This window comes from Anabrus simplex, chromosome 2 (genome assembly GCF_040414725.1).
Source record: "Anabrus simplex isolate iqAnaSimp1 chromosome 2, ASM4041472v1, whole genome shotgun sequence".
Classification (NCBI taxonomy): domain Eukaryota; kingdom Metazoa; phylum Arthropoda; class Insecta; order Orthoptera; family Tettigoniidae; genus Anabrus; species Anabrus simplex.
This window is the reverse complement of record NC_090266.1, coordinates 201,843,029-202,131,386: the sequence shown is the minus strand read 5'-3', so window position 1 is coordinate 202,131,386 and position 288,358 is coordinate 201,843,029. Positions and strand designations below refer to the sequence as shown.

The following is a 288,358-nucleotide window of genomic DNA, read 5'->3' as shown; positions in this document are numbered from 1 at the left end:
ACATTGTATGGCCACAATTTCCGTAGCTTGGCTCTCCTTCAGGTGTCTTGTATCTCCGTTTTACAGGAATAGCTTCAATTCACCCAAATAAATAAGCATTTTGCTTATCAAAATCAGCGAGATCCCAAAACACATTAAATATTGACAATATATGTTGTTCTTCAAGTTCAAAACATCTCAGGAGACAGCGACATAGCTCTCCAACTTTTGTTCCTGGAACAACTTTTCCGGTCTTACGCGCAACATTCTCTTCCTTCGTTTCGCCTCTTCTTATTCATCTGTATCTTATTAATACGTCTATTTCTCCTCCTAGAATTTGGGCCTTTCTCAAGCGAATGCAACGGTGTCTTTGAATGATCCATGATATCCTAAACAGTGCAAAACACCAAGTCTTAGTACGAGAAATACCCAAGTTGTATCCTCTGTTATGTGACTAATAACGATTACTTTAACAAGAGTGCTGCAAAATTATGCACTAGTTTTTTCTGTTAACTCGTATAAACCTCTGGTCGCAGGTGACGATGTAACCTTTCTTGAGAAAAATGATGACTGACAGCAACAGATTTAAAATTGGAGCAATATAGTGCCAAGCCACACAATGCATATTTGCGAATGTTGGTCAACAAAGGCCTTAAACTAACCAGAGTAAACTTTGAACTGAAAAAGCCACTTACTATAGATCCAACATAACCTAATGACTTAATAAGTTACATAACCACAGCAACAGCGACGGAAACTTTAGTTATGGTCAAAATAATGCCAAGCAACACTTACCTCACTTCCACTTTGAGAGGAAATTTCTATTGCTATGTGAGGAAGATAGTTAGGGTGTACATCAGGATCACTGAGATATTCTTCAGAATCACTCGAAAACACAAGCTTCCTCCTACAATCCATGGTAATCTGGTCTCCTGGTTGCTTGACACTGTTTTGCTCCGAGTGTTTCTAAGAACTGGTGGGGGCAACAAGATGAAAGTCACATGCAGTGCTACTTGAATGTGTTTCTATGCAAGTTACCAGTGTTTACTGATAGCATATCATAATCCTCAACAAATGGCACCGACAGCTCAGTTTTGTCAAAAACGTTGTTTGGCACTCTTTTGCCCCGACCCCTTCAATTATGCTTTGTGAGTTTGCAAGTTAAAGTATGATAATAATAATAATGCTTTGTGAGTTCGCTAGTTAAACTATAATCAATGTGGAGATAACATGTGGCGTAAAAAACTTTAATTCAGGCAGTAAATTTGATTTTAACATAAATTGTTGATTTAAAGTTTTTGGACTCTATAATAATCATAAATGTTTGTTTAGAAGCGATAGAGGCACGTGTAGAGAATGATCACGATATGTTGAAAGGCCAGAGTGGTTTGAGTCCATTTTTATGTTGGAACTAGTGCGGGACAAAAATCCGGCATGAGGTCAAAATTGAGCCGTATTGATGTTGATGAAGAAATAGATTAATCCCGAGGCCTAAGACGATATAATAAGCCGATTCCGGTGTTATTAGTGGTAGAAACGTCCACACACCGCGGAGTAATTAGTGAATTAAATGTTTGAAGAGTTCAAATGAAAAGGAAGGAATAATTTAGCAATCGCAGGTATTGGGTGTACTGTATTTTTCCCCGATGCGAGTTGCCATGGGATTTGAGATTTGTCTTGGGAGGACATGGTGTTCCCATAAAATTAACGGCAGTACGAAAATGTAGGTTGCGGTTCCGAATACCGTGGTGTCCCGACCGATGTAAATCGGAACTTGGTGGTTCATAATGGGATTTAACATATGTGACTAAATTATAAAGAGTGGAAATTAAAATATAAAACTTGAATAATAATAATAATAATAATAATAATAATAATAATAATAATAATAATCCAAGTAAATCTTGTCTGAATCGATTGCTTAGTGCCAAACTAGACAGAAATTGTAAAAGCTTATGCATTAAACATAAACATAGTTAACGGCAGTGTAACATGTGAAATTAAGTTATCATAATAATAATAATTTGAAGAGGAATAGTAGGAAGAATTTATTAGAATATTTCTGAGAATAATAATGGTGAAATCACATTAAAATATTAAATCAATGATGAATAAGTGATACGATAATGATAATCTCCACTGATGAAATAATAATAATAATAATTAATTATTATTATTATTATTATTAAGTTGAAGAAGCAGAAGAAGAAGAACTTGCAATATTATTTCTGAGAATAATAATAATGATGAAAGGAAATTAAAATATTTAATGGACGATGATTCGGTGTTACGAATATGATAATCTCTAATAATAATATTAATGATAATCATAATAATTTATTATGAAACTGGTCATTAATTTGTGCGGATTAATTACGATAAAAAACGACCCTTCGTTTGAAACGTCGGCAAAGGTTAGCATATAATCATCCCCGATGATAAATGATAATAATCAAATATATGATGATACATTATATACATACATTATCAATATAGACTGTTATGCCTTTCAGCGTTCAGTCTGCAAGCTTCTGTGAATTTACTAAACGTCGCCACAATCCTCGATTTGCAACTACTGTTGTGGCCTAATTTAGTTATATGCCTCTTATCTTTAAATCGTTAGAAACTGAGTCTAACCATCGTCGCCTTGGTCTACCTCTACTTCTCTTACCCTCCATAACAGAGTCCATTATTCTCCCAGGTAACCTATCCTCCTCCATTCGCCTCATATGACCCCACTACCGAAGCCAGTTTATGCGTACAGCTTCATCCATCGAGTTCATTCCTAAATTAGCCTTTATCTCCTCATTCCGAGTACCCTCCTGCAATTGTTCCCACCTGTTTGTACCAGCAATCATTCTTGCTACTTTCATGTCTGTTACTTCTAACTTATGAATAAGATATCCTGAGTCCACCCAGCTTTCGCTCCCGTGAATCAAAGTTGGTCTGGAAACAGACCGATGTAAAGATAGTTTCGTCCGGGAGTTGACTTCCTTCTTACAGAATACTGTTGATCGCAACTGCGAGCTCACTGCATTAGCTTTACGACACCTTGATTCAATCCCACTTACTATATTTTATCCTGGGAGAACACACAACCTATATACTTGAAATTATCGACCTGTTCTTGCTTTGTATCACCAATCTGACATTCAATTCTACTGAATTACCTACTGACATCAATTTAGTCTTCGAGAGGCTAATTTTCATACAATACTCATTGCACCTATTTCCAAGTTGGAAGATATTAGACTGCAGGCTTTCAGCACAATCTGCTATTAAGACCGAGTCGTCAGCATAGGCTAGACTGCTTACTGCATTTCACCTAACTGAATCCCTCCCTGCCGTTTTATACCCTTCAGCAGATGATCCATGTAAACTACGAACAGCAAAGGTGAAAGATTACAGCCTTGTCTAACCCCTGTAAGTACCCTGAACCAAGAACTCATTCTACCATCAATTCCCACTGAAGCCCAATTGTCAACATAAATACTGTACCAGGAAGGCACAGGCCCTGGAACATATAAATTATAAATTTTATTTTCTAGCATACAATTCAGTTCCGCTGCATGAACAGCTGTGTGAGAGAATGTTCTCGTACCTACTGCACGACACGAGGGAGAAGGCGAGTCAAGCAAGGTCAAGTGACGTCACCACCGCCTGAAGCTTACTTCCCCTACCGAAGTTTCTCGATTTTATTTTTACAAACTTTTTAACGCCTGGACCGATTAACACGAGACCAACGCCTAATTATAGCTAATATTCTGGAAGTAAAACCCTGCATATTTGAAGTCAATCCGTCCAGTGGTTTCCGAGATATGACAACTTAAAATTTTGGAGAGATACTCGTCCCTCATCACCAGATTCCAAGCGCTGCCCACCAGACGTGTATATATAGACCACTGGGCCAAGCCATAGTCAGTGCAGTCCCGTGTACAGGGTCATGTGTGCGCAGTGTGTGTAGAAAGTATGCTCCGTCGCGATTCGCGAGGACATAATAGTGGCCGTACTCAAACGCTGTTGTAATAGTAAAAGGACGTCGTACCGTACGTGAAGTTTCCGCCGCGCCGCGAAGACTGTAAGATTCTAGACGTTTTTCAAGGTGAATTAGCGTGATATAATACTTGCAAATTTATTATAAAGGTGAAGCTATAATAGGAAGTAACAATTGAAGTGTCTAATATTTCACTGACTAAAATACGACACCGTGAACTGTAGTAATTCCACATAATTCTAAACTGTGCTAATATCATAAATCACCGGGCGAGTTGGCCGTGCGCGTAGAGGCGCGCGGCTGTGAGCTTGCATCCGGGAGATAGTAGGTTCGAATCCCACTATCGGCAGCCCTGAAAATGGTTTTCCGTTGTTTCCCACTTTCACACCAGGCAAATGCTGGGGCTGTACCTTAATTAAGGCCACGGCCGCTTCCTTCCAACTTCTAGGCCTTTCCTATCCCATTGTCGCCGTACGACCTATCTGTGTCGGTGCGACGTATAGCCCCTATCAAAAAAAATATCATAAATCATTGCGTGTGGTAAACTGAAATCGTAATTTAAAACCACTTCTAAGACATATTTCCCTTACAGTGAACTGTGTGAGACTGTATTTACTCAACATTCATCCCATAACAGGGTAAAAATTAACTATTTTCATTGTGCACTGTCTCGATCTTTCGATCACTACGGTGAGAAATCCAGTGAACATTAAGGACATTTTTCAATAATATTAAGTAGTACGGACTAGTGTGGTGTGAATACAACCATAAAACCGCCTTAATCTGTTAATAATATTTGTTCAGAGACTGTGATAGGAACTGTGATAGATCACATTTTCAAGTGCTTATGAACTGTGCATATAAAAACTGTGTTTTCGACAGCATGGACTGTGAATGTTAATTCAACGCCGTTAAATCAATATAAAAATAGAATTGTGCATTACGACGGTGTGTAATATTAATATCCACAATATTTGTGAATTCAATAGTGCCAGTTTAACTTTCCGTGTTCCGACATTACTTCCAAGAACAACGGAAATATTGGCAAAAGTGCTACGAGATCCTGCTACATTAAACGTCGCTTCCAAGGAGGGATTTACATGGTTTCTTCAGTTATGGTACCCATCGAGGGACGTCGACGAGGGAGATTGACGTGGTATCTTCACTGAACATCGCCGGTGCTGAGTTCGAGTCTTCGTCCGCACTCCGCGGAATGTTTCAGACACCGTACAGCACAACTCCAACATTAGTAAGCAGATCGTCTTGTAATCTGAGTGAGTAATCACATCTGACTGACTTTTTACCAAGCACTTTGTCCAGTACAGTGTTCTTACAAGTGCTGCGTGTGGATATTAATTCATAATTTCATTGTCAGTTAAAAGTTCATATTTTGCTGTAAATTCCTTTCTAAGTCATTAATTAATTGAAGTGCTTTATTCGTTTCATTTTTTCAATTTAAACAAATTGAAAGACATACTGCAAGAGTTCAAATATTTAATTTATCAAACTTTCCATGACAAGTGTGTGTTTATTTTGTGTTTCAAAATTTAGAAAGACTGTAGGTCAGCACCATAAATGATGAACTGACAATTTCCAAGGTGCTAAGTAATATGTGTGTGGTTTAACATTTAGAAAGACTGTAGGCTATTCATGATCTAAAGAAGAACAATAATTATTTTTGAAATTCTCAAGCAAACAGACGTCAAGAAAATCATAACATAAATCTTTTCTTTTACATTTAGGCAAATATTAGCTACCAAATTGAGTTGCAAGTGCAGGGTGATATATCTGTGGCTATTATTAATAAATTTTATAGAAAAAAGAATTACCATCTATTATTCGCCCTGCGATACTATCCGTCTCTCTACCTGCTCAAAAAACACCGGACACTACCTGTGATCCATCCCATGCTTAAACCCCAAAATCATTTCCATTTACAACACCTTTGATTGATTTTAATAATCTACCTTTAATTCCATAGTCCCCCAGTATAGCGAACATCTTTTCCCTCGGTACCCTGTCATATGCTTTCTCGAGATCTACGAAACATAAACACAACTGCCTATTCCTCTCGTAGCATTTTTCAATTACCTGGCGCATACTGAAAATCTGATCCTGATCCTAACAGCCTCCCTGTGGTCTGAAACCACACTGGTTTTCATCCAATTTCCTCTCAACGACTGATCGTACCCTCCCTTCCAAGGTGCCAGTGAATACGGTTCCTTGTATATTAATCAATGAGATACCTCGATAGTTGTTGCAATCCTTCCTTTTCCCTTGCTTGTAGATAAGTGCAATTACTGCTTTTGTCCAATCTGAAGGTAACTTACCAACACTCCATGCAAATCTTACTACTCTATGAAGGCATTTCATCCCTGCCTTCCCACAATACTTCACTATTTCATGTCTAATTTCATCTATTCCTGCTGCTTTATGACAATGGAGTTTATTTACCATCCTTTCCACTTCCTCGAGCGTCATTTCACCAACATCATTTTCCTCCTCCCCTTGAGCTTCGCTGTTCGCAACACCACCAGGATGATTTCCTTTTACATTGAGAAGATGATCAAAATATTCCCTCCACCTCTCCAGTGATTCTCTGGGATCTGTTATGAGTTCACCTGAATTACTCAAAACACTGTTCATTTCCTTTTTCCCTCCCTTCCTAAGATTCCTTATTACTGTCCAGAAAGGTTTCTCTGCTGCCTGACCTAGCCTTTCCAGGTTATTACCAAAATCTTCCCATGACTTATTTTTGGATTCAACAACTATTTGTTTCGCTCTGTTTCTTTCATCTACGTACAAATCCCTGTATACCTCGGCCCTTGTTTGGAGCCATTCCTGATAAGCCTTCTTTTTACGTCTACAGGCTGCTCTCACTTCATCATTCCACCAGGCATTTGACTCTGTTAATCATGAGTTGTTTCTTGCTAAGCTGAAGTCAATTGGCTTCTCCCAGAGTGCTCTGTCGTGGTTTGAATCATATCTGTCAAATAGATCACAAAGAGTCACGTTCGTTGACGGTCGATTCTCTAGCTGGGAATCAGTAAACTGTGGCGTACCACAAGGATCAGTCCTCGGTCCTTTATGTTTTTCTATTTATATTAATGACATATCTGAAGTCTTTAAAAGCAGTAGCTTTCACATGTATGCGGATGACTTACAAGCTTACTTCCACTTTTGTCCCACTAACGCATCTTCTTCTATAACCCATTTTAACCATGACATCTCTCGATTGATTGAATGGAGCGCAAATCATAACCTCCAATTAAATGTGGCTAAGACCCAGCTTATTTGCATAGGTTACACAAAACTCCTGAAAACTGTTGACCTCAAATCCCTCCCAGCAATAAAAATTCTAGAGACAGATATTCATTATAGTGACACCGTTAACAATCTAGGTCTAATTTTCGACAGAACCTTATCCTGGTCTGATCATACGTCAAATGTAATCCGAAAAGTTGTGTCATCCATGCATATTTTGAAACGTAACGTGTCATGTACACCACCTTTCATGCGAAAACTACTTGTTCAAAGTCTTATATTTCCAATAATTGACTATGGTTCAGTCGTATACAACGACTTATCTGAAACTTTGAACATAAAACTACAGAAGGTACAAAACGCATGTGTTCGTTACGTTACAAATGCCAGGCGTGATGAACACGTAACACCCTATTACATACAGCTACAATGGTTGAAACTCCATGAACGTCGGGAAATCTCAGTAGCTGTTGCTACGCAGAAAATTCTCAAACTGAAGACACCATCCTACCTTTATAATGCATTTAAACCTATGGAGTCGGTACATAACAGAGATAATAGGTTTACAAAAACCACCCTTCAAATTCCCCTTCATCGTACCACTAAATTTAACAAATCCTTTGTTTGCACTGCATCACGTATCTTTAACGTCTTTAATCTTCACCGTTTCGCAAGTAATACTAACTGTACCCAACTAAAGCAGTTCTTAACATCTATCTTTCTGGAGGAGTACGCAAGAGGCTGAGATCAGGCATTCTTGTGTCGAACAATCCGGAATATGTATATTTCGAAGAAAATTGTTTCTCTGCTTTAGCTTTATGTTCTTTAAACCCATGTAGTCCAGAATAACAGAAGGGCTTAATGATTTACTTTCTTACTTATTATATAATGTATGTCTTAACCTTACTGGATTTGGTATCTGTATTTTCATTTTTTTATTATTTTTTTTAAGTTTCTTGTTTAGTTTAATACTTTAATATTATAAAAATGTAGTTACTGTTTTCATAAATCTGCATTGTATTATAAGAAGACGCTGCATAAAGGGGCTTTTCAGTCTCAGTGGCATGTAAATCATGATCAATAAATTCAAATTCAATTCAAATTCAAGATGTTGACCTTTTCCCATCTTTACACACAGTCGTTCCTAGGCATTCCCTTGCTGTTTCATCCTTTTATACCACCCATTCTCTTTCTATATCCTGAGTCTGCTTACTGTCCACTGTTCGAAACTTCTCACTAATCATATCCATGTACTTCGGTCTAATTTCCTCGTCCTGGAGATTTTCTACCCTTATTCGTTTGCAGACAGATTTCACTTTCTCTACCCTAGGCCTAGAGATACTTAGTTCACTACAGATCAGATAGTGGTCTGTATCATCGGAAAATCCCCGGAAAACTCGTACAAGACTAACAGATTTCCTGAATTCGAAGTCAGTTAAGATATAATCTATTATGGATCTGGTACCCCTAGCCTCCCATGTGTAGTGGTGAAAAGTCTTATGTTTGAAGAATGTATTCGTAACTGCTAAACCCATACTAGCACAGAAGTCCAGCAAACGCTTCCCATTCCCATTAGCTTCCATATCATCCCCACATTTACCAACCACCCTTTCGTATCCTTCAGTTCTATTCCCAACTCTCGCATTGAAATCGCCCGTTAGAACTAGTTTATCCTTGCTGTTGGCCCTGACCACGATGTCACTCAATGCTTCATAAAGCTTATCAATTTCATCCTCATCTGCACCCTCACATGGTGAACGCACGGAGACAATTCTAGTCCTAATTCCCCAACTGACAAATCTACCAACATAATTCGCTCATTTACGTGCCTAACAGAAACTATGTTGCGTGCAATGGTATTCCTGATAAAGAGCCCTACCCCAGACTCTGCCCTTCCCTTTCTAACATCCGTCAAGTACACTTTATAATCTCCTACCTCTTCATCGTTATCTCCCCTTACCCGAATATCACTTACTCCTAGCACATCCAAATGCATCCTCTTTGCTGACTCAGGCAGTTCTACTTTCTTTCTTCCATAAGCCCCATTAATATTGATACCTCCCCATCTAATTCCATTTCGTTCGCCAAGTTGTTTCCAAGGAGTCCCTCGCCAGTCAAATGAGAGTGGGACTCCGTTACTCCCATAGGTCCGAGGCTTGCTTAAATTGTTCTGAGCTCGGTAAATTCATGAAGCAGGATGCTACCCTACCTGCACATAGTCCAAGTGAGGATCTCTCCGCTAACGGATTATGGAGCACCAGTGAATTGTATAGTCCTAGTCGCCTGAGCACAAGGGGGGCCATGACTCAGAATATGTCCGAGATGCCCACTCCCATTCCATAGCAACTGGTATCCCGACACTCAGGACCATTTACTAGGCCACTCAGCCGTTGCCCATGGTTCACGAACTAGGACGTGACTACAGTAACCCAAATGATAATAATAAAATAATTAATGGTAATCACAATATATGATAATGATCAGATAAATAATTATAATGATAATTATTTAATAATCATAGGAAGATATGATAGGGACAGTCGCATGTGTCGGATTGGTTGGAATCAAATTTTGGTACTCCACATGGGAGATAGTTGGCAGTAAGTGCGAAATAACCCACGGACGGCACATGTCTTAACTGCGCGAGCATAATAAGGAACCTTTCCGTAAGTCGATGTCGTACTGACAAATGTAAATATTGAAATAAGCTTTGAGTTGACGAGCTACCTCTGGCATGTTTGTAAGTCTGGTTATATTAGGCTAGAGTTCGTCCGTAAAATTAGTTACCGTTTTAGATACGATAAGATTTCCACAGTGGGAATCCGGCCTAATAGAATGTAATTACCCGGTAGTGACTCATATCCAACGGAACGTGGAGATGACGGTAAATAGTTTACTCTCATGCCCACGTCTCCGAAAGAAGATTTCCATGGGTGAAATGGCCACTCATACGGACGTGGATTCGATCCCCAGTGACCAATGGGGCGAATTCCCCAAATATTATTCACACTACCAGCGTAGTGAGGTGAACCCAATTTTATGTATTCTTTTACAGGATAGAAATTTGTAAGGGTAATAATTGTCATCACTTGCTGTTTGCGAATTAAGTTAATAAATTGCTCCTTATTGCAAATTCAATGGAAAACAGTTTTCATATCTTTTTATTGTAGTTAGTCCAGTATGCCCATGGAATTTAAGTTGTCACTTCCCAGTCCTATTGTGGAGTCCTGTAATTAGTATCTATGAATGAGCTGTCCCTCTACCTTAATTTGTGTGCCCCGTTCATCCCTGTGTTTATTTGTGCGCCTACCTTTTTTTATTGAATACATTTTTGACATCTATTACGAACTGATCACCCCTGAGATTAAGGCTAGTCTGGGACTCGGAAGGTGAGCGGGTGCAGTATGAAGGTGTTGAATGATATAAGGGAGAAGTAATAGTAACTTTTTCTGTTATTAACGATGTATAAAAAGTTACAAGGTCGTAGATATGCCACTTGTGCGTCAACTGCAAGCAACGCAACAATTGCCAAGTTCTAAATCTTTACTTTTTCGGCACAGATGACAGAATGTTAATTTCGGAAAGTTCTTTAGCTAAGGAAATGTTGCGAGAAGAAACGTTGTTTCGTTGACGGAACATTTAAGAGTGTAAGCAGCCAGTTCGCCCAACTATACACGATACATGTGGGCCTGGGAAGTAGTAAAAGTGAAACTAAAATCATTCTTATTGTATTTGCACTTCTTCCTGACAAGAAAAAGAGAACATATATTCGGGTGCTAGAAAATATTGTGCAAGCTGTTCCAGAATGGAAACCAGAGAAATTCACAGTAGACTTCGAGACTGATGCTACTTTTGCTCTAAGGGAAACATTTCCTCAGTCTGATTTTCACATATGTTTTTCCATTCCACGCAGTGTCTGTGGAGGAAGGTTCAGGAAACAGGAATGACGATTCTTTACAAGGAAAACGAAGAAATCAGACGAAATGTAAGAAAAATGCTGCACTTGCTTTCCTGTAGCCTGAAGATATAGTGAGTGAATGAATTCCAATATTCACAGTCAAGCTCCGCCGGATGTGATTTTAACAGAATTATTCGACTATTTTGTTGAGCAATGGTTGGTGAATGAGTCTACCCCACTGGAGATGTGGAACTGTTTTAACGTTAGACACAGAATAAACAATACCACTGAAGGGTGGAATCACAAAATCAATAGTAAAATTGGAAGGCCTCTCCCAAGAATAAAAATAATTAATTAATGTTATTTGCTTTAGGTCAAACTAACTATTTTTACGGTTTGCGGAGACGGAAAGGTGCCAGAATTTAGTCGCGCAGGAGTTCTTTTACGTGCCAGTAAATCCACTGACACGAGTATGACATATTTGAGCACCTTCAAATACTACCGGACTGAGCCAGGATCGAACCTGCCAAGCTGGAGTCAGAAGGCCGGCGCCTCAGCCGTCTGAGCCACTCAGCCTGGCCTAAGAGTAAGAGATATCATCACCTGACTAACGCTGTAAGCAGAGAATTCAGATCATTCAGTTGTGCGGATGAACTTAAATTTGGAAGGAACTAAAAGAAAGTGCTGTAAACTGGATGAAAGAATTGCTCGAAGCACGAGGAAGTACAATGAGGATGGCAACATGGAAAGGTTTCTGGACGTAATGTAATTTCTCCGTCCGCTTCAGTAGTGTAGTGGTTAGTGTGATTAGCTGCCACCCCCGGAGGCCCGGGTTCGATTCTCGGCTCTGCCACGAAATTTGAAAAGTGGTACGAGGGCTGGAACGGGGTCCACTCAGCCTCGGTAGGTCAACTGAGTAGAGGCGGGCTCGATTCCCACCTCAGCAATCCTGGAAGGGTTTTTTCGTGGTTTCCCACTTCTCCTCCAGGCAAACGCCGAGATGGTACCTAACTTAAGGCTACGGCCGCTTCCTTCCCTCTTCCTTGTCTATCCTTTCCAATCTTCCCTTCCCCTCAGAAGGCCCTTGTTCAGCATAGCAGGTGAGGCCGCCTGGGCGAGGTACTGGTCCACCTCACCAGTTGTATTCCTGACCCAAAGTCTCACGCTCCAGGACACTACCCTTGAGGAGGTAGAGGTGGGATCCCTCGCTGAGTCCGAGGGAATAGCCAACCATGTTTGTGAACAGATTAAGAAGAAGAAGAATGGTATTTGTCCTCAGAATGGAGTAAGCTTAAGTGTCGTTCGTTAAAAAAACGTATGTTGAAAATCTTTCTTTCTTTCTTTCTTTCTTTCTTTCATCTGTTTACCCTCCAGGGTTGGTTTTTCCCTCGGACTTAGCGAGGGATCTCACCTCTACCGCCTCAAGGGCAGTGTCCTGGAGCGAGACATTGGGTCGCGGATACAACTGGGGAGAATGACCAGTACCTCGCCCAGGCGGCCTCACCTGCTATGTAGAACAGGGGCCTTGGTGGGGAAGGGAAGATTGGAAAGGTTAGGCAAGGACGAGGGAAGGAAGCGGCCGTAGCCTTAAGTTAGGTACCATCTCGGCATTTGCCTGGAGGAGAAGTGGGAAACCATGGAAAACCCCTTCCAGGGTTGCTGAGGTGGGAATAGAGCCCGCCTCTACTCAGTTGAGCTACCGAGGCTGAGTGGACCCCTTTCCAGCCCTCGTACCACTTTTCAAATTTCGTGGCAGAACCGGGAATCAAACCCTGGCCTCCGGGGGTGGCAGCTAATCACACTAACCACCACACCACAGAGGCGAACATTTTGTAAATAAGAGTATATTATTAACAGCATGTATGTAAAATTATGACGAATTTTATAGATGAGATTAATACGTAAATACTTAGTAGTAAAAACGACAAACTCCTTAAAACGTGCAAACAGTTATTCTGACCAAGCAAAACAGTTGCAGCTAATTATGGGACTAGGTCTTCATTATTTTAAAGGCCGAGTACGGTTATCCGTACGGGTTCATGGCGTCCGTGGGTCTTCCGGCCCCCTGCCGTTAACTTCATGTGCGAAGATACACGGCAGGCCTATCTCGAAAATAAGCGAGGTGCTCTAAGTAAAGGGGCACGCAGTCCCGGTTAGAGCTAACAATGAAACTTTACGCTCATACACTAGTAACAAAAGTACAACATAGATAATTTATTTCACAAAGGCTTATCTGTAGGAAATAGGCACATCGAGACTGTTAATAGTGTGTCCGCAATCGAGACTGTCCACAATAAAGACGCAACTGAAAGGAGAAAACCGTGGAATGAGCTGACAATCTTTCCAAATATTTTGTGTCTCCCGTCGCAACTGTCCGCAATCAAGACTGTTGGCAACTGCGACGACACCGGCTAAAACCGCTCTTTGTCAATCTCTGCTGCCAGATCATGGAAATCACTCCCTACCATCATTAGGGACGTGACTTAATGAAATTTAACGTGGATTGCCGAAGGCACTTGCTTAATTCATCAGACTGACTTGTGGGATGACCGAGGTTGGAATGTGCGAGTGAATTGGTCAATTAGTGTTGTACTTAGATCATAATTATGTATTAGAATTAGTTTCAGAGTTACTTTAAATGGCCAAGTATTATTGTATTAGATTATACTGTAATTACGTATATGGGTTAGCCTTAGAGTTGTTGGTTTTCTTCTTAGTAGTGGCTTAACGTCGCACTAACACACTGAAAATTTTCGGCGACGCAAGGATGGGAAAGGTAGCGGCCTTGGCCTTAATTTAGGTACCTAGTGTGGAAATGGGGAAACCACAGAAAAACCATCTTCAGGGCTGCAGACCGTGGGATACGAACTCACCATGTCCCGAACGTTAGCTCACAGCTATGCAACCCTAACCGCGCGGCCCTCGCTCGTTTATTACAGTTAGCTACAGAGATTTTGTTTTTAAGACTACTGTACATTATTATTATTATTATTATTATTATTATTATTATTATTATTATTATTATTATTATTGAGCGAGTTGGTCTCGTGGTTAGGGTTGCGAAACTGTGAGTTTGCATTCGGAAGGTGGTGGGTTTGAATCCCACCTTCCGTAGTCCTGAAGATAATTTTCCGCTGTTTCCCCACTTTCACGCCAGGCAAATGCTGGGGCTGTACCTTAATTAAGGTCGAGGCCGCTTCCTTCCCATCCCCAGGTGCGACGTTAAACCACTAGAAAGATTCATTATTATTATTATTATTATTATTATTATTGTTGTACCGGGCGGTACACCTCCACTCCGCTAATTTAAAATGTGCGCCTGTTGAAACTCCTCTGCTGGAGGAAGTCTGAACTTTATTGACAGTATTAATTTTCTACCGTCTCAGAAGATGCCACCACGTGGAAAATTTTGAGTTTTTGAACTGTGTCATTTTTGATGTGTTTTTGTTTCGCTTGAAGTAAGAAGTGTGAACTTTCTCTTCTAGAGGACACTACTGAAGATCTACAATAGTGCAACCTAGTGCGGAGTCAAAGAACTATTTTTTTGGAGAAAATTTAATTTCAAGAGTTTGTTCTTTGTTAAATTTCTTTCTATCATTGTTTAAGTTGGCAATATTTACCCCTTTCTTCCCCTTGTGTTGAACCTAACCAATCCCGAATTTCTTCAATTAATTTCTATCCAATCAGATGTATCTTCCCCCAACTTGAATCTGTTGCGGGGTCCTATCCAATAAAGAGTTTGTGGGAGGGTGTTTTCTTTCCCCTAACGCCTAGAAACTTCCGCGAGAGTATTTAAACTGCTGATTTTTGGGTCTCTAGGCCACTTCTGTTCCATCTTTCAGTGTGTTAAGTACATAGCAGGGGGCGGGAAGCGCCTCTTTCTTCTCCAGCCGTTCAACACAAGGTAATGGCCGATTAATAACTTCTTTCTTTGCTAGCTCAGCAGTTTAACTTTCGGGGCGGGTTCTAAGCGTTCAACCATGTAACCTTTTCCTAAAATGTAACTTCTCTTTTCATCTATTCTCTTGTAAAACGACATATTGGGATAGAGAGTGCTAACCCTCTCGAGCTCCCACTCACATTGTCTTGAGGTGAACTTATTTTCTCAAACTATTTTTCGTTAATGTAAAACAAATTGTTCTTTTCTTAAGTCACCTCTTTAGCATGGGATTAGCCCTTGTATTAACGGCCTAGTGCCAAGTAGGTCTTAATCGAAGTGTATTAGGAGTGCAAGTTCGCCTCCTCTCAAATTGTTATTTTAGAGGTCATTTAATTAACCTGCTTTTCTTTTAATAGACCTCAGTAGATTGGGTATTTTACCCCTGTGTTTATGTCCGTTGAGGACAACTTGAAGGTGGAGTTTGGTGTGGCCTGGGAGAGGCTTAAATTTTGAGAGCGAGTGGCTCTTTTGAAAATTCTGGGTTGTATGCCTCATGGAGGTTTTTCAGTGTAATTTGGAGCAAGGACTCCTAGGTATGAATGGGGTTTTCTCCCCCTCTGTTAAAACTTGTGTTTGGGGTAAAACTGAGCTGATTGCCCAAGCATTGTGAAGTCAGGGCGCGAAGCCCAAATTCTGTAAATATTGTAACTAACCCCTTTTGAATTGCTACTTTGTACCTGCCATGCTTGTTATTTCTTTGTTTTCGAAAAGAAAATATAACCTTGTTAACTTTTAAATTAATTTTACATTGCACTATAATTTCGTAGCTTGAAACCCATTCACACCCGCACCTTCTTTCACCTCTACCTACCACGGAAAAGTCCGTAACAATTATTATTATTATTATTATTATTATTGCTATTATTATTATTATTATTATTATTATTATTATTATTATTATTATTATTATTATTATTATTATTAGTTGTTGTTGTTTTTGGTTTTGTTGTGTTGTTTAATTTTGTAGGTTAATCAAATCATGAAACAGTGGTTAAGTGTAAGAAAGGGTCCAGAGGCCTCACTTCACCACCAATAAAGTCGATATCTGTATATATCTATCTACTGTATCTATTTGAGCATTAATATGTTTCACCAAAAATGAAATGTAAAGTAAAATAATTTGGGCTTTTATATGTTAAAAGTGAGCCTTACCAAATATGTTTCCTACCAAAGCACTGCATCTAGAGAGAAATAGGCCTATGGTGCAGTATAAGAATATTGACAGGTGTTTGTTTCGTTCAGCATTTACATTTCTTTCACGTTGCTTTAGGGAAGCTGTGAGGCAGGGCTTATATTCCGTATTATATAAAGTCTTATATACTTTCATATTTCATTCAGGTTCTTCTTTGTTACAGCAATTCAATTTGAAGAGCTGGAATAATCTTACCAGTGTGGAGCACTCAATAAATGTACTGGGTATACAACTTTTGTCCACGTTGAATATGGTCGAATGGTTCCAGACGTACGATTATCCCTTCAGAACCTCCATTGCTAATGTTTTAGCTGAAGAAAATGTAAGTGAATGAAGATTTATAAAGTGTTGATTTTTCGTAAGTAATCTTCAATGTACCCTAGGCATACAGTTTTGAAATAGAAATTAGACTTCGGTCATATTTTACAGTACACTTAACGGAAATTTTTTCATGTTCTTCGCACCACGACGGTGGCTGTAACCCCTGAAATGATGCCAAAACAAGCAAGAGCAATAGATATTAATCTACATTTTTTTGGTTTATGGCGTGTGTATGAGACGAGAGAGTAGTTGTCATCAGACACAGGTAACTTCGGAATATATTCTTCCTGAAGCATTAAGTTTCCCTGCAGTTTGTCTGCTTCTCACAGCATAAACGCGTGAACGTCATGTGTCTTATTCTGGGTCCTGAAAGTACCAGCCTAGGCATAACAATAAATATCTGTCACTCTCTCTTTATATATATATATTGTGCCCTTCAGGACTCTGAAGTTCCGGCCAGGCGAAAGCCGGTCTCGAACCCAGAGTACAGAAGTGAAAGAACTCTCACAAACGTGAGCTGGTACACATAGTCTTACCTGAACACATTTCTTCGCTCAGCTGGATAAGAGCGCTCTTCTCAGGGATAACATGGAGATAAGAGGGCAACAAAAGATAAAATACTAGGATATGTGACTAATCAGGTAAGAATTCGCTAAATTAAAATAAAAATATCTAACAGAAAACATCGCTGCATTCAAAGTTTAACAAACAGGGATTTATTACATAAAATTGAATTTATTTACAAAAATAAGAGCTTTCAAAATGCTTGGGTCAAGATAATGTTGAGCCGATGACAACCAGTTCACTGCCTTCACGAAAACAGCTGTGCTGTAACAAGCATGTTACAATTGTGTAAGTAACGACATCTAGAAAAACGGATATCTGCTGAAATACACATCTAACAGTAATTCCCATAAAACTTACTATGCCTCGTACCATCGAACCCCGGTGCAAACAAATATCACCACATAATGTACAGTGTCCTGACTCGGTCACGAACCCTAGTCCCATGAAGAGTAAGGCGTATAATATTCATAAACAAACAATATAAAAGAACACAACCAACATATCCAAGGGTGTCAATATCAAACGGGCCAGTGTAAAAATTAACGTAGAGCAAATAGAACATTTAAACAAATCATCTCCTTGCTTTCAAAACATCACGGTCGTCTCTTCCTCTAAACACACTCGACAAACTGCAGACGGCAATATGACCAATTCTCAAGACTGTGACGTCAGGCACAGCACCCTCACCCTCCGACCACTTCACACGCGACAGTCCACATAATTTACGAGCTCAGCTGTGCTGCAGGCTAAAAAATCTCGCCTTTCAAAAACACCTCACGTAATCTGCTGCTAAAAGCCCTCTTTTAAATATACCTGGGCTATCCGCCCTCATCTCAATATCACCCGCACTATCACAAATCTTACTTCCGCCTCTCATGGGCTCAACCTTGGTGCTATAAAAACACAAATCACTAATCGATAGTCACATGGCCATAATACGGCATCTCCAATACATCAAATACACTCTCTAACTGTGCGGGGATTTCTCATATCAATACATACAGTTAGCTATATGGCTAATGCTCATATCTCTCACATATTCGGACTCGCTCGCTCTATCAGTGAAGCTAGGTGAATTACGGGTTCCATCCTGGTCACAATTATACACGTCTACGTCTGCAGAGACAAATGCCTGCCTGTAAGAATAATCTACAATGACCAAAGGAGTTCGACCTGACCCCTAAAGATAACACGTACGCTAATATAATACTATCAAAGGAAAAATAAACACACCAACAAGGAATCTACAAACAATCATCTACCCTAATGTACGGGGTTCGAGCTTGAGGCCTAGCTCTTTATTACCAAGAAATATTCCTACCCTAATTAATCTGTTGACTGACGGCCCCCCGATTCCTATCTAAATTTAAATGACATGCTTGAAACAGAATTGAAAGCTCTGACCTTATGTTATTGATGACATGACGGAGCGGCCCTCCCTGTGGACCACTGAATTTACCACATCATGGCAGACTGCGGCGCTTGCATCAGATACTGTTGACCACTTGGAGACATTCTTTCTTGCGTGACTCCTTCGTACAGCTCCTTAGATAGTTGAAAGATGTCCCCTTCGACGTCGCGCTGATCAGGTGCTCCCAACGTTCCTGGATCGATGCCCGTTGTCGTGTTGGCTTCAGCTCCTGGTTGTGGCTTCCTCGCAATGATGATGTCAAAACTCGTTCTGACTTGATGCTGGGGTAACTGAAAACAAATTCATTCATTACAGACTGTCCAAACTCGATGCCTGTTTCCACTACTATCGTGTCTCACACGTTACATTGACCAAGTCTTGTTCAGAATTTTAAACCTGGTACACAATAGTTTCTTCACTACTCGTAGTCACTGTTATTTCATCCCTTCACTCGGACAACATGTAGTTCTTGAATTACTATCCTGAGCCAATATTAATTCTAGCCTTTCGTCAGTTATACCTTGACCTCAAAGAAATATGAAGCTACTAGTTCATCAGTCTCTTACAGGCAATACCTCATCTCCCCATAGCATATCCTCACAGGTAAAATCAAGAGTTCAGCTGAATATTCAAGTTGATTACTTACTTCCTCGCAGTTACAGTAGTACTAGTAGTATGTGCAGCTCGAAGACAAAGCGTTGTTCTCCGTACCAACACGCAGTATGACGACTCGTTTTAGCCGCCTTCCGGTCAAAGAATGAGACTGATATGCCAGGCGGCCTTATTTTTATAATCCAGTTTAGCGTCATCACGCCGCTTGATCGCGTGCAGGATACGCGCGCCCGCGACTCGAAGTTTTCCCGCACAAAGTACTTCCAGTGCTCTATTTAACGAATGCATTTATGATTGCAGCCCTAATGCATATCAAAATTAAGCAGAAATTATGCAGGTTGCAATTCTTGTCTCAAATCCAATGCAACTCTTCCGTAACCAAAGATATTAATTTAATTCTTTCTTCCCTCCTAATGTAGGTTTTGCCGGGATCTAGGAAGCGTCCCCAATCTTCATTAAGAGGCTTGGCTTGGGACATAACTCCCTTTAATGAAGTTCTGGAGATTTCTCATAATGACGCTCTAGCTCACTTCACATAAGAACGCTTCTTCTGGACTCTTTTATGAAATATACTCTAAGACAATGACTTCGTGGGTGGTCTTATATAATCCCAATATCCAATACTAAAATCAATACTCTTGGCCCATGAACAGTACGGTTCATAGCCCCCCGTGAACGACAAAATAAAATTTTGTCAAAAAATTTTATTTTCCTCAATGTCGAGATCATCTTTTCATTGCAATCCTTTATGCTGTAAATTTTCACAACTTCATGGCACGGGACTATCTTCAGCTACAGACATAATAGCCTCCCTATCCTTCCTAACTTGGTAATAGGCATCAAGCAGAGCTAGAAATCTCCGGTGGTTACCCTCGCAGCCTTGACATTCCGCTTCTTCTCGCTGCTCAGATATCTGTTTATGACAGTTTCCTGAAGAAATAATATTTACTTTTTCTTTTTCTTCTTCTCCTTCATCACTGGGTACCTCTGGTTGTTCTTCTCCGTCGTCATGTTCATCTTCTTCCGGAATGACAACCTCCTCTCCTGCAATATCTTCGGTGTCTTCCTCCCCAAGTTCTTCTTCCTCTTCTTCGCCTCCTTCTGCTTCTTCTTCCTGATTGTTTAATTGGTATTGGCCTGCTCTGAAAAAGGGCTTAAGATTTGCTGAGTTAAAGACCTTAGTCACCGTAGCGTCCAAGCTTTGTACCTTGTATGAGTTATTTTCATAACTATGAATTATTCTATACGGTCCAGTATATAGCTCAGCAAACTTGTGGTAGTATCTCTCTGAAGGGTTGGAGACAGTGGGTGTCTAAACTAAAACCAACTCGCCCACTTGTAGGGGTCTATGAAACCTCTTGTTCCTTGTTCTTCGCAGCCGTTTTTCAGCCTGTGCTTTTAAGTGTTCCGCAACGTTACTAACACATATCTCTCGAGCTAGTTGAGGATCCCTAGGGCAAGGAATTACATTCTCCCAAGGACGTTTAGGCAGTACATTATTGTGAATCCACGCCGGAATCATACCGGTGGATTCGTGTCTGGTTGAGTTAATACACTCAGTAATAATGGGCACTACAGTGTTCCACTTATAATGTTCTCTCGGGCAGTATATCCTACAATACTTGGATATCTCCCTCATGACACGTTCACTCGGGTTAGCTTGCGGATGTCTGATACTGGATAAGACATGCTTAATTCCTAGTCTTTCTAGTTCACGCTTAAACCCTGCAGCAGTGAATTGGCTCCCATGATCACTTAAGATGCTCTCAGACTTACCCATAATGGGTATTATTTTCTTTTTGATCTGTGATAGTGTCGAGCGAGTATTCTCCTTCTGAATAGGGCATAATGTAACAAATTTACTGAACACATCCATACAGACAAGGATGTACCTTAAGCCCCTAGTAGCAGAGGGCAAAGGACCGAAGAAATCTATTGCATATAATTTACGTGGTCCCGTGGGTATCAATGGTCGTGGCGGTTGCTTCAGAAGGTACGGATTTGGTTTCACCCTCTGACAGATGTCACAGGTACGCAGGATTTTCTGTACCATCGTCCTCATTTTAGGCCACACGAAAGTTTCCTGCAGTATTGCTACCACCTTATCAATTCCTGAATGTCCTGTAGAGTGATGAGCTATCCACACCAAGTCAATCTGTAATCGAGGAGGTACAACAATTCTAAATTTCGTGTGATTCTCATACACAAATTTATGTAAAATATTATTGAAGTAATGATAATTTGCCGCTTTGCGCTCCGCTTCAGCGTACTGTGGAGTCCCGGGTTGGAGTTCTTTCCGAAAGTACTGGATCAGCCGTCCTGTCTCTGGGTAATTTGCCTGTTCCTCATGAATATTCCGAAGTCTCTCCAGTATATTCTGATCCTCTTGGTCTAACATAGTTAAGTGGATTGTGAGCTCCTCCGGATTTGGATTTCTGCTTAACGCGTCAGCAAGTACGTTCAATTTCCCTGGGCAATGTTCTACCGTTAGGTCGAACTGCTGGACATAAAGTGCCCATCTACTGACCCGTGCATTAGCCATGTCCGTCTTGAGAATAAAGGTAAGTGCCTTGTGATCTGTTGTAATCACTACTGGGAACCCGTACACATATTTTCTCCAGTGTGCCAAGGCAGTAACTATAGCTAACATCTCCAACTCGGTGGTAGTGTATTTCAACTCGTGTCCTCGTAATTTTCTACTCATGAAAGCCAAATATGATATTTTATGCTCCCTCTCGGGTGTTTCCTGGTAAAGCACTGCTCCGACTCCTACTGCAGAAGCGTCCGTCTGTATTATGAACTTTCTATCGAAGCTAGGGTACCCCAGTTTTACGGAATTCTCTAAAAGAATTTTAGTGTTTATGAAGGCTTTTTCTTGCTCTTCTCCCCATTTCCATCTGTTATTAGTCTTTAACATGTCTTGAAGTGGCGCCACGGTATCCGTGTAACCGGGACAATGATTGGAGAAAAAGTTCGTTAGGCCCAAGAACTGCCTACCGTGTTTAATCTTGATGGGCCTAGGAAAATTCTGTATTGCTGCAATTTTAGCGGGGTTAGGCCGAATGCCTTGACCGTCGACAACATGTCCCAGGAACAGTACCCTGCGCTGACAGAAGTGTGATTTCTCAAAATTAACCTTGAAATTGCATCGCTCGAGGTCCTGAAAGAGTAAATTAAATTTTTCCATGTGTTCTTCTAGGGTTTTAGTGCAAATTAGTATATCGTCGATGTACCGAATCGTAAACTCTTTTACCTCGGGACTGAGGTGCGATTCCAGTGCCCGTATCAAAGCGGCACAACTTGAGGCCAGGCCAAATGGAAGACGTAGGAAAATATACGTCTGATTATCAAATAAAAATCCGGTTAGCATATTAGTACTTGGATCCAAGACGATATGGTGAAAGCTTGAGGTCATGTCTACCGTGCTGAAGAATTCCATATCTCCGAACTTCTTAAGAATGTCTTTAAGGTTTGGAGGTCTCTCATACTCGTGGACTAGGCGCTGGTTCAAAGATCGTGCGTCTAGGCACACGCGCACAGTTCCATTTGCTTTGGGCACTGCACACAATGGGTTTAAAAACGGACTCGGGGACTTGGCTATTATCCCGTTCCTCTCCATGTCTTCGATTACCTCCCGGACCTGGGGTAGCATTTTCTCTGGAATCGGATAAGGTCTCTGTTTGAAAGGCTCCCAGTTATTTACGCATAATTTGTACTGGTAATTAGGGATCTTTCCAGGCCTCGAACCAAAGACCGTCTCATGCCTCTTCAATAACTCCTGCAGCCGCCCCTTGTCTTCCGGACTAATCTTCGCTTCTTCGATTTTACTCGGCAACAGATCTAAAAAAATTTCTCTCTCTCGTTGTTCTTCCAATTCGGATACCATAATTTCAAACTCCGGAATTATTTCCTCATGTCCCTGTAGCCACCCTTCTAAATCAAGTTCTTCCACCTGCATGTCCATTATCCAAATACGTTCACCGGGTTGGTAATCCTGGTTCCGTTTAACGCTATTCGTTCCTGGTTACCATTTAAATTTAATAGGATAGAATTTGTACCCATATCAATAACAGCTTCGTATTCTCTTAAGAAATCGGCTCCTAATATCAGATTATATTCCATTTTAGGAAGCACAATACATGGATGGGACACCAGTAAGTCTCCAATCTGGATGTCAAGTAATACCTGCTCCTTACACGACGTTACTTTGTCTGGTATAATACCCTTAATTTTGACTTTCGAAATTGGTATGGACGGGATACGAACTCGGCTTTGAATTTCCGAAACTAAGGCCTGTGAAACCACACTGACCGTAGCTCCTGTATCAGCCAGAGAGCATACATTTAAACCGTGAATTCTGGTATAAATTACTGGTAATTCTTTAGGTCGGGGCAAGGTACTTTTAATAGGATCCTCTAGTAGATCTTCTGGAGTGATAACCCAATTATGAATAGCTACAGTCACCCAACCGGCATCCTCGCGAAATATTCTATATCCTTGCACTAAATTTCTCGTTTTTTATCCTCCCTCTCGATCTCAGCAAAACTGGGTGCATTTGGGTTGAGACTCTTCGGCCTGGCTCCGTCGTGAAATTCTTGGTAAGCCAAGCTCGCAGCTCCCGGAGAGTTGGCAGCACTGTGGGTTCGTATTGCTTCCTGCCATGTGTCTCGTGTTGATACAACCCCTGATCCTCTTAATCTTGAGTGGAAGGCGCCCTCTTGTCTGTCGCCAGCTCTCGGGCTCAGTGAACTCTCCCTAGGTCTGTTATACCTCGCTCGGTTTCCATTCCATCGCTGGTTGTTATTTCTGGAGTTGTAACGATCTCCGCCTCGTCTCCAGTACGGCCGGTCATTCCTCCGCTGTTCAAATGAATTCCTTCGGCGTTCTTGTCCTCTCCATCGGTCCGGTTCATCCTGCCATGTGCTCCACCTACGAGGTCGCCAGTTCGTATCTTCTCTGGGTTTAGGATTTTCTTCATCTCGTTCCCTCAGGGTTGGCATTTGAGTGCCGGAATTTTGACACTCCTTGTGGCTTCTTTCTCCAATCTGCTCTTCCGCCTGGACGTTCACATTATGGACAGTCTCTATGGCCCGTATACGTGGCTGATGCAGTGCAGACGTCTGGTCCCAGAGCCTAAGCATTTCTTCCGCGGCCACCGCCGTCGTAACATTTGCCGCGATTAGAGCTCTTTGTACCTCTACAGGCAACCGTCTAATAATGGTCGTGACGATTTCCATTTCTTCGGGCTGATGATCTAGCTCTTGCAAACGTAAGTATTGGGAAATAAAGAACTCGCTCAGTCTTGTGGACGTACTATTTGCATACCTCCGAGCGTAGAGCTCCATTCTAAGCGCCAGCTGATGCCCCTGATTCCATAATTTATTCAGGAATGCGCGTTTAAACTCATCATAATTTCTAAATGATTGCCCAAATGCCTTGAACCAGGCTCCAGCAATCCCTCCAAGATACTTTTCTGCTGTGCGTAGTCTGCGCTCTGGTGGTATCTGGCATTCGTCCATGTATGTCTCTAACTCTTTAAGGAATGAACGGGGCGTGACTTCTCCATTTCCCTCGAATTTCTTCGGTTTCTCCTCGGGTGCCCTAATCCAATGATAACCCGGTAAAACACTGTCCTGACTGAATAGGGTTGAATTTCCTATTCTTGGCTTAGCCCTAAATGATTCTCCTAGCAGTTCATGTCCCTCATCCTGACTTTCATTCAGGCTGTCATCTCCATACTGGCGTTCTATCGGGCTGTGAGTCCTACTCAGCTTCCGCTTCTTTACTCCGTTTTCCTCCTCAATTTTCAATTGGTCCAACTTATCACGCATATTCTCCATTTCATACTCTAACCCCTGTATTCGCTTCTCAGTTGTCCGTTGTTCCTGCTCTCGGCATTTCTTCAAACCCTGGACCTCAGCGCTGACTTCCTTCCTAGTCTGTTGTAAACCCAGTTCTAGTCCAGCAATCTTAGCCTTATTCTTTTCGGTCGTCTTCTCATATTTGTCAACTACTTCTTGAGTCCTAGCCTCTAGTTTTTCTTCTATTCTTACTAGCTCTTCTTGGGTATGGTCCATACGGACTACTACTGCCACCAAGTTTTCTCTAAATGTTCCTAGTTCGGACTGAGTCTCTTTGTCTTTCTCTTCCATACGCTGTTCTATTCCCTCGATACTGTCCTTTATTTCACGAATTTGTTTCTCTACCGTTCTGTGTGACTCTTCAACCTGTTGACTCAACTTCTCGGTCGTGGTGACACAGCACAGACGTACGTTTTCTATTTTCGTATCTAATTCTGCTATGGTTTCCCTAGTCGCTTCATTTTCAGAGGCCAATTGCTCCAAACGAATGCTAGTGTGTTCCTTTAGCTCAGTTATTTGGTTCGCTACCCGCGTCTCTGTGAGTATTAATTGTTCGGTCATTGTTTGTGTAACCTTTTCTTTGCACTCCGCGAATTTTTCCGTGAGTTGCTCGGTCATTGTTTGTGTAACCTTTTCTTCGGACTCCGCGAATTTTTCCGTGAGTTGCTCGGTCATTGTTTGTGTAACCTTTTCTTCGGACTCCGCGAGTTTTTCCGTGAGTTGCTCGGTTAAGTGTACTTTAAGTTCTCTTATCTGATCCGAGTTCCTAATTTCCTGTTCTTTAAATTTTGCACTGACTTGTTCGTTCAAACGTTCACCAAGCGCCACAAACTGTACCTCGCTTTTGGCACCCTGTTCATTTAATAGCTCACTATCCCTAGCCTGTTGTCTTTCATAACTCCTACATCCTCTCTAAGCGCCACAAGCTGTTCGCTCAGGTGCCTCAGCACCTCTCCCATGTCTACCGACATTCAACTCACTTGTCATAAGGTCCGGCGGAAAAACCGCTCCGTATGTCATCGATTAAATTTCAAGTACTATCAATTTCCCTCAATTCTAATTTATCAAAATGTTCCTAACTGCTCAACTCTCGAACTTCCAAAGCCTAAGTATAACATCATGTCATTCAAACATAGGGTAACCGTCAGCACAACACTATGATACAAAACATATACAACACAGACACAAAATTCTCCAACCAATGTCATAAAAACAGCAAAACTACAGCATGCAAAAATCAAAGCTATATAATTATACACCTGTGAAACACAACACCCTACAGGTCAAATCCCCACACGAATACCATCCATCACACCACGGAAAGCCACAAAATCAGCACATCCTCGCTAACCAACATCAACAGCAATATCCATATTCTAATGGTAAGACCAAGGACATAACATCACGAAATACCTCTCTGAACTGGCAGTCATATAAACATCACAAGTCTCAACAAAATACTCCACATACATCACTAAGCTAACAGTACAGATCAAAGACCAAACTTGGTATACCTGCACTACCCATAATTGAATGCAGCTGCCATAACATATGCCTGAAATCAAGCCTTGCATGACCTTGATTTACCGAAATATCAGGTCCTGCCTTTATAGACACAAGTTATGACCTATCGCCCTATTTACGGAGAACATCAGCAAAATACAACTTGGCTGTGTGAGCTCGTTTACACAAATATTAAGCATCACCTGACGGCAAAATAAAACAAGCTGTCTGACCCTCATTACTACAATATCGGGTCCTCAGTTAGCCCCACCAAGTTCACAATGTTGACAATGGCGCTATGGTCCCTTTTACTGAAATATCGGGCCATTCGTTACTCGGCGTCATTAATACAATGGCGCTATATTTACAATGTCTGGGTAGCCCTCATTTACGGACATATCGAGCCCCACAGTTGCCTCGGCGCCAACAATACTATGTGCCCTTCAGGACTCTGAAGTTCCGGCCAGGCGAAAGCCGGTCTCGAACTCAGAGTACACAAGTGAAAGAACTCTCACAAACGTGAGCTGGTGCACATAGTCTTACCTGAACACATTTCTTCGCTCAGCCGGATAAGAGCGCTCTTCTCAGGGATAACATGGGGATAAGTGGGCAACAAAAGATAAAATACTAGGATATGTGACTAATCAGGTAAGAATTCGCTAAATTAAAATAAAAATATCTAACAGAAAACATCGCTGCATTCAAAGTTTAACAAACAGGGATTTATTACATAAAATTGAATTTATTTACAAAAATAAGAGCTTTCAAAATGCTTGGGTCAAGATAATGTTGAGCCGATGACAACCAGTTCACTGCCTTCACGAAAACAGCTGTGCTGTAACAAGCATGTTACAACTGTGTAAGTAACGACATCTAGAAAAACGGATATCTGCTGAAATACACATCTAACAGTAATTCCCATAAAACTTACTATGCCTCGTACCATCGAACCCCGGTGCAAACAAATATCACCACATAATGTATTGTGTCCTGACTCGGTCACGAACCCTAGTCCCATGAAGAGTAAGGCGTATAATATTCATAAACAAACAATATAAAAGAACACAACCAACATATCCAAGGGTGTCAATATCAAACGGGCCAGTGTAAAAATTAACGTAGAGCAAATAGAACATTTAAACAAATCATCTCCTTGCTTTCAAAACATCACGGTCGTCTCTTCCTCTAAACACACTCGACAAACTGCAGACGGCAATATGACCAATTCTCAAGACTGTGACGTCAGGCACAGCACCCTCACCCTCCGACCACTTCACACGCGACAGTCCACATAATTTACGAGCTCAGCTGTGCTGCAGGCTAAAAAATCTCGCCTTTCAAAAACACCTCACGTAATCTGCTGCTAAAAGCCCTCTTTTAAATATACCTGGGCTATCCGCCCTCATCTCAATATCACCCGCACTATCACAAATCTTACTTCCGCCTCTCATGGGCTCAACCTTGGTGCTATAAAAACACAAATCACTAATCGATAGTCACATGGCCATAATACGGCATCTCCAATACATCAAATACACTCTCTAACTGTGCGGGCTTTCTCATATCAATACATACAGTTAGCTATATGGCTAATGCTCATATCTCTCACATATTCGGACTCGCTCGCTCTATCAGTGAAGCTAGGTGAATTACGGGTTCCATCCTGGTCACAATTATACACGTCTACGTCTGCAGAGACAAATGCCTGCCTGTAAGAATAATCTACAATGACCAAAGGAGTTCGACCTGACCCCTAAAGATAACACGTACGCTAATATAATACTATCAAAGGAAAAATAAACACACCAACAAGGAATCTACAAACAATCATCTACCCTAATGTACGGGGTTCGAGCTTGAGGCCTAGCTCTTTATTACCAAGAAATGTTCCTACCCTAATTAATCTGTTGACTGACGGCCGCCCGATTCCTATCTAAATTTAAATGACATGCTTGAAACAGAATTGGAAAGCTCTGACCTTATGTTATTGATGACATGACGGAGCGGCCCTCCCTGTGGACCACTGAATTTACCACATCATGGCAGACTGCGGCGCTTGCATCAGATACTGTTGACCACTTGGAGACATTCTTTCTTGCGTGACTCCTTCGTACAGCTCCTTAGATAGTTGAAAGATGTCCCCTTCGACGTCGCGCTGATCAGGTGCTCCCAACGTTCCTGGATCGATGCCCGTTGTCGTGTTGGCTTCAGCTCCTGGTTGTGGCTTCCTCGCAATGATGATGTCAAAACTCGTTCTGACTTGATGCTGGGGTAACTGAAAACAAATTCATTCATTACAGACTGTCCAAACTCGATGCCTGTTTCCACTACTATCGTGTCTCACACGTTACATTGACCAAGTCTTGTTCAGAATTTTAAACCTGGTACACAATAGTTTCTTCACTACTCGTAGTCACTGTTATTTCATCCCTTCACTCGGACAACATGTAGTTCTTGAATTACTATCCTGAGCCAATATTAATTCTAGCCTTTCGTCAGTTATACCTTGACCTCAAAGAAATATGAAGCTACTAGTTCATCAGTCTCTTTCAGGCAATACCTCATCTCCCCATAGCATATCCTCACAGGTAAAATCAAGAGTTCAGCTGAATATTCAAGTTGATTACTTACTTCCTCGCAGTTACAGTAGTACTAGTAGTATGTGCAGCTCGAAGACAAAGCGTTGTTCTCCGTACCAACAAGCAGTATGACGACTCGTTTTAGCCGCCTTCCGGTCAAAGAATGAGACTGATATGCCAGGCGGCCTTATTTTTATAATCCAGTTTAGCGTCATCACGCCGCTTGATCGCGTGCAGGATACGCGCGCCCGCGACTCGAAGTTTTCCCGCACAAAGTACTTCCAGTGCTCTATTTAACGAATGCATTTATGATTGCAGCTCTAATGCATATCAAAATTAAGCAGAAATTATGCAGGTTGCAATTCTTGTCTCAAATCCAATGCAACTCTTCCGTAACCAAAGATATTAATTTAATTCTTTCTTCCCTCCTAATGTAGGTTTTGCCGGGATCTAGGAAGCGTCCCCAATCTTCATTAAGAGGCTTGGCTTGGGACATAACTCCCTTTAATGAGGTTCTGGAGATTTCTCATAATGACGCTCTAGCTCACTTCACATAAGAACGCTTCTTCTGGACTCTTTTATGAAATATACTCTAAGACAATGACTTCGTGGGTGGTCTTATATAATCCCAATATCCAATACTAAAATCAATACTCTTGGCCCATGAACAGTACGGTTCAATATATATAATGTAATATCAGTTAAAGATCAGAGACTAACTCTTCTTGAACACCCCTTGTATCTGGAGCAATTAATATAGTGTCCTTTACGATTCACCAGCTGCAACAAACTATACTATTTTACCAACAAATTTTCGAAAAATCCTTGTTCAAATCTTAATATTTCTAATTTTAGAATAAGCTTTCCCATTTATGTGACCTTCCCATCGCGCTGGGCACAGAATATATGCGTATGTTTCTTAACGAAAGTAAGGTACGGTAGTCACCATCTCCGCAGTACAAACAACTTCAAGCGCAAAAAACGCTAGGCGCTACGTACGGAGGAATGAGTCGTACAGATTACAACCAATCACATTGTTACACGTCTTTATAACCATTTCAATGTTTTATGGTCCGAAGCTTTAGATTTACCTGGACATGCCCAAGCAAAGTTCGGCTAATGTTCGAACTCGTTTATAATGAGTGGCAGTCGAGTGCCAAATATGGCGAATCTTCGTCTGCTGCTTGAAAAATGCACGGGTTTTATTCGTGTATAATTCGCATTTAACAAAATTTCAATTAATTTGAAATCAATATGTCTTTCTCTTTTAATCTGCTTACAGTCCAGGGTTGATTTTCAGCGAGGGATTCCACCTCTACCACCTCAAGGGCAGTGTCCTGGAGAGTGAGACTTTGAGTCAGGGGATACAACTGTGGGAGGACCAGTACCTCGCCCAGGCTTCTTCATCTGCTATGCCTGAGCAGGGGAAGTGCATAGACAAGGGGGAGGGAAGGAAGTGGCTGTGGCCTTAAGTTAGGTACCATCCCAGCATTTGCCTGGAGGAGAAGTGGGGGAAACCACGGAAAGGCACTTCGAGGATGGCTGAAATGGGAATCGAACACCCGTCTAGTCATTTGACCTCCCGAGGCTGAGTAGACCCCGTTCCAGTCCTCGTACCACGTTTCAAATTTCGTGTCAGAGCCGGGAATCGAACCCTGGCCTCCGGGGGCGCCAGCTAATTACACTAACCACTACACCATGTAGGGGGTTATGTTGTTGGAAAATGTAGTATTTTTTTGTTTTTTGCTAGGGGCTTTACGTCGCGCCGACACAGATAGGTCTTATGGCGACGATGGGACAGGCAAGGCCTAGGAGTTGGAAGGAAGCGGTCGTGGCCTTAATTAAGGTACAGCCCCAGCATTTGCCTGGTGTGAAAATGGGAAACCACGGAAAACCATCTTCAGGGCTGCCGATAGTGGGATTCGAACCTACTATCTCCCGGATGCAAGCTCACAGCCGCGCGCCTCTACGCGCACGGCCAACTCGCCCGGTGAAAATGTAGTTTTTGCTAGTGGCTTTACGTCGCACCGACACAGATAGGTCTTATGGCGACGATGGGATAGGATAGGCCTAGGAGTTGGAAGGAAGCGGCCGTGGCCTTAATTAAGGTACAGCCCCAGCATTTGCCTGGTGTGAAAATGGGAAACCACGGAAAACCATCTTCAGGGCTGCCGACAGTGGGATTCGAACCTACTATCTCCCGGATGCAAGCTCACAGCCGAGCGCCTCTACGCGCACGGCCAACTCGCCCGGTGAAAATGTAGTTTAAAATATGAACTGTGTGCCTCCCAGGTGCAAGAATTCGCTCTGTTTACTAGTCTAATTTGATTATCTTCGAGGCAATGTAATATGTACAGATCAACGATCAAGAAAGTTCGCCTCTGTGATGTAGTGGTAGTTTCATTAGCTGCCACCCCTGGAGGCCCGGGTTCCATTCCCGGCTCTGCCACGAAATTTGGAAAGTGGTACGAGAGGTGGAACGTGGTCCACTCAGCCTCGGGAGATCAACTGAGTAGAGGTGAGTTCGATTCCCACCTCAGCCATCCTGGAAGTGGTTTTCCGTGGTTTCCCACTTCTCCTCCAGGCAAATGCCATGATGGTACCTAACTTAAAGCCACGGCCGCTTTCTTCCCTCCTCCCTGTCTATCCCTTCCAAACTTTCCATCCCCCCGCAAGACCCCTATTCAGCATAGCTGGTGAGGCCGCCTGGGCGAGGTACTGGTCATCCTCCCCAGTTGTATCCCCCGACCCAGAGTCTGAATCTCCAAGACACTGTCCTTGATGTGGTAGAGGTGGGATCCCTCGCCGAGTCCGAGGGAAAAACCGTCCCTGGAGGGTAAACAGATAAAGAAGAAGAAGAAGAAGAAGGAGAAGAAGAAGAATTGTCGCGTTGCTGGAGACGTGAAATGTAAGAAAGTCCACTGTGAGTATGTTCGACTTTGCACACTCAGCTAAATCCGTTTTGCAACACTCACTCGCACTCACTGCGTCAGTCGCTCTACACTCTCTCTCTCTTCTCTCTCTTCATGGCATGCACTTGGTTACAGCACTACGAAATTATTGTCACATGCGGCACTTACTCCTAGCACAGTGGGTCATCTGTAAGCTGCAGAATTCTGTATTTATCATAACAGCTAAGGTTCGAATCCTGCCGTGAGCGATTGTTTTCTTCCTTCCAGAATGAATACACTGAACACACCAAGGTGTACAGATTCCGCTTTTTACTTGCCCATGCGTGCGTGGATAGCATGCCATGAAGGCCCTTGGAGGAGTGGAAGGTAAAGGCTTCCACCATTGTTAACCTCAGCACGTGATGGGGTAGAGAGGATAGCTTTACGCCCGGCCGCCTTTACCCCCAGGAATTAATCTGGTACTCATTTTTTGGTGTAGGCTGTGTGAACCTCAGGGCCATATACACCTCCGGAAATGGAAATCTCGTTTCTTAAATTTTACGACTTCCTGACGGGCATTCGAACCCACGTCCTTCTGTGGCGAACAGAGCACGCCTTTACCGCCTCGGCCAGGCAGCCCCTTAACTGAGCACTAAGGTCAATAGATATGCATTATCTTTCTCTTCACCCTCAAAATCGATACATTACGGCTTGCTTAAATTTCTTAAGAAACGTTGTAAGCTGGTCAGCGTTGTCCAGATCATCTATTTATTTAAACATATATCATCAAATGAGATATCCTCCATTTACAGATGGATTTTATATAACACAATGCACATTATAAAAAACAGAATTTGTAAATAAATAACAACCAAAAACCAAAACCAAAATCCCATGGCACTAGAGCCCATGAAGGGCCTTGGCCTACCAAGCGACCGCTGCCGAGCCCGAGGGCCTGCAGATTGCGAGGTGTTGTGTGGTCAGCACGACGAATCCTCTCGGCCGTTATTCTTGGCTTTCTATACCGGAAATAAATAACAAGAAAGTAGTATTCAGAAATAAAAAATGAGAGAAAGATAAAACGTCCGCCTCTATGGTGGAGTGGTTAGCGTGATTAGCTGCCAACTCCGGAGGCCTGGTTCGATTCCCGGCTCTGCCACAAAATTTGAAAAATGGTATGAGGGCCGGAACGGGTCCCACTCAGCCTCGGGGGTCAACTGAATAGAGATGGGTTCGATACCCACGTCAGCCGTATTCGAAGTGGTTTTCCATGGTTTCCCACTTCTCCTCCAGGCAAAATGCCGGGATGGTACCCAGCTTAAGGCCACGGCCACTTCCTTCCCTCCTCCTTCACTATGACCCCCCCCCCTGTTCAGGCATAGCAGATGAATGAGCCTGGGCGCGGTACTGGTCCTCCTCCCAGTTGTAACCCCCATCTCGAAGTCTCACTCTCCAGGACACTGCCCTTGAGGCGGTAGATGTGGGATCCCTCGCTGAGTCCGAGGAGAAAACCAACAGATCAAGAAGGAATTAAACAAAGATAAAACAAACACGATAAATAATACAACTTTAGTGCGCTGTTGTTTGCACCAGCATGTTTAGTATAAATATGAAAGTTATTATAGAGAAATACAATTGTTCTAACATAATATTTTAACAATTACCTCTGTGATCATAACCTAGCATTTTATCGGAGGTGCCCCTCGTGCTCTGAAACAGTATTCGCGATATCTACCTGAGAGTGAACTGACTGCAGCGTGGCAAAATAGCGTGAGTGGTAACATACTATTATAATGAACTGTAGAATTTGCACATATACTTCGAAAAGACTAATATCAGGGGAACGGTGAGAAACGTGATCTGGGTAGCTCTGTGTGGGACATTTGCTTGTGCCAAAATTTTTCTTTAAAGCACTGACAGTATCTACACAAACCTCAATACCCCTGTTTAAATACATACAGCATTTTCACCCTTTGGAATGCCAACAGTCCCTCTTTCCTTAAAATCACGGTTACTTCTCGGCATTTTGAACTTCAATTATTTCATAATCGCCGATAATTAGCTCAAATCACATTCAAAATGAACACCTCTATGTAGTGACTATAAAAATTCACATCATGGAATACACCTGGCATAAACGAAAGATAATCGAAAATAGGACAAGTCTAGTCACCAAAGAATTAAAAGGGAAAGAAAGTTCCCTTGATTGCAGAAGGTCTCTACATTCTAGCCTTCATAACCGCGGAGTTAAGGTAATGTAATTCAACTCGTTTTCACTGACATTGCTCATTGTTAACGCGTGTTTAAATTAAATTTGTGGCAAATTTTAATGGTTAAACTAACATGCATTACATATCATTTTATAGGACAGAGATTCGTGAAACATAAAATACGATTTTAATGAACTTAACCATTCCGTATGTCATCAAAAACGACCACCGTCTACACTACCATCACTTCACGCGGCATCCAAACCACAGAGACGTGATTTTTCATTTCAGGAACCCCACATACTCTCGCCGCGATTCGACCAGCAGGCGCCTTGGTGAGACGCCTATGACTAACATACGACTCAGCTGTCACGTGCCAGAAACCTGATGTTACGTGTCCGTTATCACCATGGAAATTCTCCACATCAAACCTAAAGAACCTCCGGAACAATATAAAATACGCACACACAAACAAATACACACACAGTATCTCAGTCGTCATACCTAGTCAATTCCTAATATTCATAAAGTAAGGTACCTTTTACAAAGTTTATTTTTTTTCAAATTTTTGTCATTCTGAAGCTATTTGGGCATCAGACACAATGTGTAGCAAATTTTTGCCAGTCATCTTGTCTTGCTGGATCACTTACTAATGTTGTCCCAATGGCTACAACCATCTCCATCATACTGTAATATTGACAGTTTAATTGAATTTTCGTCCGATAGTAATTTGTCATAATAAAAATATATCCTTTACTGAGGTACATTAGCTAATTTGTGTACATTTTCAAAGTTTATTTATTGTGCTCATTTTCTTTTCGGACAAAATACTATATGAATGGTGCACGTAAATGCCTCCTTTAGTGAGGCAGTCTTGTTAAGAGCACCTGAATGTGAAGCCTGCATGTTTTAAGGCAAACTTTGTAGGTTCATATCTTTAAAAAGAACTATCAGTTCTAAGACTACCAAATTTTCCTCACCTTTAACATCAAGTAAGGAAAACTACATGCTTAATATCAACTATTTATCTCCCTTAGTTAAACAGGGATGCAAATAGAAAGAAATCTCGTTTAAAAATTCAAATTTCTGCTACAAAGTTAGGTATAATTTTCAAAGAAAATATTACTTTCTGGGTCATAATTCTTTTTGTACAAGATTACACTTGTATGTACAATAAGGTCTACCAGTGTGATTTAGTGGTTAGTGTGATTAGCTGCCACCCACGGAGGCCTGGGTTCAATTCTTGGCTCTGCCACGAAATTTGAAAAGTGGTACGAGGGTTGGAACGGGATCCACTCAGCCTCGGGAAGTCAACTGAACAGAGGGAGGTTCATTTCCCACCTCAGTCGCCCTCGAAGTGTTTTCCCCGTGGTTTCCGACTTCTCCTCCAGGCAAATGCTGGGATGGTACCTAACTTATGGCAACGGCCACTTCCTTTCTTCCCTCTTCCTTGTCTATCCCTTCCAAACTTCCCATCCCCCCACAAGGCCCCTGTTCAGCATAGCAGGTGATGCCGTCTGGGTGAGATACTTGTCCTCATCTCCAGTTGTATCCCTGACCCAAAGTCCCACGCTCCAGGACACTGCCCTTGAGGCGGTAGAGGTGAGATCGGTCACTGAGTCCGAGGTAAAAGCCAACCCTGCACGGCAAAAGGATTAACAAAGAAAAAAGAAAGAAAGAAAGAAAGAAGTGCGTTGAGTTCTAGCTCTTATGGTTCTTTAGAAAAGTATTCCTCAAAAATGAAAAAAATACACTTTTGGAAATCTAACATTATTTGAAAAATGAGGTGATATGTCAGTGGTTATGTCATGTTTAAATATCAATTTAAAATACATTTCTATTGCAGGAACATGTATCTTTTGATCCAGGAAATCTAACTCTATTCAAAAAAGAGAGCCGAAGTATGAGTTTTTTTATGACAATTTATATTCAGATGTCCTTAATTTGCGTAAAATTTCATATTTTATTTCTTGTGCTCATTTACTTTTCAGACAGAAGACCGTATGAACGGTGCACAGAATGTTATATACATTGCACCAACACCCTTGACAGATGGACAACGTATTTCGATATGTATCATGGTGGCTTCAATGAATAAGCTGGGGCATTATCTAAACGCAAGTGATGCTGTAAAGTTGATCTTGAGGGAAAGAGACTTCTTGAACAAGGAGGTAGGACTTTAGTTCATTGAATAATGAAGTGGAAATAATTGTAATGATGTAAGAATTAATTTTACTAATGTTATATGTAACCTGTAATAATCAAGATCCTACTCATGAAAATAAACAAGGGGGTGGAAGCCACCTGACATTGTCACTGGCTTCTCACCAATTTGGTCGTGGTTCGAATCCTAGCCAATGCTTGTCGGTTGTTTTGAAACGACAAGTCACGTCCCTGTGGTTCGGATTCCAGATAAAACTGGAGGTCCACTGACTATGACCACGATGTCAGCAGTCATATAAAACAACAAGGTTGCTTGCTTGCATCAACTACTTTTCAGTAGCCCGTGTGGAAACGAAGTGACATGACTAGCTTAGGCACCTATAACATGTCCAGCTAAAGCAAGTGATCTCGAACTATCCTACACAAACCGTTAACGATGGGTACAATAGCTAGTGTCGTCATGTGTCAGACATGAAAACTATCTACGAAGAGATTACCAACGAACATACATTTCTGCCAATCAGCGGGCTTCATCTTACTACAAAAGTAACACACTTGAACGATACTGGGACGTCTTCTGTCTCGTCTTCTTACCATCAGCTTTACGTCGCACCGACACAGATAGGTCTTATGGCAACAATTGGATAAGAAAGGGATACGAGTGAGAAGAAAGCGACCGTGGCCCTAATTAAGGTACAGCCCTACCTTAGACTGGTGTGAAAATGGCACACCACAGAAATCCAGTTTCAGGGCTGCCGATAGTGGGGTTCGAACCTACTTTCTCCGGAATACAAGCTCACAGCTGCGTGCCCCTAACCGCACGACCATATCGCTCGGTCTACAGTCCCTTCATAAATAGGCTATTTTCCTAGAATTTTCAGAGTACTTTGAATTTGATTTATTTTCACTATGCTAACAATTCAAGCTACAGTACAATGTTTACTTCTTCAGTTGTTTGCAGAGATTATTTCCGAAAGAGAAAGAGATTCCTCTTTCCATCACCCGCCCTCGTTCCAAACGACCAGTTTACTACTCAACGAGAGCGCTGCAACGGAGCAGAAGTCAACGAATTTGCCATTCATATTGAACTACTGTTCGGTCCTACTCGTTGGCTGAATAGTCAGCGTACTGGCCTTCGGTTCAGAGTGGCCCGGGTTCGATTCCCGGCCGGTTCATGGATTTCAATGGCTTCTGCTTAATTCTTCTGGCTCGGGAACTGGGTGTTTGTGTCCGTTCCAACACTCTCCTCTTCATATTCACACAACACACTGCACTACCAACCACCACAGAAACACGCAAAGTGATTACATCACTCCATATAGGGTTGGCGGCAGAAAGGGCACCCAGCCGTAAAACAGGGCCAAATCCACATGTGCTACCCAGTACGCACCCGCGACCCCACACGTGTGGGAAAAGCGGTATGAAAGGAAGAAGAAGATTGAACTACTGTTCGGCTCCTTGGCTGAATGATCAGCGTAGTCGCCTTCGGTTCAGAGGGTCAGGGGTTCGAGGATTTTAACCTTAAATGGTTAATTCCTCTAGTTCTGGGACTGGGTTTTTATAACGTTTCCAACATCCCTGTGAATCATACATCACACACAACACGCCAGATGCCGTCCAGCCTAGTCGGCGAAAACTTTCGATGTGTTAGTGTGACGTTAAACCAGCAGAAAATAAACAAAAATTCACTTGCTTTCTTTTACATCTTTCATTTCAGTTTTATATAATTATTATACACAACAGATGTGATTCATTATACTTCTGCTCAGAAAGTACTTTTATATTTCCACTTAAATTTTCTATCTACCTAATTCATTTGAAAATTCATCCCGAGTTGACCGACTGGAAAACCCAAGATGCAACATTTACTCAAACACATAACACTGAAAGTTATGGTTTCTGAATAAGCTACTAAAAACCCTCAGTATGGCCAATAGCTTTCAATTTGTACTCCGTCAAGTGATTCCCATCTCAGCCATCCAGGCAATTGCCGGGATGGTACCTAACTTAAGGCCACTTCCTTCCCTCTTCCTTGTCTATCCCTTCAGTCTTCCCATCCCTCACACGGCCCCTGTTCAGTATAGCAGGTGAGGCCGCCTGGGCGATGTACTGGACATCCTCCCCAGTTGTATCGACCCGGCCCAAAGTATCACCCTCCAGGATACTGCACTTGAGACGGTGGAGGTGGGATCCCTCGCTGAATCCAAGGGAAAAACCAACCCTGGAATGTAAACGGATTAAGAAATAAATAAATAATAATAATAATAATAATAATAATAATAATAATAATAATAATCTTCCTGACCTTTTCCCAATACTTAGAATCGGCAATTTGTACGGATTTAGTCCTTTTTTACGCCCGGATGAGTTTATTGCATGTTTTTGTAGTGGTTATTAGTGTGAAGTATCGTATGTAAATGAAGATGTCTTTACAACTAGACAAACCCGTATGTGATAATTAGGGCCAGATGTTTATGCAGTAATAGGTTAGAATGCAAACTTACTGAAGCGAGTAATAATTAGAGCCTACCCGCACGACGGTAATGCTATGAGGTTTGCATAAACATTAGGAGTTCGGCCCATTAGAACCCCTAGAATTTATGTTACTCCCACTATATTACGCTAGAACGGGCTAGTCAACATTTCCTACTAAGTAATTTTGTTACTAAATAATTTTGTTTGTAGGAAATGTCGACTAGCCCGCTCTAATATAATGTAGTGAGAGTAACATAAATTCTAGGGGTTCTAATGGGCCGAGCGCCTAATGTTTATGCAAACCTCATAGCTCTACCGTCGTGCGGGTAGACTATACTTATTACTCGCTTCAGTAAGGTTGCATTCTAACCTATTACTGCATAAACATCCGGGCCCTAGTTATAATATTTCATCTTCGAACTCTGACCAGAAAGGTTCTGTCATCTAAGGTTAAGCGATACATGTGCTGCGGGTCAGTATTTCTCTCCTCATCATTGTCACATAGCGGTATTTCGAGGCACACCGACGATATGTATTAAAACGAATACAAACATTCAACATCCTGAACTAGCGGAATTAACCAGACGAAGTTAAAATTCCCGACACAGGCGGCAATCGAATCCGAAGCCCTTTGAACCGAAGGCCACTAAGGAGCCGGACAATCATCATAATTTTCTTGGCGTTTGTCCCGCAATGGAGAAGGGCCCGCTGTTTTGCAAACCAGTCTCCACTTGGATCTATTAAGCGCATCATTCAGAACAAGATGCACATGTCTTCTTAAAGGCGATCAACCCAGCGTTTATGGGCCAACCACGTGGCCTATTGTGCTGTCTGTACAACAGATGAACCTTCTCTATGCATTACGTGGCTATAACACCGAAATCGGGTCTCACGCATCTTGTCTACGAACGGGGCAACTCCCACGAAGTTCCGCATTTCTAGTTTGGTGACATGATCTAGCCCGATCAGTCCAAGTGAACATCGAATCATGCGCATCTCCATGACATGAAATGCTTGCTCGTGCTTGACTGCTGCTGGCCAGCATTCAGAGCCATACAGAGCTACTGGGCGAACAACAGTCCTGTAAACCTTAGACTTCAGGTGGATTGGTATCCGACAATCGCAGAGAACACCAGTAGTTTGCTACCACTGCATCCAGACCGCATTTACTCGTGCACGAGCGTCTGAAATAGTGTCCAGTTCAGCGTTGACCAAAGAACCAACTTACTTAAACTGTTCTACTTTATTGAGATCCTTGCCATCTATCTAAATGCTTCCATTTATCTGCGGACCGTACTCGAAGTACTCAGTTTTCTGGGTATTGAGTCGAAGTCCACGTGCTCTTAGCCCATTCGCTGACTAGCACCTGAACAACACGCATGTAGAAGGAAGTAAGAACACCGAGAGCCAAGCGGCTCACGGCCACACCAGATCCGCCAGCAGCCAAGTGGCCTAGCCCCCGCAAAGTCAACAGACAACACGACCGCCAAGTGCGGGTGCCATCCGACTTCCGTGGCCATCTCAGCCAGCAGCGAAGTGAGCTGGCACCCGTCAAGCCAACCAATCAATCACAACGACTAGAGCCTACAGTCTGCCAGCAACCAAGCATATGGACCTCGAACCGAAACCAAGACTCTATGCTACAACCACACCAAGTAAAGCCAAGTCCAGTAGCATGGAGGCCTATCATGTCACGGCGCGAAGTCCATATTAGCTGGCATACTTCCAACATCGCAAAACTCCAGCTCCAAGTACGCTGGAAAAGAAATTTGTCGCGGCGACCCGGTGTCCTGTGTTCGTGGCTTGTCAGTGGTGTTTACCACTCAAAAAACATGCCCTATCACGACTCGGGCAACGGGTTGTCATAGGTCGGTCCGCCAAGTGCACTTGCGCTCCGCCGTCGGTCTTTATATGATTTTGGTCATTAATGGTGTTTTAGAAGATTTTAGGTGTGTTTAACAGTATGATTTGTTTTAAACGTTAGAGGTGAGTAACATTATGAGAGTAGTTTACCTAAGCGACCGCGCATTGCTCGTTGACCAGGCTGGCACAGCAAACAATGTGTTTCGATATGTGGCAGTTCTGGGTGCCGAGACCCTGTAGCCAAGAAATTCACTCCCACCAAGGACACCAAGTTACCACCCCCACCCTCTAGCTTCCAAGCAACCACCAAAACACCACCTTTTTAAGCCAAAGCTAAATCCATTCTCAAACCTTGAAACACTAGAAAAAAGGTAAACGAGGCAGGGCACAGTCAAACGCTCCAAACCAAACCAAACCCCATGGCACTACAGCCCTTGAAGAGCCTTGGACTACCAAGTGACCGCTGCTCAGCCCAAAGGCCTGCAGATTACGAGGTGTCGTGTGGTCAGCACGACGAATCCTCTCGGTCGTTATTCTTGGCTTTCTAGACCGGGGCCGCTATCTCACCGTCAGATGGCTCCTCAATTCTAATCACGTAAGCTGAGTGGACCTCGAACCAGCCCTCAGGTCCAGGTATAAATCCCTGACCTGGCCGGGAATCGAACCCGGGGCCTCCGGGTAAGAGGCAGGCACGCTACCCCTACACCACGGGGCCGGCACAGTCAAACGCTGCTTGTATAAAATGCTGCTTTCAAAATTATAACTCCCGCACACTCGCAAGTGCAACTCTTCTGGGTTTTCAAACGCACCCTTCCATTCCCAGGTCCCCATGACACAGAATAGCCTAATGTGTTATGGATCCTCCCTCCCTAGTTCCCCATGTCACAGAATAACCAAATGTGCCATGGATCCTCCCTCCCAGGTCATCAAGGGGAAATACCAAGGTATCCATGACCTACCCCTCTCTCGACTTGCCTCCTCGGACCGTGAAATTCATTGTTTCCCTGCAGATTCAGGGTGGTTCACTGTCTGAGTTATAATTCACCCGCTTGCCGCGCGCATCCGTCAGTCTGGCAGTCTCGTTTAGTGTCTGTTCGTTTCTTAGTGTGTATTCAAATACTAAATGATTCTAATTGCATAATCATGCCGTACTTCTATTTAATTGCACTGGACGAACAGGCCGTGCGGTTAGGGGCACGCAGCTGTGAGGTTGCACGCGGGAGATAGAGGTTTCGAATCCAACTGTCGGCAGGCCTGAAGATGGTTTTCCATGGTTTCCCATTTTCACACCAGGCAAGTGCTAGGGCTGTACCTTAATTAAGGCCACGTCCTCTTCCTTTCCACACGTAGCCCTTTCCTGTCTAATCATCACCATAAGTCGTACTTGTCTCGGTGCGATGTAAAGCCAATTCTTCTTCTTCTTAATCTGCTTACCCTCCAGGGTTGATTTTTCCTCAGACTCAGCGATGGATCCCACCTCTACTGCCTGAAGGTCAGTGTCCTCGAGAGTGAGACATTGGGTCGATATACATGTAGTGAGGATGACCAGTACCTCGCCCAGGCGGCCTCACCTGCTATGCTGAATAGGGGTCTTGGTGGGGGAATGGGAAGTTTGAAAGGGTTAGACAACTAAGAGGGAAGGAAGCGGCCGTGGCCTTAAGTTAGGGACCATCCCGGCGTTTGCCTGGAGGAGAAGTGGGAAACAACGGAAAACCACTTCGAGGATGGCTGAGGTGGCAATCGAACCCACCTCTACCTATTCTACCTCCCGAGGCTGAGTAGACTCCGTTCCAGCCCTCGTACCACTTTTCAAAACATCGTGGGAGAGTTGGGAATCGAACCCGGGCCTCCGGGGGTGGCAGCTAATCACGTTAACCACTACACCACAGAGGCGGACGTAAAGCCAATTGTAAAATAAATTTAATTGTAATTGTAATTTCAACGGGAGATAACACCAACGTTCCTTTCACTGGGCTAAATTATTTGTTTTGTGTTATGTTATTTATTAAGTAAATCTATTTAACCTGCCCCGTGGTTTGTTTGTGAGACCTGGAGAAAATTTTAGTATAAAGCATTTAATCACAACCTCAAAAATGTATTATTACAAATAAACCACGGGGCAGGTTAATTGCATAGGCCTATACATAATAACATCAAACGAAAGAATTTAGTCAGGTGAAAGTAAAGTTGGTATTATCTGCCGTTGAAATTACAATTAAATATTTTTTTTACAATTGACTTTACGTCGCAGCGACACAGATGGGACTTATTGGCAACGATGAAACAGGAAAGGGCTACGCGTGGAAAGGAAGATGCCGTGGCCTTAATTAAGGTACAGCCCCAGCACTTGCCTTTGGTGAAAATGGGAGACCACGGAAATCCATCTTCAGGGCTGCCGACAGTGGGGTTCGAAACCACTATCTCCCGGGTGCAATCTCACATTTGCGCGCCCCTAAACACACTCCTCCCGGTACAATTAAACAGAAGTACGGCATGATTATGCAATTAAAAATCATTTAGTATTTGAATACACACTAAGAAACTAATTGGCACTAAAAGAGAGTGCCAGACTGATGGATGCGCGCGGCAAGCGAGTGAATTATAACTCAGTGTCCACAACTTTGTCAAAAAGATATGTACCCCTACTACCCTTCCTCACAGCACATGCAAAGTCTCTTTTACCTGCCGTAGCGCTATACAAATCGTTTAGCCGTGACGAGCGGCATTTTGTGCGTATTTCCGCCAATAATTATGTTAATAATTTAAAAATAAAGGAAAGAATTAGCAGATAAGACAAGGCTTGTACAAACATCTTTTTATAAATAATTCCGAGTTCCAGCTGGCTAAAGTGGAAAAATGTAATGTTTACTCCAAAAAGTGGGGGGGGGGAGGGTGCCACTGTCCCTTCTCGCCCCACCCCCTAATCGCCACTACTGTTTGTAAACACGCCAAAGATGCAGAAAAGAAAATTTAATAACTTGTTAATTAATACATGTGTAGACATTCCACTCGATAAAAGAGTTGCTTGTATGTAACAAAATCGATACTGTTCGGTGAAATACTTGTGTAGAAGGCATACGTCTGTTTGGAGCTTCGGCTGCATTCCGACCGGATTGTCCAGATTAACATAATGTCTGTGCATTCGTCGCTGCTGAACACACTAGCCATTGTCGATATGCAGACAGCAAATACAGTGTGACTGTACCATACACCAGCCTAGAAATATGCGGTTGGAAAACGAGGTTTACTAATGCAAGGGGTGCATTTGACCAGTAGCGCTGAGTAACATGCTGTGAGCGACGATCTAGTTCTTATCTCTTCATATTTTGACGTAAACTGACCGCTGGCAGTAGTACGCCTGTGAAAATCAGTTGGTAGACACCCCACTCATCACTTATGCATGCGGGACATTTATAAGTAGAAAGTACGGCGTTCGTGAGCCGCCTGGTACATAATGAGGTAATAATTTCGTGTGGCTATATCTAGCCGAGTGCAGCCCTTGTAAGGCAGACCCTCCGATGAGGGTGGGCGGCATCTGCCATGTGTAGGTAACTGCGTGTTATTGTGGTGGAGGATAGAGTTATGTGTGGTGTGTGAGTTGCAGGGATGTTGGGGACAGCACAAACACCCAGCCCCCGGGCCATTGGAATTAACCAATTAGGGTTAAAATCCCCGACCCGGCCGGGAATCGAACCCGGGACCCTCTGAACCGAAGGCCAGTACGCTGACCATTCAGCCAACGAGTCGGACACATAATGAGGTGAGATGGTTTCTTCTTAAAATATCTGTTTGCGATGATGAAGTCATGTGTTACAGCACAATCCAAAATTGGTTCTCCCTCACTGTTACGCACTCCAAATCCCTGTCCACCATGACATTGTTGGTACCCCTCTCTTGTCGATCCGACATGCCCATTTGGATTTCCACCAATGAGTATATCAATGGATCGTAGGTATGTACCGTGGCTGTCCCAGAATTCATCATTTTCTTCATCAAGGCACCCAGACTGGGAGGCGTAGCATGAAACAACTCGTATCATGGTAGTCCCAAAATCTATACTGATTGAGATCAGTCGGTCATTGACGCGATTAACTTCAACAACGTTATCACGTAGCTTCTCATAGACGACAGCTACGCCATTTTGGTTTCGTTTGTGACCATTATAAAAGATATTAAAAGTAATAGGTAATAATAATATCATATAGTCTCAGGACAGGCCTGATGGGGATCTTTCGAGCTGATGACCAATGAAGGTTAAAATCCCCGAGCAGGCCGGGAATCTAACCCGAAACCCTCGAACCAAAGACCGGTTTGCTAACTAGTTAGCGCGGAGCCGGAAACTTGTCAGATGGTGCACGTTGTACCCACGTCGTTATAAGGAATTGCCCCAGTTTCACGGTGAATCCTTTTCACAAAGGAAGTGTAATTTACCAGAAAAGTTGCTTTCAACTAAGAAACAGACATGTTTGGCTTGTAAAAATCCTCACGGCACACATTACTATGGATTTTAGTAACAGTTGGTTATCAATGAATAGGCAGATATCAACGATGATCGTTTCATTGGGCCATACGTTCTTCTCTTCTTAACTCCTCTCGATTTTCACTATGAGGCCACAGACAGAATCTTAGACTATTTATGTGACGTCTGTGGAGTTGAAATATGGATCTTCTTACACGAGTTCTACCTGAAGAACAAGAGATTCAGCAACAAAAATATATTTTGAGTGAATGTTTGCGGGTGACTAAAAAACTTAATTTGATCCAGTGTTTCTTGTACGTTTCCTAGCATGTTTTCTTGATCAAAACTTAATATATTGGGTCCCCTCTAAAACCCCTAGAAGTGTTCTGTAGGAATTTGTATATTTCATGGTAAGTTACTACATGCAATCTAAGGTCTTTCATATATTTAATACGTTTGCCAATTAAACACAGGAAGGGATAATTAATCTCCCTTTTTCTCCATCATATAAGTGAATATATAATTGAGTAGTTAACAACCTACATATTTTACATTAGCATACAATATGATATATTTAATAAAAATCATGAAATGTGAACCAAAGGCTAAGTGTCATGTTTAATTTTGTAACTGATATGGTAGTTGGAGCCCATTATTGGTGGTTATAAATAACGTGTGTACATAAATATGTATATTTTTCAGGTTCATCTGCAGATATCATCGGTGTCCGTAGGCTGTCCGTCAGAATACAGAGAAAAGTACATTAAATGCAAGATTGCCCATGTTCCTCCTCTGGCAGTAGCTATATCAATAATTGTTGCAATGGTTGTATTGGTATTAATTCTGATTGTACTTCTCTATGTACGAAGACACAAACATGATCGTCGCTCTTACAAACCAAATTTGCCTCATCGAGTAAGTATACCGCAGGATTTTTATGTATAACAGGTAACGTTACCTGGTTCCATGTGCTGATGTGCTTGGAAATACGACAAGAGATTTCTGACCCTATTTGCGGTAATGTCTTCCCAGGAACAATAAAGAGGTAGGAATAATCCATCATGCAAAAGGCTTGCACAAAAGACTGTTACGAATAGAGGACTTACTGTTTTATTGACCTTATGTAATCAATATACCTCAGATTTGTAGGTGGTAATAGGTTAGAATGCGAAGTAATTTGGTTTGTAGGAAGTGTCACGCAACACGTTGTACCACAGTGTACGAAGAATAGCATAATTCTAGGAGTTCTATAGGCTGTACCCCTCATATCTATGCAAATCTCATAGCATAACCGTTGTACAGTGTAGGGTATACTTGTTACTGGCTTAGGTAAGTTTTCATTCTAACCTATCAGTACCTAAAAATCTGGACTCTAGTAATCAAGAATGACCCAATGAGTACACACACAATTATACTCGACAATGAATTACAACACTTCACTAATTATTGGCTACTTACAACAGTCTCTTGCCTTAACGGAAAGGTTTCCAATTCTAACTTGGGTTCGCACGTACCACAGCAGCTCCGGTGCAGTCAGGTGCAAACCCACGTCCTTTGGCTGCAACAACGTTCGACGGCTGTACACTTGTCTCGACTCCAGACAAGACGATATCTCGTACAATCAACTCACGTGACGCTCCACACACTGGACTACTCAATACGTATCACTCGAGAAGTTAACAACACAAATCAACACCAACAACTACCCCTGTTCGAGGAGAGCCCGCTTGTATATACCTGGTGATGACGTACTAGTATCTTCCGGGTGCCGTCAGAATATGAGTGTTTTAGTTTCGCCTTGCAGACATTTCACCGAGAGACCAGACGAAACTAAGGTCGTCACGTCGTGTCTGCAGAACGGCTGGTAGCTCCCCACCCTGACTCATTCATCCGTTCCAGGGAATATCGAAGGGGGCTTCAAGAGGGCTGATCGTAGCAAGATCACATATAATTTTTTTGATTTATTATCCATCTACACTTTCTCTATATCACGATTAGCCAAATGACAAAGAAAACACTCCGAAAGCCGTAAAAGTAGATAGTGGAACGTAAAGCCACTAATATTAACCAAGAATACTTTCAATATATACGTAGATAAATTCTAAACAATTAAGTCAACAACAACAACCGTAACATAAATTACTGATGTAATGACGATATCCATCATGACTATTCTCCAATTCCAAACTTGCGGTAGAACTCTGTGAACAGAGCAGGAATAGTGCCTGGTGCACCCATCAGTTCAACAATACGAAGAAAATTGGCTACGTAGCTTGGGTCACGTATTTGTGAGCTTGTATTAGGGAGATTGTAGGTTCGATAAGACAGCAACAGAACTCAACATCAACAACTACTCCTGTTCGAAGCGAGTCTGCTTTTATATACCTGGTGATGAAGTTCAAGTATCTTCTGGGCGCGGCAAGAATACGAGTGTCGGCAGCCCTGAAGATGGTTTACAGTGGTTTCCCATGTTTATACCAGGCAAATGGTGGGGCTGTAGAGCAACAAGGTCACTTCCTTCTCCACTCTATCCCTGTCGTCTCCTGTCGTCGCCATAAGACCTGTCCGTGTCGGTGCGACGCAAAACAAATAGCCAAAAAGTACTCTTATTATAAAAAGTGTGCATTTCCTGTTCCCCTTCGGATAAGTTACTTTTTATCGGAAAAATATATTAATGATCTATTATTGAGTCTTAAGGAATATACAAAGGTGCTTCGAAAAATAATGTAACAAGTGCTCGTACGGAATGAACTTTATTTTACAGGCAGATATAATGATACACAGAAATAGGGCACTGATACACATTACTATTCAACATAGTTACCATTATTTCACAAGCACTCATCCCAACGGTGGACCAATGGATGGACTTTGCGTCCAGTCCCTGAAGCCACATGGGGACAGCATGCCGAACGGCCGTATCGTCTTTGAATCGGTTACCACCCCGGTGCTTCTTCAACAGTCCGAAAACGTGGAAATCACTACTCGTCATATTGAGGCTGTGGAGAGGATGGTCAAATGCATATTTCTTTTATCTCCTGTAAAATAAAATTTCTGGATGCGATCCTTTGTTACCTCATTTCTTGAAGCTACCTTGTACTGTGTATACCAAAGGCAGCCCGAATCACATCAACGAACGTTGCGACGGCTCCCTTTGAGAAAGGAGTTTATTACTCCTTTAAAAGCTTTTGCTTCCATTTTACCCTTCTACCAAGGATAGATCAAAATAAAATATTTCTCCCACAAAATAACCTTATATTTTAAAATAGTTGCATTGTATCCATTAGATTGTAATGAGCTTATAAATATAAATTGCTTTGTACACGCTAATAAAAATTAAAGTGTTAGCAAATCACTCTACTGTTGTACCTAGAGACTAACGGTGTGCACAAAACTAAATTAAAAGCTTTTTCGGGGATCCGATTTATTAGAAGCCGTGCGTTTTCATTATCGACTTGTTAATAATGAGAATGTGAATAAGTTTTCCAGTCGGTGACATAACTGTGGAGACTCATAAGAGAAAAAATATATTGTTCCACCTTTCAGTACACTTTTATAAACATTTTTATGTTATTGATACATAATGGAAAGACATTTACTTCACCAGTCCATGTTTCAGTTCTCTTGAACCATCATCAGCTGGCTGATCGTTCAATTGACAAAAGACTTTCTAAAAAATTACTAGAATAATGATGCATAAATGAATGATGTGTTATGAAAAATTAAAACGTTAAAAATCAGCGCGACGATTAAAAAATCCACTTGTTATGTTTTAAGTAAAAAATACAAATATTTCATTATTATAAAATATTGTTTTCATGATGGGGCGATTGTAAATCCTCTTATTGTGATTTTGTTTTTAATACACACGGTTGGCTGATGACCTAACAGACCTAATAATCTAGTGACAAGCACGAAGTGAGTGTGCACACAGGATGGATCTCACTAAATGGGACCTAAAGACTTGGTAACTCCTTCAGAATATAAATACAACGATTCAAGCTCACGAATGGTCGTTCTGTATTTGACATTCCACAAAAGCTCCGTCCTATGTCAACAACAAAAGGCGTTCCTAACAACAAAATTGTTCATCGGCCCACTTTAACAATCGAGCGTCGGCAATCCCTTTTTAATTTAATAAGCCTGTAGTAAAATAACTCCACTTTTATTCAAGCAACAACGTAGTGTGCATTAAAAACAATAATCTCAATAAGATGATTTATAATCGCGTCATAAAAAGAATATTTTATAAAAATGAAGTATATATTAAATATTTAGACACATTACAAGTGTATTTTCAACTGTCACGCTTATATTTAACGTTTTCATTTTAATAATACGTCATTCATTTATGTACCTATCATTATTCTAGTAAAGTTTAGAATGTCTTTCGTCAATTTAACGTTCAGCCAGCTGTTGATGGTTCAAGAGAACTTAAACATATACTGGTGAAATAAATGCCTTTCCATATGTATCAATATTGTAAATTTGTTTGTAAAAGTATATTGAAAGGTGCAACAATAAAAAAATTATCTTATGAATATTTGGAAGTCAATTCGAAAAAAATCATCATGAGGTTTATTATGTGTAATAACTGCAGAGGATAAACCAGAATGTCAACTCATGTCACAAGTTTGTCTACAGGACAATGGAGAGCATTTCCAGAACTTGCTGCAATATGGTAAGCTTTCTATTTTTAATAAATTAATTTATAGCAGTACATGGTATTTTATAAGACGGTTGATTACTGTGCCGATGCCACCTGACACTCACTTTTACCGCCACTCGGCTAGCAAGAAGGACGGAGATGAGTGTCTTGACGATTCATTCAGTACCAAATGCATATTCAGTAGTAGTTAGAAATTGAAAAACATTAATATGTCCTCCTAATGTAGCCTGTTTTCTAGCTCCAAATGGCAATTCTCTACTCCGTTAAGTTCTTTGGAACAACAAAATTTTACAACCAACCATGCCGTTATTATAGTTTTAATTCATAAATGCAATTCTTAATTTGTGAGTTACGATACTATGCTAGTATTACAGCATAAGCTCTGTAAATATACAATCATTGTTTGACAAAAGGGTATAAAATTTTAATTTATTAGACATAAATATAGCCCATGCAATTTAAATAACTCAGCCCTAACAAGTTTAAGATTTACTGTAGTACCGTACTTAACAACTACACCGTTAAGTTCTTTGAAGGGATTGGCATACCAGATGAATCACCTGGGGCTACGACAGGGAATATTTCCGGAACGAATTTTGCACATAATGTGCTGTTTTCATATAATGGACGTACAGACAGAGTCTAAGAGATTTAGCACGTGTAGAGCTTTCAACGATGATCAGAAAGTGTTCTTTTTAGCACGAATTTAATGTTTTCAAAATGGAATAATACATTTTAAAAAGTAGCTAACGTTAGAATCATAATAATATTATTTACATCATCCTACTGCTCTTAATGAAATATCATCATTTGTATATTTCACTGTTGCCTGTCATTTGAACTGTCGCTACCAAGCGTAACAGCGTTTACGTTTTGTTTTTCTATATGCGGATTTCTTTGAGACTTCCTAGTCAATGCTGTGTGGTATAACATAAAGTAACTCGTGCTGGTTATTCCAAAGATAGTGCTACAAGTGCTGAAGAAATCTGATATCATCCTGGTGTATGGAGAATGTAGAAAAAATGCCACACTTTCTCGGGATGTGTACGATCACATATATACAGAGAGACGTCAACCAACTCGAAGACTATTTGCGAAACTCTTTAATCAACGAATGGAAACTGGATATGACACACTTCAAAAAATCCTTGGAAAGCCAGTGACTGGAAGAGAAGGTCAAATTAATATTCTTGTAGCTGTGGCCGTAGATTCGAACATTAGCCCCAGAAATATCGCAAGAGGAAATCGCTTTAGTCAGGCAAGTGTGCTACGTAATCTGAATCGCCATAAGTCCAATGCTTATCATGTCTCTCTCCACAAGGACTACTTGCAAACGAGTTCTAGAGACGTGTCACTTGTTGTGAATGTGTATTAAGACACAATACATCGAGTAAGTAATATAAATTGTTTACTAGCGGAACAAACTTTATGGAGAAGGCGAACTAGAAACATGCACTATTGCCCTGTAAACAACGGTATTTGGCTTCTCCAAGAGGAACTTAAACGCAAGGAATGTAAGCGTGTGGAACAAAATTGTGGACCATTATCTCATAGGTCATTTATCATAGATAGATCACTAAAATCCCAAAAACATGTCACTTTCCTAAAACATAAACTGTCACCGATTTTAAAGGACAGTCCATTGCAGACGAAAAGGAACATGTGATATCAATATGATGGATGTCCAGCTGATGGTACAAGACGTAGTACAAATTTTCTTGACCAAATGTTTTTAGATCAGTGGACTGGGATATGATGGCCTGTATGCTGGTCGGGCTGAGACCTTCATTTGCAACACCTAAGTTTTATGTGTGTGAGGAAAAATGTAAAGGAAGTTGTCTACACGGAAATACAGTACCTTAAAAGTAGGACGATATAAAACGCGTATTGGAGTACCCAGTATTGCCTTTTCTTCTGAAATGCTATATCATGTATAGTCGCTCAAGAGAAGAATGAGCGCATAGTATTGTATGTTCCTCGCATTTGCTATTTTACCTTATCAGACTTCATATTAATTATTATCAAAATATATTTCCCGTGTAGATTCAAACCCTGTGGATATCCAGAACACACATTATATTTAGAGCAGGGTTCACCAGTTGGCGGGATCTGATCTGGATCCGTACCGGTCAAACAAACAATTTAAAAGGTACAATTTTAATAACTTGAGGGTCTTTATATTAGCGATAGATCAGTCGAATTGGCAGTACTGCATATGAGCGCGCGCCGGCTTGCAGTTGTTCCCAAATAGCAGTTGTTATTGAAGGTGGTAGGAGTATGAGATTCTGTTCTGAATTGTTAGTGAGAACGTTTATTTTGTGGTTTGTGGAAATAAGTGGATTGTAGGAAATAAGCTGCGAAAAGAAGAAATGTAGATTGTGAAAATAGACAGTTTTTCCTCCGAATTACCTGATTTATATTGCTTTATGTTGCCTAGTCACCGTGGAGTTTTACCTGTGTGTTTGATTTTTTAACGAAACCGTTGCAAGAACCCAAAACTTTAAAAAAATTGAAATCAAACAAGACGGTATCCTTAGGAAAACAAAAGAAGATGCCTTGCTTTCCAACCATTCTACAGCTACATATGTTATGAGTCGATATGTCACGCAACAGGAAAAGCACGATGAAGCTTCTCTACACATTTGATGCATACTGGGAAACATAAAAAGCATTTTACTGATGCAGACATAGTTAAGGAGTATATGATTGGCATTCAAAACAAAAGCGGTGTTACTGATATTCTGCCCAAACACAAGAAACACTCACGCATTAGTCCAACAAAATGGAAAAACACTAAAAAATGCCCTTTTAAGTCACGCCATATTATGCTTTTGCGGTAATAGAGTCCTATTATAATATAGAAAACGCCCAGATACTAGTTTTTTGTGCGTTACTTAATATTGTAAACATTGCTAACTGTGATAGTACTGTATTAGAAAAAACACAGGGGAAGACCTGTAAGAAGCTGTCATTGAAGTGAAAAAATCTTATGAACTACATGCATACAAATTATTATCGATTGCAAATAATGTTGATGCTGCTATGGTAAGTTATAATAAAGGATTAGTTCAAGGACTGAAAAACACCAATACACAGTTGTTATCGTATCGCTCTATCATGTATCATCCATCAAAGAGTTTTGTATTGCAAACTACGTTCTGAATTCCAGAGAGTGATGCAGAATGTTGGAAACATATTCGCACTACATTACACTCAGCCATCGTTGGTTCAGATCATTTCTTGATAATATCAAGTGCTGAATACGATGGTTTATTGTTGCATAACCATGCATGATGGTTAAGATAAAGGTGCTGTGCTGAAGGGGTTTTACACACTTTGGCCCGAAATAAAGGAACTTATATCTACATCCATACATCCGTCGGCACGAATTCACATTGAATTTCTTGATTGCAAAACCCACGTAGCAACAATTCCCTTCTTAAAAGAAAGCTTTGCATACATGAACGTACTGAACAAGAAGTTGCAAAGAGAAGCACCCTACAGCTAAGGTCATTGGGTTCCAAGAAGATGCAGCTTTGAAATATATTCAACCATGTACCTTCACTCTTACCTATGAAAAATTATGGTTCAAATACGTGCCTGCAAATAAATATACAAAACTACATAAGATGGTATTAATATTAAGTACTCTTTTTAATTCAAAATACTGTACACTCATGAGCCTGCATTTTGAAAAATGAACTTTATAAAGAACAAATTCAGATAGATCACGACCAACTTAATCACTTAAAAGACTTGCTGAAAATAGCTTGCAGTAACTTAGATCCATATTTCAGAAACATTGTTACATCTATAAAATGTTAGTTTTCATACGGAATGATGGATGGTTAAATTGTTAATATTATTTGTATGTGACATTTGCACACAGTGCCAGTAACTCTCTACTTTCTGTATCTTTCTGTAGTAATTAAAATGTTTTTTTTTAATTTTGTATAATGTATACACAGATATCTGGTGTTCTAATGTTTATATCCACTTATTACAGATGGCTTTAAGGAGTCTGATAACAGTATTTGTCGTGTATTCTTTACGGAAAAATGTTTTAACACATTTCTCTCTGTTAAACAATACTGTAACCGTAAAAGTTTGTTTTGAAGGCTAGCTGAACACAAGACTCGGCACAGGGATGACCGGTCCTTATCTGACTTGTTACAGAGGAGAGGGAAGTAAGATAACTATAATGGAATGCTCATTTCTTTTAGAAAAGTTTATTCATAAAATAAAGTCAGAGTTTTAACATCACCTCAGCACATCTGTTACAGTGAGTACTTCTCCTGGGGTTGAACTGGTCCTTGTACATTGCTGGGTCGCAATGTTTGCTCACGGTGCCACCATCTTCCGAGCCGGTCTCGAATATCTGGAAGGTCTCGAATATCTCGGAGGTCTGGATGGTCTAGGAGCACTCGTGGTCTTGGTTGTAACGTGGCACTGGGTATGAAATGGATTCAAAGTAATTGATCTGCACAAATGAGTTTATGGTCAGTAGCGTTCTTTAACGAGCCACAAGCTGCACTCAGTTGTCTTCACAGAGGGATTTCACTAATTAATTAGCAGAACACAGTCATTACTGATGGAGTATTTTAGTATTCAATGTAAAGTTAATCACTTTCGTTCAAATACGAACATCAAATTATATTAGCGTAACATCGCATTGGTGAGAGAATGTAAATTCCAGTCACACTGTCCTCGTAAATGGTAAAACTGCTCCACTGTTCACACTTCAACTAAGGCGCAGTTTCTAACACCACACACGCGACACTGAAAATATTCTAAGTCTTGTAGTGCGTAATACGCGGACTTAAACTTTCGGAGAGGGTCGAACTGACGACTTACACAATGACCGCAGAATACCCAACAGCCTGCCGTCCGATCTCGGCTGTGGTACCAAGTGAACTGGCTTGACAAGCGAAATGCCTGCCTTTTTATTCAGTATCCCCAAGAAATTGTAATGCCTAATATCTTCCGTAAATTTCAACAGATCTCTTTGAAACCTGGGATTCATGATTATAAAACATAAGCTACACGGTGATGTAGTTCATTTCATCATATCTTAATTCATTCAGAGGAAACTAATGATGGAAGGGAATCGAACATTCCGTCGTCTGACGTTATACAAACTTGACCAAGTTCTCCAGTTCATGACCTATCACTTCCCCGCTGCTCTCAGCTGACATGCTCGCAGGGAAAGCGTGCTCGGCGGGTAGCATAACTCCACACACATCGGGGACTTTAACTAAGAGCCGTGTTACGGGTATAATACAGTACATTCGTTAAAAGAATTCCTTTATAGCTTCGTATTTTTTGTGACTGCGGACCTCCACTTCATAGAGTACGGAACTTTGAAAGTGGATCTCCACGAAATCTAATCGGTGACGCCGTGATATATAGGTCAAATTGTTCCTAAGAAAAATGTACCTACGAAGAACTTATTCATTACCGTGTGATCATATGTTTTAAGCGACTGTACAAAAATACTGGCGTTTAAGACTCATATTTTAGCAAACAGCCATCATTTTGATCAAAAACTGGTGTATATACACAGCGGAGGTAGGCATACATACCCTAGTAATGACCGTTAAAATGCTAGAGAATACTCAAAAACAATGTTGTGATTCTAATCTTGCGTTTCTCTATCATCAACTGACATTGCTTCATTTGGGAAATATGAACTACGTGCTAAAAACCCACTTTGGAGCTCTATATGTGCTACATTTGAAGGGTGTCTGTTCAAAAGTTGATATTTCCACTCCATAAAAATCAGTATTTCGTCCACATGCATTACAGTACTTGATTATTACCGATTGCCAATGCAGACCAGGAAGGTGTAATTCCTTAAAAAGTGTGCCAAACCCGATCATGGGTACGTTCCATGTGCTCGTTTTTAAGTTTCTTGCGATTTTCTCACAATAGCGCCTTTTGAACAGACACTCCCCATTTGTGAATTCCAGTCTGTAACTCCATTCTGTGGAAACAGCGCATCAGTAGCAAATCGCGTTTCAGAAAATGTCCCGATTGCTATAATTCAAATAACGCTCATTGGATCGTTTATTGTGAATACATATTCAGAATTGTAACGTTTATTGTGTATTAAGCATTCTTTCTAAAAAAAACCTTATGTACAGAATTCGACAGTATATTAGGATTTTTAAATAAAACTGACAAATTGCAGTAACTATCGTGGCTGTAATATTCACGTTGAAAAATCTCCATTGCTTAAGCCTGTTTTGCCGTTATATTTCACACATTTTGCCTTTCAGAATTATTGGTTGTTGTGAATTTCAATACATAGATTAAAGCCAGAAAATGTTTCCTCAAGTATCTCCAATTCGCAATTCGCTAATATTCACACAAATATTTGGTGTTCTAATTTTTATATCCGCTTATTACAGATAGTTTTGCTGTATTTTCTGTGTATTCTCTAATTTAAAATGTTTGAAATCCTTTTATTCATTCATGACACTCTTATTTTAAACGACCGAAGTTGTGATAAGTCATTATTTTGTTTCAGAAATGGCGTGATGCGCGATATTGTCAAACTGGTCACGACTTATCCACTGACTTCCAGTGCACTGAAGATGAACTTGATAATCATCGTCATGGTGGAGTAGGAGAAGATGGTGTTGTTCTCACTAAAAATACAGTGCCTAATAATGAACAGAGTAATATTTTGAATGATGTTGAATCTATAGACCAAGAAGAGTTTTCAGTAGTTATCCATGATAACAAGATAGGAGGAATTGAAACAGACAGTGAATCTCAATTTGAAGACACTAAAATTTAAAATTTTCTACAAGAACTCTTAACACAAAGGCTCAATCAGAAATCAACAATAATCACTCGGAACTCATTTTTTAATCTAACATAGTAGTGTGTTTAGAGTTAATTCAAAATTAAAAGATTTAGACTGTAATTTCGATAAGTAAGCATTTTAATTAATTCGTGATATTTTGCTTCCAAGGGGAATATTTGGTAACATTCTGATATGGTATGTGCTTGCATAGAGGCAGATATTATGCATCACTGAACGGAATTGTCTTTGCCACACAACGTTCAAATTAACGGCATGCTTCTCTTAACAGAATGATTGTACTTCGGTTCTTGAACTTTTAAAGAATAGGTCTGTGTTACTGAAGTCTTAAAACATGTATACTCTTAATTTCCTTGCGTGGCTCACTGATAGTACTACATGAGTAGGCATTGGGGCATTTGAACTTTCCATATAAATTATCAAAGTGGGAGTTATCTTCCATTATAAAGTATTTAACTAAAGAATACTGTCTTAGATCTCAAATGCCTACCACTTGATAATGTCGTTCCTAGGAGAAACGAGTGCAAAATTAAGATTATTACGAACTTGCTTATCTTGGTAATATTACTTTGTATGTCTTCTGGAGAACTTCATAAGAAACTTTTCAGCATCTGTAATAGCATGAACATAGATATACAAATCTCTTCTAAGATACTAATTTGATGACTTCAATCTGCCACTACTCAAACTGTGGCCGTTGATACTAAATTAGAGTGCAAGGTTAGAAAACAAGACTTTCAGCTATGTATTTGTAAAATTACAACTAATTTTCCTATGCTGTAAATGTTTCCTTGGTTTCTTTCCCTGCTTTACATAGATCTAGTTTAATAGTAGAGAGTTTCCATGTAAAAATGTTTTCTAAGTTTTTTAAATAAATAGTATTTTTGATTGTTTATATATTACAAGAGCACATGATGACTGTAGAAGAAAATTCTATTGAGATTATTGACAATATATTTTCCGACGATATTGCCACCAGTGACCTGCTCTATACTGCTTGTAAGCCTCTACGGATGAGGTACAGTTATTTTCCTGGATGAATTGAAATAAATACTTCCCATTTTTTGCAAATACCCAGTTCATTTTTTCACCATCAAACAGTGTAGATGAAAACGAAAGAAGTGAAAGTAGGTAAGGGAAATCTTATATGGAATGAAGAGATTAATTCATTTCCGTAAAATTAGACTGCGAGCAATTATTTATTTTGTTGTTTGGCATCCAATGTCCGCTAACCGTTTGAACAGAGAAACCATATTGGCATATTAATTAATTTATCTTAGGTATATTAATGTCCGACTCGTTGGCTGAATAGTCAACGTACTGGCCTTCAATTCAGAGGGTCCCGGGTTCGATTCCCGGCCGGGTCGGGGATTTTAACCTTCATTGGTTGATTCCAGTGGCCCGGCGGCTGGGTGTTTGTGCTGTCCCCAACATCCCTGCAACTCACACACCACACATAACACTATCCCCCACCACAATGACACGCAGTTACCTACACATGGCAGATGCCGCCCACCCTCATCGGAGGGTCTGCCTTACAAGGGCTGCACTCGGCTAGAAATAGCCACACGAAATTATTATAGGTATATTAATATCCTTAGATGTATATTATGCCATTGTCATATACTAAGTCGCTTGTCTTCTTCCATGGACAACGGTATCATATATTCTGCTGACGTAAAGACAAGAGACAACTGCAAATATAACTTCTTAAAGGGTACAAACACCAAAACCATCCTCCAGTGATATTGAAGAAAAACACTACCAAATGTTCCAGGAAATATATTTTAAGAATGGTAGGAGGGCAGGTATGTAGTTAAAATGGTTCATGCAGCTCACCTCATTAGCAGTGCCCACCGATGAACACCTCGGAGTAAGAACACGAGATTTACTTTTTTCTAAGTAAATTAATGAATCGTAAATAACATTGCAATATATTTTACCGTCGTTTAATTTGATCATCCGCCTAAATTTGTCACTTCTGAACCGACTGAGAAGCCGATGTTATAAGACTATATGCTGTAGACTCGTCAATCAACGAGGACAGCACAACCTTATTAGTAAGAATTATGTTTCTTGATTGAGTATCTGCCACTCAAGAGACCAGTGACATTGTTTCTACTGTATTCTAGACCATCTATTAACATGTTTTGGCTGAATATTTTCGTCTTTCTCAATTCGTTTACCGTCCAGGGTTGGTTTTTCCCTCGGACTGAGCGAGGAATCCTACCTCTACCGCCTTAAGGGCAGTGTCCTGGAGAGTGAGAATTTGGGTTGGGTGGGTACGACTGACGAGGGGGACCAGTACCTCGCCGAGACGGCCTCATCTGCTATGCTGAACAGGGCCCTTGTGGGGAGATGGAAATAATGGAGGGAAGGGGCAAGAAACGGCGAGGAAGCGGTCGTGGCCTTAAATTAGGTACCATCCCGACATTTGCCTAGAGGAGAAGTGGGAAACAACTTCTAGGATGGTTGAGGTGAGAATCGAAGCCCCCTCTACTCAGATGACCCCCTGAGGCCGAATGGATCCCGTTCTAGCCCTCGTACCGCTTTTCAAATTTTGTGGCAGAGCCGGGAATCGAACCCGGGCCTCCAGCGGTGGTAGCCAATCACACTACTACACCACAGAGGCGGACTTGAATATTTTCCTTGTAGTATATTGTACTGTTTACGCCCACTTCCGTCACCTGGTACATCCTGATAGTCTGGTAGCCCAATTGTCTGCAAACTTCCAGGTGAAGTGAATCTACGTTTTCCTTTGTTTAATTATTTTAAAAGAAAGGTTGAAGCGTTCAGTTGGAAAGTCATGATGTCCAAAAGAGAAGAAATTATTTCTGAGACCAAGTAAAATATAGATTTTTATATCAATCTCACTCAAGATTTGTCGAAATAAAATTACTGTACAGATATCACTTCCATGCATTTTTTTTAAAAAAAGGGAGAATTAATACGAAGTCAATGATTCCTATGAAATACATTCTTACGGATTACGTTACAAGTTGTACGCCCACGATACAATTCTCCGAGCGCCCGGCTCCTTGCGTGAATGCTCGGCACAGTGGCTTTCCTTTCGTGACCAGGTCGCGAATTTAAATTATAAGTGATTCCCATGGCTAGGGGCCCGGGTGATTGTATTGCCCCCACCGAGCTCGATAGCTGCAGTCGCTTAAGTGCGGGCAGTATCCAGTATTCGGGAGATAGTAGGTTCGAACCCCACTGTCGGCAGCCCTGAAAATGGTTTTCTGTGGTTTCCCATTTTCACACCAGGCAAATGCTGGGGCTGTACCTTAATTAAGGCCACAGCCGCTTCCTTCCCACTCCTAGCCCTTTCCTGTCCCATCGTCGCCATAAGACCTATCTGTGTCGGTGCGACGTAAAGCAAGTAGCAAAAAAAAATGTATTGCCTCTAACATACCTGCCACTTGCACACCACACACAACACTATCTTCTACCACATTAACACGTAGTTTCCCACACACGGTAGATGCCACCCAACCTCGTCGGAGGATCTGCCTGACAAACAAAAACTGCACCTGGTTAGCAATTGCCACACAAGTTTTTATTACCACTATGAGTAACATGTATTGCATAACTACCGTAGTTTTAAAAATATATTAGCAGCGGGGTGGTGAGCGGTGGTCCTTGAACCAGGTGAAGTAGAGAAATGATAGGCATATCTCACGCGAAGACCCCGACAAGCATGAAAGCTAGCTAAACTAAAAATTATACGAGTTCAAAACTTTTAAATTGATGCTGGTATTCATAACTTAGAAACTACATTTCTTTCCTCATCTTTACATTATCTTATCTACAAAAATGTCCTACTCCATGGATAAATGGTTGGCGTGCTGGTCTTTGGTCCAGAGGCTCCCGGGTTCGATTCCCGGCCGGGCCGGGGATTTTAACCTTAATTGGTTGATGACTTGGGGGGCTGTGTGTGTGTTTGCCGTCTTAATCGTTAGAATTCATCAGAGGTAGGGCTCCATCCTCATAGACGGGCAGGTCGCTTATACCGACGTGCTACTCTAGTGGGGAAAAATCACTCTGTTTCATCGGGATTATGATGACTCAGGCCTGAAACCCCTCAGCGTTAGGTAATTTATAACTGTGGAAGAAACAGAATTTTGAAATTTCAAATATAATGTAGAATGTAATTTTGAAATAAGAAACATTAAATTGTGTTATATAGGAGTCAAGACCCTCGATGTTTGCAGAGGGTCTTGGTCCTTAATACCCTTTAAAGCAAGTCCGTACCATCAAAGTTGGACTGGGCTAAATCGATGCCAATCTTGGTCATCTTCAAAAGTTGCTGCTTCATAGTAGGGACTTGTAGCTCGATATGAATTTCAATATTGGATTTGCACCCTGGGGAGTAGGTCATTCGGCGAAATAGTTTATTTTGAAATGTCTGCAGACGACGGAGCGGTGTCTGTGGAATATAGCACCAGGCCTCACATCCATAAAGTACAATGGTCCTGATACAAGTCAGATAGAGTGTGTGCTTCATGGAATCGTTAAGCTGTTTACTATACAGCAGAGGACGGAGAGCCGCCGCTCTGACTTGTGCACGCGCTGTAATGCCTGGTCTAGGTTTCACTTCCATATCCGTGACATGTCCAGAGTGAGGCAAAGGTATTTGACTTTTCCTCCTATGGTAACTCACTTTTTCTAATTTTAAGATGACCAAGATTCAGTCTCCTGTTCATGAAAAGAATCGTTTGGGATTTTTCGGGTTGATTGTAATTTTGTTGATAACGCACCATTTCCAAAAGGTATTAATCCAGGTTTGTATTTTTGAAGCTGCATCGTGTAGTCTTCGCTCTGCGGTATAAATTGCGATGTCATCTGCAAATTTTGAATTTCATCTCCTGGCATCAATGGGATATCGTTCACATATAAGGCGTAAAATTTTGGCGACAGGATCCCACCCTGGGGCATCCCCGCAAGAAGGTGCCGAGGAGTAGATTGCTCACCTTCGCGCGTTACGATCAATTTCCTATTGTGGAGATACAACTGAATAATTTTGATCAAACAATGTGGAATGCGATATAATTCCACCAGTTTAACAAAATGTTGTCGTGCTAGATGGTATCAAAAGCCTTCTCCAAGTCATAAGAAGACCGCAGGCACTCTCCGCCTTAAGTTGAACGACCTCGTAACATAGTGGACGAGGCGTAGAACAGCTAGAGCAGAACAACTTTTGGCCCGGAAACCAAACTTTTTTTTTTTTTGCTATTGGTTTTACGTCGCACAGACACAGATATGTCTTATGGCGACGATGGGACAGGAAAGGGCTACGAGTGGGAAGGAAGCGGCCATGGCCTTAATTAAAGTACAGCCTCAGCATTTGCCTGGTGTGAAAATGGGAAACCACGGAAAACCATCTTCAGGGCTGCCGACAGTGGGGTTCGAACCTACTATCTCCCGAATAATGGATACTGGCCGCACTTAAGCGACTGCAGCTATCGAGCTCGGTGGAAACCAAACTGCTCCGGTCTCAGTATATTACGGGAAGCAAGGTGACTGTTGAATTTATGAGAATAAGTCTCTCAAAAATGTTACTGAGGTACAAAAGGAGGCTGATAGGGCTGTGGTTCTGCAGAAATAATCTGTCTTTCCACGTCTTTGGCTGCCTTTCAAGCAGCGGGGAAGTAACCAAGTTTGAGACAGGCAGTGAAGATAGTAGCCAGGAAAATTATCGCCCTAAAAGAAAGGGATTTAATTTCCCTGGAGGTGACCCTATCACGCCCCGAGAATTATTCTCATTTAGCCCCGTAATGATCTTGCGCACCTCAGCAGGACAAATGTCAGTTCCCACGACATTTGTTTTTGACTAAAAGCTGTGGCCTTTCGGACTGCCAGTCGTTCAGTGACGTTATCGTAAGGCGTATCGTGGGTTCGACTCTGAATCTCGATCGAATCAGTGAAGACTTTATAATAAGGGGAAAACAAGACCCCTGCAGCCGTAAAGGGAAAACCAGAGTTTTTTCACCAAACCTCACGATCCGACTCATTTTCAGAGAGTGTGAGACAAATAATTTTCTATTTTTTAGTCTTATGTTCCAGCAGTCTAGCGCGGACGATCTTCACTAGTTTATATTCAGCCTGGTCGGCTGGGTCACCATACAGTTGCCACCTCTTCCTCTAACGATTTTTTATCTTAAGTAGATCCAAAAGGATGTCAAGGAGGCCATCCTCCTGTGATTGATTTGTAGTCGAGAGTGAATTTCGTGCAGCTAGTTGGATGTTCCTCCTGGCATTGAGAATCTTTGAATTAAGATGCTCAAGAGTCTTATCCAAATCATCCCTGCTACGTATCTCAAGTAGTTCTCATGTTTTATGTATGTGGGGCCTAAACTTACGTTAATCCAGTTTGAGTTCGAAGTTCGGACGAAATGGCTCCTGTAAAGTGCGCCCAGGCAAGATTGAAATTTATGGGATTATGGTCAGAGTTAAGTTCATATGGTACTTCAAAATCAAGTACTCTGTTATAAAATTTAGATTCAGACACATCGATGACGTCTGGTAGTCCAGTTGCAGGGTATACACTGTAATTGGCTCTGTAGAAGCACACACCAAGACGTCATTTTCTCTCATGTATTGCTCTAATACTTTCCCCTTGGGATTAGACATCCTAGAGTTACAGGCTGGGTGCTTGGCATTGAGAACCCCTGCTACTATGGTAGGCACACGGGCGAATTTGTTTAAAAGAGCGCCTATTTCGGCTAAATTAAGGCGCAATGAAGGCGGTCAGTACGCTACAAAGAAACGATAATAAAAATTGCGATCTTGAATTTCAACACAGAGGGTTTCAAGTATGGAATGGGGGAGAGGGTCCAGCACGTGATGAGTTAGGCTAGACCTTATCAGCATGGCCAAACTCCCACTCGTTGTTCCGGTCCTAACCTTTCCGTAAATAGTCATAATTTAATCCGAAAGGGCATATGTTCCTTAACCATGTTTCATCCAGCAACATGACATCTATATTATGGTCATAAATAAAAGCTTCAAGGTCATATTTCTCACCGATAACACTCTGAAAATTCTAAGCACTTAAGTTAAATCCATGCCGTCTAAGGTTCTGAAAAATACTTAAAACAGCATATGTCAGAACCGATATCTCGTCAATTGCCGAAATACACTGACGTATTCGAATAGCAGTATGAGGAGATGTTTGGAAAAGTTGATCTGCCTAAACAGAAAAGCGAACATCCTCGCCAGGATGACGGATGTTCGCCCTCACAGTTCACGCACTTCGCTGCCGCCTGAGGATTAAGCTGCCAAGCGGCAGCTAGGTGGTTCTCGCCACACTTCTCTCATCTAAGTGGTAGGTGACAGTAATTTGCCGTGTGGCAGAGCCATTGGCATTTTGTGCACTGGGATGGCCTCTCCATTCCTCGGTATGCTTCAACAGTCACCTTGACTCCACACAAGTAGCGCAGGGAGTATATCGTTCTTGAAAACTATTCATTCGGACGCTGATAACACTTAGCGGTACAACCTGTTTCGAAGCCGAGTCACGGCGAGTGAATTGGTATATATCATTAGGCCAGTAGCCAAGTTCTATCAGCTCCTCTTTAACCCAGTCAACTCCGACTGTTGACAGTATGTTTCTGATAATCACCTTGAGCCAGGGTGTATCCCCCACCCCGCGATAGAAATTTTACCAAAATAAACAGAAACTGACAAAAAACAATAAACTAAATAGACATTCAGAGACATTATTGTAGAACCAGCAAATATGTTGAATATATTTTCTAAGAAGCCTCTAAAGTTAGATTTTAGATTGTGGACTGAACTTACCATTCGCCACAAAACTGTTGACTTTGATTGTATTGATCTTGTTCTGTATTTTAATGTAAGATTTTGTAGTGTACTGCAATTTAAATATCAACATAATTCACTTGTATCAGTGTCCTTATAATGATAAGTCTTGCATTCACGGACCACTCACGCACAAGCACCTTCATTGTGTTCTATCATCAAATTGTAACTCCCCACGCCCCATCAGCCGATCCTCGCTACGCTTGAGCAAACGTTGAATAGGTGGCTGGTAAGTTATGATGATGAGATTTACTATCCTGGAAGTATTTAGCCAGAAGCTGATAATCAGCATCGTTGTCAACATGAAAATTGATGGCATCTTTTGTGTTTAAGACCCTGAATTTCCCAATACAGCGTTTCTTCAAATAGCGATAATGCTGTTGTTAGCACTGTTTATCATATTCTACAATGGGTGGTAGTGATTTCTTTTTCGGTTGAATGGGGTCTAAATCCATGCCCTCGTTTCCCCCCATCAGGAGCGGTCACCTTGGCAGTCCCAGCCCCGTTAGACAGAGACGGTTCTGGCGTGGACTGGGATGTACTAAGACAGCGGTTAGATTCAGCCTCTCTATTGATTGGCGACTGGACAGAATCAAAAGCCTCTGGCGCATTGCTACCACTGGTAGGTAAGACCAAAAATGGTTCAAAATTTTTGAGAGGTATGAAGACCTGTTTAATTCCTGAAATGGGGGAGCGACGATTAAGGTTCATTTTAACCGTACGTTTGGTTTGTGAATTACCTCTAGCTGCTGAAAGCCACGGAAAATGGAGGCGATGTGGGGTGGCAAATTACTTGAGAATTGCCTCCTGTTGTTCCAATGTTACCCCACCAGGTACAAGTTGGATGAGACTGCCAGTAGGCATTGGGTGTGTGGATGTTGTGGGTTGCTGATATGAGCCAGTTGATCCCTGATGGCTGGTGGGGTTCCCACCACCTGGTGGGGGCTCCGTCATGGTCCGTATGCTTTCTACTTCGGCGTGTGTATATCCAGTTCGTGACGAAAAACACAGTCACAACACAGACGAAGACGAACAGTCACAGAAAAAATAGTTTATACACCATCTATTGTTCAGAAACAATCAATATATGCACACTTCTCAGTAATCAATTTGTGTATGGCCAGTGGTTCCTTCTTCGCCGGTGTAATTCACGGGCACAATGGTCTCTCCACACATAGCGAGAAGCGAGCCTGTATGTTTCTTCCTTCTGCGGTAACCAGTAGATTTGACATGCGAAATGGATTTCCCCACGCAGCGCATGCGCATAATGATAATAAGTTCTGTCCTTGAGCTGACAGCATGCGGATAACAAAGTAACGCAAGCACTGATATTAGCGACTGGTTGTTCTCCTTACGGATGCACTGAGTCGGGAAGACAGTGCAGTGACATTCCCTCAAAGCGGAAGGAGTGCTGACGTGCAAGGAGCAGACGTGGAGCACGTGCCAGCGAGAGTGATGACCGTTCACAGAAAGAGGACATTGTCACCTATGGCGAGGAGTGACCTGTGATAAAATGATTGACACCTGATGTTGAATCGAAGGCCGGTACCGGTAGAACACTGACAGTGGTAAAAAGCAGTAGTAGAATTACGGATCTAAATGAAAAGAAACAAGGACAAAATCTGAAAGACATTAGGGCCAAGAAGTGGGATCCCGTAGATTCAAGGGAAACAAACGGAGTAGTATGGCAACACGGGCTCTAAAACAAACAACCGTCAACATTTTTTGTGCTGAGTCAGCATCCGAGGTCATTGACCCCTATTGGTGGGGTTAAGGGGGTAGGTTATTGACCCCTAGAATAGTAGTGGGGCAATGCCGATTCGCGGATTTTGCATAAGAGAGCAAACCTAACCTCACAGACGCCATTTTGGAGGTGCCTAACGTCAGTTTTACGGCCAGTTGCCGTTCCCGACGCAGATTATGCATAAGACAGTGAGCCTAACATCACAGTCGCCACCTTGGAGGGGCCTAACCTCAGTTTTACGGGCAGATTCCCTTCCAGACGCCAACAGTCGATATCTTGGAGGTGCCTAAACTTACTTTTATGGCCAGTTGCCCCTCCCGACGCCAACAGACGCCATCTTAGAGGGGCCTAACCTCACTTTTACAGCTAAGTGCCTTCCCGACGCCATCGTGAGTAGTAGGGCAATGGGGACACTCGCCACGCTATCTTAAGTGGTTGGGAAATGTGGATTCACGTAAGAGAACAAGCCTAACCTCATGGAGGAGCCTAATCTCACTCTTACGGCCAGATGCCCTTCCCGCGCCATCTTGAGTAGTAGGGACGTGGGGATTCTCGCGACGCCATCTTGAGTAGCAGGGCAATGTAGATTCGCGTAAGAGAGCTAGCCTAACCTCATGGAGAGGCCTAACCTCACTTTTACGATTAGATGCCCTTCCCAGCGCTACCTTGAGTAGTAGGACAATGGGGATTCGTGGGATTTTCCAACGCCATGTTGAGTAGTAGTACAAATAGGGGATTCGCATAAGAGAGCATGCCTAACCTCATGAATGGGGCCTAACAACACAGGGCCTAGTTTTACGGTCAGATCCCCATCCCGACGCCATTTTGGTAGGGCATAACTACACAGGGCCCAGTTTTGTGGTCAGATGACATTCTTGTCGCCATTTTGATTCTCCCAACACAGGAGGAACACATGGTCTAACCTAGTTTTATGTCCAGATGCCCTTCCTGACGTCATCTTGGAGAGGTCTAACTATACATGGCCCAGTTTTACGGTCCGATGCCCTTCCCGACGCAATTTCGGAGAGGCCGAACTACACAAGGCACAGTTTTACACCATAACCTTCCCATCGCAATTTTCAAGCTACCACCAGAGGGGGCACATATAGCATAACCTAGTTATATGGCCAGATGCCCTTCCCGACATCATCTTGTAGGGCACTATCTACAGAGTCATTATCTTTGGCGTAGTTTTACGGACATATGCTCCTCCTGACGCCATCTTGGAGGGGGCCTAACTACACAGGCCTTAGAGGGCCAGTTTTATGGTCAGATGTCCTTCCAGTCGTCATTTCGATGGGGCCTAACTATACACTCGCCAGCTTGGGTTCAGTTTAACAGTGAGATGCCCCACCCGTAGCCATTTTTAGGGGTCTAACTAGACCGTCGCCATATGTGATTTTAATAGAGGTCAGCCAAAAGTTTATGTCTCCATCCGATAGACTACTTAGTTGTGCACCTGTTATCGAGTGGTCTGCTAATGGCTTTACGTCTGCATCCACCGGGCGAGTTGGCCGTGCGGATAGGAGCTCGCAGCTGTGAGCTTGCATCCGGGATATAGTGGGTTCGAACCCCACTGTCGACAGCCCTAAAGATGGTTTCCCGTGGTTTCCCATTTTCACACCAGGAAAATGCTGGGGCTGTACCTTAATTAAGGCCACGGCCGCTTCCTTCCCATTCCTAGGCCTTTCCTATCCCATCGTCACCATAAGACTTATCTGTGTCGGTGCGACGTAAAACTAATGGCAAAAGAAGTCTCCATCCGAGGAACAAATAACGTCAGGTTCCTGCCATATCCTTGCGTACGAGAGCAACCCTAACCTCACAGAAGCTTTTTGAAGGGGCCTATCCTAACAGACAATATTTTGGTGCGGTCTGGCCAAGTTTTACTCCTTTTAAAGATTTACGTCTCCATCCGACGGACAAATAACGTGACGTTACAGCGTGAGTGATTTTAAAAGCGGTCAGCTCATGGTTTTACGTCCCCATCCGACAGTAACGAACAAGTCTTTACATGCATAACCATGACGACGTGATCTTATGCTCAAGGCTTTACGCTCCCCATCCGACAGACTGTCTCCGACGGGACTGAGAACGTGCCATATTAAGATCATTCTGTTTTAACCTGCAGCGATGACGTCCACATGGTTATGAAATTTTAGACTTGTTCGTTATCAAGGTCACTCCCTAGTAAACTCAACCCTTTATAGATGGTTTTAATGTGCATTTTTCTTTATTCTCTGAGATACTGTGATAGAGAGTTGAGCGCTTTATTGCATCATGACAAGAACATTAATAGTTGATGTGCAAGTCTTCAAAGTAAACGGCAAGATATTTGTGTTCAAGGGGTGGCTGTGGTGGACTGCACTGTGTTATGGGCGCCAAAACTCGTCAGTTTAGTATTTAGCCTACCTTTCCCTACCTGTTTGCAAACAGATGAAGGGAAAAAGCAGACTCAATGGATTGAAAAATATTAGGTCTGCAGGGGAAGAGAAAAGAATACCTTATCGCTTTCTATCTTTGATCAAGAACGCTCATTTTCAAGAGCAGATCTTCTTTTTTAAAGGGTTCTGAAAAGAAGGAATGGTCTCGTGTGTATCTACCATCAAATTGCGAAATTATCGACATGAATGAATTAGGATGACCATTATTTGAAACACTTTACAAGGAGCGTAGTGGAGAAATAATTAAACAGTCTTTACGGCATGTGTGCATGCTCTTTGATTGGTTGTGTTGCAGAGCATGTCGGGAGATGTTCAACATATGTAAATTGCAGTGACGAAATGACGTCAGTGTGTTAGAAACATTTGTAGAGTAAAGACAATGTCATTTCTATCTGATACTAAGTGTAACGCAGTTGAAAAGGCAATCTTAAAAGTTTTATGAATGCAAAAAGAAACTAAACACTTTTACTGGAGAAGAGTTAAATGCATTACCAAAGGCATTTTTGTTAATGTAGCTGCGAATAATGTAAAGAAGAGGACTCAAGATCCTGCTTTTTCAGAGCTTCAAACGTGTAGTTTACATCATGAACAAGTGAGTTTAGCTAGGAGACCTTCAGTGAGACAGTGTCGTACATGTCAACTCATTAAACTGTATCACGGACCTAAAACTAACGAGCTGTCTTCGCTTGTAAACTCTTTTCATGGCTGTGAAAAGAGTAAACAAGTTGTCGCAGAAAAGGTGAAGAAACGTGCTGGGTGAAAGGTGAGGGAGCATACTGGGCATGGACTCATTAATAATGTAATTGATCTTCTTCCCTTTGAGCTTCATCTTCCTAGTTACCAGTACTGAGGCCCTGGAACTCGACTTGACGTCCGCATGGCACGTGGTGATCCTGGTATTAATATGTTAGATGCTGCCTTCAAAGAGCATGACATTGCTTATCGTCAAAACAAACATGAACTAAGACGTGTAGCTGATAAAAATCTGCTTCGTAATGCTATGCAGCGTGTGTCGTCACCTAATCCTTCAGTTGCTGAAAAGATAGCAGCACTTGTCGTCGCCAGTGCAATGAAAGGATAATTGTCACTAGGTAGTGGCATTAAACAACGAAGACAGTAAAATAATCTATGTAAGAAAGGACAGAACAGATTTACTCGAAGAAAAATGTATGTATTTAAAAATAAATACGAATTGTGAAACATATTGCAGGTGCCATTTTAATTTTTTTAATGAAAATCCTACCCTACAGCTCGTCCTAAATTAACAAGTAGTAATATTGTTGACTTGCATGTTTAATCTTGTCTTATGACATAGAAGAAAGGAGAGGTAGAAGTTCGATAATAAAAATAATAATAACAAAATAAAAATAAAAACTCAAGGTTTTAAACTACATCCTCTTTATTAATCCATGAACTGAAGTTTTTATTTAAACCAAGCCATTTGACATACAGTTTATTTACAAAACGACGAATAACACGTTAGATTAAATAGTTATTAAGATATTTTGTTTTCTGCAGTTCTTCGATATAGATTCCTCCTTCAATAGGCTTTCCTCTGAGATCGCGAAATGAATATGTAACTGGATTAGTAAACTTAACACTCCTTATTTGAAAATTCTGTGCTCCACTTAGAGGTGTATGCTTTTGCAAAGATAGACTTGTGTTTGCTGATGCGAACGATATCACCCTTTTTAAGCTATGCCGGCGCGGATCAACCTTTTGATTACAAGATGAATAGCGTATAAGCGTGGTGTATTCTTTGTAACAAGACGTGGATTTGACCCGGTAGTGCGATTAGGTGTATCGTTGTAGGTAGACACGGGTCTAGGTAGCAGTTCGATCCAACGATATGAATCTAGAGCTCTAAATTCTCGCCACATCATTGTTTCAAGTTTACGATTAAACCGTTCTACAACACTTGCCTTGAGATTAATGTACGTAGAGTAGCGATGAATGTCGAGTAACTTGAGGTAAGAAGAAAAATCCTTGTTTAAAACTCTACCTTGATCGGGTTGAAGAAGCCTTGGGCAGCGTTTCGGTTGTTCAACAATATGTTTAATTGTGTTTTTGACTTGAGCTGCTGTCTTAGAACTCACAGGTAGTGCAAAAGAAAACCCTGAGTACACATCGATGACAGTAAGTAGATACTTATACCCCTTATTGCTAGAGGTATATGGAATCATTTCTACTAAGTCTGCTAGCAAGAGATCATATTTTCCGCCTGTAATAACGCGTCTGCGACAGTAGGTGCGACGTGCTGGTTTATGTAACTCATGTGGAATGCTTATCTTTACAGGCGAGGTCTCATCTTGATAAGCCATTACTGAAAAATACCCGCATGTCGTAATTCTCTCTCTCTTTTTCTAGAATTTCTGATTCGTGACCTGTGTGACCAGCATCTTGCGATGTTCTTAGAAGTTGTAATCGTTCAATGAGTAAGTTAGCGGCATTCCAATATCTTACGTGTACATACGGCAACAAAGGGTTGTAGATAACATTAAGACCACGTGCAGTTGGTTGACGTGACGGAAACAGCTTAGAAATGAACTTTCGATACTTGTGACTCTTATTTGCATATTCAGCTTATGTGCTCTGTGTGAACCTAGTTGCGTTTTCAAAAATAAATCAGTGTCTTCTTGAATACGTTTAAGCTCTTTAAATTTCCGTCGTGTTGCGTCAGTAGCAAACAGTATTGCTTTATATTTTTAAGATCATCCTGTAAAATTATATCCTTGTTAGGTATTAATGAGAAAAGAAGTTCTAAGAGAACTTTAGTAGGTTTATAGGGAACACCTTTTACGATGAGTCTGTTTTATTAATCTTAACATTTGCATTACCTATCCAGCAACAGTCGTCATCATAGCGAATACCGTAGGTTGTGTCAGTTTGTCCTGTAAAGAGTTTTCTGCGTAAGGAAAAAAGATAGATCCATAGGTATTTCGAATAAAAGTCTTAAACTGATTACGAAACTCTGACGTGATCATAACCTCAGACAAAGAAGGTAGAAATTGTGTTGATGTAGTAGGTGTTTCAGCAATAACATTTGTAGTTAAAAACTTAACACGCTTAGATGGTGAAGTATCGTTAAGTCCTTCTTCCTCATCCTCTTCTTCCTCATTTTCTTCTTTATCCCTATCCTGCTTCTCCTCTTCCTCAACCTACTTCTCTTTTTCTTTACGCTTTTCTTGTTCAGGCTTCTCTTCTTCTTCTTCTTCTTCTTCTTCTTCTTCTTCTTCTTCTTCATGCTTTTCCTGTTCATGCTTATCTTTAACATATGATGTTTGCATAGAACAAATTTTGTAGTACACTGCAGCAATGAGGTAGAATTTAAAATGTTTTTCTGTAGTGAACCTAGATGCGTTTTCAAAAATATATCAGTGTCTTCTTGAATACGTTTAAGCTCTTTAAATTTCTGTAGAATATTGTTTCGACTACGGATTATATGTTTTTTAATCTCTTTGCTGGATGTTGAAATAATGGTGGTTTTGGAACAAGTGGTGACTTTAACTCTATGTTAATGCATATAAAATGATCAAAACCAATGCGATATCGTCCATAATGTACATCACTTTCTGTATCAATAACTAGAAATCCGTAACGATGCGATGAACAGCATGTAGCATACATTCGTTTAAAGTTATTGAATGTCATATCAGTGTCAATATGATCATCATGCACATGCTGCATGTTGCGCTCATCTTGCCGCAAAAGCACAATAATATTTGCGTTGTCGCGTATCAACTGCTTAGGCACACGAGAATAGGTTTGACATAAATAGATGCAATCTATACATTTATGTCGCCCCATACTAAAGTATGCACGAATAACGTTTTGCTATTCTGTTACGACATCGTCAATGATCATAAGAGAATTGGGAAGCACATCATCCGGTAATGGTACTTGCTCATGTGATTTAAATTGAGAATATTTCAATCTATATTCAACCAGATCGTACATTACAATTTGTAGAATAGTATATAGCGGTTGATAGAGTGACTTAGAGAAAATATAAATATTCTCGAAGCGTATGCCATTTAAAGTGGTAATGAGTGTAGGTAAAAATGTCTCTTTCCACGTCCCGATGGGCCAGATATAATACATCGACTAGTAAAAGGAAACAACGTTCCGTGACGTCTTTTTGCACTTGTACTAGAACTAGGTAAGAGATGTTGCTTTATAATCTTCATGGTAACTGAATAATAAAGCAGCCAATAGTAATATATATATCAAACGAAATAACAAGTAACTGTCAGTTCACAATTGGCTCTTCACGAGTAAAGTCGTGTAGAGAATGGTGAAACAACGATATCCGAACGAAACAAAGAAGAAAACCAAAACTGTTGGATGAAAAGTTGTTGTAAAGGCTGCACAAAAAGCTATCCGGGGTGAATACAATCCGCGTGTAGCTATTACTAAGGCACTACGCGCAGCAAAAGCGAGAATTCCTCCGAAGTGCAGAGGAATGTTTTGTAAACGTGCACGAATTATCCATGTATCGAAACGAGGAGGATTTCTTCCTGCGCTGTTTGCTGGACTAGCAGCTTTACGGTCTCTGCTGGGTGGTGCTAGTGCTGTAGCATGAACTGTTAAGATTGTAGAAGAAGCGAAGCAACAGTTGAAATAGAGTGAACGTCATAACATGACAATGAAGGCAATTGCATTACGAGGCAAAGGCGTAAACACGAAGCTAACACCATAAAAAGAAGTGCTTTGCATCTACATATCTCCAAAAAACGACTACTGAATGAACGGCCACATCGAGCTCTAACCCACGAAGAAGTTTTTACGTTTGCTAAACAACTAGGAATTCGTTATTTTCGAGGTGTGTATATGCGCGATCAACTCCCAGCATGAACACGTGAACGTGAGAGTGCTGTAATTAACTTAGACAACAATCGCGGACTTCGAACTCATTATGTCGCCTATGTGAAACGTAAATCTAAAGTATGGTATTTCGATAGCTATGGATACTTACCCCCTCTATTCGAGCTCATGCGTTATTTCGGAAGCAGTGCAGACGTTGTGTACAATAAAATAGTGTGCAAAAATTCACCACACGCACGTGCAGGCGATTATGTCTTATGTTCTTATATCAAACCCAGACAGTAGACAAAGAGCAAGACTGTGCACGTGATGACTAACGGTGAAAGAACGTTTGCTGTATGCGGAGAAGGACCTAAAACAACGGTCTAATTTAATCCACCGATCGAACTTGGTTATCAGCCACATAAACTTGGACTTGTGTTATTTGAAAGCTATAATAAAATCTATTATGTGAGTGATGGCGTAAACAAGTTCTATTACGATGAGTAGGTGCTAACGCTGCCATCAGGCTGTTATTCAGTAGACAATATTCATTACTAAATTGAAAGTACGTTAATTGAACAGTTTACAGAAGAGAGTTTTAGTAATCGTAATTACAAGTTCTCAATTACTGTAAACAAAATCACACAAATGTGTTATTGAGTCACCATTTAAGATTGACTTCAAATCACAACATGTTTCAATTGGACCATTGCTTGGATTTTCACCAAGAGAGCTCATCCCGAACGTACGTTACGAGTCTGATCAACCTATAACACTCTTCGATTAACATAATGTAAACATTAACTGGAATATTATTACGGACTTGAATAGTAGTCAAAAACCTTCACGTCCTGCACGACTTTATTATTACAGAGGAAAGTGGTTATACTATTTGTGAGAAACCTTCAGTAGTTCTTTATCATCCTGTGTCTGTAAAACACATTAGTAACATCACTCTTAGGCTTGTAAATAAACATAATCAGCTTATTAATTTAGATCGGCACACGTACGTGGCTTACAAACTTCATTTAAAACCTGTATGAAAAACATCTATAAAACACGATGTACATTCCGAAGACATACTACATGTTTGCGAAGACTCAAAAAGTTAACAGATGCCCATAAGCAGATACTCCAAGATTTAGGTTATACTCTACTATATCAAAATGGAAGAAATACTAGACATTATGAACACAGTAGAAACTCATGAAGGTGTAGTACGAAGTGAGCTTCATTCTTATCAACCTTTTACGTTTGGACTGAATAACAATTATAGAATTCGCTTTATCATTAACCAACAAGATGTATACACCGTACCACACGAAAGCTAACTCTTTATTGAAGGACGACTAGATGGAAGTCGACCAAGCACATCTCAACTAAACAACTATGGTCTAGCTTTTCTCTTTTCTGAAACGCGATATGAAGTAAATAATGTGGAAATAGATAGATCAAAGAATGTTGGTATAACAAGTGCAATGAAACTCTACCTTGTTTTAGTGATGAAGAAAGTAATATTTTACAGTTGGCATGATGGTGTCCAAAAGCTACTAACAACTGGATGATCAATGAGGACGGAACTTTTACAAATATGTTATCATTGAAACACATTCTTGACTTCGCAGAAGACTTTAGACGTATTGTAATCAAAGAAAAACAAGAGCTAATTCTTATCCGTGTTCGAAGTCATTACAATTCTCTTAAAGCAACAGAAACACCAGTAGACTCGAAAATTACACTTATCGTATACTGTGGAGGATTCCACATATAACATTATCTGATCTAGAAAAACTTCAATTGCTCAAGATTGTAGAAAATGATACACAATTACCTACACGTTTTCGAAATTTAGAGCTGCATAAATATCCTGTGTTACCACCTACAAACAAGCATATCTGGGCTGTTAAAATGTCACGTTTTGCTGAAAAGCCTTTGTATATTACTGTTGGTTTTCAAACTTATCTTAAATTCAACCAAGAAAAAGATAGCTCACGGTTTGAGCACTGTAAATTAAGAAATATTAGGCTATATCTCAACGGAATTACGTATCCATACGAAAACATGGAGATTAATTTTGAGAAAAATAAATTTCGGTCGCTCTATGACATGTTTTGTAAATTTCAATCATCGGATTATCACAAAGATCGTCCGCTATTTTCGCCTGAAGAATTTAAAAATAAAGCACTAATTGTAGTTATAGACTTATCTTATCATGAAGAATCTATAAAAGAATCTCCTGTCGACATTCGTTTAGAATTTGAAACATGTGAAAGTATTCCTGCTAACACAACAGCCTATAGTCTTATTATTCATATGAGTGATGCTACTTACCATCCGCTAACGAATATTGTTACAAGATTATAAATAAAATTAGCCCTTTTAATGAACATTGGTGTGTGCTTCTACATCGTACACTATGGAACAGAAAGAAGAAAAATACTACACGATTACAATCTTCTTGATAACAAACAAATCTGTGAATGTGCATGCAGTTCGCCTACTAGTGTAACTAATACGTAACATCTTATTATCTTACACAGGTAAGTGAGGCTATTAGGATGTTCTACTGTATGAACATAGAACAGTATATCAGATGCCAAAACATCTGATTCAATGTTTACCACCATGATTTGTATCTACGTACGCTGCTCATTTCGTAAATGCTTTATAGGACATCCTTCCTCTCCACAGTAAGATGTCAATTGGTGTAGCTTTATCTAGACCTTGCCGACGTCACTACAAGCATCGAGGAAAAAATATTTGGGATGATTGGGACGGACCTAATCCGAAGATTGTAAACTGTACACAGTGTATGGATGAACTGTTCCCCTTCATTATAGTACCTGATAATTCAGAAAGAAACATTTTTGCTAGGGGCTTTACGTCGCACCGACACAGATAGGTCTTATGGCGACGATGGGATAGGAAAGGCCTAGGAGTTGGAAGGAAGCGGCCGTGGCCTTAATTAAGGTACAGCCCCAGCATTTTCCTGGTGTGAAAATGGGAAACCGCGGAAAACCATCTTCAGGGCTGCCGATAGTGGGATTCGAACCTACTATCTCCCGGATGCAAGCTCACAGCCGCGCGCCTCTACGCGCACGGCCAACTCGCCCGGTCAGAAAGAAACAAAACACATGAATAACAACAAGGTAAGAACTGCATTAAATTCTTTCGTAAAACATAACATACATAGCATTATATGTAAAAGATAATTCCATAAACAATAAATGTGTTTGTTTAATTTAAATGTTGCAGGGGGCAATACAGTTTTGGAAGCATGCTACCTCTTCGCAGTAAGCTGTTAAGGAGTACAGCAACCTTGTCGACAGCATAACCAAGACTGTCATATAACCAGTCTGTTTAATTTTGTAAATAATTACACAATAAGTATTTCATTAAATTAAAAATGTTATACTTATTGCATTCCCTTTGCCTCCTTACACCTATCGAAAATATTCACACTCATACTGTCTATAAAGGCTTGAGTTTACTAGAGAGTGACCTTGATAACGAACAAGTCTAAACATGCATAACCATGTCGACGTCATCGCTGAAGGTTAAAACAGAATGATCTTTGTATGGCACGTGCTCAGTCCCGTCGGAGACAGTCTGTCGAATGGGGGGCGTAAAGCCTTGAGCTCAGGATCACGTCGTCATGGTTATGCATGTTTAGACTTGTTCCTTACAGTCGGATGGAGACGTAAAGCCATGAGCTGACCTCTTTTAAAATCACTCACGCTGTAACGTCGCGTTATTTGTCCTTCGGATGGGGACGTAAACCTTTAAGCAGAGTAAAACTGGGCCCAACCCCACCAAAGTGTTGTCTGTGAGGATAGGCCCCTTCAAATTGAAGTCTGTGTGGTTAGGCTTGCTCTGGTACGCAAGGATATGACTGTGACCTCACATTATTTGTCCGCCGGATTGAGACATAAAGCCATAAGGAGACCACTCGATAACATAGGTGCACAACTAAGTAGTTTGTCGGATGGACCGTAAAACTAGGCCCTGTGTAGTTAGACCCCTCCAAGATGACGTCGGGAAGGGCGTCTTGCCGTAAAACTAGGTTAGGCCATATGTGCCCCTCTGGTGGGAGAATCAAAATGGCTACGGGAAGGTCATCTGACCGTAAAACTGATCCCTGTGTAGTTAGGCCCTCCAAAATGGCGTCTGAAAGGGAATCTGACCTTAAAACTAGGCCCTGTGTAGTTAGGCCCCATCCATGAGGTTAGGCATGCTCTCTTATGTGAATCCCCATTGTCCTACTACTCAAGATGGCGTCGGAAAATTCCGCTAAACCCCATTGCCCTACTACACAACATGGCCCCGGGAAGGACATCTAACAGTAAAAGTGAGGTTAGGCCCCTCCATGAGGTTAGGCTTGCTCTCTTACGTGAATCCACATTGCCCTAATACTCAAGATGGCGTCACGAAAAACCCCATTGCCCTACTACTGAAGATGGTGCCTGGAAGAGCATCTGGCCGCAAAAATGAGGTAAAGCAAATCCATGAGGTTAGGCTTGCTTTCTTACGCGAATCCACATTGCCCAACTACTTAAGATGGCGTTGCGAGTATTCGCATTACCTTACTGCTCGAGATAGCGTCGGGGAGGGCATCTAGCTCTTAAAGTGAAGTTAGGCCCCTCCAAGATGGCGACTGTTGGCGTCGGGAAGGGCAACTGGCAGTAAAAATAATGTTAGGCCCATCCAAGATGGCGACTGTTGGCGTCTAGAAGGGCATCTGCCCGTAAAACTGAGGTTAGGCCCCTCCAAGGTGGCGACTATGATGTTAGGCTCACTGTCTTATGCATAATCTGCGTCGGGAAGGCAACTGGCCCTAAAAGTGAGGTTAGGCCCCTCCAAAATGGCGTCTGTGAGGTTAGGCTTGCTCTCTTATACAAAATCCGCGAATCGGCATTGCCCCACTACTATATTATGTGTCAATGACCTCCCCCCTTATCCCCACTACTATTGGTCGATGACCTCGGGTGCTGACTCAGCACAGAAAATGCTAACTGTTTTTTTAGAACCCGTGTTGCTATACTACTAAGTGGGAAGGAAAGGTGGTATGGGGTAAGTATAACTCTCCTCATGGAAGTATAGTTCAAACTGATAAGATTATAAACACAGCGAGTAAAACAGGTAGGCTGAAAGGTAAGAGGAAAGCGAAGTAACTAGAGTGAAGTGTTAGCTTTGTTAACATAGGTTTATTAAGTAAACTGGGGCATGATGCAGTGCCTGAGCTTGTTGATAAGTTTGAGATATTTGTCTTTTTAGAAACATGGCTAGCCGAAGGGAGGACAATAGCGAGGAAAGGGTATGCTACGAGAAGTGTGATGCAAAGAAAGAAATATTCACGAGGCAGAAACCAGGGAGGAACATCACTTCTAATAAAGGAGGAAATTAATAATCAGTTCGAAGAACTATCTAACGACTTGGAGGGTGTAGATTGGATAAAAATCGAACTGGGTAGCGTATAATAATCCGCAAGGGCCACCACGTACAAATATAATTTTTTGAGGATCTAAAAGAAGGAATTAATTAGAGGTATATTTGAAGAAGAAAGAATTACCGGGCGAGTTGACCGTGCGGCTAGGGGCGCGCAGCTGTGAGCTTGCAACCTGGAGATAGTGGGTTCGAACCACACTGTTGGCAGCCCTGAAGATGGTTTTCTGTGGTCTCCCATTTTCACATCAGGCAAATGCTGGGGCTGTACCTTTATTACGGCCACGGCCCATTTCCTTCCCACTCCTAGCCCTTTTCTATCCCATCGTCGCCATAAGACCTATCTCTGTCCATGCGACGTAAAGCAAAATAGCAACAACAAGAAGCGAGAATTATTATAATGGGAGATTGGAGTGCATGGATCGGAAAGTCAATCGAAACACATAGTAAAGAGAGGTGGGTCTAACGATAAAAAACGAGATATGTATGGCAGGAAAACTGTTGGAAATATGTGCAACAGAAAGTGTGTATATCTTGAATGGATGGTGGCGGGAAGATGAAATGGGAAATCTGACATATATTACAACTCATGGGTGTAGTGCAAGTAATTTGGTTGTGTGCACAAGATATATTCTAGAAATGGAATATAAAATAGCGGTTAGGCTGTGGGCCCTAATCTCATCATTCCCGGTACTTATAACGTTACAATTATATGAGGATGGGCAGGAGGAGATACATATTATTAGAAATAAAAAAGTTAATATAATGAATAGACATAAGTGGTGCGGAAGCATTTTTAAACATAGAGTCATATTTAAAAGGAGAATAATTTCAAGTAATTAAGAGTGGATGAGAGGTGTCATTAATAAGTAATCATGTGGACCTGGTGGTAGAATTGTTTGAGACAACATCTAAAACCAGAGCTCACGTGAAAAGAAATCAGACCGAGAGAGTTGGTCATGCGGTTAGGGGCACGCAGCTATGAGCTTGCATCTGTGAGGTAGTAGGTTCGAACCCCACTGTCGGATGCCCTGAAGATAATTTTCCGTGGTTACCTATTTTCACACCAGGCAAATTCAGGGGCTGTACCTTAAATAAGGCCACGGCCGCTTCCTTCCCATTCCTAGGCCTTTCCTATCCCAACGTCGCCATAAGACGATGTCTGTGCGACGTAAAGCAAATTGTAAACAAATGTAAAAAATCAGAGTAAAATTAGAGATAAGGGGAAAGGATGGTATGATGAATTGTGTAAAATTAAGAAACTGGAAGTGATTAAAGCCCTGAAGTCCTTCAAGAAAGAGAGAGAGCCGGTGGTACGAGCGAATCTTTGCAAGTTAAGAAAGGAATACATAGAGCTATTAGTAGAACAGAAGAGTATCTGGCAGCAGGAGCAGACTAAATTAATAAATACTTACTATTGTAAAAGTAACCACTGTGATAATATATGCAATAGAATTAATAAAATAAGTAGTAGTGTATAAGATGTATGAGACAGGATAAGTGCTGTCCGATAATCGGCAGAATGTTGTTATACCTAATCCCAAGAAAGCCGGTACTGACAAGTGTGAAAACTACCGCACCATTAGTTTAGTATCTCACGCCTGCAAAATTTTAACACGTATTATTTACAGAAGAATGGAAAGACAAGTTGAAACTGAGTTGGGAGAAGATCAATTTGGCTTCAGGAACACGTGAAGCAATCCTGGCTTTACGTCTGATCTTAGAGGATCGAATTAAGAAGGACAAGCCCGCATACGTGGCATTCGTAGATCTTGAAAAGACATACGATAATGTTGATTGGACCAAGCTATTTGAGATTCTGAAGGTGTTAGGGATCAGGTACCGAGAACGAAGAATTATCTACAATCTGTATAAAAATCAGTCTGCAGTAAAAAGAATCGAGGGCTTTGAAAATGAAGCAGCAATCCAGAAAGGAGTGAGGCAAGGTTTCAGTTTTCGCCTCCCCTTCTTTTCAATGTCTATGTAGAACAGGCAGTAAAGGAAATCAAAGAGTAATTTTGGAAGGGAATCAAAATCCAAGGAGAGGAAATCAAAACTCTGAGATTTACTGATGATATTGTTATGTTTTCTGACACTGTAGAAGATATGGATAAATTGCTGAATGGTATGGGCAGAGTCTTAGAGAAGGAATACAAGATGAAAATAAATAAGTATAAAACAAAAGTAATGGAGTACAGTCGAGCGAAGTCATGTGATGCAGGAAATATTAGATTAGGAAGTGAAGTCTTAAAGGAAGTAGATGAATATTGTTACTTGTGTAGTAAAATAACTAACGATGGCAGAAGTATGTATATTTGTATAGCCGCAATCTTGTAGAATTAGATAGCTGCCAATGCCATACGGCCTAAGTAGGAATCGAACCGTTGATATTTGTGTCTACCGCAACCGTGCCTCCAGATCGCACATTTCTAATAGTAAATTCATAGATCAACTCCTCCTTGCGCAAATAGTTAAGATGGAGAACATCGCGAGGGCCGGGCATGATGACAAAGCAATTTTGAAAACAAACGGAAAAATCAAAAAATTCCAGCAACTGAGACAATTGTTAGAGTTCGAAAATAAGGCAATGTTTAGCCGTCAAAAGGGGCTAAATTGAGACCCATTCAACCACGCTCTGCTACCACTTGCTCCGAGGTATCTGTGGAACAGCAGAGGTGAAAGAAGGTGCGGGGGTGAACAGGTCTCAGAATACGAAATTAAAGTTAACTTAAAATTTAACAAGGTTATATTTTCTTAGCAAAATCAAGAAATAACAAGAATGGCACGTACAGAGTAGCAAGGTAACAAATGTACAATTACAGTATTCACAGGATTTGGGCTTCGAGCCCCGGACTCACAATTCTTGAGCAATTAGCCCAACTTTACCCAAAAAAACAAGATTCGACAAAGGGGCAGAAGACCCCAATCATGTTCAGAAGCACTTGCTCCCAATTACAAGGTAAAGCCTCCTCGAGGCACCCAAAATCAATTTCAAAAGAGTGATCCGCTCTCAAAGTTTAAGCCTAACAAAGGCCACACCAAACTCAACTTTCAAGCTGTCCTCCAAGGACATAGACACAGGGGTAAAAGATACCCAACCCACTGAGGCCTATTAAGTGAAGAAACAGAAATATTACATGGTCTCGACAATACCAATTTGAGAGGAGGCGAAGCTGCACTCCTAATACATTTTGTTTAAAACCTACTTGGCACTAGGCCGTTAATGCAAGGGCTAATCCCATACTAAGGAGGTGACTTATATGAGAAGACAATTTACATTACGCTAGACAGGAAGAAACGGTTGAGAAAATAAGTTCACCTCGAAGCAAAATGAGTGGGAGCTCGAGAGGGTTAAGCACTTTCTATCCCAATTTGTAGTTAAAACAGAAAGAATAGATACCGAGTGTCTTTACATTTTAAAGGAAAGTTACATGGAAAAGGCTTCGGACCTGCCCCGAGAGTTAAACTGCTGAGCTAGCAAGAAAAGAAGTTATTAAAAGGCCATTACCTTGTGGTTGAACTGCTGCCCGAAGAAAGAGGCGCTTCCCGCCCCCTGCTACGTACTTTACACATTGAAAGATGTTACTGAAGTGGCGCGGAGACCCGAAAATCAGCAGTTTATATACTCTCGCGGAAAGTTCGAGACGTTTCAAGAATCAGAACACCCTCCCACAAGAATTTTATTGGCTAGAGTTAAGCAACATATCCAAGTTGAAGAAGATACACCTGATTGGTCATAAATTAATTAAAGAAATTCGGGATTGGTAAATTCAAACCAAGGGGAAAGAAAGGGTTAATATTGCCAACTTAAAAAATGACTGAAAGAAATTTAACAAAGAACAAACTTATGAACCCAAAATTTCTTCAAAAACATAGTTCTTTCACTTCACACTAGGGTGCATAATTGTATTTCTTCAGTAGTGCCATCTGGAAGAGAATGTCCACACTTCTTACTACAGGCAAAACAAAAATACATCGAAAACGACCCAGTTCAGAAACTTCAAAATTTACAAGTAGTGACATCTTCTGAGAAACTTGAAAATTTACGCAGTAGATAAAGTTCAGACTTCCTCCAGTAGAGGAGTTTCAACTGGCGCAAAGTTTGAATTAGCGGGTACCACCCGGTACATTTTTAATGAAGATTCTAAATACCAATTTTTTACATCTGTATACTTTCAAAGTTTTGAGATATAGATACACTCATTTTAAAAATTCACCCCCCCCCTTTCACCCTCCCATTAATTGGATTTTCCAAAAACAAAAAAAATACGTGTTTCTTTATTTTTAAAAGAGATCAAAAGTACCAATTTTCAGGTCTGTAATATCTTCAGTTTTGAGATATAAAAACCGGTGTCCTGATTAAAGGCGTTCAACCCCTTTTTCACTCTTTTCACCCCTCCTATTGGGATTTTCCGAAAACGAAAAATGCGTGTTTCCTTATTTTTAAAGAAGATTCTAAACACCAATTTTTACATCTGTAAACTTTTAAAGTTTTGAGAAATAGATACACTCATTTTAAAAATTCATCCCCCTTTTTCACCTCCTTAGCGACAGAATATCCAAAAATCCTCTCTTAGTGAGCACTTACATCTTAATATGAATGTATCCCAAAATTTCATTTCTTTATGTCCAGTAGTTTTGACTCGGCGATGACGAATCAGTCAGGCAGTCAGGACAAGTTATTTTATATATATATAGACTAGCAATTACCCGCGGCTTCGCTCGCGTTGATTTCGTAATTTGATCAGAGTAATCGTTCCTCAGCATTTTACTAAGAGACAATCTGAAAAGTCCTAAAGTATAAAAACTCACCCAAAAATTCTTTGTAAACCTTGTTTGTGGTATTACCTTTTGGTGCTAAGACGATCATGCGAGAAACAGCCTCCTCTCAAGTAAAAAAATGAATACATGTCTGTATATTTTAAAGGAGATTCCAAATACCTATTCCCACATCTGTAAAACCCATCTAAGTGTATTTTCCGAAAACAAAAAAAATGTTTCCTTATTTTTAAAGGAACTTCCAAATATCAATTTTCACGCCTGTAACATTTTCAGTCTTTAAGGTATGAGGATCCTCATAAAAAATAATTCAACTATTTTTCACTACTTTTCAACCCCTGTTGAGTGCCCTCTCAGAAAACAGAAAGGTATAGGTTCCTGTATTTTTAAAGGACTTCCCAAATACGAAGTTCTTTGTCTCTAGCATGTTAAGTTTTTGACATATAATGTAAAACGAAATGGCGTACGGCTTTTAGTGCCGGGAGATCCCAGGACGGGTTCGGCTCGCCAGGTGCAGGACATTTGATTTGGGACCCGTAGACGACCTGCGCGTCGTGATGAGGCTGAAATGATGATGAAGACAGCATTTATACCCAGCTCCCGTGCCAGGAAAATTAACCAATGACCAGCACGCTAACCATTTAGTGAAATCGGGAGGTTGTGGGTTCGGATCCCACTGGTGTCCGGCTGGCCATTTTTGTTCTGTACTTAACATCTCTTCAACACGTACTACATGTACGTAACACGACCTAATACGTTGAAAGTCTGTTTCGATTACAATGCGGTCGTGAAAATTCAATATTCAAGGAATACGTGTTTCCTTATTTTTAAAGGAGATGCCAAATACCAATTTTTCTGTCTGCAACATTTTAAGTTTTTGTGATATACTGTAGATACGCTAATTTTAAAAATTAACCCCCATTTTCAGTTCCCTTAAGTGTCTCTTTCCGAAAAACATTATGTTTCTTTACATTTACAGGAAATTCCAAACACCAGTTTTCAAATCTGTAATATGTTACGTGTCTGAGATAATTTGCAGATATAGTCTTCTTAAAAATTCACTCCGTTTGTCACTCCTGTTCACCCCCTATTCATCAGATTATCCAAAAACACAAAAATACGTGTTTCTTTATTATCAAGGGAGATTCCAAATTTTTAATTTTCATGTCTGTAACATCTTCAGTTTTTGAGATATAAGTCTCCTCATAAAAGGTGTTCAACTAATTTTCCCCCTTTTTCATCCCCCTTAAAGTTTTGAGATATGGATACGCTCATTTTAAAATTTAACCCCCGTTTTCACCCCGTTAGCGACGGAATATCCAAAAATCCTCTCTTAGCGAGCACCTACATCTTAATATGAATGTATCTCCAAAATTTCATTTCTTTATGACCAGTAGTTTTGGCTCGGTGATGATGAATCAGTCAGTCAGTCAGGACAAGTTATTTTATATATATAGATATATGCTCATTTTAAATATTTACCCCCTTTAACACTTCCCCTTAAGTAGATTTTCAAAAAGCAAATTATGCGTGTTCCTTTACTTTTATAGGAGATTCCAAATATCAGTTTTTACGTCTGTAACATGTTACTTTTTGAGATATATTCATTTTAAGAATTCCCCCCAATTTTCACTCCTCTTCACCACCCCTTAAGTAGATTTTCCAAGAACAAAAAATATGTGTTTCTTTGTTTTTAAAGGAGGTCCAAATACCAAATTTCATGACTATAACATCTTCCGTTTTTGAGATATAAGTATCCACATAAAAGGTATTCAACCCCTTTTACACGTTTTTTCATCCCCCCTATAACAGGATTTTCCGAAAACAAAACATACGTTTATTTTTAAAGCAGATTCCAGATACCAATTTTCATGCCTTTAAACTGTTCAGTTCTCGATATATAGATACACTCATTTTAAAATTCACCCCCTCCCCTTTTCAGCCCCATAGCGACGGAATGTCCGAAAATTTTCCCTTAGTGAGCACCTACATTGCAATATGAATGTATTCGCAAAATCAAATTTCTTTATGTCCAGTAGTTTTGGCTCGGCGATGATAAACCAGTCAGTCAGTCAGGACAAGTTATTTTATATACACTGTATAGATTAAACCAACTCCTGCATTTCCCTTGTTTTATTTTGTGTTGATAATTCTGTAGTCGCCTGACCAAAAATCCTGCTATTCCTGCCAATGTACTTCACTTATAACAACTTCGTCTAACTTTAGTCTTCAGATTCTCTAACCTACCACAACTATTCAAACTTCTAACATTCCACGCTGTGACTCACAGAATGTCAGTATCCATCTTCCTGATGATCGCCCCCTCTCGTGTAGTCCCCAGCCGGAGATCCGAATGGGGGACTATTTTACCTCCCACTGGCGTAGCCAAGGTGGGGCCCAGGGGGCCTCCCCCCCCCCCCCAAATGTTTCCTGAAACTAGAGCGAGGATCGGCCGTTGTTTTACGTACGGTACGAACAACTTAAAATCTTTTAGAAATGTTAAATTAACGTAGCGACAAAGAATCTACTAGCAAGGCTCAGTAGGGCCATACATAATTCTCCATATTTGTACTGCTTGAATGAAAGGAAAACACTTAGGATTGTGATGCGCGAGGATATTGCCCTGTAGAGGCCTCAGTATTGGGAATGTAACCGTGTGTTGACAAATGTCAAGAGATGGTGAAATGGGCCGGAACGTGACCGCCGAGATAACGGGGGCCACAGCCAGAAACAGTTTCAAGCTTACAACATCGTACCAGCTTTTGCACCTCGGTTTCAGGAAACAGCAATGTCCTAGCGATCCTGAGGTTGTACCATGGTTGAGAGATGTGCTGTGTTTAAGTTGCAGTGTTGGGAAGACTGTGACAGAATTGTGAGCTGCACGTTAGTTCCTTATTTTGTGCCATATAAGTAACTTTTTTGAAGATGGGCCGTTTTGTCACTAAGAAGACAAAACTATGTGCATCCTCGGTAAGTTATGAAAAAGTTTTTTAATCTAACAGTAGCAAGGCAGATCGCGGATGCATGCCTAAGTTCTATAGCTAGACCTATATATTTTGTCGAATGCCCGGGGACTGATTGGAACCTCAAAAGGCACCATCAAAAGTGCGGGTAACTATTTTGAAATTAGCGGGCGTGATAACTCAGTTCCAATGGTTCTGTCTTCTCATCAAGACGGCCGAGGCTTGAATCGCAATCGATGCATGAAGCATTTTTAAAATGGGAAGTCAGGTTCTATTGATTCGGATTCTACTTAAACCACTAGATCCCATCCCTTACCTTTCTTCAGTACTTTTGAGCCATAACCACATGATTGGTGGTGGTGTATTTTGAGTATTCTTCGAGCTTACGTTGTACCTTAAATGGTGAGTGGATACAGTGGCGTACACACAAAATATTTTCAGTGGGTGCAGTATAAGTCCAGGCCAGTAGCGTGGATACAACGTTTCCATAGAAGGGGTTGTGTAGAGAGTTTTTTTAATTTTTAGTTCGAATTTGCTTTACGTTACACCGTAGGTCTTATGGCTAGGAGTGGAAAGGAAGTGGCCGTGGCCTTAATTAACGTACAGTCCCAGCATTTGCCTGGTGTGAAAGTGGGGAAAACACGAAAAACCATCTTTAGGGCTGCCAAAAGTGTGGTTCGAACCCACTATCTTCCGGATGCAAGCACACAGCTGTTCGCCCTTAACGCACGCCCAACTCGCCCGGTGGATATTAAAAGAAAACCGGTCCTACCGAGTGCGGTGACCGATCTTCAGTAGATATTGAAGGTTTTGATTGTTACCATGTACAATCATAGCTTCTATACTCTTAACATAAACCGGCTGCATTATTGAACTGTTCGTAAAATTGATAATATCGTTCTTCGTTTGTGAGGAAGTAGAATCTTCATTTAATTTGTCTTCTTAAAAAAACACTTTGGTACTACGCCCTGTGAAGGTTGTAGATATTTCGATTACGGGAGACTCAAGGCCAATTTTACTGCACCCACAAACAAGGCTGTATCTTCCCCATCCCATGCCTTTCTTAACTCTGTCAGTGCCGGGAATGGAATGCAGGATACCTTAAGTCAAATTCTAAAACGAGGAGACCTAAAAGTAACCAGCCGGCCCCGCGGAGTAGGGGTAGCGTGCCAGCCTCTTACTGGAGGCCCGGGTTCGATTCATGGCCAGGTCAGGGATTTTTACCTGGATGTGAGAGCTGGTTCGAGGTCCACTCAGCCCACGTGCTTATAATTGAGGAGCTATCTGACAGTGAGGTGGCGACTCCGGTCTAGAAAGCCAAGAATAACAGCGGAGAGGATTCGTCGTGCTGACGACACGACTCCTCGTAATGGCCCTTCGGGGCTGTTACGCCATGGATTTGGGTTTGGAAAAGTGAACAGAGAAGGAAGCGACACCTTCCAGCTAGTTCTTCCGTCCGGTCTCGTGCATTTACGACAGTTGGAAAACGTACGCCTTAATAAATGCGCATCATAAGACGTAAAAATACTAACTGCATCTGTTTATAACAATAATCAGAAACGCCTCCTTTTCATGTGGCTCAGTTGGTTGAGTCGCTGTCCTTCTGAGTCCGAGTTCGAAGGTTCAAATCCCGGCTTGGGTCCGTGGCCCTCAAAACGGTGTTGAAATGGCAACAGCTCCATATCGTTGGTTTCTGGCACGTTAATAAAAATCATACATACAAATATTAGCGACACAAAACTGTAACTTTATACTACTATATTCTGTATCCCAGGCTTGCAAGGTAAACTAATTAACAATTTGCTTTACGTCACACCGACACAGATAGGTCTTATGGCGACGGTGGGATAGAAAAGGCCTAGGAGTAGGAAGGAAGCGGTCGTAGCGTTAATTGAGGTACAGCCACAGAATTTGCTTGGTGTGAAAATGGGAAACCGCAGGAAACCATTTTCAGGGCTGGCAACAGTGGGATCCGAATCCACTATCTCCCGGATGCAAGCTCACAGCTGCGCGGCCCTACCGCGAGGGAAACTAATAGGACAAGGTAAACCTTACCTAGCATATGTTGTGACGTGTATTTTTCTTTAGAAACTACCACTATATATATATACATACCCATACCCCTTACATTCTATATTTATTTATTTATTTATTCATTTATTTATTTATTTATTTATTTATTTATTTATTTATTTATTTATTTATTCATTTATTTATTTATTTAATTATTAGTGCCTTTTTTACAGTGGTGAACGTGCGGTTGGATAGGCGGGATTTTACATTGTTCGAGCTGCTCAGTAATTTCCGCGACTGAAATACACTGCTGTTTGTAGAAAGTGAAACAACAAGATCGAGACCTGTGATCACAATGCAATTTATTCCACATATTAGGGACATGACAAGACACAAATAATTACAATTACAGAACTCTACATGCACGGTGACCGTGGAAATTCAGTACGGCGTAGCGCCACCACGCGCTGCAATCAGAGCCGCTAGACGTCGTGGCATGCAATCAAAGAGCACCTGAATATGCTGCTGGGAAATACTCTGCCATTCGGTATGTAGGCGAGGCCATAAATCATCAACAGTGGCTGCAGAAGGACCTGAACGAACAAGGTGCCGACCGACCATATCCCAGACATGTTCAATGGGTGACATATCTGGCGAACGGGCAGGTCAGGGAAGCAGTGGTATCCATCGTTATTCGAAGAAGGCTTGCACATTCCTCGCCATATGCGGCCGAGCATTGTCCTGCTGGAATATGACGTCTGGAACGGCCTTCAGGCAGGGCAGTGCCTCGGGCTGTAAAATCTCCCTGATGTAGCGGTAGCTGTTCAGATTGCCCTCAAGACGTAAGAGGCGAGATCGCATGTTATAGGCAATTGCGCCCTAAGCCATCACACTTGGTGTTTGTCTGCTATGCCGCTCAACAATGCAGTCTGCCGATGGCGTTCACCGCGGCCGCGTCTAACGCGTATGCGGCCATCACTGTAGCACAAGGTGAAGCGGGACTCTTCCGAAAACACTGCATTTTGCCACTCAGCACGCCAGTGTCGGTGTTCACGTGCGCATTGCAATCTACGGCGTTGGTGGTCGCTGGTCAATGGAAGCTGCCGCAATGGCATGCGTGCCACCAGTCAGGCCCTCGAAAGACGGCGTCGAACCGTCGATGCAGACATCCCCACACCCGTTGCAGTGCTCCAACGTCGAGCCAACACCGTGGACGAAACTGTCCTGTCCGTTATGGCCAAGCGGACAAGATAGCGGTTATCTCGTGCTGTGGTCACATTGTGTCCTCCAGTACCCTGTCGGCGCTATGTACGGCCCTCTTCTCTCCACTGGTTCCACATACGCCTCACCGTTGAAGCAGCGTACCCTGTACGAGCCGCAATATCACAGAGTGACAGACCCATCTCCCGGAGTCCTATCATTCTGCCCTGTTCGAACGCACTCACATGCTGATATTCCCTCCTGCGATGTGGGCGAGGCATAGTGGCACTTAGGTGCACGTTTCCACTTCACATGACGGCTCCGCAATGCCTGAGCGTTGAGTAACACTGCCCTGGCCGGTGACACACAGGACCTGGGCCTACGTGCACGCCATCTCTCTGCAATTTAAATCACTTATTATGGTTCCACTGTTTCAGACCATTGCTTCTGGGTGTTTCACTTTCCACAAACAGCAGTGTATGATTGCCTGAGATTTTGTGGAGTTTAGCATAAGAGAATTTCGTTGTACATATATACTGAGAGGTCGGAGGTCATTGAAATATTTTCTTGCAGTGTCGATATATTTGAAGATAGTCAGCATAGAGGTGGTGTGTGTCGCAGATAGTATTCATTGATATTGTACCGTGTTGGCGTGGTAAATAAGTAAATAAATAAGTACAGAAACTTGTAGCGTCCTATTTCTAAGATTTATTAGCTACGCACTAAACGACACAACTTGCAGTGTCGATATATTTGAAGATAGTCAGCATAGAGGTGGTGTGTGTCGCAGATAGTATTCATTGATATTGTACCGTGTTGGCGTGGTAAATAAGTAAATAAATAAGTACAGAAACTTGTAGCGTCCTATTTCTAAGATTTATTAGCTACGCACTAAACGACACAAGACTACACACAACTTTTGCTCATAACACACACTTATACACACGATAGCCGAGCTTACAACTTACACAAGTACACGGTTACACACTTACACGGTTCGCGCTCTCTCTTTTAGTTTCTCATGTTCCATCTACAATGACACACACACAGAGTCATCGATTATATACACTACACTCTCTCAGCCACTCAGTCACACTCGTTAGCGCTGTCACGGTCCACAGCCTACACGTCAGTCACGCAGGTCGGGATAGTGTCCGCTGTTCACTCAGTCCGTCGAACTCCGCTCGCAGTCTGCACACGTCGGCACCCAGTGTTCCCTTCGCGCTGCTCCTGAAATCCCAAGGTTCTTCTTCAGCAGCCGGCCCAAAGAGACTCACACACACACGACGTCAGGGAAACAGGAACGAGTCCTCGGCTCCAACAGGCAGATATTTCATCAGGCTGACATCTCAGCCCAGGCTATCACTGACTGCGCTCTTCGCTAACTCACACCAGTGAACTCAATCTCGCTCTCACCCACTCACTCACTCACTAATTAACTCCGTCTCACTGACTGCAGGCAGGTCGTTCCTCTCTTATATACCTGCGCTGGCCCTTCTAGAATAGTCCGGATGCTCGATGGATCCAGGAACCTCGCGAAATGAAGGACTCCAGATTAATCGTGGAGTCATTTCCATACTCCTCTGCTACGGTGCCGCGGGCGGAAGCGAGTGGGGCTGGCCTAGCACTTAAGTGGTGCTCGTGATTGGCACGGTTGAAGCAAGGGGATGGGCTGAATACGGTGACGGGCCGGGACCATAGCAAGTTGGCATGGTGGACGCTATAACCATTACATTGCCCCCTCCTTAAGGCTGCTCGTCCCGAGCTGCTCTACGATACGCTGTAATACGGTTTGTTCGGTTGGCCACCACTTTCCCATGGGAGATCCGCTGGGTCCGGTCGACGGTGTCCTCGTTCCCGTTGATAACGATCAGCAAGTCCTCGCGTGGCAGCCGGAACTTCGGTGGTTTTCACTTCGTCCACAGCCGCGTCTACTTTCAGGGCTTGAGCGCCTTCGTAGTCCTTTGGTGTGATGCCCGGGACTGGTATGCTCGTCCCAGATTTAGCCCTGCTGGATTTCCTCTTCTTCCGGGGTACGGAATTTGATGTTCGTACCGGCACACAGCTTCGTGCCGGAACAAGTGTCTTGGTCGCGTGGCACCCTCGTTCGTTGGTCATCGGTTCATCTTCCATTGGTGCTCCGTCTCCTGGTAGGGGTCCCTCCAGCCGTGCCGTTGCAATCGCTGCCTCTGTCTCATGGGCCATCGTCAGAGCCTCTTTGTAATTCTGTTTCTTGCCGATTTGGGAATTTAAATGAGACTATGGAGTGGGTATGTGGGAAACAGGGAGTGAAATTTCTAGATCCTAATTGGTGGGTAGGAGATAGGGATCTGCGCTCAGATGGCCTTCACTTAAACAGCAGTGGTACGTATAAGTTAGGAAATTTGTTTGGAAGGGTAATAGGGAGGTACATTCAGGGAAACGGGGTGGCCTAGGGAGCGGTGATAAGGGAACAGGAACTGGAAATCAAGTAGGGATGACATAAAATTGTTAGTGTTGAACTGTAGAAGTATTGTAAAGAAAGGAATAGAATTGAGTAATTTAATACATATATATTTACCAGATATTGTGATAGGAGTTGAATCATGGCTGAGAAATGATATAATGGATGCAGAAATTTTCTCACGGAACTGGAGTGTGTATCGTAGAGATACAGTAGGATAGGAATGGTGGGAGGGAGAGTATTCATTCTGGTGAAAGAAGAATTTGTAAGCTACGAAAAAGTTAAATATGACTCACATGAAATTCTAGGTGTAAGGCTCATTTCTAAAGATAATAGGGAACTTGATATATTCGGAGTGTACAGACCGGAAAAGGGTAGCATTGACACGGATTCAGAATTATTTGGTAAGATAATCAACTATGTAGGAAACGACAAGGAAAGAAATGTGATTGTAGCGAGAGATCTGAATTTACCAGATGTCAATTGGGAAGGTAATGCGAATGACAGTAAGCATGACCAACAAATGGCAAATAAGTTAATATGGGAAGGACAGCTGATTCAGAAAGTGATAGAACCAACCAGAGGGAAATATAGCCTGGATGTGGTGCTGATAAATCCAGATGAGCTCTATAGAGAAACTGAAGTAATAGATGGTATTAGTGATCATGAAGTAGTTTTGTTGTAGTTAAAAATAAATGTGATAGAAAGGAAGGTCTTAAAAGTAGGACTGTTAGGCAGTACCATATGGCTGATAAAGCAGGCATGAGGCAGTTTCTAAAATGTAACTATGATCGGTGGAAAACGATAAATAAGAATGTAAACAGACTCTGGGATGGGTTTAAAGAAATTGTTGAGGAATGCGAAAACAGGTTTGTACCTTTAAGGGAGTAAGGAATGGTAAAGACCCACCTTATTATAATAGAGAAATAAAGAGACTAAGAAGGAGGTGCAGACTGGAAAGAAATAGAGTTAGAAATGGCTGTGGAAGTAAGGAGAAATTGAAGGAACTTACTAGAAAATTGAATCTAGCAAAGAAGGCAGCTAAGAATAACATGATGGCAAGCATAATTGGCAGTCATACAAATTTTAGTGAAAAATGGAACGGTATATATAGGTATTTTAAGGTAGAAACAGGTTCCAAGAAGGACATTCCAGGAATAGTTATTGAACAAGGGGAGTGTGTATGTGAGGATCTTCAAAAGGCAGAAGTATTCAGTCAGCAGTATGTAAAGATTGTTGTTTACAAGGATAATGTCGAGATAGAGGAGGAGACTAATACTAAAGAAGTATTAAAATTTACATATGATAACAATGACATTTACAGTAAGATACAAAAGTTGAAAACTAGAAGAGCAGCTGGAATTGATAAGGTTTCAGGGGATATACTAAAGACAATGGGTTGGGATATAGTAGCATATCTGAAGTACTTATTTGATTATTGTTTGGTCGGAGGAGCTATACCAGATTAATGGAGAGTTGCTATAGTAGCCCCTGTATATAAAGGAAAGGGTGATAGACATAAAGCTGAAAATTACAGGCCAGTAAGTTTGACATGCATTGTATGTCAGCTTCGGGAATGCATTCTTTCTGAATATATTAGACATGTTTGTGAAACTAATAACTGGTTCGACAGAAGGCAGTTTGGTTTTAGGAAAGGTTATTCCACTGAAGCTCAACTTGTAGGATTCCAGCAAGATATAGCAGATAACTCGGATTCAGGAGGTTAAATGGACTGTATCGCGATTGACTTGTCTAAAGCATTTGATAGGGTGGATCATGGGAGACTACTGGAAAAAATGAATGCAATTGGACTAGACAAAAGAGTGACTGAATGGGTTGCTATATTTCTAGAAAATAGATCTCAGAGAATTAGAGTAGGTGAAGCTTTATCTGACCCTGTAATAATTAAGAGGGGAATTCCTCAAGGCAGTATTATCGGACCTTTATGTTTTCTTATATATGTAAATATATGAGTAAAGGAGTGGAATCAGAAGTAAGGCTTTTTGGGGATGATGTTATTCTCTATAGAGTAATAAATAAGTTACAAGATTGTGAGCAACTCCAACGTGACCTCGAAAATGTTGTGAGATGGACAGCAGGCAATGGTATATTGATAAACGGGGTTAAAAGTCAGGTTGTGAGTTTCACAAATAGGAAAAGACCTCTCAGTTTTAATTACTGCGTTGATGGGGTGAAAGTTCATTTTGGGGATCAGTGTAGGTATCTAGGTGTTAATATAAGAAAAGATCTTCATTGGGGTAATCACATAAATAGGATTGTAAATAAAGGGTACAGATCTCTGCACATGGTTATGAGGGTGTTTAGGGATTGTAGTAAGGATGTAATGGAGAGGGCATATAAGTCCCTGGTAAGACCCCAACTACAGTATGGGCCGATGACCTTCGATGTTAGGCCCCTTTAAACAACAAGCATCATCATCAAGCAAGCAACTAGAGTATGGTTCCAGTGTTTGGGACCCTCACCAGGATTACCTGATTCAAGAACTGGAAAAAATCCAAAGAAAAGCAGCTCGATTTGTTCTGGGTGATTTCCGACAAAAGTGTAGCGTTACAAAAATGTTGCAATGTTTGGGCTGGGAAGAATTGAGAGAAAGAGGGAGAGCTGCTCGACTAAGTGGTATGTTCCGAGCTGTCAGTGGAGAGATGGCGTGGAATGACATTAGTAGACGAATAAGTTTGAGTGGCGTTTATAAAAATAGGAAAGATCACAATATGAAGATAAAGTTGGAATTCAAGAGGACAAACTGGGGCGAATATGCATTTATATGAAGGGGAGTTAGGGATTGGAAAAATTTACCAAGGGAGATGTTCAATAAATTTCCAATTTCCTTGAAATCATTTAGGAAAAGGCTAGGAAAACAACAGATAGGGAATCTGCCACCTGGGCGACTGCCCTAAATGCAGATCAGTATAGCATTGATTGATTGATCGTCCTCCCTGGACGGATGTCAGTGCCACGTTGTTTATCACAGGCGTCAGCCGCCTCGTGCTTGGTGTCACCTCCGGATAACTCTTCCACAATTACGTCAGCTAGTCGCTCGATATCGGCTTCGAATTCCCGCAGCGTTATATCTGTGCGCTGAGTCCCCTCCTGCAGCTGGACTCGATAGGTGGCTCCCGGTTGCTGGACACCGCAGCGCACGTCGAGCACTCCCACAACCTCCTCGTAGGTCGAACTTGGCTGGGTGCTGCGTTGTACTGTCATCTTCTGTACACGTAGTCCGGCGATCGGATATTCGGCACTCTTCTTAGATGTCGATCCGGTCTCGAACTGGGTCCGGCATGTTCTCTTGGAAGTAATCCCGTCGTCCCGTGGAGTTTCCAACTTCACGATGGCGGAGCCGCCGTCGCTGCTAACAGGATTCATCCGCATCTCCACAGCCATCGTTTTCGCACGCAGGGCACTCACTCCCACCGCTGAGCCTCGAACTCCGGACTCCACAAAAGTGAGCACCTCTTCGGACCGCTTCTCGTCCAGTTCGTTGTCGTCCCGCACTTCGTCATTGTCGACCTCGGTTTCGAGAGAGCGCACTTCGTCTCCTGACTTTAACTGCTCACTCTTGCGTTCATTTAAGTCTGTTTTGAGTTGGTCCGGGTTAGATGTCCGTTTAGATCTCAGTTCACTAACGAGTTCGCCATAACCAGATAACATTTTATTTTCAAGTTCAATAAACTTGCTTAGAAAAATCTGGAGCTGTTCGGAATTCATTTCACTCGAAGAAATTTCTGCCGACTACAAAATAAGCTACCAGGTACGCGATACTGACACCAGTTTTAACGTAAGAGGTTATCCACTAGTTTATCACACTTGTCCATTCCACTCCTGACGCCAGTTGTAACGTGTTGTCGGGGTAAATAAGTAAATAAATTAGTACAGAATCTGGTAGCGTCCTATTTCTAAGATTTATTAGCTACGCACTAAACTACACAAGACTACACACAACGTTTGCTCATAACACACACTTACACACACTATAGCCGAGCTTACAACTTACACAAGTACACGGTTACACACTTACACGGTTCGCGCTCTCTCTCTTAGTTTCTCATGTTCCATCTACAATGACACACACACAGAGTCATCGATTATATACACTACACTCTCTCAACCACTCAGTCACACTCGTTAGCGCTGTCACGGTCCACAGCCTACACGTCAGTCACGAAGGTCGGGATAGTGTCCGCTATTCACTCAGTCCGTCGAACTCCGCTCGCAGTCTGCACACGTCGGCACCCAGTGTTCCCTTCGCGCTGCTCCTGAACACCCAAGTTCTTCTTCAGCAGCCGGCCCCAAGGGACTCACACACACGACGTCAGGGAAACAGGAACGAGTCCTCGACTCCAACAGGCAGATATTTCATCAGGCTGACATCTCAGCCCAGGCTATCACTGACTTCGCTCTTCGCTAACTCACACCAGTGAACTCAATCTCGCTCTCACCCACTCACTCACTCACTAATTAACTCCGTCTCACTGACTGCAGGCAGATCGTTCCTCTCTTATATACCTGCGCTGGCCCTTCTAGAATAGTCCGGATGCTCGATGGATCCAGGAACTCGCGAAATGGAAGACTCCAGATTAATCGTGGAGTCATTTCCATACTCCTCTGCTACGGGGCCGCGGGCGGAAGCGAGTGGGGCTGGCCTAGCACTTAAGTGGTGCTCGTGATTGGCACGGTTGAAGTAGGGAGATGGGCTGAATACGGTGACGAGCCGGGCCCATAGCAAGTTGGCATGACGGACGCTATAACCATTACAATATGGGCCCTGGAACACTGCCCTGTGGGGAACCACTAAGTTTCATTTTTCATTTAGAGGTTTTGTCGTTTTCTGTAACTCGCTGTTGACGGTTACTCAAATAAGAGCTAAGAAACTTAAGCGTATTAAGAGCATTTTTATTTAGGTATTCCAGAACTTGCTCGTATACTAAACGTTCAAAGGCTTTAGAAGGCGCAGGGAGTATGGACACAGGGCGATAGTCAGAGAGTGATTGTTGGTTTAAACTCTTACGTACCGGTATAATATTGACTGTTTTCCGGACGGTAGGGAAAGTTCCGTTTGGTAAAGAGTAGTTCAGTATGTGCGTCAGTATAGGCAGGACAGCGCCCATAATGTTATGTATAAAAGTAATAGGAAAATCATCTACACCTGTAGCCTTTGATTAATTGAACACAAAGACTTATTTAACCTGATTTTCTGTGAACCTGTGAAATTTGAATGGTGGATTGGCTGGAGGGGAGGGCGGTGAGTCGGTGCAGTTAATTGGGGTAGGTTGAATATTTATTCTACTAAAGCAATCGTTCAATTCGTCAAGTGGAATGTCAGGAGTTGTCCGTCTCTGTTGATGTTTTCCTATTCCCAGAGCTCTAAGTTGGTCCCATGCGCGATACGAATTTAAGTTGTTAGCTAAATTCCGGAAATATGTACATTTTTTATTCCTGATTAACTGCTTTGTGCGATTCCTTAAGATGCGGTAAGATTCGAAGTCTGTGTCATCTAGGGTTTGTTTATAATGTCCAAATAACGAATCACGGTGGGCCATCATTCTCTTGTTTTCATCATCTAGCCATGGACAAGAAGGGGAAGAAATCTTTATTCGACGTGTGTGTGTATTTCTTTGCCACATTAATTGTATAAAATATCACTTCTTTATAGCTTATCACATGACCATTATTATAATGGAATTACCGTATTTATTCTAAACCAGAATATTGCATCTTTACCCAAACTGTTTATTCTTGCATTCATTTCACGTGTACTCCGAATATATGAAATGCTGCTGTTGGAATAGGAGTAACAGAGGTTGGCGTGGTAGGGGAAGGGGATGCCGTCCAACGAGTCCAGACATCCCAGGAGTTTTAACTAATGTACTTTTATTAAGCATTTTATAAATAATGTATATTACTGTTAGCTTCCGGAGTCCGAGTCATTGGCTGAATGATCAGTGTTGAGGCCTTCATTTCAGAGGGTCCCGGGTTCGATTTCCGTCCGGGTCGGTGATTTTAATCGGGTCTGACTAATTCTTCTGGCTCGGGGACTGGGTATTTGTCCCAACACCTTCCTCTTCATATTCAGACAACATACTACACTATCAGCCACCGAAGAAACACACAACGGTGATTACATCCCTCCATATAGGGTTGGCGTCGGGAAAAGCATCCGGCCTAAACAGGGCCAAATCCATATGTGCGACACAGTTCGCACCATCGACCCCACAGATTGGGAAAAGCGGAAGAAAAAGAAGAAGAAGATTACTCTTAGCTTCCTGAATCCGCACGAATCCACCACTCTTACTTGGATCCAAGGACACTCATTTCTATTTTTAGGCATTCTATACCACCTAAACTCTGGAAGTTTGGACCCCTATCAAAATAAAATTCTAGATGAAGAACTACCTTACGACTACCCCCTCCCCCACCCAAAATGAAATCCTGGCTACGCCACTGTTACCTCCGGAATATTTTACCCGGGAGGAAGCCATCATCAGTACATCATTCATACAGAGAGAGCTGCATGTCCTCGGAATTAGTTTCGGCTTAGTTTCCCGTTGCTTTCAGCCGTGTAGCAGTGTCAACACAGCTAAGCAGTGTTGAGTAGTCTATTATTACAAGGTCATATCAGTCATTCATCTAGACTGCCGCCCTTGCAACTTCCGAAATGCTGCTACACCCTTTTCGATGAACCATTCGTTAGTCTGGTCTCTCAACAGATACCCATCCGAAATGGTTGCACCTGCGGCTCGGCTATCGGCTTCACTGGGACGCGCAAGCCTCCCCAGCGCGGCAAGGTCACATAGTTCGCATGGGAGGTAAAAATGATATGGAGTAAGGCTTTTAGTGCCGGGAGTGACCGAAGACAAGTTCGTAGGCGACTTGCGCGTCGTGATGAGGATGAAATGATGATGAAGATGACAAATACACCTAACCCCAGTGCCAGCGAAATTAACCAATTATGGTTAAAATTCCCGACCCTGCCGGGAATCGAACCCGGGACCCCAGTGACCAAAGGCCAGCTAACCATTTAGCCATGGAGCCGGACGCATGGGAGGTGAATTATATTAATTTGTTTTTACTATCAAGGAGCCAGTCCTGTGCCCCATCTTTCAAAAATATTATATGAATATCCGTAATTGTACCAACGCCCCCTGTTGGGATTTCCCAGTCCTTAGCATATTCAGTATTATTGAATGAAAACCTGTTTTCCAGTCATTGACCGGGTCAGGGATGGAATGAATTAAGCAGATATAGGCTATTAGTACAATGGGGTCGCCACTCCCAAAGTGATTTATTAATGACTGATAGATGTTATAAAATGAGAATGGAGAGTGTTGCTGGAATGAAAGATGACAGGGAAAACCGGAGTACCCGGAGAAAAGCCTGTCCCGCCTCCGCTTTGTCCAGCACAAATCTCACATGGAGTGACCGGGATTTGAACCACGGTATCCAGCGGTGAGAGGCCGACGCGCTGCCGTCTGAGCCACGGAGGCTCTTCAGTATTATTATTACATACAATGACATTACCGAGCTCGACAACTGCATTCGCTAAAGTCCGGCCAGTATTCGGGAGATAGTGGGTTCAAATCCCACTGTCGTCAGCCCTGAAGATGGTATTCCGTCGTTTCCCATTTTCACACCAGTCAAATGCTGGGGCTGTACCTTACTTAAGGCCACGGCCGCTTCCTACCCACTCCTAGCCCTTTTCCGTCCCACCGTCACCATAAGACCTATCTGTGTCTTTGCGACGTAAAGCGAATTGTAAAAATTGTAGGCATAAGTCAACATGAAGATGTTCAATACTTCATTTAATCGGTGAATAACTGATAAAAGTTAGTAGTAGCCTACATGTTTCATCCAAATGTTGGACATCTTCAGCAACTATATACGGTATTATAAAAGAATAAAATATTTCAATGAAAACATGTTCTTCTTCTTAATCCTTTACCCTCCAGGGTTGTTTTTTTTTTCCTCGGACTAAGCGAGGAATCACCTCTACCGCATCAAGGGCAGTGTCGTGGAGCGTGAAACTTGGGGTCGGGGATACAACCGGGGAGGAGGGCCAGTACCTCGCCTAGGCGGCCTCACCTGCTATGCGGAACAGGTGCCTTGTGGGGGGATGGAAAGATAGAAAGGGATAGAGAAAGATCAATCAATCAATACTGATCTGCATTTAGGGCAGTCGCCCAGATGGCAGATTCCCTATCTATTGTTTTCCTAGCCTTTTCTTAAATGATTTCAAAGAAATTGGAAATTTATTGAACATCTCCCCAATTTGTCCTCTTGAATTCCAACTTTATCATCATATTGTGATCATTCCTACTTTTAACACTCCAGCGGTCGCGCAGATCACAATAGTGATCCAGCCGTTTAGTTTTTTCCGCTCCTGTTTTTTGGTATGACTGTTGACCTTGAACATCTGTGTAGTCTTCTCACTCAGTAGTCTTCTAACATTGACTGATGGTTGTTGTGTTATAAAGCAATTCATTCTTGTGGATCACAACCGTGATCCGTGCGACCACTAGCGTGACTACTTTTGACTTTTGTTTTCTTATTCATCATCATCATCATTATCTGTTTACCCTCAAGGTTCGGTTTTTCCCTCGGACTTAGCGAGGGATCCCACCTCTACCGCCTCAAGGGCAGTGTCCTGGAGCTTCAGACTCTTGGTCGGGGGATACAACTGGGGAGTATGACCAGTACCTCGCCCAGGCGGCCTCACCTGCTATGCAGAACAGATGGAAGGGATAGGCAAGGAAGAGGGAAGGAAGCGGCCGTGGCCTTAAGTTAGGTACCATCCCGGCATTCGCCTGGAGGAGAAGTGGGAAACCACGGAAAACCACTTCCAGGATGGCTGAGGTGGGAATCGAACCCACCTCTACTCAGTTGACCTCCCGAGGCTGAGTGGACCCCGTTCCAGCCCTCGTACCACTTTTCAAATTTCGTGGCAGAGCCGAGAATCGAACCCGGGCCTCCGGGGGTGGCAGCTAATCACGCTAACCACTACACCACAGAGGCGGACTTGTTTTCTTATTACGGTGTCTAATCTCAGTTAATGTGCATATGTCTACTCCGTTTTATGAGTTTATATTAATTGTTGGTACATAAGTACAAAATGTATGACTATGAGAATATAAATCGATGGCTGAATGAACCAGACAGTGAGGTACCTTGTGGAGGGAGTAAGTGAGACAAATCAAAATGCCCGGTAATTTTTCAGGGATTGTTCATAAATGCATGCATAATTATATTGTACAGAAAATAAAGTACTTTTCACAATACATAAACATATTCATTGAATAAACAGCATAGAATAATTTTATATATTACAAGGAAAGTTCGGATCACAATTGTGATCCGCGAGACCACTGACGTGACTTTTCTTCGCGCGACCACTGGATTGTTAAAGACGCCACTCAAACTTATTCGTCTACTATTAACGTCATTCCACGCCATCTCTCCGCTGACAGCTCGGAACATACCACTTAATCGAGCAGCTCGTCTTCTTTCTCCCAATTCTTCCCAGCTCAAACATTGCAACATTTTTGTAACGCTCTTTTGTCGGAAATCACCCAGAACAAATCGAGCTGCTTTTCTTTGGATTTTTTCCAGTTCTTGAATCCAATAAACCTGGTATTATTATTCTTTTGTGAAGCTATTTCTAGCCGAGTGCAGCCCTTGTAAGGCAGACCCTCCGATGAGGGTGGGCGGCATCTGCCATATGTAGGTAACTGCGTGTCATTGTGGTGGAGGATAGTGTTATGTGTGGTGTGTGAGTTGCAGGGATGTTGGGGACAGCACAAACACCCAACCCCCGGGCCACTGGAATTAACCAATGAAGGTTAAAATCCCCGACCCGGCCGGGAATCGAACCCGAGACCCTCTGAACCGAAGGCCAGTACGCTGACCATTCAGAATAATCCTGGTGTGGGTCCCATACACTGGAACCATACTCTACTTGGGGTCTTAACAGTGTCTTATATGCCCTCTCCTTTACATCCTTACTACAACCCCTAAACACCCTCATACTCATAACCATGTGCAGAGATCTGTACCCTTTATTTACAATCCCATTTATGTGATTTGCCCCAATGAAGATCTTTCCTGTCTTTTTTTTTTTTTTTTTTTTTTTTTTTTTTTTTTTTTTTTTTTTTTTTTTTTTACGTCGCACCGACACAGATATGTCTTATGGCGACGATGGGATAGGAAAGGCCTAGGAAGTGGAAGAAAGCGGCCGTGGCCTTATTTAAGGTACAGCCCCGGCATTTGCCTAGTGTGAAAATGGGGAACCACGGAAAACCATCTTCAGGGCTGCCGACAGTGGAGCTCGAACCCACTATCTCCCGATTACTGGATACTGGCCGCACTTACGACTGCAGCTATCGAGCTCGGTTTTCCTTATATTAACACCTAGATACTTACAATGATCCCCAAAAGAAACGTTCACCCTATCAACGCAGTAATTAAAACTGAGAGGACTTCTCTTATTTGTGAAACTCACAACCTTTTAACCCCGTTTATCATCATACCATTGCCTGCAGTCCTTCTCACAGCATTATCGAGGTCATGTTGCAGTTGCTCATAATCTTGTAGCTTATTTATTACCTAGGCCCTACTCTATACAGAATAGCATCATCCGCAAAATGCCTTACTATACATCTGATTCCACTTCTTCACTCATAATCATTTATATACCGTTTATATATGAAAACATAAAGGTCCAATAATACTGCCTTGAGGAATTCCCCTTTTTAAGTATTACAGGGTCAGATAAAACTTTGCCTACGGTACTCTAACTCTCTGAGATCTATTTAAAAAGAGAAGGAAATGGCCGTGGCCCTAAGTTAGGTACCGGTACCATCGTGGCATTTGCCTGGAGGAGAAGTGGGAAACCACCGAAAAACACTTCGAAGGTGGTTGAGGTGGGAATCGAACCCCCTCTATTCAATTAACCTCCCGAGGCTTAGTGGACCCCGTTCGAGTCCTCGTACCACGCTTCAAATTTCGTGGCAGAGCCGGTAATCGAAGCCGGGCCTCCAGGTGTGCAATTAAAACATTACAGGGTTAAATGAGGGAAATCCTAACTCCCCTGTTCGGCATCAAGTACTTGACTCATTAGATACATTGTAGATTAACCAATTATTTTTATGACTAGGCCTAGATAGATAAGTTAATCCTTTCATTGAATTTTGTTTGGTTTGATTAATTTATTCAAACTGTAGCTCTTCAATTCTTTGTTAGTAAGTATTATATATATAGTGGCAATTCTACGACAGTAAATTAAGGTTAATGGTTTATATTGACAAATCATAACATCGTCCCACTGGATGTAGGGTTATGATAACATTCGTTGGTTACTCATCAGCCATCTCCGATATAGCATCGAAAGTCTTATTTTATTTATAATGTTGATTCGTGACACTAGATACCGCCACTGTAAATAAACATTGAAAATGGCAGCGAGTGGTGTTGCTGACAGGGAAGTTGGAAGCGTGGACGATGATGAAGATGAGGATGAAAAGAATATTTCAACAATTCTTCCCTGGGACAGATTTTCTAACTGGATACATTGTATATGCATTGTCACGTTTGATCTAGAACTCGGCCAGGCTATGGAGGTGAGGTTTGTTGCTGTTGACCCATATAGTGTTCACGTCTATCCCCGTTTTATTTAGAAAACTCCCATCTAATTTAGGTACCTGGTACAATATTTCTTACATAATATGTATAAACACGTATTCTTTGTGTTGTCAGCGTTGTCGAATGTATTTTGTCCATTGTTTGATCATACATTGTAGACCTATGTCATCAGTGTGGGAAAAGGACAGTTTTCAGATGGAAGTAGCCCATTGGATTAAGAAACACGATGTGTATAAAGATTTAAGTAACATAATGTTAAGAAAATCCCAGATTCTAGTATAAATGAATACAGAAAGAAATGAAGTTGTTAATATAATTATTCAGGTGCTGAACCCATCCAATTGTTCCATCTGGAGGCGTTTTTTCTGTTACTAAGCAGGAATGCTTCCTGAATTTCATATTTATTAATTTTGTTTATATTGAAAATGATGAAAAATTTGCAGTACCATTTGTGTTGATCGTTATTTTCATTTAGGTTGTTGATTTTCAGAAGCAAAAGAAAGGGGGGAAACAAACCGTAGGAAGTTCAATAACAGAAAGATGTTAACAATTCCACATCTCTCTTTGGGTCTGACCATTTTACAGAATCAAAGTAACCTTCCCTAATATAGTTATGACAAATGTAACTCCTCAATGGAAAGCTTTAAACTGCATCCATCTGGCCGTCCTTAGCATCTGACACGTGGGACAGGAATAATCATAATTTAGTGATATTTACCATCATATGATGTCATATATGGCATGGAATTTGAAATTTATCTTTTTATCAAGAATGTTAGTGCTTTGAGATGTACAGCAGTGTACATGTTTACTTCATATTGTTGTAGGGATTTATGAAATGTGTATCACTTGAGGCTGGTATGAAGAATTTCCATGCTCGTGTTGATGTGGGTTTTCTTGTATTTTCTAGTAAGTTTTTGGCAAATGCAGGTTCGGTGTTATATAAAAAAAGGTATGCAGTGCACATTAGACCACTCATATATCAGTTCGTAATCCCAGGAATTCTCCACGTATGGCTCGAACATTATGAAATACACTCGCACATTCTGTATACCAGTATGTGACCAGTTGTGCAGAAAGAGATCTAAAGTAGGATTTTTCAGTTTTGAGATCTTTGTTGTTCTAAAATTGGCATAAGATACTGAGCATTAATCCCTAATCACTCTTGTTTGGTCATAGAAACCCGAGTGAATTTTCTGTAATCAGTTTTCTTCGATATAAGTTATGGTACAGTATAAAATATTGTCAGTGCTATGTAATTTTATCTGCTGTTGAGTTATTTGTCACAGTGCAGTTGGGATCATTGTTGACAACTTGTTCGTCTGCTATTGTTATGAGATTTGAGCCAACGTGCGTGTGTGTTCTGCTACAAGATGTGCATAGAAATTATTAGAAAATTAGTGAGCGGCTAAACAAATTTCTTACTTTATGTGTAAGTGTTACATTATGGTGCAGCTCCATGGATGAACTGGTTAGCATACTGGCCTTTAGTCGAAGGTTCCTTGGTTCAGTTCCCGCCTGGTTCGGGGATTTGACCTTAATTAGTTATTTTGGTAAAAATGTATACCTTGTCATGCAAGGTTTGTAACATTGTAAAGAAGTAGAAATGATGCAAATCTTACATGTAATTCATTTCAGAGGAGAGTTGTGTTTTTTTTTTTTTTTTTTAGTTGCTTTACATTGCACCAACACAGATAGGTCTTATAGCGACGATGGGACAGGAAAGGCCTAGGAGTGGGAAGGAAGTGGCCGTGGCCTTAATTAAGGTACAGCCTGCCTGGTGTGAAAATGGGAAACCACGGAAAACCATTTTCAGGGCTGCCGACAGTGGGGTTCGAACCTACTATCTCCCGAATACTGGATACTGGCCGCACTTAAGCGACTTCAACTATTGAGCTCGGTAGTTGTGTTCATTGCAATGCCCAGAAACCCACCATCCCACCCCCAGAAGTACATTTACTTTTATAATCTAATGAAGAGTAGCAATCGGCATTCTCCATTGCTGAAGTAGCTACTATAGTTGGGTCCACGAAAGTTGAAGTCTGACGTTTAGCGCCACCGTCGAGAAAAAGTTGACTATCGCTGTTCGAAAATGGTCTATTGCTATGGCAACGATAACAGAGATGCCACATTTAAGAACACTATGACACATGGGTTGGCTTGCTCTCAGTTGCTTTTGTGATATTATTCGGAGTAGTACTGTATTAGCTGCGTTAGTTGTTGCTGATTTATGTACTAATTTAAGTGTTTGTTATTTTCGGTGTTAGTTCTTTTTTTTTATTTTTTTTTTATGTTAGTGGCTAGCTGTACAGTTCTATTCTCTATCTGCCATGTGCATTTGTTGAGGTTATAGTCAGTTAAGTGAATATGAAATCTCAAATCTCAAATTTATCGGCAATGATGTGTTCTGTCTTAAATGCCGGAATTATTAGCACAAGCTTAGGAACGGGTCAAAGTTTATTAAATTGCATTAGGCCAACATAGTTGATTAAATATGCTGTCACCGGGCGAGTTGATCGTGCGGTTAGGGGCGCGCGGCTGTGAGCTTACATCCGGGAGATAGTGGGTTCGAATCCCACTGTCGACATCCCTGAATATGGTTTTCCTTGGTTTCCCATTTTCACACCAGGCTGTACCTTACTTAAGGCCATGGCCGCTTCCTTCCAACTCCTAGGCCTTTCCTATACCATCATTGTCATAAGACCTATCTGTGTCGATGCGACGTAAAGCCACTAGCAAAAAAAAAAATGCAGCCTGTGTGAAAGAGTGATATGCCGCAGATTGAAGTAACTATGACAACACAGCGTACTTCGTAGTTACTGCTGTTGCCACTGAAATGTCAGACTTCAACTTTCGTGGGCCTAACTATAGCATTGCTATTGGTTAACGTAAAATGTGTTGGGACGTCATTCCCAGGAAGGATGAAAATTAAATTCTGTTATCAACACCCGCAGAATAAAAGCACAAGTAAACAGAACCTGTAAAGGAGCATACTGTCTGCACGGCAAGAAAAAAGGTAATTTAGAAGGTGTAGCCTATCTGTTCACATCCAGGCCAGTCTCTGTCATGAGAACAGTGGCCCCTCTGGGGCCACACTCCTTTCGAAAGGTTTAACACCTATCTGTATCGGTGTGACTGTGGCACATACTGTCTGCATGACAAGAAAAAAAGGTAATGTAGTAGCTGTTACCTATCTTTGTATGTGCAGGCCAATCTGCTTATCTGAGTAGACAAGTTGGGAGCCATATGCACCACCCGATCACGTCGTCCACGAGAAGGCCGCAAGAAGGAGACAAACGACAGTCACTGTGAGCGTAGATGTTTGCGATACAGTGGTACTAATGTTGCGTATCATGGGATAAGATATAGCCTAGTTATAATGTTATTTCCTCCAGCTCGGGACTGGGTGTTTGTCTCACCTCAGCATTAGATTTCATTGCATTTATTGCCCCACTGTCACAAGTGGGCAGTTCTCCTATGTCCGGCTCCATGGCTAAATGGTTAGCGTGCTGGCCTTTGGTCACAGGGGTCCCGGGTTCGATTTCTGGCAGGGTCAGGAATTTTAACCATCATTGGTTAATTTCTCTGGCACGGGGGCTGGGTGTATGTGTTGTCTTCATCATAATTTCATCTTCATCACGACTCGCAGGTCACTTACGGGTGTCAAATCAAAAGACCTGCACCTGGCGAGCCAAACAAGTCCTCGAACACTCCCGGCACTAAAAGCCATATGCCATTTCAGTTCTCCCATAGGCGTCAACTCAAAATAACTTCAGCAGGCCTATGCAGAAGTCACATCCCATTATAAAATATATATCGATACCTTAAAGCACACTAGTTCTATGTCCACTTTTGGCAAGTTGTGGGAAATCGCAAAACAAAACTTGAAATTGATATTTCGTTATAATGCATTGTTCCTATATGCTATTACACTGATTTTTTATGAAGCATAATGCATCCTAGCCATAATTCTAAAGAATTTAAGTGAAAATTCTCAATATTTTCATATATTAATGTGTTTTTTGCACTTAAGTCGGGACATAGCACAACTGAGCACTAGCAAGTATACCACTTTTGGACATAGTACTAGCAGTTTTATTATGTCACAAAGGCATAAACAGGATATTCTCAACAAAAACAATATTTTAACTGTAAGGAAAACATTTATGACATTTTAGCACTTTGAATAGAATAAAATGTACAATGGAATATCAAATGTAAAAAAGACACAGAACAGGAAGACCACCACTGGAGTATTCTTGGAACATTCTAATCATCCTTGCCTGCTGTCAGTGCCCATACAGCTTCATCACAGATATCCTTTGCAGAAGGCAAATTGTTGATGAAGCCCTTGTAATCAGATGGGATTACACCATTCTTCACCAGATTTAAAAAAATCTTTCTTTTTCTGAATTGATATGGGCAGCTGAGCACTGTATTTTACTTTCAGAGAAATGTTTGCCCAATCAATTGTGCATGGATCAGTGGCGTATGCTGTTATCAAAACGTGGGCTACCACTAGACCCTGGTTACCCCTTTTTGATAGTTGGCTTAGTGAACGTGAATCCTTCAGCATTTTGAGTTGCAGCCAATAGCCAACAGAGAAGCCTGCTGTATTGTCAAGGCTGCTTCACAAGCTACTGCTCTGGCCTCTCCCACTGCCAATACTCAACACCTGTTCAGTGGAGATGGTAGCCTAAGGTTTAGCAAATAAAAGTCCGGCTTTGTGACTACATGGATAGAATGCTTGCCTTTGGTCCTATAGCCCCTGTTCAGTTTTCAGAATCAACCCCCTCCCACTGTTAATTCCCCTGGCTTGGGGACTGGGTATTTATGATGTCTTCACCATTCATTTTATCCTCATTATGTCACCACCAAGCCTATACAGATGCCATGCACTATGATTATTATGATTATTATTATTATTATTATTATTATTATTATTATTATTATTATTATTATTATTATTATTATTATTATATTAAATAAACCTCTTGAATTTTACAGCAGTCGTACCCATCGTTCACTGGTTAATTAGCTTCCTTGGGAGATCAATGGTGATGTCCGACCCATGATCATGGGTTTGATTCCAACTAACAAAAGAGAACACTAAACCTGAAAGAATGCATTTCATTTTAGCAGATCTACCTATAAACATACATACATACATACATTATCATTATAGACTGTTATGCCTTTCAGCGTTCAGTCTGCAAGCCTCTGAGAATTTACTAAACGTCGCCACAATCCTCGATTTGCAACTAGTGTTGTGGCCTCATTTAGTTCTATACCTCTTATCTTTAAATCGTTAGAAACAGAGTCTAACCATCGTCTTGGTCTCCCTCTACTTCTCTTACCCTCCATAACAGGGTCCATTATTCTCCTAGGTAACCTATCCTCCTCCATTCGCCTCACATGACCCCACCACCGAAGCCGGTTTATGCGTACAGCTTCATCCATCGAGTTCATTCCTAAATTAGCCTTTATCTCCTCATTCCGAGTTCCCTCCTGCCATTGTTCCCACCTGTTTGTACCAGCAATCATTCTTGCTACTTTCATGTCTGTTACTTCTAACTTATGAATAAGATATCCTGAGTCCACCCAGCTTTCGCTCCCATAAAGCAAAGTTGGTCTGAAAACAGACCGATGTAAAGATAGTTTCGTCTGGGAGCTGACTTCCTTCTTACAGAATACTGCTGATCGCAACTGCGAGCTCACTGCATTAGCTTTACTACACCTTGATTCAATCTCACTTACTATATTACCATCCTGGGAAAACACACAACCTAAATACTTGAAATTATCGACCTGTTCTAGCTTTGTATCACCAATCTGACATTCAATTCTGTTGGATTTCTTACCTACTGACATCAATTTAGTCTTCGAGAGGCTAATTTTCATACCATACTCATTGCACCTATTTTCAAGTTCCAAGATATTAGACTGCAGGCTTTCAGCACAGTCTGCCATTAAGACCAAGTCGTCAGCATAGGCCAGGCTGCTTACTACATTTCCACCTAACTGAATCCCTCCCTGTCATTTTATACCTTTCAGCATATGATCCATGTAAACTACAAACAGCAAAGGTGAAAGATTACAGCCTTGTCTAACTCCTGTAAATACCCTGAACCAAGAACTCATTCTACCATCAATTCTCACTGAAGCCCAATTGTCAACATAAATGCCTTTGATTGATTTTAATAATCTACCTATAAAATGAAAACTATATTACTCTTATAACAGCAGCCCTGCAGTGTCTTCCTACAAGGATGCAAAATACAAATACAAATGCAAATACCAGCGCTCTGTTATCTATATAATTAATCCAGAAGTATGAGGTGGGGAAGTGTACACGATGAGTAACTCATGGTTGATAGCAGTGGCGATCTGGCAGAATGAAGCCTAGCACAGTTATCACCCCGGTCCCAGCGCCTATTGGACGTGGGTCGAGGGGAGAGGGACGAGAGTCTGGGCTGCAATGTTAGTTTCCGATGCCTTGCTCTCATAAATACGTGCGACGGTTTTTCTCACTATTTTCAAGTTTTGTAATGGAACAATGTGTCGGTTGCTTTCATTATAATGTGGTTCAGACTTCCATCACTCTCAATATAGGCCTATTGAGATGTGGGCTTCAACGATAGCCTTGGTAGCTCTCAGTATATGCCACTGACATTGATTCACCACAAGCTCGTGGAAATCGTCCTTCACACCATCCTTGAAGTGAATTGTCGAACAATTTTCTTGGAAACGAAACCACTTTACTTGTAACCAATTAACTTCCTCATTCATAGAATCTCTTGTTCGATTCTTCATGACTTGTTTTGTCATCTGTTCTAAGTCGTACACGCTGTTGTAGCTCGATTGAATGTCAGTGTAAGGCCGAGTCTTCTTTCGATTACAAGTTTATACTCGTGTGGAGTATAAATAGTTTTGTGTTTTTGACATTTCTGTATTGCGGCATGAATTGAGTCAACCTCAAGGTAGCTATGGCCACTCTCCATAAATTTCAAGTCTATGGTTTTCAAGTTAGGGTGCATTTTGGTATTCATTGCGTAGAGCAAAGCAGAACCTACATTTTGGTTCCTGCTCTGCCCACCACTTGTATCAGCGTACAGGACCAAATGCTCAACTTCCGGATGCAAGTGCTTAATGTAACTCAGCAGGCAGCTGCCAATTTCTGCACTTCCTTTCCTACCATAGGTCTCATCCCGCAAGTAGCAGGTTCCATTCTTGAATGAATCATAAACTGTAAAGTTAAAAACTGAAAGTTCTTACAGTAAATTTGGCAGTCCCCCGCAAAGGGTATTTGGAGTATCACTTGCAGGTCGAAACTTCCACACACAAACTTTGGATTGTCAGCCGCAGTTTTGGTATCTTCTTCCTTCATTTCTCGTATTTGAAGCTTGCGAGTGATGTGGTCCAAATAGTCCGAATTGGTGGTAGTTGTCTTGGTGCTTTCTGTCTCGGTGCACTTTGAGCATTGATCTTTCTTCAGCTTGAAAATGGCTAAGGGTGGTTCGAACTTATTAAAAATCGCCCGGAATACAGATTCTGACACCTGAGGGCGATTCGCATTCTTGCTGTATAGGTAATGTAAGGTTCGTATGTTTGTGTCCAGTGCCAAGTAGAGACGATTGCTCTTCCTTCTACAGTAGTGAGCAGGAACTTTCGGAAACGAGTTAATGAAGGCATGAACTTGGCGAACAACTCGTTCTGCATTTGGAGCTGGTCTTCCAGCCCTCCGATCTCGCCCTAAGTAGGATCCATGAGGGCTCTTATGCTCCAAAGCCGCATTTACCACACTTCAAAATAGCAAAGGTATTCAGAAAAAATCTTGGACATTCTCGAACTGCATTTCCGGATACATTTGGCAACGTACACTTCCTACTGACTTCTTTATTGAATTCCGAATCAGGTTGCCTTTTTGTCTTCCGTTGAACAGGTTGCTCACTAACAAAGTTGCACAACATATTCTTTTGGCGTTCTTTATTTTCGAAACCATAATATTCGTCGAACAGTGTTTGTTGGTGTTCTCGAGTAATGTTCGTTAGGCATCTGAATCTAAATGCACAGTCATTCAGCTTCAGAGCCTTGGGTGGAATAATTCGGCTATTGAAGTCGCTGTAACTCTTGCCAGCCAGCCGATTTACCTTTTTAACGTTTCCCTTCCAGTTTGCAGGGTCTGAAAAACGTCGTCTTGTCCACTTTGGTGTTTCTGATGCAATATAATTGGCAATACGAATCTCGGAAACTTCCTCTGGAATTCTCATCAAGCACTGCCTCTTTGTTCTTGTTATTTAAGGTTTCTGCAACAGCAAACAATAAATAATAATGGCCATTTGCAAAGACAAATACAGGAGGAGAGAGGTAAACGGGATATATTGGCAAATATTTATACCTGGTATTCGTCATTGTTAATCTTTATGTATTTATAACTCGATCTTACCATCCATTGTATGTTGTGATTCACGATTGTCACTTCCAGCATCCTCTGGCGGTTCATAACCTTCATCTCTTTCTTCGCCTGCACACCTTTCAAGAATTGATATGTTCTAATTGTTGCTCTCATCAAAAACTACTAATTGTTTTTTGGTGGAAATAGTAAGATCATCTTGTTCTATTGCATTTGGGTCGCCTGCAAACAGATTAATTGTATTATTAGAAAAACAGACTGAATCAGAAAAATAAAATTGACATGCTTGATTGACATTTAATGAAAGCCTTACCTGCTTCATCAGTGTGCTGGTTCTGATTTGATATCACTGTGCCGTCAGTGTTTACAATTGCTATGACTTCTATTACCTCGTTACCAGTTACCAGTTCTGCAATGAACTATTAAACACGATAAAACGCAATAAGAACAGTTTTGTGGGACTAGATATGTAGGTACACTATGAGAAACAAAATTAATGATCACCATTAATGTAAGTTGCGACGTTTTATACGTCGACCTCCATAAAATGGTCAGTGTCATACTCTCGTTCCCCTTGTCCTAGTACATCCATAGCAATGGGATTACTTTGAGAGTTAATTTGGACCTTATCAGAGGCATTACTTTCACGTTCCTCTTCTTCCAACTCATCCAACCACCTGCACAATTGATCTGCCTGTGCACTAATTTCTAATCATATGCAAAATAAATACATTAGTACAGCCTTCAGTACAGATATGAGGTTTTGATTGTTTTAATAGATAAAGAATGAGTTTAATAAGATGATAACTTACCGCTGTAGTAGGCTATGTAGTATAACAACTACTCTAAAAGCAGTCTTCACAGTCAATATTGACACCATGTCACTCATTCACGATTAACACCTACAGCTATTATGCGAGCCAGAACAATTACAATATCTCTCACAAACTGCTGTACAGGACCGCCAAAGCAACAAGTACCAAGGCCAGTAATGAATCAAGAACGTGATCTACGTCCATTCTTGTTTCGTGAAGTAAATGCACACGGATACTATGTCCGGACATAGCACAGTTAAGCACGTGAGACCTGACAACAAGGAAGATATCAGAACATAGTACTTGTGTGCGCTTGTAAAGAAGACAGGGGAGGACCTAGTAATTTTAGGTTTCTCGATTTTTCTTGTATTTCTCACTTGGTATGGACGAAGAACCACTGTGCATTGAATGCCGTTTTTCATGACTAATCTGGTGGTACCAATATATCGATATCCCAAGAAAGTGGACATAGCACTTGTGTTCTTTAAGGTATCGATATATAACATTCTGTAATAGTCGGTTGTGTACTGTGTAGTGTATGTATTAAGACAGATGGAAACATCCAGTCCCTAATTGTGAGGAATCCATCATACGAAGTAAACATCTTCGGCCCTGCAAATTATTGAATCCAGAGTCCTTTGAACTGAAAGCCACTGTGCTGCTCATTCAGCCAACAATCAGGTCTTAATGTTGTGTATAAGAATTAATAATTTCACTCATATTATGTCATGAATACACTTATACTTCATCATTTGCAGCTGTGGGTCAGAAAGACCCAATGCAAGTGTTCATATACATTTCTACTGAGCAAGTTGGCCCTGCGGTTAGGAGCGCGCAGTTGTAAGCTTGCATTCGGGAGATAGTGGATTCGAACCCACTGTCGGCAGCCCTGAATATGGTTTTCCATGGTTTCCCATATTCACACCAGACAAATGTTGGGGCTGTACCTTACTTAAGGCCACAGCCACTTCCTTCCCACTCCTAGATCTTTCCAATCCCGTCATCACCATAAGACCTATCTGTGTCGGTGTGACTTGAAGCCAATTGGGCCGGGCTGAGTGGCTCAGACTGTTGAGGTGCTGCCCTACTGACCCCAACTTGGCAGGTTCGATCCTGGCTCAGTCCGGCGGTATTTGAAGGTGCGCAAGTACATCAGCCTCGGTTGGTAGATTTACTGGCACATAAAAGAACTGCGAGACAAAATTCAGGCACCTAGGCGTCTCCGAACACTGTAAAAGTAGTTCTTGGGACGTAAAGCAAATAACATTATTGTTATTAAAGCCAATTGGAGAAAATAAATGTACCTTTCTGCCATGTGAATACTTCAGGGTTAAATAAAAATGAATGCTTCTAGGTGTAATACTTCAGAAGGTATTAGTTATTGACTGTTACCATTAAGAAAAATGTATTTTGAGAAAAGCACAATTACAATTTTTGCTTATTTTCATAGTAAATTAATAAATTTCATTGTTTGTCCTATTGAACCAAGATTACAACTTTTATAATAATTTGGATCCACCTTATTCAATACATAAAAACTGTTGTTTAGATGAAATTAAAACATATATTTCAATCAGAACTAGTTTCGACGGCCGTCTGCGTCATCGTCAGCTGATATAGGTTCTTGGAAAAATTGGCAATCACATAAGTTTATCTACTTAAGCACAGTTTTAAGTTGTTAATATGGTTTTAAATTGTGTTCAATTTGACGTAGATAAACTTATGTGATTGCCAATTTTTCCAAGAACCTATATCAGCTGATGACGCAGATGGCCGTCGAAACTAGTTCTGATTGAAATATATGTTGTAATTTCATCTAAACAACAGTTTTTATGTATTGAATAAGGTGGATCCAAATTATAATAAAAGTTGTACTTTCTTAGTAATTGTACAACATTTTCATGACATCTAGTGGTGAAGAATCAATCTGCTTTGTAACTTAATTTGTTAAGAAGACCCATAGGTAGTGCAAGAAGTCAAAACATAGAAGTGTAATTTGTATACCCCAGGTACTTTCATTCACCTCTGGTGTAAACTTTCCATTGCCGACTTTGGGTCTCTTTCTGTGCAACTGGTCACATATCCTAAAGCATCAATGTTCTCGGTGAATAGACACTTCACGACCACATCTTACAGAAGTACCTTTATAAGAGCCATGTTGGTAAGGGATTAAAACATTAAGCTTTCCTGCCCCCGAAGTTAGTTGCTGTGAGCTGTCATGCAACAAGTGATTGAAATCACTCGACTGAGGTAGTTAATTTACTATAGTGAAAGTAGGTTTCTTTTAAATTCACAGTCATAGGAGATATAGCTATCAATTACAATATTTAATGTCTCCAGTAATTAAAGAATAGGAGCCTTCCCTTTGGTTGTCGTACAGCAGAGTTGTCCACAAAATGCACCAGCTGCATACCGATACCCACGAGTTGCACGGGTCCAACTTTCCCTTCCACACCTCACATTCACTCAGTGTCTGTGATAGGGTGCAAGGTGTATGTTTGATGGTAGCATTTCAACTATGGTGAGTGCTGAAAAGAAAGAGAGAAATGGAGCATCTTCGATCTTCATACAGGATTGGGAGGTGGCTAATTTATTCATTACACATAGCGTAAATGCTAAATGTCTTGTGGCCCACCTATTTTAAATTTTAAAAAACATTTTCTTGAACGACAGGCATTACATTCAAAACCAAATTTAAAAGAAGAATTTTCGACACAGGTCGAGCTTAAGCCCACTCCCAATTTATTTATTGAACATTTTCTATGTCATAGAAAGATGTTCCATATACCCTGTAGTTAGAGCTTATAGAACTATAGTCCAATACCAGGCAGAAAGATAGGTTAAACAACTCTCATACTTTTTTGGGAGTTTCATGGCAAATTCCTTCAGCAAGTGTATCTGAGACGCCATAAGGAGATGGTGAAAATGCTCTCTGTGTTCACTTCTACTTAAATCTGTGAACATTTTATTTTGTCTTTAAAGCTGATCAAGCAAGCATCTATCACAGACTGCAACTTCCATTACTGTGTGCAACTGGAGGTTTCATGGACTCTTGCTCCCGATAAAGAAAGTTTGTAAATAGGAAACATCAACAGTAGATTATGGTATATAACACACATTGTATACATCTGAATGAACACAAAATGTGTGTGAGTGGTTGCATGGTTTGGGTCACATAGTTGTCAGCTTGCATTCAGGAGATAGTGAGTTCGAACCCCACTGTCGGCAACACTGAATATGATTTCCCACTTTCACACTGGGCAAGTGTTGGGGCTGTGCCTTAAAACAAAAGGCCATGGTTGCTTCCTTCCCACTCTTAGCCCTTTTTTCTATTACATTGTCGCCATAAGACCTATCTGTGTTGGTGTAAAGCACAATATTTAAAAAAAAATTGTGAGCACCCACTAAAAGAATTGTTTCTCATACTTAATAATATGTGTATACTTTATGTATGATGCTTTAGGCTCTGGTATTTAGTGCAGCATCCCCTGCAAACCATGTGACCTTGCCGCGGTGGGGAGGCTTGCGTGTCCCAATGAAGCAGATAGCCGAGCCGCAGGTGCAACCATGTCGGATGGGTATCTGTTGAGAGACCAGACTAAGGAATAGTTCATCGAAAGGGGGTAGTAGCCTTTCGGTAGTTGCAAGGACGGCAGTCTAGATGATTGACAGATACAGCCTTGTAATAATACTCAACATGGCTTACCTGTGTTGGTACTGCTACACGGCTGAAAGCAATAGGAAACTACAGCCGTAACTACCTCCCGAGGACATGCAGCTCTCTCTGTATGAATGATGTACTGATGATGGCTTCCTCCCGGGTAAAATATTCCGGAGGTAAACTAGTGCCCCATTCGGATCTCCGGGTGGGGACTACACGAGAGGGGGCGATCATTAAGAAGATGGATACTGAGATTCTGCGTGTCAGAGTGTGGAATGTTAGAAGTTTGAATCGTTGTGGTAGGTTAGAGAATCTGAAAAGGGAGATGGATAGACTAAAGTCAGATGTAGTTGGTATAAGTGAAGTACGTTGGCAGGAAGAACAGGATTTTTGGTCAGGCAACTACCAAATTATCAACACAAAATCAAACAGGGCAAATGCAGGAGTTGGTTTAATAATGAATAAGAAAATAGGGCAGCGGGTAAGCTACTATGACCAGCATAGTGAAAGAATTATTGTCGTCAAGATAGACACCAAACGAATGCCCACCACAATAGTGCAGGTCTATATGCCTACTGGTTCAGCAGATGATGAGGAAATCGAAAGAATATATGAAGAGATAGAAGATTTAATGCAATATGTAAAAGATGACGAGAATCTAATTGTGATGGGAGACTGGAATGTAGTAGTAGGCCAAGGAAGAGAAGGTAATACACTAGGAAAATTTGGATTGGGACAAAGGAATGAAAGAGGAAGTCGGCTGGTTGAATTCTGCACTGATCATAATTTAGTCCTTGCCAATACTTGGTTTAAACACCACAAACGACGGCTGTATACGTGGACGAGACCTGGAAACACTGGAGGGTATCAAATAGACTTTATTATGATTAGGCAGAGATTCAGAAACCAGGTGTTGAATTGCAAAACTTTCCCAGGAGCAGACGTGGACTCTGACCACAACTTGTTGGTCATGAAATGCCATCTGAAGTTGAAGAAATTGAAGAAAGGAAAGAATGCAAAAAGATGGGATCTAGACAAGTTGAAAGAAAAGAGTGTGAGGGATTGTTTCAAGGAACATGTTGCAGAAGGACTAAATGAAAAGGCTGAAGGAAACACTATAGAGGAAGTGTGGAGAGTCATGAAAAATGAAATCAGTAGGGCTGCTGAAGAAATGTTAGGAAGGAAGAAAAGATCAACTAAGAATCAGTGGATAACTCAGGAGATACTAGACCTGATTGATGAACGACAAAAATACAAGAATGCTAGAAATGAAGAGGGCAGAAAAGAATACAAGCGATTAAAGAATCAATTGGATAGAAAGTGCTATCTTGTGTTGGTGCGACGTAAAGCAACTTGTAAAAATTGTCTTTTACAACTAGAAATCAAATGTCCCTTAGTCATATCTTATGTAACATCTTAGAACAATTTTATGTACACAACCCTGATGTAGGCCTTCCTGTACAATGCGAAAATCCCATCTGCAAAACACTGTACCCTCTTATGTTACCACTTCTATAATCATATTTATGAAATGTTACTATATCCACCCCTATAGCTGCCATTGGAGAATTGCATATCTGATTGGTCCAAGAGGTCATTTTATTTTGGGAGAAAAGGGCAATTCACTATTTTGTACAGTCTTGTCACACCAAAATTTATACAAGAAGGCTTTTTTTTTTCTTTTTTTTTTTTTCAGATCATGATGCTTACTATGGCACTGAAAATTATACCCCAGGTGTGATAGTTTACTCCATGTGATTACTTCTGTTAGTGTGTTCAATAACAGCTTAAAAGCAAACCATAAGACTTTAATACACACGCAAATTTTGAAGTGAGGACTTTGGCCTCCTAGTGAACACAAGCTGCACACTTCAAATAGCTGCATGGAATTATGTAGGTTAGATAGCTGACTTCTCAGAGTAGGACAGGTTGAAACTTTCCTTCAGTCATGTCTTTCTTATTTACATTTTGTACTCATGTAGACATTCGTTATGAAGATTTGATTCTCCTGAAGTCTCAGATATCATTATAATGAAGTCATAATAATAAATAAGTAGACATAATAAATCAGGGGTTTCCGAATGGCGGCCCGCAGGCCACATGCAGCCCGCGAGGGCTTTTAAAAAAAATATTTTAACACATTGCGGACCGGTCCCGAGAAAACTTGTGTTTGCCTGGCCGAGCGTTGTGGACCGGTCCCGAGTTATCTCGTGTTAGCAGCAGACTGAAGTTTAGTGCTATCTCTTGAGATATACCGGAACTATTTGGAGGTGAAGGGTGCTAGAACTCTTGTGTATGGTTCTACACAATCGATAGTCGCATTTCTTTTCGATTATTCTTCATATCATAGCTTTTCTTTGCATTTCCTGACAACATGTTTACAAAGTTTGAAGAGCCATACAAGATGGCAGCGCTCAGGGTGTTGGTGTTCTATGCTAAACAAGACATATTTTGCACTTAGTGTAGCCTTTACATAATGGCATAATCAAACCAAAAAAACCAAACCCCATGACGCAACAGCCCCAAAGGGCCATGGCCTACCAAGCGACCACTGCTCAGCCTGAAGGCCTGCAGATTACGGAGGTGTCGTGTGGTCAGCACGACGGATCCTCTCGGCCATTATTCTTGGCTTTCTAGACCGGGGCCGCCAACTCACCATCAGATAGCTCCTCAATTGTAATCACGTAGGCTGAGTGGACCTCGAACCAGCCCTCATCCAGGTAAAAATCCCTGACCTCTCCGGGAATTGAACCTGGGGCCTCTGGGTAAGAGGCAGGCACGCTACCCCTACACTGCGGGGCCGGCATATGATGGCATAATGTGTAAAATCTCATATCAGGAGGGTAAAAGGGAGTGATATTTCTGTTGAGAGGATTTTCTCAACTGCAAACATGATGTGGACTTCTCATGATTGTTATCACAAACTTTCCAATGTCATCTCAGGAATTTACAACAAGCCTTGCTTCAAGACAGGACATATTACAGAAAATCCATTCATTGAAACAATATATGTGATTTTACCAGAGAAATTTATTTCTGTCTTGTAGTAATTTAAATTAATATACTGATAAAATTATAACAGTGAATGGTAATATTACCGGGTGAGTTGGCCGTGCGGTTACAGGCGCGCAGCTGTGAGCTTGCATCCGGGAGATAGTGGGTTCGAATCCCAGTGTTGGCAGCCCTGAGGAAGATTTTCCATGGTTTCCCGTTTTCACCCCACACAAATGCTGGGGCTGTACCTTAATTAAGGCCACGTCCGCTTCCTTCCAACTCCTAGGCCTTTCCTATCCCATTGTCACAATAAAATCTATCTGAGTCGGTGCGACGTAAAGCCACTAGCAAAAAAAAAAAAAAGAATGGTAATATTAGCAAGAACACCGGGCTGAGTAGCTCGGATGGTAGAACGCTGGCCTTCTCAGCCCAACTTGGCAGGTGTGAATCTGGCTCAGTCCAGTGGCATTTGAATTTCAGCCTCATGTTGGTAGATGTAATGGCACGTTAAAGAATTCCTGCGGGACAAACTTCCGGCACCTCAGAGTCTCCAAAATCTGTAAATGTAGTTAGTGGGATGTAAAATTAATAACATTAATACTAGTAAGAACTTCAACAATTGCAGCAGAAACAAAAATAACAAGATTAACAGTACCAGCAATGTAGCTGTCATCCTGTGGACCTAGCAAGTATCCTGGTATTTCAGATAAACAATCTGGTAACCTTAGCATATTGCTTTTTTAAATCAAAGGTGTTGAAATACTGTAATAACAATATGGTGATAAAATTATTATAATCTTCAAATGAAGCCCCCCCCGGAAGAAGGGTCTAAACCACATTTTTCAGCAAGTTGAGTTTTTTGCGGAATAAGGGTCTATATCATCTCAGGTTATTGCATACGAACTATGATAGTCATAACTTTAACAGAAATAGGTCATTTGTCTGTTAAAAAACTTCTTTGCCTGGAAGAAGGGTCTATGCCACTCATTCAAGATGGATGCCAGTGTGTTGAATGTTTCATCCAACGAGTTAAAAAAACTTGAATAAAACCAGAAAACTAAGATAAATATGGATAACTGGAAGGATAATGAACGTAAAAGGAAACGAAATACAACAACGAAAAGCGTTATAAAAGAAGCAAAAACGAGGCCACAACAGGTGAGTGGAATAAGGGTCTATAATAAATGGGTTATGTATGGGTTATGGGTTAAGGAAGGTCCTTAGAATAAATTTGGTCATTGATACATAATGCATTATACAAACCATTCATTTAATTATGATTACGGTAAAATGGTATAGACCGAGCTCGTTAGCTGCAGTCGCTTAAGTGCGGCCAGTATCCAGTAATCGGCAGATAGTGGGTTCGAACCCCACTGTCGGCAGCCCTGAAGATGGTTTTCCGTGGTTTCCCATTTTCACACCAGGCAAATGCTGGGGATGTACCTTCATGAAGGCCACGGCCGCTTTCCTCCCATTTCTAGGCTTTCCTATCCCATCGTCGCCACAAGACCTACCTGTGTCGGTGCGACGTGAAGCAAATAACAAAAAAAAAAGTGTAGGGTTTATCATTATAATAATTTTCTGCTTCTTCGTTGTTTCGGGGCCGTGTGTATGATCCAGAGTTCTGTAACGAGAATCTGTGTGTTCAGCTCACTGACTGTGAAAAGGAGGAGTAGTGTAGAGAATACTATACCATGGACCTTAATGAGCAGTCTTTGTTTCTTGTGAATAAGTGCCTCAAAATCTCTGAACTGAAAAGGAGGTGTAATCAGAGGGTAGATGCCACTTCACGTCGGAAACATTCTTTTGAATACCATGTTCCAGCAAAAGGTAGTGACAGTAGTTCACTGCAGGTATATAAAATAACTTTTTCAGGCAAGTTTAGTCTGTCTGTCCAGAGTTCTGACTTCAGAGACGCGAAATGTTGGTCGAAGACCCTAAATTCAAGGTTACTGAAGGAATGTGACAGAAGTTTTCTGAAGATGACCCCATGTCTGTGTTTATGCGAAGATGCCACAATTTGATTGCTCCTCGGGAAAGATATGCCTTAGTTAAAGGTGTCAAGAACAGACGAAATCAGCCTCTATTCCTGCCTCAAGAATTTAATGCTTTTCCCACACTTATGGAGTTGTGGGTGAGAACTCTGTCGCACATGTGAATCTGGCCTTATTTTAAGGTCAGAGGCCCGTCCTAATGCCAACCCTGTTTAGAGGGATGTAATCGTAATCACTATTGCGTGTTTTTGTGGTGGTTAGGAGTGTAGTATGTTGTCTGAATATGAAGAGAAAAGTGTTGGGACAAAGACAAACACCCAGTCCCTGAGCCAGAAGAATTAATCAGATGCGATTAAAATCCCCAACCCAGCTGGGAATCGAACCTGGGACCCTCTGAACCTGGATGATAAAATTATTGTTATAATAATATTAGCAAGATAGGTGACAATAGCAGCAAAAACAAAAATAACAAGAAGATTAACAATGTAACGGTTGTACTGCGGAGCAGCCAATTTTATTAACATAACCATTGTGGTTTGATTTTATAATGGTCAGTATTGACTACAATCTCTACTCCAATAAATACACCTCTGATAATTAAAAATCAGCCTTGTCAATACTTAAGAGTTATTTAATTAATTATTTGTTATCACCTCATACACAATACATGTTTCGAGGACCTTACTGTCCTCTTCCTCAGCGGTTCTTTCACACTACCAATTATCTCTTACACCTCTTTACTTATTATTACACATCAAGCACCAAAGTTCTAAACATCTCTTAATAGAAATCTAATATGTGTCATAATTAAAATTAAATATACCATAAATATCATAAAAGAACAGTAAAACTACACTATTCTATTACAATATTCTCAAAATGTCATCCTTGTCTATTTTAAAATTAGCATCTCATAAAAAAAATTTCTAAAATCTTCCAATTCAGAGATCACATCATTTAATTGTAGCTGTCTTTTCCACCAGTCCTCGAAAATCCATAGATTTGTAGCTCTTCACTCCAACCTAAACTATAAGAAAGAAAAGTCTGCCTAAAAATCTGTCCCTAATAAAATATTCTAGTTTACTCTTGAGAAATTTCCAATTGACGTACTGAATATGCTGTTATCCATATATAAACATAATTGGCCTTGACCTTAGCATCAGGTAACAAGCCTGTCAGTAGAACACTAATATTTAAGGTTCGGATGTTAAGGAAATGTCATATTTTTTTCCTGAGCTCATTTTACCCAAAATCTGAAAAATAAGTTTGAATGAGGGGTCCATGACCACGTTTAAAGCAATTTAATGTTGCCTATAAATGCATATTTTGGCCATTTTTATTGTTTTGGTCATATTTTGCTCATTTTAGTGATATAAGGTCATAATTGGTTATAATTTCAGCATTTTTGTTGAAACTGAGGCATCATTAACAAGGTACGTGTTATCTGTGTCGAGTTTCAAACACAGGATTTCTGAATAGTGTAGTTCTTCTTCTTCTTGTTTCGATTCACCCAACTAAGGTCCACGTCATTTCAACTGTTTCCCTTGAGCTTTGATGTTGGTCCAGTATTCATTCGTATATGGTGTTGCTCCTTTCGCTCTTCTGTCCATGCCTTTCCAGTTTTCATCTTCAGCTTTGGTAGGAAACTCTGATGTTCTTGGAGTTTTTTCTTAAGTGGGACATGCTCCTGGATATCTTCAAATGAGATCCCAATCTCCTGCAGATCTTTCTGTACCTCACTGAACCATGCCCCCTTTGCCCTTTTCTTTTGGAGGAAAATGTAGTAGATATATTTTTCTTTCTTTTCCCGGAACAGGCAGGTAGCAGGTTTAGAAGACCTGATTCCAAGAAGGCGCTCCTCTACGGACGTCTTTTAGCACATCTTCCTGGACAAGTGAGATTGTGACACTGTACGCGTGAGGTCACGGACCATGACGATAGTGTGTTTCCGCCTTCCAATAGGATGTCACTCCAGTAGATATATTTAGCTCAGAAGCAATTAGCAAATAAGGAAATGCTCAGTTCTTCCTTGCAGGATCGAGTTAAAGCTCCCTTACTCTTTCACTACCAATGGATTCCAACAGATTGGTCACACTTGTGGTACTGCAGTGAGCCCCATCATGCCGAAAGTGAAGTGTAGTGAAGCTGTAATGTTAAGAAAGTATGTGAAAGAGTTCGGTGAAGACACATTCAGTACTGACGGAACAGTTCTTTTTTGTAAAGCGTGTGAAGTTAAGGTAGCGGCTATAAAGCTATTTAACATGCGACAGCACTGCGCTACGGCTAAGCATGAAAGCCGCGCGAATCGAAAGTCCTCTGAACAGAGCAGGCAGGCTCTTTTGCTTGATACAGCAAAATCTTCGTCAACCAAACATTCCGATTTCTCAAAAGACCTGTGCGAAATGTTGGTATCTACCAATATTCCGCTTAACAAAGTTAACAACGAACACTTCTGAAAATTCTTAACTAAATGCACAACACAGTCTATCCCGGACGAGGCAACATTGCGAAAAAATTATTTGCCCTCCTGTTTTGTAGACGCACTTCGAAAAATTAGAAGTAGTGTAGGCAACAGTAGCGTCTGGGTATCCGTTGATGAAACTACGAATGTTTGTGGTAGATATGTTGCGAATGTTATAATTGGCATGCTTCTCGCGGATCGTCCGGGCGATGTATATTTACTTCATTCGGAGGTTCTAGATGCAGCTAACCATTCCACAATTGCAATAATTTTTGACAATGCCATGAAGCTTTTGTGGGATGGTGAAGATGAGCGAGAATGAATCTTGCTGGTACTAACCGATGCTGCACCATACATGGTGAAAGCAGCAAGCGGACTTAAGGTACTTTACCCAAAAATGGTCCATTTAACATGGATTGCACAGAGTTGCTGAAGAAATACGGCTGAATTTTCCTGATGTTGACCGGTTAGTATCAAACGTCAAGAAAATGTTTATTATACAAGGGAAATAAGGAAATTAAAAAGAAAATGTAGAATAGTGAACAGGAAAATCAAAGAGGGTAGGGAGAGTAGAGAAACTAGAAAACAGCTAATGAGGGAACTGAATGGATTGAAAAAGGAAGCTGAAGAGAATTATATGAATGGCATACTTCAAGAGGGTAATGACCACAAAGGGAAATGGAAAAAGCTGTATTCATATATCAGGAATCAAAAAGGAAAAGGAATCCAAATTCCTACAATGGTGGGAGAAGGGGGTGAACACTATTTAACAGATACTGAGAAAGCAAACCTATTTAGTAGGGAATTCAGAGATTCAGTAGATGATTGTCAGGAGTTGGAAACCAAAACAGAAAATAGAGGGGGAGAGACACATAGGGAAACAAGAAGCTTCTCACTTACAATTGAAGATATTTTCAGAGAAATCCAACTGCTTCAGCAAGGAAAAGCAGCAGGAAGTGATCAAACTACTGGGGAGGTATTAAAGACAATGGGGTGGTACATAGTGCCTTATTTAAAATTTCTCTTTGATTATGTCATAAATAATAGTGTAATACCAAAGGAATGGAAGGAATCTATAATAATACCAATTTATAAAGGAAAGGGTGATAAAAGGAAACCAGAGAACTACAGACCAATCAGCCTGACCAGTAAAGTTTGTAAAATACTGGAGAGTTTAATATCAAACTACATCAGAAGAATATGTGATGATAAAAATTGGTTCATGAGGAGCCAGTATGGATTTAGAAAGAAATTTTGTTGTGAGGCACAACTGGTGGGATTTCAGCAGGACATATCAGATCAGTTGGATTCAGGAGGTCAGTTAGATTGCATAGCCATAGATCTTTCCAAAGCCTTTGATAGAGTGGAACATGGAATATTCTTAAAGAAATTGGAGGGAATAGGATTGGACGTAAGGGTTACACGTTGGGTAAAAACATTTCTAAATTCAAGGGTTCAGAAAGTCAAAGTAGGAAATAATGTATCGCAGGAAGAGAAAGTTTGGAAGGGAATTGCACAGGGTAGTATAATCGGTCCGTTACTTTTCTTAATATACGCAAATGATTTAGGGAACAATATAACATCAAAAATAAGATTGTATGCGGATGACATAATTGTTTATAGGGATATAAACAACATTGAGGATTGTTCAGAATTACAAAGGAACCTTGAAAGTATCCAACAATGGGTTGAAGAAAATAATATTAAGGTTAATGGAGGCAAATCTACTGTTACAACTTTTTCAAACAGGAGCTTTAAAACTGAATTTGAATATACTTTGGATGAGGTAGTTGTCCCAAAAGATGGCAAGTGCAAATACTTAGGTGTGAGATTTGAAAGTAATTTGCACTGGAAGGGTCATGTGGGTGACATTGTTGGGAAAGCATACAGATCGTTACATGTCATAATGAGGCTACTTAAAGGATGCAACAGAGAATTAGAAGAAAAAAGTTACTTGAGTATGGTTTGTCCATTATTGGAATATGCAAACAGTGTTTGGGATCCTCACCAAGAATACCTAATAAAAGAAATAGATAGTGTGCAGAGGAAAGCAGCAAGATTTGTAACAGGGGATTTCAGGAGAAAGAGTAGTGTATCTGAAATGTTAAAGGAACTTGGGTGGGAAACTTTAAGTAAGAAAAGGGAGAAAACTAGACTTATAGGATTATATAGAGCCTATACAAGAGAAGAAGTATGGGGAGATATCCGTGAGAGGCTTCAGTTGGAAAATAATTATATCGGTAGGACTGACCACAAATATAAAATTAGAAGGAATTTTAGCAGAAGCGATTGGGGTAAATTTTCATTCATTGGGAAGGGTGTGAAGGAGTGGAACAGTTTACCAGGGGTAGTGTTTGATCCTTTTCCAAAATCTGTACAGATACTCAAGAAGAGAATAAACAGCAACAGAGAAAATAAATGAAGTGTTAGAGGGCATTCGACCAGTGCAGGTTATTGTAAATTTGAAAAAAATGTGTGTGAATAAATTAATTCCATCCCCTGGTCTAAGGAGTTTGGACAGTCAAAGTAGGGGACTGCCTGTAGGGGTGAAGAACAGTGGGGACTTCGAGGGCCCTGGGACCGCTACGGTAGCTGTGAAGGCCCTTCAGGAACTCTGAAAAGTGGTGGCAAAAGGGGCTCTGGTTAAGACGCAGCAGGTCGTTATGCTACTTAGGTTCCAGACTGGGTAAAAAATAATAATAATAATAATAATAATAATAATAAAAAAATAATAAACAAGTAAATAAATGCAATGTAAATTTTAATCTTATACCAGTTGTATAGTATAATTTGAAGTAATTCCACATACTGTATATCAGTTGACTATATTTGTAAGTAGTACAGAGATATTATAAGTAGAATTTTGTAAACAATATAAATTTATTAAGGACTAGCAAGATACCCGTGCTTCGCTACGGTATTTTACTGAAATTTATAATTGAATGCTTATAGTTTTATATATAACACACCGATATTCGCGATCTGACTCGTTTTCTGAGAGATTACGGCAACGTTCCTCCCATTGTTCAATCTTTTCTCCAGCAATCGATTTCGTACTTCCCGGGATAGGTCCAGGTATTCCACCCGGTCAGTTGGGTCCCTAAATCTTTGCCATCTTTTGCTATAATCATTTTGAATGTGGATCAAATCCTTGAGGAGATCCGGCGTGGTGTCGTCTTGGGTGCCTTGGCGGTACTGAACCTCTACTTGGCGGTAAATTACATCTGCTGCCGTTGTCATTGATGACAGTATGACCAGCACCATTGTCGCCCGTAGGCAAGTGCGCAGGACTTCTGGCAATACGAATGACATACTTCCGTGCATTATAGACCTTATTACAGAGGTGAACAATTACACGGTCAATCATATATCTATCGTTTATTTCAAATATGTTTAAATTTTTGTTTATATGCCAGAAGAATCTACTGTAATCTAAGAAGGTTCTCCAAAGGAAAAGATGGCTCTTGAAAACGAACCCAGGAGAGATTAAAAATGATCGGTTTATGATCAGAATAAGTACATTGAAAATCCGCAGCCTGTTTCCAGTCATTCAACCTTGTTAGGAATGGAATGAATAAGCCCTGCCGAAGCCTGTCGCACTCCACTGGAGCAATGATTAAATGAATGAGAAATGAAATGATATTGGAGAGTGTTACTGGAATGAATGATGACAGGGAAAACCAGAATACCCAGAGAAAAACCTGTCCTGCCTCCGCTTTTTCCAGCACAAATCTCACATGGAGTGACCGGGATTTGAACCACGAAACCCAGCGGTGAGAAGCCAGCGCGCTGCCGCCTGAGCCACGGAGGCTCCTTATAAGTACATTAGGAACAGTAAAATCAATTGGTCTCACCTCCGTTTTCACCCCACAGCGGTTAAGTTGATTTACCTCCCCCCCTCCCCCCCCCAAAAAAAAAAAGAAAACGTGTTCCTTTATGGTTAAAGGAGATTCCAAATACCAATGTTCACGTGTGTTACCTTCAGTTTTGAGATATAAGTATTCCCATAAAAGTAATTAACTTTTTTCACTTACTTTCACACTCCCTGTCCCCCCTTAAGTGAATTTTCCAGCAAAAAATACTTGTTTCTTTAATAGTAAAGGATCTTCTAAATACCGATTATCTTCAGTTTTTGAGATATGTGTCCTCATGAAACGAATTCAACTCCTTTTCACACTCGCCCCCAAAAATGATTCTCCCCCCCCCCCCAAAAAAACGCGTCGTTTTATTTTTAAAGATGATATAAATACCAATTTTCATGTCTGTAACAACTTTATTTTTTATTAGATGTAAGTATTCTCATACAATTAATTCAATAAATTTTTCAATTTTTCACCCCCCCCCCCCAACAACCTTCATTGGATTTTCCGAGAATACCTGTTTCTTTACTTTAACAGGAGATTCCAAATACCAATTTTTACGTCTGCAACATTTTACGTTTCTGAGATATACTGTAGATATACTGTAGATATAGTCTTTCTAAAAGTTCACCCCAATTTGTCACTCCTGTCTAACCCCCATTACTTAGATTTTCCGAAAACAAAAAAATTAATGTTTCTGTATTTTTAATGGAGATTCCATATACTAACTGTCTGGTCTGTAATATCTTCAGTTTCTGAGATATAAGTATCCTCATTAAAGACATTCATCCCCTTATTCACACTTTTCACCCCTCCTATTGGGATTTTCCAAAAACAAAAAATACGTGCTCTTTTATTTTTAAAGGAGATTCTAAATATCAATTTTTACATCTGCAAACTTTTGAAGTTTTGAGATATAGATACACTCATTTTTAAAATACACCCCCCTTTCACCCCCCCCCCCTATATGAATTTTCTAAAAACAAAAAATACATGTTTCTTTATTTATAAAGGAGATCCCAAATACCAATTTTCAGGTCTGTAACATCTTCAGTTTCTGAGAAAAAAGGATCCTTATTAAAGGCATTAAACTATTTTGCACCCTTTTTCACCCCTCCGATTGGGATTTTCCAAAAAAAAAAAAATACCTGTTTCTTTATTTTGTAAATAGATTCTAAGTATCAATTTTTACATCTGTAAGCTTTGAAAGTTTTGAGATATAGATACACTCATTTTAAAAATTCATCCCCCTTTCAACCCTCCACTATTTGGATTTTCCAAAAACAAAAAGTACATGTTTCTTTATTTTTAAAGGAGATCCCAAATACCTTTTTTTCAGGTCTGTAATATCTTCAGTTTCTGAGATATAAGTATCCTCATTAAAGGCATTCAACCCCTTTTCACCCCTCCTATTAGGATTTTCTGAAAACAAAAAATACCTGTTTATTTATTTTTAAAGGAGATTCTAAATACCAATTTTTACATCTGTAAACTTTAAAAGTTTTGAGGTATAGATACACTCATTTCAAAAATTCACCCCCTTTTCATCCCCATTAGTTGGGTTTTCCAAAAACAAAAAAATACGTGATTATTTTTAAAGTGGATCCCAAACACCAATTTTCAGGTCTGTAATATTTTCAGTGTCTGAGATATAAGTATCCTCATTAAATGCATTCAACCCCCTTTTCAACACTTTCCACCCCTCCTATTGGGATTTTCCGAAAACAAAAAAATACGTGTTTCTTTATTTTTAAAAGAGATCAAAACCGTAAACCGGGGTTACTTTGTGACTGCAGGGGTTACTTCGTGACAGGTGCGCGCCAAATAATAATTTCATATTTCGCGGGATATGCATCGATGGTCTGTCAATGAACACTATATGTTTTCACACCTCAATAATGCTGCTACCTGTGTATACAATGATAATGTCCTAAGTGTTAGACTGTTGGCAACAGAGAGCCTTTTGGTGTATTGTACTGAGCAAGTAATTTTGTGAATAGCGGGAAACTTTTGTCGGCGACAGAAAACGTTAATGAGGTACACACATCAAAGTTAGTGGAAATCTTAATTTCATGTTTCCTGATGTCCATCTCTTGTTAAGATCTAATTGAGAACTAGTTGAAAATGGTCTGAATAATCTACGTTCTTGTTACAGGAAATGTAGATTTGCCCTGTAGGCCTAAGCCAGGAAGAAGTGCTGAAGCACATGTATAACAGGGCAATGGATGTGGAAGGTGACACTGTGAAACAAGCTGTAAGTAAGTTTCATTGAGCACCTGAATCTCAAAAGAGGTAAGGTAACAAATAATGGCTGAAGAAAGGGGACATGCATAGATGTGCCATCTGGAAGAGGTATGACAGCTTCAGATTTGGACACTGTAGATGAGATTCCTAGCTGTAGTGGCACCGAAGGGAACTGTCCCTCAAAGAACACTAAACACACCTGAAGCGAGAATTCAAGTAAAAATGACAAAGATGACATCTGTACTGCGTCAAAAGACAACTCATTGCATGAAGAAGAATTTAATTCTGACTCTGAAGAACTTCCTATTCGTGAAAATCGTTTCTTGGAATCCGATGATAAGATTGTTGCGACACACGTAACTGTACTGTCCAGGAATCGTCACAAAAGTATACAATCAAGGTGCAGTTGTCAGTGCTATGGAGAGCACCGTGAAGTGGGCGGATATCAAGGTGCAGTTATCAGTGCTATGGATAGCACCGTGAAGTGGGCGGATATCAAGGATGAAATATAGTATGCAGGTGACAAAATATGGTGTAAAATTAGTCCAACCATACAAAGGAGAAAACTTGAAATCTATGACTTTCCAGAACTCACAAAACACAGCGAAAAAGTAAACAGTTTGTAAACTATTCACTCTTGAATCATGCAGTGGTTATATCTGAGGGTTTAAAAAATATACAGTGTGTTGTATCATCATGGTTATGAAAGAAATTCTCCTTTTATATTTAGCCAGAGTCTTAAGTAACGACTTAATGGGGGTAACTTTGTGACATCTGCACCAAACGTGGAAATACAATGGTAAAAAGATGGTGTCACAAAGTAACCCCACCCAACGGGGTAACGTTGTGACAAGTTCTTCTTGAAATATTAAGTGATTAAATGCAAATACAAAAATAAAAATTATTCCAAGACATGAATAAAGGATGGAAGCATACGACAATATAGAAAAACCTTAATATATAATTATATTATTCTGATTATATTGAAGAAATCGTGAAACTGTCACAAAGTTTATGGAAGTACCAATTTTGAGGTCTGTAATATCTTCAGTTTCTGAGATATAAGTACCGGTATCCTGATTAAAGGCATTAAACCCCTTTTTTGCCCTTTTTCACCCGTCCTATGGGGATTTTCTGAAAACAAAAAATACGTGTTTCCTTATTTTTAAAGAAGATTCTAAATACCAATTTTCACATTTGTAAACTTTTAAAGTTTTGAGATATAGATAGTCATTTTAAAATTTCACCCCCCTTTTCACCCCCTTAGGACGGAATATCCAAAAATCCTCCCTTAGCGAGCACCTACATCTTAATATGAATGTTTCCCCAAAACTTCATTTCATTATGTCCAGTAGTTTTGGCTCGGCGATGATGAATCAGTCAGTCAGTCAGGACAAGCTACTTTATATATAGATAGATGAGCTGTGTGTTTAATAGAAAAAATTGTTAGCGTAAATTGTATAATATTGTATTATAGGAAAATTTTCTTCTCTTGTTAATTTAATATTTAGTGCTTGACAATAGTGTATTTTAGTGTACCATTTGCCACCGAGGTAGACACCTCATTTGCAAATAAAGAGATTTTGATTTGATTTTGAAATATTTGTGAAGGCTCCAATGGGGGTGGCAAAATTCAAAGATCACGTGCCTTCGCTTCCTCTTCCTCCTCAGCCAGTGCTCACCCGATGGGGAGCGTGGCTTAATGCAGTAGAATACTACTGTGAACACTACGAAACTGTGCAAGAAATTGTTTCTACTTTTGACAGTAGTGAGACATTGTCAATAAAAATTGCACAGGAAATGTTTTTCAGTGATTTGTCATTACAATTAGTATATATTTCTTCAAATTATAGAGATCTGTCGAAAACTATCTCTCGCCTAGAAACTGCTGATTTAGAATTATGTGAGAGCTTGGGAATAGTATAGGACATGTTATCCAAAGTAGAACAAGCAAGAGGTACAGTGTCAGTTGTGGTGAAGAACAAATTTAGTAAGGTGCTGAGTGCAAATGAAGAATACGCAACAATGTGCAGAATTGGCGCCATTTTAGAGGGTAATCAATCTGGTTTAGGCGAAAACGACCCGCAGCTAAGTAGTAGTGAACTGACTATGTTTAAATACGCTCCTGTGACATCATGTGACATAGAAAGGAGCCTCTCCCAGTACAAAAAAAATACTGAGCAACCTTCGAAGGAAATTTATTTTCGACAGCCTGAGAATGCACATGGTCGTGATGTGCAATGCTGGCAAAGAAGAAGATTAAGAGGTATGTACGATTATGAACTCAATAAACTTCCTGTTAGCCATTGTCTTCTAACTTACGCCGATAGATATAAAGCATGCTTATACTTCGGGGTTTTTTTGTTTTCTTTTAGGAAAACCGAGCAAGAACTGCATCTCAAGGCTATGATACTGAATGAATGTTGAAAATTTTAATGTACTGTAGCTCTCTCTCAGTTTGTATGATAAAATGTTTCTGGTGTATTATTGCTTGATCACGTTTTGGCACTTAAGACGTTTACTGTATGTTAGTGATACTCTACCTATCCCAAAAATTCATGTCATATTTTATAGTTTTTTAGGTCATATTTTATAGTTTTAGGTCATACTTAGCTAGTTTTTAGGGCATATTTGCTTGCATATTTTGTACTTCTTTAGGTCTTAAACTTCCGAACCCTACTAATATTACTACCTTTGTCCTCTATTTGCAAATGGACAGTGATTGTTTTGACATCCAGATCTGAAACTCAATCAAAAATATTAACATCACTCACCTATAATGCAGGATTATGATGAGAATACTTTTATATACTTACTGTCAGACTCACTCTGTCAGTTGTTCTCTTTAAAATTTAGTGCATATACTTGCGCTTGACCTCCGTTGGTTGTCAACTGAATCAAGACAAACATGGACCTGTTCACTTGAAATGCCACGCACGGGGAAGGAGGGTGGGTAGAGGGGAACTTGCGTGCTTCCGGAGGTAGCTGATTTGAATGGTAGGGGAAACCAACTGGGAAAGGGGTGGACGCTCGTGGATACTGATATTATAGACTGTTTATTTCTCCCTTCTCTTCCTCTTTTTGTATCTTCTTGTTAATTTAAGTACTGTAGTATATTCTCCTCGTTCAACATCTCATTTAAATTTATTTCATTTCTTTCCTTCTGTGCTAAATAAATCCATAATTTTTCCATACTACCCATAAGTTTACCTTTCTGCACTGGAGCTGACACATGTCCTAGGATTTTGGGTAAAGAATCTGGGAACCTTAGTGTATGGCTTCTTTGATATTAAAGGTGTTGAAATACTGTAATTAAAAACCGAGTACTGTACGTTTGTTTCTCCACATTTCTTCCATAAATCTATTGTGATGGTATCCTCGGTAAAAGTTATTGAATTTTGTTAAATCATAATGCCACTATATCATCATCCTATTGACTGTAACTTGGTTCATGGTATTTTTATAAAGAAGGGCACAGTTATATTTCTATTGCTTAGCTTCACTTTGTACTATAAAGTTCCTTTGCTAATATTCTGTAAGTTTGACTATAATAATGTTCTCCATGGACTTCAGATATAAACAGAGGTTGAGAGGAACTTACTGATTTATTGTAATCTACAACTAACATCTGTAATATTAAATACATGTAAATAAAATATATGCATGTAGCTGTTTGAAAGGAGAATTATGACAAAGTAGAAAAATAGTAAGATAACCTGACAGCTTTATTATTTTGAATATGTTGTTCTTGTCCAATCACCACAGTTGTAATACTGGGTGTAGGTGACTGGAAAGTTTTTGTAAAACTCAAGCAGACACAAGGGGAGAATAATTGCTTATACTCTCAAATAGTTCTGTTTGGAATAACAACATGTTAGAATTTTATACAAGAAAGTAATATTGGGTATGCGTGTCATCATACCTATATCAAGTGAGACAATGAATAAAATTTATCACTATCACTTCTATTGGAATGTGATTGGTTTTCATAGTGACACATAGCCTGTTTGACTGATATATCTATGGGGCCAGTTAAGGCTAAAGTCTAATAATTATTGCTACTGCCAGAGATTGTCACCATTACAGAGTCTTGCTGTATTTGTTAAATATTTGAAAAATAACATGAAAATGCAAATAAAAATCAAACAGAAATAAAAATTCATTAGCATAAGCAAGGATTCAGATATGAAATCCAGCAGTGTCTCATATATAGTTAAGATGGTTACTGCTTCTTTGAAGATAGAAAAATTGCTGTGATACAAAATAAAAATAAGTTTTAGTATTCCTGTACTGTGCCCCAATATTTTTCATTCAGTAACCTGAGTGTGACAATATTGGTTACTGTAGGGGTTATAATTGTATGATTGAACAGTTCTATATGATTATTTTCATCAGCCACCAAGATTTTACATCATTTTATATACAGTATATAAACTAGTTTTGCAAGTTCTTTTTTTTTAATGAAACTTTCATTAGAATAGCCCTTTATTGCAATAACTGTCTTGGCTAGATTTTTGTTTTCAAAAGTAATAACCATGGCATATGTGAAAACAAAGGTAAATTACACCTGAAATACTTGAGGTCTGGTGAATTACCTGTAAGATAATTGAATATAATTGGATGACTTCTAAACTACTTCTTTGGATCCTCTTGAAATGTGTGTAGTCATGAGGATTGTTCATAATGCATGGTATTCCCATTCCTGTTGTTCCTTTACACCTCTTATACTAATCTGGAATATGTTTAAGTTTGTGAACTAACCAGTTAGAAATTGTTTGTACATAGCCAAATTTTTTCATACTAATTTTACTTCATTCCTTTGGCCATGTACATTACACAAAGAACTTCTTAAAAAATTGCATCCATAGCTGTGGTAATTCAGCAATGTAATATATATTATACATATTAGAGGTAACTGCCATTTTGATAAAATGGTGCTGTGGCCGGCCCTGCGAATATAGTGGTTAGGCACGGTACATGACTGCGATATCCTCAGACCTCATACTGGCTGTGTGGGTTACAAGTGAGCCCAGCATGGGTATGAGATTTTGGTACATTTGATTGTGGCCAGATTGTCGGTGCCATACGTATGGGCTATTCCATCTCCAAAGTCGTGCAGGCAATGGGCCTTCCATGGGCACTGTGTTCAGAGTGAATGATGAGTATGTGGATTCAGGCAATACCACAATAGTCGGGGTCACTGCTATGGAGTATGTGTTGTTGACAGGGGTCACCCTTGACTGACTTGGATAGTAAGAGCAGGTAGGCAGGCCACGGTGCAACAGATTACATGCAAATTAATTGCTGTATAACAAGTGTGAGCACTGGGCAAGTTGGCCATGCGGTTAGGGGCACGCAGCTGTGAGCTTGCATCCGGGATATAGTGGGTTCAAACCCCACTGTCGGCAGCTCTGAAGATGGTTTTCCGTGGTTTCCCATTTTCACACCAGGCACTTGCTGGGAATGTACCTTAATTAAGGCCACGGCCGCTTCCTTCCCATTCCTAGACCTTTCCTCTCCCATCATCGCCATAAGACCTATCTGTTTCAGCGCGACGTAAAGAAAATTGTTTAATTTTTTTTTTTTTTTTTAAATAAATAAGAGTGAGCAGCCATACCCTCCAGGTCCATCTCCTTGCACTGAGGTACAGAAGCCACCATCCCACTTGGGTATCACTGCTCAGCACATGTCACAAGGCCCAAAGATTGACATTAGGACGGAACATTACAGTTGAACTCTGAAAGCATAAAGAAACATCGTCTGGACAAATGAGTCATGTTACCAGTTTGTACATGCCGATGGCAGAGTACAATTGCGTCACCAATCTCTTGAGGCTATGGATTCTCTTGTCAGCAGGCTACAGTTCAGTTCGGAGCTGGTTGTATCATCGCATGGGGACTGTTCACATGGGATGAAACGGGACCGCTTGTACATATGACAACATCCCTCACCGATGAACGATACAGGAACCTGCTGTCAGATGATGCCCACCCATCTGTTTACCTCCAGCACACTGCAGGAGACCTGTACGTACAAGAAGAAAATGCACCATCCAATCGTTCCCAAACTTTGGTTGATTGTTCAATGAACACTCCATGGACATGAGGATGGTTGCCTAATCTCATAGAGCATATGTAGGATGCTGTCGAGAGAGATGTGTGCGCCATTGACCATATTCTGAAAAATCTCTGTGCATTACGGGAGGCTGTGGATTGATCATGGAACAGTACGAATTCCCACGCTTCCAGTCTCTTGCAAAGTCCTTGCCACACCGCATTGCTATGATCACCAGGATGAAAGGGAGTGCTATTAACAACTAGCCAGGTATCTCTAATTCAATTGCTCATCAGTGTACTATTTACATAGTATTACCATATAAAATTCTTCCTTTGAGGTATAATAATTCCTTTTCAAATGGTATCTACCGCTTATTGGTGTTATAATAGTGAACTGTGTTGCCAATTATCATACAAGTGGCTGTGCTGTTTGAGTCACGTAGCTGTGAGCTTGCGTATTCAGGAGATGGTGGGTTTGAATTTCACTGTCAGCAACCCTCTCGGTTTCTCATTTTCACACCAGGCTGTACTTTAATTCAGGACATACGTCACTTCCTTCCCAGTCTTATCCTTTTCCTATTCCATCGTCATCATAAGACCTGTCAATGCAACGTAAAATAAGTAGTAAAAAATTATTAAAAAGAAGTAATACTATTATGGTTCATGTTTGTGAGTTGCTGTAGTCACGTCTTAGTTCGTGAACTGTGGGCAACAGCTAAGTGGCCTAGTAAGGGGTCCTGAGAGTCGGGATACCAGTTGCTATGGAATGGGAGTGGGCATCTCGGATATATTCTGAGTCATGGCCCTCCTTGTGCTCAGGCGGCTAGGACTATACAATTCGCCGGTGGTCCATAACCTGTTAGAGGAGAGATCCTCACTTGGACTATGTGCAAGTAGGGCAGCATCCTGCTTCATGAATTTACCGAGCTCAGAACACATTAAGCAAGCCTTGGACCTATGGGAGTAATGGAGTCCCACTCCCATTTGACAGGCGAGGGACTCCTTGGAAACAACTTGGCGAACGAAAAGGAATTTGATGGGGAGCTATCAATATTAATGGGGCTTATGGAAGAAAGAAAGTAGAACTGGCTGAGTCAGCAAAGAGGATGCATCTGGATGTGCTAGGAGTAAGTGATATTCGGGTAAGGGGAGATAATGAGGAAGAGATAGGAGATTATAAGGTGTACTTGACGGGTGTTAGAAAGGGAAGGGCAGAGTCTGGGGTAGGGCTCTTTATCAGGAATACCATTGCACGCAACATAGTTTCTGTTAGGCACGTAAATGAGCGAATGATGTGGGTAGATTTGTCAATGGGAGGAATTAAGACAAGAATTGTGTCCGTGTATTCACCATGTGAGGGTGCAGATGAGGATGAAGTTGACAAGTTTTATGAAGCATTGAGTGACATCGTGGTCAGGGTCAACAGCAAGGATAGAATAGTGCTAATGGGCGATTTCAATGCGAGAGTTGGAAATAGAACTGAAGGATATCAAAGGGTGATTAGTAAATGTGGGGAAGATATGGAAGCTAATGGGAATGGGAAGTGTTTGCTGGACTTCTGTGCCAGTATGGGTTTAGCTGTTACGAATACATTCTTCAAGCATAAGGCTATTCATTGCTACACATGGGAGGCTAGGGGTACCAGATCCATAATAGACTATATCTTAACAGACTTTGAATTCAGGAAATCTGTTAGGAATGTACGAGTTTTTCGGGGATTTTTCGATGATACAGACCACTATCTGATCTGTAGTGAACTAAGTATCTCTAGGCCTAGGGTAGAGAAAGTGAAATCTGTCTGCAAACTAATAAGAGTAGAAAATCTCCAGGACGAGGAAATTAGACAGAGTTCATGGATATGATTAGTGAGAAGTTTTGAACAGTAGACAGTAAGCAGGTTCAGGATATAGAAAGTGAATGGGTGGCATACAGGGATGCTGTAGTAGAAACAGTAAGGGAATGCCTAGGAACAACTGTGTGTAAAGATGGGAAAAGGCGAACATCTTGGTGGAATGATGAAGTGAGAGCAGCCTGTAAACGTAAAAAGAAGGCTTATCAGAAATGGCTCCAAACAAGGGCCGAGGCAGACAGGGATTGGTACGTAGATGAAAGAAACAGAGCGAAACAAATAGTTGTTGAATCCAAAAAGAAGTCATGGGAAGATTTTGGTAATACCTGGAAAGGCTAGGTCAAGCAGCAGGGAAACCTTTCTGGACAGTAATAAAAAATCTTAGGAAGGGTGGGAAAAAGGAAATGAACAGTGTTTTGAGTAATTCAGGTGAACTCATAATAGACCCCAGGGAATCACTGGAGAAGTGGAGGGAATATTTTGAACATCTTCTCAATGTAAAAGGAAATCATCCTTGTGGTGTTGCAAACAGCCAAGCTCATGGGGAGGAGGAAAATGATGTTGGTGAAATTATGCTTGAGGAAGTGGTAAGGTTAGTACCTAAACTCCATTGTCATAAGGCAGCAGGAATAGATGAAATTAGACCTGAAATGGTGAAGTATAGTGGGAAGGCAGGGATGAAATGGCTTCATAGAGTAGTAAAATTAGCGTGGAGTGTTGGTAAGGTACCTTCAGATTGGACAAAAGCAGTAATTGCACCTATCTACAAGCAAGGAAACAGGAAGGATTGCAACAACTATCGAGGTATCTCATTGATTAGTATACCAGGCAAAGTATTCACTGGCATCCTGGAAGGGAGGGTGCGATCAGTCGTTGAGAGGAAGTTGGATGAAAACCAGTGTGGTTTCAGACCACAGAGAGGCTGCCAGGATCAGATTTTCAGTATGCGCCAGGTAATTGAAAAATGCTACAAGAAAAATAGGGAGTTGTGTTTATGTTTCGTAGATCTAGAGAAAGCATATGACAGGGTACTGAGGGAAAAGATGTTCGCCATACTGGGGGACTATGGAATTAAAGGTAGATTATTAAAATCAATCAAAGGCATTTATGCTGATAATTGGGCTTCAGTGAGAATTGATGGTAGAATGAGTTCTTGGTTCAGGGTACTTACAGGAGTTAGACAAGGCTGTAATCTTTCACCTTTGCTGTTCATAGTTTACATGGATCATCTGCTGAAAGGTATAAAATGGCAGGGAGGGATTCAGTTAGGTGGAAATGTAGTAAGCAATTTGGCCTATGCTGACGACTTGGTCTTAATGGCAGACTGTGCCGAAAGCCTGCAGTCTAATATCTTGGAACTTGAAAATAGGTGCAATGAGTATGGTATGAAAATTAGCCTCTCGAAGACTAAATTGATGTCAGTAGGTAAGAAATTCAACAGAATTGAATGTCAGATTGGTGATACAAAGCTAGAACAGGTCGATAATTTCAAGTATTTAGGTTGTGTGTTCTCCCAGGATGGTAATATAGTAAGTGAGATTGAATCAAGGTGTAGTAAAGCTAATGCAGTGAGCTTGCGGTTGCGATCAGCAGTATTCTGTAAGAAGGAAGTCAGCTCCCAGACGAAACTATCTTTACATCGGTCTGTTTTCAGACCAAATTTGCTTTACGGGAGCGAAAGCTGGGTGGACTCAGGATATCTTATTCATAAGTTAGAAGTAACAGACATGAAAGTAGCAAGAATGATTGCTGGTACAAACAGGTGGGAACAATGGCAGGAGGGTACTCGAAATGAGGAGATAAAGGCTAATTTAGGAATGAACTCGATGGATGAAGCTGTACGCATAAACCGGCTACGGTGGTGGGGTCATGTGAGACGAATGGAGGAGGATAGGTTACCTAGGAGAATAATGGACTCTGTTATGGAGGGTAAGAGAAGTAGAGGGAGACCAAGACGACTATGGTTAGACTCGGTTTCTAACAATTTAAAGATAAGAGGTATAGAACTAAATGAGGCCACAACACTAGTTGCAAATCGAGGATTGTGGCGACGTTTAGTAAATTCTCAGTGGCTTGCAGACTGAACACTGAAAGGCATAACAGTCTATAATGATAATTTATGTATGTATGTATGTATACATCTATTATTATTATTATTATTATTATTATTATTATTATTATTATTATTATTATTGAGCACTTTGCCTGAAAGATATCATTAACCTATGAAAATTGTGAACGGTACAACATCTTTGCGACTGCTGATGGTCCTGAGAGACCTCAGAATGCTGGAATTTCAATCTGAAAGGGATTACCTCTCTAATGTTATTCAGTGACAGTCAATAAAATGTGTTGAAAGTGAAGTATTTTTCACACTGGTGGAGAGAAAATTAATATATTTCTAATTCTCATTTAGCAGTACTTTTCCTAGTATTAATCAGTGTAATCTCTTTTGCAGATAATTTATCCTGGACATATAAAATTGTCTGAACAAGAAAAATCAAATATTTGTTACCTCGCCTTTCCGGATTCCAATTCTGGTTGCATGGGGGACACTCAGTTTCATATGCGCATTCGACAGTCACCTGGACGGTATGGCCTACTTCCAGAGCATCAGCTCTACAACCAGAAATGTCCAGTCTATTTGCAAGCTGATCCTGGCTACTATTATGGATATGTTTACTTCCGCCAGGTGAAGGATAAATCTCTTCCACGAGGCTATTTCCAAAAGGTTGAGTAAATGAAAGTTATATTTAGTACAGTTTAAGTATTTTTTTTATGAATAAAGATTTGTATTATTTTGCACTTTATCAATTGTATAAAGTGTTTAATGAAATTTTTAAAACTGGAGTACAGTAATAATCTCAGTTCAGAAATATTCATGACATTTTTTAGTTTAAATCAATCTGGTGAATGAAAACTAGAGGGACAGAGGAGTTTAGAAGGTAAAGATGTTGTAGATCATGTAGGATTGAAAGGGACAAAAATAAAAAATATATTAGTGTGATCAAAATATCTCAACATTACATCTTTATCAATCAGAGAAGCAGAAGAGTTCAGAGTAATGGAAAAATACTGTGTTTGTCATATCTAATCTTCAGAGTAATGAAGTAATTGAGTAAAAGTAATTGAATTGCTTATAACAATTACATTTTTAGTAATTATTACTCATAATGGTTACTTTTCACAAAATGTAATTTTTGCCCGTAATTTACTTCTGAAAAGAAAATTGTAATTGTTACATGTTAGTAACCTTTGCATTCTAGTGATCAATATATATCACATCGAGAGCTTGGCAACTTTGGAACCCCAACATTCGCAAGGCGTCGCACCAAGGGTATATTCCAGGATACAACGCGCACTCGGTCATTTACTTGCAGGTTGTCATGGTTACTAGTTGAGATTTAGATAATTGTGTACTATTTGGTCAAGATGGTAGCAGTGGTGATGATTATTGTTTTAAGGGAAAGTACAGCTGGGCAACCACCTTCTATTAACACTAACACTATTAACACTTGGTATTTGTAGTCTCCTTTAAAAATAAAGAAATATGTTTTTTCTTTGAAAAGTGAAGGTATCGACAAAAGGAAGGGAAAGGCCACGAAAGGTGTGAAAATGCAGGACTCCCTAGGCCTCAAAAACCTAATACTGTTGAGGTCGGGAAAGAATAATAGTTGACCAAGGAAGATCAGATAGAAAAGTTGAAACCGAGGATACTGACACAAGTAAGTGGAAGCAGTGCCAGACTCACCTAACGGAACCATGGTCTTCAACCCATGCACCCAAGGTGAGAGTACTTGGACTAACTTTTAGTCGCCTTTTACGACCGTGGATGTTATTCTACCTTCCCCACCCACAGGAGTTACGTGAAAATCGGTATTTTGAATCTCCTTTAAAAATAAACATGTATTTTTTAAATTTGGAAAAATCCACTTAGGTGGGGGTGGGGGAAGGACTGAAAATTGGGTTGAATTCTGTTCATGGGGATACATATATCTGAAAAACTGAAGATGTTACAGACGTGGATAGATGTATTTGGAATCTCTTTTAAAAATAAAGAATCATAGATAATTTGTTTTCGGAAAATCCACTTAAGGGGAACTGAAAAAGGGGGTGAATTTTTAAAAATTAACATATCTACAGTATATCTCAAAAACTGAACATGTTACAGATGTGAAAACTGGTATTTTTAATCTCTTTTAAAAATAAGGAAATGTGTGTTTTTTTTGTTTTCAGAAAAACCACTTGAGGTGGGGGTTTAAAAGAACTGAAAAGGGGGTTGAATTCTCTTTATTAGGATACTGATATCCCAAAAACCAAAGATGTTACACACGTGAAAAATTGGTATTTGTAGTCTCCTTTAAAAATAAAGAAATATGTTTTTTCTTTTTGGAAAATCCACTTCGGTGGGGATGGAAGAAGGATTGATAAAGGGGTTGATTTATTTTTATTTGTTCTATTTAAAAAACTGAAGATGTTTGAGGTGTGGAAATAGGTATTTGGAATCTCCTTTAAAAATAAAGAAACAGTTTTTTAAATTTATATTTTTGACTTGGGAGAAGACTGTTTCTCACACGTACAGTTCTATGTCGCATGGTCATCTTTTCCCCAAAAGATAACACCACAAACGTGGTTTACAAAGATTTTCTGGGGTAAATGGAACTCAATTTTTGGGTGAATTTTTACAGTTTAGGGATTTTCAGATAATGCCTTAGTATAGAACCGAGGAACGATTACTTTTATCAAATTACAAAATCACGCGAGCAAAGCCATGGGTAACTGCTGGTAGAGAAATAGACTAAGAAGGAGGTGCAGATTGGGAAGAAATAGAGTTAGAAATGGCTGTAGAAGTAAGAAGAAATTGAAGGAACTTATTAGGAAATTGAATCTAGCAAAGATGTCAGCCAAGGATAACATGATGGCAAGCATAATTGGTGGTCATACAAATTTTAGTGAAAAATGGAAGGGTATATATAGGCAATTTAAGGAAGAAACAGGTTCCAAGAAGGATATTCCAGGAATCATTAATGAACAAGGGGAGTGTGTAAGCGAGGATCTTCAAAATGCAGAAGTATTCAGTCAGCAGTATGTAAATATTGTTGGTTACAGGATAATTGCCAGATAGAGGGGGTAACTAATGCTAAAGAAGTATTAAAATTTATATATGATGACAATGACATTTACAATAAGATACAAAAGTTGAAAACTAGAAAAGCAGCTGGAATTGATAAGATTTCTGGGGATATACTAAGGACAATGAGCTGGGATATAGTACCATATCTGAAGTACTTATTTGATTATTGTTTGCTTGGAGGAGCTATACCAAATGAATGGAGAGTTGCTATAGTAGCCCCTGTGTATAAAAGGGTGATAGACATACAGTAAAGCTGAAAATTACTGGCCAGTCGGTTTGACATGCATTGCATTCTAGAAATGCTAAAACAATGCTATAGACGAATGATGTGAAAGTGAGGATGTACACTAAAAAACAGCGTGGTGTTTCAAAATCCACTTGTTAGCTGACTGAATGTTAAATGCACATTCCATTAGAATTTTGTTCTTTGTGGTGCAATGTTTGCATTCCTCTTCTTGTAGTTCTGTTATTGCGAATGGTTTCTCTCATTAGTGACTGAAGGTTCAATACGCTGTCCTCAGCTTTGTGAACAAGAACACATACAAAATAGCTAATATTTTCATAAAACAAGGTCTAAATGTAGCCTTTGGAATGAACAAGACACTGCAAAGACAATCAGCAAATGCAGCCTAAACAGGAAAGACATTTTCTCCAAGTCAGATGTTTATGCACTCAGGTGTCAAGAATGCAACTGCATTGCCACACATACAGGCCAAACAATACATAATTTCCACTAAAGATACAAAGAACACAAAAATGTGGTCAGATACAATCTGCATTTAGCCTTCTATGAGCACATATATAACAAATCACACTGTTTCATGGACATCAGCACAGATCTAAAAATTTTACACATTAAAAAAATAAAAGCAAATCTTTGAATATTGAAGAAGCAATCAGAATTTACATCACAAAAGAGCTAACTGAATCAACTTCAATGATCATACACATTTTTAAAATCCTTCCCCCTCTTTGTCCTATTAATTAACTTTTGAACAACATTTTACGCACCGGGTGAGTTGGCTGTGTGGTTAGGAGCATGAAGCTGTGAGCTTGCACCCGGGAGATAGTGGGTTCGAACCCCATTGTCGGCAGCCCTGAAGATGGTTGTCTGTGGTTTCCCATTTTCACACCAGGCAAATGCTGGGGCTGTACATGAATTAGGACCATGGCCACTTCCTTTACCACTCCTAGCCCTTTCCTATCCCACCGTCACCATAAGACCTATCTGTGTCAGTGTGACGTAAAGCAACTTGTAAAAAAGAACACACGTTTTATGCATTTTGCATTAGCGCTTAACCCACTTTGGTTGGCGTATAATGGAGTCATACTGTCGGTCGATGTGTGGGTGCAGCGCTCACTCCCAGTTTATTATGTTTTCGGTATGGTTTTGTTATTGTGTTGTTTATTGGAGGTAGAACTTTAATTTTAACTTTATAATATACTAGCAAGATACCCGTGCTTTGCTACGGTATTATACTGAAATTTATAATTGGATGCTTATTGTTTTATATAAAATCCGCCGAAATTCGCAATCTGACAAGTTTTCTGAGAGAAACCGCCAAAATTCGCGATCTGACTCGTTTTCTAATAGATTATGGCAAGTTTCCTCCCATTTTTAAATCTTTCTTTCCTGCAATTGATTTCATACTTCCCGGGCTAGGTCCAGGTATTCCACCCGGTCAGTTGGGTCCCTAAATCTCTGCCATTTTTTATATGGATGAAATCCTTCAGATCCGGCGTGATGTCGTCTTGGGTGCCTTGGCGATACTGAACCCGCGGCCGGACTGCATTCTTAGTCATTACCCGTCCAGGATCCGTTTCCTGCGCGGTCCGCACATTTGACGACGGTCCAGAACATTATTGCAGATGTTCTGGACCCCACAGCAAGATGCAAGACCGCTACTTGGCAGTAAATTCCATCTGCTGCCATTGTCATTGTTGACAATGTGACCAGCACTATTATCGCGCGTAGGCAAGTGTGCGGGATTTCTGGCGTTACGAATGACATACTTCCATGCATTATTGACCTTATTATAGAGGTGAACAATTTGACGGTCAATCTCATTTCTGTCGTTTATTTCAAATGTGTTCAAATTTGTATTTATATGCCACGAGAATCTACTGTAATCTAAGAACGTTCTCCGGAGGAAAAGACGGGTGTTGAAAACGAACCCAGGAAAGATTAAAAAGGATCAGTTTATGATCAGAATTAGTACATCGAAAATCTACAGGCTGTTTCCAGTCATTCGATAGGGTCAGGAATGGAATGAATAAAGCCCCATCTAGTGGTGACAATAGGAATTTTGCCGGCTGCCGAAGCACTCCTGTGGGGCAATGATCGATGAATGACAAATGAAATTAAATATTGGACAGTGTTGCTCGAATTAATGATGACAGGGAAAACCGGAGTATCCGGAGAAAAACCTGTCCCGCCTCCATTTGGTCCAGCATGAATGTCACATGGAGTGACCGGGATTTGAACCACGGAACCCAGCTGTGAGAGGTCGGCGCGCTGCCGCCTGAGCAACGGGGGCTCCTTATAAGTACATTATGAACAGTAAAATCAATTGGTCTCACCTCCCTTTACACCCCACCGCCGTTAAGTTTTCAACTCCTTTTCAATCCCGCCCCCCAAGATGGTTTCCCCCCCAAAACGCGTTTTTCTTTGTTTTAAAGGAGATCCAAATACCAATTTTCACGTCTGTGACAACTTTAGTTTTTATTGGTTGTAGGTATTCTCACACAATTAAGTCAATTAATTTTTAAATTCTTTCACCTACCCCTCCCCCCACTCTCTTCATTGGATTTTCCGAGAATACGTGTTTCTTTACTTTTAAAGCAGATTCCAAATATCAAATTTCACGTCTGTAACATCTTCATTTTTGAGATATCAGTAGCCTAATTAAATAAATTCAATACCATTTTCAGTCACCTTTACCCCCCGCTCCACCCAAGTGGTATTTCCGAAAACTAAAAATACACGTTTCTTTTTTTTAATACAGATAAAAAATACCATTTTTCACTTCTGTAACATGTTACGTTTTTTTTGAGATATACTGTAGAAATTCTCATTTTAAAATTTCACCCCCTTTTTAGTTCCCCTTAAGTGGAGTTTCCAAAAACAAATCACCTGTTTCTTTACATTTACAGGTGATTCCAAATACCACCTTTTACGTCTGTAACATTTTACGTTTCTCAGATATTCTGTAGATATAGTCTTTCAAAAAATTCACCCCAATTTGTCACTCCTGTCTAACCGCCATTAATTGGATTTTCCAAAAACAAAAAAATACGTGTTTCTTTATCTTTAAAGGAGATCCCACATACAAATTTTCAGTTCTGTAATATCTTCAGTTTCTGAGATATATGTTTCCTCATTAAAGGCATTCAACCCACTATTCACAATTTTACACCCCTCCTATTGGGATTTACAGAAACAAATAAATACGTGTTCCTTTATTTTTAAAGTGATTCTAAATACCAATTTTTACATCTGTAAACTTTTAATGTTTTAAGATATAGACACACTCATTTTAAAAATTCATCCCCCCCCCCCTTTTCACCGCCCATTATTTGGATTTTCCAAAAACGAAAAAATAGCTATTTCTTTATTTTTAAAGTAGATCCCAAATACCAATTTTCAGGTCTGTAATATCTTCAGGTTCTAAAATATAAGTAGCCTCATTAAAGGCATTCAACCCGTTTTTCACCCTTTTCCACTCTTCCTATTGGGATTTTCCAAAAACAAAAAAATACATGTTTCTTTATTTTTAAAGGAGATTCTAAATACCAATTTTTACATCTATAAACTTTAAAAGTTTTGAGACATAGATACACTCATTTTAAAAATTCATCCCCTTTTCACACACACACACACACCTCCCTCCCATTAATTGGATTTACTAAAAACAAAAAAATACGTTTTTCTTTATTTTTAAAGCAGACACCAAACACCAATTTTCAGGTCTATAATATATTCAGGTTCTGAAATATAAGTAGCCTCATTAAAGGCATTAACCAATTATTCACCCTTTTCCACCCTTCCTATTGGGATTTTCCGAAAACAAAAAATATGTGTTTCTTTATTTTTAAAGGAGATTCTAAAAACCAATTTTTATATCTATGCACTGTAAAAGTTTTGAGATATAGGTGCACTCATTTCAAAAATTCACCCCCTTTTCATCCCCATTAGTTGGGTTTTCCAAAAACCAAAAAATACATGATTATTTTTAAAGGGGATCCCAAACACCAATTTTCAGGTCTGTAATATCTTCAGTTTCTGAGATATAAGTATCCTGATTAAAGGCTTTCAACCCCTTTTTCACCCCCTTTAACTCCTCCTATTGGGATTTTCCAAAAACAAAAAAATATGTGTCTTTATTTTTAATGAAGATTCTCAATACCATCTGTAAACTTTAAAAGTTTTGAGATATAGATGCACTCATTTTAAGAATTCACCCCCTTTTCACCCTCCCATTAATTGGATTTTCAAAAAACAAAAAAATACATATTTCATTATTTTTAAAATTGAACAAAAGTACCAATTTTCAGGTCTGTAATATCTTCAGTTTCTGAAGTATAAGTACCGGTATCCTGATTAAAGGCATTCAGCCCCTTTTTCACCCCTCCTATTGGGATATTCTGAAAACAAAAAAATATGTGTTTCCTTGGTTTTAAGGAAGATTCTAAATACCAACTTTTACATCTGTAAACGTTTAAAGTTTTGAGATATAGATACACTAATTTTAAAATTTCACCCCCCTTTTCACCCCCTTAGTGACGGAATATCCAAAAATCCTCTCTTAGCGAGCACCTACTATGAATATATCCCCCAAAATTTTATTTCTTTATGTCCAGTAGTTTTGGCTTGGCGATGATGAATCAGTCAGTCAGTCAGGACTAGTTATTTTATACTAGCAAGATACCCGTGCTTCGCTACGGTATTATACTGAAATTTATAATTGAATTCTTATTGTTTTAGATATATAATCTGCCAAAATTCGCGATCTGACTCGTTTTTTGCGAGAATCCACCAAAATTCCCGATCCGACTCGTTTTCTATTAGATTACGGCACGTTTCCTCCCATTTTTCAATCTTCCTTTCCAGCAATCGATTTCGTACTTCCCGGGCTAGGCTCAGGTATTCCTCCTGGTCAGTTGGGTCCGTAAATCTTTGCCATCTCTTCCTATAATCATTTTTAATATGGATAAAATCCTTCAGAAGATACGGCGTGGTGTCATATTGGGTGCCTTGGCGGCACTGAACCCGCGGCTGGACTGCATTCTTAGTCATTACCCATCCAGGAGCCGTTTCTAGCGCGGTCGCACATTTGACGACGGTTCGGAACATTATTATTATTATTATTATTATTATTATTATTATTATTATTATTATTATTATTATTATTATGTGTTGCTGGAATGAATGATGACAGGGAAAACGGGAGTATCCGGAGAAAAACCTGTCCCGCCTCCGTTTTGTCCAGCACGAATGTCACATGGAGTGACCGGGATTTGAACCACGGAACCCAGCTGTGAGAGGCCGGCGCGCTGCCGCCTGAGCAACGGAGGATCCTTATAAGTACATTAAGGACAGTAAAATCAGTTGGTCTCACCTCCTTTTACACCCCAATGCCGTTAAGTTTATTTACAGCCAATCCCCCCCACAAAAAAATTTGAAAGAAGGCGTGTTTCTTTAAGTTTAAAGGAGATTCCAAACACCAATGTTCACGTCTATTACCTCCAGTTTTGAGATATATGTATCCCCATAAAAATGATTCACTTTTTTCACTTCATTTCACACTGCTCCCCCCTCCCCCTAAGTGAATTTTCCCGCAAAAAATACTTGTTTGTTTAATAGTAAAGGATCTTCTAAATACCAATTATCGCGACTCTAACTTCTTCAGTTTTTGATTTATGTGTCCACATGAAAGGAATTCAACTCCTTTACACTCCTGCCCCCAAAAATGGTTTCCCACCAAAACACGTTTTTCTTTGTTTTTAAAGGAGATCCAAATATGAATTTTCACGTCTGTAACAACTTTAGTTTTTATTAGATGTATGTATTCTCATACAATTAAGTCAATTAATTTTTCCATTCTTTCACCCCCCCCACTTCATTGGATTTTCCGAGAACACGTGTTTCTTTACTTTTAAAGCAGATTGAAAATATCAAATTTCACGTCTGTAACATCTTCATTTTTGATATATCAGTAGCCTAATTAAAAGAATTCAACACCGTTTTCAGTCACTTTTACGCCCCCCTCCACCCAAGTGATATTTCCGAAAACTAAAAATACACGTTTCTTTATGTTTAATAGAGATAAAAAATACCATTTTTCACTTCTGTAACATGTTAAGTTTTTTAGATATACTGTAAAAATTCTCATTTTAAAAATTCACCCCTTTGGAGTTCCCCTTAAGTGGAGTTTCCAAAAACAAATCGCCTATGTTTCTTTACATTTACAGGAGATTCCAAACACCCACTTTTTACGTCTGTAACATTTTACGTTTCCAAGATATTCTGTAGATAGTCTTTCAAAAAATTCACCCCAATTTGTCACTCCTGTTTAACCGCCATTAATTGGATTTTCCAAAAACTAAAAAAAATACGTGTTTCTCTATTTTTAAAGGAGATCCCTTATACAAATTTTCAGTTCTGTAATATCTTCCGTTTCTGAGATATATGTATCCTCATTAAAAGCATTCAACCCATTTTTCACCCTTTTACACCCCTCCTATTGGATTTACAGGAAACAAAAAAATACGCGTTTCTTTACTTTTAGAGGAGATTCTAACTACCAATTGTTACATCTGTAAATTTTAAAGTTTTAAGATGTAGACACACTCATAAAAAAAAATCACCCCCCTTTTCACCCCCCAATATTTGGATTTTCCAAAAACGAAAAAAATATGTGTTGCTTTACTTTTAAAGTAGATCCCAAATACCAATTTTCAGGTCTGTAATATCTTCAGGTTCTGAAATATAAGTAGCCTCATTAAAGGCATTCAACCCATTATTCACCCTTTTACAGCCTTCCTATTGGGATTTTCCGAAAACAAAAAAATACGTGTTTCTTTATTTTTAAAGGAGATTCTAAATACCAATTTTCACATCTGTAAACTTTTAAAATTTTCATATGTAGATACACTCATTTTAAAAATTCACACCCCTTTTCACCCCCCACCCCCAATTACTTGGATTTTCCAAAAACGAAAAATACCTGTTTCTTTATTATTTTTAAGTAGATCTCAAATACCAATTTTCAGGTCTGTAATATCTTCAGGTTCTGAAATATAATTAGCCTCATTAAAGGTATTTAACATATTTTCACCCTTTTCCACCCTTCCTATTGGGATTTTCCGAAAAGAAAAATATATGTGTTTCTTTATTTTTAAAGGAGATTCTAAGTACTAATTTTTACATTTATAAACTTTAAAAGTTTCGTGATATATATATATATATAGATACACTAATTTTAGAAATTCACCCTCTTCTCACCCCCCATTAATTGGATTTTCCAAAAACAAAAAAATACATGGTTCTTTATTATTAAAGGAGATACAAAACACCAATTTTCAGGTCTGTGATATCTTCAGTTTCTGAGATATAAGTATCCTCATTAAATGCATTCAACCCCTTTTTCACCCCCTTTCCTCCTTTCCTATTAGGATTTTCCGAAAACAAAAAAAATACGTGTTTCTTTATTTTTAATGAAGAGTCTAAATACCAATTTTTACATTTGTAAACTTTAAAAGTTTTGAGATATAGATACACTCATTTTAAAATTTCACCCCCCTTTTCACCCCCTTAGCGACGGAATATCCAAAAATCCTCTCTTAGCGAGCACCTACATCTTAATATGAATGTATATCCAATATTTCATTTCATTATGTCCAGTAGTTTTGGCTCGGCGATGATGAATCAGTCGGTCAGTCAGTCAGGACAAGCTATTTTATATATATAGATATATATATGGATGATACAGTACAATGATTTCTTCTTATATAGTAGGAAATACTCAATTATCTCTAAAAGATTACATAACAAAATTCAAAATAATGCATTTGGTTATATGAGGGAACTGTCACTCTAACACACATTTCCTTCACTGTCTCTACATAGTGCACACTACAAAACAAGGCTGAACTAGAGGCTGGAATCACTATGGAGACTCATTCCCTTTTTTTTTTTTTTTTTTTTTTTTTTTTTTTTTTTTTTTTTTTTTTTTTTTTTGGCAGGGGTGACAAAGCATTACAGAGTATTAACTGCAGTTTGGTACCTCACATTTTTCACACCTTGAGATAGTTTTACGGTTAATTATTTTAAGGCTGGTGTCTGGTTTGAACTGACTGAGAAGTTATTCGTTCCTAAGTCCAAGGCACTCCTGTATCCTGCATGAATGCATGAATGCTATGTGTTAATGCCCTTGCAGCCATACTCTGGCAAAAGTTTATAGTGATTCCATCTCCTCCATTTCTTATCATCCACCTTATTCCATAAAGTAAGGTTATCTATAGCACGTATGAGGACTAATAATGGAATCATCTGGGATAATGGGATCAAGTTCGGTAAGAAGAAAGTCATCTCCCAAAGTCTCACTGTTACCATCTTGATCAATATTATATGGCTTATCAAGTAAGTCAACATTCACGTCGTTTTTGCTCTCTTCCAACAACTCCCTGATGACGTCTCTATCCATGGTTGAAATATACTTTCGACATCAAGATGTAAAATGAATCGAGGAATAAAATACCAGTGTGAATAAAAACTTTGGTCACACCGCTGGTTGACATGTGAGCATGGGGCTCACTCTCATGCCGCTGAAGTAATAATGGTATCACAGCTCCAACTGAAGGCCATGCTGCCTATTATTGCTGTCTCTGTGCCATTCCTAACACTATTTTTGGAAGCTAAAGGAATGCCCAAAGTGCTCAGTTAATTTGTACACAAAGGAGGAGGAAATAAATTTGAGAGTGAGTGGTGCGTTCACACGCCGACCAATGGCAGGTTAATGAATCCCACAGGAAGCTACTCTGACTTAAATGTCTGGAATGTGGGTTAGATTATTCTTATCTGTAGTAATTTCGTTTTTTTTATAGGTTATTATTTATCACTGAAAATAATGTCCTACAAAATGCTTTTTAATTCAAATCCATACTTTTATTTCATCAAAATCATTAACTTGCATTTACTCCTTAATACACAAAAATACATTAAAATATGCAGAAGAAACATTCCCTACCCTCTCCAATGTGCAGAATCATTGCTTCCCTAACTCTTCTACTTCTCCACTTCTTAGCTACCAGGACTGGGGGGGCATGGACACTGACTGCTGTCCAAACGCAGTTCCTGAAGGTATCAGACGATGGATGAACTGCTTAGACAAGTACATAAACATCTCTTTTAATGAGGTGACAGTTGAGGACAGTAGAGCTCCCTCATGTCGGACTCAAACCATTCTTTTTCTACAGTATTTACAATATTTACAAAAATATCTTCATCAACATTGACCAAAGAACAAACCCCAATGGTAATGAAAATAAGGAAGGATTTTCATTAATGATTGTTTTATTTATTCCTATTTCCCTTTGCCACATACTTTTTAGAATATAAAAAATGTAGCAGTTCTTCCCGGTGAAATCCATTCCTTGTTCAATAATTTAACAATTGTGTAGAATTCTTTCTCTCTTTCTACTTTTTCTTTATATTCTCTTCCTAGATATTTTACTCTTAAATGCCTCAATCTCCCTACAAATTCAATAGATGTGTCTCTTCCATTATTTCCCCACAAAGTAAACAACGGTTCTCTTCATGCTTCTCTCTCTGACCCTTATTCTTATATAGTCCCATTAGCCACCACCACCACGCCGTGCTAGATAGAGCGACCAACCCTTTAATTTTACTTCACCTTATTTGTTGATTCCACATGCCATTTAATGTTACTATAATACCTACGTAATCTACAGTGGAAGTCCGTTACAGCGAGAATTCACAATGGAGAAAAATTTACTCGCTATAGCGTATTGTTGTTATATCGGATTTTTCATAAAAGACGGGAAAACCCCACACGCATTAAAACCGGTATGTAACGGCAACCCGTTTGTTCAAAACTTACGGACCGGGCGAGTTGGCCATGCGGTTAGCAGCACGCAGCTGTGAGCTTGCATCCGGGAGATAGTGGGATCGAACCCCACTGTCGGCAGCCCTGAAGGTGGTTTTCCGTGGTTTCCCATTTTCACACCAGGCAAGTGCCGGGGCTGTACCTTAATTAAGGCCAGGGCCGCTTCCTTCCCATTCCTAAGCCTTTCCTATACCATCGTCGCCATAAGACCTATCTGTGTCGGTGCAATGTAAAGCAAATAGCAAAACTTACGTTTTCACAGATTTCCATACTAAGTTATTTTTCTAACTCCGAGACAACATGAATAGGCCTACCTATATTCAATTTAATTCTGAAAAATTGGAGTAGTATCACTCCAGTGGCTTCTGTGGCAAACGTTACAGTTTTCTTATTCAAATAAAGTCACCTAACCTAACTTAACCTCATATGTATCATGAAAACATATTTTAAGCACCAGTAGAGTAATGCTGCCGGGCTGAGTGGCTCAGACGGTTAAGGCGCTGGCCTTCTAACCCCAACTTGGCAGGTTCGATCCTGGCTCAGTCCGGTGGTATTTGAAGGTGCTCAAATACGACAGCCCCGTGTCGGTAGATTTACTGGCACGTAAAAGAACTCCTGCGGGACTAAATTCCGGCACCTCGGCGTCTCCGAAGACCTTAAAAAGTAGTTAGTGGGACGTAAAACAAATAACATTATTATTATTATTATTAGAGTAATGCTAACCTTTTCACTATAAATTACTCGGGAATAGCCTTTCCAAAATTTAACCAGACTCAAGAAAATACAGTAAAACTATATGATGCGTTCCTCATTAAGACAATCTCTCGCTTAGCATGTCGCAAATTTGAAGTCCCGATTCACGTCGTATTGAATGTATTTTAAATTACCTCATTAATCTTGTCACAAATTTTCATTATTACGGCTCAGTACGATCACATTTTATCCCAGCCCTGAATTTATTTTTGTCTACCCTTGTGAAAGGAATGTGATTTGCAACACCCTTGCCACAGGAGCCAGGATGAGGAAAGTTTCGCAAAAAACGGAAATGGCCTTGAATTCCAGAACTTTTGGGAGTAAATTATAGCTTTGGGAAGCAAGCCATCAGCCTCAGGAAAGTTCAGTTTTGCTCTCCAATTTTCATTGATATTGCTGAATAATCCAGTAAGCCTGTTTGTGCTTGTATTTGGCATTCCATTCAGAATCTAAGAATCAAAGAATTATTTAGCCACCTAATCGATACCTTTATTTACCTTTGGCAATTTTATAAAATCCTTAATAGTACATTTTTCGACTGCTTTGTAGTCATCATCAGCTACATTCACGTATGCTTAGGTGTAAATAAGGTAAAAGTATGCACAATATATGTTCTCATATTAGGCTTGATATTTTCACATGGGAAACTAAAAATTTTTGTCTATTGGGAGAGGATGAAGGATGTGAGTGTGTGTGTGTGTGTGGGGGGGGGGGAGAAGAATGCTTACTTAACAAGTGATTAATAACTTGTCCTTAACTAAAATATTGTTAAAAAGTTTTTTCGTCCAATAAGAAGATAAAAACATCTTTTAAGTCTCATTTTTAGCTTCTGTTCGGGAGCGTATTTGAAAAACCGATGATTAACTTTTTACCAACTAATTACTTGAGATGAAATTAAAGTATAATTAAAACTTATTCTGAACTAAAATACTAATAGAAACATATATCAGCTTCCAGTTGAGGAGTTAAAATCTTCTTTTGTAAGTCCCATTCATGTTTGTGCTCGAAAGCATATGGAAGAAGCTGGTTAACTTGTTATTTTATTGCCAAAGGTGGATTCTTACAATGCTCTTGCAGCTATGTTCGGACATGCTTAGATGTTATTTGTCCATAAACCAGATAATTGGGCAGAAAATAGGTAAAAAACCATTAAAAAGGTTTTTTCCGAAAGTTTTAGCATTTAGAATTAGGCTATCTCTTAGGAAAAAAAGGGGGATGGTATTTTGAAAAGTCCTAACTTACCCCAGCCTGTGTTCTCCGTCCTCGATCTGGTATGGTAGCGATGTGTTGTAGCCTGCTTGCTAGCATGGTTTGGTGGAGAGAGGGGAGGCAAAGGCGTGTCGTCACCTGTTGTTGTTTCTCAGGAGGAGGGAGGTGCTAACTGTGACTTAGAGATGTACTCATTAGTGTTATTTGCAAAGCTCGTTTGCTTCCTTTCTAATAGTTCCATATATCTAAGTATATATTCATATAAGAGGGTTTCTTTGTTCATTCGTATTGTTTAAATTCTGATCCTTATTCGTTAACATATCAAGAAGGATGTGAATGTTTTCTGAATTATTCATAAGTCTTCCCTTGTTTATCCTGTTAATAATTTCAAGGTCCTGTTTAATGTTGGTGAATTTATGTCCTGTTTCCTTCACGTGAGCTCCCATTGCTGAGAACCTTTAACGGGACTTCGAAGGCTCTGTTATTGAAATTGTAGTATGCGAACTTCTTCTGTGTATCGGGATGCAAAGAATTGTTTTTAATCGTGGTTGGTGTGAAGGTGGGTTTCCTATGTATTCCAAAATAGAAATGGTTTTCTTTCTGAGTTGTATTGATATCTAGAAAGTTGAGGGGACCATCATTTTCTTCTTCCACTGTAAACTTCATATTTGGGTCCAAAGTATTCAAGATCTTTAGAACATTCTGACTATTGTTGAATTTCTCATTTATTATAGCATATGAATCATCACCATAACGTAAGTTATTTTGAACCAAACACTCCTTGATCTCACTTAGTTCCATTTTTACATCAGTCTTCATGTCTTGCATTTCCTTGTTTTGGGCCATTAGTAGTTCCTTCATAACTTCCTTCAGCTTCTCAATATCCTACCAAGACAGGCCAGGGCCGGGTTCAACTCCACACTACCAATCACCAATAGTAACATCACAACAAATGATGTTAACACAAGTTGTATAAAGTCACAGGGACTGTTGACATTTCGAATGAATATCGTTTTAATCCTACAATGCCACCTCCCTGTAGCACACTTGTATTGTTCGGTCAACACTCCCATTCTTCTGCGTATGTACTCTTGTCACACACTCAGCACTACACGTCCGTTCACCTCTCTGGTTGGATTACAAAGGCTTTGGATGTCCCCAAGAGGGACGAAACATGTACCTGTAACTTCGCTTTAAGAATAAAAACTTTTGTAAGTATTGTAAAGGTGGAACTTTTAATGTTGATATCTTAAAAACTGTGCTGAGAAGTTGTTACTTGTTATGCTCTATATTCCTATTATTTTGAATAGGATTTGTGTTTCGCTGGTCCAACATTTTCAGACACAATATTTCATGACTGTGAGCAACCCATTTTGAGCATTTACATATGCTCTAACATCTGTATGTGATGAAATTACCCTGAATAACTTCACTAACTTTCACAGCCCTGCTCATTCATGTCTCCATACAAATGGGAATGTCCACTGAATGTGATTCCACAAGATTTTAAAAATTCAGTTATTTTATTTTGTACATCATGGGAATTCACCTTCAGTGATCTTAGTGTTATACCTCCATAATCAGTTAATAGTGGCTGCTTGTTGCATATTGTCCATTCCAGTTGGCAGCCCTCATCCGATCCCAGTCTTCCTCATATTTGCCAACATGACTCAGTAACCCTCTTATGAAGATTTCCTCACTTGTAGAATCTTTATCTGTTGAGATGCAGTCAATCCCAAGCGAAGTCTCGATCTCTTGTCTAGTAATCTATCTCCCCATAAACCAAGTCTTATTCGTGACACGTCCCGTCCATCCGGTCGGTCATTCATAGTCTTCACCCACTGTTGAGATACATTCTTCTGTCATATTGCACTACTAAGTCCTGTCATCTTGTTCTTAAACTTTGCCTTAGCTACAATAGGCAGTCCATGCACCTCTCTCATTAAGGAGTCTACTGACACTTTTCTTGTAAGAGAGGTAACTTATTTGTATTGAAAAGGTGGACCCTTTAAGTTACCTCTCTTACGTTCTCAGTTCAATACAGATATAAGATGGAATTCTTAAATTTAAATGACACTTTCCTTGTGTGGTCATTAGGTCCTACTACATCCCCATGACAACTATGAGGGGTGTTCAGATGAAAAGGTATGAAACGTCATAAAAACCGAACTGGTTGAATTTTGAGTACACTGCTTTGGGGTTTAGTGCAACATCCAGGGAAGCAAATGTAGAGTCCGGTGTGGTGTTGTACATTGCGCGGGCGTGCTCACATGATGCAGGAGAGAAGCAGTTGTGTGTTCCGTCCAATTGACACGGCAGTGAGTGAGAGAAGCAGGCAGTTGTGTGTTCCATCCAATTGACATGGCAGTGAGTGAGAGAAGCAGGCAGTTGTGTGCTCCATCCAATTGACATGGCAGTGAGTGAGAGAAGCAAGCAGTTGTGAGGACATCACGGCGTTCACATTGAACAGTTCGACGATTGAGGAGCAGTGAGATGTTATCCAATTTCTGACTGCGGAAGGGGTTAAACCGGCCAATATTCATCGCCGGATGGTGGCTGTATACGGGGCAGACTGTGTGTTCGACAAGTCAGTGAGAAAGTGGAGTGCCCGTTTTCGTGAATGCCGGGAGTTTGAGTGATAACCCGAGAACAGGCCAGGCAAACACGGTAATCATTGCCAAACTCCTCAACAAGGTGAACGACCTGGTGAGAAGTGATCGGCGTGTCACAGTGCAAATGTTGCGCATGATGGTTGGGGCCATCGTTGGAACAGTGTGAACAATTGTGCACGACAGGTTGGGTTACTGGAAGGTGTACGCGCATTAGGTTCCAAAGATGCTCATCAAACCACAAAAGGAACTGCATATTGAGCTAGCACTGTAACACCTATTCCGGTATCATGAAGATCCCTCCTTCCTGGAGCAGATCGTCGCTGGTAACAAGAGCTTGTACCATCACTTCGAGCCAGAGACAAAGCGGGTCAGCATGCAATGGAAGCGTGTTTTGTCACCTCCCCCTAAAAATTCAAATCTGTACCCTCAGCAGGCAAGGTGATGCTTACCGTCTTTTTCGACATCTGAGATCCGATACTCATCGAATTCCTCGAGCACGTAAAAACTATTAACAGTGACGTGTACTGTGAGATTTTCCATAACATACGCAAGTCCATCAAGAGCAAACTGCCTGGGCTGCTCATGGAGGGAGTGATTGTGCTCCACGATAACGCTCGCCCACATGTCTCCAAGGTCACACAAAATGTACTGGCCAAGTTTAAGTGCAAGCAGCTTGAGCATCCACGCAACATCCTGGACATGTTGCCTTGCGACTTCCATCTGTTTGGTCCGCTAAAAATCATCTCAAAGGGAGGCACTTCCACTCGGACACCGAACTGAAGAACACCGTGAAGGACTGGCTCATGTCACAGCCACAGGAATTCTGGGAGCAGGGAATCCTTCTACTCATGAAACAGTGGGATAGTTGTGCTGAGGCCTATGGTAATTTTGAATAAATACGTTGATTATACCCACAGAGTCGTTTCGTACCTTTTCATTTGAACACCCCTCATATCTTCCACTCTTTCAGCCTGCTGGGGTCATTTGATCAGAATTTATTCCTAAACTTTCTTTACCTGTCCTGGGTATTACTAACAGCATCTTTTTAATATGTGTTAATGGATATATAAATAATTCTTTATTACAGAAACTGGCCCTGAAGGGGCTTGTTTAGACAAAGTATAGTGAAGTGAATGTATTACGGCACATAAAGGTTTTTCAGGAGGAGGACCAGCTCTCTTATTGGTGCCTCAGCAGTTATTGATTGGAAGCTCTCCTTTAATTGAAATTTCTTCCAGATCAGTTCATCTTTGCTGCCTTGACTCAGTGACCCTCTCATGATGATTTGATTACTTGTAAAAATCGGTGTTGGTAGAGTTCCTCTTGTACCCACTAATAAACAGTAAAGGGTGCCCCTTTTTTTTTTTTCTTTCTATACATCGCACTGATGTTATGGAAATGATGGGATGGGAAAGGGCTAGGATTGGGAAAGAAGCAGCCATGGCCTTAACTAATGTTCAGCCTCAGCTTCAAACCCACTATCTCCCGAATGCAAGTTAATAACTACGTGACACGAACAAACCGTGCAGCCACCTGCTCTGTAGATGACTTTTTTTTTTTTTTTTTAGGTCATGGATGAGTAAGTTCTTGTCTTGTGGTTGCTGTTCGCTTAATGGTACCCATATTGTAGGGTCGAAAATGAATACATGGTTTCTTGCTTATCAGTTGCTAGATTATCAGTTTGTTTTGTTCTTCCTCTTAATGCCAGGCAATGAATTTCCGCATAAAGCTCCCAGCGTTCATAAGGGAAAGTAGTGGCATTATGGCTTCATATTACTGGAGCTATTTCTGCAATTATTTTTATGCTTTCAATTAACTCTTGACTGCAGGTGATTGCCATAATATGCATGTATCATATATACTGTATATATATATATTATAATTAACTTTTCCTCTTTCATAATGTTCTTGTTATTTTTTTTTCTTTTTTTATTTTTTTTCTTTTTTTTCTTTTTTTCTTTTTTTTTTCTAGTTGCTTTACGTCGCACCGACTCAGATAGGTCTTATGGCGACGATGGGACAGGGAAGGGCTAGGAGTGCGAAGGAAGCGGCCGTGGCCTTAATTAAGGTACAGCCCCAGCATTTGCCTGGTGTGAAAATGGGAAACCACGGAAAACCATTTTCAGGGCTGCTGACAGTGGGGTTCGAACCTACTATCTCCCGAATACTGGATACTGACCGCACTTAAGCGACTGCAGCTATCGAGCTCGGTGTTCTTGTTATCAAGAACCAGTGGGAGATAGTTTTATATATCCTATTAGAGTTTTCTAATTCTAATTTTAATACATTAGTAGATACATTCAAACATACCTGTAATGGACAGAAATTGAAAATTTGCTCTATTTTGTACTTTATGAATTGTTCCTGAAAGATGTTACATTTGTGTTGCTCGTGTCAATTGCAGAACAATACTATCCTGCAATAATATGTCAGTTTTGTTTAGTGCTCACTTATTGTGATTATATTAGGAATACCATTTTAATGTACATTATGACAAACTAAGAAATTACTTGAGAAAATAATATTTCCTGTGAAACAGATTGTTACTCTCTTCCTTCAGTTAGTTAATAACTTCAAGTACTAACCTGTAAATTCTATTATCGGATACCTTAAGATGTATTTTATTGGCTTGAAGAAGTATCTGGAGTGTAACATGTGTAGTACAGTTGATTTGATGAATGTTAATGGGAAGATATATGCATATTCATTCTTTTCTTATCATCACTTTTCATGCTAATGGAGTCCACAACACAATAAGGGGAGACCTCCTTGGCACTTTGTGCAGTATAAATTAAATATTTTCTCTGGTCTGCCATCTTTGTTGCTACTGATAGCAAATTATTTCAGGTTACATCTGGAAGTTTCTCCATTAGTGCTGCTGAAGGATTTGGATTGTTTGGATGCTGTGTGAGAATTGGAGGATTCACTGACATCTATTCCTCTTCTAAAGGTTCAGGAATGACTGCTGTGAATTTAAGTCTTGTCAATTTTTGGTCAGTGGAATTTTTGCTATAAATTTAATTATATGGACACTATCCACACAAATTTTTAAAACACTACTTTACAGAAGCTGTTCTGTTCTTATTCAGGTAGGTGTAGAACATCTTATCTGTTCCATCCACCTGCCACTCCTCCCCTGAATTAACCTTTTCATGCATAATTGTTGGTTTCATTTTCTCCTTGGGTTTCTTGTGGCTTGCCTTTGTGGTTGTCTTGTTGGATTTTTTTTTTTTTTTTTTTGCATTGGTGTGGATAGATGAAACATTTGTGTGTCCTGTTTGCTTTTTCTCTCTTTACCTAACTAGCAGGACTTCATATTTCCTGAAATATCTGACCTTTCAACAGCACTTCAATTTTTGTTCTGAACATGACAATTGGGTGGTAAGCTTATTTTCATTACTCAGCAAAAAATAAATAAATGTACAAATATCCTTCTTGTTCTGAGTCAGAGTACCAGTGAAGTACAGTGAACTAAGTGCTGATCCAGGCTGGTAGAGCAGAGCAACTTGCATCACTATGATATTGCCGGGCTGAGTGGCTCAGACGGTTGAGGCGCTGGCCTTCTGACCCCAACTTGACTGGTTTGATCCTGGCTCAGTTCGGTGGTATTTGAAGGTGCTCAAATACGCCAGCCTCGTGTCGGTAGACTTACTGGCATGTAAAAGGACTCCTGCAGGACAAAATTCCAGCACCTCCGGTGTCTCCGAAAACCATAAAAGTAGTTAGTAGGTCGTAAAGCCAGTATTATTATTATTATTATTATTATTATTATTATTATTATTATTATTATTCACTATGATACCACTTCATTAGGTGGTTATATTGTTTTAGGTCAGTTGTGTTACAACCATGTTTGTTATTCCATTTTCCTGAACGTCACAATTGTCAAGATTGGATGTTTGTTGCATGAAGGCTAAGGATTTCCAGACAATTCTGGGTGATTTTGTAAAAATTGTTCATGTAGCACAAGAAGATTGAAATAAAAATGTACCCAGTATATCATACTTTTTATGACCTGGCAGGATTAATTATTTTCCATGAACTTTGAGAATGCCGAAACCCAGGGAATCCGTTTTCAGAAAGCATCATAGGGATACCGTGTAGTTGAAGTAGGTCCATTGTAGAACTATGCTGTTTTCGTTGTATTCATTTCTCTAATGATGCCATGGCTGATTATTTCATTTAATTCATTATGAGCCTTCAGTTATTTACTCTACATCTGAGGTTGAATTGATTTACAAGTATAGACTTTCAAGTAATGTTTCTGGGTTATTTGCCAAAGTTATATTATAGAAGTATGGCTTGCATCATCAATTTTCATCCATTCTGTACTGTGAGTCTAAATAGTTTGGTGTGGGTGTAGGGTAACCAGGTGTCTTGCATTTTCCGGACATGTTCTTCATTTTGATTTTATGTTGGGGAATCCAGAAGGTACCAAAATGTCCTAGATTTGAAAATTTCTTGAATTAGTCATTTTTAAAATGAAAATTTATGTCAAAAAAAATGAAATGGCAAATTTCACTTGTGAAGGGAAATGGACAGTTCTTTCAGAACTGTGGTGCCAGGCTGAGTAGCTCAGGCAGTAGAGTGCTTAGCCCAACTTGGCAAGTTTGATCCTTGCTCAGTCCGGTGATTTATGAAGGTGCTCAGGTACACAAGCCTCATGTTGGTAGATTTACTGGCACATAGAAGAACTCCTACTGGACAAACTTCTGGCACCTTGGCGCCTCTAAAAATCCTGAAAATGTAGCTTCTTCTTCTTCTCCTTCAGAAGTACAGAGCGACAAATTTTGAGTAATATTCTGAATTCCTGAAGATTGTAGAGTATTTATTCTCAGCACTAGGCCATGATGCTAATGAATAGAGGTTGTTTCTTTAACATCTGCCTAATGGATTGATTCTTGTAATAAATTAAAAAATGAATCAGTGAATGGTTTGTTATTTGTAACAAAGTTTGAATCATTTTGAACGTGGAGAATTTTATAATTAAAATATAATTATTTGTTGGCAAAAATCACATCAGCAGGTAAGTTTATGACTGCCATTGCCACATAGTGGTAAGAAAAATCAATGTTTTTAATAGTATGATCAGTTTCATTTTAAAATGTATTTTCTTCAAAAATCCATCCTAGAACAAATCAGCAACTCATTTAATGATCTGCAATGTGGTAAAATTTGTCTGTTTTTTTTCCTGGATAAAGTGTGTTACATTTTGGTTAAATGTCCATTTGAGAAGTGGCCATCTGGTGGTCATCCATGTGGGTGGTACTCTAGAGTTTGTATATTTTGTGAGGACATTCTGGTTAAGTTGAGAACTTTGTTCAGATTTCCATACATTTTTAGCATAAGCTGCTACAATATGTGTGTGTATTGTTTTTCTGTGTCCTAAAAAACAGATTCAGACTCAACACACCAGCTCATTATCATAATAACAGCTGATCTTGTTCTCACAGAAACTTGCTCATATTTTCTCTTTATTCACTGTTACTTAGGCAGTAGTTCTTGTTTTGATCAAGTGGTTAATGGGAAGTATTTTGTAACCTCCTAAACAGGAGATGAGTGGTTCAGCTCCATATCACTATCAGTCTTTACACTAGAGGGAAGCTGCTCATGGAGATGTTTAAATTTTTTATTTATTTATACTGGAAGGTAGGAGAATAGACAAGAGCTGCTACCAGAGACCAAACATTGCTCCCTCTAGTCAGAAGTCTACACTATTAACACATCGGGTGCCCTTCACCCCATGCACAGCCCTGTTCCCGGCCACTTTCTAACTACCTCTAAGCCGGAGTGCATGCATTCAAATAAACTGTCAGAACTTCACTAGCTTTTGAAGGACTACTGTGTATTTTTCTAGTGTCCTTCCTAAATAGTTGTTGAAATGCAGGGTATTTCATGAAATCTATTTCGACTCATATTTTCGGAAATATGGGTTTTTTTATTAGGGGATCGGTTGGCCAGTAATCTTTCAGACATGATTTCTTCACCTGCCCAATCAATATACACAGAGCAGTATTATTTTTATTTCTCTGCTAGTGATATTAGTCCACTTTAGTGTTTTTGGGGATACGTTATGTGAATGTGAATTCTGCTCATAGTATAAGTTTGTCTGTTCAGCTACATACTGAAAAAATCCTCACCAAACATAAGTCCTGCTACTTGTCCTATGTTTCCAGATTCATTAGCCATACCTTTATACCAGGAGCACCTTCGAAATCCTCTAGCCTAGGTTCACTGTTGTCCAATACCCAGTTGTCAGAAAACACTACATTATTTACAATATTTAGAATATTTACACCTGTAACACAATTATCAGACTCATTCTGAGCTACGTGAGTTCCACACCTTGAAGATAAGACTATATCCTCGTCATCACTTGCAACATTTCCGTTAGAAGATATTTCATCATCGAACTCTAAATATTCAGCATCACTTAGATATTCGGAGCCTGTATCAGCACATAATTTGCGAATAATTTCATCTTTGTCTAAACACGTGCGATCCCTGGGCGCTACCATCTTGCATGGCTCTTCGAACTTTGTAAACATGTTGTCAAGAAATGCAAAGAAAATCTATGATATGAAAAATACTCGAAAAGAAATGTGACTATCGATTGTGTAGAAACATACATAACAGTTCTATCACCCTTGACCTCCAAATAGTTCCCGTATATCTCAAAATATAGCACTAAAGTTCAGTCTGCTGGGTCTTCTGCTAACATGAGATAACTCGGGACCGGTCCGCAACGCTCGGCTAGGCAAGCATGAGTTTTCTCGGGACCGGTCCGCATTATGTTAACCAGTAGATGATTTCTCTTTCCTGGCCAGTGTAATTTTCAGATCCCTCTACCATTCAGCATGTGCGGCACATCATCAACTGACATCTGACTCATCTTGTTAAATCCTCCTGGAATGCATCTCTCATTTAATTCACAGGTGGAGGAGGCATAGAACAGTGTATTACAGAGTAATATATGTATGACATCTGTATGATCAATCATGTTGTTGTTTGAGTCATCAGTCCATAGACTGGTTTGATGCAGCCCGCCATGCCACCCTATCATGTGCTAACCTTTTCATTTCTACGTAACTATTGCATCCTACATCTGCTCTAATCTGCTTGTCATATTCATACCTTGGTCTACCCCTACCGTTCTTACCACCTACACTTCCTTCAAAAACCAACTGAACAAGTCCTGGGTGTCTTAAGATGTGTCCTATCATTCCATCTCTTCTTCTCGTCAAATTTAGCCAAATCGATCTCCTCTCACCAATTCGATTCGGTATCTCTTCTTTCATGATTCGATCTATCCACCTCACCTTCAGCATTCTTCTGTAACACCACATTTCTAAAGCTTCTATTCTCTTTCTTTCTGAGCTAGTTATCGTCCATATTTCACTTCCATACAATGCCACACTCCACACGAAAGTCTTCAAAAACATCTTTCTAATTCTTATATCAATGTTTGAAGTGAGCAAATTTCTTTTCTTAAGAGAGCTCTTCCTTGCGTGTGCTAGTCTGCATTTTATGTCCTCCTTACTTCTGCCATCATTATTTATTTTACTACCCAAGTAACAATATTCATCTACTTCCTTTAAGATTTCATTTCCTAATCTAATATTTCCTACATCACCTGCCTTCGTTCGACTGCACTCCATTACTTTTGTTTTGGACTTATTTATTTTCATCTTGTACTCCTTACCCAAGACTTCAACCATACCATTCAGCAACTTCTCGAGATCTTCTGCAGTCTCAGATAAAATAACAATATCATCGGCAAATCTCAAGGTTTTGATTTCCTCTCCGTGGACTGTGATTCCCTTTCCAAATTTCTCTTTTATTTCCTTTACTGTGTGTTCTGTGTAAACATCGAAAAGGAGAGGGGACAACTGCAGCCTTGCCTCACTCCTTTCCGGATTGCTGGTTCTTTTTCAAAGCCTTCGATTCTTATCACTGCAGACTGATTTTATACAGATTGTAGATAATTCTTCGTTCTCGGTATCTGATCCCTATCATCTTCAGAATCATAAATAGCTTGGTCCAATCAACATTATCGAATGCCTTTTCTAGATCTACGAATGCCATGTACGTGGGCTTGTCCTTCTTGATTCGATCCTCTTAAGATCAGGCGTAGTGTCAGGATTGCTTCACGTGTTCCTACATTTCTTCTGAAGCCAAACCGATCTTCTCCCAACTCAGCTTCAACTTGTTTTTCCATTCTTCTGTAAATAATACGTGTTAAAATTTTGCAGGCATGAGATACTAAACTAATGGTGCGGTAGTTTTCACACCTGTCATCACCGGCTTTCTTGGGAATAGGTATAACAACATTCTTCTGAAAATCGGATGGAACTTCTCCTGTCTCATACATCTTGCACACTAAATGAAATAACCTTGCCATGCTGGTTTCTCCTAAGGCAGTCAGTAATTCAGAAGGAATGTCATCAATTCAAGGTGCCTTGTTCCTATTGAGGTCACTCACAGCTCTGTCAAACTGACCTCAAAATTGGGTCTCCCATTTCATCAGCATCAACAGCCTCTTCATGTTCCAGAACCAAATTATCTACATCTTTACCTTGACACAACTGATGGATATGCTCCTGCCATCTTTCTGCTTTGTCTTCTTTCCCTAGAAGTAGCTTTCCATCTGAGCTCTTAATATTCATACACCTAGGTTCCTTTCTCCAAAGGTTTCCTTGATTTTCCTGTATGCAGCATCTACCTTTCCCAGGACCATACAGCCTTCGACATCCTTGCACTTCTCCTTCAGCCATTCTTCCTTAGCTACCTTGCACTTTCTATCCACTAGATTCTTTATTCGCCTGTATTCTTTTCTGCCCTCTTCATTTCTAGCATTCTTGTATTTTCGTCGTTCATCAATCATCATGCCGTCTTTCTCCTGCCTCATCAAGAATGTGGACACCACTTATTCCCCATCAAACATTCGCCATGAATTTCACCAACGAAGAGTCGCAGTTCAAGTGGTTCTCCGCCTCCAAGATGGTCTATCTGGTCAACCCTCCCCAGATATTTTGGTCTTCTTCAGCAGCCCTACTGACTTCATTTTTCATGACTCTCCACACTTCCTGTATAGTGTTTCCTTCAGTCTTTTCATTTAGTCCTTGTGCAACATGTTCCTTGAAACAATCCCTCACACTCTTTTCTTTCAACTTGTCTAGATCCCATCTTTTTGCATTCTTTCCTTTCTTCAATTTCTTCAACTTCAGATGGAATTTCCTGACCAACAAGTTGTGGTCAGAGTCCACGTCTGCTCCTGGGAAAGTTTTGCAATCCAACACCTGGTTTCTGAATCTCTGCTTAATCATAATGAAGTCTATTTGATACCTTCCAGTGTCTCCAGGTCTCGTCCACATATACAGCCATCTTTTGTGGTGTTTGAACCAAGTATTGGCAAGGACTAAATTATGATCAGTGCAGAATTCAACCAGCCGACTTCCTGACTGGTCTCTCGTGTAGTCCCCACCCGGAAATCCGAATGGGGGACTAGTTTACCTCCGGAATATTTTACCCGGGAGGAAGCCATCATCAGTACATCATTCATACAGAGAGAGCTGCATGTCCTCAGGAGTTAGTTACGGCTGTAGTTTCCCGTTGCTTTCAGCCGTGTAGCAGTATCAACACAGCTAAGCCATGTTGAGTACTATTACAAGGCCGTATCAGTCAATCATCTAGACTGCCGCCCTTGCAACTACCGAAAGGCTGCTACCCCCCTTTCGATGAACCATTCGTTAGTCTGGTCTCTCAACAGATACCCATCCGATATGGTTGCATCTGCGGCTCGGCTATCTGCATCATTGGGACACGCAAGCCTCCCCACCACGGCAAGGTCACATGGTTCGCAGCATGCAAAAGTACGGGCAAATGAAGATGTCCACCAAAAGAACATGTTACTGTTGGCACACCATGTACTTTAGAGCTTAAGCACACATTGATCTCTTTATGTGACTGTTTACTATATGGCACCTCTATTGCCTCTAATTGCAATTGTATTTTTATCTGTGTATGCATTATGTGCAGTGTCTCTGTGTGACCACATTAAAATAATCCATACATGGGAGAATTGTTTTCCCTTTACGTTCTTCATTTGAATTACTTTCTCTCTCTCTCTATCAGCTACTGCTGTGTGACTCAGTCAGTTCAAGGTACACAGATGAACGAAAGTGTTTTGACCAGCATCTGTCATGAGTGCCTGTTAAACCAGCCCATTTCTAGAACAGAAGTGTATAGAAAAGTAAACTGGTTTCACATACTCCACTCTGCTGTACTGAAAGCTGGAATTATGGGTGGGAAGAAAGGCTTGTATGGTTTTGATGGTCAAATTGTTATGGCCAGGTGACTTCAAGCATTTCCAGTTCAGCTTGGCTTGATTCTGTTCTTACCAGCAGTGGTGCTACAATGGAAAAATATCAGACCTTCAGCAAGGCTATGGGACCCAATATTCAGTGATGCTAGATGAGAATGGAACCTTTCTCATTTACAATGGTAGGATCATACCTTCAGGACAACAATTTATTTTAAACTTCACTTATGCATGTGGAGGACCCTTAGGACAATATACGTCACAGGCAGTATGTTACATCTCTCAAGTTCTTTTGAAAAAATCAAGGTAGAAGTTTCATGAGATTAATAATCTTTTTAAAGTTAAATTTACTTTTAAAGAATTTAAATCACATGTTTTTCTTTGTATTCTGTAATATCTGACATTAGTTTTGTAATGAATAAGCCGGTATGAGAAAAGCTCGGTCAGTAGAGCGCTGGCCTTCTGAGCCCAACTCTGCAGGTTCTATCTGGGGTCAATCCAGTGGTATCTGAAGATGCTGAAATACATCAGCTGTGTGTTTGTAGATTTAATGGTACATAAAGGAACTCCTGCGGGACACACTTCTGGCACCTTGTCTTCTCCAAAAACCATAAAAGGCCCTAACGTGACATAAAAACCAATAACGCATTATTCTTCTTCTTGTCCGTTTCACCCACTTTGGGGTACGATAGATCAATCAGTGGTTAATGAGTCATGTTTTCCTGTCCTCCCAGAACTTGTTCATCCTTTCAGTTCAGAAATTCTATATAGTCGTTTGGGCTTTACCTTGTCCTGAAACCTGAAACCTCTTTATTTTGTCTTTGGTTATTTTCTTCGCGGATCCATCTACAAGCATCTCTTCTGTAATTTGGAACTCTCATAGGTCCTTCTCAGTTTCCTCAAACCAGTTTGGCTTGGTTTTCTTGTTGTGGAAATAGTCGATGATTCTTTTAGTTATCCTTTTTGGGTCCATTCTCTGGATGTGGCTATAGAAGTCACTTCTCCTTTTCCTTATTGTGTCAGAAATCCTTTCTGTTTTCCTATGCAGGGTATCATTGCTGATGTGTGAAAGTTGTAATTATGGAATTTGGGCCCTAGAATTTTTCTTAGTATTTTCCTTTCCTTGATCTCATGCTTTTCCATTGGACCCTATGTAGTTGTAGGCAGTGTTTCTGCAGCATAAAGGGCTTCAGGCTTGACTACTGTCTTATAATGTCTGACCTTGGAATTCCAGGAGATGGATTTTTTTTGTTATAGGTGTCTTTCGTAAGCTGGAAGGCTGTATCTATTTTGGTTCATCGAGATTCCATTGCTTTCTTCTCAAGCCATTCCAAGTGATCCATTCACCAAGGTATTTGAAATCCCTGACAATTTCTATTTTTTGTTCCCCCACTTTCAAATATTTTGGAGGATTCTTATTGTTGGTTATTATTTTAGTATTTCCAAAAGGCAATTTTGAGACCTATCTTCTCTGTTTGCTTCAGCAGTTCGAAGGACTGTTCCTTGGCTTCCTTCCAAATCTCGGCTAGTAAGGCCATGTCGTCTGCGAACGCTAAACATTTGATCTTGATACCCTTGTTTACCGATCCCAAGTGAATTCCACCACTGGTCGTCTTATCCCATTCTCTGACTACCTTCTCCAGGGCACAATTGAACAGTATGGGGGCAGTTTGTCACTCTGTCGGACACCAGTTTTGATCTCAAAAGGAGCCGACAATTCTCCCATGAATTTGACTGTGGAAAATGTATTAGTGAGAGTTTTCCTAATGAGGTTTGTTGTTTTGTTGTCTAGACCGAATTCTTTGAGTACAGAAAGGAGACTTTCCCAGTCTAGTGAGTCATACGCCTTTTGGAAGTCAATAAAGGTGATGGCGTATGTTTTTGCCCTAGATTTCTGGTATGTTGTAAGATTTTTAAGATTCAAGATTTGTTCTGGACAGGATCTCCCCTTTCTGAATCCCGCTTGATATTCTCCCAATTGGTGATTTAACTGTGGTTCTGTTCTATTAAGTAAGGCCTTTGAGAATATCTTATATGTAACTAGCTGATGTACCCATGCTTCGCTACAGGATTCTCAGAAAGACTGACTTTGTAGTTTTCCTAACTGAAGTCAACATAGGTCATTACAAAAACGTCAGTAGGAATGTAGCGATTAAAAGCAATGATATCATATAAAATACTCAATCAAATGAAAAACCGCACATTTTCTCACTTTTAATGTCAGTACTACGGTCTCAATATAACAGTCCAAAGTTCCAGAACTGGAATGACCAGGCTGCAGACTGCCGTGAACACTCCTCTGCCATTATTCCGATAAATATGCACACTGCTCATTTCAATCAGTGCCTCAGAGCAGGGATTGAATAGCTCAAATGCTATGATGAACCAGTGTGTTACGTACCAGCAGTATCAGGAAATGTATGAACCAGAGGAATGGCATGCTAAAGAAGAAAGTTATCTAACTCCCCAGCTATTTCCCGCCAATATTCAGGCAGGCTGTTACACTCGGTACAACCGGGCGAGTTAGCCGTGTGGTTAGGAGCACGCAGCTGTGAGCTTGCATCCGGGAGAAAGTGGGTTCGAACCCCACTGTTGGCAGCCCTGAAGATGTTATTCCGTCGTTTCCCATTTTCACACCAGGCAAATGCTGGGGCTGTGCCTTAATTAAGGCCAAGGCTGCTTCTTTCACACTCCTAGCCCTTTTCTATCCCAAGACCTATCTGTGTCGGTGCGATGTAAAGCAGTTTTTTTAAAATACTCGGTACGCAGCAGTATTCCTATCTATCGAAGAAGAGTGGCAACAGAAGACACAAAGCACATCACAACAGACAACGGTCAATATAATGTGGGGGTTTTTTTGCTTTATGTCGCACCGACACAGATAGGTCTTATGGCGACGATGGGATAGGAAAGGCCTAGGAATGGGAAGGAAGTGGCCGTGGCCTTAATTAAGGTACAGCCCCAGCATTTGCCTGGTGTGAAAATGGGAAACCACAGAAAACCATCTTCAGAGCTGCCGACAGTGGGATTCGAACCCACTATCTCCCAATTACCGGATACTGGCCGCACTTAAGCGACAATGTAATGTTATTGTTGATCAATGTTATGAGCTTTTTATATTGTAGGCCTTCACATTTTGTTTTCTTTTGACTCTGTGATATTAGGGCACCTTATAAAAATATTTATAGCATAGACTGTAGTTCCTTATTCTCCGATTTTACATACCGGTTTTCATTAAATTCTGTTTACCCATTTTCTCATGACTCGGCGCTGATGTGGACTTAGTAACAAAAATTCAAATTCATGAGTATATTTGTGATCATAACCGGTACGGTAACAATGTATAACACATAAATTATAGGAAATTTAATACTATATAACTTTGGTTGTGTAGTATTTATCGATACGAACACTAATAACATAAATATTTGAGGACTAAATTTGAGGCATTCCCCTAAACTACCATTTCACTCAGCGTGAATAAAATTATTTATGGCGTAGATTATATCGACTTATTACCCGACTTCGCATACCGATTTTCATTAAGATACGACTACTAATAACAAACATTTGAAAATTAAATTTTAGGCATTCCCCTAAACAACCATTTCACTCAGCATGAATACAATTATTTATGGCGTAGATTATATCAACTTATTACCCCGACTTTGTATACCGATTTTCATTAAATTCTCTTCAGCCGTTTTCTCGTGATGCGTGTACATACATACATACATATAGACGGACAGAAATTACGGAAAATTAAAAAGTGCATTTTCTTGTTACTGTGGACATGACTGATACAGAAATACCATCCTTTTTAAATTCTGAGCAATGAACAGAAAAAACTCTTATTTTATATATATAGATATCCAAAAGTGATATGCCTCTATAGTTGTTGGGGTTCATTTTATCCCCCTTCTTGTGGATTGGGTGGATAAGGGCCATCTTACATTCTTCTGGAATCCTTTCTTTGACCCAGATTTCTTCAAAAACTTGTTGTAGGGATTCTATTGCTTCCTTCTTGGCATTCTTCCAAAGTTCAGCTGTGATCTGGTTTTCTCCCGATGCTTTGTTGTTTTTAAGGCTCAAAATGATCTTTTCTAGTTCCTCGAAGGTTGGCAGCTGTGAGTTGGGATTGGTATTTGTTGGAATGTTAAATGTAATTTTTTCGAGTGACGTTTCACTGTTGAGGACATTTTCAAAGTAGTCAGTTGGTATCCTGCAGTTATCTGTGTTATGTGCTATATTTCCATTCTTGACCCCTAACTGTAGACTCGGTAGCTTGTACTTCGTTGTTCTCTGTTTAAAGGTTTTGTAGAAACTTCTTGTCTTGTTTTTAGTAAAGTCCTCATCTATTTGAAAAAGCATCTGGTTTTCGCAGGCCTTTTTAATTTTTTGATATTTTTATTGACTATCTTCTGATATTCAAGAATTTTTGTCGATTGCTTTCCATTCGTTGTGACTGCCATTTGTGCCATGCTTCCTTCCTTTGTTTCCGACCACCAAGCATGTTTTTTGACTTTTGTTATAGGGGCTAATTGTTCAGCTTTTGATAATAAGTTCCGTTTTATTTGATCCCAATCTTATTTGTGTATATCCTTTGTTGCGAGATGGTATTCTTTTGAATTTAAGATTTTCTCCGGGTCATATCGTTTACTTGTGTGTTTAAGGACCTTGTCTCTTCTTCTGGGGATGATTTTGATCTTTATCTTATGACATGTAATGGTCTGAGACTAAATTAACTCCCCTGAGGACTTTGACATTCTGTATCTCCCTATTGAACTTCCATCTAATAGCCACATGGTCCAGTTGAAATTCACCCAAATTAGGGTTTGGTGAGATCCACGTTTTTTGTTTTCTAGGAAGCTTTTTAAAAGTTATGGATTTCAGTATCATACCATGGGCTTGGCACAATTCTGTAAGTCCCGACACCATTTTGATTGGTCCTGTTATATGCTGGGTATTTCCCGACTACATGTCGATACTTTCTCTCCTTCCCTATCTGGGCGTTGATGTCTCCCATTAGTATGATGTTGTGTTTTTCAGGTACTCTTTGTATGACATCATCCAACTGATCCCAAAAGAGTTCCACTTTCTCCTTGTTCTTTCTGTTGTCCTCTTTTATGGGGGCATGGGCATTCATGATAGTGTATATTCTATTGGTAGATTTGAAAACCAAAGTTGATAGTCTTTCACATTGGGACTCAAACTGCACTTCTTGTTTATTATGAAGCCAGTTCCTAGTTGTGGCATGGTTTTCATGACTCTTTGACCAATTTTCCCTTGTATATCTTGAACCCTTTCAGAGTCGAACTTGTTTTCATCTATATATCTGGTCTCCTGAACTGCTGTTATGATAATTCGATGATTTCTGAGAGTGTCTGTAAGGTGCTTTAACCTTCCAGTTTTAAGAAGAGAGTTAGAATTGAAGGTGGCTATGAAATTCGGGTATTTGCATTTGATTTTGTTTGAGGTTTGTGTAACGCTGCTTACTCTCCAGAATCTGAATATCTGCTTGTGCACAACGGTGCACCTGAGATAATTTGTTTCACATTACACTTTCCCATGAATGATAAACATGAGTTCGGGGTAACTACTTGAGTCACCAGTTTACAACCAAGGTTGTGAGCCCTGGAGGTTTCTTCCAGTCGCCCCTAACCTGGGGTACAGACGCTGGCTTAAGGCTGTCCAATCTGGGAACAGATGCCTGGGGAATTTTATGTTCAACCAAGATTCAATTCTGCCCTCTCTGCTGTTGGAAGATTCTTCCCTTCATCTGCCATTGAGACCGTTGACCGGTTTTCACCTAGTAACCCTAGGCAAGGTTAGCCCCTTCCGTCGTCTCCACCATACCGAAGGTCATTTTCTCTGCCGCACATGCCGTTGAGAACTTCACCCATAACCCAGGCTAAGGGCCCTCCATATTTATGACCCTTGCAGAGAGGGTGTCCCAGTATTTTCAAGCCCCCAGGAATTGGGCTACCAGTTGATCTGCTGGTTGTATTGGGTATTTCAACCAGCCCTACATACTGTAGGGGCCCGCTATCCGCCACCTGGGGACGCACTCTGTAGGGGTCGGGTTCCCCTGGTTACTTTCGGAAGTTAACCTCACCCACAAAGACTGAGGTTATTTGCAGAGTAACATATTATTATTATTATTATTATTATTATTATTATTATTATTATTAATATTAATAATAATAGTGGAAAATTATGCACAATATAACTCAAATTTCTTGTTTTTGCAACTGTTTTCTTATATATTAAAAAATCTAAATTACCTTTTATGCAACAAATAATGGTAAAAGACTGTGCTTATGCTGATATCAATTGCTGGAAGTACTTGGAACAACACATTTCGTTGGATGATATTCGTAATACAAACAAATAAAACATAAATTACAATGACATACACTGCATTTATGAAATGCAGTTGTCATCAGCCCCCTCAATTCCCCCCTCTCTCTCTCTCTTGCTCTCTCTGGATTTATATTCAAGGAAACTTCTCTGTTGTCAGATAATTTTGATTCGGACAATAATTGATGATGTAAAATCAAACTGATTTTGATAGCATCTTTGTGAGATGAAATTTCTCGTCCAATTTCAATAAATATGAATTGTTTTCAGTTGTTTGATAAAACTTTTAAACGTATCTATAAAAATAAAGATCATGTGGTTGACAAAGAGGTGTACATTTAGGACGAATAACTTTAACTGTACATATGCTTATAAACTGCAGTCTATCATATGTAATTTTCCATTGTTATTATTATTATTATTATTATTATTATTATTATTATTATTATTATTATTATTATTATTATTATTATTATTATTATTATTATAAAACTAATGTTAACAAATCTGATTTAATTAAAAGAGTAATTGTTCACCCATTGAAAATATTCTTGAAAAACTTGAGGTGCAGTGTATGCGTGTGCAGTATATTGTCGTGTCGTAAGGGTGCTTTGTACATGTGCAAAGTTTTAAACAAATCATTGTCCTGAAGGTTTGACCCTCCCTTTATTAGATCAAGCTAAGAAAAGAGCTATTGTTCAAATTTCCCATCATTTTATTAATGATGCAGGAAAATCTTTATCACAGTGCACAATTCATTGATCCCTAATGCATCTGGGACTGCGTGTCTGCAGGGCAGCTTGGATACCCATATTAATCCCTGACCGTTTGCAATGATCCATTTTAACTTGATTCATGAACATTGGAATTAGACCTTGAGTCAGTATACAGTAAGGAGATCACCTAGTGTGATGAATTCCACTTACTCCTTGTGTAAAATGGATGATGAAGCATATATCTTTTGTTCATTGCAAAAAGTGATGTCATAAATAAGCACTGAGGGAAGGGAAGAAGCTTGTAGAGGTAGTTTTAGGAAACATTTTGTTGGATCACTGAGGGCTAATATTTTTGTGGAAGGTTTTACATACCCAGAAATTTGTGGGAACAGTCTTCTATGATGCAAGTGCCATCTCTTATCAGAACAGTTCACTGTGCAAATTATGTGACAATACTGTGAAGAAAGAACATGAGTTGGTCTGCATCCTTGCATTCATATAATATCAACTGAATGGAGAATGCATGGTATGTTTAGGACTAATAAGTTCACCTATGCCAAAGCCACCTTCATAATATTCAGCAGTTCAAGGAACTACTCACATTATTTTGGCCTTAGATCTCCATCAGTATATCGAGCTGAGTAGATTAGGTAGTGGAATTTGTTTTGGCTCATGAGTGTAAAAAGATTTTTTGTCATATGGTTAAGGCATTAACGTATAAGGTGTGTTTTGTTGTAATAACATCTCTTCTATTTTGTACTATTTTTTATTTCTGTGCTTATATATCTGTGTCTGTTCTCCCCCTCCCCATATGCTTTCATCTCTTACATGTGGTTTGAAATGTGTTTATAGTAGTTCTATACAGGGAAAGTAGACTAAAAATGGCAACTCTTGTATTTTTGGACATACATAATTCCAGAATGTTCTTCACATTCTGCAGGGGAAAGGTATGGAGATCATGTTGTCTACACAGATTACTGAGCAATGTTAAACATAATTTTTGATAGCAATACAAAGAGTGTAGTTTAAATTCACTGCCAGGTTGTTACGAATGAAACAGATATTTTCAGGACCGGTATGGGCCAGTTAACTGTCCTTTTACTATGGAACAGATCATAAAATGAAGTGATCTTTTAATCTACAGTAGGCTTGCTCACACTGGGCTCTTTGTCCCGCGGACACACAGCATATAAGTGGCCGGCCGGGTGTATTTCAGCCACAATGATGATGTGGCTATGTAACAGGCTGTGAAGGTCAATGCCAGGCAAAGATCTGCCAGTCACTCTCGATCACTGGAGTGCTACCCAAGTTTGAAATGGAGGTTGAAAATAATTATAAAGAGAGGGCCTCGCTGAATCTGACTGCAGAGAGCCACTGGGAAGAACAGTTTTCTTTCCTAGCATTGGACCATGCAAACTGCTTATTATATGGGCAGTTTTTTATATTGAAAAGGTATACTGTAGATGCCACCACAAAACAAAACAAACAAAAAAAAAAAAAACATGCTCATTCGGATGAGACTTGTAGGGGATGATGGAATGAAGGTGGTTGAAGTTAGGTTTTAAATAGTATTTTCAGAAACTCAATGAACAGTGAAAGTCACAATGCACTAGAACACTGCGCAAAATCAAGCATAAAAACTTAGGTTTTAAATAGTATTTTCAGAAACTCAATGAACAGTGAAAGTCACAATGCACTAGAACACTGCGCAAAATCAAGCATAAAAACTTTTTGAATTCTGTCATTCCTATCCAGAAAATTGTAAATCGTATTTGCAAGCTCCAACTCTGAATCTTTGAGTACCTATTTTTTTTTTTTTAATGAGCAGATGGTGTCGTATAAGTTCCTCATAGATACCTTTATTTCCTTCAGAAAGAAATGAACGTATAGACATGTTTGTTTTGGGTATGCACAGGGGTTTTTATCTACAAGGGAGGTGAATTATACTTTGATAATAATAAAAATTAAGGAACATACAATACCATATGCTCATTCTCTTTTTGAGTGACTGTACATAGTAACAAAAACTCTAACTTGCTGCCAGCTTTCATTGTATGTGTAAAGACAGGAAAATAAAAACATGTCTGTTAATATCGAGTGCAATATAAACCAAACACGAATATTTGAAAAAGTTTTTCTTCATTGTGCTTTACTCTAATGAACATTTTATTGAAAATGGTGCAAGGAAAGCTTTGTAGTCACTATCAAACATCAGTCCTTTGTCCTACCGAATGTATTTGCTCTCTCGCTTGACTGTAACGTACACTTGGTACGTAAGCTGCCCGCAGTGACATCAAGCAAGCCCAGCCGCACCAGGCTAGTCTCAATGGGTGTCCAGCTGAACTGCTCTGATCTGCGGTTATCTAGACTACATTGTCATGAGATACTTCAAACTTTCCCTCTTCAGATGGAGACCAGTGTGGCAATGTAAATGGTTATTATGAATGAATTGTGACCAAAATGCCTTGTATTCTTTTGTTGTTTTTTTGCTCGATTCAATTTATATTGGTGAGTTGCCATTTTCTGCCTGTTTTTCTTGCATATTTCTGTTAATAACTTCCACCTTTGTCGATTCATTATTTTTTTACATGTGCATAGTGTTTACATTTTATTTATTTTCTTTTACAGAGTGTTGTCATCGTGTCACGCCTTCCATTTGTTAGCCTATTTACTGAAGTCAGCTCTCTAATTGCTCCAGAATTCTTTGACAATGGTGAACCCAGCATAGAGGCTGCATGTCATGACATTGACCAGTGGGCAAGTCCTGTTCCTGGAGAAACAGTCAATCTTCCTCTCCTAGGAAATGTTCTCCAGGTACCAAATTAAGCTTCAGTTTTTAGGACACTTATTCAGTAGAAGTTGTAATTTAAATCTGACACACATTTATTGAACGTATCCTTTTCTGCTCTAATTATGTAATCTTTGTGTCACCTGTATTTAGTAGTCAGTAAATGATGATAATGCTTTATTATCGTAACATGCCACTGTGATTAAAAATATAGAGAACTTTCCTTGACTAATTAAATTTTACCTTTGACCAGAAATTGACAAGCACAGTGAAACCCAGTAGTAACCCTTTGATACACTATATAACTTGTAGTACAACATTGCATATTTGTCGTGGAGGTTCAGTTTTCTTTCATGTTATTTCTCCTTTTAGGCTCACATACCCAGCCAGAGTAATAAAGTTGGTTTGTCAGTTATCACAGGCACACCATCAGTGCCTTGTCCACCATCATTACAGTTACCACTCCCAACAGTTCTACGCTCAGTCCACGAAGTGAATATGTTCCAGTGTTTTGCACCTGTTATTTCTCATATGCACCTTTTATGGGAACTTGTTCTTACTGCAGAGCCTATTGTTGTGATGGCGTCATCTCCGACCACTTGCTCAGAAATGGTTCAGGCTTTAGTAAGGTGAGTGAACAGTATTCTTAATTATAACAGAATAGCAATGACTGATTTGAAATCTCGGAGGAGGACTATTTTCAAAGAAATTTGTTGATTGACAACCAAGTATCTTTCAGTTGCCAAGCTTAGTGATAGAGTCAGTTAGTCATTGCCTTCCATTTCACAGGTAGTAGGTTCACTTCTAAGGTCAGTGGCTTTTAAGGGTGTTTAAGTGTGTCAATGCCGCATCGTTAGGCTCTGGTATGTTAAAGAACTCCTCTGGGACAAAATTCCAACACTCCAGGAACTGTTCGCCATTAGAAGAGACACCAGCTGAACATTGTGTCATATCGTGGTCGCCACAACATTTACATAATTTGATTGCCCACCCGAATTAATTGTATATATATGTATCATGTAATTTTATTCATTATTAACGTCCATCATCACCATTTAAGTCATTGGTACGTAAGAACGAGAAATAATTTTTAATTCTAATATATTAGAATATTTCGTTGTAATGTCAAGACAGTTGATGTAGATATTGATTCCCATAGGGAACCTAAAATATTTGTCCCGAATGAGTAAATTTATAATACCAATATAATCATCCGTTATTGGACATTATAAATTTTCCAGCTAACTCACTCTTGGTTGCCCGCGTTTCGCCCTCGTGTGCTAAGTTAGGCTCGTCAGTTGGGACTTAGCACACCACCCAAGACGCAAGGCCAGTGCATATCGTGGAGGCCACTGCATAGACTACTTGAAGCCACCAGGAGTGCCAATGCACTATGAGAGCTATGTCTCATTTTCAAAAATTGATGCCTGCCTGGCCATCAAATGATGTAGATATTGATTCCCATAGGGAACCTAAAATATTTGTCCCGAATGAGTAAATTTATAATACCAATATAATGGTCCGTTATTGGACATTATAAATTTTCCAGCTAACTCATTCTTGGTTGCCTGCGTTTCGCCCTCGTGTGCTAAGTTAGGCTCGTCAGTTGGGACTTAGCACACCACCCAAGACGCAAGGCCAGTGCATATCGTGGAGGCCACTGCATAGACTACTTGAAGCCACCAGGAGTGCCAATGCACTATGAGAGCTATGTCTCATTTTCAAAAATTGATGCCTGCCTGGCCATCAAATGATGTAGATATTGATTCCCATAGGGAACCTAAAATATTTGTCCCGAATGAGTAAATTTATAATACCAATATAATGGTCCGTTATTGGCCATTATAAATTTTCCAGCTAACTCATTCTTGGTTGCCTGCGTTTCGCCCTCGTGTGCTAAGTTAGGCTCGTCAGTTGGGACTTAGCACACCACCCAAGATGCAAGGCCAGTGCATATCGTGGAGGCCACTGCATAGCCTACTTGAAGCCACCAGCAGTGCCAATGCTCTATGAGAGCTATGTCTCATTTTCAAAAATTGATGCCTGCCTGGCCATCAAATGATGTAGATATTGATTCCCATAGGGAACCTAAAATATTTGTCCCGAATGAGTAAATTTATAATACCAATATAATAGTCCGTTATTGGACATTATAAATTTTCCAGCTAACTCATTCTTGGTTGCCTGCGTTTCGCCCTCGTGTGCTAAGTTAGGCTCGTCAGTTGGGACTTAGCACACCACCCAAGACGCAAGGCCAGTGCATATCGTGGAGGCCACTGCATAGACTACTTGAAGCCACCAGGAGTGCCAATGCACTATGAGAGCTATGTCTCATTTTCAAAAATTGATGCCTGCCTGGCCATCAAATGATGTAGATATTGATTCCCATAGGGAACCTAAAATATTTGTCCCGAATGAGTAAATTTATAATACCAATATAATGGTCCGTTATTGGACATTATAAATTTTCCAGCTAACTCATTCTTGGTTGCCTGCGTTTCGCCCTCGTGTGCTAAGTTAGGCTCGTCAGTTGGGACTTAGCACACCACCCAAGACGCAAGGCCAGTGCATATCGTGGAGGCCACTGCATAGACTACTTGAAGCCACCAGCAGTGCCAATGCACTATGAGAGCTATGTCTCATTTTCAAAAATTGATGCCTGCCTGGCCATCAAATGATGTAGATATTGATTCCCATAGGGAACCTAAAATATTTGTCCTGAATGAGTAAATTTATAATACCAATATAATAGTCCGTTATTGGACATTATAAATTTTCCAGCTAACTCATTCTTGGTTGCCTGCGTTTCGCCCTCGTGTGCTAAGTTAGGCTCGTCAGTTGGGACTTAGCACACTACCCAAGATGCAAGGCCAGTGCATATCGTGGAGGCCACTGCATAGACTACTTGAAGCCACCAGGAGTGCCAATGCACTATGAGAGCTATGTCTCATTTTCAAAAATTGATGCCTGCCTGGCCATCAAATGATGTAGATATTGATTCCCATAGGGAACCTAAAATATTTGTCCCGAATGAGTAAATTTATAATACCAATATAATGGTCCGTAATTGGACATTATAAATTTTCCAGCTAACTCATTCTTGGTTGCCTGCGTTTCGCCCTCGTGTGCTAAGTTAGGCTCGTCATTTGGGACTTAGCACACCACCCAAGACGCAAGGCCAGTGCATATCGTGGAGGCCACTGCATAGACTACTTGAAGCCACCAGGAGTGCCAATGCACTATGAGAGCTATGTCTCATTTTCAAAAATTGATGCCTGCCTGGCCACACGAGGGCGAAACGCAGGCAACCAAGAATGAGTTAGCTGGAAAATTTATAATGTCCAATAACGGACCATTATATTGGTATTATAAATTTACTCATTCGGGACAAATATTTTAGGTTCCCTATGGGAATCAATATCTACATCATTTGATGGGAGAAACAAGATCCTGGTTCATGGTGTACCATAACGGTATGAAAGACCTCAACGAGTTCCAAAATAAATTTAAAGAAAAATACTGGAGCGAGACAATTCAGAGTCGTGAGAGGGAAAAGAGTCGTTTTTGGCAAGTTTAGGGCGAATGAGGGGGTATCCATGACGGAATACTTCTTGTCTCACGTCATGATATGCCAGAATTTAGCTGGGATAGCGACGGATACTGACGTAGTAAGGCTACTACTCAGGCATTTTCCTGAACGAGTGAGAACTGCGGCAGTGATGCAGAAAACTAGCACTATTCAGGAGATGGAACAGCTCCTCACTAAATTTGACGGGTTGGGAAATATGGAGAGTGGAAACGGGAACGCGTAAAACTATGCCCCGCAGTATGAGCGCAGGGAAAACTGTAGGCAGCCGAACTACGAAAATAGAAATCAAGGTAACCCTAGGAGTAACGGGAACCAAGAACGAGCGGATCAGCAAGCAGGTAACCGACAGGCAGATAGGAATGTGAGCATTAGCGGGACGAATGGTCAGGGCGAAGTAAGACATTTAAACTAAGTACGGGCTGTAATTCAGGGTCTGTATTTCAGCCGTATCCACCGATAACCCAAAGTTGTGTTATGAAGTTATCGTATGACCTAGATGTAAGAGATGATTTAATGTTTAAGCCACAGCAGGAATATATTAATAAACAGGAGCAAGTGGTTATTCCCATTGTTAAGTTAGAAATATGGGGGGGCGGGTGTTCAGGCACTTATTGACTTAGGTAGTCGGAGGTCATGCGTTAGTTATGAGTGTTATATGAGTTTTGTACAACGAGGTATTTATGTGGGGGAAATGCCAGTTAAGAGTACTGCTGTTGGCAAGAAGTCCAAACAAGTATGTACGCAGATGGCATTACCTATAAGTATTGCTGGTTCTATTATTTTTCAGATATGTTTAGCTATTCCGCATCTTGTGTTTAATATCATCTTGGGATATGACTGGCTGACGTAACACTCAGCACAGTTACATTACAAAGAAGCTGTGGTTAACTTAACATGGAACAAGGCTCATATTAAAGTCAATTTTGAGGGTGACATTCAGGGGAGACAGGGTGATTGTGCCATGGGGTGTGTTGTCAGGGTTTCACAAGATATCGAGGAAGCTAGAGAGAGCTTCAGGGAAAAAGAAATTAGTGAGAGCTTCGTTCTGTGTCATGTGTTGTTCGATAAGGGTCAAAAGGACGCATTATGGGAAGCTGTGAGCAAGAGTTGCTTTGAGGAAGGACGGCAAGACGAGTTGTTGGCAGTGTTGCTTGAACACGTCAATGTATTTTCTGTGAAACCTGGCCGAACTCATGTGTATGAGCATTCTTTTTCTGTACTGGATAGTAGTCGTTTTAGTAGACCGACGTATGGCATTCCACACAAGTTTTCCAAAGCAGTAGACGAGCAAATACAAAGTATGCTATCAGATGGTGTGATAGAGCCATCAAGTAGTCAGAACTCTAATCCTCTTATTATTGTCCCTAAATATGATGATTGTGTTAGGCTATGCATCGACGTGCGCAAAATGAATGAGAGAATATGGGGGGATCAGTTAAAGTCTCAGACGATTGAGGAGCTCATTCAGAGTTTTTATGGGAAAAGCTGGTTCTCTACAGTTGATCTCAGGAGTAGTTTCTGGCAGATACATTGAGAAAGAAAGATATGCATCTCACTGCTTTCAGTCATAGGTATGATTTATACCAGTTCACTCGAGTACCATATGGCACCAAAACCTCCTCCTCGGCGTTGATTAGAGCGTTAAATATTGCTTTAGATAAGGACACTGGTGAGTTTGCAACCTTGTAATAGGCTCCAGCACATTTGAAGAGCACTTAGACCATTTGGAGAGGGTTTTTGTGAAGCTCGAACGCACTGGATTTACTCTTAAACTCTCCAAATGTGTCTTTGTCAGGTGTGTGGTCACATTTTTGGGACACCGTGTGTCTGCAGCGGGAGTAACGCCTGAGAGTACGAGAATTAAGAAAATCTTGAATACCAGTACCCCAAGAAATATCAAGGGACTTAGGTCGTACATTGGGGTATGCAATTTTTTAGACGGTTCGTACTGAGATACGCATATTTACTTGAGCCATTCAGGGAACTCTTGAAAATCGGCAGTAAATGGAAATGGACTAAAAATCATGATATTGCATTAAGGGAGCTGAAAGAAGGATTTAGGAAGGCTGTTGTACTCAAGTACCCTACAGAGAATGAGAAATTTGTCTTAATCACTGATTCATCGCTGTGTGGATTGGCAGGAGCTCTATGTCAAGAAGACAAAGATGGAAATTTAGGAATTATATCCTTAGCGTCTGGTATGTTAAAGAACTCCTCTGGGACAAAATTCCAACACTCCAGGAACTGTTCGCCATTAGAAGAGACACCAGCTGAACATTGTGTAATATCGTGGTCGCCACAACATTTACATAATTTGATTGCCCACCCGAATTAATTGTATATATATATGTATCATGTAATTTTATTCATTATTAATGTCCATCATCACCATTTAAGTCATTGGTACGTAAGAACGAGAAATAATTGTTAATTGTAATATATAAGAATATTTCGTTGTAATGTCAAGACAGGTCTTGCGCTAACAGGCTACTTGGTGTCTCGCAATAGTCCAGGAAAGTTAATTTTGGACGGTTCTTGGAAACGTATGCAACAGCAAGAGGAAGATACATAATTTCGTTGTTGGGACGCTAAATCACCCCATATCACGTGCTCCTATCAGGAGGGCTTTTTCTGTCAAGGACAGATACTACATTTATATATCGACAGGATGGCGACGTAAATCAGCTCTCATTGGAACGAGATGTCATGTGACATCGAGGGAGGAAGTGGGAATGCGAAGAGGATTTATATAGGTCTACACTGCGTGGTGAGGATCATTCTGCATCCAGCTTTCCTGAGTCTCCATTCTCAGGTATTCCACGGTCTTCTAATGAGTCACTCCTAACTGAATGCATCGCTGATGATGTGCTTACACTCAATATTTCTTATCTGCTCTGTGAGACTCAGATTATTTAGAAAGACAAATTCGTATAATATAGAAGGACTGGATGTTTTCAGTCCTCTCTATTCAATTAATTCCGATGTGGAATTTCACATTGTAAGGCTGGTACTATGTTTTTGGTACTTTAGCACAATAGGGAGTTATAGATTCGGGGTGAAATCCATTCCATGAAGCAGATGCCAAGGATGATGCTGTTGGAAGAGGGACGACAACGATCAACCACGGAAGCTCTGGTGAGCATGAGTTAGCCCTGTTATCGCAAGTCCATGCGTGTAGTATTGGATAGTAATCTCAGTCAGTAATTTTGAATTTTGAAAAAAAAACTTGTTTTTACGTAATTTTACCTTTTTTTGGAATAAAACTTTTTTCTTTGTACATCGTTCAATAATTTCCTTTTTAGTAGGTCCCCTATGTTTTTCCACATAGTATTTAATGGTTAGTATCCTTATACCTCAGGACCGGGATACTCATTAAATTAAGTTTAGCATTTTTTAGATCAAAATTCGGTTTCAAATTACATTTAATTTCGAAGCCTGGCGCCCAGCTTGCAATTGTTGTTAATTATCTATATCGTGACTCGTGGGTATGTTAATTACGATCGCCATCGAGGAGCAAGGTCATAACGACAATTTATCTTGTCAGAATTTAGTTTGTTCTGGTGTTTGACCCGTTATAATTGAACTGAACATTAATGTTGTTGGTGGTATTGCTATTATTATTATTGTTGTTGTTGATGTTGTTATTATTATTATTATTATTATTATTATTATTGTTATTCAGTTGAAAGACAGTTCGGATGCGCTTGTGAATGGTCGGCTGTGGAAAGTTCTCTTACATTATCGTAGTTATAAAGTAGTTAAAACTTATTGAAATAGTTAAATTTTGTGTGTGTGTGATTCCTTTAGTGCTAATTATAAATTGGTGTTTAGTGCTTGTTGGTAGAAATTGGAAGTAGTGATATTTATTTGAATTTTATATCAAGTAGTTCAGTTGGTTTTCAGTAGATTACGTTTTCTAGGTTAAGTCGGCTAGCTAGGTATACTTTGTTTCAAATTTAGGTTTGGGAAATAATATAGGTAATAATATTAACTTTTTTTTTTTTTTTCTTACATTTAAATATCTGTAGGTTCGTTAGTATAATACTTACAAAGACAGATTATAATAAGGAGTTCTAACTTCTGCAACTTTTACATTCGAGCAGACAATAGACACTGTATTTCATATAGATATCCGCTCAAACTATCATGAAGGTAATAACTTATTCAATTAAATAACATGATACGCCAGTAAACTTCGATTTAAAAAAGAAGAGTACATTGTATTTCATTGTTGAATTACTCAACACTCTTTGGATTGTTGACAATTCTTTGCTGCATTCCGATGAGATCAAAAAATAGAGGGTAGCTGAGTAAACAATAATACAAGAATCAGCTGATTAATGTATTCCAATAATTTGTAGTTCGAAGTCCCCAGCATACTGCGTACTTTGCATCTTCGATTATTCATTGAGTAAAAGTTAATAATCAAATTCCTATATCCCAATAATTGCAATTCAAGTCCCCAGCGTAGATTTGACAAAAGTTTCTTAGAGAAATTATTGTAGTCAACCTCTTGTTTTTCAACATTTAAGGACACTTTTATTCTCCATCCCGTGTAGTAGGAAAAATAATAGTAATCCACCAGCAGTAAAAATAACATAACCACATTTCAGTTAAGAACTGTAGTGTAGATACGGTGCATTGTTTACGGTAGCCCTCTTGCTCTTCAGCATTTAACCAATGGCAATTTTAATTTCTTTTAGAGCATAGTAGATAAAATAGTACTAATAATATCTGTGTACGCGTTTAGCTTTGTTGGTAATCTTTTGAGTAGTTCTTGTGAATTTCAAACATTAATTGTAATTTCCATTTCTGTTTGTGCTTAGTAATAGCCTGTTGTTGTTAGGATACGTCTGAGCATAGTTTAAAATTATTGTGGTGTACTGTTGTATCTTATTAGAAATAAGTGTGTTTATTCTATTACAGTGAAATATTTGTGTAGTATAGTATCTGTAGTAACTCTCTTACTAGAATTCTGTTGTAGTAATTAGGGTAGACATAACTGCAGTTTAGAATTGTGTAATTCTTGTGTATTCCTTTCGGTTATCAGTAATTAACAGATGTTTTCATCCTGTTAAGGTGTTGTAGGATAAAATTTAGTACAAATAAGTAGTATTGTAGTGTAGTAGTAGCCTACATTAATGACCTTATTGTCGTGCGATCTTTGTGTGCTATCCTAGACAATATCTCTTTCCTTTCATTTTTATTTTAAACAGAATAAATGATTTTATTTTTCTGTTTCTTTTCATTATTCCATAAAGAATGGCTAAGGAGTGCAAATGTAGGAACTGTGGGTGTGGCCAGACATTAAGGAGTATGAGGGAGGAGTTGGAGAGTTTGAGGGAGATAATTAGGATTTTCTCAGAGGACAGGAAGGAAAGTAGGCCTCCCTCAAACAATGTAGAGGATACAGTAGGAATAAAAGAGGGATGTGAAGGAAAGGGGGGTATTTTACAAGACAGATGGCCTAATGTTTTAAGGGGAAGGAGATTGCAGGCTAAGGGCTCTGTTCAGGATCAGAATTGAGGACAGGTGTCTGTAAGAAATCGTTACGAGTCACTGCGGGTAGAACAGAGGGAAAATGAGGAACAGGGAACTGTTGCTGAGAAGTGTGAAAGTAGGGGGAAAGGAAAAGGTACAAAAGGGAAATGTAGAACAGAGGATAGGAAAAGACAGGTGGAACAGGGTCATGGGCAGGAGAAAAGGGAGGACGAAGTAGCTTCTGCAGCAGTGAGGAAAGATAGGGCTAACCTGGAAGGAAGGGAATCAAATGAGGTGGGTAGGGTTGAGGTTTTGGTCATGGGGGATTCCATTGTGGGGAAAGTTGGTAGGTGGTAGTTTCAGTGTGCTGTCTGAGGGAGATTGAAATTCTGGCCTCAGAATAGGAATGGGACCAAATCCACATCAGAATTTTTTGAAAGAAATTTCCATACGAGTCAAAAAATAAGCTATATCTGGTAGAAGGAATCTGAAGCTTCTGAGAAAGCCTGTCGTATGGCAAAAATCAGCACTTCATGACCACCATATTGATGGCTTAATTCTTACGAATATTCCTTTTTAAAAAAAGACACGCACAGTTACATGGCGAGAAGCAAGTCTGAGCGAGGCTCAGTTATGAACCAGCTATAGACAGTTTCTCCAAATTTGATGAGAATTTTGGCAAAAAGTGTTGAACTATTTTATTGTAAATAGTGTGTATGTATTTTGTCTTTAGTTATTCTCAACAGTTCATAAAGGACATGGGTTCATCCATTTTTAAATTACTAGACAGCAACAAAGAGCTTTGTATTTTGTTACAAGACGTTATGGCTGGCATGTCATATTTCAAGAATTGTTTCAAATTTTAACATTGAATATTTAAAAATTTCTTTTGCAAGATGTGAGGACAATTTTGTGTAAATAATGTAAATATTTGATCTTTAGTGTATTCTCAGATAGTTCTTAAAGGACATGGGTTCTTCCATTTTCAGTTACTAGACAGCAACAATGAGCTTTGTAATCTACTACGAGACGTTATGGCTGACGAAGTCTCAAATGACACGAAACATGTTCCAGGCTATGTTTAATATGCTTTTATATTAAATAGTTTTCACTTGTAAAGTGTCTGGCTCCATGGCTAAATGGTTAGCGTGCTGGCCTTTGGTCACAGGGGTCCTGGGTTCGATTCCCGGCAGGGTCGGGAATTTATACCATAATTGGTTAACTTCACTGGCACGGGGGCTGGGTGTATGTGTCGTCTTCATCATCATTTCATCCTCATCACAACGCACAAGTCGCCTACGGGCGTCAAATCAAAAGACCTTCATCTGGCGAGCCGAACTTGTCCTCGGGCACTCCCGGCACTAAAAGCCATACGCCATTTCATTTACCTGTAAAGTGAGGTGTATTGATTGGGTGGACCAATGAACCTAACATTGTTTCTTATTTTAAGTGGTATGTTCCAAGCTGTCAGTGGAGAGATGACGTGTAATGATATTAGTAGACAAATAAGTTTGAGTGGTGTCTTTAAAAGTAGGAGAGATCACAATATGAAGATAAAGCTGGAATTCAAAATGACAAATTGGGGCAAATATTTGTTTATAGGAAGGTGAGTTAGGGATTGGAATAACTTACCAAGGGAGATGTTCAATAAATTTCCAATTTCTTTGCGATCATTTAAGAAAAGACTAGGAAAACAACAGATAAGGAATCTGCCACCTGGGTGACTGCCCTAAATGCAGATTGATTGATTGATTGATTGATTGATTGATTGATTGATTGATTGATTGATTGATTGATTGGTTGATTGATTGATTGATCTATTCATATTAATGTAGATAGTTTCTATATTTCTGTTGCCCTTCTTCATGTAATTCTAGATCATATGATATATGTGATTTGTGTGAGTAAAAGACTTTGAACTTCAACAAACATATCAGTGCATTGTTTTACAGCCTGAGCAGTTTAGATGACTACAATGCAGCTTATTATTTCATTGTAGTTCTCACAGATGATAAAATGGCACAGTTAATAATCTATTGTACTCCATTCTGTAATTCAGATTTGAATTTGAAACAAATTTCTCCTTGAATTCTAGTTAGAAGACCTGGTTGTGTAGCTCACTTAGGAGAGCAGTGGCTTTCTGAGCCGAAGATGTCAAATTTGATACAAACTCTGTCTGGTGGTTTTTGAAGGTGCTCAAATGCACTAGCCTCATGTTGGTAGATTTATTGGCATTTAGAAGATCTCCTGTTGGATTAGTTTCCTGCAACATATCATCTACATGTAGTTAGTGAGAAGTAAAGAACTTGTAAGATTGTTATTATTATTATTCCATCGTACTATCATCCAACCTCTTGCACTGTACGGTTGCTGACTAGGCGTCATGGAGACTAAGATACTGAGATGGACAGCTTGCATCACTAAACTGGATCGCATATCCAGTGAATCCATCAGCGAGAGATTTGGTGTTGCACCAATTCAAAACAAAATGCTTGAGGCTTCTACAATGGTTTGAACATGAGTTAAAGAAAGGGGCTGGCACTATCGCAAAGATGGGTTACATGTTAGGGATCACCTGTAGGATACCAAAAGGACGACTAAAACAGCGATGGGCCAAGATTCTTCACAGAGATCTGAAGAGATCTTATTTTAAGTGGTATGTTCCAAGCTGTCATTGGAGAGATGACGTGTAATGACATTAGTAGACAAATAAGTCTACTAATTATGTCTCCACCCTGAGATGGTCCAGGACATTACTAATGGAGACAATGAATCCATGTAGCAGACCCCGCCACAACGAGGGACAAACGCTGAAGAAAGGGAAGATGATTATGATACAGGTACATTAACTATACCCTGTCTCAGATAACCTGGGAGTCAACAATAACAACTCTGGCCACATGTGCATTACAGCAGAGATGCTAACTCTGCCTTTACAAATGACGCACCACAAATTATGATTTTTTGTTGATTTTTAAATGTAAGTATATGAAGTATTGAAAATGATACACAAAGAATGCCATTACAACTTGAATTCTCAGAATATTTCTGTTCAGATTTCTCAGTAATCATTTATATCCCTGCCCTTTTCTGTCCCTCGTTTGAGAATATTTCAAGTTTCCACGCACCGAACGCAGGGTGTGCTTCCGGTATCTGAAAAACAATCGCCTGTGAAGTGGTATACAGTATCTTGCGGAGTTGTTGTCTTTGTTCATGTCATGATCATCCTTCCATGCAAGTATTTGAGTTCCTTTGTTCTTGTAGTGGCTAAATGTTCTTCTCAGGGAGTGGACACAGGGGAGGTATCAGTGAGGAAGTGTCATGAAAGGACTTTTATTAGGAATCCACCTAATCAACACTATATAACACTGTGCACAAAATCTTATCCTATCTCATAAGAAATAGTACCAGTCTCGGTCACATATGTAAAGTGACTTAAAAACTAAACATAGCACACATAAACAACAATATAAACTTATAAACTATGAAGTGATATGAGTCACTGAGGGTACGCTGTGTATCAAAAATATTGAAGGACCCAGAAATTGTCAGATGTCAATGTAAATTCGTCTTCATATACGTACGCACCATCGGCGGGTATATAAATTATTTGAGTTGCAATTCTCTCGACAGGTATAACGGTCACCAGAGTGCATTAGTGTTGTTCATGTTTAGTGTTGCTACCAGGCATGGTAGGATATATAAGGGGTGAACAACGTAAGATATTGATTGATCACTAGGAATGACACGGAGATGCTCCATTCTCATGTGAGACAGCGTTATCAGCACCTAACAGAGTTTGAAAAGGGCCTCATTGTAGGTCTCCATTTGGCTGGCTAGTCGAATCGTGCAATATCCAGATTTGTGGAACATTTGGATGTGACAGTGGCCCAATGTTGGACTGCATGGGAACATGAGGGCAGGCATACTCGTCGTCAAGGTTCTGGTGGACCACTTCTGACCACCAAAAGGAGGATCGCCGTATTGTACACCAAGCACATCGTAACCCCTTCACATCTCCGCCTGCCATCCGAGGACAAATAATGGACCCCCTGCAACATTCTTTGTCCTCCTGCACCATTGTCAGAGACTAGCAGCAGCCGCACTAGGGAATTACAGTCCTATGCATAGGCTGCCGTTAACACTACAACACAAGCGGCTGCGTTTGGAGTGGTGCCAGGACCAAAAAGCGTGGACTGCTGATGAATGGCGTCGCATTGTATTCAGCGATGAATCGCAGTTCTGCACCTGTGCAGAGGTCCCATTCTTCCAATGTTTTGGAGAGGCACAGCGTTGTTACTCCTGCCATCATGGTGTGGGGAGCCATCAGATATGACTTCAGGTCACGGCTGGTAGTGATTGAGGGAACTCTGACAGCACAACTGTATGTCACAGACATCCTGCATCCTCGTGTTACCTCTCATGCGACAGTATCACAGTGCCATTTTTCAACAGGACAATGCTTGTCCACACACGGCACATGTCTCTATGATCTGTCTTTGTGATGTTGAGGTTTTCACATGGCCAGCAAGATCGCCAGATCCGTCCCGGATAGAACACGTGGGACCAGCTCGGATGGAAACTCTGTCCCAGTGCCATTATCCAGGATATCAAGGATAAGTTACAACAGTTGTTTGCCTGCTTGCCTCAGGAGAGGATACAATGGCTTTATGACACCCTTCCCAACTGAATCAGTGCATGCAACCTGGCTAGAGGGGGTGCAACGTCATACTGATAAGTGGGCTTGTATTGCCAAGTTCTTTGAAAATTTGACTTGATTCTGTAATCACTGAAATAACATCACATACCCTCTCAACATGTGAAGTTTCATTTTGTTTCCTTCTCCCCTTCTGGGTGCTTCAGTTTTTTTGTCAGGCAGTATAGATCAGCAGAAGGAAGATGGAGATGAGAGGAGTGTTACAGAGGAGGTGTGAGGCAAGGGGAAAGGGAAATGTAAAGTAGGGCATAGGAAGAGGGAGGTGGAACAAGGTAGTGAGAGGGTGAGAAGGGAGGAGGAGATTGATTCTACAGGTGTCAGAGAATGCGGACAACAGAAAGCATGCCAGCAAATGGTGAAAAAGTTAATATAGGAAGGACAGCTGAATCAGATGAAACCAACTAGAGGTTAAAATATTCTAGTCATGGTGCTGATAAAAGCAGATGAACTCTATAGAGAAACTGAAGTGATAGGTGGTATAAGTGATCATGAAGCTGTTTTTGTCATAGCTAAAAATAAATTTCATAGAAAGGAATGTTGTAAAAGTAGGACTATTAGGAAATAACATATGGTTGATAAGAGATCATGGGGGAATTTTTAAAAAGCAATTATGAATATGGAATATGGTGAATAAAAATGTAAACAGTCTATGGGATGAGTTTAAAGCAGTTTATTGAGGAGTGTGAAAACAGGTATGTACCTTGAAAAGTTGTAAGAAATGGTAAGGACTCATTATATTAGGATAGGTTGAAGGAACTTACTAGGAAATTGAATTTAGCCAATACTGGCACACAAAAGAACTCCTGCAGGAAAAAATTCTGGCCCCTCAATGTCTCCAAAAACCATAAAAATAGTTAATGGGATGTAAAAACAATAACATTATTATTGAAGTTACTATCTGTGTCTCACAAGAAGTCGCAGCATCTTGTAGGTACGGCACGAGTAACAGATACACTAAGCTACAAACATTAGTCGTGATAAACAGTGCGAGCTCTCTGAAAGAGATGCGTGTTAATTATTAAACTGTTCATTATGCAATACTTACAGTAAATGTGTAACTAAAGCGCAATTGTACTACCAATTTGAAACTTAACAGCATCACCTTAGTTCACTGAATCACCATGGACGGGACCGATGTTTCTTGTCAGGCCTTGAGACTTGAGATTGGTGCATGCTTACCCCGCATGCACGCGACTTCTCGTCAGACGACCATAGTAGCCAAAGTGTCAGCTAAGGATAACACGATGACAGACATACTGTAATTGGCAGCCATATGAATATTAGAGAGTAATAGAAACATATGTATAGGTATGCTACAGCAGAAATAGATTCCACGTGGGATATTCCAGGGATTATTAACGAACAAGGAATGTGTACAGTATATGTGAGGTCTTGTAGGCAGAAGTATTTAGTCAGCAGTATGTAAAGATAATTGGATATAAAGATAACGCACAGATACAGGGGGTAGCTAATACTGGTGAATTTCTGAAATTTACCTATGGTAATAAAAATATTTACAAAAAGATACAAAAGTTCAAAGCTAGAAAAGCTGCCAGGATTAATAAGATTTCTGGGGGTTTATTAAATGCAATGCATTGGGATATAGTGCCATATCTGAAATACTTATTTGATTACTGTTGCATAAAGGAGCGATACCAAATGAATGGAGAGTTGTAGTAGTAGCCCCAGTGTACAAGAGAAAGGGTGATAAACATAAAGCTGATCATTACAGCCCAGTCAGTTTGACATTTGTTTTTTGTAAGCTCTGGGAAAGCATTCTTTCTGAATATATTAGACCTCTTTTGCAAAACTTCTGGCTGATTTGTTAGAAAGCAGTTTGGGTTTCAGAAAGGTTATTCCACTGAGGCTCAACCTTGTAAGATTCCAGCAAGATATTTCAGATTCAGGACGTCAAATGAACTGGATCGCAATTGATCTTTTGACCTGTCCAAAGCTTTTGATAGGGTGGATCATGGGAGATTACTGACAAAAGTCAGGACTATTGGACTAGGTAAAAGAGTGGTTGAATGGGTGGCTAAATTTCTAGACCGAGCTCTCGATAGCTGCAGTCGCTTAAGTGCGGCCAGTATCCATTATTTGAGAGATAGTGGGTTCGAACCCCGCTGTCGGCAGCCCTGAAGATGGTTTTTTGTTTCCCATTTTTAACCAGGCAAATGCCGGGGCTGTACCTTAATTAAGGCCACGGCCGCTTCCTTCCCAGTCCTAGCCCTTTCCTGTCCCATCGTAGCTGTAAGACCTATCTGTGTCGGTGCGACGTAAAGTCAATAGCAAAAAAAAAATTTCTAGAAAATAGAACTCACAGAATTAGAGTAGGTGAAGCGTTACCTGATCCTGTAATGATTAAGAAGATGGTGGTGGGAGGGGGGTCCCATGGGGCAGTATTATTGGACCTTTATGTTATCTTACATATACGCTGCCAGAAAAAAATACATGCAACAAAGGACTGTGATCAGTGGCACCAAGGTATAATATGTGCATACTGAGGGGTTGTGTTAGTGATTCATTTGTCATGGACTTTGGCGATTAGATGGCGTTCAGGAGGCCTGTCCGTGTGCACTCTGTTTTGACTCTGCAGGCAATAACTGTGCTGAGGTTAGAGGTGAACAATGTTTGCAATATTCATTCTAGGGTACAACCAAGCTCCGCTGACGAGTACATGCTCCTGTTGAACAACTGTAGCCATTTGAACGGGGTTGCATTGTGAGCCTGTAGAGAGCTGGATGGACGTATCGACAGATTGTTTCACATTTTACATGTTCGGCACAGTATTTGACTGGTGTGTCGCTGTTTTCAGCAATGGTCTGTGGAACATTCCCACTGCTGTAGATCAGACTCGGACGTCTGTATTGTACAGCTGCATGTTAAGATCGACGCATTTGCAAGCAGCAGTGGCTAACCAAACATCATCCAGGAACAAAATCCAGTCACATGTCGCACCTGCTGTGTCTCCAAGGACCATTGGAAAGCAGGATTATGATCATGTGTGCCTCTGACCAGGCTACCACTGACACCACGACACCACTAAGCACTGCTACTCTGGTGCCGTGAAAGAGTCTACTGGAGAGGGGAATGGTGCTCTGTCGTCTTCAGTGATGAGAGTAGGTTCTGTCCGTATGCAAGAGATGGACGTACACATGTACAGCACAAACGTGGTGAGTGGCCTATTCTAAAGTGCATTCGCCCATGACACCACTCAGGCTTCATGGTATGGAGGGCCATCAGTTACAACTCGCAATCACAGTTGGTGTTTCTGCAGGGTAATGTAACCAGTGCCTGCTACATTGCACAGGTTGTTGTCCCCGTGCTACTGCCATTTCCTTGACAGGAAGGTAATGTGCTTTTTCAGCAGGACAGTGCACGTCAATATACAGATGCTGTGACGCAATGTGCTCTGTGTGGTGTACAACATCTGCCCTGGGCAGCAAGATCACTGGATCTCACGCCAATTGAACATACATGATGATTATAAGTTATAAATTTAATTTTTGTTCCATATTGAAGTGCAGTTATAAGAAATAAATTGACAGCAGTGTCCATCTTTTCAATACAGTACATCAAATAAATAATATTACATTAGTCTTGGGACTAGTTTCAGCCACTTAGTGGCCATTTTCAGCCAAAATAAAAATTAAACAGGTCATGTGATAACTAAAACATATATATGTAAGATAAAGACAGTGTTGAAGAATAATTATAACATATAACAAAAAAAATTATGGTTGTGATCGTATTGTCATAATGATGTCTTTTAAGTTGAGTTAGGGCCTCAGGCAATGAAGTGAATGTGGAAATGATAGCCAGAATTAGGAATGGATAAACGAACAGAAAATAAAGAAATTAACACGTTCACTGCGTATTAGCAGAGCGTGACATACCCGCCAACCTGAGCAAAATATTTGTGTGGGACTCTTTAAAAGTTGTAATTATCGAAGTTTTGTACGTTTTCTATCAAACTTGTGGACTTATCCCACTCACGCGCCTGGTGCGTGACCCGCACGGTGGTTGAAATCGAGAAGTAATACTGGTCACCAGACGGATAACGCGCCACGCGCGTTGGTAGATTACTGTGCACTATTTACCGTGAATAGGAAACAAATGCATAAAGTATGTTACAGACATAAATATATTCATATTTACACATCTCTATTACAGAATTTGACAAACAAAAATGAAATACTTTGGCTAATTGGGTAGATCTCGTGATGTTGAAGGAACCACATTGTTGGCCATCAGAAAAAAATATAAATAAAATGATAACATAAGCATCACTACGCAGTCAAAAATGATTACTGCACGTTCCTTCAAGTTACTTATAAATGTGATGAGGAATAAATGACAATTAGAAGTTCTTTCGTGTTATACACATATATGATGCAAGAATAAATGACAATTACAAGTTCAGTTCTTTTACTGAACATATTGCAGTAGTGGAATTTATTTATTTCAAAAGTGGAACCACTCGTAATTCTCCTGAAGAATTAATAAACAGAAAATGCAGTGTCTTAGCTCGCATTGAAGTGGTCTTGCTGCTTAAAGATCCCATAAATGAATGATGACGTATGACGACAAGTCTGGAGAGGAAATACACGGGAAACGGAATACGCATGCGCAAATAAGGCTACGGATGAATCTGCTAGTAGACTAGACTTACACGATGTGCGGGATGACATTTGAGCCTTTCTTACCATGCGGGAAACCTGTGATTTAAATTTCCTAGCAACCGTCCCATGATGTGCTAGGTGCATGCTCCGCACTTGCTTATAAAGTAGCATCACGCACCCAGCGCATGATCTGCATTGAACGTGTTAAAAAAGAAAACTTATTTATGAGACTCATTTCTAGAATGAAATATACAGTACATCTTTTTTTTTTTTGCTAAGGGCTTTACGTCGCACTGACACAGATAGGTCTTACGGCGACGAACTGTACATCTAATGTCTGATGTAGAACAAAACATTGACATGCTAGAGGAGGCAGACAGGCCTTGGAAACAAATGAGTGGATAGGGAACAGAACACTAAAATACTGTAGGACGCAGGCAATGGAAACAAAGGGAAAGGATGGGAGGGGGGATAAGGGGGGAGGAGAGAAGGGGTGTCATAAGGTAGGGATGAAGGATCCGGAAAGAATGCTGCGGAGAGGGGAATTTAAACAGATTATAAAAGAAAGAATTCCTTTTATCTGAGACATGATAGAAATTAAAAGGTCAAATAAAATGTTTGATTTCTCTGAAATTTTATTTATATTGAAGTTAGGATTGAAAAACTGTTCCAAAGCGAAACAACAAGAAATGCGCCCAGCAGAAATTTTTCTGTCGTCCCTGGCATTCCGACGATTCATTATGACCAGCTTGTTAGAGAAGTATGGAACTCCTCCTTGCCATGTTAACGTGCGTGCACCGGTGATTGAAGCCATGCGGGGAAAGCTACAATGGTCATCTTCTGGTGGACGATCAGCCCCGAGGATGTTGCGTCTACAAAAGTAAAACTGTCCGAGCATGCCAAAGATGTGATGTTGCCTTATACCCATATTGTTTTGCAGAATTCCACAAGAAGTAAAGTGCACTGTGTAAACAAGAACATATTTTTAGCTTAGTAGTTTTATTAATTTTGACTGATTCAGTTTTCATGTAAGACAAGAACGTGTAAGACTGACTAGGAAACTCGACTCGCAGTCTATTTATCTACACATTTTTTAATAATAACTCTGTAGTAAGTTTGTCATTTTTTAATAATATTGAGTCATAAAATACACCGGTTGTTCTTCTTTTATCATTAAAAATATACCGCGATGAAACCAAACACAAAAATAGCTAAAGCCGATGTTGGAGATATGCCCCTGGGGTCCGTGCTCAGCGGTCGTTTACGACCCATGCTATAATTTTCGAACAACAACAAAAAATTTAAAACATTTTTCGGGATGTTTTGGACATAAATAAAATGATTCCAGTAGTCAAAACTGTTGTATACAAGGAACTTGGTATACAGTGACACAACATAAAGTTTATTGTCTCAATGGTTTGATACAATATATATAAGAAATAAAACTGAATTCTTCTTGAAACTTGTTTGAATGCACACAGTTAATGTTGAAATTAAATCTTAAATTGAATGTCTGTTGCGTATGTACAATTATACAATATGAGAGTTCCATATACACTTAGTTCTATCTTGAGGAGATAGTCTGTTTCACTAATAAATTGTCCTGATAGTCGAAAACTATCTTCTGTGAAATTACAAGCGTAACTTGTAGAGAGAGGCAGAATGCTGGTACTAGGTTTATACTTGCAAGGAACTTGCATTAATTTATTCAAATAGCAGAATGCTAAGGTGGACGTCGGAGCACTGATGAGGACTAAAGGGAGTAGCAGAATGCTATACTCGGGGCTCAACGTGGCTACGGGGATCAGGATAATGAGGCAATGTTCAGAGGTGACACCTCACGGCCAGCAATTTGTCCACCTGTTCAAAACATGTTTTTAAGAGGAATGCCTCTGTGTCTGACTTGCGGTGTGGTCTGGTCGTCGAACATTGGGGTAGTCCTGGAGAGGCTCGGAACGAAGCTCCTTATATATCGCTGGCTGACGTCATCGGTGAGCGTGCCAGGCGCAGTGAGGACACCTCGTAGCTGCTAGAAACTTTGGTGCTGCGGCGGGTTGCGGAGCTTGTAGGCACAGAGCTTGCGATGCGGAGGACACACAACAAAAACCATAAAATTTATTTTTAAAATCTTGGGCATAAATGGGTTGATCTACTGTGTTGATGGAGTGGCAGTACCTCATGGGGATCACTGTAAGTACGTATGTATTAATATAAGGAGTGATCTTCATTTGAGTAATAACATTAACATGGTTGTAAAGAAAGGTTACAGAGCTCTTCACAAGGTTATGGCTGTATATAATAGTCATCGTAAGGATGTAAAGGAGAGGGCATGTAAATCTCTGGTAAGACCCGAATTAGAGTATGGTTCCAGTGTATGGGATCCACACCAGGACTATTTGATATGCGAACTGGAAAAGATTCAAAGGAAAGCAGCACAATTTATTTTTGGTGATTTCCAACAAAAGTGTAGGGTTACGAAAATGTTGCAACCTTTGTTCTGGGCAGATTTGGGTGTAAAGAGACGAGTTGCTTGACTAAATGGTACGTCAGTGGAGAGATGACATTTGTAGACAAATAAGCTTGAGTGGAGCTCTTAAAAGTAGGAAGGATCGCAGTATGACGATTAAGTTCGAATTCAAAAGGGCAAATTGTGGCAAATAGGACAAGGAGTAAGGGATTGGAATAATTTATCAAGGGAAATGTTTGATGAATTTCCAAGTTATTTGAAAACATTTAAGAAAATTCTAGGGAATCAGTTAATAGGGAATCTGTCACATGGGCAACAGCCCTAAATGCAGATCATTGATTGATGGATAATGGAGTGGTATGGAACATTGTCCATTATTATTATTATTATTATTACCATTATTATTATTATTATTATATATATATAATTCGCTGGGGCCATCAAGGACCACGTTAAATCTTGTTGCATTTGACACTGAACTTGGCCTTCTTTAGAGCCCAAATTTCCCTCATTCTTTGTGAGTGGGCCTGCTTACGCTCCTCTGTCCAAGGGGCACCGTGTCTTCTCTTCGGTTGCTCGTCTCGGTTTAGCCCGTTCGTCAATATTTTCTTGCAGAAGAGATCTCTGTTAAGGGCGTCTTCAGCTGAGATATTTAGCATTTGCAGGTCTTCTTTGGTATTTCTAAACCAGGGAATTGTGGTTTTGGAGTTTGAATAAAAAAAGTGAAAGATTTCTTTAGTTAACTTTCTTCCGTCCACTCTTTTCAGATGACCGTAAAATCGTGCCCGTCTTTTTCTGATTGTGTCGGTAATTTTCTCTATTTTGCTGTAGACTTCCTTGTTGGATCTCTTTTGATGGATTCCATTTCTGTACTTTGATCCCAAGATTCCTCTCACAATTTTGCGTTCTCTTTTCTCCAGTTCTTCAAGGAGTCCTTTGTTGGCATTTAGAGACAGGGTTTCGGCTGCATATAGAACTACTGGCTTCAGAACTGTTTCATAGTGACATATCTTGGTGTTTTGGGAAAGGCATTTTTTGTTGTAGATTGTGCGGGATGTTTGGTATGCTATTTCCAGTTTGCGTACTCGCTCCTGAAGTGCTTCTTTGTCCAGTCCATTTTTCATGATGTTCTCACCCAGGTATTTGAATTTGTTTACTCGGGTGATGTCCCCGTATTTTGTATGGAGTTTTGGTGGAGCCTCTTTGATGTTAGTCATTACTTCTGTTTTCTCAAATGATATCTGCAAACCAGTTTGTTCGGCAATTTCCTTTAAAATTTCAATTTGAGCTCTAGCGGTTTCTATGTCGTTTGAGAGAACAGCAATATCATCGGCAAATGCTAAGCAGTCTGTTGCGATCCCCTTGGATTTGGTTCCTATTCTCAATGGACTGTAGTTGGTTTCCTGTAATCTCACCCGCCAGGTTCTGATGATCTTTTCATGAACACAGTTGAAGAGTATCAGGGATAGCCCATCACCTTGTCGGACTCCTGTTTTGATGTCAAAGGAGTGCGAGAGACATCCGTGGAACTTCACCTTGGATTTTGTATCGGTCAGGGTGGCTCTAATTAATGCCAGCAGTTTCAAATCAACTCCAAATTCATTTAAGATGTTTAGCAGGACTTCCCGGTCAATGGAGTCGTACGCTTTCTTAAAGTCCACAAAGACAGACACATACTGCTTGGACCTTAGTGTACAATATCGGATGATCGTTTTGAGATTTTGGATCTGTTCAGCTGTTGAGCGACCTTTTCTGAACCCTCCTTGGTATTCACCTATTTGATGTTCGACTTGTGCTTCCAAACGCTCCAGGATGGCAAGTGATAGAATTTTGTAAGTCACGGGTAGCAAAGATATTCCTCTGTAGTTGTTGATGTTCTTCATGCTGCCTTTTTTGTGTAATGGATGGATCAAAGCTATTTTCCAATCTTCGGGTAGGGTCTCCTTACAAGTAATCAATTTTAACAATTATAAATAAGTGTACAGTAATTATAAATTGTGTTCTATTTTTCCAACATTTGTATATACTACGTAGAACTACTATCGAACTCAATATCATATAGACTTTGATTACTTTCATTTTTATACTGTGCATATGATGGCCTCATTTTAATATTAAGAAACCACTAGCGTATTTTACTATGTGTAACTAGTCTGTTGTTATTTCGTTTAGGATAGGACTTTGTACGTGTTTTTTAATGTATTCCTTCTTACATAGTATGTTCATAATTTCCAACCAGACGTCTGGTTTAATTTTGAGGTGCTTTGATATGACTGATGATGCCCCACATGGAGGGCGAAACATGTCTCCATTTTAACGATGTTTAACTAAAAATGTTAACATCCTGTAATGTATTGAATAGGTTGGAGTCCAATAAATTCTCTTATATTATTATTAGGGTCTCCTTGTTCCAAATTTCTTCTATTTGCTTTTGCAAGATATCAAGTGATTCCTCTGGGGCATATTTCCATAGTTCTGCTACTACTGAGTCTTCCCCCGGCGCTTTGTTATTTTTGAGACGGGCAATGTGGCGCTTGATTTCATCTCTGTCGGGTGGTCTGGAATCTGGGTACCTGAGTAAGGGTTCCTTGGTCTCAATGGCGCTTTGCGGTTTAGAGCAATTAAGTAAATTTTTGAAGTAATTGCCAGAATGCTGCAATTTTCTTCATTTGACGTCGCCAGTGTGCCGTCCTTTCGCTCAAAGCATAGAGATGGTGGTTTATAGCCAGTGAGTTTGCGTTTGAAGGCTCTGTAGTACTCTCTGCTTTCATTCTTCCTAAAGTTTTGTTCTATCTTTTCAATGAGAAATTTTTCGTATTTACGTTTCTCAGTTCTGAACACCCTAGCTGCTTGGGCACGTTGGGTTTTGTAGGTTTCCCAATCATTTTCTGATTTCGTAGAGTAGTACCTTTTCCACGTATTGAGTCTTTCGTGGTGGAGGACTGATTCGCAGGTACCATTCCACCAGGCATGCTTTTTGCTTCTTTTGATTTCTGCGAGGTCTTTGGTGGCCTCAACAAGGAGACTTTTGGCGTTGTTAAAGTCACAGTCATTTGGTCTAGCCTTCTCCTGGAACTCCTCGACCCTTTGCCGAAGTTTATCATTGTCGAAGCGTGTGATCTGGTTGTCTTCCTTGTGTTTGCGGGAATTGGTTTGAATTTGATAAGAGACATATAATGATCTGAGGCCACATTGACGTCTTTCTTCACCTTGACATTCATAATCTCAGGGCTGTTTCTCCTGGAGATTGCAACATGATCAATTTGGAACTCTCCGAGAGCTTGGACGGGAGAACGCCAAGTCATTTGCTTTCTGGGTAGATGGCGAAAGTGGGTCGACATGACCTGCAGGTTGTGATTTTCGCAAATGGACACCAGTCTTTTGCCGTTGGGATTGGTTCTTTTGTGAGCAGGGCAATTTCCTATAACTTTCTTGTACTTCTGTTCACGACCTAGTTGGGCATTGAAGTTACCCAAAAGAAGCTTGACATGGTGTTTGGGGATTTTGTTTAATTTTTCATCCAGTAGGTCCCAGAAATTATCAACTTCGTCTGGATCAGACTTATTCTTATCGTTTGTAGGAGCATGTGCGTTAACTAGGGCGTAGGTTTTGTTCGCGCATTTAATTGTGAGTATAGACAATCTGTCATTCACAGGTTCGAAATTTGCAACCGATTTAAGGATCTTGGTTCTAACAGCAAACGCGGTTCCAAGCATCACAGCTCCATTGAGGATTCCTCTTTGCGCTTTGCTCTTGAAAAATCGGTAGCCTTCAGATTCAAAAATCTCTTCATCTGGGTACCTTGTTTCCTGTCTCTTGCATGATGTCGAGTCTCCCCCAGAATCCGAACGAGACTCGTGCGCCGTGGCGTTCACGACAAGGGATTTATCCGAAGATTTACCCCCTGGGGTATGTTTCTTGAAATGTTGTGCCATCATGCTTTTTGACTTGACTTTGCTTTGGAGGGGTACCCATCCTTTTACAACTAGGGTTGTTAGCCCTAGAGGTTGCCTCAAGATGTTTTCTGGCTTCTGGTCATTTACCAGTCTTTGCCGTAACCCTGGCAAGGGACCATTTTTTTTTTTTCACGGTGGTATTTTATTTCCCTACTACCCTCTGACTCTGCTGGCGGCAGAGCCAGCGAGCTTCCCCAATTCCAATGGAACGTGCCCGATGGAGGTAACCGGTAAATCCCCACACAGGCATTATTTTTATTTTTTTTATTTTTTTTTACTTTTTTTTTTTTGCGTCACACCGACACAGATAGGTCTTACGGCAACGATGGGACAGGAAAGGGCTAGGAAAGGAAAGGAAGCGGCCGTGGCCTTAATTAAGGTACAGCCCCAGCATTTTTATTATTATTATTATTATTATTATTATTATTATTATTATTATTATTATTATTATTATTATTATTATTATTATTATCCATACATGCATACATACATACATCTTCATTATAGATTTTTATGCTTTTGAGCATTCAGTCTGCAAGCCTCTCTGAATTTACTAAATGCCACCACAATCCTCTATATGTAACTCGCTCTGTGGCTTCGTTTAGTTTTTTACTTCTGATCTCTAATTCATTAGATACTGAGTCTAACCCTCTTCGTCTTGGTCTCCCTTTACGTCTGTTAAAATCCATGGTCGAGTCCATTATTCTCCTGGGTAACCTATTCTCCTCCATTCACCTCATTTGTCCCCGCCACCAAAGCTGGTTAATGTGTACCGCTTCGTCAGTCAAGTGCATTCCTAACTGGGCCTTTACCTCCTCATTCCAAGTATTCTCCTGCCATTGCTCCCACCTATTTGTACCAGCAATCATTCTCGCTTCTTTCATGTCAGTTACTTCTAAATTATGAATATGATATCCTGAGTCCACCCAGCTGTCACTCCATTGGGGAATACACATCCTAAATACTTGAACTACCTCTTCCAGCTTTGTATTCCCAATCTGACATTCTGTTATCTTAGGTACCATTTTCACACTAGGTAAATGCTAGGGCTGAACCTTAATTAAGGCCACGGCCACTTTCTTTCCACTCCAAGCTCTTTCCTATCCCATTGTCGCCAAATGACCTGCCTGTGTCGCTATGACGTAAAACACATTGTAAAAAAATGAAAATATTATCTTAGGTTTCTTACTGTCATCACTTTAATCTTGAAAAATCTCATTTTCATTGCGCTTATTTTGAAGTTCCAAGATATTAGACTGTAGACTTTCAACAAAATTTGCCATTAAGACCAAGTCAAGGGCTTAGGCCAACCTGCTGCTTCATTTTCCTCCTAATTGAATCCCTCCTTGCCACTTTATACATTTCAGTTATCCATGTAAAATATAAACAACAGATGTGAAAGATTAGAGCCTTGTCTAACCCCTGTAAGTACCTTGAACAAGGAACTCATTCTACATTCGATTTTCACTGCAGCCCAATTGTCAACATAAATGCCTTTGATTGCTTTTAATAATCTACCTTTAATCCCATAGTCCCCCAATACAACTAACACCTTTTCTCCTGCGTACTCTGCCATGTGCCTTCTCTAGATTACGAAACATAACTGTCTATTCCTATTGAAGCTTTTTTCATTTATCTGGCACATACTGCAAATCTAATCCTGACAGCCCCTCTATGTTCTGAAACCACACTAGTTTTCATCCAACTTCACTGATCACACCCTCCCTTCTAAAATGCCAGTGAACACCTTGCCTGGTGTACTGATCAATGAAATATGTCTGTAATTGTTGCAGTCCTTGCTGTTCCATTATAGATACACTATGTGATCAAAAGTATTCGGACACCTGGCTGAACATGATGTACAAGTTCGTGGCACCCTCCATTGGTAATGCTGGAATTCAATATGGTGTTGGCCCACCTTTAGCCTTGATGACAGCTTCCACTCTCGCAGGCACACGTTCAATCAGGTGCTGGAAAGTTGCTTGGGGAATGTCAGCCCACTCTTCACGGAGTGCTGCACTGAGGAGAGGTAGTGATGTCAGTCGGTGAGGCCTGGCACCAAGTTGGCGTTCCAAAACATCCCAAAGGTGTTCTGTAAAATTCAGGTCGGGACTCTGTGCAGGCCAGTCCATTACAGGGATGTTATTGTCGTGTAACCACTCTGCCACAGGCCGTGCATTACGAACAGGTGCTCAATGGTGTTGAAAGATGCAGTCGCCATCCCCGAAGTGCTCTTCATTACCGGGAACCAAGAAGGTGCTTAAAACAACAAGGGGTGCAAGGCCCCTCCATGAAAAGCACAAACACACCATAACACCATCGCCTCCGAATTTTACTGTTGGCACTACACACGCTGACAGATGAGGTTCACCGGGCATTCGCCATACCTACACCCTGCCATCGAATCGTCACATTGTGTACCGTGATTCGTCACTCCGCACAATGTTTTTCCACTGTTCAATCGTCCTATGTTTACGCTCCTTACACCAAGCGAGGCGTCGTTTGGCATTGACCTGCGTGTTGGGTGGCTTATGGGCAGCCACTCGACTATGAAATCCAAGTTTTCTCACCTCCCGCTGAACTGTCATAGTACTTGGAGTGGATCCTGATGCAGTTTGGAATTCCTGTATGATGGTCTGGATAGATGCCTGCCTACTACACTTGACGACCCTCTTCAACTGTCGCCGATCTCTGTCAGTCAACAGACGAGGTCGGCCTGTATGCTTTCGTGCTATACGTGTCTCTTTACGTTTCCACTTCACTATCACATCAGAAACAGTGGACCTAGGGATGTTTAAGAGTGTGTAAATCTCGCGTACAGACTTCTGACACAAGTGACACCCAATCATCTGACCACGTTCGAAGTCCGTGAGTTCTGCGGAGCGCCCCATTCTACTCTCTCACGATGTCTAACGCCTACTGAGGTCGCTGAAATGGATTACCTGACAGTAGGTGGCAGCACAATGCATCTAAGATGAAAAACGTATTTTTGGGGGGATGGCCGGATACTTTTGATCACATAGTGTAGGTGCAATTACTGCTTTTGTCCGATCATAAGGTATCATGAAGCCATTTCATCTTTGCCTTGCAGAATGTGTTTAATCCCATACTAGCACAGAAGTCCAGTAAATGCTTTCCATTCCTATTAGCTTGCACATCTCTTCCATGTATACCCATCACCTTTTTGTATCCTTCATTTCTATTTCCAACTCTCGCATTCAAATCTCGCAGTAGCACTATCTTATCCTTGCTGTTGACCTTTACTACGATGTCATTCGGTGTTTCATAAAACTTATCAACTTCATCCTCATCTGCATCCTCACATGGTGAATAGACTGAGATAATTCTCGTCTTAATTCCCCCAACAGCTATATCCACCCACATCATTCGCTCATTTACATGCCTAACAGAAACTATGTTGCATGCAATAGTATTCTTGATGAACAGTCCTGCCCTTCCCTTTTTAACACCTGTTAAGAATACTGTACTTTATAATTTCCTGTGTCTTCTTTGTTATCTCTCATTACCCAAATATCAGTAACTTCTCACACATCCAGATGCATCCTCTTTGCTCACTCAGGTAGTTCTACTTTCTTTCTTTCTTTCTTTCTTTCTTTCACTAACACAATTAATATTGATAGCTCCCCATCGAATTCCATTTTGTGCATTTTGTTTGTGAAATTGTTTCCAACAAGTTCCTTGCCTGTCAAATGGATGTGGAACTCCATTAGTTCCATAGGTCCGAAGGTTGCATAAAATGTTCTGAGATTGGTAAATTCTGCGAAGCAGGATGCTACCCTACTTACACAGAGTCCCAAGTGAGTATCCCTCCTTTAACAGGTTAGGGACCATGGTAGGTTGTATAGTTCTAGCTGCCTGAGCACAAGGAGAACCATGTCTCAGAATATGTCCGAGATGCCCACTCCTGTTCCATAGCAACTGGTATCCTGACTCTCAGGGCCACTTACAAGGCCACTCAGCCATAACCCATAGTTCACAAACTAGGGCGTAACTACAGTAACCTACACCACGAACAATACCATTATTGTTTGTTTGTTTGTTTGTTTGTTTGTTTGTTTGTTTGTTTGTTTGTTTGTTTGTTTGTTTGTTTGTTTGTTTGTTTGTTTGTTTGTTTGTCAGGCAAATTCCTTAAAAAGAGTGTGGTCAAACTATTTCTGTTATGTGACATTGTTCATTTCTTGATGGTAGTTGCTCAAAAGGAGATGGACATAAAAATTAACTTGCAGCTACAGATATTTAAATCTTAAAAAATTTATATAATTCTACAACTGTACTAAACACTATTCATTTCTGAAAACATGAACTTGGAAAGTTGCAGTAGAAAAAAGAATTAAACAAAATACTACTGAAGCAACCGAATGCTATGCATATCACACAACTGAAAAAGCGTGGTACACTGTTGAGGCAGTTGACAACAGTGGGAATGTTATTTCATTTAAATTCGATATAATGCAACCCATCAATGCAAATGACACCATGTGATTGGCTGGTTTCAGCAAATTGGTAATTCCCCTGATTACTGCTAAACAGCAGCCTCCAAACGTCAAGTTGGAAGTAAGGCATGCCATACTATATACAGTGGCGGTCAAAATAATAGAGCCACCTCTATTGACGGGATTAAGAACTAGGATATCTATTAGTTCGCAAAACCTCCACGAGTGCTGTGTTGTCAGTCCCTTTTAGACATCACAGAAGTCACAGAAGACGTCGCTGCTATCTGTAGTCGTGCAAAAGGAAGCGTTTGAGCTAGACGTGCGAAAGAGGCATAAAGGTAAGAATCTTATGGGTCAAAATAATAGAGCCGTTTTACAGAAGTCCCGTTCAAATTTATTTTTTGCAGTTGTTTTGGGGGCTAGCGATATTATTTGTCAACAAACCTACACTCAATATTATTTTGTATGTAAATTGACGTTTGGTTTTGTTTACGTTCTTCTAGATGGGCAGAGCAAAGCATACAAGTGATGATGAGCGTATAGTAATGTTCCGGATGTTCAAAAGTGGGATGTCCATGAACCAAATAGCCAAAGATTTACACGTTTTGCAAAAACGAGTCCAGAACGCCATTAGACTGGCAAAACGAACAAAGCCGCAGGTGGAGAACAGGGGGTGACCTCGTGTAACTACTCCTCGCGTAGACAGACTTATCACTGGAGAAGTAAACAAAAAACCATTTTTGTCAAAACCACGACTGAAAGCCATTTTGTTTAGCAACAAAAATGATGTTCAACCACCAACCTCAACGATTCAAAGAGGACTGAGATCCGCAAAATTGAATGGGCGCATTGCGAGACAGAAGCCACATGTTTCGATAGCTAATGTTCGGAAAAGGTTGACCTTCACCCGGAGAAATAAACAAAAACCTAATATTTGGTGGAGGAACATCTTTTGGTCCGATGAATCCAAGTCTAATAGGTTTGCCTCAGACGGAAAAGTCTATGTACGCCGCCCACCAAACCAGGAATTTAATCCCAAGTACACTTTAAAAACTGTGAAATACAGTGGCGGAAGTGTTACGGTATGGGGATGTTTTTCATGGTACGGCATTGGTCCAATACACTGTATCAATGGTATAATGAACGCAGAAATGTACAAAGACATCTTGGCAAATGTGATGCTGCCTTAGGCTAAAGAGGAAATGCTGCTGAAGTGGAAATTTCAGCACGATAACGATCCAAAGCATACTGCAAGGATCATAAGGCAGTTTTTTCAAGATCACCATATGGAAGTATTAGAGTGGCCACCTCAATCCCCTGACACATCACCCATTGAGAATTTATGGGAGATCGTAGACAAAAGAATAGACCGCTCAAAAGCTACATCTTTAGATGAACTTTGGGAAGAAATCCAGAGAGCCTGGTATGCGATCAGCAGCGACGAATGCAGGCGTTTAGTTGACTCTATGGGTAAGAGGTGCAGGGCAATCCTCAAAAATAAGGGTTACCCCACGAAGTACTAATGCACTCCTATGCAAAAACGACTGTTCCTGTAAATTCATAAGACTGATATCAAGTACAAAATATTTGTGTCAATTGGCTCTACTTTTTTGACCCTGTCGTCTGGTATTCTATTGAATATTATTGATTAGTTTGAGTTGTGTTATCTATATAACTGACTGTGGTACAGTGTAACTCTGTTGTAATGGTTACTGTACAACGTAAAATTTTGTTTCCATCATAGTACAAACATGTCTAGTAATAAATTTGCACTTTATTCCAAACCTTTGCCAGGTGTCTCTATTATTTTGACCACCACTGTATCTCAGTCCCTAACATTATACATATGTCTAGTTACCACAAAAGTGGTTGTAAATTCATTGTAAAATTTCCTGAAATGTTGGTTCCAGGTAAACTTGGGTGTCACAAATTTCTCCCAAGTACTTAACCTCATCCAGTATTTTTATTTCTTCTCCATTTAGAAATAGAGCTCCTAATTCCTCTGTTTCTTTTCCTGTTGAAAGGAATGCAATTTTGTGAAAGCTTATTATTGATTCTGTTATTTAGTGCAAGTGCTTGTTCCTTAAAAGTGTTTGTGAATTTTCCTTACACAAGCATAACAGTATTGTCAGAATGGTTAGAAATGTTAATATAGGTTGCTGACAACATTCAGCAGTCAATTTACCTTAGGATTCCACACCAAAAGTTATGACACCCCTCCCTGTGGATGGCAGCCATTCTGTTCTACTTCAGAGCACTGACACTGTTACTGGCTAGCCTACTACTGATTCTCTGTTTCGACTCTACATAACCTTATCTTGTGCTTCCATAGTTGGTTAACATATTAGGCTGTAAGATATAAATTTTCCATTAAAAAGTAAACTCGTATCCTCATCTCGAGGTGGTGCAGCTCTTTTCAGGCACACCCCCAATGGAGGTGAGCTGCATGTACCATTTCAACCACATACCAGCCCTCCTGCCATTCTTAAATTTCTGGCAGTACCGGGAATCGAACCCGGGTCCCCGAGGACGGCAGCTAATAACACTAACCTTTACGCTACGGAGGCAATTTTCCATTGAAAAGGAATAACTAAATTGAAGAATACGCAAAATATTTTGCCCTTCTCTCCTCTCGATCGCTCCCTCTATCCAGACTACCCTGTTATTGTGTTTGTTCCTATCAGTCCTCTTTTCAAGCTTTGTATTGTTGATCTGTAATTGCTACCAAACTTACCTCACATACTGAGCATTTCACACAGATGTACCATGTACAGAGTCTAGTTTCACTCAAGGATGTTAGTGAAGAGTTCCTTAAAAGTACTTTACACCATCTATATTCTTGCAGTTATAAATAATGCACATTTTAATTTATTCTCATATTGTATGTCATTTTTTAAGTTTCTTTTCCTGTTGAATTTGCCCAATTCCCATCTTATTTTTGTTTTCCAGTATGGTGGCACCCTTGATGTTTTGTGCAGATTATCGACCTTACTTCACTATCCATGACAGTGAGTTTAAGGAATATACAACAAAGGCCCATGCACCTCCTCCTGTGATACTTGGAGTTACTAATCCATTTTTTGCAAAGACTCTACAGCATTGGCCTCATATCATACGTATTTGTGATGCACCAAATATTGGTAAGTTATTTGTTCCATTCACCTTCAAGTATAAATGTATACTACATGTTACTCATTTTCAGTATTCATCGGATCATAAAAGTGTGATGTACATTGACCATGAAGGTGGATAATCTAGGGTTATCCAAAAGTGATTGCATGAGTTATTGTTACGTGAATAGACATAAAAACTCTAAGGCCCGGTTTCTTCAATGAATGTTAAGTGTTAACACTGTTGTTAAGGAGACTTAACACACAATTTAACAAAATGGTCGTCTCATCAAGAATTGTTAGCTCTAATAATTGTTATTACTTGTGTTAAATTAACCTAGCAGCACCCCTGTGTTAAACCTCTTAACAGTTGCTAGAAATTCAAAATGGAGGCATGTAGAAGACGTAAGTTTATGAGGACTATTTGTAAACTGAAGAAGGCAAAGGACGACCCATACTAAGAAATAACGACCTTTTAGAGTTGTCAGAAGAAAGATTTCTAATTACCAAAGCCATAATGAACAAGGTACTAGACGATATAGAAAATAGGTTAGAGTTTCCAACAGATTGCAACTTACCACTCTCTGCAGTGCAACAGTTGCTTATAGATTTTACAAGGATGCGTCAGACCCTGCGTCCAATCGATTTCAACTAGCTTAATGTACCTGTTAGGGGAAACTCAACAGTAATTCGTGTAGAAGGGTTTGGGTCAATACCGTACAGTTTCATTTTCGAAAAAAATTAGGACAAATGTCATGAGGCAGGATCCGCTTCGGACCATGCGGAGGGGATAGAACACTAAAATGCGAACACATTTAACTTGAACCTAATAATTTCCGAAAAAATTATGAATTCCCGATTGTAAAGCACCGCGTATATACTTGAAAAGTTGCAAAACAGTCAAGTGTAGCGCTGGCCGAGTGGTCATCGTACTTGTCTACGAACCGCGACGACGAGAGTTCAAGTCCCGCGTTAGCGTACTTTTTTTAAAATACAAATTTAATTATTATTTCAGGGAATGTGAAGGTAAAAATGCGAATAAAAGTAATGATCAAATTGCAGTGGAACTTTATTTCCTACCTCAAATTAATATATCCGCCTCTATGGTGTAGTGGTTAGCGTGATTAGCTGCCAATCCGGGTGTCCGGGTTCGATTCCTGGCTCTGCCACGAAATTTGAAAAGTGGTATGAGGGCTGGAACGGGGTCCACTCAGCCTCGGGAGGTCAACTGAGTAGAGGAGGGTTCGAATCCCATCTCAGCCATCCTCAAAGTGGTTTTCCGTTGTTTCCCAGTTTTCCTCCAGGCAAATGCCGGGATAGTACCTAACTTAAGGCCACGGCCGCTTCCTTCCCTGTCCCATCCAATCTTCCCATCCCTCCACAAGGCCCCTGTTCAACATAGCAGGTGAGGCCGTCTGGGGGGGGGGGGGGGGGTGTACTGATCATTCTCCCCAATTGTATCCCCCGACCCAAAGCCTGAAGCTCCAGGACACTGCCTTTGAGGAGGCGGTAGAGATGGGATCCCTCGCTGAGTCCGAGGGAAAAACCGACCCTGGAGGATAAACAGATTAAGAAGAAATTAATATATATACAGAGAAAGAGATCCAGCAGTAACTGTGAGAACGTTTACACCTATATTAATTTCAGGTAGAAAATAAAGTGTACCGGTACTATAATATTTTTGTTCCAATTTTTAAATAACGTTCCCTGAAACGAGACTCGAACTCACATCTACGACGCTCGCAGACAAGTACGATGACCGCTATGCCACAACTCCTAAGTATACACGCCTTGCATTGGAATCGGGGATTCATCAATTTTTCAGAAGTTATTAGGTTGCGGACCTGACATGTTTAAGTAAAATTTGTTCGCCTTTAGTGTTATATCACCTCCACTTCGTCCGAAGCGGAGGTTTGTAATGACATCTGACCTCGAGACACTTTCCATGTAGGCCTAATTGTAGGGGCAAAAGATCTTCATAGGTCGACGTCCCAAACGAATAGTGTTTTTTTTTTTTTAAGAAAAAAGGCCTAATTGTAGACGACTATGTTCACGAAGGCAAGAAAAGAGTTTGTAGAATTTTACAAAGAATTCCTGCTGCCACTGCTGCATTAACAAGGCACTACATTATTTTCCCCGCAATAAAATAATGCCCGAAAATCATTCAAAACATATCAATTATCACATTTTCCCGGTGATGTAGGAACCTTAGACTGCACTCCTACAAGAATGATATAAATATAACAACATTTGTCTCGCATTTATCATAATAACGCTGTTGTTGTCTCTTACTTGACATGTTTACTTCTTAGCGGTCTCCGCTAACCATAACCTATAATAATGTCAACCATGTGTCTGCGCGACAAAATACTATTTCAACACGCCACTAGGAGCGCTATGTGTAAAGAAACAAAAGACGCTCACTGCCAAACGCGTTCAGAAATCTTACGGAAATGTGTTAATTTGTCTTTAACAATTGTTTCGTAACAAATGTTGGAAATATGTTCGTAAAACAGGGTACTTTTAAACGAAGTGTTAAATTAGGAACAATTGTTAGTTAACATTTGTTAAGCAAAATTTAGCATAGAGTTGAAGAAACCGGGCCTAAAAGTTTTATTGTGTTGCACTGTTGTTTTAAAATTATGTTACTGAGCAGATGTGGCTGTGCAGTTTGCATCATTTGGCTATAAGTTTGCATTTGGGAGATTGTAGGTTTGAGCCCTACCATCGACAGCCCTGAAGATAGTTTTCCTTGGTTTTCCAGTTTTATTCCAAGTAAATAGTGGACCTGAACCTTCATTAATGCTATGGCCACTTCCTTTTCAACCCTGAGGTCTTTTTCTCACTGTCGTCAAAAGCCGTCGGATATTAGTTCAGTGTTAAACAGGTTACAAATGAAATATTAAATTTTGTTTTTCAACCTGCTTAAAATTCAGCCAGTTGGTATAGCTGAACATCACTGATATTTGATAATTTAACCTTCCACTGGTGGGTTATGTGAATACTATAGCCATCACAGTAACACACTGTAATACAATGCAGATAAGGTAAAATTTAATGGTGGACAGCATACATCCAACATAAACTACCATGGTAAATATCCCATATTTATTCATGCAATAAGCTCACCATTTTTGTCCAGTTTTTATAACAAAAATCTGTGGTGCATCTTCTGTGCAAGGAAAAATTTGCAACGAAAGAATTATACGTAATAAATCGTGCACCGTCTTCAGTGTCAAATAATTTATAGCATCAGTAGCAATATAACAGATCAGTAGTGACCACAAATTATGTATTTTTGGTCTTGTTACAAGGGGGTCTCCTCGATAGATTGATTGATAACTAGCATCAGTCAGTTGTGAAACTTATGTAACAAAGGAGATGGCATACTGTACCATTACAGTATATACAGTAACTTATTGCAGTAATTATCAGTAAAACAAAATATTACTAGCATTTTATTGCTACTGTTATCACAGACTTAACCTTATTTGGTATCAATTTCAGCATCACTGCCTTCATCATCAGAGGTTCATTACATACATGCTGTAGAAATAATTGCTATCCTTCGTAGAAAGTGTATTGTGTGGTCAGAACAACTGTGTCTGCAGCCATTGATCTCTGTTTACTAGTTTTATTGCATACAACAACCCATCCAGTTTTAATATTAATAAGATATTTTATGTTGAAAATGAAATTCGTCCTGAAGCAGGGATATTATATGTGGTTTGTTGTTGTTGTTGTTGGATCCATTGATGCTTCGGTCATCAGTCCATAGACTGGTTTGATACAGCTCTCCATGCTACCATTATACTACTAGTAGATCCTTTCAGGCTATTGACTTTTCTTCTGATATGATGAGTTGATGAAGAAATATCTATCTACTAAAAGAGCAATTTTTTTTTGTTATCTTCTGTATGCCTATTCTCAAAATTAATATTTTCATTGAACCCATAGCATAAGTACAAAAAATTAAATGTCACTCATTTAAATTCTGGGATCAGTCCACCACTGTGAATTGTAGGCTCCAACTCGGTTGGATCAGGTTTGATTCCCAGGTCTACCAGGCTCGAGAATGGCTTGAAAAAGTGGAACAGGGTGCATTCAGGCTCAGAGTAACACAGACCAAGTATACAGGGCTGTTGACCCTTGCCACTTACATAAAGCAAGTACGAGGGCTATGCCAAAAGTTTTTAGCAGAGTGTAAGAAAAAATTTTTACTTGCAAAACTACAATTACAACTTTTCAAAATACTCTCCATTAGCACGTATACAATTTTCCATTCTCTGAAACCACTTAGAAAACGTTTCAGTCCAAGCTTCTTTTGGGATGTCACTTAGTGCACTCTCGTACGCTGCAATGGCCTCTTCATCTGACGAAAACCGCTGCCCACGTATTTTTTCCTTGGTCTTAGGGAACAGAAAGAAGTCACATGGGGCCAGGTCGGGTGAATAGGGTGGATGAGGTAACACTCGCACTTTTTCCCCTTTCCAAAAAGTCCATTGTTCTGGCAGCCCTGTGTGCAGATGCATTGTTGTGATGCAGCAGAAGGTGCCCACTCTTGGACTTTGGGTGCTGTGACCTCCAAGTGGCGAGGACTTTGGGAAGACAATCATTCACATACCATTCAGCATTGACAGTACGTGTGTCGGAGGTCACAGAGGTGAGATGCCCCATTTTCGTAAAAAAGAAAAGAAAAAAAAGTTGCCACCATCTTCTTTCCGGTGCTCCGACTTCGTCGAACTTTTGTGGGTGGTTCATCCCCTGGAAAGCACCACACAGAAGACTGTCTCTTCGTTTCAGGGTCATAATGGTGGACCCATGTTTCATCACCTGTGACGATATTGTAGGTGTCTTCGGACTGCCCTCCATTGAATTTTTCTAGCATGAAATGACACCAGTTCACTCTCTCCTGCTTTTGGCTTTCTGTTAGGGAATGTGGCACCCAACGGGCACATCTTTTGGTAAGGCCTAAATAATCATGAACGATGGTCTTCGCTGCTCTTGACCCAATATTTAAGGTCCCTTCAATGTCACAAAATGTAAGATGTGGATCTGCTTTGATCATTTTCCTCACAGCATCAATGCTTTCTTGAGTCACAGCTGTTGCTGGGTGACCGGGACGAGGTTCCTCTTCAATTGACTGCTGACTCCTTGAAAACTCGCAAAACCACTTTTCCAACTCTGGCTCTAGAAGGGGCAGCCTCACTAAAAACGCGCAGCAAAGAAGAGTGGCATTCTTCGGCACTTAATTTCTTTTTATAATCATAAAAAATCATTGCTCGAAAATCGCTGCACAACAGGTCCATCTTGCACCATGTCTGACTCAGCAATGCCTGTGCTTTCTTCCCTCACTGTGGAGGAACTACCGCTAGGAGGTGTTGTGCGCACATGTTCCAAGGTCGAAAAACCTTGCTCTTTCAAATGAAAATAATCCCATTGTCCTCAGAATTATGGTTTATGCGCTGCTAAAAACTTTCGGCATAACCTTTGTAACATATTTATTTTGTTGTGATCTTCATAGTGATTTTCTTTATGAGCTGTTATGCCTTTCAGTGTTCAAATTACAAGTCCTTGAGAATAAATTCAGTGCTTTCATATTTTTCCCAGTAAATAAATAAAAGCTGGAATGTAGTTTTATTCAGGCCATGGTTCCTACATCGGCCTCCTTTCCCATTGCAGTGTTGCCAAACTCCTGTGTGTTAGAGCTTTAAACCACTTATAATAATACAACAGACCTAGGCTCATTCATAATGTGCAATTTCTCATTTGGCTTCTACAAACCTTCACTGTGTGACTAACCTGTATTTTATCCAGATTAACATGAAAGTCAGAAAGCTAGGGGGGAGAATTGAATGTACAAAAGGGATGTAAAAAGAGACTAGAGTGAAGTTCAGAACAAAAGAACACGGGTCAAACCACATTTTTACACAATAATTTTGATAGATGAGCTTTACTTTCCTTGATATTAGTTTTTTTGAGATTCACCTTCAATATTACTTCTTCTGGACCTGTTTGTTCTGAGCTTCCTTCCTAGCTTCATTGGAAAAGAAGAGGCATCCACACGTATTGAGGGGGTCGTTCTTCAAAGATGCAAGAAGTATAGGATATGTTAATGAGAAACGTGGATCAACACAGGAATGGAAGAGACAACTGGAAAGCGTTTTGTAAAAGTGGAGGAAGATAATAGACACAGAACAAATTCTCTTCAAGGCTGTTTTCTTTTTATTGCATCCTTTCTTGTAATGATTCTTCTGTCAACATATATACATCTTCATTATGGACTGTTATGCCTTTCAGTGTTCAATCTGCAAGCCTCTGTGAATTTACTAAATGCCGCCACAATCCTCTATTTGTAACTAGTTCTGTGGCCTCATTTAGTTCTATATCCCTTATCTTTAAATCGTTAGAACTGAGTCTACCGAGCAAGTGTCTGTGCGGTTAGGGTCGCACAGCTGTGAGCTTGCATTCGGGAGATAGTGGGTTCGAACCCCACTGTCGGCAGCCCTGAAGATGGTTTTCCGTGGTTACCCATTTTGACACCAGGCAAATGCTGGGGCTGTACCTTAATGAAGGCCACGGCCGCTACCTTCCCAATCTCCTACCCTTCCGTCGCTGTGTTAGTGCGATGTTAAACTAATCGCAAAAAAAATAAAAAATTACAGAGTCTAACCACCATCGTATTGGTCTCCCTCTACTCCTCATACCCTCCATAACACAGTCCATTAATCTTCTGGGTAACCTATCCTCCTCCTTAATACCTATATAACACACCATACTAATCATTACCCTATGAAACCTTTTCATCCCTGCCTTCCCACTGTATTTCACCATTTCAGGTCTAATTTCATCTATTCCTGCTGCTTTATGACCCTGGAGTTTGTTTACCATCCTTTCCGCTTCATCAAGCGTAATTTCACCAATATCATTGTCTTCCTCCCCATGAGCTCAGTTGTTTGCGACGTCACCAGGAAGAGTTCCTTTTATGTTGAGATGATTTTCAAAATATTTCTTCCACCTGTCCAGTGATTCTCTGGGATCATTTATGAGTTCACCTGCATTACCCAAAACACTATTAATTTCCTTTTTCCCTCCCTTCCTAAGATTCATTATTACTGTCCCGAAAGTTTTCCTTGCTGTTTGACCTAGCCTTTCCAGGTTATTACCAATATCTTCCCACAATTTTTTTTTTTGATTCAGCAACTATTTGCTTTGCTCTGTTTCTTTCATCTACATACAATTCCCTGCCTGCATCAGTCCTTGTTTAGAGCCATTTCTGAAACGCCGTCTTTTTACATTTACAAACTGCTTTCACTTCATCATTCCACCAAAATGTTCACTTTTCCCCATTTGTACACATAGTTATTCATAGGTTGTTGTTTCTACTACAGTATCCCTGTATGCCACTCATTCTCTTTCTGTATCCTGAACCACTGAGTTCGATAGCTGCAGTCGCTTAACTACGGCCAGTATCCATTATTTGGGAGATAGTGGGTTCGAACCCCACTCTCGGCAGCCCTTAAGATGGTTTTCTGTGGTTTCCCATTTTCACACCTTAATTAAGGCCACGGCCAATTCCTTCCCACTCCTATCCCTTACCTGTCCCATTGTCGCCATAAGACTTATCTGTGTTGGTGCGATGTAAAACGACTTGAAAAAAAGAAAAAGAAATCCTGAACCTTCTTACTGTCCATTGTTTGGAACTTTTCGCTAATCATATCTATGTACTTCTAATTTCCTCATTTTGGAGGTTTTCTACCCTTATTCGTCTGCAGACAGATTTCACTTTTTCTATCCTAGGCCTAGAGATACACCAGCAGAAATAGAAAGTGTTACACCATGAAGCACCCCTCCGATATTTATCAAACGTTGTGGAGATATTCATCACATAACAGGTATTAAATGATTCAACTTTCAGTCCATTTGGAACTGTCAGTCATCACCATCATCAGTATGATATATGACACCCATGGGCACGAATACACTCTTGTATTCGGTTTGGCATGGAAGCAAACAGCCTCTGAATGTCATCTTGAGGGATTTCTTGCCATGCCTGAAGCACATGCTGTGTCAGTTCATGAATATGGCTGGCTGGACGCTGGCATGACTGTATACGTTTTCCCATCACATCCAAGACATGATCTATGGGTGACAAATCAGGGAACCGAGACGGCCAGTCAAGGTTCCGTACATTCCTCAAGGCGTTTCTGGTGTGAACTGCAGCATAGGCTCTTACATTATACTGATGTAATATGCCGTTTGGTACCCTCGTCATAAAGGGTATGACAGTAAGGTTTACCATTCCTGCCACATACTGGCAAGCATTTACTCTCCCTTCAACAAGAACTAAATCCATCCTGTTGTCCTATCCTATTGCTCCCCACACCATGATTCCAGAAGTTGGAGAGGTACGCGCCTCAATAACCACTGCTTCCTGTGACCTTTCAGCAGGTCGTCTACGGACATGTTCACATCGATCTGGCTTCCGCAAACAGAAGTGAGACTCATCGCTAAACACCATAGAATGCCACTCAATGTCCCAGTTGACTCTGGCTCTACACCATGCATTTCTCCATTGTCTGTGGTTTGGTGTCAGCATTAAACAACGCATGGCAACTCGAGATCGAACCTTGCTTCCAGTAATTTGTTCCCAACGTTTCGTAGTGACACTCTGCCTGTAACCTCTGCCCGGTTTTGAGCTGTTGTCACCCGTCTGTTCGTCAGAGCCAGCCAATGAATCCTATGATCTTGTCGTGATGTAGCCCTTCTGGAAGGAACCGTGCCTGCTCTTCATACCACACTGTTGTCCTGAGTCCAACTCATCACTACTCGTTCTGCAGTCATTGCTCTACAGCCAACTGTCTGTGCAATTTGTCAGTATGATGCTCCCATATCTCTCATGCCAATCATTTGACCTTTCACACAGTCCAAAATATGGTGCTAAACTGCATGTGCATGTCCTCTAGGCATACTGTGTTGCAATCTCTACCTGAAAATAGACAGTAACGTTAGACACACCCAACAGCCATAATGTACAAGCACTAGCCGCTATCTTTAGAAATGACGTTTTCCTGTACTAACAATTAGTTCTATGAGGATGAAATTTTAATCAGCATATCTCACAGGCATGGAAATACTGGGGTATCAGTTTGGTGGCATTCGGTCAAGGTATGCATGGTGTAACACATTCCATTTCTGCTAGTGTACTTAGCTCACCACAGATCAGATAGTGGTCTGTATCATCAAAATATCCCCAGAAAACCCAAACATTCCTAACAGATTTCATGAATTTGAAGTCGGTTAAGATATAGTCTATTATGGATCTGGTGCCCCAACCCTCCCATGTGTAGTGGTGAACAGCCTTATGCTTGAAGAATGTATTCGTAACTGCTAAACCCATACTAGCACAGAAGTCCAGCTACTGCTTCCCAATCCTGTTAACTTCCATATGTTCCCCACATGTACCTATCACCCTTTCATATCCTTCAGTTCTATTACCAACTCTCACATTGAAAATACCCATTTGCATTATCCTATCCTTGCTGTTGATCCTGACTACAATGTTGCTCAATGATTCATAAAACTTGTCAAATTCATCCTCATCTGTACCCTCACATGGTGAATGTACTGGTACCCTCACATGGTGAATGTACTGAGACAGTTCTCAACTTAATTCCCCCAACTGCCAAATCTACCCACATCATTCACTCATTTACGTGCCTAACAGAAACCATGTTGTATGCAGTAGTATTCCTGATGAACAGCACAACCCTACTCTTTACCCTTCCCTTTTTAACACCGTCAAGTACACTTTATAAACTCCTACCTCTTCCTAGTTGTATCTCCTTACCCAAATATCATTAACTCCGCACGCATCCAGTTGCATCCTCTTGCCTGACTCAGCCAGTTCTACTTTCTTTCTTTCTTCCATAAGCTCCATTAATATTGATAGCTCCCTGTCGAAGTAACCCACCATCATGAACCATCAAGACTGAAGATGTTTTTAGGCATGACACTCCCCCCCCCATTCACTGAGTGTTGAAGCCCATTTTCCCTACTCCCCTGATGCTGATGTAGGCAGAAAAAACAAGCTGATCAAGGTCTGTGAAGAAATAGATCCAGATGAACTGAGTTACGAGGAGTGAGACCCTATATGAAGATGAGATTTTCCTTGTCATTTTGTGTGTTTGTATTTTTCCTTTCCTAATTTGCTATTGCTACCTTTACCTACACTGACCTGTTATTGTGTCTATACCTAGTGTATATACTTTATTCCATTTCCTTATGCCGTAAAATTCCTTAACCTTTAAATCTCTCTGTTTAGTTACAAGGCGTGCTTGTAATAATAATAATAATAATAATAATAATAATAATAATAATAATAATAATAATAATAATAATATTAGTTTTATGTCCCACTAACTACTTTTACAGTTTTCAGAGATAAAGCATGGTTTTCATTGTCAACTTGTTAAGAGAGAGAATGTTTAAAATCATTCCAGTTGGTTGAACAAAATTTATTTTACGTAAATTAATTTAGGACATATTATGAAATGAAGTGAAATATATTATTAAAAGATTATAAAATGTTTACACATTATCATGAAATTATCCTTACATAGTTCTGTTTGTTGACTCTGCTGAACGGAAGCTAAAGCTGGGTCATTGCGAGTAGAAGAGAAAGTGTGATCTCCCCCCTAGTTCATTGGTTCCTCTGCTAGGCAGCTCTTCCTCCAATAAATGAACTTTAGGCTACAAGCCAGTGTAGAATAAAAGATAATTATTGCATGCAAAATATTATGCGGTTGCTTACCATTCCAGAAGTCAGTTATCAGATTGTTTAGATAACTTCCGGATAGACTTTGTGGTCTTAGAAAATTTCATTTCCTTTCTCAGTTGTCTTGTTACAAAATAAAATCGACACTCCATACAATGTAAAATAAATTTAGGAATAATGTCCATAACATGGTCATTACAGTGCACTATTTCTTTTGAAGTAATAGTGATACCATGTAAACTGTCCAAACACACTTAAAATACAGGGTGTAACTAAATATGTGGGAAAGCTCCGAGGATTCGATAGAGGACCTGACAACAAGTAGAACATGTCCTCTAAACATGGTTTACTTGCTTTCGTTTCCGTGTTACAGGCATTCTTTGTGGTGTACATAACACAGACCACTTCACTATGCAGGTTCGTCACTTGTGTTGATAAAGTGTAATTTACTACTTACAGTTCTCTACAGAAGGTGCTCATAATGGCTACCATGAGCTGTAATGCAAGCGTCTATGCGCCGCATCATTGACTGCCTCACTCGTTCCCATATTCTAGGCGTTTGTCGTATCTGCTGACACCCTTGCTCTATTGCACGTTATAAATTTCATATTAGAGCCCGTATTGTCAAAGTATCAACTTGTGAAAATTTAGATTTTATAATTCCACCTTTACAATACTGTAATTGTCTTTATTACAAAGACTACATTAAATTACATTCGTGAAACATGTTTCGTCCTCTTCTAGGACATCTTCAGTCACAAATACAAATACATAACATTAAAAATAAGATGAGGACACATTAAAATAAGTTAATGCAAAGTCTTTGTATCCTGTGACGTGGCGTGATAGCGTCTTGTCAATCTTCAATGTTAAAATGGTGCAGTGTGAACATGATATGAAGCATGAAGTCCAATTAAAATCATATGTTAAAACTGTTGTTCAAAACAACGAATTATCAATTATAAAACACCGTAAGTGGCTATGCAAATAAAATTATGTGCATATTGTACATAAAACAGTGTTGTGGTGATGCCACATTATAATAGATTTCTTGATTAGGAGGTGGAGTTATACTGATGCTAGTTGAACCTGATTGTGTGTTGACAATAGGGGCCTAAAAAAGAAAAAGAAAATATGAATGAACTGAAGAATAAAATGCCGTTAAAATGTGAACTAAGTGCCTATCCAGTCGCTCACCTCCTTGCCTGTCCTACATCGACCACTCCACCTCAAGTGCTAAGGCTAACTGAGTGACGTCCTCGAAGGTCGTTGAGGACTGATTGTGAGGGGAGGTTGAGAAGAGTTTGACGAAAGGGGAGAGGCGTGAGGTGATGTATTACTCACGCGCCTTCGTGAAAAGAATTTATTGATTAACTCCTCGAAAAGTATATTGATATCCTCCGATATCTCATTAAGATTATAAATCGGGTTGCATTTTTTATCAGTATTTATAAAGATGTTTTCTAAAATGTTCAATAGATCTCCTTTCTTACATAAATGGAGAATTTGAAGGTCTTGTTGTATGCCCGTGAATGTATGATTGGTATCGTCCATATGAGAACCGAATGCTGAGAATCTGCCGTACTTTGAAGGTCTTGTTGTATGCCCGTGAATGTATGATTGGTATCGTCCATATGAGAACCGAATGCTGAGAATCTGCCGTACTTTGACGCATTAACATGTTCATTATACCTTATGTTAAAATTGCGGCCTGTCTGTCCAATATAACTGGCGGGACACTGCTGGCACTTTAATTTGTAAACACCTGATTTCTGAAATTTGCTATTGCCGTTATTGATAGTGTGCAGATTGAAGAAAAGATGAGTGTTGTTATTGGTTGTTTTAAAAGAAACTTTCATATTAAGTTTCTTGAAAACATTCGTGATTTTGTATATTTTACTGTGACTATAAGTAAAAAGGGCGTAACTATTTTCTTTCTTTTTGGTATCCTTGGTTAATGTGGAAAATTATTTTTTCTCAATTTTGCTAATAATTTTATCTACAAATTGCCTGTTGAACCCATTTCTTTTTGCTATAAAATAAATAGTATCCAATTCATTTTTACGATCTGCTTCTGAGATGGGTATATTATAAGCTCTATAAATCATACTGTAAAAGGAGGCCCTCTTATGTGCTGCTGGGTGTACGGAATTTTGTTTAATTACATTAAACCTAAGTTTATTAGAGTCATTAATAATTGTAATGTCAAGAAAGTTTAATGCTTTATTATTTTCACTTTCGAAAGAAAATTTAATCTGTGAATCCATATTGTTTAATTGTTCTAATACCTCCTGTCCATTAGTAATGCTATGGTCAATTATTGTAAACGTATCATCTACGTATCTCAACCAGCTTATTATTCCTTTAATGTTGTTAATTTTGCTATTTTCAAGAAAATCCATATAAATTTCTGCCATAAATCCCGAAGCTGGGGCCCCCATAGGAAGACCTTCCTGTTTATATATTTGACCGTTGAAAGTAAAGTAATTAATAGCGACGACGAACTCCAAAATATTAATAAAATCGGCTATCTCTTGCCTTTGGCAAAACATTTCCTCTCTTCACTTTCTGCCATTGGATTAAAATGAAATGATGCTAGGCATATAATATACACAAACAATATTTAAAAATTTACTGTATTATAACTGTGCTATTATTATGCACGCACATGTCCTTAGAGATACTGTTTATGAATAACAGTACAATCATACACATGGACACACAAATACAAACACAAAGTAACCTTCGCTGGTAAGAACTTGGTAGCATAGTGAAAACTGCTGAGGAAAGCTCTCTCTCCCTCTCTCTCTCATCGCACATGATGCGAAAACGGCAACATTATCTTAAGCTTTCCCTCCCTTCTCTTCGCTGGCCCACACTCTTCTGTGGTTAGTCACATGTGATTGGTCAAATTCTGGGTTGTCAAGACAACCTGCTAACACTATTTTCCCACTTCATCCCCATCACAGCTGCAAAACAGGTGTTGAAGCAGCTGTCAATCCCATTCTAGTTCCACTTGGACAATAATACATCTGTTCGGTTATTTAATACATTAGTGAACGTTTCTGTCGGTTCATTGTCTTCAAATCCCTCAGAGTTTCTGTCTAAAAAACTTTTAATGAGCTGGTGTTAGTTTCACTTTGTAAAACGGGCTAGTTTAATGGTAGAAAGACATCCTGAGCAAAGAGGTTAAAAGCAACAAGCGATGCAAGTGCGATATCAGGTATAACTTGAAAACAATATTCTCTCACCCATGGATAACTAACACAACTATCGAGCTTGGATTATTATTATTATTATTATTATTATTATTATTATTATTATTATTCGATCGTGATGATTATTATTATTATTATTATTATTATTATTATTATTATTATTATTATTATTATTCTTTCTTCGTTATGACCAACTAAGGAGCACGATTGAATTTATTTAACTGATGTCGTTGCCTTTTTTTTTTTTTCCTTCCAAAATATCTTCATCTTCTCACTGTGGCTTTTCTTGCGATCTTCTGTCCTGAAAATCTTTTCCAACTTCAAGCAGCCACTTGTTTTTTTTTATTATATACTTTCATTGATAGGGCTAGGTTCAGAATTATTATTCTTTTGGTCAATCTCTGATTACTCAGTCCAGCTCCATGGCTAAATGGTTAGCGTGCTGGCCTTTGGTAACAGGGGTCCCAGGTTCGGTTCCCGGCAGGGTTGGGAATTTTAACCATGATTGGTTAATTTCGCTGACACAGGGACTAGGTGTATGTGTCGTTGTCATCATCATTTCATCCTCATCACGACACGCAGGTCGCCTACGGGAGTCAAATCAAAATACCTGCTCCTGGTGAGCCGAACATGTCCTCGGACACTCCCGGCACTAAAAGCCATACGCCATTTCATTTTTTTCTGATTACTCATTCTGAGAATATGTCCATAAAATTTCAAACTCCTTTTCCTAAATGTGTCTGAGATTTTCGCTGAGTGTTGGTACAGGTCATGAGATTTCCTTATCATCCAAATTCCCCCTGTACAGACTGGTCAAAAAATTTTCCTTAAGATTTTTCTTTCTTGCTTTTCCACATCTTTAATCAACTATATGCCCCCCAATGATCAGTTTTTCAGATGATATAGTGCTTCAGTTTTGATTAGTGTTATAATGTAATTTTGGATTTTGGGATATAGATTTTTTATTATATCTGCTCCAAGTGAGTCTGAATGCTGTTTGTATTTAGGGACCCTTCCTTTGTTTGCTTCACGATTGAGTCCTGAAGGTTGGATGACTTCTCCCAGGTATTTGAATTTAGACACTTGGGATATTTTGCCATATTGTGTTTTCATTGGTTGTCCATCTAGGTATCAAAGGGATCCTTCCGTGTAGTGAGTTTTCTGATACGAGATCTGAAGTCCTGTTCTGGATGCAATTTCATGGAGTTTTTCCAATTGATGCTATCGCTTCCTGTCTGTTATTGGATAACACTGCTAAGTCATCAGTGAAGGCCAAACACTGTAAATTAATTTGGTTTTGACATAATCTGCCAAGGGTTATTCCTTTAACTTCTTTTTCCCAAGTCTTAATCACTTTTTCCAAAACAAGATTAAACAATAAAGGGGACAACCCATCTCCTTGGCAGACTCATGTTTTAACATCAAATGGTTCAGACAATTCCCCTAAGAATTTAACCTTGGAAGTGGTGCATGTTAGTGTTTGTATGATTAATTCTCTTCTTGTTTTCCTGTCTACTTTGAATTCTTCCAGTACACGGAAAAGTGTCGGTCTATCTAGAGAATCATATGCCTTTTTGAAGTCCAGAAAAGTAATCACTGTTTGCCTGCTTTTACGAATTTGTAGGATGGTCTTGAGGTTAAGAATCTGTTCTGCCCTTGACCTGCCTTTCCTGAACCCTGCCTGATATTCTCCAATCAAATGATCTGTTTGTATTTCAAGTCTCTTGAGTAGGAGTTTTGAAAGAATTTTGTAGGTGACTGCTAGAAGGGAAATACCTCTGTAGTTATTTATGTCAGTTTTATCCCCTTTCTTATGTAATGGGTGAATTGTTGTTGTTGTTATTATTATTATTATTATTATTATTATTATTATCATCATCATCATCATCATCATCATCATCATCATCATCATCATCATCATCATATGAATAATGCATATCTAATACTACAGATGCTCACAGAATATGTATAAATATTTTATTTTGTTGCACCTTACTAATATTGATTCCTCTGTTCTCAAATAGCCAGTACACAGAAACATAAATTGAAGAAGGGTGGCAACCTGAAGATGCTAGATTCAAAGCCGGGGGTCTATACTCATTATCGGCCTTTCCTTCATAAAGATAAAGGAATTTTGAAAAAACTTCTGAAAGGTATGCAGATCAAGCGACCTGGAGAAGTTCAGACAGCATTACTTCGAAGGCACCTTCTTGAACTTACACAGAGCTTCATGATCCCATTGGAAAGGTATATGGCAAGCCTTATGCCATTACAGAAGAATATTTCACCATATAAGGTAAGCTCTTTTAATTATTGTTGAGTTCTAAAAATAGATTTTCCAGTACTTTTTTGTCAGTGCACTAACATCTATCAGAATTACATTCCTTAACTGTTCATAGTGCCTACAAACAATTTACAGAAAAATTCTAACTTAATATTTCTTCATTTGTGGCCTACATTTAGTGTGTCTTCCTGTATATATATATTCCCCCCTTCCCCTGTTCCCCCTAAGTCTCCATTCTTCTCTCTCACATATCATCCTCCTCCTCCTCCTCCTCCTCCTCCTCCTCCTCCTCCTTCTTTGCCTTTACGCTGTTCCTGCAGGGTTGGGGCATTTATGGCACTTCACCTTCCTCTCGTCCTCCACCACTCCTCTTCCATCGTTTTGTCCCACTCTAGGCGTCTTCTTCTTCTTGCACTCCTCTTTATTGAATTTGATCCACCTTGTTCTAGGTCTACCTCTCGCTCTTCTTCCCTCGAACTTCATTCTCCATCATCTGTTTTGGTATTCTTTTCTCCTCCACCCTCTTTAAATGTCCAAACCATTTTAGTTTACTCCTATCAATTCTCTCATTTAGGTTTTCCATTCCAACCTCTTTTCTCTCATCTTGATTTCTCAATCTGTCTTTCCAGTCATACTTCTTAGGTATTTCATTACGCTGGCTTGGAGTTCTACTTTCCTCCCCACTTGTCATTGTCTAGATCTCAGCCATATACGTCAGTATGTAATACATTTTGTACGCTAAAGGCACAAACACACTGTTATCACGTTCCTTGAGCTCATGCATAATGTGCCGCAATCTAATCTGTCCAGAAAAATGTGCTATGCCTTTTCCACAATGTAAAAAATGTAGAGTGGTCACACTGCAACTCATGTCACGGCTGTTCATGGTGGCTGACATCATTGTGACATAGAAGTACACTACCACTCATTAATTTCAATACACCCTGGTATTTAAGATTTACAACACAAATCAAATGTTATTTTTCACAAAAGATAATTATATTAACTTACACATATATAATACAATCACAAACATTATATTTTACTTTCATCAAAGTATCCTCCTTTGGATTTAATGACTGCCTCACAAACTCAATCAGTTTTTGTAGGTATCGTGAATCTATATGATTCCACACATCCTTAACAATATTCCAGAGATGTTCCTTGCTGGATATATTAACTTCCCTGATACGTCTGTCCACTTAATCTCAGACAATTTCAATGGGATTACAATCGGGGCTTTGGAGCGGCCATACCTTATATTTCAGTACTTTCTGTTTTTCCTTTGATGCAATGTAGTTCGTACAGTATGCCGACCGATGTTTTGGGTCATTATCCTGTTGTAAAGTGAACTCTTTCCATATTAAGCGCAATCCACTTGGTATTGCATGATACTGGAGTATGCGGTGGTACTGCTTCTGATCCATACATCCTTCTATTCTCACAATGTCGCCAAGTCTATCTCCGCCAAAACATCCACAAACCATAATAGAACCTCCACCTTGTTAAACTGTAGGTAGAACATACTGCTGGGCTACCCTTTCCCCTACAAATCGGTGAACAAATATTCTCCTTTTGGTTCCAAAAATCTTGAACTTCGATTCGTCAGTGAATAACACCTTCATCCACTATTCCGATGTCCAATTACGATGATTTATAGCCCATTCAAGTCTCTTCTGTTTATTCATGGGCCTTAGAAGGGGTTTTCTTGCTGTGACACATCATTTCAAGCCGGCTTCTATCAGTCTCATTTTTACTGTTGCAACGTATCTTGTTGTCGTGTTCATTTCTACCAATTCTGTACGAATTTGGGGCGCTGTTTTGAATCTATTTCTCTTACTGGTAATTCTGATATATTTATCATCGCTTTTAGTTGTCTTACGAGGCCGTCCTGGTCGTGGAATGTCCTTATTGCTGCCTGTTGTCTTCTTGCGGTGAAGGGTGTATTGCACTCCCTCTAAAGACACACTACACCGTTTCACAATTTGGCGAACAGATAAACCTGCTTGCCTAAGTGCTACAATTGCAGCACGTTTTTCTATGGACATCTCTACTCGTGGAGCCATACTAGCGATGTGCACATTTCAACTGTCATGAAGGAACTGACATGCAGGAACCACATGTTATGTATCGTGGTGATGCTTGCCGTTCGCTGCCGATATCACATCACTACAGGGAACAACACAGGTGTACCAAATGCGGCGTCCGTCGGCAAATAGGTAAACAAACATATCCGATAGGTACATAATGTTTATGTACACAACGTTGTTTGTTGGATACTGTTGTATCTTGATGACCACAAACAAAAATCATGACCTGTGTACAACTGTTGTACTATTCCTTTGCTTCCTCAACTGTACCCACGGTATTAGACCTTATCTATAGAGAAGTAGTGGGTGTATTGAAATTAATGAGCGGTAGTGTAGGTGACATCATTCCTCACGCTGAGCGCAATTTTCTGCTCTGGCACATACCTGGAGATGTTTCGTGTGGATGGAAGCAGTTTCCTTAAGCGATATGGAAGCAACGTTACTTGCGTTGGTGTGGATGCATGAGAATCTCTGTAATATATGTTCAGTTAACTATAGAAACCAGTAAATGTGACATGAGACATGGAATGAAATAGGAAAGGAATTAAAGTTCACAGGTGAGGACTTCTTTTTAACTTGAAGTACATTTGAAATCTTTCTGGATATCTGTTAATAGCTCCCTTACAAAATTCAAAATTGTCATGCCCACCCTTTCCTTTGTTTCATGTATCCAGTGTCTTTTGCAGCAGATATTTGTGGCAATAGTAACAGCACAGGCAATCTAAAGCTCATCACAATCCGATGAAGTTAGTATGGTAACTTACCATCATGTGAAGTATACTGTGATCTGTGAGCGTGAATATCTGAATTACCCACCTTGAGCATGTGTGTATGGGTGGGCCGGCACAAGGTTACAGTTGACAGTTGTTATTCATGTTGGCACCACTACAAAAACGAAATGAAGAATGTCACCCGTCAATCAGAATGACCAATCTACTACTTTTTATGTCAGATACAGTTACACATTTTATTCATGTTAATTCGTATTTAATTCTGTACAGTGCTTATAATCTTTTATTTGCTTGCACAAATATCAGCATTTTAAAAAAATATTATAAGGTTTAAGTGAGCCACAAAATAAATATGAACTATTTTCAGTTGATTGTTGTTGGCAATATGGGTAGTATAGTGGTGCCATCTATAACTAGCTTGACTACCGTATTGGAGTGCTGCCGTTTTGTCTGTCGCCACTAGCACGTGGTCAGGTGTGATTTGCGCGTTTATGAAAGTTTTGCTTTCTTTGTGAGATAATTGTGAAATTTTATTTTAACGAGTGCAGTGCAATGTCACGGAAATGACAACATAGTCATGAACCGCGAAGTAATAATCCTTTGCGCCGTGGAGTGGCCCTTAATAGTCAGACATTAAAATTAGTGCGGAGAACTTGTGAGTTTTACGAGAGGGAGGGGAGATTCATACGCTTGTATGGCCGTCTCTCTGTTCCAGCAGATCAAGTTGTGGAATGCACATGTCAAACATTAGGGCTTTCAAAGCGTACTGTTATTCAGACAGGTGTTCGCCTCCAAGAACGGAAGGAAAAAGGGACTGGGAACATAGCAGTAGCAGAAACAGGGCTGATAGTAGGGACTTGTTTCACAGTACTTCAGGAAAGAAACGAATTAAGCTATCTCCTGTAACAGGAATTAATTCTTTCCAGGCTGATGCAATACAAAGACTCGTGTACGATTAATGCTGCTCAAAGTCCCTTCTGTCATTGTTATGCTCAATGCACCTTACCACTCCGTAATAATGGACAAAATCCCTACTTCGAGCACCCGTAAAGAACTGTTAGTGGAATGGCTGCAGTAAAGAGATATCCCAGCACATATTTGTATCACTAAATTAGCGAAGGAACAAGGCCACAAAGTTATTAGATTGCCGCCGTACCACTGTCACTTCAACCTCATTGCGTTGGTATGGTATGGGGTGAAGTAAAACATTTCATGCGCACTAATAACAAGTCCTTCACAATTACTTAAGTGGGAGGACTGTTCTGGGAGACAATACTCTCCCCCTCAAATTGATGCGGCTTTGTGGAGGAAGATAGTTAGCCATGTCGCAACATTCATGAACTCGGCAATGGTATTGCATGGCATCATCAGTGACTGTCAGGAGTTGATGATCTGCCTAGACGACGATGACAATGATAACGAAGGCGATGGTAGTGATGGCAGTGATCTGGAGGGTACCGAGCCTCTACCTGTGTGAATCAGGTATGAAAATAAGGTTTCTGAATTTTCGTAAATTTTATAGATTTTATTTGAAACCTTTTGTGTTAGCACTGGTGTATATTATTCTAATATTTATCGGTGTATTTAAAGTGAGATTCTTGTCATCTGATTTCTTCCGTATTTTCTAAAATCGCGATACTAAGAACTTAGTATATTTATCTCGTATCATTTTGTGTGATGAAATATGTTATTGTAAACTTAATCGGTGTGTTGAAAGTTTGATTTTTGTCAGACAATTTAATTTGTATTGTGTATCATCGCGATGGCATTAAAAGCATTTCTACCATGTTTTTAAAAACTTGCGTGTGTGCAATCAGCTGTTGTTGTGGCGGCAACATCATTTCTTGCACCATTGCAGTGTGACCAACATTGTACGCAACTGTCATGTGCAGGGAATGGATTTATATGTACTAATAATTATTGAAATATGTACATATATATTTAGTTATTTTTATTGAAATATGAAATTATATATGGACTTAAAATAACACATATAACATCAATTTCTATTTAATATCAAAGTTCGAAGAAGCTAAACAAAGTAGATCTACATGCAACATAATGCTGCATACATGCATCATAATGTTGCATTTCTCATTTTAATATATTTGAAGAACACACAATCCTTTATTCTCAATTACCAAAACAATGGATTACAAAATGTTCTTTTAAGTGCTGGAAAGTGAATCTTCTCCTATTATCTCTAAGGACAGATTTATATTGAGTGAAACTGCGTTCAACATTGGAAGAGGTAATGGGGGCATAATTCACTTTCACAATATCTGCTGGGGTTAAATCCAGTGTTAATTTTACACTTAAATCTCCACACAGCATTGCAGAAACCTTTGTCATTTCTTCATATCCAGGGTTCTTTGAAAGTACAGTGGCCATCTTCATGTTTGCTACATCTGCAACTTTACCTGTACCACGATTTAGTTGTTCCACAGTTTTATTCACAATTTCACAACTTTCAGAAAGTAAGAGATACGAGTTTTGGAGCCTTTTCAGTGTTTTTGTGATGCATGAAAAATTATGCTGAATGTAACATAAGTCATTTCTCACACTTGTATCGCAGACAACTGTTTTCGTGGCTTCAAGTGAGGCTGCATCTTCAGAGTCCATGGCATGCAGAACGTTCCGTTTCCGGCCCTTAGCGCCCGACTGTTCATTTAGCCTTCCGGTCCTTAGCGCCCAAAAGCGCCCAGCTGCATTATCTGCATTCGTCTGCGATCTGTGCGGTAGTTTTTTATTTTTCTCATCAGTGAAGTGTTTATAAGGCATTTATGAACACGCAGTGCAATCTATAAGTCTTAGGAAATAAAGGAAGAGAGATAATCTGTCTTGACGTTGCCTAGGCAACGGTCATGAACTTCCGCGAGCGCGGGTCAGCTGTTTCGTTCGTAAACATGGCGGGATTGAATATCGCGTATATTGAAACTGAGTTGAATATGGGCGAAAAACGTGACGCAGAATCCTTGAGTAGGGGTGCATTTTTAATTTTTAATGAGTGAATAATATATAAACGAAGATAATTTTAGTGATAACAGTGATATGAATGAAAACGAATATCGATAAATCGGACCTGAAGGCGATGCCACGGCAATTCAGGTAACACAAATATTACGTTCCGTTACTCCGAATGATTAAATGGATGATGTTGAACCTGCGCATTATTCGGAAAGAGTATTAGGGGAAAGAGATTGTTTTTTACGCATGTTAGGAGGAGAAAAATTATTCAGTGACATAGCCTGTTGCGCATATAACAATGCAGCCTTCAAACAATCGCATTCCGGTAAGATAAAAACAGAATGGAAAGACACTTGCCCAGATAAAATAAAATCTTATATACATGGGCATCATTCCACTTCCAAAATCACGTTATTATTGGTTTTGAGGGATTCAGACAACATGGGAATGTGACAAATGCAGACTGTCTCTGTGTCGAGTATCACGAGGAGGGGGGGGGTGAAAAACACATTATGACTCAATAAACAGAGAAATGGATGTTATGGTATATTTTCTAATGTTATTGAAAATTTGAATTCATTGTGATCAATAGTTTTTACTGTATTTAACTTTTTCTGAAACAATACGGTCTGTTTCAGTTTTTGCTAAATAATAGGTTGAAACCTGGGGATAAGCGGAGTGAAAATGTGGGCGGGAAAGGGTTAATACAGTCTATATATTCAACATAATATTCAACTGCTTGCAACCACGTACCCCAACTAGTTAGAATCGGCTTAGGCGGCAATGGAATCTCTGGGTACATTTCTTTCAAAAGATGAACTCTTCTGTGGGCTCTGAGAAAAACATTTTTCACTGAGTAAATCAATAAATCTACTTTGGGGTAACTGCCTCTTATCACTTCTGCCACACGATGAAAGGCATGTGCTACACATGTTAAATGAGTCATCTTAGGATATACAACACATAATGCTTCTCCGGCTTTTATCATATAAGGTGCGGTATCGCTAATAAAAAGTAACACTTTATTGTACTTAACGCCCTGTGGCCAGGGGATACCCATAGCCTCATTGAACAGTTTTGCTATAGTTTTGTTATCGCACTTTTCTAGAACATCACAGTGTAAGAGAATCCGTTTACAATAATCTACGCTTAACAAACCAATGATTACGTTGCCAATTAGCCTGCCTTCTTTGTCTGTTGTCTCATCAATGGAAACCCAAATTGGACCGTCTTTAATCTCTTGCCTTATCTTCCGAACACTTTCATCATATATGGCTGAACAGTACGTTTTTCTGAACGTTGACTCATCCGGGATGGATCCTTTAGTACATTTCTCAAGGAATTCCCTGAAGCACTGATTATTCAGTTTGAAGAGAGGTATGTCAGCAGAGATGAGGGCACGGCAGAGATCGGTGTTGAACTCGGACGTTACACTGGAAGTTGCCGGTTGTGTCGGAAACAACTGTCTCTGCTTGGAATCTCGTTGTTTGTTAGCCTGGTGTTGACTGGTTGAAACGTGCTGTTGCACAAGGAACTTTTGAGTAGATGTCACTGTACAATGACACAAATTACAAAATAATATCTTACTGTCAGTTGATAAACCATCTTCTTTAAATTCTGATACGTAACTTTTCAATTTTAAACTGGTTGACTGAGCTACTTTAGGCATATTGTAATAACGTTAATGTCTTCTATAAATATCACTATACAACTGCACACACTTAACGTACAAGAACACTATGATCCGTCTTACTGCTAATTCAAACTGCGAATGACTGGTAGTGAACTAGATGGAGTTATGAAGCATCAAAGGGAATGCCAGAATTACGAACTAATCCGGAAACCACTACCACATCGTCGATGAATGAGATTTCCCTAGTTACAGAATTACGTCACAGACACAGTCGATGTTATGTAATGCAGCTTATCAGTGCTGTAAGTGTGATTCAGGTAGTCACGGTACTGACCGGCTGATCTCCACCACTTTCGGGCTCAACCCCTCTCTTTCTTCGCACCGCTTATGAGCTTATTTTATCAGCCCAGACGTGGACAGGTGTGATAATGACCTGCACACCAGTTAAAATATTAATTTTTCGAATATAGATTTTTAATTTATTTCTCCATTATTGAGAGGACTACTTTTTAGTTGAAATATGGACTATATTGATTTTAATGACGAAGAATATGGAACATATGTGCTAAACTCCAAAATGTGGAAAAATATGGAAAATGAATACTCCATTTTTCCACTCCACACGTCATGATTCGTAAAGATAATGCAAAATATAATTAATTTTAGCTTCCTAAAGAGATATGTATTTACATATAAATCCGTTCCCTGCTCATGTGCAACTTTATGCCGGCCCACCTTTAGGCTTCACATCTCTGAATCCAGTTGCGACGTACTCAAGCCAAGACATTAGGGTAATTTTGAATATCCTCTACTGCTTGAAAAGCACAACCCTGGGGGGTCATCCAAAGTATTGACTTCCGTTCTGTATATTTCCTTTTTCATGTCCCCCACCCCCAGACATAAAAGTGTGGAAGAGGTCAAGCAGGTTAAGTGACAGGGTCATGTTGTTCTATCCAAAGACCAGGGAATGCTTGATCCAAATGCTTGTGCACTACCGTTTAGTATTACTCAAACACGCAAGGTTTTTTTGTTGTGACCAATCAAGTTTCTCGGTTGTGAAATCTTATGGCCTGGAAGAGAAATCTAAACCTCTACAAACTCATTGTCACTTTACAAAAGAAAATATTTAAAAATCCTCCTTATCAATACAAATCAACTCATTGTCAGATGAAATATTGTTTGCCACAAATCCTCATGATTCAGCCTCCTTGCTTTATACATTCCAGCTATGTACAGAAGTCCAATAAAGGCCCTTATCCCTATTGTATCTGTGTATATTGCATCCCTAGTAATTGTGTTGTATCCCATCATGCCATTATGAATTTCACAATAGTCTCCAAAATGCTGTCATCAAATTAACACTCCCAGGTTTCTAAAACTCCTTTCCTGTTTTTAGCTATACCCGTAGCACCTGGAAGCCTTGTAACCAAATTTTGTTTTGCCGTTTTCCTCTGATTAGAATAGGTTTTATTTTCAATAACCTTATTGCCTTTCTTTTGAGTGCAAACATGGAATTCCCATTCGTATTCTTCACTAATGCTAGAATCTGTATCACTCTGTTCCATGTTGGAGTTATCTGGCCTCTCTTTTTCTTCTTAAGTGTCTGTGTCAAAACCTTCATTTTCAACATCAAAGCGCTGAACGAATCTATCCTCCCATGACCCTGTGGGACCATCATTATTGTCACTATCACCTGAATCCTGTAAGAAAAGCTGGCGGGCTTTCTTAGCATTGTCCTTATCATTCAAATTGTACTTCTTAGATGCCATTTCTAATCTGCAACAATGAATAGAAAAGCAGTTTGTTGAAGAAAGTTCAAGTAATGAGCCTGCCTTCGAGAATGGAACAAATGTGCTCGCGTTGTATCTATGAGATACAGTACTTTTAACATAATGCAGACCTTAAGGCGAAAAAATATTATGAGGAAACAACTACTATAAAATATATTAAACATATTGTCATTGCGCCTAGAAAAACCGCTGTATGATCATATTTCATCTTAGAACTCTGACCAGAAAGGTTGTCATCTAAGGTTCAGTATTGCATGACCTATGTCAACGAATTTTCACTCTTAAGTGATTCATGTTCTGCGGGTCAGTGTTTCTTCTCTCAACATTGTCACATAACTGTATTTCAAGTTACAATGATGATATGCAGGAATATGAAAAGAATTGTAAGAATAATGAATATTTACTAAAACAGTCACGATGTGTCTCACGGACACAATGATGCTTGGTTGTCACAGCCGCTCATGCATTGGAGGACAACGAGGAAGTGAATGGTGCCACCGTAGAGTTAGGAAGATAGAGGGAGGGAAGTCTCACAGCTTTCAGCACACACTAGTTATTCAAGAAAGAATGAGTCGTGTATCTCTGAGAGCAGGTGCAAGCAGTGGAATGTTAAAGAGACTCTATTTTGATGTGTGCTTGTAAATGGTGTTGTCTGATGGAACTTGTTGTAATCTCAAAATTTTAGAAAACAATATTTTTAGTCCTATTTTGTACAGTATTATGTATAAAAGTAATATTTATAATCATATCATAAATATTGTGAAAATATTCAGAATAAATCAGACTTCAGTACTGTGAGGAAAAGGTTAGCATTGTGTTATACATAGCTAAACAGACTTCTGACTGGATTATGGATTCTATGGAAAACTGGAGGTTCTGTGGTTATGCTTACAATTTCAACAGTCTCATAAATTTTTATCCACACCTTCCTGTTGCTTTTGTGCATGAGCAGTAATGACTTCACGTTGGTAAAACAGTGAGGCTTCGCTGATTTTCCAATTGCTAGGAGTTTTCCGGTTTCCGTCACATTAAAATCGATCAGTAAATCATCAGTGATCTACGTTTAGAATTGTTGCCCAGGTGGCAGATTCCCTGTCAGTTATTTACCTAGCCATTTCTTAAATGATTTCAAAGAACTTAGAAATATATCGAACATTTCCTTTGATAAATTATTCCATTCCCTAATTCCTCTTCCTATAAATTAATATTTACCTCAATTTGTCCTCTAGAATTCCAACTCCATATTATGATCTTTCCTACCTTTTAAAAGCTCCATTCAAGCTTATTCATCTATGAATGCCATTCAGAACTTAAGTTTACCTATTTCTTTTCTTGTAAAGTCAATGAATTTAGCCGGGAAGTATGAGTGTGTACGACGGATCTGTAACTTAGCAATCATATACCGGCAGGACAAGTCCCGCCTGGTGTCAGTAGCACAGCAGCAGTGGCTAGAAATGGCGGCTCTTATTCTTTCTCCTACCGCTAGCGAGGTTCAGTCTGTTATAAGAGTTTCTGCAGAAATTGCGATGGGCCATTCACAACAAGAGGTGTAGAGTGCTCAGTGCTGGTGTCATGCTGATCCATGGCAATGCTCACCCACATACGGCTCGGCGCTCAGCAACTCTTCTGAGGGAGTTCATTTGGGAGGTGTTTGATCAACCACTGTACAGTCCTGATCTTGCTCCGTGATTTTCATCTTTTCTTGCATCTCAAGACATTCCTGTCCTGTCACCATTTTCACACGGAGGAAGAGCTGAAGACAAATGTCTCGCACTGATTCCGTTCCCAGGCGGTAGACTTCTACTACATCAGCATACAAAAGTTGATCCCACGATATGACAAGTGTCTCAATTCTGGTGGCGATTATGTTGAAAAATAGCTCCAACATTGCTGTATTGGGTGCCAGTAGTTTTTCGTGTAACTATGTTGTCTTTTTAAAAAAACAAAATAGGGAAACTTAATTTCTGGATGGCCCTCATACTAACGTCATTACACGCCATCTCTCCACTGACAGCTTGGAACATACTACCTAGGCGACCAGCTCGTCTCCTTACTTCCAATTCTTCCCACCCCAGAGTTTGTAACATTTTCATAATACTACTCCTGTGTCGGAAATCATCCATAACAAATCATGCTGTTTTCCTTTGAATCTTTTCCAGTTCTCATGTCAAGTAGTCTTGGTGAGGGTCCCATACACTGGAGCCATACTCTGTGTTGTTGCCAGTGACTTATATATGCCCTCTCTTTTACATCCTTACTACAACCCCTAAATACCCTCATAACTGTGTGAAGAGATCTGTAACCTTAGTTTACATCCTCACTAGCCGGGCTGAGTGATTGGCAGGTTCGATCCTGGCTCAGTCTGGTGGTATTTGAAGGTGCTCAGATACGTTAGTTTCATGTCGGTAGATTTATTGGCACGTAAATGAACTTCTGCGGCACCTCGGCTCTCCGAAAAGCTGAATAAGTAATTAGTAGGACGTAAAGCCAGTAACATTAACAACCTCACTAATGTGATTACCCCAATGAAGATCTTTCCTTATATGAACTAGGTACTTGCAGCAATCACCGTGAGTTACTTTCACAACTCCCAGAATCACTGTAACCATTTCTTTACTTCTTTTTTCCCTGACACAGCTTTAGATGCCAGTGTCTTTCTAGGCAAGCATTTCTAGAAGAAAGCAGTCTCATCAGCATTAAATGCATTAGAAGGACAGTACATCTTTAACAGGGCTGGTGAAACTTTTCTTGACAGTGTTTGTTCTCTGCTTCAATATCTGCAGCACTTGCACAATTCCATTCTGAAGTTCAAATTTTTCCAGCCACTCAGAGCTGGCCTGGAAAGATTGCTAACCAAAGTCTTCAGCAAATTTCACAAACTAAGCTACTGGTGATTAAAAATTTCTCTCTCTCACACTGAATCATAGCTTCTTCGAGCACCAGGAAACTTACTGCCTTAAGTCTCTTCTGCTGTAGTGTAAATCTTGATTTACCAACCATCAGATGAATCTTGTCTGTTTCCTTGAGTATTGCAGGTGGCATGCTAGGAGGAATTCCGTACACAGCTACAATATCACACCATTTTTTCTAACCTTTGTCCACTTTATTTATCATTCAAACTTATTATTTATTTTTTATTACAATTTGCTTTATGTCGCACCGACAAAAATAGGTCTTAGGGCGATGATGGGATAGGAAAGGGCTAGGAGTGGGAAAGAAATTACCGTGGCCTTGATTAAGGTGTGGAAATGGGAAACCACAGAAAACCATCTTCGGGACTGCTTACAGTGCGGCTCGAACCCACTATCTCCCGAATGTAAGCTCACAGTTACACGTCCCTAACTGCACAGCCAACTTGCTTGGTATTCAAATTTTTCACTGTGACTTAGCATTGCTCCATGCTTTACAATTGCAGGACTGTAAGCAGACTATGAGTGACTGGTCAAGAAGGCACTCCAGGTTTTCCTGGTACTGATGTAATACATAGGGATGGCCCATAAAGCCTTACTGTACTTTAAATTCCTGTCTCTGCCGTCTATGGCCAATGCATCAGCGATAGACAGCTAGGCCGCTATGTAAATCTCCCTAGGTCAGCCAGGAAGAAATACTGTAGTAGGCCCTACATATAGGAACAGTAACACATAAACAATAAATGCTGTATTGCACAGTTAATGTTGTACAAAATTTGAGCTACAGAATATTTTCTGCTTCTGGGGATGAAACTTCTGCATTAAGAAATTGGAAAAATTTCTGTAATCCAATATCGGGTAATAGAGAAATACATACATGTGAAGAGTATGACTGACAGACAGACAGACAGGGAATTGAACTTACTTCAAGAGACATAAAAATTTGAGTAATGGAGTTTCAAGACATTCAATTTGAACTGTAAATTTATGAAGAAGTGTCAATCACATAAAAAAATGTGTGTACTATGTATGTCATCCATACTGGTTATATCAAAGTATTTATACTGTTTACTGTATGTATTTAAATGTTACTGAAACTGGTCATAAAATTGTAAATTCAAATTTTCATCAAAATTCATTCACAGTTTAGTTTTGAGTTAGTCCTTTAATATTCTTGGTTGTTAGATTCCACGAACCTACTACTGGCATAGCAGGGGGAGAGGTGATACTCCCACGTGGCGCATCCCAGGTGGCGGATAGGGGGGTCCTAACCGGCTTGCCGGTGGACTTGAGGGAAATAAAATACCTCTCGCGAACCAAACACACTACCCCCTGCGGGTGGGGTCACACATGTAGAATACACTCGCAGTATCCCCTGCCTGTCGTAAGAGGTGACTACAAGGGGCTCTCAACGTGGGAGCGTGGATTGGCAAACACGGGGCCCTTAGCTGAGTCTTGGTATTGCTTCCACTTATTTGTGCCACGCTCCTCACTTTCGTCTATCCTGTCCGACCTCCCTTGGTCAACTCTTGTTCTTTTCGACCCCAATGGTATTAGAGCATTCGAGGCCTAGGAAATCTTTCATTTTCACGCCCTTTGTGGCCCTTGCCTTTCATCGTCCATTACTTCATTTTTCGAAGTGACGGATCCCTTTTTCATCTTTTTTTCTCTCTCTCTCTACCCCCTGTGGGTGGGGGACACAGGCGAATAATACACCCACGGTATCCCCTCCCGGTCGTGAGAGGCAACTAAAAGGGGCGACCTAGGGATGATTGAATTAGAACCATGAAACTACTTTTGATTCGTACCATCACGCAGGGAACACCATGGGTTGCCTGTACTTGCGAGTAGTACCACTATATTAGGTGAGTTGGCCGTGCGTGTAGAGGCGCGCGGCTGTGAGCTTGCATCCGGGAGATAGTAGGTTCGAATCCCACTATCGGCAGCCCTGAAAATGGTTTTCCGTGGTTTCCCATTTTCACACCAGGCAAATGCTGGGGCTGTACCTTAATTAAGGCCACGGCCGCTTCCTTCCAACTCCTAGGCCTTTCCTGTCCCATCGTCGCCATAAGACCTATCTGTGTCGGTGCGATGTAAAGCCCCTAGCAAAAAAAAAAAAAAACAATATTAGGTATGACATAGGTTTGTGATTAGTAGCAGCAAAGAGTGGGTTCTCCTGTGGGTTTCCAGTGCCCGTGCGTCATACCCATGTGAGCAACACCACGGGTCTGGGCGTTGCCTGTGAGTTGTACCACAATATGAGCAACACCATGGGTCTGCGTTGCCTGTGATTAGTACCCACTATGTCAGGAACACCATGGGGAATACCGGCACCCGTGACTAGTACACCTAGGTGAGGAACCTCATCGGTTTGCATTGGCTATGAGTGGCGCCATTGTGTGAGAAACACCATAGGTCCGCGTTACCTGTACAAAGTACAATAACTTGTGAGTAGTACCATCTTGTATGGAACACCATGAGTCTTCGCTACTTTTGATTAGTACCCCAACATGGCAAATACCATGGTTCTACTTTACTCTCGACATGTACCATTCTGAGGGGCCTTAGACTTAGATTTTGGACCCCTTTTGACATCAAGCATCCTCGATTCAGGATTATGCTTTATAAGTGGTCGCTTGGTCAGTTATACTGTTATTTATGGTCTTTTTTTTAGTCGGATCCACTTTTTCTTTTTGTTCATGTCCATCCATTCATTCTTCATGACATTTTTTTTATTTTGGTCAGTGGATGATTTTGAACTTTTTGTTGTCATTTCATTTTGTACCATTAGGGGCCGATGACCTCGATGTTAGGCCCCTTTAAACAACAAGCATCATCATCATCATCGGTTGTTAGATTTGTTAATTGCTCGACCCATAACTGGTACAGTTTGAACTTATGCTTGATATGTATCTCGTGGTTGTTGGTCCTAAGGGAGGAAAAACAAAAAAATTCATCATCACTGTAATCCTGTACCTTTTTGTTCTTCGCAGGCTGCTCCGACACCTAGACCTTTTAACCCTGATGACTTCCTGGCGACATTAGAAACATCTGGTCCTCAACTTACCTCTGGAATCAAAGGAGACTGGGTTGGCTTATATAAACGTTTTTTCCGATCACCAAACTTCAGTGGTTGGTTCAATGCTCGATATCGGGAATTGAGTCAAAAATTGCAAGCTCTTCAGTTAGAGGCATTGTCTGATGCTGTAAGTATCTATTTAGAATATTTCTTATTCTCTTAAAGTATATTTTATGTTCTCTCTCTCTCATACATAGAACATTCTGATTATACATTTCTGTTGCCATATGCTGAACAATACAGTTTACTGTTTGACGTTGTGGCTTGTTAAGCTGAGTTTGTAATTTGATATTTGTCCAATATAATACCTTTGTCATAAATTGTGCCTTACATGTAACAAGATTTAACAGCTTCATTTTAGATAATCCTGTATTGACAGTAAAATCAAGTAGCGAATATTTAAGATTAACTTAAATATTATATTTAAGTGGTCCGCCTATTCAATACATATATAATATATTATATCTAGTACATGTTTTATGGTTCATGTTTGTGGGTTACTGTAGTCACGTCCTAGTTCGTGAACCATGGGCAACGGCTGAGTGGCCTAGTAAGTGGTCCTGAGAGTCGGGATACCAGTTGCTATGGAATGGGAGTGGGCATCTCGGACATATTCTGAGTCGTGGCCCTCCTTGTGCTCAGGCGGCTAGGACTATACAATTCACTGGTGGTCCATAACCCGTTAGAGGAGAGATCCTCACTTGGACTATGTGCAAGTAGGGCAGCATCCTGCTTCATGAATTTACCGAGCTCAGAACACTTTAAGCCCATTTGACAGGCGAGGGACTCCTTGGAAACAACTTGGCGAACAAAATGGAATTCGATGGGGAGCTATCAATATTAATGGGGCTTATGGAAGAAAGAAGGTAGAACTGGCTGAGTCAGCAAAGAGGATGCATCTGGATGTGCTAAGAGTAAGTGATATTCGGGTAAGGGGAGATAATGAGGAAGAGATAGGAGATTATAAAGTGTACATGACGGGTGTTAGAAAGGGAAGGGCAGAGTCTGGGGTAGGGCTCTTTATCAGGAATACCATTGCACGCAACATAGTTTCTGTTAGGCACGTAAATGAGCGAATGATGTGGGTAGATTTGTCAGTGGGAGGAATAAGGACAAGAATTGTGTCCTTGTATTCACCATGTGAGGGTGCAGATGAGGATGAAGTTGACAAGTTTTATGAAGCATTGAGTGACATCGTGGTCAGGGTGAACAGCAAGGATAGAATAGTGCTAATGGGCGATTTCAATGCGAGAGTTGAGAATAGAACTGAAGGATACGAAAGGGTGATTGGTAAATGTGGGGAAGATATAGAAGCTAATGGGAATGGGAAGCGTTTGCTGGACTTCTGTGCTAGTATGGGTTTAGCTGTTACGAATACATTCTTCAAGCATAAGGCTATTCACCGCTACACGTGGGAGGCTAGGGGTACCAGATCCATAATAGACTATATCTTAACAGACTTTGAATTCAGGAAATCTGTTAGGAATGTACGAGTTTTTAGTGGATTTTTCGATGATACAGACCACTATCTGATCTGTAGTGAACTAAGTATCTCTAGGCCTAGGGTAGAGAAAGTGAAATCTGTCTGCAAACGAATAAGGGTAGAAAATCTCCAGGACGAGAAAATTAGACAGAAGTACATGGATATGGTTAGTGAGAAGTTTCGAACACCAGACAGTAAGCAGGTTCAGGATATAGAAAGTGAATGGGTGGCATACAGGGATGCTGTAGTAGAAACAGCAAGGGAATGCCTAGGAACAACTGTGTGTATAGATGCAAAAAAGCGAACATCGTGGTGGAATGACGAAGTGAGAGCAGCCTGTAAACGTAAAAAGAAGGCTTATCAGAAATGGCTCCAAACAAGGGCCGAGGCGGACAGGGCTTTGTACATAGATGAAAGAAACAGAGCGAAACAAATAGTTGTTGAATCCAAAAAGAAGTCATGGGAAGATTTTGGTAATAACCTGGAAAGGCTAGGTCAAGCAGCAGGGAAACCTTTCTGGACAGTAATAAAGAATCTTAGGAAGGGAGGGAAAAAGGAAATGAACAGTGTTTTGAGTAATTCAGGTGAACACATAATAGATCCCAGGGAATCACTGGAGAGGTGGAGGGAATATTTTGAACATCTTCTCAATGTAAAAGGAAATCATCATGGTGGTGTTGCAAACAGCCAAGCTCATGGGAAGGAGAAAAATGATGTTGGTGAAATTATGCTTGAGGAAGTGGAAAGGATAGTAAATAAACTCCACTGTCATAAGGCAGCAGGAATAGATGAAATTAGACCTGAAATGGTGAAGTATAGTGGGAAGGCAGGGATGAAATGGCTTCATAGAGTAGTAAAATTAGCGTGGAGTGTTGGTAAGGTACCTTCAGATTGGACACAAGCAGTAATTGCACCTATCTATAAGCAAGGGAACAGGAAGGATTGCAACAACTATCGAGGTATCTCATTGATTAGTATACCGGGCAAAGTATTCACTGGCATCTTGGAAGGGAGGGTGCGATCAGTCGTTGAGAAGAAGTTGGATGAAAACCAGTGTGGTTTCAGACCACAGAGAGGCTGTCAGGATCAGATTTTCAGTATGCGCCAGGTAATTGAAAAATGCTACGAGAGGAATAGGCAGTTGTGTTCATGTTTCGTAGATCTAGAGAAAGCATATGACAGGGTACCGAGGGGAAAGATGTTCGCCATACTGGGGGACTATGGAATTAAAGGTAGATTATTAAAATCAATCAAAGGCATTTATGTTGACAATTGGGCTTCAGCGAGAATTGATGGTAGAATGAGTTCTTGGTTCAGGGTACTTACAGGAGTTAGACAAGGCTGTAATCTTTCACCTTTGCTGTTCGTAGTTTACATGGATCATCTGCTGAAAGGTATAAAATGGCAGGGAGGGATTCAGTTAGGTGGAAATGTAGTAAGCAGTTTGGCCTATGCTGACGACTTGGTCTTAATGGCAGACTGTGCCGAAAGCCTGCAGTCTAATATCTTGGAACTTGAAAATAGGTGCAATGAGTATGGTATGAAAATAAGCCTCTCGAAGACTAAATTGATGTCAGTAGGTAAGAAATTCAACAGAATTGAATGCCAGATTGGTGATACAAAGCTAGAACAGGTCGATAATTTCAGGTATTTAGGTTGTGTGTTCTCCCAGGATGGTAACATAGTAAGTGAGATTGAATCAAGGTGTAGTAAAGCTAATGCAGTGAGCTCGCAGTTGCGATCAGTAGTATTTTGTAAGAAGGAATTCAGCTCCCAGACGAAACTATCTTTACATCGGTCTGTTTTCAGACCAACTTTGCTTTACGGAAGCGAAAGCTGGGTGGACTCAGGATATCTTATTCATAAGTTAGAAGTAACAGACATGAAAGTAGCAAGAATGATTGCTGGTACAAACAGGTGGGAACAATGGCAGGAGGGTACTCGGAATGAGGAGATAAAGGCTAATTTAGGAATGAACTCGGTGGATGAAGCTGTACGCATAAACCGGCTTCGGTGGTGGGGTCATGTGAGGCGAATGGAGGAGGATAGGTTACCTAGGAGAATAATGGACTCTGTTATGGAGGGTAAGAGAAGTAGAGGGAGACCAAGACGACGATGGTTAGACTCGGTTTCTATCGATTTAAAGATAATAGGTATAGAACTAAATGAGGCCACAACACTAGTTGCAAATCGAGGATTGTGGCGACGTTTAGTAAATTCTCAGAGGCTTGCAGACTGAACGCTGAAAGGCATAACAGTCTATAATGATAATGTATGTATGTATGTATGTATGTATGTATGTATGTATGTATGTATGTATGTATGTATGTATGTATGTATGTATGTATGTATGTAGTACATGTTTCGTCCCCTAGGGGACATCATCAGCTAGTATAAACTACAATAATATATCAGAATACAAAAATGACATTATTAAATTGGAAAGACACATTAAAAACACTTTTGTATGCTAGGACATTTAAAATAAAATATTGGCAAACTTTGTCAAAGTTGCAAGTCATATAATCAATAAAACTGGTTGAATTGTTCATTAAACTCTTGATGATAAAGTTTGTGAGAACTAAGAGTTGTATTCGTAAAATCTTAAAATGATCGTTGTTGTGAATAAAAACTCTTGATTTAAAATATTCATCATAAAAGATATTGACTTTCTCCAAAATTTCAATGAGGTTGAAGGCTGCATTAAATCTTCGATCCAAGTGAATGTGGATATCTTCCCAGATATTGCCCTTCTGTAAGATCTTCATTATGTTCATGTCGTTTTCAGTGGAAGAATAGGAGTGATTGAAATCTTCCATGTGTTCATTCATGGCCGAGATCATTTTGCATTGACATGTTCTCGGTAGCGGATATTAAAATTTTGGCCAGTCTGACCTAAATAGCTTGCCCGTCATTGATTTTATTTCATTCCATAGACCCCCAAATTTAGAAAATTATTAATATTATTAAGACATTCGTGTTGTAGAGTAATCTAGCATTGGTATTATCGGTCTTAAAAAGAAACTTGAAAATATTAGCGACTTGAAAAATTTTGTTACTGTTATATATGAATGTAATATGCAATATCCTTCTTTAGTTCACTACAGATCAGATAGATGTCTATACAGTTGAATAATCCCTGGAATACCTGAACATTCCAAACAGATTTCCTGAATTCAAAGTTTGTTATGATATACGCTGTTACGGATCTGGTATTCCTACCCTTGCATGTGTTGCAGTGAATAGCTTTATGCTTGAAGAATGCATTCATAGTTGCTAATCCCATGTCGATCTTCAGGTCATCTTTCCATAGACTGGTGTGTTGCAGCGCTCCACCCCACCCTGTCTTTGCTAACCTTTTCATTTCTACGTAACTATTGCAGTACATCCTACACTTACTCTAATCTGTTTGTCATATTCATACCTTGGTCTACCCCTGCCGTTTTTACCACCTACACTTCCCTCAAAACACCACAGCACATTTCAAAAGCTTCTATTCTCTTTCTTTCTGAGCTAGTTATCGTCCATGTTTCACTTCCATATAATCCCATGCTCCAGACGAAAGCCTTCGGTAAGATCTTTCTAATTCCTATATCAGTGTTTGAAGTGAGCAAATATCATTTCTTATGCAAGGCCTTCCTTGCTTGTGCTAGTCTGCATTTTATGTCCTCCGTACTTTTGCCATCGTTAGTTATTCTACTACCCAAGTAACTGTATTCATCTACTTCCTTTGAGACTTCGTTTCCTAATCTAATATTTCCTGCATCACCTAACTTCATTCGACTGCACTCCATTACATTTGTTTTGGATTTGTTTATTTTCATCTTGTACTCCTCCTCCAAGACTGTGTACACACCATTCAGCAATTTCTCCATATCTTCTACAGACTCAGATAAAATAACAATGCCATAGGCTAATGTCAGGGTTTTGATATTTGATTTGCTCTCCGTGGATTTGCTAGTGATCGTAGCCGTGTTGAAACTCCGGATACCGTGAGATCTCCAAAGTTAAGCAACATTGGGCGTGGTCAAGATTTGGATGGGTTGCCATTACCTGTGCCGGAACTCCTCCTTGGAGAGCTCGGAATAGACACGTCCACCTTCACAAAGGATCAAGATGAGAATAGACGATGCTAGCTTTCATCTTAGAATATAAACCACTCCCCAGTTTGCACAGTTTGCAAGTGTCCCCTTCCAATATAGAGGGAGCAAACAACCAATGACATGCTCGATTTGACCAGAATCGACTATACATATTCTTAACACGATGGTAGAATGTTTTTACTCCCTCTGACAATTTCCAGAACACTCTGACACTTGCCAGAAACCGTGAATTCCTTCTAACAACATTCCCACGCTCTGCGTTGTTCTCCAGAACACAATAAGCAAGGGTTCTTGCTGGTGCCAGCAAGATGGGAGAATGAAATAGCCATGCCTACTGTAAGGTGCTCAAACCATCTGCATCACCATTTTACGGCGCAGAACCAAGATTCCGTTTTCTTCATAATAATAATAAACAGCAGAACAAAGATCCCTCCATTTACACACGCAACCCCAAAGATAATTTTATACACATATTATAAACTGCAGCACTTCTAACATTTCACTCTCCAACTTGCAGAATGTCAGTATTCGTCTTCCTTATGATTGCCCCCTACCGTGCAGTCTCGACCTGGAGATCCGAATGGAGGACTATTTTACCTCCAGAATATTTTACCCGAGAGGAAGCCATCATCAGTACATTATTGATTCATACAGAGAGAGCTGCATGTCCTTGGCAGTCAGTTACAGCTGTAGTTTCCCGTTGCTTTCAGCCGTGTAGCAGTATCAACATAGCTAAACCATATTAAATATTATTGCAAGGTCAAATCAGTCAAACATCTAGACTGCCGCTCTTGCAACTTCTGAAAGCCTGCTACCCCCACCCTTTTGATGAACCATTCGTTAGCCTGGTCTCTTGACAGGTACACATCCAGTATGGTTGTACCGACCACTTGGCTATCTGCTTCATTGTGATGCGCAAGCCTCGCCACCATGGCAAAGTCACGTGGTTCACAGGGCGGAGCTAATCCAATACTAGCACAGAAGTCCAGTAAACGCTTCCCATTCCTATTAGCTTCCATATCTTCCCCACATTTACCCTTCACCTTCTCATAGCCTTCAGTTCTATTTCCAACTCTTGCATTGAAATCGCCCATTAGGACTATCCTATCCTTGCTGTTGACCCTGACTACAATGTCACACTTTGCTCCATAAAACTTGTTTGCACCCTCACATGATGAATAGACCGAGACAATTCTTGTCCTAATTCATCCAACTGCTAAATCTACCTACATCATTTGCTCATTTATGTGCCTAACAGAAACTATGTTGCATGCCATAGTATTTCTGGGGAACAGTCCTACCCCACACTCTGCTCTTTCCTTTTTAACACCTGTTAATAACACTTTGTAATCTCTTCCTCGTCATCTTCCCTTACCTGAATATCATAGACACCTAACAAATCCAGGCGCATCCTGTTTGTTGACTCAGCCAGTTCTACATTCTTTCTTCCATTAGCCTTAATAACATTCACAGTTCCCTGTCAAATTCCATTTCTCCTGATCATTTTAATTTTATCCTTATTTTGTTTTGTATTCTCAGATCCTGTTATGTGGGATGGCAGATTTAATTATGCGGTCTATGTCTGTCTTACTGCATTCTCTCATGACAAGGTCGTACACAGCATTTTAAATTAAAAGTATAAGCTCACTGGACAAAACATTAGTCACCCCTGGAGAAATCATTATAGCATCATTTAATACCGTGTAACTCTGACTCTGGACTTGATAACAACTGCCTGGATTTGTTTAGGAAGTGATTCCACAAGGTTGTGAAGGTACGTCGCCTCCAGTTTAAGCCACTCGCTGAGGATTTGATTGCGCAGTACCACTAAATTCCAGGGATGCTGATGTCGGTGTTTCACACGCGGTTCCAACATGTCCCACAGATTTTCAATGGGATTCAAGTCAGGTGATTTTGCAGACCAGTCAAGATGTATTAGGGTGAGGGAGTGTTCATAAAACCAGTCACATATGTGTCCAGCTCGATGAACTTTGCTTTTGTTATGATAAATTGGGATATCAATAGCATACTTATGCAGATGTTGATTGAAAGACAACAGCTGATCATCCAGAATATTTAAATAAACATGCTGGTTAATGTTAGTGGTCACCTCAGTGAACGGGCCCAATCCGTGATACTTGAAACACACCCCAAACATCACTGAACCACCTCCGGCTTGAACCTGATCTTGCACACATTCAGGATGAAATGCTTCATTTAGCCTTCACTGCACTCGACGACATGCGTCATTGGAATACAGGCAAAAACATGATTTGTCAGACCACATTACGTTCCGCCAGTCAGTTACTATCCACGTTCGATGATATCTAGCCCATTGAAGGTGCGCAGTTTTATGTGCCTGTGTGAGCATTTGGCCTCTTGTGAGGTGACCGACTCCAAATGTTCTTTGTATGCAGTTCCCGTCGCAGTGTCCTCTAGCTAACAGGTTAGGATGGACCTTCATTCACTGACTGTAGCAATTCTTGTCGGATTTGGAAGCGATTTTGATTCACAAGCCGTGAAGCGCGTCTCCGATCCCTCTCAGTCAGGATATTTTTCCGTCCACAATTCTGACGTCGTGTTTCATGGCCATGTGTAGTACACCACTGCTTGTAGACACATTAAACAATCCACTGCGAAACACCAACAGAACCAGCAAATTCACACACCGTATGGCCATGAGCACGGCCAAACACATTTGCCCCCTTTTTGCTACTCTGTCGCATTCTTACATCTACCGATGTCGCAGACTCTCTGCTTGAAACGTCAATGTCTCACTTGATCTCTGCTGCCTTATGCTCACATAGAGGCAGTGCTTGTGCGGTAGAGCACGGGATTTGTTTGCTTCGCCATCTGTACAGGCTTAATGATCCATCTGTGTGTGCGCTCTAGGGTGACTAATTTTTTGACTGGTGAGCTTAAATGAGTTATTGGAAATATCCCTGTTTTGAAGGTAGTAGTATAAGAGTTTTACAAGATATGTCTGCAGCAACTATGACTCACCCCAATTAGCAATTTAATTCAAGAATGAACATTATTGTACTTTTTGATCCTACATGGTGTTTTTAACCTTCTCAAGATTTACCATTTAAATTTTTTTTCCCTAGTAATTTGTTACACTAACACATTGAAAATGCAAGCTCACAGCCATGTGACCCTAACTGCATGGCCAACTCGGTCAGTATCATTTGACTCAGTGACCAATTGCTTGAATGTCATTTTCAATAGTTCCAGTGTTTAAAATATGAACATTGTATTGCCATTCACACTTTTAATGTTTTATTCATTTCATTTCATAATGCCATTTAACTATAGCTGAAGATGGTGCAGTAAAGGACCAAAACATGTACTATTAGATGATTGTGTAAAGTATTGAAAGATGGATTTTACCAGTATAATTTCTTATATAAGGAAATTTTTATTATACTTTAATTGTAAGTCAATATGGAACACAATATGAAATTTATTGCGTTAGGACATGTCCGAAATAACAAATTTTTTTCCATAGCAACTGGTCTCCAGACTCTTGGGACTGTTTACTAGACCACTCAGCCATTACCTGTGGTTCACGAAGTAGGACGTGACTACAGTAATCTACATCACAAAGCATCATGCAAAAGAATAATGCTTCTACTTATTGTACAAATGCTTGTATTTGAGCATAAAAAGACATATTCTGCATCAAAGTTGGGTGGAACATTGCCCTGATGCACTGATATTGTAATTATATTGCCTATGCCATCACACTGATAAAATTTTATCAGAATTCAATGGTTCTTCCTTGGTTCCCAAATTTTTATTTTCTCCACAGAGGATATGTAACATTTTTGTTTTACATTCTGTATCCAGATAAAAACATATCAGTAAAACTTGAGAAATTTAATTCTCTACTTGCTTAGAGAGGTGCTGCCTAGCCAAGGTGGTAAAGTTCTGCTTGGTTCATCCAAATAGACATGTGTTCCATTCCTTGTCAGCAAGTTTAAAAATTTTAGAAACAAGATTTACACTTTTGGAGTAGCACTCGGCCCTGCGGTTCACTTAGCATTCACGAGAAATATGTGTGTATGTATGTTCAGTCCTCAGCCCTAAGGCTGGTTGGATCCTCAACAGCTCCACCATCAGTTGTCATAGATGGCCTAAGCATCACGAAGAGTTGTACTAGGGAAATGAGGAGTGAGGTAGTTTCCCGTTGCTTTCTTCACCAAGGCAGATGTTGCTATTACATATCAGTCTGCCAAGCCCACTGAAATGCATGCCACAACCGACCCCGTAAGCAACATTTTCACACAATTCATAGCAGGGGCGGGCTGCATAAGGAATGGGGTTACTAGCATCGCTCATACCTCAGTCACTTTCATATTGTCAAAGCCAAAGATAAGACAGAGACAGATCAGTGAAAGTAACAAAATTGCCCTAGCCTATACCAGAAGACATAGTGCACTGTAAACACTAGGTCCTGCCAGCAAAGGCCAGAAATAAGTACTGGGTTAATTTCTGGATGCAAGCAGGGGATACAGGCAGCCACTCTATCCCACTTGGTGCTGAGATCACGGATAGTGGAAGCCTTCACATTTCACTCCTCCAAGGGCCTTCATGGCCTGTATGGAGATAGCCTTGCTTACCTGCTTACTGACGATGATGATGGTGGTGGTGGTGGTGGTGGTGGTGGTGGTGGTGGTGGTGGTGGTGGTTGTTGTTGTTTTAAGGGACAAAACATCAAGATTACCAGCCATTATTGCTTTAGTCTCCACACTATTGACTCTCTCTCTACCGGGCGAGTTGGCCGTGCGTGTAGAGGCGCGCGGCTGTGAGCTTGCATCCGGGAGATAGTAGGTTCGAATCCCACTATCGGCAGCCCTGAAGATGGTTTTCCGTGGTTTCCCATTTTCACACCAGGCAAATGCTGGGGCTGTACCTTAATTAAGGCCATGGCCACTTCCTTCCAACTCCTAGGCCTTTCCTATCCCATCGTCGCCATAAGACCTATCTGTGTCGGTGCGACGTAGAGCCCCTAGCAAAAAAAAACTATTGACTCTACACTCTTTTCCTCAAACTATTTGTGTAGTCTGAGGAATTTTGATCACAGTACTGCATTCCACTAGTGACTTAACATACACAAATTTCACTATAATATATTGTTTGTGATATAATTAATGCTATTACTGTATTTATAAAGCCATATTTTTCTGTTTCTCATGTGATATACTTTTTCCATCCATCTTTCCCTCTTCACCTTTCTCCTTCCCATTCTCTCTCACATTATAAACTACTAACTAAAGTTTTGATACCTTTCCCTCATTTTTTTCTCTACATGTAAATATTATTTTCTCAAAATGCTTATTTGTTATAGGACCTGAAGGTTTGGGTACAAGGAAAACAAGAAGTTGAAGTGGTCGATATGATTCTCCGGATAAGACACAAGTTGGAACAAAGTGAACTGGAAGATTTACCATTACGTGACACTACGAGAGATCAGTTACGGTTACGAATGGCCGATATCATTTGCACTTTGCCTGACGATTTAAAAACAGTGCTTAAAACCAGCTGATGACGTCTTCTCTCGACAGAACCTACTCGTATAGGTATCACTGTCGAGCAAGAACATGACATATTTACAGGTCCTACAACAGATTGGGTGTGTGTACAGTATGATAGTTGTTCTGGTCAAAAAGTTTCTAGTAGAAGAACAGAGAAGTGCAAACTGCGTAAACTGAAATGTTGTTGAAACGTGTGTAAATTAAAGATTGTGCCTTTCTTCCTGTGAAATAACGTTATTGATCAGAAATGAGTATTTATCAGACTTTGCATTATCTTATTATATATGTGAAGATAACAGCAGTAGTCTAAAACGATATTGTTAGGGTTTTAATCCTATAAGTGCTACATGATCCATCACGTGATGACAGACAAAGAGTTACAGTTCTGAGTACCATTTTATCATTGTTGTTATTCGTGCACCGGGCTGAGTGTCTCCGACCCCAACTTGGCAGGTTCGATCCTGGCCCAGTCCGGTAGTATTTGAAGGTGCTCAAATACATCAGCCTCGTGTCGGTAGATTTACTGGCACGTAAAAGAACTCCTGCAGGACTAAATTCCAGCACCTTGGTGTCTCCGAAAACTGTAAAAGTAGTTAGTGGGACGTAAAGCAAATAACATTATTTATTATTATTCATGCCATTTCATAAGTAATATTAACATCGAAGCAGTACTTGCTCCTTTTTATAAACATGAGAAAAGAGAGGATTGCAACAACTATCCAGTTATTTCATTGATCAGTACACCAGGCAAGGAAGTCGCAAGCAATTCAGAAAGGAGGGTATGATGAATGGTGGAGAATAGATTTGATGAAAACTAGTGTGGTTTCAGCCACAGATAGACTGTCAGGAACAGATTTTCAGTATGCGTGAAGTAGTTGAAAAAAATCTGTGAAAGGAATTGACAATTATGTTTGAATTTCATAGACCTAGAAAAGGTATAAGAGAGCACCAAGAGAAAAGATATTAGTCATTCAAGGGGATTACAGGATTAGCGGTAGATTATTACAGGCAATCATAGGGTCAGACTCCTTCACTGAATGTTGAGCATTAAGGCCTTCGTTTCCGAGGTCCCGGGTTTGATTCCCAGTCAAGTCAGGGATTTTAATAGTGTCTGATTAATTCTTCTGGCTTGGGAACTGGGTGTTTGTGTTTGTCCCAACACTCTCTTCTTCATATTGAAACAACGCATCATACTACCAATCATTACAGAAACACACAGTAGTGATTACATCCCTCCACTTAAGATTGGCATTGTAAAGGGCATCCGACCATAAAACAGGGCCAAATCCACATCTGCGACGCAGTATGTACCTGCAACTCCACAGGTGTTGGAAAAGCAGTTCAGGAAGATTATAGGCAATCAAAGGTGTTTATATTGACAATTTTGACAATTGGGCTGTAGTGAGAATTGATGTTAAAATGAGTTCCTGATTCAAAGTAGTTAAGGGGGTTAGATTAAGGCTGTAATACTTCACTGTCATTATTTATAGTATAGATTGGATCACTTACTGAGTGGTATAAAATGACAGGGAGGGATTTAGTTGGGTGGAAATGTAGTAAGCAGTTTGGCCTATGCCGGTGACTTGATCTTAATGGAAGACACGGAAAGCCTGCAATCTAACATCTTGGAGCCTGAAAAAAAGGTGCTGGAATTATGATATGAAAATTAGCACAGATAGGTTTTATGGCGACGATGGGACAGGGAAGGGCTAGGAGTGGGAAGGAAGCAGCCGTGGCCTTAATTAAGGTACAGCCCCAGCATTTGCCTGGTGTGAAAATGGGAAACCACGGAAAACCATTTTCAGGGCTGCCGACAGTGGGGTTCGAACCTACTATCTCCCGAATACTGGATACTGGCTGCACTTAAGCGACTGCAGCTATCGAGCTCGGTTTTCCTTTTGTTTGTTTGTTACAGTTATGTCTACGTTGCACTGACACAAATAGGTCTTATCATGACGATGGGATAGGAAAGAGCTAGGAGTAGGAAGGAAGTGACCAGCATTTGCCTGGTGTGAAAATGGAAAACCATCTTCAGTACTGCAGACAGTGGGGTTCGAACCCACTATCTCCCGAATGCAAGTTGACAGCTACGTGCCCCAAACTGTGTAGCCACCTGCTCAGTAATTAGGATTTCCAAGACTAAAGTAATGTCAGAAGGGAAGGAAACCTAATGGGATTGAACGTCAGGAAGGAAATGCAAAACTGGAACAGGTGGATCATTTTAAGTATCTAGGATGTGTATTCTCCCAGGATGGTAGTATATTAAGTTAAATTGAATCATTGTGCAGCAACACTAATGCTGTAAGTTCACAAGTCTGATCAACGGTATTTTGTAAGGGAGAAATCTTCACCCGAACAAAACTATCTTTACATCAGTCTGTTTTCAGACTAACTTTGCTGTATGGCAGTGAAAGCTGGGTGGACTCAGATGAAGCAACAAACTGGAAAGTAGCGAGAGTGATTACTGGTACAAAGTGGTGAGAACAATGGCAGAAGGATCAGTTAGGAATATATAAATGGCAAAATACTGAAATTTATCTATGATAATAAAGACATTTATAAAAATATACAAAAGTTGAAAGCTAGAAAGGCAGCTGGGGTTGATAAGATTTATGGGGATATATTAAAGGCTATGGGTTGAGATATAGTGCCATATCCGAAATGCTTATTTGATTACTGTTTGCATGAAGGAGCTATACCAAATGAATGGAGAGTTGTAATAGGAGCCCCAGTGTACAAGGGAAAGGGTAACAAACATAATGTGGAAAATTACAGGCCAGTCAGCTTGACACGTGTAGTTTGTAAGCTCTGGGAAAGCATTCTTTTTTATTGTGTTAGACACATTTGCAAAATTACTAACTGGTTTGTTAGAAGGCAGTTCGGGTTTAGGAAGGATTATTCCAGTAAAGTTTTACTTGTAGGATTGCAGCAGGTATATTAAATTCAGAAGGTCAAAGGGACTGTATTGCTATTGACCTATCCAAGACTTTTCATAAGGTGAATGATGGGAGATTACTGACTAAAATGAGGACAATTGGACTAGACAAAAGAGTGGTTGAATGGTTGGCTACATTTCTAGAAAATAGAACTCAGATAATTGGAGTAGGTGAAGCATTATCTGATCCTGTAATGGTTAACAGAGGGGTTCCACAGGGCAGTATTATTGGACATTTATGTTTTCTTATTGTTACGGCTATTCCATGGCTCACAAAGCTCTAATAATGCCTTGGATTTGGAAGTCCTAAATCAGGTAAAAAGTAGATTGGGGGAAACTCCCAGTCATTAAATTACATATGAAGGTGTATAATTGAAATAGCAAAGTTGCTTCAAATGGGTACAATTAATAGGAGTCTCAGCTCCAAGATACAAGAGTCTAGTCTCAAACAGGCATCAGTTTCATTTGACACCCTTAGTTACACACGACAACCCCTAGGGTGACCCCACTTCAAAGTGTTTATACACGGTTGAGATCTATTACAAGGTTCGACAATTAGTTAAAGCACTGTTCCCAAAGGGAACCAAAATGTAGACACAGTTACCCTAAGAACTATAAATAATAAACAGGGGCATAATTACCCATATTACAAGACCTTAAGAATAAATAAAAAGAAAAGGTTACACACAACATGCCATTAACAAAAAGGCAAGGAGGCGAAACACCAGCACTCCTTAAAGAACATTCTGGAAAAGGTAAGAACCTACGTGGGCGTAAGGCCCAATGATGCAGAGGCTAATCTCATACTAAAAGGAGTGACTAAAGATGGAACTTTTAAAAGCCGAGACAAGATTTCCAAAATTTAGAGGTTGAAAACTTTAGTTACCCAACTCAGAGTTGAAGGGAAGACAACTGAGGGTCGCCACTCGTGCTCACTTACATTAAATGTTTTCCCAGTAGGGAATTGGAAATAGAGTCCAAAGACTGCACAGAAGGTCCTGCATTTCAAACCACCAAAAGGACAAGATTACATGTTAGATATTAATAAAACGGCTGAAACCTTTCCCACATACTACCCGCAGGCACAATCAAATGTTTAGGTGAGTTCTACCATTACCTTGTGCTGCTGGATCTTCTTCAAGCCAACCACGCCCTGCCTCCCTAGTCCTCGCTGGCCTCCGTCAAGTCGCACTCTCAAGAATTGGAGCAATTCAGATAAGAATTATTCTTAAATAGTTCCTTAGGGAAAATTCAAGACTAAATTAAAATACAATATGCTCATAGGCTGGATTTCCATACACACCCCCAGGTTTGATAGGCTAGAGAACATAGTTACAAACATGTGATAGGCAGATTACAGTAGAGGAGGAACCAGCTGAAATGTTGATAACTTCGGTATACTGAAGATCAATTCTCAGAAAAAAGGTGTACCAACAGAAAAAACAAAAATTCTTCTGCCATTACTTTGTGTTTAGCCATAAGATGTCACTAACAAATAGATGGTAGAGCCATCTAACCGTCGAAGAACATTTTTGAAAGTTTTTAAAGGTTCGTGTTCACTGACATAGATGGCCATAGAGAAGGCGCGCATTTTTAAGTAGCCGGGGAAGGTGTAACCCTGGTGCACTTATATATATATATATATATATATATATATAATAATGGCGTATGGCCTCCGGAGAGGCCTGGTGCAGATCTTTTTCTAGTAGACGGCCTATTAGGTGACCTGCATGTCTGTGAAGATGAGGGCCCTACCTAGGATGATTTCTAATGTTGAATACGCCACACACACCCAGCCCCCGAGCCATTGGAATTAACCAGTTAAGGTTAAAAACCCCGACCCGGCCGGGAATCGAACCCGGGACCCTCTGAACTGAAGGCCAGTATGCTGACCATTCAGCCAATGAGTCGGACTATATATAGGGCAATTCAAAATGATGGACCCGATTTCATAAATTTATTCTATGAAATCTACTGAAAATATCATACTGTGAGATATGCGCAAAGAAAGGCAAAATCTCAAAGTTTAGTTCAGTTTAGATTTCATCGCACGTGGTTTCATTTTCAGCCGTTGAGAGCGCGCAGGAAGTGAGTAAAGAAAACGGCTGTGACTGGAGAGCAGAAGCCGTTCTGTGTGCATGCTTGATTACCACGTAAACAAGTCTGTGATTAGTATTCAACGGCATTTCCGTACCAGGTACGGAAAGAGACCCACCTACTGGAAAAGCCATTTGTGCATGGTATGCAAAATTCTGAGACACGGGCTGCATCTGTAAGCGAAAGTCGACTGGCCGTCCTTCGACCGGGAAAGAGACAGTGGAACGTGTTCGCGCCAGTTTCGTGTGGAGTTTGCAGAAGTCCACTTACTGGGCAGCGAGGCAACTTGAACTTCCACAGGCAACTGTTTGGCACATTCTGAAGAAACGTTTACGAACGAAACCCTACCGCTTGCAACTGGTGCAGGCCTTAAAAGACACTGATCATGCTGCTCGAGCGTCCTTCTGTGCTGATTTTCTCGCATTAATGGAAGAGGATGGGTTCTCCGAAAAGGTAAGTTGAAGTTATGAAGCGACATTTCACCTTTCCGGAACTGTGAATAGACACAAAGTAAAGATCTTCCACTAACATTGGACGACCTTCGTACCCGCATCACAGCAGCCATCGCAGAGATTGACCGCGACACACTACACAAGGTTTGGCAGGAGATATACTATCGGCTTGATGTATGTCGTGTTACACGACGTGCCCACATAGAACACTTGTGATATGACTAAAAAAAAACTTTGAGAGTGTACCGTTCTTAGCACGTCTCACATTACGAAATATTTATTAGATTTCACAAAATAAATTTATGAAATCGGGTCCATCATTTTGAATTGCCCTGTATATATAAATGATACGAGTAAAGATCTGGAATCATAGATAAGGATATTTGCGGATGATAGATGTTACATTGTATAGAGCCGGGCTGAGTGGCTCAGACGGTTAAGGCGCTGGCCTTCTAACCCCAACTTGGCAGGTTCGATCCTGGCTCAGTCCGGTGGTATTTGAAGGTGCTCAAATACGACAGCCCCGTGTCGGTAGATTTACTGGCACGTAAAAGAACTCCTGCGGGACTAAATTCTGGCACCTCGGCGTCTCCGAAGACCTTAAAAAGTAGTTAGTGGGACGTAAAACAAATAACATTATTATTATTATATTGTATAGAGTAATAAATGAGTTGCAGGATTGTGAGCTACTGCAGGGGGACACAAAAACAATGTAGGGAAATGGACAGCAGACATTAATATGAACGTAAATGGGATAAAATGTCAAGCTGTAAGTTTTACCAAGAGGAAAAGCCCTCTCGGTTTTAATTATTGTGTTGATGGGGTGATAGTATCTCATGGGGAACAATGTATGATCTTCATTGGGGTAATCATATTGAGGTAGTTAGGATAAGTTACAAATCTCTTCACATGGCTATGAGAGTATTTAGGGGTTGTAGTAAGGATGTAAAGGAGAGGGCGTATACGTCTCTGGTAAGACCGCAGTTAGAGTATGGCTCCTTTGTATGGAACTCTCACCAGGACTACTTGATACAAAAACTGGAAAAATTCAATGGAAAGCTGCATGATTTGTTCTGGTTCTGACAAAGGAGTGGTGTTACTAAAATGTTGCAAACTTTGGGTTGGGAAGACTTGGGATTAAGGAGATGAGATGCTCGAGTATGTGGTGGTCCAACTAATTGGCTGAATGGTCAGCGTTGAGGCCTTCGGTTCAGAGGGTCCCAGGTTCGAATCCCGGCCAGGTCTTGTATTTTAATCGCCTTTGATTAATTCTTCTGGCCCGGGCACTGGGTGTTTGTGTTTGACCCAACACTTTCCTCTTCATATTCAGACACTACACTACCAACCACCACAGAAATACGCAATAGTGATTACATTCCTCCATATAGGGTAGGCGTCAGGAAGGGCATCCGGCCGTAAAATAGGGCCAAATCCCCATGTGCAACACAGTTCGCACCCGCAACCCCACAGGTGTGGGAAAAGCGGTAGGAAAATAATAAGAAGAAGATGCTCGAGTATGTGGTATGTCAACAAATTATTAAACAAATTAATTTAAAACACAACCTAATTCATTTGTTTAATAATTTGTTGATTGAATTCATCGATAAGATCATGAAGTGGACAGTTTGCAATATGTGGTATGTTTCAAGCTGTCAGTGGTGAGTTGGCGTGGAATGACATAAGTAGAAGAATAAGCATGAGAAGAGCTTTTAAAAGTATGCAAGATCATAATATGAAAATAAAGTTGGAATTCAAGAGGACAGATTGGGGCAAATATTCATTTGTAGGATGAGGAGTAAGGGATTGGAATAAATTATCAAGGAAAATGTTTGATAAATTTACAAGTTTGTTGAAAATATTTAAGAAAAGCTAGGTAAACAATTACAAATAAATGTAAATATGAGGTAAAAAATGTATAGTGATTATGCCACCTGGGTGACCGTCCTAAATGCAGATGATTGATTGATTGATTGATTGATTGATTGATTGATTGATTGATTGATTGATTGATTGATTGATTGATTGATTGATTGATTGATTGATTGATTGATTGATTGATTGATTGATTGATTGAAGGTATAGGTATAAACTGACTTTGGTGGTGGGGTCATGTGAGGTAAATAGAGGAGGATAGATTACCTAGGAGAATTAGGAGAATAATGAACTCAGCCATGGAGGGTAAGAGAAGTAGAGGGAGATAAGACAACGATGGTTAGGCTCAGTTTTTAACGATTTATGGATGAGAGGTGTAAAATTAAACAAGGCCACAGAGCTGGTTGCTGGGATTGTGGGGGCACTTAGTTAACTCTCAGAGGCTTGGAGACAGAACACTGAAAGACAATGAAAGTCCATAATGTAGATGTATGTGAAATACATCGATTTTAAGAAGAATGGAGTACTAAATTTCTTGAAAGTAGAGTCTTGGTGGCCATCTGTGTTGTGAATATCGCCCATCCATCCATCTTGAGCACTAAGGTATGATGAAATGAGTACTCAGAGAGGCTGGAATGTAAGGCAGAACATCTCCAGATTCATACTTTGAGAATGTAATTCAATAAAATTCCACTGTATGCCATAAAATCGCTGTTTTACTATACATTGTATTTTTCAATATTGACAATACAAAGCAGTAAGGACTGTGGAAAATATTGACCCTTGGCACTTGTAGGATTAGTATAATGAACTACTTATGCTCTTGTAATTACTCCAGTCATACATAAGTAGTAACATGTATATGATAAAAAGGTTAACAGTACAAAATCCTGTATCAAGGGATGCCATACAGTATAGATATTTTAACCTATTCCATAAGTAAACTTTTCTTGAGGACATTTTAAAATTTTATGAACAGCTCATAAATTTATGTGGCAATATCTGTTCAGCAAGAAATTAGTATTATGTTTTAAGACCCATTTATTTAAAAATTGGTGTGTTTTTTAATGTAACATCAGATTGAAACATTTTTCCCCACTGAATATATTCCAGAGTTTTATTATTTTACAAAATAATTGTCAGTGTGATGCTCAATTACAGGTTTTTAAAGCAGATTGTTGGTTTTTATCTTCTATGTTTTGAATATAACAACATTGTTTTATAGACTTCCTTAAAATGAAATTTTCCTACTTTCTCTAGATCTAAATGAGATAATTGCACTTAGAAACCTGTTTTTTTTTCTCTCTCTCTCATCATCATCCATGGTTGATTATTGTGAGTATTACAGATTATGGGACACAGTATGTAACTGGAATTTTCAAGGCATAATTTGATCATCATCTCAGTAAAAGTAAGGAGGCACCTAATATTATTATTCATCAGAATTCTTGGTGGTAATATGTTATTTTAGTATGAACTAATTTGCTAGTTCAGGCACAAATTAGTTCATTTTAATTTTCTTGAACAGCAGGCCACATATACTAATAGTTGGCCAAAACTGTTGCAGCCAACTAAACTGCATAGTGTGTGAAGGGAGTAGTCCTACTGATCATCATCATCATCATCATCATCATCATCATCATCATCATCAGTTTCCAGCTGTTGGCCATGTCTGCTTAGTCCTACTGATAAAAGTTTTAAAATTCAATAATCTTTCCATTGAAAACGAGAAGACTCATAACATAATAAATCATCAGAAAGGTTAGCTGGTAAAATATAATTCTTAGTATCAACCGATCTGCCTGTTCAGGCACACATTAGTGCACTTCAATTTTCTTGAATAGCAGACCACAGATACTTATAGTTAGCTGCATTCATTGCAGCCGAGAAAACTCTGTAATGTGTGTGTTGAAATAGTCCCACAGATAAAATTTAAAAAAGGAATTCTCATATGTTTAAAGATCAAAGCATGAGCAATCTTCCTATTAGCCATCAATGTACCTTGTTCTTCTGTATTCATAATCTTAGGTTAACATGTTCATATTTCATAGTTTAGGATTATTCTGTATTTGTATATTGCAGGAATCATTAAATATTCAAGTGTATTTCATTAACTCCAGATGCACTTTTGGATACAAAAATTAATTGACAAAAAAATGCACGTTAACCCATTGGAACTTTAATTAATTATTCATATGTAGACCCAGGTCTCTTATTTGTTGGAAAATGAACTTGATACGTTTGCAATAAATTAAATCATAGCATGCTAATAGAACAATGTATGTTGCACAGATCAATGTCTCAATGTACAGTAAATGTGATTAATTCCTTAAAATGATGCAGAATATGGTAATTAGTGTACCTGTGGCTGTTATTGGAAATGTTTGACCATTTCCACCTTACAGTTCCTGCTTGTATACTGTCCCTTCCAGGATGGTCATTTACGTCACAGAAATTATTTCTAGACAAAATTCCAGCACCTCGGCATCCTCGAAAACTGTAGAAGTAGTTAATGGGATGCAAAATTAATAGCATTGTTATTATTTTTAGGTAAACTACGTATAAACTATCCAATCACAATAAACATTTTTGTAAAAAAAAGTCACTTTCCGCTGGCATGCATTCATTACCACAGTCATTTTCAAGTCACTTTGAAATGTCCTCTGAAATGTACTTCTTGCTAACTGTTTTCAAACTGAACTTATAAGAATGTGCTCCATTTAGGAAGGATTTGAAATTGTTTGGATTAAATTACAAGAACCACATGATCCATAGATACATGAATAACTCATACAGAACTGTTCTATCAGTAGGCACCAATGAGTTAAATGACTGGCTTCATGTTGAAACCTTTCTCAGTAATTGATTTATTAATAAATGTCCACCTCTTTTGATGTGTCTACACTATGGTAGCCTATAGTGGCAAATAAATTTTTGTATCCAAAGGTGTACATCGCAAGTTACTTCATGCAGAAGTATATAAATAGATTTGTAATCATTATGTTGGATGAGGGAGAGAGTTCTGAGGAAGTGGTAAGTTAAACACTGTTGCATTAAAGTGGTAGACTTCAGATTGCCAGGAGCATTATCTACATTAGACTTATTCTTAATTGCAGAGCAAGTTGGCTGCCAAGTACAGATAATGTAGCTGTAAGCCTGCATTTGGGAGATGATGGGTTTGATTGGTTTTGTGTTGTTTCTCATTTTCACACCAATCAAATGCCAGGACTTTATCTTAAATAATTAATTAAAGGTATGGTTGCTACCTTCCTAGTCCTAGCCCTTTTCTATTCTATCATCATCAGACACCTGTGTAAGATGGTGGAGTTTACCAAATAAAATGCTTCAAATTGTATGGGAAATTTTGTAAAAAAAAAAAGTCACTTTCCTCTGGCATGCATTCATTACCACAGTCATTTTCAAGTCACTTTGAAATTGTCCTCTGAAATGTACTTCTTGCTAAATGTTTTCAAACTGAACTTATAAGAATATGCTCCATTTAGGAAGGATTTCAAATTGTTTGGATTAAATTACAAGAACCACATGGGTTTGATTGGTTTTGTGTTGTTTTTCATTTTCACACCAATCAAATGCCAGGACTTTATCTTAATTAATTAATTAAAGGCATGGTTGCTACCTTCCTAGTCCTAGCCCTTTTCTATTTTATCATCATCAAACACCTGTATAAGTTGGTGGAGTTTACCAAATAAAATGCTCCAAGTTGTATGGGAAATTTTGATGTAGTGAGTTGAAACTTAGAGAGTTCTGACATACATTTTTATGTTCTTAACAAGAAAACTTCCTTGTCAGAGCAAGAAATTCAGGCACGAAATAAGGTTCCTCCCTTGGCTATTGACATGGTGAGCCCAGAAACAATGGTCATTCATCCAACAATGGAATCAGAACAATAATAATAGAAATTTCAGAATGGGAAATTTAAAATATCTCTTCTACATACATGAATATTAATCTTACTGGAAACAGTTTTCTTACTTACTTACTTAATCCGGTCCTCTTGTACCATGAGGTGTTGAGGTTACGAGAGATCTCCATCTACTCCTATCTCCGGTAATGGCAACGGCCTCTCATACAGAGAGTCCCCTCTCCTGCAGTGCTTCTCTAATCCCCTCCTCCCATTCTTTCTATTATTTCCTCTTCCATCTTCCCGTCTGAGCTGATGATTGAGCCAAAATACTTGAACTTGGTGACTTGCTCTAATGGTTTACTATCGATCATGATATAATGTCTCTCCTCGTTCCTGCTGATAACCATAGTCTTTGTCTTGTCCACATTCACCGCCATACCTTTTTTCTTAAGCTTTTCCACCCATACGTTGATGTTGTGTTGTAGGTTTTGTTTGCTGGAGGCAACAACAATCAGGTCATCAGCAAATGCCAGATCAGAAAATCCGCATGAGGTAATTTCCGACCATCTATTTCTTGATTCTCTCGTGACACAGCTTCATAATTTGGTCGAGGTACACGATGAAAAGAAGAGGGCTAAGACTGCAGCCTTGCCGGACTCCTTGCAGCCTTGCTGGACTCCTTGTCTCGTAGTGAACTGTGCTCACCTCACATTTCCTGTCCGCACATAATTCTGACAGTTCTTATACAGACTCGTGATTGAACTGCAACGTGACTTGCTAACTCCATACTCCTCGGGACTCTGCCAAATGCCTGTTTCAGGTCAATGAAGGCAGCATGAAGGGTCTTGTTCTTCTCCAGTAGCTTTGCACTGGCCATCCTAACAGAAAATACGACATCTTGCGTGCTTCTAATTGGATGGAAGCCACACTGGGCTTCTTTGAGTTTATCCTCTACCTCTTAATCTAGTCTCCAGGATCTTTGAGAAGACCTTCCCAGGTACTGATAACTAGGATATGCCATGATGATTACTGCACTCTCGATTGTCTCCTTTCTTAAAGATGGGGATGATGACTGCTACCTCTCAATCACTAGGTACCTTTTTGTTCTCCAGGCCTCCACCATAATCTTGAATAGAAAGTCTCTTTCTTTCCCAAGTTCTTAATCATTTCTAGGGCGATTCCATCATGCCTTTGGGCCTTGGGAAGAATTCTTGTACTCCCCCACCTTTGTTGTTCCACATACTTTACTTGCCGCTTCTAGTAGTATCTTCTTGAACATGTTCCACTTTCCCTCCAGGTCCATTCCCTTGATTCTCTCCTCTATCCTCTGACACTCCTCCCCATTTCCTGTGTGAACTGCTCCCGTACCTCCTTGTTCTCTCTTAACTTGTACACCTTAATCTTTTCTTGCTTGTTGTTCTTAGATTGTTTCCTCTTTACCTTTGCTGTAGTTTCCATTGTTGTTATCAAGAGAAAATGGTCACTTCCTATTTCGTAGCGACGGTAAACTCGACAATCTATCACCTTCTAGAGGTGGTCTCTCTTCACTAATACATAGGCCCTAATCTATGATGGAGCACTCATCTCGGCTGGGTTCCTCCCTCGTGTACATATGAATCATCTTATGTGGGAACTTGGTGTTCACTGCGACGAGATTATTGGCAACGCAGAAATCAACAATCCTCTCACCATTGTTTCCCCTCGAGTGTCGTCCACCACATTGTGGAGCTCTTCGTGGAACCTATCCTTCTCCTCTTTCTTACGTCGTCGTTCACTCCGTAAACCACAATAAACGTCATCAGCTCTATCTCAGGATCTAATCGTATGCTGACCGTGAGAATCCTATCCATGTGGAATTTCCATTCTTGAATCTTGTTTCTGAAGTTCTTGGGGACCAGTAGTGCTACTCCTAATTTGGCCCTTAGTCTGTCGCTAACTCCACTGTAAATGGGTACATGATCGTTCACCATTGTGTCTACCCCTTGCCCTTTCCTTTTTGTCTCTGTCAGTGCCAGCACTACAAGTCTTGCTCTCTTGAATTCTGCCACTAGTTCATTCTCCTTTCCAGCTATTCCTTGTATATTCCATGTTCCAAATCTCATAATCCTTTTTCTTCGCCATGTTGCCATCGGGTTCAGCAGTCCGGTATATCTCTCGTTTTAACTTTTCATGGAAGTTATTTCGAGCATGTGAGATATGGGCCAACAATGCCTATAGGTCAGTGAGGGGGCTGCCCCCTCTTGGCCTCTGCCTCTGCCATGCTGCGACTTCAGGACTGATGGTGTTCTCATTCCCTACTCCCTGACACAAAGATTTTCTTCCTTCAGGACCTACAGCTGAAGGTTGTCATTTAATCTGGCCCCTCACCCTCGACCTTACCGGCAAGGGTGACCCTGCCAGTAGCCGAAGCTCCCGCTGGCATCGCTCTTGGGATCACTGAGGCACGCAAGCCTTCCCACCACGTCAAGGTACCAGACATGGGGGAGGTTTCAGTTTTCTGCACAACAGAATAGAAATTCAGAAGAGAGAAATATAAATATTGTTATTGTTCAAAAGTGATAATGAGGATTTTCCATAAAGTTGTTAAAGCAAATGAGTACTGAAGTATGGCTACATTTTATCAAAACAAGTTCTTAACATTCTTCAACAATCAAGACTATAAATCATTATAAACCATAAAAATGTGTTCAGGAATTTTTTTCAGATTTGGTAACTTAAAAGGAAATGACATAATGTGATTTTTTTTTTCAGCATAGATTTACATAATTATATTTCACTCCAAGTTTATTATAAACACTTTTATGGTGAACATTCTACTGTGAAGCTTAGTTTGAGGGGTATCAATGAAGTCTGACAAAATTGTTAATTCTTCTGACCTAAATCTTCAGCTGACAGAAAAAATAAATATCTAACAGATGCATTTATCTAGGATTATATTTGATAGATGATGTTCTTCAATTTGTCATGTAACATTGGCCTGAATGTACCATTTTTCTCTTTAAAGCAGATAACTGTGCCTTGTGCTCTGTTCTACATGTACTGTAGATCATTATAGACAGTTGTGGGAGTGAGATGATCTTGTTTTCTCCCATAAGTCAGCAATCGCCACCTTGAAAATAAACTGTTACAAATTTATTGTTTTTGCCATTTTACTTTATTTCTTTGCTGATGTCATTTCATATTCTTCCAGCTCTGATAACTGTTCCATATCTCTGTATTTTCCTTATTTTGTAAGGTCATTGACAACATTGAGAAAGTTCTGTCCTGTTTAGGCTTTCACAGCCATCATTACATTGTTGCAGGATTCCAGCAAGATACAACAGATATTTTAGATTCATGATGTCAAATGGACTGTATTGCTGTTGGCATATCCAAGACTTTTGATAGGGTAGATCATGGGAGACTACTGATGGAATTATGGAAATGAGGGCTTTTCAATGGATGACTAATGTTTCTAGATAACAGATCACAAAGAATTAGAGCAAGTGAAGTGTTATCTGATCTGTAATGATTAAGAGGATTCTGCAATGCAGTATTAATGGACCTGTATGAGTAACTCCAAAAAGACCTCAACAAAGTTGTGAGGAGGACAGCTGGAAGCAGTATGATCACAAACTGGGTGAAAACTCAGGTTGTAAGTTTCACCAAGAAAAAAGTCCTCTCAGTTTTAATTACTGTGTTCATTGAGTGAAAGTGCCTCATGGTACCTATAAGTACCTAGTTGTAAATACAGTATGCAACAAAATAAATGACACTGAAATTATTACTCATCTGCTGTCCATGTTTCCTTAGCAACAATGTATTTATTTATTTTATGTAATAGTTTGACTTATTGTGAATTCAGTGTTGTGTTGATTGCTGCAGTTGTTTCTTACAGCAGAGGAGAAAGTGTTTATCATGGAAAATTATTTCCGGTTATATAGAGTGGAGTGGGAGAATGAGCCGAGTTCACTTCACGTCAAAGAACAGTACGAGGAGAAATTTTATAAGGAGACACCAAATAACAGAACAATGTTCACTATCACTGACAGGTTCCATCATATATGGAATCAGGCTTACATCAACGAAAGTGGACAACATGGAGCCAAAGCTGTATTGCTGCAAACAAGAATCATGTACATCTGAAGAACCGTATTGCAAATCTATTCCTGAGCCTTTTGGTGAATCTTTTACCTGGCACACTAGCAAAGTCAACAGTAACTTAGAAGACAAAATACTGTGTAGCCGACATACTTTGTCCTTGTGGCACCCTCCGCATGGGGGAAGTTGTAATAATAAAAATAATAAACTTCATTGTTTGTCCGTATTGAACCAAGATTATAACTTTTATTATAATTTGCGTCCACCTTATTCAATACATAAAAATTGTTGCGTAGATTTAATTACAACATATATTTCAATCAGTACTAGTTTCGATGCCCCTCTGTGTCATCATCAGCTGATAGAAGTTTGTAGAAAAATTGACAATCATATTAGTTTATCAACGTCAAATTGATCACAATTTAAAACCATATTAACAGCATGAAACTGTGTTTATGGCACAAGACTCGCAAGTCTTGGACTTGTAGAAAATATGAAATTAGAGACAGTATATTTTTAACACAGTTTCATGTTGTTAATATGGTTTTAAATTGTGATCAATTTGACGTTGATAAACTTATATGATTGTCAATTTTTCTACAAACTTCTATCAGCTGATGATGACGCAGAGAGGTGCCGAAACTAGTACTGATTGAAATATATGTTGTAATTAAATCTACGCAACAATTTTTACGTATTGAATAAGGTGGACGCAAATTATAAAGAAAATTGTTCTCCAACAGGTGTTTCAGTTCCCAAAGCATACTCGACGATTAACATCGCTGAAACTCGGTTTGAATGATAGGTCTGTTCAGTGGATGTTTACAGGTAGTCTACAGAGAGAGACCTCATTATTACCACTGTTCATGTGGGATTTGCACCATTTTTGTTGTGCCAGAAATTGCTCCCCCAACGACAATGGATGCAGCAGAATGAAGCTACAGCCCACACTACAGGGCAGTCAATTACCTTTCTTCAATGACACTTTGGAAATCGCCTAATTTCATGTCGAACATCATTCGTGCTCACCAGATGCCTACATGTGGAGCATGTTGAAGGAATCACTTTTCAAGAGAGATGACCCTCCTGAACTATGCGAGAAGATAACATCTTTTTTGTCTTCTTACAACAAACATTTTTCATCAACATGTTAAATAATCTTCAGAAACATTATAAACAATGTTTGACATGTAATAGTACAGGTTTTGAACACATACTATACCAACATTTCAATGTCCTTTGTTCTGCAGCATGCAGTTTAAGGAAAGATCTTCATTGGATTAATCACATTAACGAGGTTGAAAATACAGGGTCCAGATCTCCTTTTTTTTTTTTGTTATGAGAGTATTTGGGGGTTGTGGTAAATATTTTTATCAAGGAGAGGTCATTTAAGTCCTGGTAAGACTACAATTAGAGTATGGTTTCAGTGTATGGCATTCTCACCAAGATTACTTGATTAGAGAACTGGAAAAGACCCAAAGGAAAGCAGTATGAATTGTTCTGGGTGATTTCCAACAAAAGAGTATTGTTATGAAAATGTTGCAAACTTTTTGACTAAAGTAAGACTCTGGAGTAAGGAGATGAGCTGCTTAAATAAGTAGTATCTTACAAGCTGTCATTGGAGAGATGGCGTGGAATGACATTAGTGGACAAATCAGCTTGAATAGAGTTTCCATAAGTATCGCAATATGAAGTTGAAATTCAAGAGGACAAATTGGGGAAAATATTTGTTTATGGGAAGAAGAATTAGGGATTGGAATAATTTACCAAGGAAGTTGTTAGATAAATTTCCAGCTTCCGTGAAATCATTTATGAAAAGACTAGGTAAACAGTTTATAGGGAATCTGCCACTTGGGTGACAGCCCTAAATGCAGGTCAGTGGTGCTTGATTGATGATAAGAGAGGTTTTTTGGACTTATAAGCTATTATCCAGTGGGATTCAAAGTTCCTGACGTTTCATGGAAGACTGCATTCAGCGTTTTCAAGTGGCCTGCTGTCTCAGATATCTGCAAAAGTCTAGAGTGGACTGGATCTGCTCTCCTTTTGAAATTCCATTGAAGCCATAAAGATATCAGTCTGACATTCCTTAGCTGCCTCTAAAGATCATAACTGCAAATACCAGTCGTGTACTGCACTGATATAACCCTACCGAGCTTGATAGCTGTAGTCGCTTAAGTGTGGCTAGTATTTGGGAGATAGTGGGTTCAAACCCCACTGTCGGCATCCTTGAACATGATTTTCCATGGTTTCCTATTTTCATACCCCATTGTTGCCGTAAGACATATCTGTGTTGGTGCGATGTGAAGTAACTTATGCGAATACATGGTCTGACCGAACTTCATACTTGCAGATTCCTTTACGAAGCTTATCTGTTCCCTAAAATTTCCTTGAAACACTGCAAGTTAAACAGTACCTTATACTTCACCTTATGGTATTGGTTTTGTTCTTCTCAAATAGTAATAATCAGTAATAATCATAAATATTTTTTTTAAATGATGCATAACCAATTACATCCTTGATTACCAGAGGGTCCCAAGTTCTAATTCTAATTCCAGCCAGGTTGGTGATTTTAACTACGTGTGGTTAATTCCTTTCACCTTCTTATTGGTAGTGGAGTATCAAATAGCCAAGACATTTCTGTGATAATATGCTCTTTCCTTTCAGTTGTTCTTGGGAAATTTTCAGCCCATTTATATTTTATCAGGAAGTGTACATAACAGTTGTTGTTTTTTTACCAGTTTGTGTATGTAAGTGACAGATACTTTATATATGTTTACTACACATTTTTGGAATAGGCCTATACTTTAACTCTGTTGTCAACCTATGCATGCCAATGCTACTACAGTGCTTTGAGGGAGATAATTACAAATTTTTGAAATAAATACATAAATATGAAGTTTTTCTCTAGCCTGTACTTTCTAACCTAGCAAAGTTATTTATAATGTGTGAATGTACAGCGACATATCACTGTTGTACTCAGTAGAACAGTTATTTTATATTTTTAAAGAATGCTGGGAAATCTTAGATCTTAGTAATTGAATGGTGGCCAGTGAAATAAGAGTGAGGTTATTGTTCTTTTATATCAAAAAGTGACATACAGCTATGAAATAGGTTTTCCTAAAATGACCAGTTATCTTGGGATTGGTGAAAAAAGAATTTTGTGTTCACTTCCTTACACAAAAGCAGAGCGGACCATTGTGCGAAAAGGAATTGTCAAAGTTTGTATACCTCGTCCTGTGCTATGGTCTTTCGTTATAAAATATTTACTGTCCTACTCTTTAATGTACGCTAGTGTCCTAAATTAAAGCAATAAATGGAAATTCTTTTCGCCTGTGTTCATTTGATTCCATACTGTAATACGATCAGGTGATTGTAATATGTAAACATGATACTATATCCGTATTCTGCCTGGCAGGTGGCATACCTGTCTTTGTACAACCATGAAAGTGATGACGTCAGTCCCCTATCAGCCAGTGTATGTAATGTGTGCCGTTCATCCAACTTCCGTTCACTGTGTAAACATTCAGTTATGGCACAGAAAAGATGCCTAGACGAATCTCTGTGATGGAGGGCAGGACGATTGGATGAATGGAAACTGGACAGTTGTAAGCTGAAGTGGCCAGATGGCTTAATGTGGATCAGTCTGTTGTTTCTCAGATGTGGCGCCAGTTTTTAGAGTCCGGAAATGTGTTCCGAAGATCAGGACAAGGACAGCTAAGAATGACATGTGAAAGAGAGGACTGTTATTTGGCCATAAGGGCGAGACGGTACAACCTTAGGACTGTACGACAGCTGGCCTCTAACATCACAGCAGCCAGTGCAACAGTTGTATTAAGGCAAAGGGTGTATAGAAGGCCTAGGCAGAGAGGCCTTTACTGTCAGCAATGCTGTATGTGTATCTTGATGTGTGTGCGCAGAAGACAGCATCTAAAGTGAAGTAAACAACATGTCACCTGATCAGCCAAACAGTGGGCCATTTGTTCTGTTTACGGATGAGTCTCAATTCGGTCTTCAGAATGACTCACGATGGATTCGCACATGGTGAGAACCTAGAATACAGTTTGGTCCCTCAAATATTTTGGAAAGGGAACAGTTTGAAGGTGTATCAATAGTGATGTGATTGGACATTGTGATAACCACTCAAACCCGTTTCCATGAAATTGTAAGGGTAAATGGGCAAGGTTCAACAGCCATCAGGTATTGTGATGAAACCTATGTTTGTTTGTTTGTTTGTTTGTTTGTTTGTTTGTTTGTTTGTTTCGAGGTGCTGTGGGCCCAGATTTCGTACTGATGGAAGATAATGCATGCCCTCATAGAGCGCAGCTGGTTGATGTCTTCCTGCAAACTGAAGTTATTGCTCGCATGGATTGGCCTGTTGGTTCTCCCGACTTAAACCCAATAGAGCACATGTGGGATGCTTTCAGGAGACAAAATTGCTTCATGTTCAACTCCACCAAGCACTCTGCAAGAGTTGAGTGTCTTTGCAGGAAGAATGAGCATTGAAAGAAAAAAAAAAAATAATGAGGTTGGTGCCACAGTTCATAGACTGAGATGTATGTATTACTGCCAGAGGCGATCACGCACCCTAGTGAAAAGATGTAACCTGTGTTCTGGAGTTTGTGACAGTGGATACATTTTGCAACAAAACAGACAATGGTGATTTGTGACTGTTCTTTCATCATCAACAATTAATGTCACAGTGTTTGCTTTGTTTATACTTTATATTTGACTATACCTGATACAATTTTGTGAGTAGAAATTCACAGGAGGAGAGGATTCCTGTTTGATGCTTTAATTTTGGACATTAATGTTTATTTGTCCACCATTATACATTTTGCCATTAAGCTTGCATAAGTGCTGTTGTGTTCAGAAAGTGATGAGCAGAGATTCAGTGAGTTTGTGGCAAATGTTATTTTCTAAACTCATTCTAAAAGCATAAAAGTGCATCCTTTTATTGGCAGAGTGTAGCTAAACCACCTCCTGTTAACTAGTCATGAAATTTTATATATATTTTTAGCATTGAAGTTTATGTAGCTGAAGATGTCCCATAAAAGGGAGGAAACATGTCCTACATTTTAATATAACTTGTTATTCTTGGTGATTTAATGTATATAATTTGTATTGAAAAGTGGAACTAATACATCAGTTAAAAAGTGAATAGTCACAAAATCTCAAATGATAATGTGCTTCTTTCTTTCGATCATACTTTTACTCAGACTTTTTTGTACCAGGAAGTTTACTGTACATGTATATGACTGCATTGCACTAACAATGCAGAAGTCGTTCGTTCGCTGCCCTGAATGGAAAATGTAATTCGAATATAATGTTCTTCGAAATTTTGTGTCAGTATGCAGAAATCTGCCACAGGTGAGTATGAAATGTTGTGGCAAACTTTAAGTTAGGATGTTCTTCCACAATCAACTGGATTTTTGTTGTTCAGATAGTTTAAGCACTCGCCAAATAGGGTGGTCTAAGCACCCTGGCTATCTCAGTGGAGGAGATCATTATTAACACGGATTCCTCCAGATGGCTTCATGGCTAAATGGTTAACATGCTGGGCCTTTAGTTCCAGGGGTACCAGGTTCAATTCCCAGCCACGTCACTGATTTTAACTTTCATTGGTTAATTCCTGTGGCTTGGGGGCTAGGTGTTTGTACCATCTTCAGCATTAGAATTCAACTTAGATACCCAGAGATGTGCAGGTTGCCTATAGGAAGTCAGCTCAAAAGTTCTGCACCAGGCTGCTATGGAGGCCATACTGAATGGACTGGCAAACATTTGCCAATATCCCACAAGAGTGTGTTAATCATTGTCCACTTACCCTTCAAAAAAAGATGGACAAAATAGAACCTTTTCTCATTCCTCAACAAGCAGGTTTTCAGGGAAGGTAAGAGTTATACATCACAGGTCCTCAAATAACTCAACAAATTGAAGACGGTTTTGAAAGGCAGAAGATAACAGATGCTGTTTTTATCGATCACTCGGCAGCCTATGACACTGTCAAACGTAATCTCCTTGTGGTATACAAAATCACACATGACTATCAGCTTACCTGTATGATCAGAAACCTACTAAAAAACAGAAGGTTCTCTGTGGAATTCCAGTGAAAGAGAAGCAGGTGGTGAATGCAGAAAAATGGATTACCTCAAGGTAGTGTACTTGTGCCAGCCGTTTTTAACATCTACATAAATGATCAACCATTACCCAGAGGAACTCAGAGTTTCACCTGTGCTGACGACCTTGCTCTCACTGCTCAAGCTGACAGTTTTGAAGAGATTGAAATGTCTTTAACTAGCGCTTTGAAAGATCTTACTACATACTACAAGAATAATCAGTTGAAGCCAAATACCACAAAAACTCAAACTTGTGTTTTCCATTTGAAGAGTAAACAGGCCACTAGGTACCTGAATGTCACATGGCGAGGGATCAAGCTGGCTGGGGTTACTTTAGACTGCACACTTTCTCATAGAAAACATTGTATGAACACCAGAAACAAAGTGGCTCCCAGGAATAATGTGGTATGGAAGTTGACTGGAACAACCTGGGGAGCACAGCCAGACACAGTGAGAACTTCAGCACTAGCATTATGCTATTTGGCAGCAGAGTACGCTTGCCCAGTATGGTGGCAATCGATGAAATGTGTTGCATCATCACAGGCTGTCTAAGACTTATACCGCGAGAAAAATTGTACTATCTTGCTGGCATCGCTCCTCCTGATATCCGACGAGAGGTAGCAGCCCGTGAGGAGAAGACCACATCATTAAAATCCTAAGCTCATCCACTGCATGGATTCCAACCACTACCATCACGGTTAAGTTCATGCAAAAGTTTCTCGAAGACCACACAGAAACTTGAAGGAACACAACAGCATGCAAGACTCACTTTGTGGCGAACTAGGGTCGAGCATTTTGGGCGATGGAAAACACCTTGTGAAAAATTACCAGCTGGACATATGGAGTACTGGACGACTTGGAAATCTAAATAGGCTGGGCTCAGGTGTTACTAGGTGCAAGACCAATCTGCACAAGTACATATATTCTGTGGATTCTGTTTTGTGTGGCTGTGGTGAAGGGCACACTATGGCCCATCTGCTAGATTGTCATCTTTGCCCTTCCACACGTACTGAGAAAGAGCTGCTTGAGGCGACAAGGAATGCACTTGATGTTGCTAATTTCTGGTGCACCACAGAATGAACCTTTATTCTTATTTATTTTCTATATATATTTTTTGTACATCTTTATATGTAACTCTGCTTCTGACACAATATAAATAAAATTGTCCACTACCTTCTGCACTTAGGACTGATCAGTACAAGATGGGTACAAAGATTGCTAATGCCCAAAACAGGAGCAGGTTTGAGTGAGAATGTATCGGGAACTTCAGAATCTGGCAGGAGAGCATAATGAAATCTACCTAAATTCCACTGTTACTGGTAATGAGAGTTGATTTCAGCACTACAGTTTAAAAGCTAACAAAGGAGCATAGTCTAGAAATCGGCAAGTTCTCTGATAACAAAGAAGGCCAAGATATTTCCATTGGCGATTTCATTCAAAAACTGCTATGGACTGGTTACCAGTATGAAATGCCCCTGCTTTCAGTGGTTCCTGGCAGTCTATGTGATGGTTTTGAAAACCATGGTTGAGCACATAAAAAAAAAAAAAGCCCTGAACTTCATCCCTCATGTTTCCCAATATTTTGGAATAATCATTATGTTGCTTGTCTGGGTTGGATTGTGTCATTTTTGTATGTACACCATATACAGAGTGCTGACATTTTAAATGAGGGTTGTTTCTTTATTAGAACAACTGTTAATTACCATCAGTTACAAAAAGGACAGCATGATGAAATACCTACAGTCGCTAATGTGATCCCTAAAATTATGTAGAATCCAGTCCCAGCAATGTGGTAGTCGTAATATCCTGTAGCAATGCTTGTTCTCTGAGTAGTGCAAATTGAATGGTCTATTGCCTGCAGAATTTTGGGAACAGTTCGTTAGAGCATCCTTCATCTTTGGTATCAGATCAAAATTACAGGAGCTGTTTCCACCACCCAACACAACATCAGAACGGTCACCAGTCAGTATGGAGGTCAACACCAACCCAACCTGATCTATACAAGCACAGGGCTGGAGGAAAGGGGAAGTGAGTAATATTTTGCGACTCTTCGTATTATCTTTTACTTTACAAGATATTTCATTCTTTTGTTCTCACACTCGGCTTTTTGATTTCACTTTTAGATCCTGGCTTTACAGTGAAACCTCGATTCTCCGTTTTTGGAGGGACCTGGGGAAAAAAACGTACGATACGGGAAATCGGAAAATCCGGGAACGAATTAAAACCGTCAACAGTTTGACTGTACTTCACAGTAATGAAATATATATATATAATTTTATTTGTACAAAAACGCCTGCATTAAATACGTTAGTTTAAAAACTTTATATAATAAATTCAGTTTTACCGAGAAACTTCGTCACTTTCCCGTGAAAACGTCTTTCAGGCCAACAACTTTCGTCAGTCAAGCTCATCGAAAAATATTCTACTAAATAAGTTATCAGAATTACACTGACTGACAGAGCAAATGCAACACCAAGAAGGAGTGGTTCGAAAGGGATGAAAGTTGGGGAAAAAACAGAGACGGCACGGACGAATAATTGATGTTTATTTCAAACCGATATGCAGGTTACACAATGCGCACGGCATCGACTCAGTAGGATGTAGGACCACCGCGAGCGGCGATGCACGCAGAAACACGTCGAGGTACAGAGTCAATAAGAGTGCGGATGGTGTCCTGAGGGATGGTTCTCCATTCTCTGTCAACCATTTGCCACAGTTGGTCGTCCGTACGAGGCTGGGGCAGAGTTTGCAAACGGCGTCCAATGAGATCCCACACGTGTTCGATTGGTGAGAGATCCGGAGAGTACGCTGGCCACGGAAGCATCTGTACACCTCGTAGAGCCTGTTGGGAGATGCGAGCAGTGTGTGGGCGGGCATTATCCTGCTGAAACAGAGCATTGGGCAGCCCCTGAAGGTACGGGAGTGCCACCGGCCGCAGCACATGCTGCACGTAGCGGTGGCCATTTAACGTGCCTTGAATACGCACTAGAGGTGACGTGGAATCATACGCAATAGCGCCCCAAACCATGATGCCGCGTTGTCTAGCGGTAGGGCGCTCCACAGTTACTGCCGGATTTGACCTTTCTCCACGCCGACGCCACACTCGTCTGCGGTGACTATCACTGACAGAACAGAAGCGTGACTCATCGGAGAACACGACGTTCCGCCATTCCCTCATCCAAGTCGCTCTAGCCCGGCACCATGCCAGGCGTGCACGTCTATGCTGTGGAGTCAATGGTAGTCTTCTGAGCGGACGCCGGGAGTGCAGGCCTCCTTCAACCAATCGACGGGAAATTGTTCTGGTCGATATTGGAACATATTTAGTATTAAAAACCTGTATTTATTATCTAAAACAGTATAAGTCGCATATTATGAGGAACTAAGAAACTGTGTTAAAAATGACAGAGGTTTTTATAGAAACATCAAATTTCCTGTGTATCAACTATATCAAACCATAGTCTTTTTAAGCACCTAAAAAACAATTCTAGACGCACAAAAAGATACTATATTTTTTAACAAAACATGTTACTTGTATAACATAAAAAAAGGGTTAACACTAACTAGCCAAGTTTTAATATTTTCCATGTAAAATAGGACTTGTTGTTTTAAAAACTGGTTAAATGGCAAAAAGTAGATTCTTTTATCAATTTTACATGATTCTATTGTACATAAGGTATACCAAATCATAGACTTTGCCAATTATATATAAAATAATTTTAGATGCACTAAATAATATTGTATTTTTCAAAAAAGACATGTTATTTGTATAGTACAATGGGCCTATGCCATTTAGCTATATTTTTAATGTTTTTCATGTAAGAATAGGACTTGCTATTGCATATTTTTAAATTTTTGAATGTTCCTTGCTATAAAAAACTCAATGGCTGATGATGGCATAGTGGATTGCCGAAACCGGTACCAAAGATGTATTTTATGATAAGTTAAATAAATATGTGATGTTCTAAATAGACCATTACGATAACGTATTGAATAGGTGGAACCTTTAGATTTACTAAGCATTGTAAAACGATATTGGAACAGCCAGGGTGTCTTGCACATGCTGAAGAATGGCGGTTGACGTGGCGTGCGGGGCTGCCACCGCTTGGCGGCGGATGCGCCGATCCTCGCGTGCTGACGTCACTCGGGCTGCGCCTGGACCCCTCGCACGTGCCACATGTCCCTGCGCCAACCATCTTCGCCACAGGCGCTGCACCGTGGACACATCCCTATGGGTATCGGCTGCGATTTGACGAAGCGACCAACCTGCCCTTCTCAGCCCGATCACCATACCCCTCGTAAAGTCGTCTGTCTGCTAGAAATGCCTCCGTTGACGGCGGCCTGGCATTCTTAGCTATACACGTGTCCTGTGGCACACGACAACACGTTCTACAATGACTGTCGGCTGAGAAATCACGGTACGAATTGGGCCATTCGCCAACGCCGTGTCCCATTTATCGTTCGCTACGTGCGCAGCACAGCGGCGCATTTCACATCATGAGCATACCTCAGTGACGTCAGTCTACCCTGCAATTGGCATAAAGTTCTGACCACTCCTTCTTGGTGTTGCATTTGCTCTGTCAGTTAGTGTATATTGATATCTAAGAAATTAAAAACCACATCTGAGACTCCAGTTTCACTATTGCTGCAAGGAGAGTGTTATCGGGGTTATTTTGCCGATCGGGAAAACATTATAATACAGTCACTTAAAACGTCTGTTTGTTTCACCTTGAATAAATCTAACTGGAACAGGTACAGTTATTTACAGTAATCGTTATCTGACGACAGTCTCATGTAAATTAGAAGACTTTGCTTTATTAACCTAAAAAAGGACAATGTAACTTATTTATCAGTAAAGGTTTTCGTGCTGTATTACGAACTTACGGCGCGAAATTTAACTTCGAGTTCACCCATGTTTTAGGCCTCGGTACTTTCCATTAATGATTTTTTCTTTTTTGACCGATAAACAGGCGAGAAATGTGGCTTGCATGATAGGCATAATTACTGGTGCAGTTCACATGAACCTACCTGTGGTATTATAGTTAGGAAAGATAGCTGAAAACACGTAAATAAGCATAGGTTGTAACACGTCCAGTCACATAATCAAGTAAGCTAATCACAACGCACAAATACAAAAATGATACCAAAATACATTAAATCCCAGAAGATGTAATGAAACACTCTCGCACTCGCAAAAATAAAGTGTCACATCGCACACATATAGGTTACGCACTGCACACACAACACCTTAAATTGTCATTTCTTCAGTCACAGAATACAGTAGTCACAAGCGATGGGCATTCCGAATGAAAACTATCGAATTATTCGATAGTCTCAAACTACCGTTTCATTCGATTGTTTTCAACAACATTCGATGTTTCATTCGGTCTATATGATACTGAATTCTCCTGCAGTAGTAGCTCCCACATCGCTCAAAACGATAGTACGTAAGTCGAATGTTACGGAAACGATAGGAACCAATGCAATAGTATTACGGTCTACGTCTAGGCGAGCAACTATCGCGCGCGTATTTTAAACATTATCCAATGATGGTCCGTAAATATTATTCCCTCCATTACATGGGCAATCATCGACATTCCCGGTATTTGCTCTGAATAATTTTATAAAATTGTATCTCCATACAACCTAAAAACTGGAGAGCAAACTGTCAGTATGTTTCTGATAAGTTAATTATTTTTTAACAATACTACAATGCCAGTAATTAATAATGTAAATTCTCTTCCCATCGCAACCAATGAAATTAACCAATTCTCGCGGGTTTACTCTCGGTTTAGCATTGAACAGTACTATGAATGCAAGTTGTGCCGATATTTTAATTAAACTGTGTGTGGTGTTTTAGGTATATCGGGTAGATCATATACTCTAATATGAACAGAAAAAATAGATCAGCAGTTTGGCAACATTTTAGCAAAACCTCAGAATTTTCTGCAAAATGCTTAATTTGTAGAAATGAATTTAAGTGCCGGAACAATACATCAAATTTAAGGGATCACTTAAAACGAAAGCATTTCATTGCTTTTCAGCAATCTGATAATGTTGATAGTATTGCTGTATTAAATATAGATAATCCTCCTGAACATATCTCAGTGTGACCAACAACCATCAACTTGTACTAATTCACTTCCTTCTGTGATCATCCCTGAACATTCTGAAGGAATCCTCACTTCAAAACGAGGCTCGCGTCAGCTTACACTCCATAAGAGCTTCAAATTTGGTGAGTTAACTCCTGAAAAAGTGAAAAGACTCGATTCACTGGTGGCTGAAATGGTGACTGAAGATTTACAACCTCTCTGTATTGTTGAAAACAAGGGATTTATTAAATTACTTCATGAACTTGAACCACGTTACACATTGCCCAGGAGACGTCATCTGACCAGAACAATATTACCAGAACTGTACGAATCATGCAAGGCAGATATTCAAAGAAATCTACACTTAACATCACATGTATCGATCACAACAGATATCTGGACCTCTTTAAATACAACATCTTTTCTAACTATCACTGCCCATTATTTCAACAGTGAATACATTTTACTGTCAAAGGTTCTTGCAACAATTGAACTTGAGACAAATCACACAGCTGTATACCTTGCAAGTGTCATAAGAAGAGTTCTGGAAGAATGGCATATCATGGACAAAGTTGTAGCTGTTGTTACCAACAGTGGAGCAAACATAAAAGCTGCAGTGAGCAATCTTGGTATTCCTCACCTGCCATGTATAGCACATATGCTTAACCTGGTTGTACAGAATGCAGTGACCAACACAAACAACTTAGACAACATTCTCAAGGCATGCAGAGCACTGGTAACCCATTTCAAATCCAGTGTTACTGCATCAGACAAACTATGAGGGATTCAAGCACAAATGGGAGTTGCACAGTATAAACTGAAGAAAGATGTTGTAACGAGGTGGAATTCAATATATTACATGCTGGAGAGGTTGCTGCAAGTGAAAGAATCTCTTTCAGCTGCTTTAACATCTCTACCTACTAGTCCACCACCCCTTACTGCAGAGCAGTGGTCAACCATTGAAGACTGTGTGGCTGTATTAAAGCCAGTGGAACTTCTGACAAAGGAATTTTCTGCAGAAAAATACCCAACAATTTCAAAAGTAATTCCATTAGTCAGAGGGATCCAAGTAACTTTGATGAACAAAGAGCCACAAACTACATTGGGAAGCACATTGAAGAACAACCTTCTACAAGAAATTAATAGAAGATTAGGACAAGTTGAGAAGATGGACATCCCAGCATCTGCAACCTTACTGGATCCTAGATTTAAGAAGGTAGGATTTGGAAATGAGACAAATGCTGAGCAATCTCAAAAACATCTGATTAATGAGTTGTCAACACTTTGTGAGAGACAGATTACAGCAGAAGAACGAATTGTCTATACTGCCACTACCAGCACTAATGACAATATTTGGTTCTTTCTAGAAGATAAGCTAGCAAACTACAAATGCAGAACGAATCCAACTAGCAATGCAACCATCATGCTGCGACAGTACATTGACCAGCCATTTGTAGACATAAAAAGCAGTCCAGCAGAATTCTGGAAGAAACACAAATCTGCCATGGAACTCTTATACACATTGTCACAGAAATATCTCTCAGTTCCTGCAACATCTGTTCCAGCAGAAAGAATATTTTCGAAAGCTGGGCAGATTATGAGTGAAAGAAGAAACAGGCTGAAAGCAAAACATTTAGATCTTTTAATATTCCTGAACAAAAATCTTTGATTATAGGAGGACAGTGGTAGCCTAAGTGTCTGATTAATTATACTGCAAGTCTGATATGTTGTTTTAGTTATCCTAACCTGTTCTATGTGCACAGAATGAAAACATTTGATTTAGCTACTTTATGTACTTTTTACCACGACATATTACTAGTGACTGCACATATAAATGATTATTGCTCTATTACATGTGTGTTTCATTTAGTTCGCGGTTTGGTTGTATTTTTTCATGTTAAAATGCCATTTTTAAAATATAATGTAAGTACCGGTATCTGTAAATCTATGACAGCTTTGAAGAGAGCTATGTTTAACGGCTGTTTGCACATGTATATTGTTTGACATGATACCAGTTAAATAAATAATGTATTTTACTGTACTTCCTCCTACGAAGAGAGATTACGTAACCTAAAACTGACCAAGTGCACCATTAAATATTTCATATTAAAATAAGTAGGCCTATGTGGTCCCAGTGTCCATAATGTTAATAATGAGTATTCTATAAATTGTTACTAATGATTAGCACAGATCTTGTGGGAGCCGAAACTGCAAGGATCAGAGTAAATATAAGACTGTACACTGTAACGACCGTGCATATTGTAGTAAATAGTAACTACCGTCACGAATGTCAGCAATTCGGAAACCGAATGAAAACTATCGAATAAAAACATTCGGTTGTGCTCCTGGACTATCGTTTAACAATCGATAGCAGGAAACATTCGATATGCCCATCACTAGTAGTCACTTTGTAGTGAAAAAGTCTTAGTCGTCAGTTGTTTTTTGTTTTTTGTTTTGTCGTGCCTTAGGCCCCATTCACAATGCAAACGTAACCGTAAACTTAACGACGTAACGTAACCGTAAAATTAACGTAAAATTTGTGGTATTCACAATGGAGGAACGTAACATTAACGTAAAGAGTACACAGCAGCCAATCAAAACACTGCCATGTTATTTAGCACGGAAGTCAGGTTTTGGGCTATCTCGCAGTTTTATATTTCAATACCTAACTTATATGGAATCAAACAACATGGTAGCGGAATTCATATTACTTCAAACATCTATTGCTTTGCTCCTGGGAGCTGTGTAGGCCTACGGTACCTGAAAAGGCGATCTAAACAACGGTGCGAAAAATGGGTTCATCCCTTGAATCAAAGAAGGTTATCTCAGGGCGATTTCGGTAATCTACTGTAAGAAATGACCCTCTTCAGTTCGTTTAGGACATGCGGATGAAACCTGAACTGTTTGTCTTTCTTACGATTTGTTTCCCCTTTTCTAATAAAGAGAAATGTAAGGTCTCCTTTACCGACATCTATGCCCCTATCTATCACACCCCGATGAGTTGTTTGGTTCTATTTGTGTGGATGATATCGTTTTTGTAAACTAGTAGTCCGTCATAATGTTAAGAAATGTACAGGGACACTGTTTTATTTATGACAGGGATTGTCTCTCGTCCGTTCGCCAGCGCTGAGAGCTTGTCTCCCGCCATTTACCGTCAGATTTCATTGCTACAGGTAAATTATTTCCACCTATTATTTTTCGGTACAGCGTATTTGTAATTCTTTTTCCTTCTATCATACATAGCCTATCCACAAAGATTATTTTGAAAGAGAATTACAAGTGTTTCGTCGAAAGAAGTCATTATATCGTGCACAACACACAATGTTTACCTCTGCTCTGATTGGCTGGTTCTTAAAGTTAACGTAAAATTAACCGCAAGAGCTTGGATTTTGCAATCCCTTAATTTTACGGACTCGCAGTTAAGTTTACGTCGGCGCATTGTGAATGGTTCCATTAGATAAGATGGCCGCTAACTTCTAAGTTAACGTTAATTTTAAGTTTACGTTACGTTACGTTTGCATTGTGAATGGGGCTTTAACACGGTACAGTGCTCCCTCAATATTTAAAACGTTCTGTAGTTCGCTGCTGTCTGTGTCATACGCAGTAATATAGTCGCGAATTTTTTCAAAGGCGGCTAATGCTTCTGCAAACGTTGGCAGGGGTTCAATTTCATCTTCGTCTTCCCCCTCGCTCGCGATCTCATGCACGGCGCTTGCACTGGTTGTGGCAGTAGCATTATCACACAGCTGTTCTCAGCTGTTCTATGCTCTTTACACCACAAGTGGCGACCTCACTATCGACTGTAGCGTACGTCTCGAAGTTAACATCTCTCGGCGCGAGCTTCTCCCAGTCCTCACTGAAAAGTTGTTCTTCGATGCCGGTGTTGGTGTCGTTCGTGTCTGCTTTCGCCAAAGCCACATTTATGAAAACAATTTTGAATGGTGGAGGGCGAAACGTGGAACCATGCTGACACTACAAAGTGGATTGCCTGTAGGATACTGAACTTCGTCTTCACTTCTTTCCCGGCGTCCAACATACACACAGCCCTTTCCACCAGCTGCTTGCGGTAGTACCCTTTAAAGCACTTTATCACCCCCGCATCCAGAGGCTGAAGGACACTGGTACAGTTCGGGGGATAGAAAATAACTTTCACATTTCGTAAGAAAGAAAGTTCCTGCGGGTGGGTGGCACAGTTATCAACAAACAAAACTATTTTTCTCGCTTGAGCACCCATAGAAGCATCCAGTCCGTGAAGAAAATCCAAAAAAAAGTCTGTGGTCATCCAAGCTTTACCGTTCGCGTAGTATCGCACTGGTAACTTCTTCACGTTCTTAAAGCATCTCGGTTTCGCTGCTTTGCCTATAACGATAGGGATACGTTTGTCTGACCCGTCACTGTTACAGCACAACAAACACTGCCTTCGTGATATCCAGGCCGTACTGTAACGAGCGCGGGAAAGCAATCAGCTGATCGTTAGGGGGGAAGTTTAGCACATGAGTTACTAGAGTTAAACATAGATTTTCGCAGTTTTATTGAAATTTTTAACGATGGCCGCGTGTTCGCTCAGATATATGCGAGAGTGAGTCGTCATTGACTGCATCATTAAGTGGAAAGTCGTTAATTAGCGAAGAAAACTTAGTGTGAGTGTGTATTTATATGAAGCTATAGGTTAAGAAGATCGTTCTTCAGTGTTTTAATTTTGTAGTTTATTTGTGTACAGTTATATTTATAGTGTAAAATTAATTGAGTTAGTGCATTCTGTGTTTTATTATTAACCACGAATTGTATATACGGTACTTGAATTAAGATGATCAGTGAGGGAAATCACCATGCCTAAGAGTTGCTGTGTGCCTGCCTGCAAAGCCAATTATATAACAAGGAGAGTACACTCCGGTATTAGTGTTTCCTTCTGATGAAGAACGAGTTAAGTTATGGAAGAAGGCTATTCCCAGGGGGAATTTAATAGTTAATCACAACACAGTTGTGTGTATCAAGCACTTTCCTGAAAATCACATCCTGAGAGAAATAAGAGTGTCCCGTCCAGATGGTGAGTTAATTTCTTTTATTATGTCATAAACATGGGTAACAGTAGGTAGGCCCTATATTTTTATGTAAGCAGACCTACGGCTAATCTAAATTCGGTGTATTTGAAAATACAAGTCTTATTTATGAATATCACCGAGCTCGATAGCTACAGTCGCTTAACTGCGGCCAGTATCCAGTATTCGGGAGGCAGTGTGTTCGAACCCTACTGTCGGCAGCCCTGAAGATGGTTTTCCGTGGTTTCCCATTTTCACGCCAGGCAAATTCTGGGGTTCTACCTTAATTAAGGCCACGGCCGCTTCCTTCCCATTCCTAGACCTGTCCTGTCCCATCGTCACCGTAAGACGTATCTGTGTCGGTGCGACGAAAAGCAAATAGCAAAATAATAATAATAATAATAATAATAATAATAATAATAATAATAATAATAATAATAATAATAATAATAATAATAATTAACAAATAAAGAAATGATTACTATCAAACAGCAGTGTGATTTATGTAAATCTTATCTTCTGACAGGTTCAGATCTTATTTATGAATTATCTCCAGAAGTAAGATATCTGAACTTCCTAAATCGAGGGGGCTTAAGGTATCCATCAGACATGTCAATAGGACTTGGAATTGAGGTGTACAAAGTATTTTGTGTGTTAGTGTCAGATACATAAGTTATAAGATGGTATTTCTAAATTCAGACAATCCTAAGTGTGTCACAAAATCCTTGGCTTTGGAGTCAATGCAGTTGGCAGATTCCCTAATCATTTATGACTGCGGGAAGAAATTGGAAGACCTGGCGGGACAGTGTATATATATTTGGGTGAATATATTTTTAAATAAATTTTCCAAATTCACACCGACTTGTGTATTCAACAAAGTGCTTCAAAGAGAGCAGACCTACTCCATACTGGTGTAACTTCCTGTAAGAGGTCCAGGAAAGCTGCAGTGTTCATGGAGTGGAAACAGTGAGGTACAGAAATAATTTATATTTGTAATAAATAGTAATGGTAATTGGCTGCATGTTTTCTGTCAGTGTGTATGATGTGAATGTTCCAGTTGACCAGAAAATGGATAAAATCGCAAGAAAATGTCTCAAAGTGTTAGGCTGTACTCACGCAAACGAACGTATATACGCGAGAAATAGAACGTTACGGAGAAGGATATGCATTGTATGTCAGAATTAACAAATATTTGAGGATAGGTTTTGGTTTTATAAGGTGTTAACAGTTCTTTAAGTAATTTAAACGAGTGTGTTATTCAAGCGGAGCGTATGCGTATCGCCTTCAAGTCCCCCCCAAAGCGTGACGTCATCAGAGGTACAGTACGGCCTGGACATTACGAAGGCAGTGACAACAAAACAGTTATGCGGTCCTTCGCATTTTTGCCTCCATGACAAGATTTTCCTTTAAGAGCCAGCGTGCGATCCGGTAAGCAGTTGAAAAATAGGCTTGGTTTCATCCGCGTTATAGATGTTCTTCGGTTCGTATCCTTCAAGCAGTTCTGGGAGATTTTTCCCCCAATCTTCCACAGCCGAACCGTCAACTGCAGCACTCTCGCCGGCGAGCTTTTTATACACCAGCCCGTGACGCTCCTTAAACCGGGAAATCCATCCATTCGAAGCAGAAAAATGTTTGATACCCATTCCTGCAGCGATGCTTCGAGCTTTTAAGCGCAAAATGTTACCATCCACAGGAATTCTCGACGCCCGAGCTTGGTGATACCAAGAAAAGAGAACTGCTTCCATTTTAGAATATCTCCATTCCTTCCCCGTTTTTCTATTCTTTGCGGAGGATCCACATTTTTTTACTTGTTCACGTATCTCTTGTTTTTTTCCTATTATTGTATTCAGTGTCGAAGCAGGTAAGCCTAAATGTTTCGCGATGTCAACTTTTTTTCTGTTGGATTTCTTTCAACTTCCTCTATAATCTGAAGTTTTTCTTGCAGGGTTTTCACATGCTTTACAGGTCGCGCCATTTCAATACTGTACTGTGTAAGCAAACCGAAACTCGACTGCGTAAATTGTTGGTTTTTACCAGCTAGTAACACAGCCAACTGAACGAAACATTCAACAGAAAGCTCTTAACAAAGCGCAAGTTGGCAGAGGCCTTCATTGTTAGCCTGGTACAGAATGTTCCGTAAGTATCATCGCGCAAGATATCCGACGAAATTAAAATACCCTAGACTCGCAAATTCGATTCCTGCCGTCCATTCTCGAAATCTTGAAAAACGCTTGATCGAGGATTTAGCGTTGATGGGACTGAAATTTCTGGACGGTTGATGCGGGAAATCGTTTCTTCCAGGAACGTATCCGTTATCACGCGGAATTTTTAATAGATATTTTAAATGGGATGCTCGCGGGACCACGTAATTTGAACGAATATTACGGGAAAACGTAGTTTCGGGGAACGGATAATCGAGGTTTCACTGTACTTGTATTCTCCATGAAGAAATTTTACGGATT

At 40.1% G+C, this 288,358-nt stretch overlaps 1 protein-coding gene across 1 annotated transcript; it reads left to right on the top strand.

The window, feature by feature from the left end:
• The first annotated feature begins 103,803 nt into the window (after positions 1-103,803).
• LOC136863486 (protein DENND6A) lies at positions 103,804-254,354 on the top strand. The gene is made up of 8 exons (XM_067139885.2): positions 103,804-103,968; positions 140,796-141,068; positions 178,198-178,383; positions 178,730-178,986; positions 210,593-210,783; positions 226,773-227,044; positions 242,146-242,358; positions 253,168-254,354. The coding sequence occupies exons 1-8, from the start codon at positions 103,804-103,806 to the stop codon at positions 253,363-253,365; spliced, it is 1,755 nt and encodes a 584-aa protein (XP_066995986.2). The 3' UTR covers positions 253,366-254,354.
• The last annotated feature ends 34,004 nt before the right edge of the window (positions 254,355-288,358 follow it).

Coding starts and splice junctions, on each gene's coding strand:
- LOC136863486 (XM_067139885.2), top strand. CDS start 103,804: ATGGCAGCGAGTGGTGTTGCTGACAGGGAAGTTGGAAGCGTGGACGAT. Junction 210,784..226,772: donor TTGTGATGCACCAAATATTG/GTAAGTTATTTG, acceptor GTTCTCAAATAG/CCAGTACACAGAAACATAAA. Junction 227,045..242,145: donor AGAATATTTCACCATATAAG/GTAAGCTCTTTT, acceptor TGTTCTTCGCAG/GCTGCTCCGACACCTAGACC.